General features: G+C 44.0%; 6 protein-coding genes and 3 long non-coding RNA genes across 26 annotated transcripts; 3 read left to right on the top strand and 6 right to left on the bottom strand.

Moving 5' to 3' along the window:
• The first annotated feature begins 3,616 nt into the window (after window positions 1-3,616).
• On the top strand, window positions 3,617-73,286 carry palld (palladin, cytoskeletal associated protein). Of its 7 annotated transcripts, none has more exons than XM_023953891.2 (23): window positions 3,617-3,862; window positions 3,959-4,219; window positions 5,994-6,974; window positions 29,108-29,257; window positions 41,308-41,483; window positions 42,684-42,750; window positions 43,339-43,456; window positions 43,540-43,602; window positions 45,834-45,975; window positions 46,078-46,101; window positions 48,851-48,970; window positions 49,477-49,915; window positions 64,220-64,900; window positions 66,854-66,998; window positions 67,162-67,263; window positions 67,485-67,706; window positions 69,168-69,317; window positions 69,432-69,520; window positions 70,512-70,644; window positions 71,775-71,982; window positions 72,046-72,211; window positions 72,280-72,413; window positions 72,490-73,286. In XM_023953891.2, the coding sequence occupies exons 3-23, from the start codon at window positions 5,995-5,997 to the stop codon at window positions 72,648-72,650; spliced, it is 4,470 nt and encodes a 1,489-aa protein (XP_023809659.1). In that variant the 5' UTR covers window positions 3,617-3,862; window positions 3,959-4,219; window position 5,994; the 3' UTR covers window positions 72,651-73,286. The 7 variants fall into 7 exon arrangements, with proteins under 7 accessions (XP_023809659.1, XP_023809664.1, XP_078801563.1 ...); XM_078945438.1 differs by lacking the exon at window positions 29,108-29,257 and having other exon boundaries at window positions 3,620-3,862; window positions 5,994-6,783; window positions 6,883-6,974; XM_078945436.1 differs by lacking the exon at window positions 3,617-3,862 and having other exon boundaries at window positions 4,035-4,219; window positions 5,994-6,783; window positions 6,883-6,974.
• On the bottom strand, window positions 9,374-15,782 carry LOC144991815 (uncharacterized). Its single transcript, XR_013655438.1, has 3 exons — window positions 15,647-15,782; window positions 12,445-12,617; window positions 9,374-12,367 (listed from the first exon to the last, which is right to left on the bottom strand). It is a non-coding gene; the product is annotated as an uncharacterized LOC144991815 (long non-coding RNA).
• cbr4 (carbonyl reductase 4) lies at window positions 71,269-76,269 on the bottom strand. 2 transcript variants are annotated; one of them, XM_011472872.4, is made up of 6 exons: window positions 76,137-76,269; window positions 75,844-76,023; window positions 74,909-75,029; window positions 74,701-74,837; window positions 73,822-73,956; window positions 71,269-73,754 (listed from the first exon to the last, which is right to left on the bottom strand). In XM_011472872.4, the coding sequence occupies exons 2-6, from the start codon at window positions 75,992-75,994 to the stop codon at window positions 73,576-73,578; spliced, it is 723 nt and encodes a 240-aa protein (XP_011471174.1). In that variant the 5' UTR covers window positions 75,995-76,023; window positions 76,137-76,269; the 3' UTR covers window positions 71,269-73,575. The 2 variants fall into 2 exon arrangements, with proteins under 2 accessions (XP_011471174.1, XP_004067613.1); XM_004067565.5 differs by lacking the exon at window positions 76,137-76,269 and having other exon boundaries at window positions 75,844-76,064.
• On the bottom strand, window positions 74,909-115,012 carry sh3rf1 (SH3 domain containing ring finger 1). Of its 5 annotated transcripts, none has more exons than XR_013655436.1 (13): window positions 114,726-115,009; window positions 113,522-114,008; window positions 95,885-96,160; window positions 95,374-95,469; window positions 92,962-93,267; window positions 90,211-90,321; window positions 87,704-87,831; window positions 86,942-87,112; window positions 85,258-85,532; window positions 84,876-85,183; window positions 84,477-84,802; window positions 83,138-83,382; window positions 74,909-75,029 (listed from the first exon to the last, which is right to left on the bottom strand). XR_013655436.1 is itself a non-coding variant. In XM_078945441.1 (13 exons), the coding sequence occupies exons 2-13, from the start codon at window positions 113,900-113,902 to the stop codon at window positions 82,830-82,832; spliced, it is 2,643 nt and encodes an 880-aa protein (XP_078801567.1). In that variant the 5' UTR covers window positions 113,903-114,008; window positions 114,726-115,009; the 3' UTR covers window positions 81,515-82,829. The 5 variants fall into 5 exon arrangements, 3 of the variants coding, with proteins under 3 accessions (XP_078801567.1, XP_078801568.1, XP_011471164.1); XM_078945441.1 differs by lacking the exon at window positions 74,909-75,029 and adding an exon at window positions 81,515-82,929 and having other exon boundaries at window positions 83,218-83,382; XM_078945442.1 differs by lacking the exon at window positions 74,909-75,029 and adding an exon at window positions 81,515-82,929 and having other exon boundaries at window positions 83,218-83,382; window positions 114,544-114,731.
• Window positions 115,013-123,777: 8,765 nt separating this feature from the next.
• nek1 (NIMA-related kinase 1) lies at window positions 123,778-146,036 on the bottom strand. Of its 4 annotated transcripts, XR_002873127.2 has the most exons (37): window positions 145,806-146,036; window positions 145,372-145,520; window positions 145,173-145,269; window positions 143,734-143,831; window positions 143,553-143,636; window positions 143,409-143,476; window positions 143,249-143,335; window positions 142,849-142,903; window positions 141,478-141,678; window positions 141,320-141,392; window positions 139,540-139,652; window positions 139,346-139,411; window positions 139,128-139,187; window positions 139,008-139,055; window positions 136,275-136,355; window positions 136,043-136,203; window positions 135,853-135,975; window positions 135,674-135,776; window positions 134,350-134,436; window positions 133,533-133,616; window positions 133,390-133,467; window positions 133,184-133,279; window positions 132,961-133,107; window positions 132,843-132,890; window positions 132,560-132,773; window positions 132,360-132,479; window positions 132,101-132,277; window positions 131,474-131,557; window positions 131,148-131,238; window positions 130,948-131,012; window positions 130,648-130,865; window positions 130,194-130,351; window positions 129,633-130,003; window positions 127,599-127,732; window positions 127,384-127,516; window positions 124,135-124,310; window positions 123,778-124,059 (listed from the first exon to the last, which is right to left on the bottom strand). XR_002873127.2 is itself a non-coding variant. In XM_023953888.2 (36 exons), exons 2-36 carry the CDS (start codon window positions 145,486-145,488, stop codon window positions 124,282-124,284), a joined length of 3,969 nt encoding a protein of 1,322 aa, XP_023809656.1. In that variant the 5' UTR covers window positions 145,489-145,520; window positions 145,806-146,036; the 3' UTR covers window positions 123,778-124,281. The 4 variants fall into 4 exon arrangements, 2 of the variants coding, with proteins under 2 accessions (XP_023809656.1, XP_023809657.1); XR_013655435.1 differs by lacking the exon at window positions 134,350-134,436 and having other exon boundaries at window positions 145,806-146,016; XM_023953888.2 differs by having other exon boundaries at window positions 123,778-124,310.
• Window positions 146,037-154,439: 8,403 nt separating this feature from the next.
• Window positions 154,440-162,732, bottom strand: LOC144991812 (uncharacterized). Its single transcript, XM_078945433.1, has 2 exons — window positions 158,476-162,732; window positions 154,440-155,832 (listed from the first exon to the last, which is right to left on the bottom strand). The coding sequence occupies exons 1-2, from the start codon at window positions 159,689-159,691 to the stop codon at window positions 155,273-155,275; spliced, it is 1,776 nt and encodes a 591-aa protein (XP_078801559.1). The 5' UTR covers window positions 159,692-162,732; the 3' UTR covers window positions 154,440-155,272.
• Window positions 156,578-202,278, top strand: LOC144991814 (uncharacterized). Its single transcript, XR_013655434.1, has 2 exons — window positions 156,578-156,760; window positions 201,323-202,278. It is a non-coding gene; the product is annotated as an uncharacterized LOC144991814 (long non-coding RNA).
• On the bottom strand, window positions 173,237-196,238 carry usp46 (ubiquitin specific peptidase 46). 3 transcript variants are annotated; one of them, XM_078945434.1, is made up of 10 exons: window positions 195,893-196,238; window positions 190,453-190,533; window positions 190,287-190,368; window positions 184,726-184,939; window positions 179,450-179,688; window positions 178,639-178,715; window positions 178,476-178,559; window positions 178,075-178,272; window positions 176,446-176,524; window positions 173,237-176,352 (listed from the first exon to the last, which is right to left on the bottom strand). In XM_078945434.1, exons 2-10 carry the CDS (start codon window positions 190,524-190,526, stop codon window positions 176,251-176,253), a joined length of 1,149 nt encoding a protein of 382 aa, XP_078801560.1. In that variant the 5' UTR covers window positions 190,527-190,533; window positions 195,893-196,238; the 3' UTR covers window positions 173,237-176,250. The 3 variants fall into 3 exon arrangements, with proteins under 3 accessions (XP_078801560.1, XP_078801561.1, XP_004067615.1); XM_078945435.1 differs by lacking the exon at window positions 190,287-190,368 and having other exon boundaries at window positions 184,726-184,903; XM_004067567.5 differs by lacking the exon at window positions 190,287-190,368 and having other exon boundaries at window positions 195,893-196,237.
• LOC144991813 (uncharacterized) lies at window positions 185,294-187,555 on the top strand. Of its 2 annotated transcripts, XR_013655433.1 has the most exons (3): window positions 185,294-186,480; window positions 186,560-186,689; window positions 186,865-187,555. It is a non-coding gene; the product is annotated as an uncharacterized LOC144991813 (long non-coding RNA). The 2 variants fall into 2 exon arrangements; XR_013655432.1 differs by lacking the exon at window positions 185,294-186,480 and having other exon boundaries at window positions 186,510-186,689.
• Window positions 202,279-243,793: the final 41,515 nt, after the last annotated feature.

Genomic DNA, 243,793 nt, shown 5'->3' with positions numbered 1-243,793 from the left:
CTCCTGAAAAAAATCTCATGTTTCTCATGATAGAGGACATAGAAAAATAACATTAAAACTGCATTTTTGAGTATTTCTTTATTCAACATATGGTGAATTAGGAGCAGACAAAAACTGCCATTTTAAAATTTTGTAGTTATTATAGAGACTACAGACAGCAAGTGACCAGCTCCCAGCTCTGCTCCATTCTGATGCAGACCAACAGATCCATGAACGTCTGTGTTTTCCTGCTCTGAGCTGGAATCTGGATCAGAACTGGACGGAGGGACAGATCTAATATTGATCACCAGTTTTGTTGCACCGCTAATGTTAGGTTGGGGTTGTGAGGAGCTGTACGTTAACAGGAGAGAGCATAAATAAAGGCATGATGGAGCTCGTTCACAACTACCGCTCTGCAGAAACTATGTCCTAAAAATCCTAATTAAAAGACCACTGGGAACGATCAGAAAATACATCAGATGATGATTGAAGTGGGACTTTAAATCAACACCAGGCTGTAAAATAGCATAAACCTTGTTTGTGTAAATGCTAAAATGATTTGGTATGTTAAATAATCCAAAATCTCTAATAATAAGTTGTTAATCTATGTCATCCTATATCATTGTTTTACTTTGGTGTTCAGTCATACACAACAACGGACTCAAATTGGATTCATTCGTACATTTTAAATAAGGAACAACAGTTTTTGTGGTGTTTTTGTTCCAAGGTGATTTGTCTTAGTAGAACGTATGAAGGTGCAATAAGATCCAGGATCTCCTTGAATCCCTCATCTTCAACAGTGATGAGTGGCTGAAAGTCTTTGATGATCATCTTCATCACGGCCTCATCAACTGCTTGTTGGGAGCTGCAAGCCAAAAGGAAATCTTTAGTTTAAAGCTTGTTAAAGAACTATCACAACTTTGCAGAGTCACACAAAGCCCTTTGTGTGTAACAAACTAATTTTGAAAATGTAACATTTTTTACCAAAGAAAATGGGGGCTTGGATTCACCAAATTTGAAAAGATATTATTGGGCATCTCAGCTCAGCTCAATAATATCTTGGATAACTCAAGACAAAACTTGCCTGTGGTTCGATATGGAACAAAGTGAAAATCTACAGCTAGAAACAGCCCCATTTTTAAGTCAAGATACTTGGGGACTGAACAAAATTAACAACCCAGGGGTTAAAAATACTTTGAAATCATGGTCGCAAGTCAGAAAATATCTCAAGCTCCCACTTTCAATATCCAGAGCAGTAAGAAACTCCCACAACAATGACTTTGCTCCTTGCAAACTAGATGACGGGTTTAAAAAATGGGAACAAATTCTCATATTGGCAATAAAGGGAGTTATAAAAATAAATTAATTTCACACACATATGAAAAACACAAGAACAAATGGATAATAGATATTAAAACAAAATTGGAGTTAAATGAATACCATCATTTCTGATGAAGACCGGAGTTCGACCACAGAATTACAAACAAGAGACCCCTTTTGTTACTTCAAAATTTGACAATACTTCAAGTTTGTGTTGGAGGGGTTGTGGATGGGTGGGGGATCATACACGTGTTCCGGGACTGTCCCAAGCTAGGAGGATATTGGCAAAACATCCAAAAGGAAATAAAAAATGCTGGAGCATAGACCTGCCCTTACATTCTTGGTAACCTTCCATTGTGAAAATTCAGAAAAAGATTCTTCTTTTGGTTGCTAAAAATGAAAACCATGTCTTGGCTCAAACCTGAACCCCCTACCAGAGCGCAATTGAAACACAGAGTTACAAATATTTATTTAATGGAATATATCACCGCCAAACTGAACTTAAAAACAGAAGACTTCCTGGAACATTGGTCACCAGTAAACTCTTACGCTATCTCAATGAATGTGATCTGGAATTACAAGATTAATGCACAGACCTGGTAAACAACTACAGCTGTGGAAAAATACAATTATAAAGCCCAAATGAACCCTTCTGTGATGTCGACGAACATTTGACTGTACTGTTTGTTCATGAAGTCTAATCTTTGTGAGTTATTCACGTGAGGATTTGCATATCCTTCATTGCCATGTGGAACTCTGTGAAGCCTCAGCATTGATGAAGCGTCTTCTTGATGTAAGACAGTTCTGTGGAGTTGATGCTTCACTTAGGCCTACATGAAAATAAAGTTCATTTACTCTGAAAACAATTCCAACTTCTTACAGAGAAGAATAGACTCACATTTCATTCAAAAACTAAAAGTAAACAAATGCCTAAAGAAGAAAAACATTTATCTCATTTGCAGTCAGAAGATCAAAACGATTCCAGACTGGGGCAAAATTATACTGGGGTTTTTGGTATCAATCCAATATAAAATTATTACAGGGCTTGTGTCGCAGATACCAACACTACTTTCTTGAATTGTTGCATTATAGACTAATTTCGGAAATGCACATTGTTTTGGTCAATTAAATGTATAATAAAACACAGGACAGAGACTTTTGGCAAAAAAAAAAAGTTAATTAACTAATTGCAACAATCTAAACTGAACATACACTAAATTTAGAACGTTTATAGTATTAGTATATAGTATAGTAAAAAATAAGAAAAGAGTCACTAATGCAAACATTTAAAAGAAGCAGAAATGTAACAAAAATGTAACGATAACTGCATCACAAACATATATTTAACAAAAATAAAGAAAAGTTATAAAATATCAAAGTCTTAGTGAAAAGAAGTAAACGAAAGCAACACTGTAAGAAATATAAAAATATAAACAACAAAAACTCCTGCCATTGGTGCAACTCTGTGTGACTAATGACTCTTCGATGAAACAGGAAAGGGTTGACCAGCAGTGAGAGGAGGAGGAGCTTTACACAGACAGACGATGCTAGTTTCCTAAACAAATTGGGGAGCTATTCACTGAAATTGGACTGATTTTTGCCCAATCTGGCAACATTGCAGACAGACGCTGCGCTTTCATGAACTCTGTTAGGAAATTCTAGCTCTTTGCTGAACATATTGAAGAAAAACTGAGATGAAAGTATTGATCTCATCACGCTAGTATCGATTCTTTACATCGATACTATCGATACTCAGATCGATACTCCAACCCCTAGAGTGCAGTGTGCACGAGTTGGCGGGTGTAGAATAATCCAATGATTTACAATAATTGTCTTTCTTGCCTTAATAAAGCATTATAGTATTGGCGGTACTTTTAAAGAGTGTTTTGTCTAAAAGTCCCGGTACTAGGTTGTGATTACGGCACTGAGCAGCTTTAAGCGCCGTTCAAAGCTGGTGAGGAGTTTATCGGTGATGCCGATGCCTGGAGTGGAGGCGGCGCCGGAGAGTCTTCAGGACGGCCACGTTTGAAGGAAGGAGTGGTGGTTCTTGTCTTTCCCAAAACACAGATATTCTACAGCATACCTCACCCTTCAGAAAAGGGTCTTAACTGAATGGTCACTTGTTAGGTGATGTGTGTTTGAGAGGGGAAATTCCTGGTGAGTTTATCAGAAGCACTCAACTGTAATCAGAAGATTGATGAAGGACCAGAATAGCTTAGTGAGAACATAACATGATAGTGGTCTGGAAATAGATGAAGTGAGCCTCCACGGTCCTCAACAATCTACCTCTTCAACCTGCTGTTTTGTCCTCCCTCTTACTGGTCTTTGGATGTCCGAATGTGCTGATCAGAGAACACAAAAGCTTGACGTTCTAGTTCAGTGTGAGCCACACTAAAGTTGACCAAAGGGAGCAGAAAGGAAGTTAGAGGTCCTGGGTTTGGGGGTCATCCCAGCTGGCTTTTCCTAATGAGGCAAAATGGGACCTCAGCAGAACGAACAGCCATCACCAGAGTTGATAAAAAGGACAGAAATCCTCACTTCACATGCTGACAACACAACAAAGGTGTGGTGTTGGGAAAATCACAATCCTGCTTGCTGTGTTTAATTAACAGAACATTAATTGTGAGTAAAAATGTGACCAGCACCTTCTGTTCCACAGGAACACCTCAACACTCTCTCCAAATGATTCTGCCACTAGTCTGGCAGTGCAACCCGAGCCAGGTGCCAAATATAGCCCCACACGGCGAGCGGTCAGGGACCGGCACAGATGGAACAGCAGGCCCTGCAGAGGCGCTACGCAGTTGGACTCTGAACCTTAGAGGTCCTGCTGACGCCTGATTAACAGAGTTTGTCTTCTTCTCACCAGAACAAAGACAAACCTGGAACCGGTGAGAACGTGTGGACGGACCGGCCCATGAAGGTAGGTTTCCTCCCCGTCTCTGCTTTATGTTCTGTGATGGAGATGATAACTCTTACAATGATCTCATTTTAGTGAGCCTACAGCTTTAGAGTTATCCCCAATCTCTTCCTCAATTCTCTTTCTATATATTTATTTGAGTTTGAGAGACACACTTCTGTTTTTGTTGATATTGTAATGATGTAAATATAGAGGATCTCAAAGTGGAACAGTGTGTCAGTTTTTTCCTCAGTTGCAACCCAACATTTGCTGCACATAGTCGTCACTTGCAGCAGAGGATTTCTGTTTTTTTCTGGGTTATTCTAGTAGATGTTTGAGTCCACTCCTGAATGTTTGAAGGTAGAACGCCTCTGCTGCTCCGGGCGGGTGAGGCGCTGCTGTGAAACATAGCCCTGGGAATTAAAAATAACAACAGCTGGTCTTCAGGACGCCATGAGGCGCCGAGTGTCACACTTCATCCTACTTACATCTGCAGCAACACTTTCAAATGTATTTCTGGGTTAAAATGCCACTCTGAAGAGTTCTAACTGTGCAGTTATAAATGTTTAAACTGTGATCCGTGTTTTTTTTTTACGTGAAAAGAGAAGATATCTGATGTTTAGATCAAATAAAAAAAACCTGAAGCATCGCTGAAAGAAAACGAAACTGTTGTAGTGTCTACAGCATCACTGAGCCACAACAGACTATTAGAAATACAGGCAGAATAATAGAATATTAAAAACATTTTTTACTAGTAGGATTGATTTAATAAGTAACCATGTGAAAACTCTTCATCATTCATTCATTCATCTTCTACCGTTTATTCCCTTCGGGGTCACGGGGCTGCTGGAGCCTATCCCAGCCACTTGTGGGCAAAGGCAGAGAACTCCCGGGACAGGTGGCCAGTCTGTCACAGGGTGTGAAAACTGAGAGTACTTATTCAGGGTTTTGCAACAGCTTTGATTAAATATATTGTTTTATGTGTTTTATTTCTAATGTCCATTTTGCTGTTTGATGACAGCAAATGGCCAAATTAGTTTGGGGAGATGATGATTTTATTTTTCCAAACATCAGCATTCTTTGCAAATCTGGTTTTATTGGTTCTTTATCACATCATTTTTTTGGAAGATTTGTTTTTCGTTTATCATGTTTCTTTTTGTCCGGTTAATTTTTCTTTGGCTTATTGCACCCAAAAAGATTATTTAGAATGTAGTAATTCTATCTCAGTAAAGTATACCTGCTATGTTACAGTGTCCTGTGTCAAGTGTGATCAGTTAACTTAGCAAGAAATTAGACAAATATAGGACAACATAGATGCCCTCTGAGATGTCTGTACTTTATTTGGATACACTCTGTAAATATCATAACTGCAATATAGTTTTAAAGATGGACTTTAATTTAGAGATGAAACATCTCCAGTATCAGCTGTGGGTTTTTAAACACAAAATGTCTTCACTGATGACAAAAACAGATTATCTGAGCGATGACTGACATTTTTTATCTTTGATTCTGATGTGGCCAGCAGTTTAGTGTTCAAGCAAACAGCATAAAATGTCTGCCATTGTCACTCTGACCTCCATGAGTTGTGCGACCCCACACACACACACACACACACCCACACACACACACACACACACACACTTGCATCCAGAGACCCCTGCTCTGACTCATCCTGCTGCCATGAACATTGTGAAGACTTTATTAATACTGAGTCTGTCAGAGATCTGGAGTGAGCTCACGTCAGCACTGATTGTAAGCACACTGAGCTGGTCTGGTAATAGTGTCATGTGTGTTTCAGGATGCAGGACGGGAGTCGGAACAAGTCACTCCCCACCTCCAAGCTGCTCAGAGAACCTTCAGCAGGCAGGGCTTTGGAAGGCAATGGAGGGATGTTTTCTGAGGCTTCTTCTGATGGAGAACTCTGCATGGACTCAGGGACAGAGCTGAATTGTGGAGATGGAGACTTTGCAGATCTTAATGCTTTCTTGAGTGCAGATGAGATTAATCGTAGCCTTGACCTGGCCCTGGAGGCCTTCAGTAATGTGTGTGAACCTGAAGATCCAGGTCCATCTTGTCTTCCAGAGCAGGAGCAGGCCCTCCAGTCAGCCTCTTCCCTTCCTCTTTCTCAGCAAATCCTTGAAAACGTCAGTCTAAGCCCAAACCTGCAGCACCAGACCAAAGCTATTTGCCCTGAAGATTATACACCAGTTCCCCTTTCCTCCAGCCAGAGCGCCTGCTTCAGTAAGCCTGAACTCTTGTCTGGTCAGGCTCAGTCCTCTGTTGAAAAACCTGTCTGCCACAAACCCACCAAGCCTGTGTACAAGCAGGACAAACCCAGGCTGGTCCATGGAGGTCTGGAGCTGAGCGACAGAGCTGCTTCAGCCTCAGAATTCTGCAGCCGAGCTGCCACTTTCATCGAGGAGCTGTCCTCCATCTTCAAAGGTTCTGCTCATTTGGAGCAGCAGGTTGAAGAGGAGTCGTCCTCCCCTGACAGCGGCTATCTGTCTCCAAGAAACCAACAGGGCTCAGCCTGCGTTCCCTCGCTGCCTCCCGGCCAGAGAGACGAGGCGCAGAGCAGCCAGAGCGAGGTGAGCCCCCATTCAGGAGGCCCTGCAGTAGATGCAGCCTCTGATGGAGACCAACACTCTGCAGCTTCTGCAACCTTTGGACCTTTGTCACCTCCTCAGTTCTTCCAAAAGTTGAAGAGTCAGGAAGTAGCAGAAGGAAGTCCCATCCATCTGGAATGCAGAGTTGGAGGAAACCCCCTACCGCTGGTCAGGTACGTTTCATCTGTTTAAATACACCCCAATGATTAGCTGTTGACGTTCTAAAAAGGACTGTTTTATAGAACCTAGGGGTGTAACAATTTCTTTGAACGACTATTTGATTGATATCAAAACTTGGGGTTGAAGATCCGATTCATTATCAGTATTGGTTCATTTTTGCATGATTTTATCCAATTCTCTGACATAAATGGATCCAGATCCTCTTCATCCAAAACTTCCAGCAGTGAGACTCAGACAGAAATTCCTGCTACTGAACAGTTTTCCAGATTCTTGGATTTCTTCCAGATCATCAAGTATAAATGAAATCTGTGTCCAAACCAACAAGTAAACTAGAATGAATGTCAAATCCATTCACATGTTAGTTTCCACTGTTGTTTTTCCACATCCAAAGAATCCAAAGAGAACATTCTTAGAATATTCTAGACACTGGATGGTCACATGACTTTATTCAAAGTCTGTCCACACATTGGACTGGAATGATGGATGATCAGTTTTAATGACATCACATGTGTGTTGCGTCTGTCTTTTTCATCATAGAAAAATCACCAACAGAGTCGCACGTGTCAGACTAAAACTCCACAGGAACGTTTAGCATCTTTAGCTGCTGATCTGCTCATCCTCTGAAAACTCTGAGTTTAGTGGAATATGGTGACGTTTGTTTTAGAATGAAGGAAGAAAGCTGTAAAGGCGGACCTTTTTTGGTTTGCATCTTTCTTTATTTGCTTGGAGGCGTTTTTGATAACTTAGTGGTGATGTTCATCATGAGTTTCTGCTCACTGATTTTAATACAAATGACATGACGCACGTCTCTGTACAGTGGCCCTGAAGTGCAAATCACATCGATGCAAAAACGAATTAAAGATCACAATAGGGATTAAAAAAGAATAACAAATATAAAACCAACTTGACATTTTAGAAATCAAAACACAATTCCAAATGATGGACAAACGTCATCATCCAATCCCGTCCCACGGTACCTACATTTGCTGGTTTCCTGTTGTGTTTGATTGTTTCAACATTTCTTTTTGATTTCTGGAAATTACTTTGGTTTTTGGCAACGTTTCCCTTTTAATTTTGTTTCAATTTTTGTACTTTGTTTTGATTTCTAAGATATAATATTTTATTATTATCTGTATTACTTTATCAGTTGTGATCTTGAACAATTTTTTGTGTTGGTGGAATTTGCACTTCAGAGCCACCATAGATGGTCAGTACATTTCTGTGGAATGTCATGACCCCCCCCCGTCTGAGCTGATGGGAAGCAGACAGTCCCATCACAGATGAAGTGAGGCTGGGGGGGTGAGTGTCCTGGCTTGGCAGCTGTGGATGAACCGTGTCCATCCCCGTGTCCTCTGGTACCAGGCGCAGTGGAAATGCTGTCTGATTGCTGCAGGGCTGAAGTGCTGTTGGCTCTGGGACGATAGCAGCCCATGGCCTTTTTACTTTCACCAGTTCATCAACAAACTAAAAATAACCGGCTCTCCTGTTTCTGGATGGGTCCGTCACTTTCCTCGCTGTTTCACTGAAGACATGGAGCTGACTGGACGATCTTGCTGCTGATGTCTCTGTTCTTTCATTACTTACCTCAGGAAATGAAAACTTGCAATCCGAAACTTCAGGATGTTCCTCATCAGCCTCTGTGTACTTTTCTTTAATCTGTGATGAATCATTGCATCTTTAAAGGCGTGTTTCTTGTTTGTTCTTTGTTGTTGTTGCTCCCTCTGCCCCAGCTTGTCTGCTAGCTTTTAAGAGCCTGCCATCATTCTGAATGACTGCTCCCTGTTTAGTCTGTTTCCATGACGCTTCAAGCTTTTTTCTGGCTTTGAGGCCTTTTGTTCAGGCAGCAGAGACAAGTCTGAAGCTCATGATGTTAATCCCCCCCAGCAGGCTGTGAGGGGCCTCTCTTCAGGTTGTATAAATAGTCTTCAGGCCCGCAGGAGCCATGCAGAAGCATGCGGGCAATCCAATGCCAAGGCGTTTTCAGTCGCAGCTCCACATCTTCCCTCACCTCCTCATGGAGCAGGAAGGTGGAAACAGGAGAACCTGTGCGAATGAGAGGACAGGTGTGGGGGAGAAATGCCCCATTCCACACCTTCAGGGGTTGTTTTCTAATCAGATCAGCAGATCCAGACACTAAAATGCTCCTGTCCAATGTTTTGGGTCGGAAACCACCGGGTGAACACTAGATGGCAGCATGTTGTTCGTGATGCAGACATGAAGGTGCACCTTCAAGAAGTCAAGTCAAATGGAGTCTCAGTTAAAGGAGATTAGTGTCCAAAGGAGGAAAAAACAACACATGAAAAGATCGCTTAAAAGCTTTTGAGTTGTTCAATCATTACTGCTGAAGGTTTATGGCTGTCCTTCATGAATCAAAACATCCAGTTTGCTATTATTCCCACTGAAGACTTTATATAACATTGTGTGGTACACAACAAACATGTAAACGATGAGCAAAAACAGGAACAAAAGAAAACTTTGAACGCAAAAATGCAGAGTAAAATAAAAAAAATAGACTTCAAGCCGAATAAAAGATTAAAAAAAATAAACTATTACTAAAACAATTTAAAAAGCAGAATCAAGAAAACCCTTGAAACTTAGATGTTTTCTCAGATTTTAGTTTGATGAAAGGGTTATTAAATCTCAAAAACTCTGTTTGGAACCATGTTTCTACAAGCATTTACAGAGGCTGATTTCTGGGGGTGGAACCAATCACATTTTTTGTGGCTTGAGCCTCCATTAAATAACCCAAAAAATCATGTGAAACAGCCAAGAAATACAGTTGTATTTGTCCCCCAACTGACTGGGAAACGTGTTCTTTATCGGATCTGGCCACAGATGGAGTTTGTGGGATGCCTGGTCCATTCTTTGAGGCCAAGGCAGGAATCAATCTCCACCTTACAGTTTTTGGAACTTCTGCATGGAGTGGATCCCATAACTCCTGTCTTCCAGGCAGAAAACTGACCTTTGGCTGGTCAAATGTGATCATGGTTGTTATTGAGGTCATTATCAGGGTTTGTGATGTCACCGTACACCAGTTTAAACAGCAAAGAAAAAATGAAAATGTTGGGACTACTGAGTAGTTCATTCATTGATCTTGAAAAAGTATAGTTTTCCAGGCAAGAATCAAGTATTTTTTTCTAGCCTCTAAAGAGCATTCACATGGTGGGCAGCTTTGATGCCTTTTCCAGATGAGGGGGTGCACCGCTTCACCTCCTCAGACTCTGATGCTTTGGAGCATGCCAGCTTTTTGCACTGGGATGAGGCATTCCTGGTGGTGTGGTGCTGGGCGTGTCCTTCTGCGGTCGACCACAGTTTGTCTGAGCCAGAGAGTCTCATGGTGCTGACTGGCTGGAATGCTTTGCTTCCTCACGCATGCTCGCTGTTTACTTACATTCTGTTTATAGTGATGCATTTCTCATTCTACACTGTACCTCCTGGTGGAAATGTGAGCATTTTCAGTGGGAGGTCAGTTGCTTCAGAGACCTGATTTTAGGTTCAGATTAACACATGGATTGAAGGAAAAGTAAATGTTCTTGGTTTGTTCCAGACCGTACTGAGTTTCTAAACCCCTGTCTGTGTGAGGTCTTACTCTGCATGGTGTTCGTGATCAGACAGAAAAGATCTCCAAATGTAGCATGCTATACTTATTCTGAGGTCCCAACTGCTGCTTCCAAACTTATTATACACAATAAGTACTCTAAGGTTTACTGGATGACATTTCATAAAATTATCCTAAACGTAATTTGGTTTCAGTGTCAGCAGGGTTTGGTAGAGCGACTGTTACTAGGCAACACAAAACAGCTGTTTCATGAAATCATCGGGGGGGGGGGGGGGGGGCAATAAATCTGTTTGTGACGCCATTAATCACATCATCAGCTTGTAAAGATCCATCCGTATTCTCACATCATTTTCACATCTCCATTGGCTGCAGCCGTCTGTCACGGAACCAACAAACAGGACGGGAATTCTGGACATTTTGTGAAGCTGAGAGGCTTTTCATCAGGGGGAAGGCTGCACTCGGCCAGTCCAGCCATCTTTGAGTAATTCAGAATGACTGGAGAAATCTCTGTGCGAACAGGACGAAGACCTTGATGGTTGATTGTATTCTTCAGGCCTTGAGGTGATACTGCACACAAAAAGGCTTCCAAAGGTTTTAGAGCAGCATCTGCTCCCCTTTAGATGACGCCTGGTAAAGGAACATTGATGTTTCAGCAGGACTTTGGCCCCAGAGACAGAACTTTTCAGGCATTTGGCAATTAGGAGTGTGTTAAAAACCATCACTAAGTCTTCTGTGTCCTCAGTGCAGAGTTTTTTACATAACAGTGGAACTGCTGCACATGTGTAGGTGCAGATTTATCTGAGATTAAAAGTGACAAACAAGTTCATGCAGTTCAATCTGATGTTGGATGGTTAAAAAGCTGAAACTGTAAGAGAAATAAATGATCTACATGTAGCTGGTTGCATTCCTTATAGATCCTGATAGACTAGAGCAGAAACATTTTAAGGCAGCACAGACGTTTGCCCAGAAACCTGAACTAACCTTCAAAATAAAAGCTGCAACTGAACAACTGCAAGAGCAAATTCTCCCACAGAAAATGTCACAATCCTTCCTCTGCCGGAGGTTAAAGACGCTCCTCTTCACACACTCATTAAACAGACTTTATATGAGGTCATGCCAGGTGACTCACTACTAACTCATGACATAGCAGCACTGCAATGCTACTTTTGAGACTGTTCCTGGTTGGTCATAATTTTAAATTAGATCTCTGCAGGGGGGATAAAAAAGAGAAGCTCTTTATTTCTGCCTTCATAAAAAGTTTTAAGCATGATCTCATTTCATATTTAAGATCTCATAAACCAAACAGCTGGGAGTGGCTGTGAAGCTGCACATGAACCCTGGCTTAAAGTGGATGTAGACTGAACGTTACAACAGCATTCCTTCAACCCTCAGAGAGGGATTGAACACGAGTGGGACGACATGGAAAGTTGTCGAGGTGATGTTAGGCGGTCGGTTTGACGCATGACGTGGTTGTTGTCCTGCTGCTAACTGAACAGGGCCTTTTCACATGTTCAAGGTGTGTTTACATTTGAGCTCATCCATTTACAGCCAGCCATCAACAGACAACACAACTGTGACACAATCTGTGATGGATTCACCTTCACCTGTGTGCATGTCACGTAGAAATCCGCTTTAACAAATTCAGATGGACTCATGTTGTGGTATTCTCCACCGCCATGCTAACACGCCATGTTGACGAATGAAGCTGTCAAACTCTCTGCTTTGGTCTGAAGGGTGAAGTCTCACCCAACAAAGTGAGACTTTTCCCTCCCCTCCTGTCCGTGGGATATTGTCCCGTAGAGTTGTGCAGCGCATTGCATTGTTTCTCTGACAGAAAAATGAGGAGAAAAGTGAATTAGTTTGCATAACATATAGCTGGGCGAATGGCGTGTGACGTCACCCACAGAAAATGCCTCGCTTCCCGCTGCATCCAAAGTCAATCCAGTCGCCGTTTTTCCGTGTGAAGAATATGTCTTTTGCCATGTTGGAACCACACGTCCACAGTAAACCGTGATTGGCCCATGTCAGTCTGAGTCTACATTTCTATGGCAACCACTGTGTGGGTTATGACTTTTCCCTAACAAAGAGAAGAACCACACAGGAGAGGAGAATTTCTGTTAGACTTCTGCAGAAGGAGAATCAGTCTGTCACAGCGCTAAGCTGTCACTGTGGAGTCCTGCCTTCCCAGTGTATCCAGTCTGGTTTTATTGGTGGCTGGGGTTGATAACATGAAAGTGGCTCATTCAATCAAGCAGTACAGGAACATAATATCTTGTCTAGTTGGCACCAAGCACATCAGTGTTTTCTTACTGAAAGATAGAACTGAGACACAATCATATTATGGTGATATTAGCGTCTAAGCAAATGATGACCACGTAACCCCAACATCCCTCCTTTTTTACCTTTCAAACACGTCATAAGTAAACACAGATAGATGGAAGTTACATACATGAAGCATGGTCATGTAATCATAAGAACAATATAATTTCACCACTTGCTTTTGACATTTTCAGTGAAAGATTCATACGAAGCCTTTGAAGTAGGAGTATTCACATGGGGAGGGGTCCTCTTTAGCTTGTTGGACAAGCTGGTAACGGATGAAAGACTGTGTGGTGGCTTTGTGATAATGGACATGACAAGGCAGAGCACTAACCCTAACCCTCCAATCAGGAGTCAGCTTGTTGGAAAGCCACATCCCTTCCACTGAAAGAGAATCTGTCAATCAGATTTGAACAAGGCCATCTACCTTTATTTAGGCATCTGATTGGCCATTTTATAACTTGGATATTATGTGCTACAGCAAAAATATCATGAAAAAAATAGGATTAGCAAGAAAAGCATAATAAAAGTTATGATATATTATGATATATTATTCAGACTAACATAATAACTGAGTAATAGCTGACTATTTCTCAGTAGAAGACATGGGAATTTGGGCTTCTTGGGTAGTGGGTACTTTCTGTTTGGGCCGCGAGGGGGGAGGGGTTGTTCAGCCCAGTTCATATTTTACAATGGTCAATGGCTGGAATCCAAATACAAAAGAGTGAAGCTGAAGAGCTTGAACACCAGGATTCAAGTAAATGTGGAAGAAAAGAAAGTATCAATTCATGTCAAGACGAGGAAAATCTGCCATCATCTGCCACATCCCAGCCTTGAGGTGAAACTATCAGAATTTCCCCAAACATTTCAAAGTAATACATTAATTCTGGACTAAAATAAATAAAAATAATCATTTTTAAGAAGGAAAATGGGTATACATGAGAGCCCGTAGAAATGGTTAACCTTTCGGCACATTCCTTTAGGGAGAGATTTGGCAGAGATTTTTATGCCGGATGTCCTTCCTGACACAACGCTGTATTTAATCCAGGCTGGGGACCGGCACAGGGAGACCATGACTTGGGCCCCCTTGTGGATGCATAATTAGGAAGTAGCATGAAGGTTTTATAGTAGAATAGAATAAAACTTTACCTGAGATGACTCCAAAAGTAAAGTACAAGGACTTGCATGAACAACAAGTCTGCCAATTCAGACATAGAAAAATAATTGTGCATTAAGAGGAATTGAAATTTTTAAAAACCTCCAAAAAACGTATGTAATCTTAAAACAAATGATCTGTTGTTTTTATATCAATATCACAAACAGCTCAGTTGTTTTCCAGCCTCATTCTGTCTTTTCAGTGCGGCTTCACATCTGATCTGAAGTGAAAAACACGACCTAACATATAGAAAAGGAGGACATGGAATATAAATGACTAAAATGTAAAATAATAATAATAAGCTTTACATTATTAATATGTCATGTATGGGGTGTCGTTTGTAAAGAAGCAGAGTAGAATACTAACAGCAAAATTGTTAGTTATTTTGTCTGTTTTAGAAGAAGAAAAAAAGGTTTCATTATTCAGATGCATATTTTCACCTTTCAATTAATCTATTAATAAATGTTACATTTACTAAATGTAACATTAAAAGCTTAATATGTAAGGGTTAATGGTGGACGAAGTATGCATTATCACTTTTTAACGCACGTCGTGGAAGCCTGAACCGTCCGACACGACGCGCCGCACCACATAAAAAATAGTCCGCGTCGTGCCGCACCACTGCTGAGTCAAGATCCGGCGACATAAAGCGATATACATATATATATATATATATATATATATATATATATATATATATATATGCTGATCTTTCCGATGGGTTGAATAAAGCATCAGTTCAGAGAGAAAGAAAGTTCACCTCTTACCGCTTGTTTTTGTCCAGATGATGAAGCTAAATCTAGTTTTAAAGAAGCTGGCGCAGTGATACAAAACATTTAAGCTAGGTGACCGGAGCTTCTTTGTTCACCGTGCGGTCATCCCGTGGTATGTCACTTTTTAATGCACACCCGGCAGCCAATCAGAATCGAGTATTCACCCGGACCATGGTATAAATTATTAGCATACGATGAGTAAACTAAAGGAACAGTCAACCCGACTTCTGTCAGGAATATCTGTCAGGAAACACAATCTCTGGTGTGGCAGAGCTTGTAGCCTGCACTTAAATTAAGCAGGAAATGTGCAAAATAATGATTCTGAGAATACAAACGATTAAAATTATTAGAAACAAACGTACAAATTGCATTTATAGAACAAGTTAGTAGATACATATTTATTTATTATCAGTAGACTTTACATCTCATGTCGGCAGGTGAGGCAGACGACAGGTGAAGCACCGTCTGTCACCTGCCTCTCCCCAGACCGTACCTCCCTGCTTGAAACGTGTTTCAACCAGGAACAAAAAGCTCCAGAACCGATCCCGAATCCACCCAAATTATGTCCATCCACCTAAAGCAATTTCAGACTGCATATTCAGAATAAAAAACACCTTATTGACCTCAAAACTGCCCAGTCAGGCAATGCTGCTTCTGCTCTGGACATGCTGTAAACTGGAATATACCATTGTTGGTAAAGGACAGGGTAGGATCAATTGATCAATCTTATGTCAGTTCAGTGATTTGGGGTGTTTTTTCATGACAGAGGATAAATAAGGTTGGACGTAAAATTCAGTTCAGACATTTTTACGAAGTGTTCAGCCCGGGGCCTTGAAAGAGTTGGGGGCGATCGCCTACCTTTGCCTAATGGTAAATCTGCCCCCGATCATGGATCATCTGAACAGCTGAACTTCCGTTTCCTGCTCTCAGGCTCTGGTCTCCGTCTGTGCGGCCTGTTCCAGCTCTGCAGCAGGACCGCGTGGTTCAGCACTGCGTGGAATTCTTCTCCTGGCCTGTCAGATGACTCACCCTCATGCTGAAAAAGGCAATCAGATTGGGATTACAGTAATCCGTCTTCTGATGAAACGTTTCAGGCTGATGTTTTCAGAATCGCTGTGCGGCTGCCAAAGACTTTGTTTGAAGTGGAGCTCGATTCGTTTATGTTCGTCTGACATTATCGGGAATTCAGTGTGTGCTGCTGTCTGAGAGTCAGTATTAAAATACCAGTAGGCTCTGTTGGTTCTTCAAACCATTCAAATCAGATGTGCAAAAAACTCTGCAAGGATGCATTTTACAAGCAGACAGGGGTCATGATTGGCTCTTAAAAGAAGCAGAAGTCTTCCTTCCCGTGAGCACGTGACAGAATAACAGCTGTGCCACTGTTAAAGGTTCTGGAGCTAAAGAAGAGCCCCTTTATGCCTCCTTCATCCCTCCAAACACATCTTTCCTTTGCTTATGTTTTAAAAAAGTGAAACACATTCCCATCATTGTGGGAGTGACAGTGGAAGATTGTGCTTTGAAGAACGAGAGGAAGATGTTTGACATTGATCAGAGCTCAGATTTGCGTGAAGAAGCACAGTGAGAGGAGGACAGGTTGCAAAGTTCACGTCCCGACTGCAGCAATGTCAGCCTGTATCCTCTTTTGGCGTTTATCTTCTAAAGTAGCATTTTGTTGGCTGGAGATTTATTGCAGTTTTGCGTCTGTTTCAGATTTCTGCTCACAGGGTCACTCTGTGTTCAGCCCTGAGTGAACTGTCTTATCAGTCCTCCACCCCCAAAGATGTCAGAATAAAAATGAATGCGTTTAAGAACCCAGAGTATTCCCTTACACAGTTGTCTAGCTTTTGGAAACACAGAAGTAAAGGTGGTGTAACTTTCAGTGAAACCGAGGCAGAAAAGGCAGGAGCTCTCTGGTATGGCAGCTGGATAAAGAACACCAGAGTTTAATGAAACTTTCGGGAAATAAAAGCCCTGCAGAGACGAGCAATCAAAAAACAGCAATCTATAAACGTGGCAGATGTTGGGCTTGAAGGAAAGATGGGATCAGGGCAGGAAAAATGAGCCGATTCTGGCTGTGATCAATGAAAGCCCAGCAGTGTTTACACAGAGACAAATGTAAAGCAGGTGTGTGTATTTATAGAGCACCAGTTTACACCAAAAGTAATTTCCAGGCATTATACAAAGAAAGCAAACAAGTTGTGCTTGTTCAATAAAAAAAAAGAATCATTTGAATTCTCCTGCATCCACAAAAAGCAACAGGGAAGATTAATGAGTGGCTTCAATGAAGAGAAGCTCCTGCAGAACCAGACTATGGGAAAATAGTTTTTCCCATTTGATTGAGACTGAAGAGCAGAGACGTAAACACCAACGAGTTGGTGATTACACAAAAACTACGCATATTTAGGTGCTTATTCAACATATGACTGCCCCCCCCCCCCCCCCCCCCCCCCCTCACACACACACACACCCTGGACCTGCTCCTTACAAAGGGGGTTATCATTTGCAATGTCAGTGTGATTGATGTTGCCCGGCCTGATCATTTCTGTGTATTCTTTGACCTGTCCGTTGCTCCCAGACCACCACCTGGTCCAGCAGTTGTCTGAAGGAGACACATAAATGACAACAATAGGGCAGAGATTGCAGAAATGATCAACTCTGAAAGCGTGCTAATGTTGATGAATTAGTGAACTTTTTTACTTCTAGCATTTTGAATGTTCTGGATGCCATTGCCCCTATGAAGATTAAAATCAGAAAAGGTAGACAGAAAGCTCCCTGGATGAACGATGATTTGGTCAGGTCACAGAAAAGGCAGTGTCGCAGAGCTGAGCGGTAGTGGCGCAAGTCAAAACTCCAGGTTCATCATGAAATGTATAAGGGGGGGTTGTACAGCCACAACCAAATCTTATGCAGACAAGGGAAAGGTACTTTTCTGAAATCATTGGAGGTTGCAGTGGCAACTCTCGTGTCTTTTTTGCAACAGTAAACAAATGAACAAACCCTCCAGCTCAGCTGTCAGTGGAGCTGGTTTGTACATCTAAATGTAATGAGTTTGCTGTATTTTTCAATGACAAGGTTCAGGGCATTAAAGAAGCCATAAACTCCACAACACAAATAACTACACAAATAACACAAATAACAGCCATCTAGTCACTCTAAGCTGACTAAATTTCAATCTTGATGTCACAGTATTGAACAATTAAAGGCCCATGTCAAAATTGCCATTTTTAGGAAAAGTCCTTGAAAAAGTTGTTTACCAACAGCTCACTGACTTTCTCTTAATAAACACTTCATTTGATGTTTTCCAGTCAGGTTTTAGACCCCATCATAGCACAGATCTTGCAAGATCTGAGAGCTGCCTTTGATACTGTTGATCATAGGATCCTTTTACACAGACTCCAAGACTGGGTTGGCATTGCTGGCTTTGCCGTATGTTGGTTGAAGTCCTATCTGGAAGACAGGAAATATTTTGTTGAAACTGGGAGTTGTGTCTCAGACTACACGGCCTTGACCTGTGGTGTGCCTCAGGGATCGATCCTGGGACCCCAGGGAAAACATCAGCCTCTACATGCTGCCATTAGGTCAGTTAATACGCAGTAATAACATATCTTATCACAACTATGCATACGATACTCAGATCTATGTGTCACTGACAGCAGGTGAATACGGGCCTGTGGATTCACTCAGTTGTTGCATCCAACAGATCAGTGCTTGGATGCAAAACAACTTTCTCCAGCTAAACTCAGACAAGACTGAAGTCATCGTCTTTGGTCCACAGAAACAAAGAGAAAGTGTCAGGAGTTATCTTCACTCTCTGTCTCTTAAACCCTCAAATCAAGTCAGAAATCTAGGGGTAATCATGGACTCTGACCTGAACTTTAACAGCCATATCAAGTCAGTAACATCAGCAGCATTTTACAATCTAAAATCCATTGCCAAAATAAAAAACATGGTGTCAAAGCCACACCTGGAGACACTTATTCATGCATTTGTCTCCAGTAGGTTAGACTACTGTAACGGCCTGCTCACTGGCCTCCCCAACGAACTGTAAAACAGCTTCGGTACATCCAGAATGCTGCTGCTCAAGTCCTGACTAGGAAGTACAGGAAGTACCATCACATCAGTCCTGTGCTCAGGTCTCTGCACTGGCTCCCTGTAGCTCAAAGAATAGACTTTAAAGCAGCTCTGCTTGTTTCCAACTCTCCGTGGCCTTGCACCAAAGTACATCTCTGACATGTTAGTATGAACCATCTGGGCCTCTGAGGACCTCAGGGACCGGCCTCCTGTGGGGGCCCAGAGTCAGGACTAAACAAGGGGAATCAGCGTTTCAGTCTTAAGCAGCTAAAAGCTGGAACAGTCTCCCTGAGGTTGTGAGACAGGCCTCTACTGTGCTGAGGTTCAAATCCAGACTCAAAACATTCCTGTTCAGCCGTGTATTTGACTGAAGGGTCCTTATTCACACAGGTGTTCATTTTCCTTTCTCTCTCCTTTCTTTTAAAGTCAATTCTATAATGATTGTGTATGTTTTTAACCCTTTTGCTATCCTATGACCCCCCCTTCCATTAACGTGTTCTCCCTACCACGACAAAGGTGGATAAAGGTGGAAAGATTTCATGTAATCCATGGACACCAGTGAAGATCACAAATCATTGAAGAAAAAAGGTTCAGAGCACTGTCTAGTGGGTCTAGATGACCCAACTCCCAACGCTAAAGTGCCTAGGATAGCACAAGGGTTAAACATTGCACTGTAATGCTTTGTGATTTTAATGCATTTTTCTGTTTTGTTTTGAACTACTTGCTGTGCGAATTGTGCTATACAAATAAATTTGCCTTGCCTTGCTTGGAAATGGGCACTAAAGACCTAAAACAACAGAACTAAAGGCTCAGCTGTGTGTTTCCTACACCTGTCTTAACAACCAATTGTCAAAAACAAGAACATTTTAAATCTGAGATGTCAGTGAGAACCACTGATACCAGGATCAGGGCTGGTCAGATTGTTAGAATCAGAACAAAACCATTTTTTAGAAGTATCTCTTTCAAATTTTGATTCTTCGATTGTCTCACAATAATAAAGTGGTGGAGAAGATGAGTCAGATGTTTCCACAGAACTGTTAAGGGAGGTTCAGCATTGCAATAACTGGATCTGTTTTGTTTTAGAAAATCATGAAACTTTGGGTCTAAAGTGAAGTGAGTCCTCATCTGAAATGACTCAGATGATTAAGAAATAGTTTTGTCATTCTGAGAATCATGAACTCCCTTCTTTTCTGAATTTGTTGTAAATACATAAAGAAAAAGACTGTGCAGAAATCAGGCTTCACTTGTCAGACCACTTCCTGTTAGTGTCGACTTTGTGCTGCTGCTTAAATGTTTGGAATAATTCATCTGATGTGGCTGCTATGTTTAAGTTTCAGGCTCTTCTGAATGCTGCTTTTGTTGGTTTCCAGGCAGGATTTATATGACAGTTGTAGGTTTATATTGTCCACACAATGTGACATCATTAGAGGGCATGGCCTCTGTTTTTGTGGGTGTCAGCTGGTCTCCTTGGAGAAAAACAGGAGTTGTCATAGCAGTGCATCCTGTGATCTGACCCATACAGGACCTTACCAAACATTCCTGGCTTTGGGATTTAACATTCATGTTTGGCTGTTTATTATGGGGACGGAAAATCATTTTACGTTTTGGAATGTTGTAAATTTTGCTACGTTTTGAGCGACTCTGAACAGATTATTGACAGTTGGCTCTGCACAGAGAGAAACCAAAGACTGCAAAGTTGTACAAAGTATGTTCATCCCATTTCACTGACACAAGAGGTTTTAGAATAAACAGAATAAAACATAACAATGGGGATTAGAGCAAAATCTCTTAATGATCAAATGATTTTTTTGACTGATTACAAGAGAAACTCTGGGCCTACTAAGTAGCGTAGTGGTTTGCACTCTCACCTCACAATGAGACAACGAGAAGGGCCTTTTTTTAAAATCCCAGCTGGGTCTATTCTGTGTGGAGTTTGTATGTACCGGTATGTATGCACAACTTGAAATCACACCAGTTTAAATGGCTCCTACGCATACAAATCTTTAAAAAGTACACACCAATCGCCTGATAAACACAGAAAAAATCTTGAGTTTGAGTTATAGGAACTGGACTCAAAAATGTCTTCATCTGAAATGTTTTGCTGCTCATCCAAGTGTCTTCATCAGTCTGAATTGTACAGGATTCAGCTCACATTTCTAGAGACACCTAGCCAAACATTTCAAAGGAAGACATTTTAAGTCCATTCGCTGTGACTCCACCTCAAGACTTTGCCACCAAGACGAATGAGAACCTTCACTGACACACAGATCAGAAAAAACACCACTTGCACTTGTAACTGATCTGTGTATAAATGTGGTTTTGTCTGTGCCATAAAATGCCATAAAAACAGTTAACACAGTCATACCAAATTCACCTGCATTTACGTACACAGTGGCTCAGTTTGCTGGGTGTAAGGCTGGTGTGCAAAAACTGGGGTTCACTTCCCAGGGGGCACAATGACCTTCATCCGGTGTGGGGCAAGACCCTCCATGCTACTGCATAACTATGTAGCCACAAGAGGGGCCAAGTCTGGGTCCCCCTGTGCCGGTCCCCAGTCCAGATAAAATACAGGGTTGTGTCAGGAAGGGCGTCTGACATTACCTGAAGGGATATGCCGAAAAGGGTGAAAAACTATTAACTAGAAAAGTTGCATTTCCTGCTGAAATACATTTGATTGCAGTAATTGCTGAAGATGGTTGCTTTTAATTGCTTAATTGCATAACTTTTAGCAGAAGAAGATGAAGTTTATTGAAAGAAAAAAGGTTGAATAAATTGCTGATACTTTTCATAAAGTTAGCATATTATTAAATTATGAAATAAATCAGTTAAAATTAAAAAACCTCAGTAGCTGCCCAATCAGCTAAGTGAGCTACCAGAATATAAATATTTAATTGTTCCATAACCAATTAGCAATAAAATGTAAATGATTGTTCAAATTAGCATCTAATGCTAGCATGATGGTAATATAAAGGTTTGATGCTGATCTAGTTAAAAATACTGATACAAACTGAATTTATCCTAAACACGATTAATGAAGTGAAAGTGTTTGGGATTTACAGCAAACAGTGAATAATAAAGCATGCATGTGTCATTTAAAGGAGCTAATGTCTTCTGGAAGCTTATAAAATGTGTGTGTATGCGTTTGTGTGCATGTGTGCGTGTGTGTGGGTGTGTGTGTGTGAAGGAGAGTGCCCCTCACCATGGTAACGGGTTCAAAGTCCAAGCAGAAGGGTCAGCAGCACTGCTATGTCATCTCCTCAGTGACACACAATGCAATCTCAGTTTGACACATTTTACCCGGGACAAATTGATGCTGTGTCTAAACTATAAGTCAGATCAAAATAATTCTTTCATCTTTGAAAATCTCGTAAAACAGAGGAATGCATTGATATAAATTTATTTGTCTCAAATGTAAAAGTGTTTATGTGAATTCAATCAGAAGTGTCATAAAACAGTTAATCTTCTGAGCTAAGAAACCCATGTATTTCTATGGGGCAGCTCTTCTCGCCACTCCTTCCAAACAAATGGTCATATCTTCATGCCTCTTTCACTTATTAAAAATGCTAATGGCGTATACTTCTAAAGTGCTTTTCTACCTTCTTTGAAGGCCCACAGTGCTTTACAGTCACAGGCCCATTCACCCAGTCACACACTGGTGAATGCCGAACACTGGCGCCAACCGTCCACCAGTGGGAAGGTGGGGTTCAGTGCAAGGCGGGAATCAAACCCGCAATATTATGATTGGAGGTCAACCGCCCAGGCCCTGCACCACACCCATGGTGATAAACCCTTGTAGGAATCATAAGGCTTTGGGCTACAATTTGTGAAAGTTGCATGTCTTTAGGTTCTAGTGTGTTCTCACAATCACACGTTGAAAACATGACTGGCTGTAAGAAGCAGCTGAAAGATTAAATATATGGGAAAATTAAGGGATCCTAGTGTCAGTCTAGGGGCAGTAGAAGCAAAAGCGTTTGCCCCAGAGGTTTGAGGGTCACTTTTTTTTCAATCTAGAGGAATTTTCCTGTGTTTTGCTGAAAAATTGTGTCACTGTGACAAACAGTGGTAGAGTTAAATAGCAGTTTGTTCTGCAATTTTCTACACACTCTAGTGCTCTTGCTCTGTTAAAATCGGATGGGGGTCAAAAATTGCCTAATTTCAAAGAGCTGTAGTTCAAAAACTACGCAAATATCCAAAAGAAAAGTAATACCTGTATGGCCCAATCCCTCCACTACATTTTGAAGTTTGAATGGTTTCTCTAGGAGGAGATACGTCTAAAAAACAGTGAAGTAAAAGCAGACTTCCCATTGACTTCCATTAAATTTGAAATTTAAACTACTTCAATCATTTTAATAACTATAAATATTTGCAAAATTATTCAAAGATAGCTGGAAACATACACAAAATACATGTTTGAACTTTTTGAAGAGCATAAAGCATGCAGACGTTTACCGAAAGTTTGAAGTTGCAGAAGAGCCTTCCCCATGTATTTCTATGGCAAAAGTTGCAGCAACTTTGGTGAATTGCAGAAGAACTTCAAGTTGCAGAAGAGAGCAATGATGTCCTTAACTTGCAAAAACATTTTGATACTTGAATGGCAGAAATTGGATGAAGTATGCAGAACGTACGCACGAACAAAAACAAATGAAAAAACCCTGAGTGTTTGTTTTAGTTACAAGGGAAAGACCTTGAAGTTTGCTATAAACTCAAACCTCGTAAAGATTTCATGGGTAAAAGTTTGATGAAGTTCTTCCAGTTTTCATGCATTTATTCAGAATGAGAAGAAAACAGCTTTGTTTTTGAAGAATTACAGAAACAAGAAATACCAAAAGTATGTCTCTTGGAGAAAGTAAATGTTCTGATCCCACTGAGTGAAGGACTGACAGGAGGACCTCAGGAGGGTGAAGGTTTTTCAGCACAAAGATGTGTGAAGCAGCATCGTCTCATTAATTAAACGATGCCTTCATGTCAAGCTTTGTTATGATGGTGCCAAAGACTGAGACCAGCCTCCAGAACCTCCACATGTCTGGTGCTGATGTGAACAGACTACTCTGACTGGGTTTGAAGATAATTTTGGATGTTTCAGAGGTTTGGTGGGTTGTGTTTCAGACTTTTACTGTTCCCCACTTGCATGTTAACAAAGCAGCTCTACTGTCATGTTGCAGCTTTATTGATGCTTTAACAAGTTGTTCCATGTTCTGTAGTTAATGGAAACATGCAGGCAAAGGAAAACTCTGGCTCCTATTAGCTCTGGATCAGTCATTGAAGGGACGTTTACAGCTTTTGATGTCGCTATTGCAACAAATGAGAGCAAGATCCCTCACAAACCAGAAGTATTCAACTAAAGGGACCACAGGTATATGGTGTGTACATCTGTGGACCATGTCTGTAGAGTCTGCTCCATACAGTCAGGACAGGATGATGGGCACAACAGCAGACCCTGTTATTGGCGAGAACTGCAAAACCCCTCACCTGCCGCGTCCTGGTGGAGGCATGCAGCATGTTTTCCAGCTGAAAAGTTTGAACCAGTAAAGGGCTTTTTTTCTTTTTCAAACACTTGAGATCACACAGTAATCACAGCCACGTGTCTGCTTCTTGCCAGGTACCACCAACACAGAGTTCTCCATTTAGACCTTCAGCAGCTTATTTTTACCCATTCCAAACCAGGCCTGCCTACTTCTGGCATCTGTTTGACTCTGGACTCTGTGCTTAAACCCTTTTTTCAAACAAGCCATTGTATTGAATGTGGCACTGTCATCTTTTATAAACCACCTTTTCTCCAGTAGTCACAGACCAGAGCCCTGCAGGTTTCCATGACGACAGGGTTGACTGGCTGAAGCCCAGTTTGCTGTGGTGCTTTTGATGGTCAGCAGACTGTGGCCAGAACCTGTGGAGCCACTTTTGTTGTTTTGTTTTGGAGAAAGAGTGCATGAATGAAACCTCAGAAAAGCAGCAAAAACATCTGAAAGGTCCCTCTGGAAAAGGGGCCTCGTCTTCCAGTGTTTGAACAATTTCCCCTCCATCCCTGTCATCTCATTTGGTTGTGCAGAAAAGAAACACAGCAGACAGTTTAACCAACCACTGGAATTTTATGAATGAACTGGACGCGGGCAGCAACAAAGTTTTGTCTCAAATGTGTTGTTGTGGCTGGTCTGTGTGGAACTTGGCAGCTCCGTACGCCCCCCACCCCCGAATTCCTACTGAATTCCCACCCTAATCCTGAAGTACTAAAAAACTATATGGTGCGTGACTATGGAGTGCCCTGGATTTTAAAAGCTGTCTGGACACCATGTTCACTACTTTTTATTTTATTTTTAAAAGGGAAATATGATGTCACAGATTTCACAAAGTAAAAAATCTAGTCTAATCTAATCAATATGGGCATTTTACATCAACTATTTGTGAATCCACTGTGTTGGGGTGATGAAAATGTTGGTTGTACATTAAAAGAATTTTTTTTTTTGGCAAAAACTGTTCAAACGCAGTGCATTGTGGGCCATATTCACCAATCTAGTGAACAGTGATGCACACTGGTTTTTCGCAGAGACTTCTAGGAAACTATTAGGGCACTGGATTTTGGAATTGTAGATTCGGACATCACTACAAATTAGCAGATGCACTATAGTGCACTATATAGTGAGTAGTGAAGGAATTCAGACGTAGCCCAACTGACATTTGGATTTGGTTTATTTCCAGCAATCAAAACAAAGGATTACTAAAAAATACAAAAAAAGAAACATGATTAATCACGACTTAATGGGAAAAAGTTCAAAGTAAAAGAAGAAAAACTTGGATTTATATTCTTCCTTTACACGTGTAAATTATGTTACTATAATCACCCTTAATCATAGGTAGACATATTTGTATTTGTACACACAGAACATACAGTGACTCCATCAAAAAAGTTGATTTAATTGATTAAAAGGGAGCGGGAGGAAGCTCTTTTATATAATCCCATCCAATGAGTTATATTGCTAGAGATGCAGCCCTAGCCTGTTTCCATTGTCCAAGATACGTAAAGAGCGACGCCATATCGGAGAGATCTGTCAACAATGAGACACGACTTATCAGATACATTAAAATAAACATAATGTCATGGTGCCTCGGTCAGACTCCTCCCCCTCCAGCTTGGCTCCACTCTGTTCCTGATTACCCTCCAGCTGCCGTCACTCCACTCATCATCCTCTGCTGTTTAAAAGGAGATCCAACGCCACTAATCAACGCCACATCGATACCCATTACGGATTCCTCCCCACGAGTGACGTCAGTGTGGACCCCTCTCTCTGCCGTTTTGGAAAGAATCGGTGAATTGCCGCGCTCGTACCTCCAGCCGTGCCACAGCCGTTTGCCCATCTGGATCACCTCTCGCCTGCTCAAAGTTCCAACCCTGGGAAAAACAATAAACAACTCTTACCTGCCACTCGCCTGTGCTCTTTCTGGGTTCCAGCGTCTGGGTCCGCCTCGCATTGAAATCATGACAGAACGATGTGGCCCAACTCCGGACCCAGCTGACCCAGAAGGACTCCGCTTCGCCGTCAGTCAGCAAGGTATCGCGCTGGGGCGTCAAGCCGACGCGCTTAATCAAATATCATCCGCCCAGCAGGAACTGTTTCGTCGTCTGGATGGTTTAACCCAATCCTTAATTGATTTATCCGGTCGAATTACTAGCCCTGCCGCTACAACCACTCCACCGACCCCTAACAACATCATCACTTCCGCTTCATCTCCTAGCCCGGAAAACTTCCGTCTCCAACCAGAACCATTCTTCGGAGACGTTGATGCATGCGGTGGTTTCCTACTTCAGTGTCGTCTATTATTCCAACAAGCTCCAAGGTACTACCAGTCCGACCACTCTGATTGTTAATTCTCTTCGTGACAAAGCTTTACAGTGGGCTCAGGCCTTCTTAACGGCTAATCCCATAGCTCACCTGATTTACGAGTAATTCATTCAGGAGTTTCAGTTAGTGTTCAATCAGCCTAAGAAACAGGAGGAGGCTACCCGCAAGCTGCTCAACCTAAAACAACGTAACTGATCAGTCAGTGACCACGTCATAGACTTCCGAATCCTGGCGGTGGAAGCGGGATGGGCCGATCCTGCATTACGAGGCGTGTTTTATCAATCCCTGAACGACAGCATCAAAGATCATCTATGCACGCAACCTGAGACTCATACCTTCGAGGAACTTGTCAACGCTGCTCTGCGCTCGGACACACGTCTGAAAGAGCGTCATCAGGAAAGGGCTTCTCACCCCCGCAAAAGCCCCCTGCGGCCGACCCAAGGTACTGCACAACACTCTTCACCTCAGCTCGCGCTCGAACATCCCAGCGGTCCTCCTGAGGAACCCATGCAGATGGGACACTCCAAGCTCCTCCCCGAGGAGCGTCAGAGACGCCGGGCCGAGGGTGCGTGCTTTTATTGTGGTAAACCTGGACATTTAGTCAATCAATGCTCCGCAAGTTTAAACTTTACAGCCCCCCGCTAGAAGACAGGCCGCGGGTGGGTGAACAGAACCTTGCTTCAAAGAACTTTCTCTACGTTCCTGTCAAGTTATGTCACACTTCTAAGATTATTGAATCCCTGGCTCTCATTGACTCTGGTGCCGAGCAGAGTCTCATCGATTTAAGTCTTGTTTCACGTCTCTCTCTACCCACAGAGAAACTTCAAATCCCCGTCAAAGCTGCTGGTTTAGGTGGTCAGCACCTGTCTGACATTACGCACTGCACCGAGCCTGTTCTCCTAGTCACTTCTGTCAACCATCGTGAGTTCACCCGGTTTTTTGTTACCCACTCTCCTCAGAACCTGGTTGTGCTTGGGTTTTCATGGTTACGGCGTCATAATCCTCAGTTTGACTGGGTAAATCTTAGGCTCACTGATTGGAGCCAGTTTTGTCTCGCCAACTGTCTGCGTTCAGCTGTTCCTTCTGTGGACGTCTCCCCAGTTATAGCTTGTGAGGATATTGATCTTTCTAACGTTCCTGATTGTTACCATGATTTACGTACAGTTTTTAGTAAGTCTAAAGCCAGTTCACTTCCCCCCCACCGGCCGTACGATTGTCCTATTAAGTTAATGGAAGGAGCTCGCCTTCCTAAGGGCCGGCTATTTAACCTCTCTGGGCCTGAAAAGGTCGCCATGGAGAAGTATATCCAGGAGGCTCTCTCCTCTGGGCACATTCGTCCCTCATCATCTCCCGCCGGTGCCGGGTTTTTCTTTGTCCAGAAAAAAGATAAATCTCTGAGACCATGTATTGATTACAGAGAACTCAATCAAATAACTATTAAAGATAAATACTCACTACCTCTCATTAGCTCCGTTTTCGACTCCATTCAGGAGGCCCGCATCTTTTCAAAACTGGACTTACGTAACGCTTACCACCTGGTTCGGATTAAGGAGGGGGACGAGTGGAAAACTGCGTTTAAGACACCCCTAGGACATTTTGAATATCTTGTCATGCCCTTTGGCCTTACGATTGCCCCAGCTGTTTTTCAGCGACTAGTGAATGATGTTCTCCGTGACTTTATCAACCGTTTCGTGTTCGTCTATTTAGACGACATCCTTATTTACTCCAAGGATCCCAGTCAGCACTCAGATCACGTTCGGGAGGTTCTACAAAGGCTTTCTGAAAATCAATTATTGGTTAAAGCCGAGAAATGCCAGTTTCACACAACCGTCATTCCATTTCTGGGTTATATTTTCAAGGCTAGTAGCATTCACCCTGATCCTGTTAAAATCGAAGCAGTTTCCCAGTGGCAGCCTCCCACCACACGCAGAAAGCTTCAACAATTTCTCGGGTTCGCTAATTTTTACCGCCGTTTCATTAGGAACTATAGCAGCATCGCCGCCCCTCTCACTCAGCTCACTTCCACCACCAGAACCTTCCAATGGAATCCCGCGGCCCAGAACTCTTTCGACACCCTCAAAAGACTCTTTGTTTCTGCTCCCATATTAATCCAGCCTGATCCTTCCAGACAGTTCGTTGTGGAGGAGAGGACCGGCAAACTAAAACCTTGTGCGTACTTCTCCAAGAAACTTTCCCCCGCAGAAAAAAACTACGACGTGGGAAATCGGGAAATACTCGCCATCAAACTCCCCTTGGAGGAGTGGCGGCACTGGCTGGAGGGAGCGGCTCAACCATTCATTGTCTGGACTGACCACAAAAGCCTTGCTTACCTCCGTTCCGCCAAGAGACTGAACTCTCGTCAGGCCCATTGGTGTCTGTTTTTTGACCGATTTAATTTCTCAATTTCCTACAGGCCAGGCAGCCGCAACATAAAAGCTGACGCCCTCTCGCAAGTACTGCTCTTCCGAGGATCCGGACACCTCCACCACCAACATCATCCCATCCACCTGCATAATTGGGGCGCTCACCTGGGACATCAAGACCAAAGTTATTCAGGCACAAGGTGAGGAGACCGACCATCCTGATCCTCCTGACGGCACCCTGTATGTTCCTCGCTCTCTTAGGTCAGAGGCTATTACCTGGGCCCATGCTTCTCGCATCGCCTGCCGTGGTGGGGTAGCCAGAACACTCCATCTCCTCCGTCGACGCTTCTTTTGGCCCTCCATGTCCAAAGACGTCAAGGAGTACGTGGCCGCTTGTTCCACCTGCGCCCGCTCTAAGTCCTCCATCAGGTCTACTCCATCCATTATCCACTCCTAGTCGTCCTTGGTCCCATATTGCAGTCGATTTCGTCACCGGTCTCCCCATCTCTCAGGGTAACTCTGTAATCCTCACAGTTATAGATAGATTTTCCAAGTTCGTGCATTTCATTCCCCTTCCTCAGTTACCCTCGGCCTCTGAAACCGCCGACGCTCTGGTCCACCACGTCTTTCGATACCATGGCCTACCATCTGACATTGTCTCGGACCGCGGACCCCAATTTGTGTCCCAAATTTGGAGGGCTTTCTGCACCGCCTTGGGTGCTACCATCAGTCTCACATCTGGATATCACCCCCAATCTAACGGGCAGGCCGAGCGCGCTAATCAGGAGCTGGAGACCTCCCTTCGCTGCCTCGCTGACCAAAATTCCACGGACTGGTCCAGGTACTTAGTCTGGGCGGAGTATGCTCATAACACTCACCCTTCCTTCGCCACAGGTTTGTCTCCGTTCGAGGCCACCCTCGGGTACCCACCACCACTGTTTCCCTCGCAAGAACTGGATGTGGCTGTGCCCTCGGTTCAGGACCATCTCAAGAGGTGCCAAACCATCTGGCATCAAACCAGGGCCTCTCTCCTCCGCACGAAGCAGAGTACCTGCCGTTCGGCCAATCGTCACAGGGTGGTGGGCCCGACTTACCAGCCAGGTCAGAGGGTTTGCTTGTCCTCACGGAACATACCTATCCATGCCACTTCTCGCAAGCTCGCACCCCGTTATATTGGTCCCTACACCATCGAGAAGGTCATCAATCCTTCCTGTGTTCGTCTACGGCTACCTGCGGCTCTCAAGATCCACCCTTCATTTCACGTGTCACAGATTAAGCCGGTTCAGGACAGCGAGCTTTGCCCGCCTTCCGCATCCCCGCCGCCCACCCGGCTCATTGATGGTGCGCCTGCCTTCACGGTCAGTCGCATTCTGGATGTCTGGTCGTGGCCATCAATTCCTGGTGGATTGGGAGGGTTACGGTCCGGAGGAACGCTCCTGGAATCTATCATTCCCTCATCGATGACTTTTATCGGGCCGACCCGGATCGGCGTCCGGGACCGCCTGGAGGCGGTCGTTGAGGGGGGGGTACTGTCATGGTGCCTCGGTCAGAATCCTCCCCCTCCAGCTTGGCTCCACTCTGTTCCTGATTACCCTCCAGCTGCCGTCACTCCACTCATCATCCTCTGCTGTTTAAAAGGAGATCCAACGCCACTAATCAACGGCACATCGTTACCCATTACGGATTCCTCCCCACGAGTGACGTCAGTGTGGACCCCTCTATCTGCCGTTTTGGAAAGAATCGGTGAATCGCCGTGTTTGTTCCCTCCAGTCGTGCCACAGCCGTTTGCCCATCTGGATCACCTCTCGCCTGCTCAAAGTTCCATCCCTGGGAAAAACAATAAACAACTCTTACCTGCCACTCACCTGTGCTCTTTCTGGGTTCCAGCGTCTGGGTCCGCCTCGCATTGAAATCATGACACATAAAATGCTTTGGTCCAAGCTTAAAAAGAAAAAACTCTGATCATGACAAAAATAAGACCCAGGTTGTGGTATTAATGTTTTTGGACAAGATGACAACAGATGGACAACATTCTAAACTTCTCTATGAATAAAAACGTTATTAAGTAGGAAATGCAATGCATACCTGATGAATGGTTGTGAGTTTATTCAAACCTACACACAGACTAAAGGCCTGTACGTACCAGGACGAATATTCGCCAGGAGTTATTCACCAGCGTTTTTCGCCACGTTTGTGGTGTTCACACCCAGGCGATTTTTCGCTGATGATGAGTCGAGCGAACATGCAATTTCATTCCCTGACATTAGATGGCGCTTAACGTAAAACAGAAATACTCCTGTACACAAGGTGGCGCTGCGCAACTTTACGCTTCTTAAAGTCGCTTTTCACTCAGAAGAAGAGAGCAAGTATTTACGCGCTTGTCAGAATCATACAAAGAAAACATGAATATGAGCAACTGGTGCTTGGTTCGGGGATATTTTAGAATGTCCGTCATTATTTCTTCGCGGCTGTGTAGACGCTACTTGGCGTCTATCTTCTTCGCTGGTATATGTGCTCGGAAAGGCAGTTTTGTGTTTGAGCGCCCCCAAGTTGTGTTTTACTGTAACTTCAGAAGCTCCAGACACGTGTGCAAAAGCGCCATTCTCATTGGTCGTATAATTTTCGACGCGAAGCGTCAAACCAAAAAGACGAACCCGAGGCGTTTTTTAAAAAGTGACGCTTTTTTTGCGTCGGTGTGCACACTCACATTGGTGCCCTTTGTTTAGTCACGAGGCGTTAAACGTCGGTGAATATCGCGGGCCAAATTCGTCCCGGTTTGTACGGGCCTTAAGATTGACAGAAATTCCTCTGTCCGTGTTTCAAAACGGGTCAGCTGTAGATTTGACATCGCTGCAGACTACCTGCGCCCGTTGCATATGGGTTGGGGGGGACCAGTGGGAGGGAACTGGGAACTGGCACCGGTCAGGGGGCCCAAAAGAGAGAGGGCACAATAAGCAGTGCAGTCCACGGCCCGGTGCAGCGAGGTACCGTTCTCCTTAACACTTGTGCTATCTTAGATGACCCCACCCTTACATTGACGTGTTTTCCCTACCATGAAAAAGGTGGATAAAGGTGGAAAGATTTCATGTAATCCATGGACACCAGTGAAGATCACAAATCGTTGAAGAAAAAAGGTTCAGAGCACTGTCTAGTGGGTCTAGATGACCCAACTCCCAATGGTAAAGTGCCTAGGATAGCACCAGGGGTTAAAGCACGGAGCGGCTGGGGCTTATCGAGCCGCAGCAACAGGTGCTGTGCCAAGATATTATTCCCCTGGCAGAGTTTGTTTTCTCAGTCTCTGGCATCGTTTATTTGTTTCGTGGCCAGGGGCGGCGCAAGGAGCTAGCTAGGGGTTGCTATAGCAACTGCAAGATTTGGCAAAGCAACCTCTTAGCAACTTAGCATAAAAGCCCAACTCTAATGCTTTATTTAAAAAAATGTACACATTTTTATTGCATGTCAGCCTTTTCCATTTAACATTTAATGTATTTCATGTTTGTCTCGTTTATTTTGTGTTAAAATGTGACATGAAACCGCACTGAAAAGACGGCCAGTGAGGAATGCAGTAGCACTGTCTCAGAGAGGGTGCTCGTGTTGTTCATCACTTGCTACTAATAAAGTTTATTTATTGAGAGCCAGTAAGTTATTTTTTTGCTTTGACTGACTGTAAAAATGGTGGATGTAATATACTAAAACAAGTGTTCCAACACTTAGGGGCTTCAAGAACAATATCATAAAATAATTTTAAATTGAATTTGAACTTTTATTTCAAATTTGATGTAGACATTAGGAGGGGGACAAGAGAAAATGGGAATTTAAGGGGGAACTCCAGACTGATTTGTTATTTTCAAAACTATTTTCAAGCATTTCTTTTCTTAGATTCTGTAGATTTGTTCTTAAGACGTGTAAGTTTAGTTGGAAACTATTTTTTACCATTTTGTTTGTGGATAATTTAAAATATGATGGGTGGTACACAGTGGTGGACTTAGCAGTTTGGGGGCCCCAGGCCAACATAACATGGGGCCCTCTGTATTAATTTTATAAAAAATAATCCTTACCTATTTTTATTTATTTAAAAAATTCACAAAAAGTATTTACCGGTACTGGTCTACTTTGAGACAACATCAGTGTCAATATACTTTTTTACTTTGAAAAACATTACATTTATTAAATGCCTTTAATTTTTTAATCTCTCATTTCCTAGAGGGAACAAATGAAGATTCGAAACGTGTTTCAACCAGGAACAAAAAGCTCCAGAACTGATCCCAAACCCACCCAAATTATGTCCATCCACCTAAAGCAATTTTGGGCTGCAAATTCAGAATAAAAAACGCCCTACTGACCTTGAAATTGGCCAGTCTGGCAATTTCAATGTTCACTATTGAGAGTAAACTCATTCAAAAACCTGAAATGTTTTCCATAAGTTCTCCTTTATTAGCTGACGGTAATAATTTTGTGAAAAGTCACGTTCTAGTTTTTCGAGCTCTGTTTATGTAATTATAGCACAGCAGTAAACATGTATCTCGACTTCTCCAATGTGTTGTCCAACTTTGTGTGCGCAACAAGTTAGTATAGCATCTCTTGCCAATATAACTTTAAAGTACAAATAGCCACAGCTCTTATTTACCAACAAACAATACGATCAAACAAGAGACTTTTGAATGGCGTAATAAATCTGTAGTGAAACGTTGTTTGCTATTTCCACACGAGCAAACAAACAGAAAGTGTAACTAGAATTTTAGACTAGCAGGTCTGACCTAAACCTGCTGAAAGTTTGTTGGCAGGAATAAAAAGTGAAACAAAAACTGGACCTGGCTTCACCAGTTCCATCAGGATCGGTCCACATGAACCTGGTAACCCTTTATTATAAGCTTATAAACTATTTATAAGACATTGACAAGCACAAGTAATGTTTTAGAAAGCTGCTTATAAGTGCATTAATTAGCATTTGTAAATGTCTTACAACTGACTTACAAGTTTAAATAAGCTGTTTATAAATACATTGAAATATTCCTTAATAAACTACTTATAAGACATTAACAAGCATGAGTAATGTGGTATTAAGCTGCTTATAAAGACATTTATTAGAATTTTATTAATACCATTTACAAGCTATTTATAAATTTGCTTGTATGGGATTAATAAATATATTAACTGTGTTCTTATTAACAGTTTATTAAGTGTTTTGCAGCCCCCCAAAGCATGACCAAATAGGGGGTTTACAAGCCCTTTATAAATTGCTTACAGAATTTACCATTGATGCTAATAAGAAAATGATATACTTCCAGCTACAACAAAATTAAGTCAATTCAGTGGCCATTTTTCCGCAATATGTCCGTTGCTATGTTGGAACCAGACGTCCTCAGTAAGCCGTGATCAGTCCAAGCCAGTTTGAATCATCGTTTCTTCTCAGTCCAGTTCTCTTATACAGTCAGTGGATGGGAGACACATAAAACATCTCCCACAGTATAAATGCCATAAGCAACAGAAAAAAGGTATTTGAAACCAGAATATACATTCATTTTTGTTAATGTGTCCAGCCCCCAAGCAGTGTGAGGTGAATTGTGTTTGGTCCAACTACTTCTCTTCTCAAACAAGCTTCAATCTGGCACCGTCTGGTTTGCTGCTTTTTTTGTTTTTCTATCATTTCTGAGCTTTTTTGTAAACATGATTGTTTCCTTGCATTCTTATTTCTGCTTAAATCCAGCACACTTCCCAGTAGATCTGAAAGGAAAAGTCTCAGTATCTAGTAAATATTTTGACATTTCATCAAACTCACCGATCAGATCAGTCTCTGAAGAAGTGAGACCACAATGAAGGATCAGAGCAGCATGATAGGTTCAGGACATCAAAAGCTGTTATTGCCATTCTTTGAGTGCAAACATGTTGATTGGCAGGTCAGTATCTGCAGTAGTTGTGTGAAAGATGTGAGTAAATCCTTTTAATGATGCAGTTTTTTTCCTTTTCTGAGCCTTTCTGGGTTTGTTACTAGTTTTAGACAGCATTCATGGGAAAGGAAAGCCTGAAAAGCTGGCGGTCTGGTGCATGCATGAATTAGGAGAAAAATGAAGTGGATGTGGCTTCCTCTACGGTTTGGGCAGCTCCAGCTGACCTCCATTGTAGTTTGTAATCAGGGCTCGGCAGCCTCGATGCCGCTCTTGTTGTCTGCTTGGCTGAACACTGTGGCTTAAAGCAAAAAAGCAAAGCAGCTCTCAGAAAGACGAGCCTGCTCTCCAATATTGACTCTGGCCCGTCTCCTGGGGGTGTTGTCGGCAGGCCGATCACTCCTACGTCTTGTCATTATTGTAAGTAACCCCCCCACACACACACACTCTATACTGGACTTCACTCATTTGGATTTGTGGTAAAGCTGAGCTTTGCTTCATAAAAGTTTCCATCAACAGCAGCAAATAACAACAGGGTCAAATGAGGAGAGCATGGCCCCCGGCTGGCGGGGTGGAGGCTGGGCCGGCAGGCACGGCTTTGGCCTCTTTTGGTGTCTTCACAGACTGAGTCTCCTCCTCAGCCATCCTGACAGAGTGACTGGCGGCTGGACAGTGACAGTTCAACCATGCCTAACTGACTGAAGCCCCAACTCATTGGATGGAGAGGGGGTGTCAATGACAGCAGTTCTGTCTCTATTTGTTCTGCTGTCTTTTTAGGTGACGTGCTGTAAGGAAATACACACCTCACAATTACTTATGGATAATGTTATTTAGTGTTTAGTGTTTTTCCCATTTTAATTAAACAGTTAAAAGTCCCCTTTCCTAATAATTAATGACAACAAACACCACTTTCATTAGTTTTTAATGTATTATCTCAATATTAAGACAATAACAAATATAGCCTCAAATAACAAACATTGACCATGTCGATAGCGGGTATATTTACCTCATGATGTTGTTCTGAGGATTCTACTCTTCCCCCAAGTGCAGTTCTGCCGGCTCACTTGTGGATGGGATACGATTATCCGTTCTCTGCTGTAGCTGTTCCCTGACATGCTCTATGGAGTTCAGGTCAGAGGTCATTGCTGGCCAGACCATTCGAAGCTCTCTGACTTCCTGACATATCTGGCACCATGTGGTGGAGGCACTATGATCCATGAACAGAAAGTTGGGCGTGTGCTGGATGATGAAGATTCTATGATGTCTCTGAGGTATAACCAGATAAGGTTTGCTATGACTGGTGATGTCTGCCCAGACTATTGAATCTGGTCCACCAAACCAAAACCTGGGGACCATGTTGACCTCAACCTGTTCCTCACCTCGCCATCTCCAGCAGAGCTGAGGATCATCATTTCTGTTCAAGATGACCAAACATTCATCATTGAACTGGACGGTAGACCATTGCTGCATTGTCCAGGTCACGTGGTCTTGTACTGCAAACCATAGCGGAGTCTTGGTGTTACCTGCAATGGTTGTCTGTCATTCCAGTCAAAGTAGTGGAGTCAGTTGTGAATGGTTTGTCTGGAAACCCCAGTACACCTTGCATCTGGTAAACGGGCCTGCATCTGTTTGGCGTTTGCTAAACCATGTCTGAGGTCAGAGGTCCTTAGGTTCTGGTCATGGTTGTGGTCTGTCACTGGCGGAGCTCCACTCCTGGGTCTGTTCCAAACTCTGTCAGTAGTTCTGTGTCCTGATGCAAGTCTGCTGATGACACTTTGAGACTCACCAAGTTCACCTGGACCATCTGACTGTCTACTACCAACATGAAATCGTGCTACGGTCAAGTGGTGCTGCTCGTTGGTTAAGCGACGTCGTATGTTCATGGCTGTTTGAATGATAAACTAAAATCAGCTTTTTACCCACAGAATGTTGACTTTGATGAAACGTTCTTTTAGAATTTTTTTGGTGTTAGTTCAGATGTTAAGACAGTGAACTGAACCATTATGAGACCATTATGTGGAAAACCCTAAATGAGGTGTGTCTATCACTACAATACTATTACCTCCCTATCTCGACAATCTGTGAAGTGAAACAGTGTTTACAACATCCAATGAGTTTTTCACGATGTCTCAGAACATGTTTTGAGCAGTGTGGCTGGTTTGGCTATTTTCACACATAATACTCCTAAATACTGTATGGATCGTCAGACATCTCACTGTACTGAAAAAGTACTTCCCCCTTTCCAAATGAGCTCATGGGGCTCTGTGACCCCCTGCCCTCAATCTGAAGTGTTAGCGGAAGAGAACCCGGTGTGCTGTTCAGGTCCTTCATCACAGTCAGCACATTCCACACAAACAGACTTAACATTAGCGCATGTCCGTAAATGAGATTTCCGAGTAAATGCACATAATTCTAGTCCAATAAAGTGAATTATTTAAGGATTTTATTGTTGTGCTTCAGACAGAGAAGCTAAGGAGTCTTCTGTTGCACCCTAGTGTGTGTGTGTGTGTGTGTGTGTGTGTGTGTGCTATACCCTGATGGAAAACCTGCACAAACCAATGCTACGAAATGCTTCTGGATCTGTCTGAAAACACTGTGACCTCATGTGCTTGTTTTCTACAGATGATGTCTGTAACAAAGCCTTTAAACTTCGCAATCTGTTTAAGAAAATAAAGCTGTTTGTTTCCAAAAACCCACATCAGTGCCACATTAGTAGCATCAAATTATTAATTTGCAGCTGACAAAATTCTTCATACTACAGAGAAACACAGCATGACACTTTTCAGACAGAAAAACTAAGAAAGATTTAAAAACTTTTCCTTTTCCTGATGGATAATTTCAACACAATACATTTGTTTTTACTTATACTTTTACTTTATGGAAGCAACAATTTAGATTTTTCTGTCTTTTTCAGTTGGAGGTTGACTTGTTCACCTAAACATACAGTATTTGATTTAAAACATGTGGTCTAGAGGTGACGTTAGGACATTTTAAAGGGGGTCAGAAGAGCCAGATTTTTTTAATTATTTACTTTTTTCTTTTCTTTTAACTTGTCCTGTCCAGCAGCTGAGCAACAGATGAGAGCTGAAAGCCTCTTGTGTTGGACATTTTTACTGTTACAAGAGGGATTATGAAACATTTAACACACTAGGTGTATATTTAAATAAACCCCTTTTGTAATTTAGGCTAAACTTTATTCATCTTACTCATATCTGTAACAGTCTTTTGTTGGACCAGATGGAAAAGAAAAGAAGGGAAAAAGAGAGAGGGATGCCAGAGAGGGGGGGGGGGTGTAGGCGGGTAATAAAAGAGGAGGGGGGGTAGAACCGTGAAGCAGCATAAGGCAACAAGTTGCTGGATGTTTACAATCATTACAGTCAGGTTTATAAGTAATGTAAATCCAAAAGGTCCTGTCCACACACACACACCCAAATGTCACAAACATACCTGTGGGCTCCAAAAATGCCCACATACAAAACATATCAACATGTACACAATACAACTGATGTTCACACACACATACTTATGCATTTGGACCGACCCATGTAAAATATGTCATTTAGTCACTCAAACTATTTGTGCAAAGGTGAGATAGCGCCTGTGCTTGAGTGGGTCTTTATGTTCTTCTAGAGTGGGTGATGGAATGTAAAAAGGAGGAGGGAGAGTACCCAGGCATCCCCACACCAAGACCCCTGCCGTAGCAGTACCGGCAGCGAGGACCCCCCCCCCATAACACCCGTACGGCAGCAGATAGAGAACAACTGCCCGCCGGGCAATCACATCCGCCACCCAGGCCAGGGCCAGCAGGACGGCCACGGATCGTACATATTTTTGAATTTTTAAAATGTATTTACATGAACCTGAATATAGAGCTTTAGTTGGTTCTGTCTAAAATATGTAACAAGACTTCCCGTTGTGATAGTAGGTAAATACAAAAATGATGAAGTTTACTTCAAACCCCTTTTGCTAACAAAGAGATCACACCAAGGTAGTGTTTGTTTTTAAAAACTTCAAGGCCTGTTCACACCGGGACGAATTTCGCCAGCGATATTCACCGACGTTTAACGCCTCGTGACTAAACAAAGGGCACCAATGTGAGTGTGCACACCGACGCGAAAATACGCCACGCGTCAAAGCGTCATTTTTTTAAAAACGCCTCGGGTTCGTTTTTTTTTTTTCGACGCGTTGCGTCGAAATCTATTCGACCAATGAGAATGGCGCTTTTGCTCACGTGTCTGGAGCTTCTGAAGTTACAGTAAAACACAACTTGGGGGCGCTCAAACACCAAACTGCCTTGCTGAGCACACATACCAGCGAAGAAGTTAGACGCCAAGTAGCGTCTACACTGCCGCGAAGAAATAATGACGGACATTCTAAAATATCCCCTTACCAAGTACCAGTTGGAGCTACTGGTGCTTGAAATATTCATGTTTTCTTTGTATTATTCTGACAAGCGCGTAAATACTTACTCTCTTCTTCTGAATGAAAAGCGACTTTAAGAAGCGTAAAGTTGCGCAGCGCCACCTTGTGTACAGGAGTATTTCTGTTTACATTAAGCGCCATCTAATGTCAGGGAATGAAATTGCATGTTCGTTCGGCTCATCGTCAGCGAAAATCGCCTGGGTGTGAACACAAAAAACGTGGCGAAAAACGCTGGCAAATAACGCCTGGCGAATATTCGTCCCGGTGTGTACGGGCCTTAACAGCTTTTTTTTACTTTCAAACATGTCTTGATGCAAATATTTGTCTACCAGTGTGGAAAACCTACTTAACCAGAGCCTGTGTGTTTTTTTACTTTCTTAAGCTTTTTACGGGGATCCAGTTTTGCCCTGAATCCCAGAATCCTTCAGGACCCCCCCCCCCCAGGAGCCTCTGTATCCTTCATCACAAAATCAAATGGTCTGTTATACAGTCCAGCTGAAAACATGCTTGCATGATTATCACATATTAAACAGGATTTGTTGCCAGAAAACCTTTATCCAATGGAGCCGATGCTTGTGAATTCCAGCGTGAAGCATTTGTCATCAAAGCCGTGATTTAGAATAGAGCCTATAGGTCTGACCAATAGGAGACCGGAGCTTCACATTAAGTCTGCAGCAGGCTCAGCAGACAGTTTCTCCCCACTCCTCTCCACCTGTTTGTAATCCAGGAAATTAATTTCCAAACTACATAAACATACTGGTATGCTACTTCTTACAGTCAGTCACCAGCTGTTCTTGATTCCAGACCAGACTGGCTCTTTTTTGTGTTACACATCATACTGTGTGCTTCATGTGTTGCTGCACGCTGTCTGAAGCATCGATAATGAGTCTTTGCTGCTTCGGGGAGCCTCCTTTCCTATCTGTGCCGTAAACCGGAGCCTCATCACTGTCATGTCAGTGCATGGTTGTCATCATTTTGCTCACGAGGCTGCAATATTGTAGAAAGACAGAGCATCTGTCAGGACTACTGATGAATTGTTGTGTAGGAATCCATCATTCTCCCTGTCTGGCCTGACCTGACTCATTCAACCCCCCCTACTCCTAGATGTCATTCCTTTTTTCCTGCCACACCCACTAAGTCGGGTGATGAAGGTCTGTCTGGAGCCTGAGCTGAATGACGGCTGACCTGCTGTCGGATTGAGTCTACACACATGGAGTAAGGTGTTGGGATGTCCTCGGATCCGTCAGAACAGCTGCTCTGGCCTTCTGCAGAATAACCCCCCCGCTTATGACAAGACAGAAGATAAGAGGTGGTTTGGGATTCCGGCTGTGAACATCTTAAATGGTTTTAAACATTTTTAAACCTTACTTTGGTACCTTTGAAGCCTCCTGCATGCTTGCAGGAGCCAGAGGAGGGGGTTAATCCTCCCTGTCTCAACTGCAGCTTGATGTGGCTGGAGGTCCTGTGGGGTCTGCTTTAACCATAATCCCTAAAGAGAGATGAGACACGGGAAGCCGGAGACTCATCCCCTTTGAGTCCCAGATCAGGGAACAAAATGTGCACAATCTGGGGTGGGGGCTGGGTGAATCTCTCTATTCAGAGGAACTGACTAGGGAGAGGAAAGGGGTGTTTCTGTTTCCCGTAACCTGGCGTCATGTCGGTGCCTGAGGCAGCCGCTGCCTGGCAGATTTGAAAACAGACATTTCCCGAGGGGGGATGTCAGTGAGAGCTTATTTATGTCAAACATGCTGGCACACATTGGAAAGACATGTCCTTCAATCAAGCACTGGTTGAAAGACACATTTCATTTCAATATACGGCTCAACTAAAGAGGCACATTTCCAGTTTCTCTGGTTGTACCTTCAGCTCACTCCACTTGTTTAAGTCCATCTTTTCTTTGAGGTGAAGATTTTGAAGTAATTTTGGGTTCCCCCTTCTTTCAGGTGGTTCTGTGAGGGGCGGGAGCTGCAAAACTCTCCTGACATACAGATCAGTACAGAGGGCGACCTGCAAACGCTAGTGATCGCCGAGGCCTTTGAGGACGACACCGGGCGCTACACCTGCGTGGCCTCCAACAGCCTGGGAGCAGAAAACACCTCTGCTGAGGTGTACATCGAAGGTCAGACAACAAATCCCAGGTCACCTTATGGCACCACTATGGCAGGGAGCCCTCAGCTTTGCAATTGTTCCACCTGAATCTGCAAGAACTTCTGTGCGCTTTATGGCTCACTTTCTATTGACATATTAGGACCCAAAACTCCTCCAGTCCTGAAACTAGTTCCATTGATTACAGTAAAAAAGTCCCCTCAGACAATCAAAGGAGAACCCACTTTCACACTGGCCTGTTTGGTCTGCACCACAGTTAGTGTAGTTGGATAGTTTTGTTGTTGTGGACCCTGGTGTACAGGAACCGCTCTCTGACTCATCTTTCGAGGTGGTCTCAGTCGTTTCCAATCGAACTAAGCTTGGTCCGCTCAGAGCGGCACAACTGGACCAAAATGGCCACTGTAGCCAGGCATTATGGGATGTAAACAGAGTAGGAAAGTAGTAACCATGACGATGAGACACAGCCACTCATTGAAATGTGGTCAGATGAATGCAGGCTGATTAAAACAACTTTTGACGTGACACACGTCTATATAGATGAAAGTCTCAGACACAACCTTTCCTCCATTTACAATCCTGTTTTGAAATCACTGCACAAACATACGCAGCATGACAATAGGTAGTGTTATTTAGAGGTGTAACCCAGGACAGGTGATGAACTGGTGTTGTACCTGGTGTTGATACAGGTGTTCAAAATTGGGCAGCGAAATATCAAGTTTGAATGAACTATCCCGACAAGGATTGCAGGGATTCCATGATTTCTGCCTCTAGTTGCTATGCCCCGCCCTTGCAATTCCTGGCCAATGAGTGAAGAGATCTTTAGTCACATGTTTTTTTTTTTATAACCTGTACAGGTTTGGCCTTTTACACTCGTTGATAACTCTGTGCTGTGCCTAAGGCATAGCAGCTGCTGTAACCACAGCATGTTTCCAGAGAGTTTGAAAAAGCAAACAACACAAACATTTTCACGTTTTTAATATACCCCTGATTTCACAGAACTTTTGTAGGGTAAAATCCCTTTAAGGCCCAGCAGAGTCACTAAAGATGGTCAACAAAGACTAAGACAGAGAAAACAAAACTTTTGTGTCGAAACTAAAGGTTGATCTTTCTCCAGAAACACAGCTACTAACATTTGCTCATTTTTTTCTTAGCTTTGCTGTTCATTTAAGCACATTTGTCTGTGCTGTTCAGTGATGTTTTTGTCCTCCTGCAGGTGCGTCCTCATCAGACTCGGAGGCAGAAGGAGCCGGGTCAAAGTCCAGATCAGGAGCCATGCCTCAGTACGTTTTCACAGCCTGCATCTTATGACTTCTATTGTTATCTACTGAACCTTGCACTTTCCAGCATGTTAACAGAAATCTGCAGCAGCTGATTAGATCTGCTTCTCCATAGCTAAAACTCTCATAAAGTTTTCCCAGAACAAGAGAAAGCCATCCACATTTTTGGAAAGAATTACATCTCAGGGATGAGCTTCTGCTTTCTAATTTTAAACTTGTTCTGCAAGGACACGGTCCTCTGAGGTTTGAATGTCTTCATATGAACTCCTCCTGCCCAAAGGGCTGCATTTTGAGGAGCATTCATGCTGCACTCCACCCAGCAGTTCCAGCAAGTTTCAAAACACTTCCCAGCTCTTTTGATTGAGTCTTTCATAATTCTGCCTCCATCTGGATTCCTTCCTGCCGTGTCCCCTTTCCTCTTTGTTTACACTCTCAAGCCAAGATCTCTGATATCATCTGGACTGCCAGGGAGGCGGATTTCTTCCAAGTATTGTGTTTTAGCTTAAAGCCTTTCTGAGTCAGTTAGACACGGTTTCTGTTTTGCAGTAGCATATTTGTTAATTTACTGACTGATGTTTTGTTTATTTTAAGAGTGCAGAAAAAGACTTCTTCAATGTCCCTAACAATACGCTCATCATCGCCCAAAGCTCCAGAGGTTCCTCCTCATCGCTCCTATCTGGTCCAGTCCATGTCTCAGCCTCCACAGCGGGTAAGAAGCTCCAGACAGAGGAGCTCATGGGTTTCATGAAGGTTTTTAAATCCTCTTCTTGATGAAACTCCTGTTTCTTCCAGACGCAGAGCCCGGTGTCGCTGCTGCAGGGGAGCGATGTATCTGGTTCTCCCGTTTTCACCAAGGTTAGTCGGACCTTTTCAAGAATGCGTTTGGGCCGTCGCTGCTTGAGGGGCCTGTGGGATGTGGACACAAAGGTTGTTGTTGCATGAATACACGGTTCTTCAAGCTTGAGTCCTTTGATTTTTCTAGACAGCAGCTCTAAGTTCTGGCCCCTGCTGCAGGTTTTGCCCCATTTCTACCTCAAGGCCATCAACCCATTGGGCCTCCTTTAACGTGCAGCTCTGCAGCTGTCATTGGTGGGGGTCAGATTCAACACGCAGTTCAGACTCCCCAGCCCTCATCAATTGCCTCTCCCCACCAAGGTCTTGTGTCTGAGGTAGAGCTTCAAACCGTGCTGCTAAAGCACACGGTCAGGTCTCACGCAGCCTGTCGGCCCTAAATCATTTTTCACTTCATTAAGAAGAACATTTGTTTTTCTTCACCCTTATGTCCACCTCCTTTAAGAAATTCTGCTGAGCTAATCATCTCAATGGGATGGAATGGCTTCTGGTAGAGTGAGTGCTTTAATGTCCCAGACCCATGATGTATGTTGGAAACCCAGCAGGAGGCTCTCACCGACCTGACGTTCCTCCGGTGTGAGCGTTCATCAGGTGCTGTGGAATTGACTGGAGGTTGGACTCTGCTTTACATTTTCTGGCTGGCGTCGTCCTCACATCCAGCACATTGATAGAATTCCTTCATGGAAAACTGGAAAAGGCCTAATGTTGGAACAGGTGCCATCTCTCATGAGGGAACTCAGATAAATATCCAGTAAATATCCAAAAACACATTCAATCATTTATTCTAATCTCTTGGTGCCTCGAAGGTTGTTGTGGATTTACTTGAGTGTTCCAGCTTTAGCTGCAGAATGTCTGAGTCTGAAGGGAACATTTTACAAGATTAAAATAAGAGGAATTATGGGTAAAATAATGTTCGCTGCACAACCTTCCAGCCATTCATGGTTAGATTACATGTTTCTCCCATCAACCCCAGCTCTCCTTCCTTTGTAAACATCACTTCTAAAAAAAAATCCAAGTTGTCTAGATTTGATTTTCTTCAATAGAAGAGTTTGTCTCTTTGGTAACTTCAGACCTAACATCCCTCATTTCTCCTGGAATTGATTCTCACGAGTAAAATGCATTTATTAGGATGCATCTAGATGTGTGAGTTCAAAAACTTTTAGTCCCTCTCTGATCATCTTTTTATCTTTTTTCAAAGTGTTCCCAGTGGTCTTTCATGAAACACCAGTCTGAGTGCAGAGCTGCAGGAGTTTATCAGAGATTCACCTCTGAGTTTGTGGGGGGGGCCGTTGGCGAAAAGTAAGCCTGCCCCCGTTCCCCTCCCTGTTGATGAGAGATCTCTATTTATGCCCGGGAATGCTTTAGAAAAGGAATCATTAATAAACTATTAGACATTAACAAGCATTAGTAATGTAGTATTAATGGTCTCCTTCGCTCGGGCTGTGTTGGTCCCTTTGACTGAGGGGGTCCGGGGTCCGGAGAGGCCCCCCTCTCAGTCCGGCCACTTGACCTGGGGAGGATCTGGTCCACTAATGATCACAAGGTACACTTTGGCAGTGAGTTTTCATTTCCACTCCCACTGTCACACTGTCACGCCGCTTCCTGTCTGCTATATCCATCGCTCCTAACCATCAGTGTAGTTGGTGATGGACAATTCAGATATTTTCCAGGTGCTCCATGCTCAGTTTTAAAAGCTCGTCTTAGTGTGAGGATTTCATTCTGAGATGTAACATTTTTCTCTTTTGCTGATCTAAATGTTGTGAAGCTCAAAACCCCTACCTTCTTAAACGAGCGTGTGGCACTCATATCCTCTGACTTCCTCCCTCTCTATTTTTTTCTTCTATTTCACCCCCCCCCCTACACACACACACTTTTCCTTCCCCCTCTCTCTACCCTCTGTAAAAAAAAAGAAAATATATGTTAATATATTCCCAACAATTTGAACAAGGAAATCCTAATTCTTGTTTAATATGTTCTCCATAATCTTAAAAAAGCCACAAGAACATATTAAAAAAACACCTAAAACATTATGGTTATCAGAGCGGGTCTTTGAGTGACTGGAGGAAGATGTCCTCAGTCAGAAATGAAAACAAAAACTGTAAGATCTGTTCTTCTTCAGAGAAAGACGTGCTGATTATGACGATGGGTTCTTCCAATAAGGAATGAAATCAGCAGCCAGAGAATCTGAATATTAAGCTGTCGTTTGTGTCCTTCCTCCCTAAACCGTGGTGCAGCACTTACAGGATGCTCAGGCCTCAGAGGGTCAAGTGGTGGTTCTGGAGTGCCGGGTCCGAGGAAGCCCTCCTCCACAGGTCCGGTGGTACAGAGAAGGAAACGAGATCCTGGACTCCCCTGACTTTCGGATATTACAGAAAAGTCAGTGCAGCTTTTTGCCGTTTGGAATGTTTCAGCTGTGGTTGTAATTATCTGCTAAGAGATATTTTTCTGTCCTCTCCTTCTCGGCCTGCGATGCATCAGAGCCTCGATCAGCTGCTGAGCCAGGTATGTTTCTGTTTCTACACCATTCACATCTCCGTTTACTGTCAGACAACTTAATTCAGAAAAAAAAAACAATCTCCAGCTGAGCTGCAGCTTCTTTCACAATCAGAGATCAGACTGGATCTGTTGAGTGGAGGGATTTTTTCTTCTAACGCTGAAACAAAGTGTTTCATGTTTTCCTACGCCCAAAGCATGCATATCTGAGGACAATAAAAGACACTGCAGCCCCTGACAAACAATAGTTCAAGAAAATGTTTCTGTGAGTCAAGCCGATACAGTGCTTTTATTTCTTTTTGCCTCACTTTTTTAATGTTACTCACAAAAGATCAGGATTTTCAAAAACAAACAACAACAAACAACAAACAAACAAACAACAAAGAAAGACTAAATCTGCTGCAGCAGGTAATCAGAAAAACCTGGAGCAAAAGATGCATGGAAACTTCAATCATGATGAAGAGTTGAGACAATGACTTGTGAAGGAAGGAATACCTGTAAGACAAGAAAGTCAGGAACAGAAGGCTGATGGTGGCAGGAATAATGAAAACAAGACAAATAAAGAACGAAATGATACTTTCTTACAAAGTTATGATGGCATAATCCAAGTTTTCACATGTGAAAGTAAAAAAGCAAAAACAAATCCAGTTCTCATTAGTTGGTGGACTGGTTGATCCACTCAGAAGCCAGCAGTTACTACATCTGATTAGGAGTCTCAGCACAGCTTTGGATAGAGATTAATATGAGACATCAGCCTTTGGGTGACGTCACACTGACTCGGTCCAGTTCTCATGTACAGTCAACGCTTTGAACTAGTTTCAGTCACACATTCAGAAAAAGACGCAAAGAAGATAATAATAAAGAAAACCAGGTAACACTTTATATTAAGATTCATTAACAAGCTCTGTTAACACATTAACAAGCATTATAAATGAATTTATAGGGTGTTAGTAAGACATTTATTAGTACAATAAGTCTTATAAGGTTTATTAAATTACTTAGTTAACACATTTACAAGCATTATTATTAGGATGTTTTCAAGATGCTAATGATGCATTTACTGATATTATAGGTGCTTAACAAATGTGTCAGTGTTAATAAGCTTAATAAGATTTATTAACAACCTTTGTTAACAAATTAAGAAGTATTATTATTGTTTGGGGTTCTAGTAAGATATTTATTAGCATTATAGATGCCTGACACAAGCCGAAGTGTTCATAAGTTTAATAAGTTTTATTAAATAACTTAACAAATTAATAGGCTTTATTAATGTGTCAGATGCTAGTAAGATACTTATTAGCATTATAGATGTCTTGCAAATACCTGAAAGTGTTAATAAGATTTATTAACATCTAAGGTCAGACCATTGTCTTCTAAATTCATATTACTAAACTGCTTATAAGCTTTACAAATGTATTAATTAACTCTGTTAATAGTTTATTAATTGTTTTGCAGCACCTCATCTAAAGTGTGGACGTTTTTTAGCACCAACAACCACAAAGCATAAAGATTGTAAAAAGAACTTTAAGTTAAATTACAAAGTAATTTAATAAACCTTATTAGACTTATTGTACTAATAAATGTCTTACTAACACCCTATAAATTCATTTATAATGCTTGTTAATGTGTTAACAGAGCTTGTTAATGAATCTTAATATAAAGTGTTACCGAAAACCAGGGGTACAAAATAACCTCTCTTAATGGAAATTAAGAAGGTAATTTGCCTATTCTATTCTATTCTATTCTATTCTATTCTATTCTATTCTATTCTATTCCAAACGGTTGCTGCTGACTAACCCTCGGTAGTCTCTGCACTCACTGGTGAGTTGTCCATCACATTGGCCGTTTACAATGACTTGGGGAATAAAACTGCCCCCCTCCCGCCATTAGTATAGTTTTCAATCAAAGTTTTTGGTTTAAAGGAGTTATGACGCATAATTGTGAAACCATTTGGAAAAAAACTTTATCACCTAGTTTTGAGCTTTGGTTTGCTTTGTTTGTGATTTTTGTTAAATTAAATTACATTTTTGTTAGATTAAAAATGGTTTGATCTCAGTTTTTGTGATTTTTTCTGAAAACTAACAACATGTATCACTTGGATTTGTGTTTTTTGTAAAGTTTCCGGTTAATGGTGGATTTTGTGTGATATTTCATAAAAAAATTTCTGTTAAAAAAAAAGCTGGGGTTATACTAAACACGATGCCACAAAAACAATTTTAACCCATAAGAACCCAGACCCATTTTTCTTAATAATACAATTATGTGTATTTGACCACAAACCCAGAGGACCTCCCAGTCTGATATGTTCTGCTACACTGATGTCACCATGAGGTCTTAGGGGTTAAGGATAAATTAGAGAACATTGAAGAGTAGTTAAAGGTTAATACTCTTCAATGTTAATAACCATGGAAAGTGTCCTTCTCTGTTTATTGTTCAGTATTTAATGTCTGAATATTTAATTATACAGAATCTATGTGATTTCAAAAAGTTCAATCAATAGGTTTGTATAAATGTTTGGTAGTCAATCACTGTTACAGTAAGGAAACCGTTTTATGAACTTTGCTTTAGTTCCTTGAAATCTGAGGAGGATTCCCACCTGTGTGAGTCATGCAGGCGTCCCTGAACATCTGCGTCTGCGTCTGCTGTCTGTCTGCGATGACTCATCAGTCTGCCTGACAAACCCTCATCTGTCGTGCAGAAATGGTCCTTTGGTCCAGCGGGTCACATTTCATGACAAAGTTGCCTCTCGTGATTTCAGAGGAGATCTGCACGTTGGTGATAGCTGAGGCTTTTCCGGAGGACGGTGGTCTGTTCTGCTGCACGGCATCCAATCCCTGCGGTTCTGTTGGCAGCTCGGCCCGGCTCACCGTCACTTCAGGTGCGTCCAGCACAGATCATCATTATCTGAAGCACCACAGCACGTGTACTGTCTGTATTTCTGTTCTGGAGCAAAAAGCAGACAGATGTGAATGTGCCTTCTGATTTCTGCCTCCAAACAACTGACATCTCAGGAAGTGATGGTAAAGGAGTCCCAGACTGATCATCACACAGATGTTTGGTTGTCTGGTCATTCCCTGGAGCTGCTGTGGTTTGGAGTTTGGAAAACTGTTCTCACATGTCTACACAGAGTGTTGTTCTGTGTGTGAGTGTTGAGTCAGAGAAAGGTCAGAGTTCAGAGGGGATTCTGATGGTGCTCACGCGGGCCGGGCCATGTTTTTACAGCACAGAACTCCCCACACAGGCTAAATAAACAGGACTGTACCAGTTTTGACTGAACCAGCTGTTGGTGCAGATCAGCTGAGTAACAGTTCAGTGATCAGTGGTGAATGTGTCATCCACAAGTCTAAGCCTTTTCCCCCCTCCTCCTCTTTGTTTCCTCTGCAGCAGAGGATTTGTCCACTAACAGCATGTCTGGTGACAGCTCGGGTTTTGAGGATACAGTTTCCTTCCCTCCACCTCCACTCCCCACTGAGATCCCCCACCTGGAGCCACCCAAGACGCTGCCTCCATCCGGCTCTGAGGCCTTCCACAGCGAGGAGCTGGAGATCTGGCCCAGCATGTCGGCTGCATCTCCGGTCCAGATCGCTCCAGACGCACAGGAGAAGCAGGAAGACAGTCAGCAGAATGGACATCACCCTTCCCCGCCTCCAATCAAAAAGACCACGCCCCCTCCTCCACCTCTGCCGCACACCAACCCAGATGATCCAGCAAAACCGCAAAGTCCTGCCCACATGACCCCAAGCTCCCCCCCAACTCCAGGAAAGCTGTCTCCATCTTCTGGAAGAGACGGCCCTCCACTGCCCACCAGGCCCAAGCCAAAGCTGTGAGTATGTGCTCAGACACTGAGACCTTCTGATGGGGTTGGACGTGTTAGGAAAGGAGAAGAACCCAGACATCAAGTGTGTTTGTGTCTAACACACACACACACACACACACACACACACACACACACACACACACATACACCCACACCCACACACACAGACACACACAGACACACCCACACACACACACACAGACACACACAGACACACACACACACACACACACACACACACATACACCCACACCCACACCCACACACACAGACACACACAGACACACCCACACCCACACCCACACACACAGACACACACGCACACACACACACACAGACAGACAGACACACTGACACACGCACACACCCACACACCCACACCCACACACACAGACACACACAGACACACCCACACACACACACACACACCCACACACACACACACACACACACCCACACACACAGACACACACAGACACCCACACACACAGACACACACCCACACACACACACACACTGACACACACGCACGCACGCACACACACACACACACACAGACAGACAGACACACTGACACACACGCACGCACGCACGCACACACACACACACGCACACACACAGTCACACGTACAAAGTATCTCCAGAGTCCTGCTGTGATTGGATCATCTGGGGATCTTTCTCTACTTGCTGCTCTTGCGGCTTCATTTCTTTCTTACGTCTTTGAAAGAACTTGGTGACGGGCTGGGATGACAAAAAGGGCATCAGGCATGAGAAAAGAGGCTGGCGTGCAGCAAAGCAGCCATTTTCAGAATGTGGTTGACAGTTTGATTCCCAGGAGTCTAAAATATCACAGACAATGAAGATTTAGGGAGGCGCATAGTCCTCAGAGGGTGAATATGAGATGACATTTCGTTTTTTTCCCTCTGGAATGACCATGTGGCTGCTGTCTAAATGTCTCTGGATTTGCTCATTTAACTTTAAGAAACTTCTTTGTTGCAGCTCAAATATTTTAGAGTAAACAAGCATGAAAACAAGGCTAACTCAAAAAGAAAAAGTAATTTTAAAAAAACTTCCAAAAGAGCTTCTGAAAGTCGGTAACATTATGTCTGTAAAACGAATAAAAACAGAAAAAAATCTGGTAACACTTTATATTAAGATTCCTTAACAAGCTTTGTTAACACATTAACAAGCATTATAAATGAATTTGGGGTGCTGCAAAACAATTCATAAACTGTTAACAAAGTTAATTAATACATTTGTTAAGCTTATAAGCAGTTTAGTAATATGGATTTAGAAGACAATGGTCTGCCTTAAGATGTTAATAAATCTTATTAACACTTTCAGGTATTTGCAAGAAATCTATAATGCCAATAAATACCTTACTAGCATCTTAATGTGTTTAGTTAGTTAATCAAACTTACAAGCTTATGAACACTTAGGCTTGTGTGAGACATCTATAATGCTAATAAATGTCTTACTAGAACCCCAAACATTAATAATACTTCGTAATTTGTTGACAAAGGTTGTTAATAAATCTTATTAAGCTTATTAACACTGACACATTTGTTAGGCATCTATCTATAATGCAAATAAATGTATCATTTGCATCTTGAAAACATCCTAATAATAATGCTTGTAAATGTGTTAACTAAATACTTTAATTAACCTTATTAGACTTATTGTACTAATACATGTCTTACTAACACCCTAAAAATTATATTATAATGCTTGTTAAGGCATTAACAAAGCTTGTTAAGGAATCTTAATATAAAGTTTTACCAAAAATCTGAAAAAATAAGGAGCTTCAAGATTCACAGAGCTGCACCACTTCTCCAAAACCAAAGGAACCCGAATGAGCTTCACTGTTTTGTTGTGGCGACTTCTGACAGGATGTGCTAAAAGCTGAACCACCAACCAAGCAGTTTTTAAATTAAAACTGTTAAAACTCAAGTTAAACTTGACTCAAGATAGAGATCAACATTTAAATGAGAAAACAGTCATCACTTGTGTGATTCCCCTCTCGCCAGCCTTTTGAGTTCTGAACTGTCATCTATTAAAGATGGTTGACTTCTGGCCCCAAACAGATGAAGTCAAACTTTTCACGCTACGAACGCCGCCATGTTGGAACCAGACAACGTCAGTCAGCAGTGATTTGTCCAAGTCAACATGTCGATGGCAGCCACTCACCAATCAGGAGTGAGCGTGTTGGAAGTCCACACCTTTACCTCTTGAAAACAGTCTGGAGAATCTGTCAGTCGAATGTTTCGACGAAGGGGCCAGCCATGGACTGTAAACGAGAACTATTGTTTATTCTGACCAATAGAATGACTGAATAAACAACTAGGAGAAAACCCTCATATTTACAGAGAGAACATGCAAACTCCACACGGAAAGATCCTAGCCCGGATTCAAACCAGAGTCGTCTCGCTGAGAGGCGAGAGCGCTATCCACTGGGCCACCGTACAGCCCCCCTTTTTTCAACATGTTCTTGATAGTTCGATATTTTTAACAATATTTTTTCATGAGTGTAAGTTATTCAAACTGACCAATCAGATGCCTCAATAAAAGCAAAACTTTCTAATGGTTTGGTTGACCCGTTTTCGAGTGCTCGGGTGGCTGAATATCAACAAACTCTGTCCTGATTAGCCTGAGTGGTTGCCATAGAAACAATGACTCAGACCAACCAATCACTGCTTACTGATGATTTCTGGTTCCAACATGGGGGCATCTGATCTAAAATGCGGACTTCATTTGGTTGGAGCCAAAGGTACATTGTCACACTTACTCGGTCTCAGATAGTCAGTGGGACCAGCGGGCACCACGTGATTTTATTGAGGCACCTGATCGTCAGTTAATAATTTGAATAGTTTGCAATAAAGAAGAAAGTCTAATGACAAAAGAATTAGGATTATTAAGAAAGTGAAAAGGTATCAGAGCAAGAATGGTTCTTCTGACACACAGTGACTGAGTGACAGCTGTTTATTTCTCTGTAGAAGTCTGAGTGAAAACCTGAGGATTTAAATCCTTATTTAAGTCCATGCATGAGGACAAAGAGGCTTAAGCTCATCACAAAGAGCAATGGAAACTGTTTTTAGTCTATTCTTGTGTTTTTACAAAAATAGAATTAGCTGGAAAAAAATCCCCAATAAAAAGAAAGGAAGACAATTCATCAAAACCTTTGTAATCTGGTTAAGAACACAATTACTGACCTTGTGAAACAAGCTCTAGTTCTTACATTTGTCACCTTAATTATAAATTGCTCTGCTTTCTTTTAATCTTCGATGTCGGTTTCTGATCTAAATTTTAAAGTTGAGGGTATTTAGGATATTTAAGGCTTTGCTTCCAGAGACACATAATTCATTTACAAAAGTCCTGTTAGAAAATCCCAGTTTTATTTTTAAAATGACTCACTGATTATGATAAAAGAGGCTCAGGTCTGGAATAAAGTAGCTGTAATTTGTTGGAAAAACAGACTGGAAGCTTGAATTTGTGTGCATTCTGGGAGCTGATGAGGTGGAGGAAGTTGTTGGGTGACTTGGCAGGAAGGGATGAATGGACTTCAGGAACCTACACTGTAAAAACAGACGCTGTGTTTTTGTGGGCTTAAGGACAAGATAGAGCAGGGGTTTGGTGTTCGATGCCTGGCGTTGATGCCAGACATCAGCACAAGAACCGAAGCAAATCTCAGGAGAGGGAGAGCCTCTTGATGCAAACTAAGGTTAGGTTTAAGACACAAAAACGGAGAGCAAGCTTGAAAGAAGCTTTTTGGAGGTGGACTATGTTCACCAAACCAAACGTCATATCATGAACTCTCTACTTGGTGCACATGAAATATGTAAGAAACCAAAGGTCTCTTGGCCTTGAAGTATGTTTGACTGTGAGTTGGTCTGGAAAACAAACCTGACTTCCAGAAACAACCTAAAACCACAGGACAGAAATGACAAAAGCCTGGAGAGAAAGCAACCTTCACACGTCTGCTGCATCCCAGGATCTGACCCTCTGGTTTAGCGGCAGCGTTCTGTTCAGGGTCTAACCATCTGTGAAGTAAACCTCAGGAGAACACCAGAGGCTCATGGGTGACCTGCCAGGAAATGGTAGATACTTGTATGGCGCTTTTCTACCTTCATCGTAGCTCAAAGTGCTTTAAAGTCACAGTTCCTTTCACCCAAGCAGACACACATTCACACACTGCTGTCTTGCCCAAGGACACTTCCACACATGGCTGGAATCGAGCTGCAATAATCTGATCAGAAGTCGACCGCCATACCGCTGCACCACAGCCGACAGTGCTGATACTGTCAGTTTTCTTCTCACCTTCTCACAGGAGTATTGTTACTTAGGTTCTCGCCAAACTGCTCTTCCTCTTTTGACAACCGGATTACTCTACGATAAAGTCTGCACATAATGCAACGGCGTCAGAGCGGCAGAGCCAAACACAAAGGAGAGGAAGCATTGAGATGGTGCAACCCGATGAAGGTGTGGCTGCAGAGACACTGACCCTGCTAATAATACACCCACACTTTCATATTATAGTTTGGTTTAGATCTGTCAGGGTGTGACTGCAAAGTACCAGAGGTAACAGTTTATCCAATCCTCTGCCTAATCCCTCCTTCATGAAGCAGCCGTTGTCTCCAAGCTTTGAGGAGCAGGCTCACATAACAAGCTCTTTGCTGAGCGTTTTCTCCCCTAACAGGTTTGGATGTTCCTTTGAGACATCAGGCTTTGGTCTAAACTCAGGCAGAGGCTGTGATCAAGACTGCTGCTGATCAGACGGACGTCGTGCAGCAAACGAGCTAAAAAGAGTCAGGAGCTGTGTGTGAACGTAAGCGGACGTGTTGGATCTGGAATCAGCCCTCGCTTAGAGATGCTGCTAGAAATGCCTGTTGGGGCATAGAGGAAAACACCGTTTGGTTCTGGAAGTCCTGTGGTCAAAAGAGTGGAAAAATGAGCGCTGTAAAGTTCCAAATCAAAGCCACCTCATGCTGTAATGATGAAGACCAAGAATGCCTTCATCCTCCACATGAACACAGGCTGCAGCTTCATGCCTTTCCATCCATGTCCTCTCGTATAACTGCCGTTCCTCATAGATGTCGTGTTTTCTGCAACCTTTCTGACCCCCGGAGGTGTTGTCTGCAGCCCAAAAACTGAAGGTGACCCGGGACACGAGCTTCACTTTTGCTCCAGACGTGAGGCACCAACGGGTATGCTTTGGGTCGAATCAAAAAGTCTGCATTTCCTTCATGTTTCTTTGCCGCCGTGACTCACAGCCTCCCCCTAAACAGTGTGTTTACGGGTCCAAGTCATGAACTCTAATGAAGTATTAACAATCACTTTCTTGCGGAGGTGTTGCTTGCGGTTTTATAGAAAGTGAGGAGCTTGCGTGTTAAAGAAACAGATGTGGAAACTGGCGACACACTGAGGGCTCAGTCATGATACGACTAATTAAGAAGGAAAGTCAAACACTGGCTGACTCGGTCCCTGATGGATGCCTGCACGGCCACATGCAAGGTTTTGATTACAAGCAAATGGAAAAAGGCAGAGGCAGGAAGTCAGCTCTCATTTGGGAGAGAAAGGAAGGTTTGTGTATCGAGTATAAAGTTAAATGAAATCACAGGGGAGCAAGAAAGGAGATCGTTTCTCATGGGCCTCAGTGACGGGGAGTCCTTAAAAGGAGATGGGAGACTCTGGATTGGCTGAGACTCCAGACCAACAAGGCCTGGATTGGTTGGCCGAGCTGGAGTGACCTATGAGGAATGAAGAAACTTTCCAAATAAGGAAGAGAGATGAGGGAGCTGACTTTCATAATAACACAAACTGGGAGCTGGAAGGATGACAGGAGGGAAAAGGAGTGATGAAAGGAAGGACGAAGGGGTGTGAGGAGAGAGAGTTTATGTTTGGAGCTGACAGCATGGAAACTCGCCCATCTCAGTGATCCCCCACAGACAAACACCCCAGAGGAGCGCTGTTCAAGGAGGAGGTCCATGGACCAGGGATTGTGGAAGTGAGACCCGCAATGAGTATGACAACCACACAGCTCTGATGGGGGGTAATAGCAGGCTGCTATAATGTTCACACACTGCAGTGACACACACCGACTCGCCTCAAAGAGTCAGCACCCTGAGGATGACTCTCCCAAAAACCATCTGACCTTTTCCCTCTCATTAGACCAGCCCCCCCGCTCCAGCTTAGCCTGACTCATGCACCCACACCAAGTCGCTAAAAATAGAGACACGCAACATAAAAATAGAATAGGATCAGTCCTAAAAAAGGTTTTCTTCATCTCCCAAAAATGAAGGACCAGCAGTCCCTGCAGGGGCACGACAGAAGAGAACAGACCCCTGCCAAAACATGAGAATATCATAAATAAGTGTTTTCATTTCCATAACTCGATTTATAAATTAAACTTTCATGGAATGCAGTTTCAGGGCCCAATTGAATTCAAGAATTCATTTGTGTTTACATAAATTGGAATTCCAGCTCGTAAAAACTGTGGAGAAAACTGTCCAAATTCTGCAGGACATGAATGTTTTCAGCTGAGTTTCCCCATCTAATCATCTACTGAACTCCAAGCAGAACCCGAGCTGCTGCAGGTCCAGAGGGAAATCTCCACAGTCATGATTTGGGCTGAAATGTCCAGAACTGGTGTGGGGAAACTCTGCTTTCTTCATCCAGAATCACTGCAACAGTCTAGAATGTTCTAGAGGACTTCAGGATTCCTTCTGCTGAGGATCTGGATGCAGATTTCCTCAGCAGGACCTGGTCTCTGTCCAGACTATGGAAGGGTTTGGATGGAGATTTCACTTTGGAAAGAATTGATTAGGATTTGATGTCAGCAGAATCTCTGTCTTTATCTTTTGGTAAAAACCCAGAACTAAACGGAGATTTCTGCACAGTTGTTTAATTTTCTAAAATCCTGTTTTTGTGGGTTTTATGAACTGGAACTCAAATTTATCTAAAAATAAACAAACACATATTCAAAATCAATTAAACAGTAGGCCCTAAATCTATATTCTATGAAAGTATAATTTTGTTTTGAATGGAAATGAACACATTTCCATCATATTCTAATTTTTTGTAAATGTTCTGACAAATCTTTATTATTTTAGAGAGATGATAACTTTATTGGTCGCATTTAACAGACATAAAGTTATGTCAACTATACTAAGTTTTTGCCTGTAATAATCAGAAAAATCTTTGAGCTTTTATTTTTGCTTGCTTTAAGGTATTTTTACAAGCAACAATCTGCTATATTGTATGTATAATTAAAATAATTGATCTAAAATCAAACAATTTTATTGAGTTATTGTATAATTCATCACAAGGTCATTTGACTGGAAAATTAAATAACTTTGGGAACTTTCCCCTTATTTTGCTATGCATAATACACAATGTGTATGACTATATAGAAAAAGCTTCAAGATTAAGCAAAAAAACAAAAAAAAATATCAGAAAGTAAAAAGTGAAGCCTCCTCTGCCTAGTCAACTCTCACTTTTTGCCTCTGAAGTCAAGAAAAGTCCTTTTTAGTTTGTTCTTTCCCGAGCTTTTGTTTTGAAGGCCGCTGATCTCTTGCAGACTGCAGGCTTTTACTGTGAAGGGGAGGAGCTCCCAGACAGACAGCCTGACTCATGCGGGCAGAGAGAGCTGCCTCCGTCTGCCTGCTCACTGCTATATATGCTCCTCCAGCTGTTAGGGCAGCAGGAATCTCTCTGCTCCGACCTTCTCCGCTCCGGAGGCACCAGCCGTCTGCACCTCCTCATCTCTGACTGAGTGAGTCCCTAACGGAGGCCTCTGGTTTTTTCTGAAGCTACACCTTTCAATCTGAGAGTTGAAGGAAACTCCAGACTTCTTTCTAACTCTGGATCAGCCTTCTGGCTCTTCTGAAACAATAGAGGTTCTGTAGGACTTGGGGTCCAAAACCGCTCCGGAACCACAAGAGAGGAAGTGAGGAGAACCATCCTTCTGGGCGACTTCATCCAGGAGGATTTGTTAGTTTGATTGTGTGTCTGTGTGTTGGTGTGTGGTTCAGTGTTGTGCAGAGCTCCTGTGGATGGATTATTGTCATACCATAAGTATTCTTTAATGAGAAAGCTCTGGTCTCACTGGATTCGGGCTCTTTTCTGCTTCCTCCTCCTCTCCTCCTCCTCCTCTTTTCCTTCCACTCCTGCTGTTAATCCCATTTGATGGCTGATGTCTTTCCCACTCCAATGTCTTCAGAATTCCTCCTTTGGAGAGAAAAAACAGAAACTTGCTTCATTCTCTCACTGGAAACATGAGCTGGGGGGTGGGAGTGGGGGTGGAATAAGAAAAACTGTTGTGCCGTACAGACAAAGAGGGAGGGGGGGTCTGGTTTTTATTTCATATGGTGTGTATGCAATTAGAGCTGAAAGACAAGAGAGAGAGAAAGTTGGACAGGTTGTGAGAGCAAAGTTTGGTGTGTGTGTGTGTGTGGTGATGGTGGGGGGGTGAGGGCTGCAGTCTGCCCCGCCTCCCCAGCGTTTGGTCGTTTCCCCTTTTGGGAGTTTATCTTCATGAACGTCTGTTTGGGATCAGGAACTTCCTGTTTGGATGGCGGACACGCGTTCCATGTTGTTTGCATGGTCAGTGTGAGACTGCAGCCCGGTTTCACTCTTCAGTGTGAATCATTGACAGGAGGTCCAAACACACGCTAGGTGGCTCTGCAAGCATGCAGGAACTCTGGACTTGATGGGCAGAGTCTGCCCCCCTGTGCTGTTGCTTCCTAAAGGAAACCCTTCATTACCGCCGATAAAAACTCAACAGCTTCCTGCACTTCCTGTCATCAGCTGGGTGGGCGGGAAGTGGATGATGGTTCTGAGCTTGAAGGACCTTCTGATGCTCTCTGGACGCCGTGGGGAGGGACACAAAGTAGACGTGACCCTGTAGTCTCCATGTCTGACAGCGGCGTGTTTCTCATTTGATCAGACCAGTCATGGTCCTGACAGGCTTCCAGGGGCAGGGCCTCCTCCGTCCTCCTCTCCTCACTTTGTGTCAACCTGTACCATAAAAGCGCCGTCCGCGGGTTCATCCTGAAAGAGGTGGCCTCACGGCCTTTGTCCTGAACATTAGTTCTGCCTTACAGCTGGAGCCGCAGACAGGGGGGCTTTTTCGCTGTCAAGCACAGAACTTTGTGGGCCAGTTGGCTCAGACCAAGCAGCAAAACACAGAGCTGTCGTCATGGTGACGGGGGAACCTACAAATTCATCCTTGCTCTGGCTGTGACCACGATGAAGGAGGGGCCGCTGAAGTCCTGCTTTCCCAAAGCCTGTTTGTGGCAGCAGAAGAAGTTTTAAGTAAAAAAAAAAACCTTGTGGTGGCAGACGAGGCTAGAAGTAGCAATGGGCAAAGGGGGGCAACGCTCCCCCAAACGCCACGACCGTCCCCAGACATGATGACCCACTAAATCCAAAAGTTGAAGTATGTTTTAGGAAAAATGATTTAGAGTGCTCTGTGCTCTCTGTCGCCTATTTAGAGTAGCTGCGTATTGGTAGATGTATAAGGAGGGCGTGGCTTCACTTTCTTGATGTACACGCCATGGTTAAGGTGTGTATGTGCATATATATATATATATATATATATATATATATATATATATATATATATATATATATGTATACATGTGTGTATATATATATATATATATATATATATATGTATACATGTGTGTATATATATATATGTATATATATTCGGTGCTGTCCTGTAGGCCAGCCCTTTCTACCAATGGCTAGAAAGGGCTGGCCTACAGCACAGCACCGAAGCGCTCATCCTGGCAGCCCAGGAACAAGCCCTGAGCACCAGAGCAATAGAGGCTCAGATCTACCACACCGGACAAGACCCAAGGTGTAGATCTACCACACCAGACAAGACCCAAGGTGTAGATCTACCACAACAGACAAGACCCAAGGTGTAGGCTGTGCAAAGAGGCGCCTGAAACAATCCAGCACATAACTGCAGGGTGTAAGATGCTGGCAGGGAAAGCATACATGGAGCGCCACAATCAAGTGGCTGGAATAATATACAGGAACATGTGTGCAGAATATGGACTGGAAACCCCAAGGTCAAAATGGGAAACACCTCCAAAGGTGGTAGAGAATGAGAGGGCAAAGATCCTGTGGGACTTCCAGATCCAGACTGAATGGATGGTAATGGAGAACCAACCAGACATTGTAGTGGTGGATAAAGAACAGAGAAAAGCCGTTGTGGTGGATGTGGCAGTGCCAAGCGATGGGAACATCAGGAAGAAGGAACATAAGAAACTGGAGAAATACCAGGGACTCAGAGAAGAACTGGAGAAAGCCTGGAAAGTGAAGGTGACAGTGGTGCCTGTGGTAATTGGAGCACTCCGGGCAGTAACCCCCAAGCTGGAGGAGTGGCTACAACAGATACCTGGAAAGACCTCAGACCTCTCAGTCCAGAAAAGCGCAGTGCTAGGAACAGCTAAGATACTGCAGGACCCTCAAGCTCCCAGGCCTCTGCTAGAGGACCCCAGCTTGGAGGAGAAACCACCCGCGGAGGGTGACAGGGATGTATTGTATTGTGTGTATTTATATATATATATATATATATATATATATATATATATATATATATATATATATATATATATATATTCTGACAAAAAATGATTGGAGAGACAGATATAATACAGTGTCCTGCTTGTGCCTGTCCCAAGCCTGGTAATTGCAGAAGCTAATGTCAGGGAGAGCTTCAAACAGAAAACTAACAGGACGAATTAAATGAAGCAAAGGAGAATATGGATCTGTGGATAGATGAACTGATGTGACGATGAGGGACATCCCCCCCCCCCCCCCCCCCCCCACACACACACACACACACACACACACCCCTATGGTGGGTTGGCTCAACCTGGGCCTGGTGGCAGAAAGGGCTCTGATCATTTGCATGTTGTTGTGGAACCATAAACGTCTTCATGCAGCAGAAAACACACGCTGACCTTTTCCCGCTCCGGCATCGTTGAACCTTCAGGAATTCAAAGGCGGCTTTGCTGAAACAATGCTGAAGTTGTTCCTTCAACTCGAATGCGAACCCTTGTGCTATCCTAGGCACTTTAACGTTAACACGTCAATGTAAGGGGGGGGGGGGGGTGGTCATAGGATAGCACAAGGGTAACAGCATGAGCCTCCACTGAGCAAAATCTTGTCTGCATTGGTGATTTTTAGCTAGAATTTGCTCTGGGGGGTCAGAAGCATAAAACAGCCTTTGAGGTTTTGCCTGCTGACGCAGTAAAGCGGCTGTGGAGGGAAGAGGCTGTGAGGAAATGCTCGGCCGTTTCAGCCTGATGCTCCCACAGCACTGCCAAAAAAGGAAAGAAACTGCTGCTGAGTTTTCCACGCTGCCAAACTATTCCTGTAAAAGCGCTGGTTTGGCGGCGCCCTGATCCGGAGGCCTCGAGGAAATGTAAAGGGAGATGTCAACAAAGCTGCAGACCTGCACGTCTCTGCAGCGGGGGAGTCCTGGAGGGAGAGCTCCAGGTGACGGACAGGTTGGATGTTTTGAGGTGTGAGCATGAGGGAGTCGGAGTTGTCAGTCCTGCAGCAGAGAGGATTTCTTACACCTCTGTGCTTAGTTTATGCAGGTGAACCTAAAGGGAAGGGGGGGGGGGGGGTACAGAAACAGAATAACTCCATTCAACATCTGGAAAAGGTCATGGGAACTTGGTGGAGACAACAAGCACATCTGGGATTTCTGAACAGGACCCATGTCAGCAATTGTTCACTGCAAAAACGCACTTAAGGGATACACTTCATAGAAAACATTTTGATCTGTAAAAAGCAAGTCATCTGATAGGACAAGATAAAATGAGCATTTAAAGGTATAGAGCTAGTGTAAGTTAACTGTTTCTACATTGCTAAAGTCATTTGACTTCATTATCCCTTGTGCTATCTTAGATGACCCCCCCTTCCATTGACGTGTTCTTCCTACCATGACAAAGGTGGATAAAGGTGGAAAGATTTCATGGAATCCATGGACACCAGTGAAGATCACAAATCATTGAAGAAAAAAGGTTCAGTGCACTGTCTAGTGGGTCTAGATGACCCAACTCCCAACGTTAAAGTGCTGAGGATAGCACAAGGGTCACAATGACACAAAACAGGGAATCTGTTGCTTTTTTCTGTCTTTGGGAAAGACTTCTGCGTGTTAGATGCAAACAGGTCTGCAGAATGACTAGATATAGAGCTACTAGTTTTGTTGAGTTAAGACGGAGCAGGTAGAAAACCATCTGCTGCACTTTGGAGCTTGATGAAGAGTGTTGAAAAAGGGCTAATTGTGAAGGAGTTCAGCCTCTGTGCATGGCAGACGTTAGCTGCTCTCAGGGCTGGATCTGCAGCATCCCATCAGAAGTAGAAAACCACGTTGGAGCTGCCGTGGTATCAGCTTCTGCTCCCCAACAGCCCTCCTTCCTGCTGTGTGTTGACGCTCAGTAAAGGTGTGAGTGTTGCTCCGAAGCAGGAGCCCACTGCTGGCGTGTTGGGGAGCTGTCAGCAGGTCTCATTTACATGGGGCAGACAAGGTGCCTGTCTGAACAGCAGCAGTTTCTGTCACTGGCTCTGTCACGCCCCCTCCACGTGTTCACGCTGCTGTCTTCCTCCTGCCCGCTCGCTCGCTCTACCTGACGGTGCCAAAGGCACCAGGACAATCTGAGACCTGATAGTTATTTTACAAAAACACAGAGAGGCGCAGCTCAGGGAGGACAGAGCCGCAGATTGCCGACCCCTGCTCCAACACTTCAATAAGCGCTATTGGACATCCTACATTTTAGCTTAACTTTAGTCAAAGAAAGTCAGTTCCCTGAAAATGAGGGAAGATGTTATGCAGATGTTTTGGTGAATTAACAGTTGTGTCCAAATGACCTCACTACTTTGTGCATCAAGAGGGAATTTGTCATTTTGCTGGTGTGTCCAAATCTATAATTCAAGAAATTTTCCAGGAGTCTGTGAATTAGCAAATATAGAGCACAATGCATTATATCCAAGTTTTCATCATCAGAACACAGAGGATTCAGACGTAGTCTTTGTTAAATGCTCATATTTATTAGGTTTTTACTTTGTTTAAATTGGCTTTTTTTTTAAAAGAAGAAAAGTAGTGAACTTGTCTGTTTTGTGTTTAAATCCAGGGCAATAGATAGTCCTGAACCAGCCTATATAATATTTTAGGTGTTAGGGAGAGAATTCAGACACAGACAATAGCTTTTTACATTTTAAATAATGTCTTAGCTATGAGAACAAAAAGTGCAAGTTTAAAGTCTCACTCTGATCATTTATTGTCAAAGTGTTTCCAGTAGTCTTTAAATAAGCAACCTGTCGCAATTTCAGGCAGGCACACTCGGCAGTGTTTTACAGGTTATTCCCCTGGGCCCTTCAGTCAATTAACTCACCTGCTCAGCGTCCTATTTCAGCCCAGGTGCGCAGTTGTTCATTCTCTCTTACCTTCAGCGCTCATTCTTCACCCCTCCCTCCTCCCCGGCTTCCACCTGTGGGCTCCGTTAAGGGGTTTTTTGTCACCCGAAGGTTTTATGCAAATTATCTCATGGAATTGAACGGAGCCTTATGCCAAACGGAAAAGTTGTGAATGCCAACTTAAAGAATGTGGAAAAATTAAGTATGTGAAATAAATATTTCTTACTGCAAGAGTTGTCTGACTGAAATTAGGATTATAACGTTTTAAGCCGAAAAGCAAAAACCTGTGTTGTTTTCTGGGACATAGTTTCTGCAGATTGTGGCAGAGTGAGCCTGCCCTCATTCCCCATCATTCCTTTGACTCTCTCTCCTGCCAGCTTACAGCCCCATCCTAACATTAGTGGTGTAATTAAAATGGTGAGCTATCCATCCGTACAGTTTAGATGCAGATCCCAGACGTTCATGGATCTTTTTGTCTGTAAGTGGTGGCATCAGAATGGAGCAGAATGTGACCCACTGATTGTAGTTTGTACGTAACAAATATGAGCTTTTTCAAACGACATTTTGCTCCTGATTCACAATAGTTTGAATAAAGAAATACTCAGTGATGCGATTTTTAGATTCATTTGCTTTCCTCCGTCAGACAGAGAACATGTTCAAAACACTGAAAACACCTTTTTCATTGGAGTGGGTCTTCAGAGGAAGTTTCTAAAAATGAGTTAAATGGTTGATTCAATATTTAGAAGAAGGTAATTTGACTAGAAATCAGACAAATGAACCTATTACCTTCAGTTTTGACTCCAAACCATTTGGTTTTTTTAAGTTTCAGTGAAGCTGAAGTGACTTGGGCTCTGATGGGGTTTTTCTTCTCAGGAACGCCGACCAGCTGAAGCAGCTCCAGGAACAGGTTTTGCTGGAGCAGCAGGAAGCAGCTAACTGGGGACGAGAGCAGCAGAACCAGGAAGTCCTCCCACCTCCTCCCCAGCCACCACTTCAGGAGATACCTCCACCGGCTTCATCCTCTCCTCCTCTTCCCCCTCCTCCATCCTTCCAGGAGCTGGAGAGCAGCACAGCCATGCAGGCCAGCACCTTCAACTACACCCGGCCAAAACAGTTTATCGCCGCTCAGGGCCCTGGGGGAGGCGGCTTCCTCAACAGCTTCTCCGGCTCCTCTGGGTCCAGCCTGTCCTCCCCTTTGTCTCCTCCTGCCTCCCACAAGCCCTTCAACCGAGTCAGCCTGCCCCCGTTCACCAAAGCTGGCAGCGTTGAGTCTCCAAGCTCTCCTTCCTTTCCACCTCCACCTCCACCCTTCTTCACTTCCAGCAACCTGTCCTCCCCCTCAGGCCTCACCCAGGACTTCCCTCCTCCTCCTCCTCCTCCTCCTCCTCCACCTGCCTCCATGTCTCCAGCCCACTCAGACGTGTCCTCTCCGTTCTCCTCCATCCCTCCATCTCCTGCCTCTAGCTTTTTGTCCTCCGTGCTGTCCTCTGTCCCCACTACACCCAGCAGTCCTCCAGTCAACGCCCTGGGTCTTCCTAAAGGCAACGGCACTGTGTAAGAGTCCTCACTTCCACTCCCCCGTCTCTATGCGGGTCCGCTGAAGGTCCTGCGTAAGGCGCTTCAGCATCATGTCAGAACAGATCAGGGGGTATTCCAGGACGCATGTTTAAACTAGCCTGACTTTAAGCCTGAACTCTGGCTAAAGTCCGCCTGAACTAGCTTACTCTGGGTATGTCGGTTCCAAAAGACCGGATATGAGTTGGCATAATTACGCTGCACTTGGTAACCCTGGGTTAATGCACGTGCACAGCAGGTACATGTAGACATTCTCAATGGATCACCATGGAAACGCTTGGAGAAAAAATGAGAGCGCTACACTTCAGTGAGACGGAGTCTGAGATTTAAATGACGGCGTATGAAGATTATAAGACCATCACAAAAGTAATACGGCTGCATCATCAAAAGAAAGAGTTTCTGCTTGGAGAAAAATGACGGCCAACTAAACGGATCAGTTTCTGATCTTATTTCCAATTACATATGCAAATTTGTATATATAACTTATCCAACTTAAATGAATTGATTCAATTGGTAACAAGTAATTGAGTTAAATTTATTCAACCTAATATCTAACGTCCATCCAACTCAATAATTGTTTTCACAATTAAAATTTACATATTAATCTAACTAAATGTCATATTACTTCAATTCTATTTAATGTTTTTCCATATTAATTTATTTTACTTCTTGAACTCTCAAATGTCGAAGTTAGAGGCTACAGATTTTCTCATTTTTACAAAATTAAAATAAATGATACAGTGTAGATTTTCAACATATAGCTAACATTTAATTCTCATCTCCCTGACTATAACTGGAGGTTTAATATCTATCTATTTTAGCACTAACGCTGCTAAATAAACTCATCATCCTCTTCCTCCCTCTCACTCATGGTGCAGAAAGAGTTAAACATAACAGGACAAATAATTTGACAAAACACAGTAAAATAGCTAAACAACTAAACACATTTGGTCAAAAATCCACACTTAAACCCAAATCCGTCCAGACAGGCAAAGGGAATGATATCCCACAATCCCTTGGGGTGCCGATCTAACAGCAGCACCAAAGTTACACCTACTTAATTGAATTAATTTGAATGAAAGTGAAATCACTGTCTGATAACTACGTGTTATTTGTAAGCTGACTTAACTAAGAAAAAATGATTTATCTTAACTGAAGCAAATAATTAAGTTAGATCAAAGTAAAAAGTTTATTTTTCCAACATCCATATGTGGTCTTATCACCCTCTCATGGTGGAAAAAGTATTATCTGAGCTTCTTCATCCACTAAATCATCTTTAAATGGACACGCCATGCTGCTTCACCTCTCTGTAAACAAACTAACCTTCAACTAAACCTGCTCCAGACCAGGTTATATTCAGAGCATGAGTTGCCATGGTAACTTGACATACCCTGAAACATACCTCCATTTCTGGAACCGAAAGCTGAGGTTATCAACTTCCTTAGCCTCAAACTTATCGTGGGAGCTAGCATAACCTGCTTTCTGGAATACCCCCCTGGAGATGCTCTTTACATTAACACATTGAGAGCTGAATGTTTACATTAAAGCTGCATGTAAACATTTGAACATCCTCTTAGAGGAAAGCGTCTGCTGAAGATAAAGGCCTAAATCACACAGACGGTCACATCAGTTTCCCGCTGCTTTGACTTTTGTCTTGTTAGTTAATATACACCAGTTGAGGTGGGGGGGCTTTTTTATAGCCGTCCTTGCAGGATAGGCCCCCCTTCCCCCACCATCATGGGCTCTCTGCCAGTGATGTTTTCATCAGTGGCCCCTCATTCCTGCTCTCCCCCCAACATTCCTGCTGAGGCCGGACTGAGATAAGACACCTTAGAGGAATGTGAGCTCTGGACTCCTCCAGATAAGAAAGCTGAGGAGAGGACAAAACCTCCTCACATATTAGTAAACAAGCTTTTTTTCTTGTAATTTCAGAAAAGTGATTCCCAAAAAGCCGTCAATCAGCAAGACGCAGCGCATGGCGTCAGACTCGGACATCCAGGGGTCTAAAGACGCCGTCATCCAGGACTTGGAGAGGAAACTGCGCTTTAAGGAGGAACGCACAAGCAACGGCCAACAGGTGTGTTTTCTACCAAGGGGGGGTCAGAAGGGTGATCCGCCTCTCAGTGTGGATTAACACCAACTAACACACCTCTCCAATAAAACATAGAAAAGTGCTGTGACGTTATCTGTGGACAAACTGAGACACTAACCCGCGGTGACCCATTAATCCCTGCTTCCAGAGGTTAACCTATGAGGAGAAGATGGCCCGCAGGCTGCTGGGGGCCGACAGTGCTGCCACAGTCTTAAACACTCAGGACCCGGCGGAGGAGCCGGTCACACAGGTACGCCGGCTCTTCATCACACAACCTCCCTGAGTGACAGAGTGTGTTATGCAAGCCTCTGTGGTGGTTTAATCAGCCCCCTCCCCCACAGTGATGCGCAGCTACAACTGCAGAGACTGCTGGGAAATGTGTGAGGGGGGAGACTGAACTACAGCTTCATGGGTTCACCCCCCCTGTAGTTTTTCACCATGGTCTTCCTGTTCTCTCCTCCTCCCTTTCAGGAATACAAAGTGTCCAGCTTCGAACAGCGCCTTATCAGTGAGATTGAATTCCGCTTGGAGCGCTCCCCGGTGGAGGAGTCAGACGAGGACGTGCAGTACGATGAAGACGCCGCCGGGCAGGGGGTGGCGCCGTCCTTTGAACAGAAGCTCAAACACTACAAAGTGTTTGAGGGCATGCCGGTCACGTTCTCCTGCAGGGTGAAGGGAGAACCCAAAGCAAAGGTGGGAGTTTCACAGAAGAGTCGAGCTTTTCCATGAATGCTCAGACCTTCACAGCTTATTTAGAACCAATGCACTGTACATCCACTTATGGTAAATGGCGTATACTTATATAGCGCTTTCTACCTTCTTACGAAGGCCCAAAGCGCTTTACAGTCACAGTCCCATTCACCCATGCACACACACATTCACACACTGATGGCGGCTCCACTGCCAAACACTGGCGCCAACCTCCCACCAGAGGCAAGGTGGGATTCAGTGTCTTGCCCAAGGACACTTCGACACATGGGCGTGCAAGGCGGGAATCGAACCTGCAATCTTACGATCATGGGTCGACCGCCCTACCGCTGCACCACAGCTGCCCACTTATGACGGAGTACTTTAAGAAAGAAGAACATTGAATGAAGTAAACACCCCAAAACTGAACACACTAATAAAAAAAACAGCACTTAAACACACACCAAACACAAAAATGTTAAAAATAAAATAATTCATAAAATAATAAAGAGGAGATGCTGTAAAAACTGCTGACAGTCATTTAGAAAAACGACATTTCACCATAAAACCTTTTTTTCCCTGTTTGTGATTAAAGAAAGGGCTGCATGTGGTGCAGTGGTTAGCGCCCACAGTGAGACGGCTCTGCTTTGAGTTCTGGCTGGGTTCTTTTGGGGGGGGCAGTGCCGTCTGTTGTGTTTATTTATTCATCTTTGCAGAATCTCCTCATCAGAATTTTGTTATTCATATTTCACCACAAAAGATCTGCAGCATCTCTCTGCAAACGACCAGAGAGCCGACCCAAAGCAGCTCTGCTCTGCCCACCTCCACATATTCCTAAAAACGTTCCCATTCTCCTGGATAAAGGCTTTGTGTGCTGAGTTTTCAAGCGGATTTTCTGGTGTTTACCCTGGATTTGTGTTTCTGCTCTAAAAAGCTGCTTTGGGTTTCGTGTTTCAGAACAGAACTCTGATCCCAAAACAGGGAAATAGGTTAAGATTATTACAATTATTCCAATATGACCAAATAGAAAAGTCTGAGAAACAAATCAAATCAAAGTCAATTAATCCAAAGGAAAAATCAAACATTTATGCAAATTGATTTCAAAAAGATAAAGTCAATAAAATTGTACACCTTAGTTCTGAATGAGCAAAATGTTTGATCAAAGTTTACCAAAGAGGAGGATAAAGCAGCTGAAACTTTTTATCTTTCCATATAATAAAGCGGTCAGATCACATCTTTCCCTCCAACACTATCAACTTAAAAAACATTTCAGAAAATTCCTTTAGCGTGGAATCTGTCAAGCCCCCAACCAGAATGAACACACGGGAGTGAACAGGGATTCGAACCCTAACTCTGCCCAGGAACTCCTCTTTGAGCAGGAAAACACTGTTGACAGAAATGAGGACGGACACTTCCTGTCCAGGAACAACCCTGAACGTTTACTGGAAATCCTCCTTTCCTCCAAAGATCTACTGGTTTAAAGACGGCAAGCAGATCTCCAAGCGCAGTGAGCACTACAGAATCAACAGACACCCGGACGGGACCTGCTCTCTGCACACCGCCGCCGCCTCGCTGGATGATGACGGCAACTACACCATCCTGGCCGCAAACCCACAAGTAAGGAGGCGCGTTTGTGAGGCTGCAGGAGGCCAGGGATCAAACCTGTACACGTTCATGTGCAGAAACATACTTTTGCCGTCTATAACTGTGCTGCCTCCCTCCCTCCCTCAGGGCCGAGTGAGCTGCACCGGCAGGATGATGGTGCAGGCGGTGAACCAGCGAGGGCGCAGCCAGAGATCCACACCTGGACAAATGCGCAGGTGAGGCTCTGCTCTGTCACCTGCACCCGCCCACGTCTCCACGATGCCTGCATGCACCCACACCTGCTGCTCCTCGCTGTTTTGACGTGCACAGCCGGCTTTCACGCACCAACGGCGGCGCAGGAAGTTCTACATCCACTTGAGGAGCTCTCCCTGATCAGATAAAAACCCCCACGCCTCTCATTTCCATCCTGGCTGATGGGGGGCATTTGTCATAACAGCAGAGTCCTGACCTGACCTCAGTAGGAGCTGTGGTCACTGCCAGAAGGAGAGCAGATTAACCCTTGTTCTATCCTAGGCACTTTAACATTGGGAGTTGGGTCATCTAGACCCACTAGACAGTGCTCTGAACCTTTTTTCTTCAATGATTTGTGATCTTCACTGGTGTCCATGGATTACATGAAATCTTTCCATCTTTATCCACCTTTGTCATGGTAGGGAGAACACGTCAATGTAAGGGGGGGGGGTCATCTAAAAGCAGGCACCACCTAACGTCATTAAAGCATCTAATTGGTCAGTTTATAACTTGAACAACTTGAACTACAGAAAAAATATTATGAAAAAAAAGAGGAGTATCAAGTAGATGCTAAATAACGTATCAGAGCTAGAACGATTATTCTGACCAATAGAATGACAGTAACAGCTGTTCATGTCTCTATCGACGTCTGTGGGATTTTGGCTTCTTGAAGCCAGCAGGTACTTCCTGTTTGAAACGCACGGGGGGGGGGGTATTCAGTCCAGTTTTTATACAGTCCGTGGTTTCAATGGCGTGAGGTGATGCTAAGCAGAAAAACATCATCACATCTTGTACTAAATAGGAATGAAATATTTCGCCTCCTTCTGCTCTTCTCATCTTTTAGGAATTATTTTGTACCTGAAAAGGAAAACATCTTAGGTGGTTGAAAGTTTGTGATGGATATCTTCTAAGAACGCTGTCCAGACTTTAAAGGTACAACTCCAATGACAACCGTGTTGTTGACCCCCCACCCAGGTCCAGATCCCGGTCCAGAGACAGCGGAGACGAAAACGACAACATCCAAGAGCGCCACTTCCGCCCCCACTTCCTGCAGGCCCCCGGGGACCTGATCGTCCAGGAGGGCCGCCTGTGCCGGATGGACTGCAAGGTAACCACAGGGGGCGGGGCTTAGCTGCTGCACGTCCAACAGCTGAGCAGCAGACTGGATCAGCGGATCGATCAGCTGTCTGACCAGACCGCCATTAGACACCGCCCCCAACCATCTAGAAACCTTTTCTGTCTTAATCATGGGGGGGGGGGGGGGGGTCTGCACTGCTTTTGTGTCATAAAAGGTTGAATTCTAGTTTTGGCTGAAAAAGACCCCCCTCCCCCCAGTGTTAGTCAGCAGACTGCGGGGACACAGATTCCACTTCCTGTTGATGAAGTCAGGTTCCTGGAATGCCCCCCCCCCCAATGCCCCCCACCAGAGAGCCTCCTGCAGGACCTCAGGTCCAGGAAGGACCGTTTACTTGGAAGCTTTCTGAACATGTCTGCGGCGTCTCTTCCTTTGGAATTCTGGGAATGCTGTTGTGTGGTTGTGGGTTTCAGGTGGGAGGGGGCAGGTGTTGGCTCTATATTCCGTGTTGGTGGGTGCATGCAGATGAAAAAACGGTGTTCTATCCATGCTGCAGTGAAGCTGACACAAGCTTCAGCTTCATTTAACACCAACTCTGAGGAAAACGGTGGTTGTTTCTTAAGATAGAGGATGTAAATACAGAAAATGAAGATTAAATTTACATTCAGAAGTTTCTCTTTATTCAAATAGTTGGGAATCAGGAGCAGAGGAAAAACTGTTTTAAGAAAGAGTGTATTTGTTAAGTATAAATTCTGCTGGCGGGTCTCAAGCTCTCTGCTCTGCTCCATTCTGATCCTCCACCCACAGATCCATGAACGTCTGATTTCCTGGTCTGAGCTGGAATCTGGATCAGAACTAGAATGGATGGATAGATCTGATGTTGGCCACCATTTTTGTTGCACCGCTAATGTTAGCTTATGGTTGTGAGGGGCTGTAAACTAGTGGGAGGGAATGTAAACAGAGAGCTCTCAGTTACTAGGAGGTGAAGGGTCAGTCAACGGCAACAGTCCCGCCCACAACTGGGAGGTGAGTTTCTAATGAACTCCTGCCGCTCTGCAGAAATATGTTCAAGAAAACGACTTGAACTAGAAACAGGATGATCAGAAACACTTTCACAATAAATCAGAGGATGATCAAAGAGCCTCTCTCTCCTCCACCTGAAGGTTAGCGGCCTGCCGACCCCTGACCTCGTCTGGCAGCTGAATGGACACAGCATCCGCCCTGACTCCTCCCACAAGATGCTGGTGAGGGAGAACGGCGTGCACTCGCTGGTCATCGAGCCCGTGACGAGTCGCGACGCCGGCATCTACACCTGCATTGCCAGCAACCGGGCCGGCCAGAACTCCTTCAACCTGGAGCTCATCGTTGCAGGTGAGTGTTTGTGGCAGCAGCGCAGTCTGCAGCCGCGTGGACTCAAACCCTCCGTCCCCACAGCCAGAGAGATGCACAAGGCGCCGTCGTTTGTGGAGAAGCTGCAGAACACCAGCGTGGCGGAGGGCCACCCTGTGCGGCTGGAGTGCCGGGTCACGGGGGTTCCGTACCCCCAGATCTTTTGGAAGCGGGAGAACGAGTCCTTCACTCACAACACGGACAGAATAAGGTTTGACGGCTTTCCTGTCAAAAGCAAAGTGAACGATGTGAGGGTCAACGGCCTCTGCTCTCTCCCAGCATGCACCAGGACAACTGCGGCTACCTGTGTATGATCATCCAGCCCGCCTCGAAGGAGGACGCTGGCTGGTACACGGTTTCAGCCAAGAACGACGCCGGCATCGTCTCCAGCACAGCACGCCTCGACGTCCACAGTAAGTGTGCAGGAACAGAGTGGGTGGGCGGGGCTTCTCCCTCTGACACTGAACCCTCTTTGCCCCCCCCCCTCAGCTCAGTGGCAGCAGCCCAACCTCCCCAAACCCAAGAAGGTGCGGCCTTCCACCAGCCGCTACGCTGCCCTGACGGAGCGAGGTCTGGACGTGAAGGCCGCCTTCTTCCCCGACTCCAGCCCCCTCCCGCCGGGGGCCCTGGTGGAGAGCGAGGATCTGTAGAACCCACGGTCTGAGACTCTGAAAGGGGGCGGGGCACCCAGACGCAAAGGGAGAGGGCGCCATTACAAACATCACAGATGAGGATGAGAGAAGACTCCAGGACCCCTCCATGCTGATACAGTGCCCGACATCCCCCCTCTGCATGCTGAAGAGTTTCCTCCCCCCACCCTACCGACTGCACCTCCACCAAACCAAGCCCCCCCACCAACAGGACAGTTCCAGCTCAGGTTAGGAGGCTTTTCTGAGGGACAGATGTTAGTAAAGAGGAGGAGACGACGAGGGATGAAGCAGGTTGACCTGGGGGAGAGGTGGTGATGAAGAGCAACGTTTCTGCTTCCTTGACTGGTTTGAATCCAGAACATCTGAGATCTTAAATGCCCGTGGAGGTTTCCCTTTAGAACGTTTTCAGTCTTTTCATTTTATTTTTGTATGAAAACCAAAGCTCCTCTGCGGTTCAGTTATCCTCACAACCTTCTGCTCATAGATAGAAACGGTTTGGATTCTGACGTTTTATAAATCTATTCTTAGCCTTGGACACCAGCTTTCTCCGCATGTTCCTTTTGGACACTTGTAGAGTCACACACGACTCTTTTCTCAGTATTTGGAGGTAATAAACACTCAAAAAAGGTTTCTTTACATTCACCGTCTTTGTCTCCTTTTTCACATTTGCCTGCCGGCCCGGTTCTGCTCCTGTGTGTGGATTGTTCTGGTTTTTCAAGTGGGGATCATTAATAAAAGTCCAGCTCATCTCATGGTGGGGGTTTCCCGGAGAAACAACAGCATAACAGTCAGAGGTGGAGGCCTTACAGTCCCAGAAAAAGACGAACGGTGTAAACCCCACGATTTCATTCTGGACCTTTGGGGTAGTGGACCGGGCCAGACCCCATCGTCTCTGAATGGAAGATCATAAAGATCGGAGCTTCCTCTACATGGTAAGGTGCAGCCCCCCATCCACCACCAGCACCTGTCCCGTGACGTACGGAGACTCCAACAGGAACAGGGCCGCCTGCGCCACGTCCTCCGGCTCGCCAAACCTCCCCAGCGGGATTGAGCGCGCGCTCTGCTCCTCACTCAGCCCGGCGGTCATGTCGGTGTGGATGAAACCTGAGGAAAAGCGCGATGGTTGGAGGAAGAGCGCTCAGAGGATCATGAAGGCGGAGCCACGCGGTACCTGGCGCCAGCAGGTTCACCCTGACGTTACGTGACGCCACTTCCTTGGCCAGAGAGCGAGTGAAGCCCGCTAAGCCCGCCTTGGTGGCGCTGTAGGCGCACTGGCCGGCGTTCCCTTTGAGGCCCACCACAGAGCCTGCAGACAGGAAGCACAACAGTCTGCAGATCTTTATTCACCGTTCATCCCAGTGAAGCAGAACAAACCCGAGTCCTACAAACGTTTACCATCCACATTTTAATGACAAGAGTTCAACTAAAAACAGGTCAAAATGCTGGAACTCCCTGAAAGTTTGAAAAACCCTTTAAAGTCCCATCATCTTTTCATCTGTCGTCATATGCTCCCAGTCCCAAAAGCCTGCATGGTGTCTACAACATAGTTTCTGCAGAGCGGCAGGAGCTCGTCAGAAATTCACCTCTGACTCTGGCTGTCGGAGTGGAGCAAGCCCATCCCCATTTCCCTCTAGCTTACAGCCCCTCCCAACGCCAGCCTTAGATTAGTGATGCTGCAAACATGGTGAGTAATATTGGAGCTTTTGTCATCTCCAACTTTTGGATCAGTTCATCTACAGTTTTCAGAGGAAAAACATGCCAAAAATACAAATCTGTAGTTTTTTGCTGTTATTTTACAAGATTTAAGCATCTAGAACAAAGAAAAACGACCATTTCTATAGTGTTGTTATGATTGACAGGGGCCATTAATAAATTTCATTTATTGAATATATTTTGAGAGTTTTATGTTCAAATGAACAAGGAAAGGTCGAGGTGGAATACTCCGATCTCAACGTGTAAAGGCTTAAAGCTACAGGACACGGGAAATCCTGCCATCTTCTGCCCCCTAGTGGTCAAAAAGAGCGAGACATTGCAGAAATGCCGTCCGCACCTATGTTAACGATGGCGGCGTCCCGCATGTGCAGCATGTCCCGCATCGCCGCCCTGCAGGTCAGCATGCAGCCCAGCAGGTTGGTGTGAAGCAGAGCCAGCATGTCCTCAGAACTGGTCCTCAGCAGCACAGCGTCTCTGAGGACACAGTCACAAACACCTCAGCTTCACCGCCGCAGGCCGGACACGGACGCTGCAGCACAGCTCACCTGTTGATGCCTGCGGCGTTCACAAGGTAGGTCACACGTCCGCAGCTCCTCCTGATGCTTTCAAAGGTTCTCTGCACCTCCTGCTCCTGGGAGACGTCGCAGCTGAACGCCACGTGGTCAGCTGAGGAGAAGACACAGCTGGCTGTGGTTCCAGGGACAAACCCATTCTGAGACATCTGCAGACTTCCACCACATGCAAGCTCTGCTATGGTGTCTGGAGCATTCTAATGTTCCTGCTGAACTTCTACAGACACATTCCTGCAGGGGAGGAAGACACTCACAGGCTGGTCCTGGATCTGACAGAACTACAGAGGAAAACAGGAAGGAGGACTTAGGGACATCCAGATGTTTGTTGTTATTTATGCCAAACTCAGACATGACCATCGTCCTATAGGGTTCTCCATTTTCTCCTGAATGACTCTGGGGGGGGAGTGACCCTCAGTCCGTCTTCTCTGCAGACGGAACCTTCTAGTCCGTTCACAGAAGTCTTCTTAAAGCAGTCTGCACATGCAGCAGAGGGCTGTACCCTGGTGTAGTGGCTAGCACTCTCACGCAAGAAGGCCCTGGTTTGAAACCCAGCCATGTTCTCTCCGTGCATGTGTGGGTCTTTCTCCAGGCTTCCTCCCCCAGTCCAAAAACATGTTTCATAGGTTAACTGGTGACTCTCTGGCCCCTAGACATTTGTGAGTGTGTGACTGTGTCAACCAACAGCAGCTGGTTGGCCCCAGCGGCCCTATGACCCCAAGAGGGGTTCATGGGGTTCTGAAGAGTGACGGATGGATGAGCAGCAGTTTAGTATTTAACCTCTCGTACTCAGCTAGAGCGGTTCCACCACTAGAGGATTTATCCGGAGCGCCTTTTCTACTCCATGACGTCATCAGACAGGTGAGCATCAGGAGAACCGACAGTGTTCGGTGACGGAGGCCGTGCTTTACCTCCGGGCAGAGCAGCCACAGCGGCCCGGGACGCGTCTTCGTTCCTTGAGACAACAGCCAACCTGCAGCCCCTCTCTGCCAGCAGGTGGGACACCGCCGCCCCGATCCCCCTGGAGCCCCCACACACCACGGCGAGCCGGGACGGGGACATGACCCCCCCCCAGACAGGAGACAAACAGGCTGCAGCGACGCGAGGGCGAAGTGGAAGAGAAGCCTCGGTTACGTCATTTCCGCTCAAAACAGGCAGTTTTTAGTAGTAAAATTTATCTGATACAAAGTAACAGATTTCTTACTTTACTTTTGTCCCATTTGAACGACTTCTTTTCGGCTGAAAACGTCTTTATTGTATTTAAAAACAGCGTTACTGTTAGGACGTTCGCGGCAGACAGACGCCATGTTTGCTGTGGCTGCACTGCTCCACTGCGGCCGCTAGAGGGCGCAGTGCATCTACACCTTAAACACCTGACCCGTTATCACACTGACGATCAGTGAACGAAGAATTTATTTTATTTGGAAATAAATATAGATTCTCCATAAAATATTACCTTTTATTTTATAAAGGTCTTAATCTGTTATACCCGTTATATAAATCTTATGAAGTTTTTTTAAAAACCTTTGTTTCATTTTTTAGTTTGAACTAAAGTACTATTACCATAAGATGTAGCCATTACTGCCAGTACTATTAAATCAATTGTATTGATTGACCCTTTATTCAATTCAAATGGATAAAATGAATTTTTTAAAAATCATTTTAATCCAAAATGTCTTATTTTGTCTGAAAACTTATTTGAACTGATGTGAAAGTCTTTGTTCACTGACCTCAACCCTCTGACGTTTATTCATACTGATGTGAGCCGAGCAGAGAACGGAGCAGCAACACATTGATTTTTAATTGCATACAGTCATTTCCTCTTTGCTCCACACATCATCGTCCCCCAAGAAGACATACACCATATAACCAAAAGTATTCACTCAAATTCATTCAAATGATCGGTCAGGTGTTTCAATGACTTGGCCTGGGCACAGGTGTATCAAATCAAACTCTCAGCCACGTAGACCACGTAAACTGATGGAGAGGTCAGAGGATGCTGAAGCTCATAGTGCTACAATGGCTACAGAGCTCCAAACTGCCTGTGACTTTTAGATTACAAGTCCAGCACTCAGAGAGCTTCATGGAATGGGTTTCCATGGTTGAGCAGCTGCCTCCAAGCCACACATCAGTGCAATGCAAAGTGTTGATGCAGTGGTGTAGAGCACGCCGCCACTGGAACTGCCCAGTCAGTTCCAGTTGTCATTTTGGACAATTCCATGCTTCCAACCTTGTGGACAGCCTTTCCAGAAGAGTTGGAGCTGTAAGAGCTGCAAAAGGTGGACCCACATCACATTGAACTCTGGGTTAGGAATGGATGGAACTTCTGTTCATATGTGAGGAAGTTGAGGGATTGAATACTTTATTTCCATAATACCAGTAACCCTTTTGCTATCCTAGGCACTTTACCATTGGGAGTTGGGTCATCTAGACCCACTAGACCAGGGGTCCCCAAATCAAAGCCTGGAGGGCCCGCGTCCTACATGTTTTCCAACCAACCTGCCTTTGAAGCTCTTTATTGGCTAAACACACCTGATCCAAGTAATCAGCAGCAAATGAGGAGGGGTTTCTGGAAAACCAGCAGGACACCGGCCCTCTAGGCCTGGACTTGGGGATCCCTGCACTAGACAGTGCTCTAAACCTTTTTTCTTCAATGATTTGTGATCTTCACTGGTGTCCATGGATTACATGAAATCTTTCCACCTTTATCCACCTTTGTCATGGTAGGGAGAACACCTCAATGGAAGGGGGGGGGGGTGCATCTAAGATAGCACAAGGGTTAAAAAAAATAAACTTTCATAAAAATAGATTCTGGCCCAGTCTTTACAAATACCTTCTTAGTTTAGAAAGAAGCCATTTGTCTATTTTACATAAGTTGGGGTCTCCCTCCTGGGTGGGGGTGACTGGCCCTTGCTCTCTCCTGGACCAACCCTGGGCTGGGTGGGTGGCTGCCTGGAGTGTGTCTCCCTTGGGGGGCCCTGGCTCATGTCTGGGGTTGGTGTGGGGGGATGCTCATAACTCCTGGGTGGCAGTGGGCTGCTCATCTGAGGGTGCTTTCCTGGCATGGGGCCCCACGCCAGGCCCCCAGGCGCGGTGGGGGCTGGAGCTTGCACTCTGTCCCCCCATGCCTCCATGCTCTCTGGCTTTGGGGGCCCCTGTGGCGGTCCCGCCTGGGTGGCGGATGTGATCGCCTGGGGAGCGGTTGTTCTCTATCTGCTACTGTGTGGGTGTTGGGGGGTCCTGCCTGCCGCTGCTGCTGTGGTGGGGGTCTTGGTGTGGGGATGGCTGGACACTCTCCCTCCTTCTTTCTACATTCCATCAGCCACTTTAGAAGAACATAAACACTCACTTAAGGAAAAGGTGTTAGCTCATCTTTGCACAAATAGTTTGCATGACTGAATGAAATGTTTCACTTGTTGGTCTGAAGGCATAAGTATGCGTGTGAGCTGTAGTTGTATCGTCTCCACGTTGACATGTTTGTATGTGAACATTTCTGCAGCCAACAGGTATGTTTGTAACATTTGATTGTGTGGACAGGCCCCGCCCATTTTAGACTAACATTTACACCTCACAGTAATGATTATAAACTTCTTGTAGCTTAATAATTTAGCCCCCCCCCCCCTTTAACCCATCTTAGATGACCCCACCCTTCCATTGACGTGTTCTCCCTACCATGACAAAGGTGGATAAAGGTGGAAAGATTTCATGTAATCCATGGGCACCAGTGAAGATCACAAATCATTGAAGAAAAAAGGTTCAGAGCACTGTCTAGTGCAGGGGTGTCAAACATACGGCCCCAGGTGGTTTACTCCGGCGCACACATGAAGAGTAAAAATCATAAGGATGATTAAAAAAGAAAACAAGTTTCTAGTCCATTCCTGTGGGGAGTTTTTTTAAAGAAATAACCGAAATGTGCAATTCCGCCACTAGGGGGAGTAAAGGAAAAGCAAAACAGGTGAAACAGCATATCTCTGCACGTGCCAAAAGTGAAACATAACAGCTCTGCGTCTGGTTAAGATTCACTTTGGTTCCCTATGAGCCTCACCGCTGTTATCTTGCTATAAGGATGATCAGTAGCGACACCCTAATGACGAAAATGTTGTCAAAAAGTGAAGTGGAGCGAAGAGATTTCCAGGAAAAATGGACAGTTTTTTTTTCTTTCATGAAGCTGAATGCAAAACCCAAATGCTTTGTATGTCACCAACATCGCAGTGTTCAAAGAATATAACATTCAGCACCACTGAGAGACTCACCATAAAGAAAAGTTTCTGGATTGCTTCAGTGTCACATGTAAAAGATTCAGTCTGTATTCATTTGAATAGACCAACTTTTCTTTAATTGAAATTAATTTTATTTGGGATCCATTAGCCCTAAGTGATTAGGCTACTATGTTGATTGAGGCATTTTTTCCAACTGAGTAAAAAAAACTAAAACAAAGCTGTTATTTTGCTTTTATGTTATGGTCCGGCCCACTTGAGATCAGACGGGCTGAATGTGGCCCCCGAACCAAAATGAGTTTGACACCCCTGGTCTCGTGGGTCTAGATGACCCAACTCCCAACGTTAACATGGATAGCACAAGGGATAATCATTCTCCCATTTCCTTAACCCCCCTCCCCCCTTTCTTCTGTGCCCTCACCTCTCCTAATATTCCTCTCCTTATTTTCCATCCAGTCCAAAGAAAAGATACAAATATAATGAATGTAAAAAATAATGTTTAGTCTAAATTACAAAAGAGGTTTATACAAATACACACCTGGTGTGTTAGAAGATTCATAATCCATGTTGAAACAGTGAAATATGTCCAAAACAGGAGGCCTGCAGCCCTCATTTTTCTGCTCCGTTGTTGGACATGACGAGTTAAAATAAATAAATAATGGTAAAAAAATTTGAGTTCCAGTTCATAAAACCCACAAAAACAGGATTTTAGAAAATTAAACAACTGTGCAGAAATCTCCATTTAGTTCTGGGTTTTTACCAAAAGATAAAGACAGAGATTCTGCTGACATCAAATCCTAATCAATTCTTTCCAAAGTGAAATCTCCATCCAAACCCTTCCATAGTCTGGACAGAGACCAGGTCCTGCTGGAAGATGAAATCTGCATCCAGATCCTCAGCAGAAGGAATCCTGAAGTCCTCTAGAACATTCTAGACTGTTGCAGTGATTCTGGATGAAGAAAGCAGAGTTTCCCCACACCAGTTCTGGACATTTCAGCCCAAATCATGACTGTGGAGATTTCCCTCTGGACCTGCAGCAGCTCGGGTTCTGCTCCAAACCCTTGGACCTTGATTCCCAAAGGGAAGACAGACTTTCCTTTCATCAGAAACCAGGACCTTGGACCACTGACCAACAGTGCAGTCCTTCTTCTTCTTGGTCCAGTTGAGACGTTTCCTCCGTTGGTCCAGGCTCAGAAGGTTCTTGACCCGATGAACCCGACAGTTGGATCCCGTCTCCTGAAGGTGGAGGTTCTTGAAGCTGTTCCTCCACCTCAGTCCAGGCTTTCTGGAGGTCTGCAGCTCCTTGAATCTTGTCCTTTTGCTGATCCGCTGAAGTCTCTTTGCTGGAGCGTCTTCTCCTGCTCCACTTTGTCCTTCCATTAGACGTTCCGTTGATCTGCTTGGACACGGCGCTCTGTGAACAGCCAGCCTCCTTAGCCAGGAACTGTAGTGGCTTCCCCAGACTATGGAGGGGTCAATGATGGTCTTCCCCAGATCCAACCCAACTCAACCAATTGAAGGACATGTGGGAACCTGTGCAGCTGCTTGGAGTGTGGGAGATGATTAGTTGCTGAAAGTCAGCTGAAAACATTCATGTCCTGCAGAATTTGGACAGATTTCTAATTTTCTGAAATCTGATTTTTGAGGGTTTTAGGAGCTGGAACCTACATTTATAGGAAAACAAGCAATTAAGCAGAGGGCTCTAATTTCTATGAAGGTTTAATTTTTTGAGTGGAATTATGAAAATTATGACACTTTTTAATGATATTTTAGTTTTTGTAGGGCAGCAGGCCTTAAGGCTTTTTTCTTTTTTTTTTTACCTGACTTCTCAGTTTGCAGCTTAAATTCTTGACCTGAGGCTCGGCCCACAAGCTCCTCACAGCCTTTGGACTGTTGGCTGCTTTTCACACCCTCAGCTCTTCCCATTTCAACATTTACCAAACATGTAACCTCTGACTGTCAGACCAGTTTTCCTGCAACCAAGTTGTGAGTAAACTCCCCCCCACAACCACAGAAAGAAGACTGATCTCCATGCAGGAAATGCACACATCCCACTCTCCTGTGCAGGAAAAACGTATTTCCATGGTAACCCATCCTCGGCAGGGAGCAACGCAGTGACCGCTGTGGGAGCCTGTCACTTCCTGTATGCGTCTCCCAGCCAAACAACCCGCAGGCTCGTGGCTGGGAGAAGCTCCGCCTCCCTGGCCGCACGCACTCCAGCTCTGACAATTGATTTCCTCTGTGCTGATAATGTGGGACACATGCCTGCCTCCAGGTCCCTTGTTTTTACCTCCATCATACTCACTGTGGGACAGTTTGGTTCCAGCCCAGGAATGACAGCAAAAAAAGGAAGAGAAGGAGGAGAGACGTTTGCAAATCATTTATTAGAATTTTTTATACAAAATGTGCGATTTCCCTCAAACACTTTGTCATATTTATCTCCACATGTGCCAAACAATTTTCAGTTTCACTAATCTCAGACAGAAAACCGACTAACAGACTTAAAAAAAAAGGTGTTAAGCTGGGGCAAGCAAACCTCAGCTGCCATCAGTTTGAAGAAATCTAAGGTTCCAATCATGGATTCTGGTTCAGAGAAGGTGCAGCATCAAAGGTTACAGACATGCGGTGATGGTGCACATGTCCATTTCTGCTGGGTTTCTGGGCTAAAGGCTCTGCAGTGACACAAAGACACCCCCCTTAGCAAAAGGCTCCAGGTCGGTGTGATTGCTAAGACAATAATGCAACGTCAGGTAAATCATTTCAGGACATCAAAAAGGCCCCAACAGTGATCCGTACCATTCTCATCTCCACATCTCCAATTAGTAAAAACATATTCCGTCAGCCAGTTAGACAGTGGTCCCTCTCAACAAACAACAAAACAAAAACATGTGCTTGAAACTCCGGCCTAAAGAATGAAAAAAAAACAGGTTTGAGTGTAGTCCTGAAACGTTTGTTGACCCTCTGAGGGACGCCCCGAGGGACGCCCCGAGGGACACAGGCATTGATGCTGTGAGCTCCTCAGTGAACACACGTCAGTCTGTTCTGGTGATCCAACATTACACTTCCAGCATCACCAGCTGTGACTGTTTGTTTCCATGTTTGGCCAAAGCGTTTCCAGAAGAAGGAAATTCAAGTACAGCATAGATCAAAACAAAAAGGCTCAAAGATGGATTTCAACGTGAAAAATCGTATTTTCCATAGAAGCACACTGTGTGTGTGTGTGTGTGTGTGTGTGTGTGTGTGTGTGTGTGTGTGTGTGTGTGTGTGTGTGGACACCAGCAAACACGCTGCTGCAGGAACAACATTCTGTGCTTTCTTCTGTTAGCCGGCTGTTTTATTGCCACAGGTCACATTAATAACGAGTTAGTGTGTACAAATCTGAGCCCCCCACCCCCTCACTGAATGAAGGCTGGGTTAGTTACACGCCACAAACCCCACGAGCAGCAGGTGAAATGTCTAAATCATAAATATACACTGAAACCATGAAGTATGGCTCTGAGTGTGGCAGAGCTCTGTCTGGCTATCGCCAAAAGGTTAAAGGAGCAGCTATTCTGGTCAGTAAATACAAACAATGTACAAATTAAGCTCAATCTGACTGCAAAGTGTCTCCAAGCAGCCAGACAGTCCAGCAGCCTCTAACATGCCAAAGCCCCAAACCCCTGCAGCTTCAGTGGCCTCTCCTAGCAGGCGCAGCTCAGACTGAAGCTGGAGGTTCCAAACACTGCTGCAGGTAAAGACCGCAGAGCAGCGTCTTTCTCACCACACGGAGTGATGCTGGAACTGGAGGAGAAGAGAGTAGCTAATGTGCTCATTAAGACAAAAAGCCCTTAATCTACGGTACAACAGAACACCAAATAAGTTAAAATGCTTGATAGAAACAGTTGATATGGGTTGCTTGAGGACTACACATACTTGTGTCTGTCTGTACAGTAAAGTGTGGAACAGTACAAGGCACACATTTACCAAATGTATAAATAACCAACAATACCATTTGATGGGTAGTGTGCTGTCTGTGAACACCTTTCTGGACCTAAGGTGTCAGTCGGCACGGCGGTCCTGTGGACTCACATCACGTCCACGAAGCTGCCGGGGAACAGCCCGGTCCTGCCGTTCCTCTGCAGCGTGCCTTTGAACCAGCCGTCCTCCCTCTTCCTGTGGACGAACACGATGTCGCCTTCCTTGAGTTCCAGCTCAGCCTCGCTCTGAGGAGGGTATGAAACCACCACCCTGTACCTGGGGAGGGGAGACACGTCGGTGACACCCCTTACTTACAGCTTCAGTGGATACAGATGGCCTGCAGGCGAAAAGGGTCAAATCTGTATGAGGCACACAGGTGATCTGCAAGAGATCTAGACGTGGACCGCTCAGCGAGCCCCTAGAGAAAAAAAGTTCATGATATTTGTGCACTTCTGTGCAGCCTGACTGTTAGAAGTGAGAGAACAGATAGTGTAGTTTGTGTGTACACACTGGCGAATGACCTGAAACGCCCTGGTGTGCAGCGCTAGCAGGCAGTCTCATGAAGGACTGTAGTGCTGATGACAAAGTTCATGAAATGTACAGTACTCCTACAAATACTTCATGATACATTTACCACACGCACAACAATGGTACATTCCATTTCATGACTTCCTAAAGGACCAACTCCAATGAAAATGGTATTTTTAACTTGTGCTTGTAGCATTTTTCTGATGATTGAGGACATCAAAAAATGAAGCTTCAAATGTCATTTCTGAGTATTTCTTTATTCGAATGAATCAGGAGCAGACTGTCTGCTGTTGGAAAAAGCTCTCACTTATATATATACAATATATATAATATGCTGGGCGAGTCTCAGTCTCCCCGCTCCGTTCTGATCATCCACCTACAGACCAACAGATCCATGAAAGTCTCTGTTTTCCTGGTCTGAGCTGGAATCTGGATCAGAACTGGACGGATTGACAGATCTGATATTTGGACCCCATTTTTATTGAACCCGTAATGTTAGGTTGGGGGTGTGAGGGGCTGTAAGCTAGCGGGAGAGAGTGTAAACAAAGGGATGATGGGAAATGAGTGCAGACTTACTCCATTCCAACAGCCCACACCCACTGAACTCCTGCTACTCTGCAGAAACTATGTCCTAAAAAACAACCCAGGTTTTCTAGATTGGGGCTAAAAACAGCATCATTATAATTGAACGACCACCGGGTACACTTTTAGAATAGATCAGAAGATGCCCCTCCCTACAGCCCCCTGTGGGCCCAGACAATCCAAAGCCCTGCCCCCCCGTACTATACCATACCATGCCTAAGGCTCCACACAGACAGCCCAGAGCTCCTTTCACCACGTACCTCTCACATATGATGGAGCGTGCGTCGTGCTGCTGGGACAGGGAGGAGCAAGGCTGGCGAGGGGGCGGAGCAATGGGGGGGTCCAGAGGACTGCTCTTCCGCTGTGAGGCCTCCAGGAATGAATGAGAGGAGGAGGATGGAGCAGCAGGTTCAGGCTCAAAGCAGCTGACGGAGCTTGAGGGCGGGGAGGTGTCGGGGCCCACGGCGCCGTGCAGCAGCTCTCCTGCAGCGACCTGCTCCGACTCCAGGGTGGGGGAGGAGGGGGGAGAAGGGCGGGACCTCTTCTTGTTGGAGGACAACAGCTTCAGAAGACTCTTCTTTTCTCTCTGCCAAATGAAGACACGTCAGTGTTGGAAAAGCTACAAGGTGTCAGAGAAACGTGGACGCCGCAGCAACAACCTTCACATCCTTGTCTGCCCGGCAGGCCAGAGCTGCGGCGGCGAAGGAGGCGCTGACGGCAGCTCCGCTTCCAGGGCACACAGGCACGGGTCTCGGTGTTTCTCCCTCCAGACACGTGGCACTCACGTTGGGTGGGGTCAGAGAGGCGGCCGCGCAGCCCATGGCCGCCGCCGCTGCCCGGGCGCAGCCTTGAGCTGGATTGGAGGAGGACTGCTGACAAACTACCAGGTGTGGGAGGAAGGTGACAGGTGCTGCGGCCTGCACAGGCGTCACTGCCGCCGCAGGCCTGTCCTGACAGTGACAGGCAGCTGCAGCATGGAACACACAGCATTAGACACGCGAGCTCCCTCTCAGCCCGGGAGGCAACGTTTTCGTCACGTACCTGTCCGGACAGCACTGCGGGCCTGATTCACAGTCATCTGTGGGCTGACGTGCAGGGGAGCTTTTGGCTGCTGGCCTGTGGCGGTCTGAGCTGCTGTTACCACAGCTGCAGGATGGGTGCTGGCAGGTACCGCGCTGGAACACACAGGGGGGGTTGGGTTCAAGTCCGTCCCTGGAGCTGTGGCGCCGAGGGGAGTGGAGGAGGGGCTGAGGATGGCGACTCCTCTGCCAGCCTGGTTGCACAGACTCATGGGCCCTTTGGTGCTCCCAGACGCCCTGAGAGAAGGAAAATGAGCAGGGAGTTCAGAGGAGAACACATGAGGGGGTGTCAATGCTAAACATCTGCACCACAAAGTCTCAGTCCAACCAGAAACATAATAAACCTAGGAGGCTGATGCCGTTCACATGCATGGCAGTCCCAGTACGCAGCCTTTTCTGGGGTTTTAATGTCTGTTGAATCAAAGTGAGTCCAACAAGACATGAACCCTTTGACACCATCTGAAGTCAGTACAGAAGTTTCAGCCTGGTTGGGATGTTTGTGGATGTCATTGGGAGAACACATTGAATGCATAAAATGCTGTTCTTCTCTCAAACAGCAGCAGCAGTGATGGACTGAGAGGAAGAGCCTGAGGGACTCCTCCTTCACCTCCAAGCATCAGTGCTGCAGCTGCAGGAGGGAAGCAGCAGCTCGTCTCCGTTAGACCGCAGCAACGGTTCACACCAATCGCACTGACGTTTGGGTTTAGATGATCATGTTTATTAGTTTTCGCAGTCACAGGAGTAAAAATACAGGAAAAAACTTTACAGCATGAATTAAAGTCTCTTCACACCAGAGGTGAAGGGGTTTCTTCAGTCATAAATAAAATGAAATCCTTCTATGAGCAATAATCAACTTCATTATCATCTAATTGAATGCAAAAATCTGATTTTATGTTTGATAATTGGGAATAAATTCAGGCACTAAGACTCAGTTTCTAGACTTTGGTTTGAATGTTTTCACCTCTCAGGGTGAAGCTGCTGCATTTTAGATCACCAACCGTTTTGAGGGCGATTTCATGGGTACTAAGTGATATGAAGGGCGCCACAGGACCTGCTTGCTAAAAACGTCCTACCCCCCCCCCCCCCCCCCCCCAGCCCTATTTTTATTTGCTCATTTTACACAAGAAATGCATGAATTTTCTAGACTCGTATTACAGGAGGGGGGGGTCAAACTCAGTTGCCTAAATCCAAAAGACACTTTGGGTTTTGGGCCGAACAAGATAAACATTTATTGAACACACTAAAGCTAAACTTTTAAACCTTTAAAACTTTTACTTAACTTTAACTTTTTAAACATAAATATGAATAAAAACAGGGGGTTCTGTACATTTTTGATCAGATGTGATTCATATCTCCTTTCAAATTCCTAAAAATAATGAGAACTTTCTTCCAAAATCCTTTTTGCATAAACGTGACGATGAGTTTTCATGACTAGCTCATATCAACGTAGACATTTATTAACTTTGGTTGTTTTTGAGGGATTATGGATTTCTTTTTTTAGTCTTTTCCCTGGACTTTGCACTTTGCAGACAGTCCCATTAAATATAGCCGGATCATAATCCAAATCAAATCCATTTCTGATCTGGCCTGATGTCTGATCACGTGATGGGATCAGGACAAACGCCGTCACCGGCTCCACGACTGACCTGCTGACGGGGCTCATGTAGTTCCCAGGAAAAACGCCGATCTTGCCCGTGTGCATGGAGGTGCCCTTGAACCAGCCGTCCTGACAGCGCTCCAGCACCAGAAACATCTCTCCTTTCCTCAGCTCCAGCTCATCCTCCTTACGGGGAGTGTATGGGAACATGGCCACATAGCTACATCAACCCAAGATAACACACTTGTAAGCAAAGGAGACTAAGATTTCAACAGAAGAACTGCTTCTTTTGGGGGGGGGGGGTGTTCTGGATCTATTGTGCTGCTGCTCCTCTGTCAGTGTGGCCGCTGAGGCCCTCCTGCTGAGAGGAATCTGTGCTGCAGGACCAAACCATCTGCAGGTCAGCCATCATGTAAGAACAGGCCTGTAACTGCAGATGGCTTTAGCAGGAACGCTGCAGAAGGAAGCATGAAGCTCTCAGTCTGATGCGTGCAGCGGCAGACCCAGATGATGGGGAGCATTTAATGCTTTTCAGGTGTCATCAGGAAGTAATGAAGCTAAAGGTGGGGGTCAAATGTCAGGGGTGATGGAAAGGATCCCCCAGAGAGACCGTGGAGGCCATCAGCAGTTTTGACCCCTTCCCCCTATCCACAAGCTCACAGTCTGCAGGTCTGACGGCTGGGGGTGTGTGTGTGTGTGTGTGTGTGTGTGCTGCACAACGCAGCTCACACAGCGGGACCCCCGCCCAGCACAAACTGTACGTGACATTTGACTGCACATTAAAGAAAACAGGAGTGTTGCTCTGACTTACACTGTGGGCCTTTGTCTCCCGCTTTGGTCACTTGTACTGGGGGAGGGTCTCTGCCCAGCGGCCAGTGAATACGCTGCCCCGCTAACGGAGGACTGCGGGGGAGGAGGTGGGGGTGGTGGGAGGATGTCCTGGGACAAACAAAGAGGCAAGCATTTAACAGCCATTTCCCTCCAACCAGTCAGCTGCCTCCTCCTGCCGGGACGGGGGCAGCAAAGTCAACGTCAGCCGTCTTCTTCCCCTTCGGTTTGTCAACAGCCATAAGAGGAGGCTTTGGCACAGTGCAGTCTGCTCCCAGACCCCCCCCTTCCAGGGAAAACAAGGATCCTGCTCTGCTTGGTTGTTTGTTGCTAGGATACACCATATTAGACGTTCAACCCATCGCAGCATTTAATTGGGACCATATGAAATGAAAAGCATGTCTGCAAACACATTTCAGAGCAGCCCTCGTCTCAACTTGCACTGACCCTAATTACACAGCACTGCCACAGCTGTCCCTCTAAACACTTTGTTCAAAGTGAAGTTATTTGAAAACACATTTGAAGCAGCATTTCTGAAGACACAGTTCAACAAAATGAGCCTGGTGGGGCCTGAGCCCTGATCAGACGCCTCCTTCACCCTTCCTCAGCCCCGGCAGCAGCCAGCTGCAGAGAAATGGCTTCCATGACCCCCCAGGGGAGGAGAGTGGCACTCAGACAGCCCTCCAGTGTGTTCCCGGCTGGGAGAGTGTCCGTGCCCGTTCCCTGCTGACACTTGAGTGAGTTAATTGGGTTGCCTGCAGGCTGCAGAAATCATCTGTACAAAAGCATCATGCAGCGCTCCTATGTGAAGCAGAGAGTGCAGCCTTTTGTGTGCGCATTCCTGCTCCAGAGCGGCTGAAGGCGGACAGAAAGTGTGCCTGCTGTGTGAAATGGAGGGGTTCCTTCTCATTCTGATTTTCCTGCCATCCACGTTTAACACCTTCCAGCCAAGAGCTATGCAGCGTTAGCGGCGTCACGAGGAGTCACGGCGGCCACTGTGTTAACTACTGAGCTGCACTCCAGAACGCAGCCCTGAGGAGGAGGATGAAGATGGGAGAAAATGTTCTCGCACTGTTTTTTCTAGTGTTCTTTTTAATTCCAAATCCTTAATACAAAAAAATGACAGGAGAGAAAGACACAAAGCTTAGATTTTTTTGTCTTTCACCGACATCCTCAGTCTCCCAAAGCCCCCCTCTCTAGATAACCCTGGAGAGAGAATGGTAAATCTTCAGAATAACTGTTCATGTTAAGCCACTGCAGTTCTGTTGTTCATACTACGTCTTTTTAGAGCTGGAAAATATGGCCACACAGGAAAATCTCAGATTTTTCATTCCAAATGCGATTTTCTTCTTTCTGCTTTTAATTTCTTTACCAGAAATTACAATGGAATACATTTAATAATCATCCTAACATCCTTTGGGAATTGTCTCTAACACAAAGTTCAACTAAATAAAAGCTGCAACATGTCTGCAGATCAATGCAGCAGATGTTTTGGGAGCTACCGCTAGCTTTAGTAACTCATAAAGAGAAATACTAGAACGACTCAGCAGAGAATTTCTGGGAGCAACAGCCTGGAAACGGATTTTGCTGTTTGTTTAAAGATGCTGAGAAAACTGACCGACTTAACTCCGAACAACAAAACCACAAGAGAACAGCGAACAAAAAATCTTGATTTTCTCAAAAATAAATGGTCTCAAACAACAAATTTGAATTCATCTGCTTGGAAGACCTTTTAAACTCAAATAAGACATTCACATCTTTGATCACACTGCAGTCACATGCTTCCAGATTCCAGTTGGTTCATCCGTGCTCCTGTTCCTGACCGTGTACCTCGTCTCTGCTCCTGCTTCTACACCTGGCTGTGGATCCTGCCTCTGGCTCGACTCGCGCCCCCGACTGTCCCCCCTCCCAACTCCATCTGGATGAAGCTCGTCTGCTGGACTTTATATATGTAGTTGTAGAGTTAGATAAGTTCATTCTTCTCTAAGAGTTCTGGTAAATCGCCTGTCCGTCCTGGGGGAGGACCCCTCCTCCATGTGGACACCCCTGAGGTTTCTCTGTTTTTTCTGGAATCCTTTTTTTTTTTAGGAGTTTTTCCTTATAGAAGGGGGGTCTAAGGGCAGGGATGTCCAGTTTGGTTTAGTCAGTTTGTTAGTTCAATTTAGTATTTTCCTACTGAATTCTATGTATTTATGATCCTTTTGATTTTATGTTTAACTTTTTCAATTACCCATCGAGACGACTGTTGTTGTGAATTTGGGCTATACAAATAAAGCTGAATTGAATTGAACATGCTCTACAGTGCGAGTGAGAAGACCTTCTGATTCAGTCATGAAAACCGCTGGGATTCAGGCGACACCTCTGAACGGCAGTGGCTGCAAAAGCCTTTTCTTTGGTATGGAACACAAAGGGAAACAAAAGCTCATTGTCATTCGGTTGCTCAAGAGTTGTGTTTGTACAATCTGTTTACCCCAACAACCTCCTACCTACCAAAGGAATGGACGTGTAGCTCGTCTCCGATGGAAATGTGAAGACCGTTGCAGTGGTAACAGGACTGCTAGGGGGCGGGGTCACAATTAGCCCAGTTGTGCAAATATGTACCTGTAAAATAAAAGGGAAAAAGGAGTGATGTTTTAGAAGGGACTGAATATAATGTAGGGGACATGTTGATGTTGGAGGACAACAGTAAGGTCTGGGAAGAAATGTGGAAATGTGGGTGTCATCATTCTAAAGCCTTCATCACAACTGCCCTTATGGGTAGATACCGGCTGTCTGGGTGAAAAACGGTCATACCGGGCACTCAGGTAACCTGCACAAAGCATAAAAACCGTAGACCACTCTGTGACCTCGTAGTGAAAATGTTCATGCATATGTTTTTCTGTGAGCGACAGGCCATAGCGAACACTGACAACAAGTCGGTGAGACGCTGGTACATCAAATGGAACCTGGTAGTGATGTTCAGGTGATGAGTACACACTTTTTGCTTCTTGCCTGACCGTCAGAAATTAAGAAGGTAGAACGTGCAGCCGTCTTATGGGTGTCTTCTCACCTGCACACCTCATGCATGCAGTATTTGTGCACGGTCATTAGGAGCCAGTACTCTCACCGTGTCACACTGTCACTACCTACATTTTGTGCAGTAACCCTGTGTGGGGAGAAGAAATAGCTACAGTCCTTACATTTTATTTACTTCAGACAAACATCTAAAGTAAACAATTATACAATTTGCTTTCAAAAAGCACTTTTTAACCATAAATTTATGACTTTATTCTCATTGTTGCACTTCTCATAATTGCGGAATTTAATTCTCGTAAATGTTTGACGTTCTTCTCATGACTTCATGAGTTTATTGTCATAAATTTGTGTTTCTTTCCTTTCATGGTGACTGATTGTTTGTCGTAGTACAGAGAAACAGTCTTAATAAATGAAAAAATAAAACCGTACACCGCCTTGAACAACCCTTTTAAACAGAGAAATGGGGCAAAAACAGAAAAGGGGCAAAGAGCTTCCTTCACTGTTGCTAAGTGATTTACTGTAAATTATAAATCAATGCCTGGTTAGTCTTTTTGTCAGCGAGGACGGATCACTTTTCAAGAGCCAACAAGTTTCCTCTTTTCTATAAAGCATCTACATAATGAGGGAGTATGAAATGACTCATAGAAAAGGTTCAGAAGCGCCTCTTTCTTCTATGATGAGAATGATAAACAACAACCAGGTTGTGTTTACCTGATCTGTGATAACCAGGCCTCGACAAAGGCACACAAACAAACTATAAATACACTATAATGCAGGTAGAGTCCCTTTGTCTTCAAACTTTTAGTTCACATAGTTTATATTTATGAAAAAAATGAATTTCACAAGCTTATCTTTCAATCAACTTTGCTACACCACAGAGAAGGTGGATATAGAGACAGATGAGCAGCATTTTATGCATAATTGTTAAGATGAAAGATGCACCTCATCCTCAAACGTAATGTTTTATGCAGAAAAATCTTCATATTCAGTGAGTGAGCTGTAAAAGGGTAAAAAGTGAAATAGTTGATGTCTTTAAAAATAACCCTTTGTAAGTTTTAAAATTAAACTTAACAGAGTTTAATAAAGATCTAAAATCAGTTTAAGAGAGCACTCGACAGAACTTTTCTGATCTGACATCCCACTGTCATGGTTTAATAGATGAGGTTTGTCTCATCACACTGACGTGTCCTTTGGTTGTGGTCAGCTGCTCTTGGTTCGGTCACAGAGGAGCAGAGACATGGAGACCCAGCACTCGTCTCATACATCTGCATGTCTGTTCCTCTAAATGTCAGATCCTAACCTCAAGCTGCTGAAAATCCCAAAGCAGCTGGGAGTTCTGAGGGCAAAGCTGGAGTCATTTCATCTGTGAACGAGTCGAGTCACGCATGCATGTTTGTGCCTGAATGCAGCACGTCTGTGTCTACGATGGGAAAAGAGAAGCTGACCGGACTGGTGACAGATGGAGAGGAAGTTCCTACAAACAGACGTCTGAAGCAAACAAAGGGCTGCAGCTGGACTCTTCCAGCACAGCCTCACTTAACGGAGCGGTTATTCTATTTTGTGAATCAGCACATTAGAGCCCACATTGGATTTGAACATCTGAGTTTTAGTCACATTTCCTGTTTCAGAGATACAAAAACAACCTTTAAAACAGGAAAAATATCATTGAAATCAGTGCTGCCAGGGCCCCAGCATGAACTGGGACCTGTCTGTGGGACAGCTGGGACAGAAAAAAATACACAACCTAAATTTGTCTATTTTATTTATAATCTGATTTTAAAGGAAGTTTTATTTTGAAAAACCTCTGGATTTTTTCCACCACATCCGACTCATCCTTTGCTCGATCACGTGTTGAAAATCCATCCGTTACTTTCCTACAGCGACTGCTCTAAAGTTTTTTAATGCGTTGCACGTCAAAAGTTGGACGAGGCTGAAGATGTTCTCTGGTTTATGAGCTTTCACTTTGACAGATTTCAACGGTTCCTACATGAAATCTGGTGAACAAATAAAGTTTAAAGCAGCTGCAGATATTTTACAGAGGATTAAGATAAAACTTTACTTTCAAAAATTGAGAAAAAGACTGGAGGCTAAAAATAACGATTAGAGGCCCACATCAGCCTCCTACAGGCTGGTCTGTGAAAACACTGTCTGAGATTGGAACAGTCTGTGGCCTGAAAACGGTTGGAGATCATTCAAAGAACAGCATCTTCTTTCTGACAGGCTTACTTGTGAAGGTGCACTGCAGGAAAGCCCTCCGCTGATTTCTCCAATTCGAGCAGCCGCCGTTGGGTTGCTGGAGCTGATGAGGACTGGCCCGCTAATTTCCATAGAGTGGCGTTGAGGGGGAGGAGCAAGCACAGGCTTATGGGACATAGTGAGAGAGGTAAAGGAATGTCGTTTCTTGGTGTTCTTCTTCTCCCCTGCTCGCTGGGCACCATTGCTCTGGGGTCCTGAGGAGGCCCCTTCCCCACAGTCTCCACTGGAGTCAGACGGTTTGTCCGACTCTATGAGCTGACGTGCTGCTGAGTTGAACTGAGAGAAGAACAAAAGTTATGCATTCTTGTTTGTACAGAACAGCCAATACAATCTTTTTAAGCAGTATTTTGTTGTTTACTCCTGATTAACAATGATCTGAATAAAGAAACACTAAGCTATTTTTAGATATGTCCTCCATCATCAGAGAAATACTACAAAAACAAACCAAACACTCAGGCCAACAGCCCCGCCCACAACTCAGAGGTGGAATTTTTGATGAACTTCTGCCGCTCTGCAGAAACTATGTTCTAGAAAACGACACAGGTTTTTATTGATTTGATTTTGGCTAAAAATAGCATAATTATGATTAATATACTACTGGGAACTGTTTGACAATCTTTTAAAAGATGATTGGAGTGGGGTTTTAACAGGTCAACTGCTGCAGGTTTGACCCTAAAGTGGCTTTAGGTTTAGATCTGAGTTGCTCAGATTATCACCAGTCTTGGTGTGGCAGCAGCAGGTCTGAGTGTAAGCTAGCATGGTCTGCCCATCTCTGAGCGCTGATGTTCCAGACTCTCCTGAAAAGATCTTCAGCATGGAGACAATGTGATCCACAAACAGCAACAGATGTTACTTTTCTCTGTGGAGGGTTGTTGTTTTGTGAGATGTAACACAGTTTGCCTATGAAAGGTCTGAGGGTTGATGTCTCTTTTGGTTGCAAGAGGCCAGAATGCTGTGAAAGTGGGGCTGGGTATAATAACACATGATCCACTCGCTGTCATTCAATTCGATTTTGAATTTACACGATTTACACATTTGTATAGAAATACATTAGTGATCTATAAATGTTTTGAAGATATCCATATTAATCTGATACAATTCACATGCTGTAAATTTTATCAGTGAAATAATAAACCAGTGAAACTGTTAAGACCATACAGTGTTATATAATTTATCAAACAGAGAAACTCCAACAAAAATGAGCAGATCATTAACATTGTAAAGGCTGTAAACTAACTCATATGAAAGATAAATGTTCTGCCTCTCCTGGAGGGCATTTCAGTTTGTCTAGGTGGAGCTAGCTATAGCATTAAAAAACGCTGCTTTAGACCACAAATGGTTACTTTTAAGAAAATGTTTCCTTAAAAGATTTTGGAAATCTCATGAGTGATTGAGTGAGTGAGTAAATAAAGTTATTCATTTAGTCAGCAATGAATGTTAGTGTTGAAGTAGCGTTAGCATCAGCCGCCCTATGGGAAATTCCATTATACATTAGCATCAAGCTAGCAGACTTTACTGCTGTCTCTGGAAAAGGAAAGGCATGAAAGATCGATCTTTACTTTTATGGCTCGATTATTGATTTTATTAAACTTGAATCGATCTCAGATGGAGTAATCGATTTTAATCAACCCAGTCCTATGTGAAAGCATGCATAAGTTGAACAATCAAGTCTTGTAGCTGCTTTGTAAATTAGTAGGTGATGAGGACAAAGACAGGCCTTCATTTTCTCCTAAATGAAGTAAAAGCTGTATGAAAGGGACTGAAGTAAACCCAAAACAGCTCAACAGTGAGAGTGGACATGCATACAGAGCCATCCATGAAAAGGCCTTTTCATTTTCAGGGTGATCTGACTGACGCTTATGAGCCAAACTGCCAAGTTTGAGGCACTTTCAGGCCCCATAATGCCATCATGTGTGAATAACCGCAAGGTCAAAATCTAATTTTCAGTTAACCATGGGGTGCCGTTACATGTCTACCCAAACACTTTTTTTTAACTGAGACATTTAATTTCCATTCAGCACAGACAATGATTCACATCAGTCCAAAAACATGTTGTTTTTTACTATAAACATGGAAATGTCAGTGCGAAGTTTGACAAAATAGTTTAAGCAGTTTTTAAAACACAAACGTGTAGAAATCTAGCATAAAAAATCCCAACAAAAACCATTTATCTTCACAAATGTGTCCCATCACTGAAGTCAAGGTGCCATTGAGACTTTCTAGTTCTTAAATGTCCGTTTGGGTTTTGTTTATGGGGTATTGAACCTGGAGAAGCTTATTTTCAAGTTTGGGTGCAACATGAATGCACAACAGGAGACCAGCAGCTACAGCATCTTAGGAAAATGTACACAAAAAAACACAATAAAAGATCCATGTCCTTACCTCCACATATGAGATGGGAAAAATTCCAATTTTATCTCCCAGCATTCCCTCTGCCCAGTTTTCATCTACTCTACGGATCACTGTCAGGATGTCATCCTAAATGTCCCAAACAGAGAAGGAACACGTGAGTGAAATACCAGAAAGGAACAATAAAGCAGTGCAAGGCTTAATGAAACCAAACAGCCTGCTGTAAGGCACAAACGGCACTCCTGAGATCTACAAAGTAGCTTTGTTTTTGCTTATGTGGCACATGAACTGATTACAGTACAGCAAAACATCAAAGTATGACCCAACAGCTGGACAGACACAACAGCTTAATCACTGTAGTTAAGCTGTGCCTCAGTGTACTTAACATTCATTCACTCCAGCCTAATTACAGGTGTTGATCCACAGGTCTGGCTGCTGTGGGCGCTGGTGTGTTTGACAGTTTAGGGACATAAGAGAATGAGGGTTTGGGAGACGGGCGCCACTGCAATGAAAAGATCATGTGGCAGTGAAGTTAGCAGCTCACCTTAGAGAATGGCAGACAGTCTTTGTCAGCCTCTTTGTCTTTAAGCTCAAAGTCGTACAGAGCTTTGCACTGGGGCGGGGGCTGCGGCAGAGGCTTGATGACCTGGACAAAGTTGGTGGGGAAAAATCCATGGGCTCCACCCATCTCTCCGTGGTACCAGTTTTCATCGACTTGTCGTCGCAGGATGATGATGTCACCCTTGCTGAATTTGAGGTCTCCTGGTTCCTTCCCATCATAGTTATATAGGGCTTTGGCACAAGGGAGCTGCGGTACACCCTGACCACAAAAGAGACAGCTTTGTCTTAGCTCCTTAACACTTTGCTTAAAAAAGGTCACCAGTTTTAAAATCACGGATACAGTGTGAGCTTCCAGACACCCAACGTTCTGCCCGTTCAACCGGCAGAGAAAGGTTTGTGTGTCGGCCTGAAAGCTTCATTCAGGGACAGAGGGGCAAGCAAGTGAGGGGAAGTAGCAGGAGAGAGCAGCATCAATGTCCTCTTTTCAGAGTGGGTGTCCATGAAAAAGGCTTTAGTCAAAAACGGCCCCCCCACCCTGCTGATCCCACTGCTGGTAGACGCAGTGATCAGAATCACAAACACACGCCCACTGATCTGCTCTCCAAATGCAACAGCAGAATCCGAACAGGGCAAAGAACGGGGAAACTTAGATCCTGAGTCAGAAAGCGGGCCGGACATTAAGGGGTTAAAAATCTGCAGTCCTGTTAAAGACCAATGAAGCGTTTAAAAGCTCAGAGGAGGAGAAAAGTACTGAACGAGCCGTGATGTTGAGCCGGGCTGACATTAACCTGCTGCAGAGAATCACTCCGTCTGAATCTCACAGCTCTCTGGCTCTGCCGGATACCAAAGACCCCCCCCCCCCCCACCCCCACCCGATGAAACTGGGCCTCTTCTCAGAAAACAGGGATTTTGAGCCCACCAAAGCCCAGCAGGGAGTTCTGTGGTCAAAATGAAAGAGGACGATGTTGTTTTTTGTGTGAGCAGACAGAGCAGGTTCAAACTACACAAACAATGATGACGTTTAAATATGAAATGCGTGTCGAGTTCAAACTGTGACAGTTTTTAGTCCTTGGTATAAAAACAAACTTTATTTAAACACAAAAACAATCTGAAAGCTGTTGTGACCTTTAGACATCTTCTTATTGTGGATTAAGATAAAAAGTTTGTATCGATTGCATTGATTTAGCGAAAACATTATGGTCCCTGCAGTCAGTGACTGCTGCTGCGGGCCATAAAAATGATTCTCAGTTTCACTGAATATACATTGTAAAATGGGAGACTTTTTGAAGTAAACCTTTAACTTTATCTTTATACCACTATTACCAGGTAAATTCACTAGAAACAAAATTATTTTTTATTTGACAAAACATCAAAAACCAAAACGTCAGGTTTAACACACTCTTTTCACAGACAAAACGAACGTTAAATGGATTTAAATACAGTGGGGCCAAAAAGTATTCAGTCAGCCACCAATTGTTTAGGTTCTCCCACTTAAAAAGACGAGAGAGGCCTGTCATTTTCATCATAGGTAAACCTCAACTATGAGAGACAAAATGAGAAAAAACAGAAAATCCCATTGAGGGCAACAGCTGGTGTGTGCAATTACCCTTATATTGCTCATGATGCAATTTGACCAGAGCATTGAAGGGATTTTTGTGCTCTATTCCAAAGCACTGGATTATACAGGAATTACTCGTATGCCGCTACGCACATCAGCAGTTGTAGTTTCAAAGATTAGGCCAGATGGGGAGAATTGCACCAACAGCCAGATCTTAGTCATACTGCAAGAAATAGATTACAATAAAGTAATGCATATTCAGGCCACGTACACAGACAAAAACTTGACCAAAAACCTGATTGAAAATCTGTCATGTGAGATTGAGTGACAAACTTGTTTGCTTTCCACAACAACTGACCTTTACTAACTTTTCCTCCATTAGCAGTTGAAAACTTGTGGGTAATCAGACCAGACAGAAGCCTTTACCCCCTCAGTGAACATGCCAGACACAAGTCCCCTCCCACATGGGCACATCCAGAGTCTCAGCATGGGGTAGAGAATGAGCCAGGGGTAGGCTACTGCTGCCAAAAGCAGCCTGCGCTGGGGTTTTGCTCTGTCTGGCTTATATAGAGGGGACTGTCAGTCTTTCTGTGAGGCTCAAAACCTGGAGCTGTCAAACAGACAGGCAGCCATGGACATTCGCTGCACATCACATGGTCGCTGAAGATCTCGCCACCAGCATGGTGTTGAGGCATGAGCACACATACTAGTGGGGGTAAAAACCCTCATGTCATCTTGATTCCATTACAAATGCATTACTTTAATTGAATTCTAATGGTACTATAAATGGCACCAAGGGAGGTGTAGCGCTGTCTGGAAAAGATGCTCATTTGTTAGCACGTCAAAGAGGACCAGGACAAAAAAAAGGAGGAAAGAATTTCACAAATAATACAGTGCAATATATTGTTTCCAGCACTGTGTGTAGGCCATATGTTTGAAGTGTTATTCAATACGCTTCAAACATAATTTTGCTGCATAATTTGCATTTAGAGTTGATGGATGACTGAGCTCAGAAAAACAGGCTCATTTCAGACCATGAAACAGGTGGACTATGCATGGAGAGAATAAACATGGAATCAACGCAACAAGGTAACATAAAAATAAGAAGTCAATAAGATCAGATGATTTCTGAGTTGCAGAACAGTGCAACAGTGTTCTGTTTTATAACCATTGCGTGTCTATGAGAACTGGGGCAAGTGAGTGTGACATCACTGAGTGGAAAGGGCATCAACCAAATTGTGTTGATTTGGTCTGCATTTGTTTACGATACTGACACCGCTATAATGGAACCAGACAATGTCATTAAGCTGTGATTGGTCTAAAGTCAGTCTGAATTATGGTTTCTATAGCAACAACTCTCAAGTCAGCTTGCAAGAAGTCCACACCGCTACCACTTCTTTCTATTTCGGCTTTTCCCATCAGGGGTTGCCCCAGCGAAACAACCTCTCTTTCGAGGAAGAGTTGCATGGTTAAATTGGCAATGTTTTACGCTGGATGCCTTTCCTGATGCAACTCTCTCAATTTATCCGGGCTTGGGACCGGCACAGAAGCAGAGAAGGGAATCCACACCGCTACCACTTAAAGAGCCTAAAGCAAAATCTTGAGCTTTTAAGCGTATTACAATGATAATTCCTCACAAAACCCAACCCCAAAGTGGTATTTTGAAGTGGTATTCCTCTAAAAACCTGCTCTCTGAGCACCAGGCCCTACCAACCCATGAAACGGAGTGGGTTCTCACATTCTGACGTAGACCAATGAGAACAGCCCCTTCCAGGAAAAGTCTGCATAGCCAGCACCGCCTCCACGCTCACACACGTTTTCTCCTCAGGGTTAGCTGTATTTGGCCAAAATGCATTCATTTTCTATGCACAATGCCTTCGCCCACAAGTGGCAGAGATAGGCTCCAGCAGCCCCGTGACCCCGAAAGGGAATAAACGGAAGAAGATGAAAATGAATGAATGTTAAAAAATGGGTAGCAGAACTGACCAATAGAATGACTGAGTAACAGCTGTTTATTTCTCTATAGAAATCTATGGGACTTTGGTTTCTTCCTGTTTGGAATGCTGGGGGGATAGTCCCTCAATTCTGTTCTCATATACCAGGGGTGGACAATTATTTTGGCTGGCGGGCCACATAGGGTTCTAAAATTGGATAGAAGGGCCGGACCAGGAGACGATGCGTGGAGTGAGAAAAAAACAACATGGAATGTAGATGAAAACTTTTGGATTGAAAATGATATTTTAAAACAGAATGTTTTAGAGTTTTTTAGGTAAAAAACTTTTGTTCTCATTTAAGAGCCAGTTGCACCAAAGGCTTGATGTACCTCATGTAAAACTTAGAGAAATGCTGCGTTCATGTGGTGTTTGAATGATCGGAAGAATGAAAAAACAACAAATCTTCCAACACCACAAGGATGCTAGAGCGGGTCCCCAAACGGTTTCTTGTGAGGCCACAAGAACTCTTTTTCTTTGATCTTTCTTTTATTGTAAAGCCCTATAATAAAGTTTTATAAATTTATAATCCTTTTAATAAAATAAATAACACTATTTATGAAATAAAAAATGACCAAATAACTGGGATTTTCAAAGACAAAAGGTCAGGAAAAAATATACTGATACATTAAAAAGAAAAACATTAAATAGTGGATCCTCTGCCGTCATTTTCCTGCTGAGACTTTGAGGTCTGCAGCTCCTCACGCCTCACAGTTTGCACTAAAACTCAGCAGCTGTGTCCTGCATGTCTGTTTCTCATCCAGTACTAATGAAAAAAGCTTCCATGTCTTCTGCTGCAGCTATACATATATCTGTGTTACTTTTTCACCAGTACAGTTTCCTCGTTTATTGCAGGAGTTATGTTCTAAAAATAACCCGTGATCGGTGAAATCCACAGAGTCTGATTCCAGACGTTTATGGCAGTAAAACTCCTTACTGCCTAAATACACTTTTCTCACACAGACATGAACATTTTCACTCTTTTCTCTGGTTTAAATTCTCAAACCTTCATAGAAATGTGGTCCAGGATCTTAGAATGAAAACAAAGATCTGATTGATCACAGATTTCTGATCTGAAGAGCTCTGTGTTTCTGTACAGGAGACACAGAGGAGATTGATTGACAAGGTCTCCAGCCAATCAGGACACAGAACAGAGTACGCTGTTTAAAGAAAGCAGCATGATCACTCTGAAAGAACGAGCTAATCCGGGAAAGATGAACTGCTACATAGAAAGGAAAGACTGTCTTCTGTTCTGTTTGACAGAGACTTTAGAGGTTTTCCGATCGGGACACAGACTGCAGAAGGGGGAAGAAAATGTTACGTTTTGATCGTGTGGCCTGATTAAAAAAAATAAAAAACATGGGTCTCTGACATCGTTCAGTGGGCCGGACCAAACATGGAGGTGGGCTGGATGCAGCCCGCGGGGCGCACTTTGCCAGCCCTGTCATATACAGTCAGTGGTTAACACTTCAAACTTTGGTTTATTATGGGTGCTGTCGTTTTTTTCTGAGCCTTTTGAAGGAATCTGGAATCTCATCAAAAACAGCCATTTAGAATCCAAGCCTGTGATAAGGTTCAGGGACAGGACCAAGGCTAAGAACAACAATACCACCTGATAATTCTGTAAAGCTGAGTCAATTCCATCAGAATAAAGTCGGAAAAAAAGGTAATCATAAAACTCCACCAACTAACAGTATATTATCCAAACTAATCACTAACAAATACTAAAGTAAAAAGTCTGTCAGTCGAAGTGAATTATTTTGTGAACTTTAGAAAAGTTTGTTTCAAGCTGATGTTAAATAAATAAAAAAAGTCTTAATGCAGTCCACCAAAATGCTTTTTCAACACTGACATTTATTGAGGTTACTAGTGTTTTGTTTAAACAATTATGTATTTGTTTCTGAAAAAGTGCTTGTTTACTATTTAAATTGAATATTGACATCCAAGAACTAAAAACCGAGATGTTCCCACCAAACGTTCCTGAGCTGTGAAACATTTTGTTAGGCAGCAACGAGGCAATAAAACAGTCAGGTTAACCAAAGCCTTACTGTGCTTGTTCGTTTCCCTCACCACAGACCAAATGAGGTCCTACATATAAGTCTGTCGCCATTCAAACTGTCTGGAGGCCAGATGGAAGCACCAACTATAAGACCAACAGGAAGCTTTCAAAAGCCCTTGGAATCACCCGTGCTCTTCTTCCAGTTCCTCTTCAAAATCTTCATATTCTTTTAAGTCAGAAATGTCCATTTGAAAACAGATTTCTACAAAGTAATGTTAATGTAACAAAAATATGAAATGAAATATAATTGTTTGCATAATTATTCATCCTATTTTAAATTTAATGGTTTAATTCAATAGAAGTCTATTCAATTAGTGCCAATAGTCTCACAATCAGTTAAATGCAGATCACCTGAGAGGTGTGGGTGTGTCCCAAGTGACTGAGTTATAAAACACCAGTCTATGAAGGGTCCAGAGTGTGGTGGAGCGGTATTCCCGGCTACCAGGGTTGTGGAAAGGTACAAGTCAGGGGATGGATACAAAAACATTTCCAAGGCCTTGAAAATCCCCTGGAGTTCAGTGAAATCAATCATCAAGAAGTGGAATCAATATGGCAAATGTGTGAATCGCCTAGATCATGCCGCCCTCATAAACTGAGTGACTGTGCAAGTAGGAGACTTGTGAGAGATGCTACCAAGACCCCTACGACAACTTTGAAGGAGTTACAAGTTTCAGCTGCTGAGACCGGAGAGACTGTGCATTTAGTAGCTGCTGCCCAGGATCTTCACCGCTCAAAGCTTTAAGGGAGAAGGGCAATGAGAAAGCCACTGTTGAAGAAAATACTAGAGTTCACCAAAAGGTATGTGTGCAACTCCATGATCAAGTTGAAGAAGATTCTTTGGTCTGATGAGACCGAAATTGAGCTTTTTTAAATCCCATAGAGGATCTGTGGCTGGACTTGAAAAGTGCTGTTCATGCCCGGTATCCATGCGACCTGACAGAACATGAGCAGCTTTGCAAAGACGAATGGAGCTAAATTCCAGTGTGCAGATGATTGAGACTTCTCTACACAGACTGAGTGCTGTGATTGCAGCCAAAGCTGAATCTATTAGATACTGACTTTCATTTTGTATTTTTGTTTCATTGACATGACTTTCACATCGACATTCAAGGTTTTTTCTCTTTGATTTCAATAGATTACGGTCAATAGATTAGTCAAAAATACGTATGGTTACAGGCATATATCAAGTCATGAAACAGTGTGTGAAAGCATACCGACTATCACTGAAGACGTCAGGGGTAAAAACCCCTCCGCAATGAAATACAATCACGCACTGATGAACAGTTTTACATGTTTTACTTTAGCTTTTTTTTTTTTTTTTTTTTTTAGAATTAATTTTTGATATGTTGTTAATGTAGATCATTGGACACAACAAGTCACTGTTATGAGCCGGTCTGTAACAGCTACCTGATCAGTCCCTGCATGCGCGAAAATGTGTCCATTTCCACTAAAGCATTTAAAGTATGTTTTTGATAATATTAATAATACAAACTCTTAAAATGTTTATAATATTTTATTCAAAGCTGGAAAAAAAAAAGAAAACGTTTACGATCAGGATTCTTACAGTGCTTGTGCATAATTGGACTACACGGCTGGGTCTACTGATATTTACTGAGCATGTGCCCATGTTTTCTTCTTCTGTTTGGGTTAACAGCTGTTTACTCCCAAGTGAAGTGTACGAGGATGCCGCCACTTACTGAAACTTTATTAACTCGGTTAACAAAGACACATTATTAATGGTTCATTTGTTGTTGCCAAGCGACAACAAAACACTACTGGAGAATAGGCCTGCACAATATACCGCAAATTTATCGTTATCGCAATATCCAGCTCTGCAATATGCATATCGCAAAAGATGGCGAATATCGCAATAAATCGCAAACCCAAAATGTGTTAAAACAATCTTCTAGCAGCTTGAAGCATTTAACGAATCAGATAAATCCCTTTATGCTTTGACCAATCAGATGGACGCCTTCCCATTGTTGACCAATCAGATGGAGTCCTGTTATCTTAGATGTTTGTCCCCCATGTCGACGAAGGTCATTTGGAGTATAATTTTTAAACTGTTGCAATGAAATGGGAATGATGTTTTTGTTTATTTTTCTATTTGTTTATTTACCGCAAATTTATCGTTATCGCAATATTGGTCACTAATATCGCATATCTCAAGTTTTCCTCATATCGTGCAGCCCTACTGGAGAAGCAACTGGAGATGTCATTACTATAGATGTTTTTCTTTTTTAAATCTACGGTAACAGGTCAAATCCTCCATTGTGGGATCATCAAGTCCTAGTCTATTCTATTTAGGTTTAATAAATTAACCTCAGTACACATTCAAACTTTGTTAAATAGCTGCGGTTGAATTCACGTGATTGTTTACAAGGTTTCTCAGGACTGCACAGAGCGGCATTTTAGCATTCAAAAAACCGCCTCCGCCAGCTCACACACCATTCAAAAGCAGCTCCTGTGCTCAGAGACGCAGTTCTCCTGAGAGACGCAGTTCTCCTGAGAGACGCAGTTCTCCTGAGAGACACAGTTCTCCTGAGAGACACAGTTCTCCTGAGAGACACAGTTCTCCTGAGAGACACAGTTCTCCTGAGAGACACAGTTCTCCTGAGTCCAGCAGCTGGTTCACGCAGCGCAGCCGGGCAGACTGCGGTCCGAAGCCTCCTCCAGAGAGCAAACCGTAACAACAAAGCACCCTGCCCTGCCCGCAAACAGGAAGCTACGAGTCTACGAAGCATGTCTCTGAGCAGAGAAGCCAGCCAGTCCTGTTCGCGCTCCAAAGCGTTCTCTGGAGCGCCACACCATCTACGCATGACGTAAACCAGCCCAGTAGTGACCCACGATCGGAATAAACTGTTTATATGCACCAAAATCGGATCAATAATCGGCATAAGCCACCTATCAGAAGGAAATTTCGATCCGAATGAGTCTGATTGGGGCAGAGTATTCCGAACGGTGTGTTTACATGACACATTTTTATTCGGATCAGGCGTTTATTCCATTTTCTCCATGTAAACGCAGCTAATGTTTAGGCAGAGATGCTAATGTTTCATGACTCGATATAGGAGCCTGCAACCCATTGACGTACAGTAATTATCGGGAAATTTTGTGTTCAAGACAAAAAAAAGTCGTTTTCACCCCAGACATATTAAATGCAAAGCCAAATGTATTCATATATTTTTGACTATGAGCACAGTGACTCATAACACCTGATAAGAAATCTGACAGCTGACTACACCCGTTTGAAGTATTCCAGTCGATACTGTTCAAAACGCTTCATCATTTAGTCTAAAGTGGAATGTAAACATTACTGCTTGTTCAGCCTCTTATTTTCTTCCCTTTGTTTTACAAAGGCACCGGGGCACTGACAGACCGATGCCTCTTTCACTGTGAACTATTTATGTTTTATTAGTTAAATAAAAATATATAAAATAAGTGGTTAATGCATGAACATCACTTTTATATAGATAGATTAACATATACATTATCATTAAATGACAAACTCTGATCATATTTTGTTAAAAACTGTTAAAACACTGATCTAAAAGGTAATAATAGATGAAATCATTCTGAAGCTGAGTCTGCATAAAAACACTATTTTAAATCAGCTTTGATAATCAAGTCTTATTTACTGAGTCATCTCAATAATCTGGGTTAGGTCTGTGAAAGGTGGAGCATGTAGTAAAGTATTGTGTCCAAGATGGAGAGGGATTAGTCCACAAATGTCACACTATCAACGTATTGAGTGTTAGTCACTACAAGCTGAATACTAAGCATTTCCTCTCATTACTGTGCCAGAGAAAGTATCTGCACCCCTTTGTCCCATTTAGTTATTTAGGGTAAGCCCCCCGCTTCACTGGGCTTCAGCTGATCTCATGAGGAACAGGACAATTATTAACTACTTGGAATGATTGACCCCAAATTTAACCTAATCTAGTGAAAGACACATTTTCTCTGCTAAATGTAAAAGATTTGTAACATTCTGGCTTTGGTTCAATTGGGACCTTGTGCTTAAGACTCATGGGCAGCTAAGGGACATTTGCTTGTCCTGGCTGGAATTTAGACGGCTCTACGGTGAACAAACAACTTCAGGCTATAAACACAGACCTCGCAAAGACCCAAGGGACAAACACTGCATCTGTGCTGTGACTCTTACTGTATTTGTGTTGCTGCCTTCTTCCCCGCTCAGATGCAACATGGACCTGTTAGCACTATGCGAGGATTCGGGTAAAAGCAAAACTCAGTAGTTCCTTGTTTTTCTCCAAAAGGTGAAGACTTTTGGCCTGATGTTTACTTCAGAGTGACATGATCTTCAAACCTTTAAAAGTTAAAAAAGTCAGGATGGCTCACAGAAGCACATCCATTATTTATTGTGCTCTGCACCTTCCACTGATCAAAACAACCAACACTGCAGTAGATTTCCCCCCTCCCCTGGACATTATAAATATCCCAGTGCTGACCCACACAAAACAGAAAGGGAAGCTGAGGTAAAAATGCAGCTGTGTTTTTGTAGGGCTGAACTCTGCCATGAGGATCTTAAACTCGGCCAGAGCAGTTCTAACAAACATGGCTCTGGTTCAGTACAGAGGCCAAAGTCACAGAGAAGCAGGTGTGGAACACAAAGTACAAAGTGGTGTGTGATCAGACCACTGGAAGAGGTACTAGAGAGTAATTCTCCAGTCAGCGATAGAGGCAGGATGTGAATGCAGAAAGCACATTATGGCTAAAAGCCAAAGCGAGCCCGCTCTTTGTCAATACTCTCTCTTTGTAGTTCCTTTGAATAATTAATCACTAGCTGTCAGCAACTGACCCCACACACGAGAACAACGTACTGCAGGAAACTCCTTTACCAATTCAGACCAGAAATAATCTGCAACACTTTCAAAAAGTTGAATTTTCAGGTCAAATCACAGAAAAAAAATCAGCATGTTACAGTGATACTCTTTGATAAAACTTGCATGTTTAGGTGAAAGCAATGGTTGTCAGATATTCAGAAAAGGTCACATCAAGATCAGTTCTAAGTATTTTACGCCTAAAGCGAGTCATGTAGAAGATGGACATCCCTGCACAGATCACACAGTTTGTGGATCAAAAGAAACTACTTTTTTTTGCTAAATGTATGGCAGAGAATTGAACTGGAGCGGTGGTGAAACGCCTTAGGGAAGAGACCTGAACCCTTAAGCTACCAACCCACCAATCACAAGCAAGGTTAGAAGTCAAACTGCTCTGCGAGGTCCAAGCAGGAAATTCTCTCAAACATTTCATAAAACAGAAGTTACAAACATTTTAAATAACAAAAATAACTGCAATGCTTAAGTGCAAATGAGTGTTGCTGATCAACAAACATGATGTCTGCTGGACCACACACATAAAACCGCTGTTAGAGAAAGGCTTCTGTCGCGCCCACAGGTGTGATGGGACATGGATGCCTCCTTTACCACGCTGAGGGAGGCGGTCTCCATTCAAGTGACATGAATGACGGGACCATGGAGGGTGGGGGCAGGTCATTAACAAATGTGGAATTTTAGTTAGAGACCACCCAAAGAGACGTGGTAAAACCACCACAAAAACAACACAATGAGACAGTAGCAGTGTTGGTTACACACTTTAATGGGATCTCCAGTTCACCACTCCACAATGTTTTTAAAAGACAGAGTCCTGTAACCGGACTGCTGCAGCCCAGTCTGTCAGGGGGGGTCCCCTGCAGCTCCCCTCTGCCCACAACACTATAGTCCTGATTCATACTCAGCGTTTAGCCAGCATTTATCTGTGCTTAAAATGACAGATTTAAGTACCTGACAATACAAAAGAGGCAACTGTACACAAGGGAGTGAGGCAAGACTGGACAGGCCCAATGTCTGGAAACTGACCGACAACTGTTTCCACAAAGATAAAACACCTCTGCATGCCTGGGAACAGACACCCAACAAAAGTCTGCCCTTTTTGCATCTGAACTGGAAATCTCAAGAGTCCAAAAAGACAAACACAGGACCGAACCCTCTCCAGAAAGCAGCACTGATAGGACCAGGTGTCGGGGGTTCTTAAGTGAACTTACATTTTCTTTTTCCAAAAACATGGGGACGGTCAGACACGCACATGACAACAGTTCAAGGTTTGAGTAAGGATGTACTCAAACCAGTACCATTTGGTACCGTACCACGTCACCAATTTTTACCGGACCGATACGTTTCAGAACTCAATGGTAGTGTTAATGGTGCTGGCGTAGGGGTGTAGCAACTAAAAACCACAGAGACGCTAAAATGATGAGACAAAATGCTGCCTGGTTCACAGGTTCAGCAGCCTGCAGCTGCTCTTGAATAAGTGTTAAAGTAGCAAATCTGAAACACACAGTGTGGACCTCTGTCAGATCTTACGGTGGTATGCTTCTTTTTCCTCCCTCTTCTCTTTAGACCACAAAAGTCACATGGAAAAGGTTTAAATGGCACAATTTGTAAGACCAAGATTTTAAAATTGAAAACAATTTTTAGTGCTTTGTAATGCCTTATTTCCAAATTCAAAGCTTTCAAGACTTATTAAGACCCCCGCAGGAACCCTGTGAAATTAAACCTAAAAGGTATGCAGTACAAATGCAATGATTCACTTTCCCTACGATTTGGTTTAATGTTGTAACATATGGTTTGGTTTTAAACCAGAGAATTGTGGCATCTCTGCTGAAAGCAGGTCTTTTTTTGGCTACAAAGGCAGAGCTTTTAAGTTGAAGTTCTTAGTTGAAGTTGAAGGTGAGAGCTTTTCAAAGTTCTCACCTTTTAAAAGCCCCTTAAAGATACTATTAGCAATATTTACAGTGGTTGTGCTGAGAGCCACTAAAAAGTTACTCCTGGTCTGGAATGGATGTGCACCATAGGCTTAGAGTTGTGACGGTGTGGGATTTTTGATCACCGCGTTGATGAACCAGCAGGGGGCGGAGTGTCGCGGTTAAACGTTTTTAGGAGTTTTTCCTCACCACGAAGGGGGGTCTAAGGGCAGGAATGTCCAGTTTAGTTTAGTCAGATTAGTTACTTCAATTTAGGATTTTCCTATTGAATTCTATGTATTCATGATCCTTTTGATTTTATGTTTCACTTTTTCAATTACCGAAACAAAGCCTATTGAGACGACTGTTGTTGTGAATTTGGGCTAAACAAATAAAATTGAATTGAATCATCCCAATTTCTGATTAAGAGAAAAAAATAGAAAAATCCAATAAGACAACAAGAAGGGAAACAGCACACGAGCCGCAGGTTTACCCAGAGTTTAGTTTCCTGTGAAGGAATGTCAGCAGTCAGCTGTAAGAGGAGGACAGGGAGCTCTGCTGACTTGGTGTCCAATAAACTAATCTCATTAGATCTTTAAGCAATTCCAACCTGGATTTAGATGGCCAGAAAGGAGGAGGTGGTTGGAGGATAAATGGGGGAAATAAAATACAGCTTTTGCTGCTGGCTCTAAAGTTTCTGCATGACTGTCCATAAGGTCAACGCTACTCTGCAAACATTCATGGGAAATCCAGGAGGCTTTTCTGCTGGGAGAGCAGAGGATAGTCCTGAAAACAGTGAGTCCGCCTGTGCCAGCATGAGGGGGTAATGACGGGGTTCTGCCGTGCACCAGAGGTCAGACACAGGAAAGACTTCAACAAAAACATTATGTCATCAAAGAGGCCAGCATTACTCACCGACCTCAGAAGAGGGACATCCACAGGAATTTCCACAAAATATGCCCACATGAGCAGCACAAATTCCAGGTTTTGTTTTACAAGGAACAAAAAGACGTAAATCCACTTTTATTGTTTTTCTAAAACTAAGATGGAAAACAAAAAACATCGTCAGGGACGTTTCAACGTTAAGTCAGTGTATAGATGCAACCAGAGGTCCTGCTGTGCATTGGGCGTGACGCGACAGTCTAGCAGCAGCAAAGAATTCACATCAACCAATCAGGGACTCGGCTTTGACCCAAGACGTGATGATGTAATCAATGCATGGAGTCCAAAACCAACGTGGATGAGATTCTGTTCGTTTTCGTCTAGAACTTTACTTGTTCATCAACACAATAATAAAAAGTTCCTCTAATTTCATGTCAGTGGTTTCCTCCTCAGGCTAAGACAGCAGCTCATCAAACTGGGTCACAGACAGAACCGCTGAAAGCTCCTGCAGGAGATGCTGGAGCTCACCGTACGGAGAGACTCTGAGTGATGTCATGAACGCATGGAGACGTGGTTACCCATGCTTTGTGGAGAATAAACTAACCTGATGTCTCAACATCATCTGTGTCTTCCATACATTGACTGTAAATCAAATATCCAGTCAAAGCTTCCTGTAGTGATGGCACTAAAAACCTCAGACGGTAGCTCCTCCCACATGCGTCTGGAGAGTCAAGTTTTTGAACACTTTTTTTTTTTTTGAAGACATTTTTTGGACAAGCATCAAAACAGAGGACGCAGGCCCAAATTCACTGTGTTAATGGCGTTCCATGTGAACGCAGCATAAGGCAAGGACCTGACCGTATTGGGGTGTATTAGGAGGTACTACCAAGTACTACCAAGTACGACCAGTGATGCATTCTGCTTCCTCGCTTCAGTTGACATGACGTTAATGAGAAACACTGATAGAGGAAACAGGCCTCACTTGATAAAGCACCTTTACATAACAAAGAAAAAGTGGTTCTTCTGTCAATCAGTCATCAGTAAAGAGACATTGTCCTTAATTGATTCCCAAAAGGTTAGAAGAGAATGGTGTCCCATCACGCACACACCAACAGACACACACCAGCAGACTAACAGCAACCTAAACTCTGAATCCCCCGTCAACATGTAAAATAGAAAAAGATCATCAAAGAACATCTATTTTTGTTCTGAGCCGTTTCCAGCTCAACTCTCCAGAGAACCAGGATGAAAACTGAAGACATCCACAGAAACCTCTTTTCCCTTCTCAGTCGGCTGTGACCCCTGCCCACTGTGACTACTGAACCCCGACCTTTGACTTCCCCACAGCTCAAATGGCTTTACTCACTCTCAAACACAATACCACCAATAATCTGCTTTCAATCTGCGGGAACAAAATACCGCGTCAGATCCGGAGGTGAATCACAGACGATGGTACAGTCCAGTCCAACCTTCCAGTCTCCTGAAAGGAAAACCAGGATGCTGCAACTCTGAGACCACAGGGGAGGAGTCAACACCACCGTCTGAATCAACACTTCCTACAGTTTGCACGCACAGACACCCACAGTCAGGAGGATCAGAGGCTTCTCGGAACAAAACCCTGTTGTGCATCAGTCAGACAGCCCCCATGGCTCTGCCCTCTCAGCCATTATCTGGATGAACAAGAATCAGAGGTGGAGCATCAGAGCAGCAGCTTCTAGCTTTCAGGGACAGATGAGGAACAAAACAGAACTGGGACTGAGGGTGTCACCCAGGAGCAGCAAAGCGTCCAGTTCACATGGAGCTCTGATCTGAGATCAGGCGCGGCGGTGTCCTGTGGGAGCTTTGATCTTTGCCTTTTGTGTTCAAAAAATGTCCCGCCTTTCCTGTCCTGTCTGTCATCAGCAGAGTACCTTGAGACAGCGGAGTGGACCTGATAGAACCGAGTTGGTGTCCTGGCTGCAGAGCCAGTTATTAAAATAACTGGGAAAACAAAAACTAACAAGTTAAGGACTTATGTAACGCCCTGAATGCATGCATGAATGAGCAGTTCCCCTCCACACACTGAAGAATCAGCATGACAGGTGAAACTGAAGACGTTTCTAGGGACATTTTTCCAACCCACTGACAAACATCCCTTCAGGAAAGGGGAAATTCCAAGCAGCTTTCAAATAAGCAAGCATCATGGGAAGTGATACTTTTGCAAACGAGGTGGGTCTCCAGCAACCATTTACAGCCAGGCCTCTGATCTTCATACCTGCAGATACATTATCAGCGCTTTGACATTCCAGAGGTTCTACATAAGTCCCTGACATCTTTTCATCTACCCAATCCTCCCATCATGCAGGGCAAAACCGCTCAGAGGGGCCCGCCGCGCTTCTGCTCCCTCCCTGCTCTCACTCTTTGGAAGCATCTAGGTTATGACATACAAAAATGTATTGTCATCGCAAGTACGCCTGTGCAATACAATAATACTTTATCCACCTTTGTCATGGTAGAGAGAACACGTCAATGTAAGGGGGGGGGTTATTTAATATAGCACAAGGGTTAACATGCAGTCCGACCCCAAAGGAGATAAAAAAGTAACTGGGCAGTTTTTTCAAAACAGCCCCACTTTCTGCCTCCTCTGCTAAGCATCTGTGCCAAACTGTAGAAGCTTTTCATCGTCATAGACAGTGAGGAAGAACCCTTGGAACGGTGGAAGCTCCAATAATTTATATTCCCATACAAGGAAGTACACTCTAGTACCAAAAGTATTGGCTCGTCCATCCAAATGATCAGAATCAGGTGTCCCAATCTCTTGGTCTGACCACAGGTGCATAAAATGAAGCCCTCAGTCATGCAGACTGTTTTACAAACATTTGTAAAAGAATGTTCTGCTCTCAGGAGCTCAGTGAATTCCAGCGTGGAACTGTCATAGGACGCCATCTGTACCACAAATCTAGTGGTGAAATGTCCTCTCTCCTAAATATTCCACAGTCAACCATCAGCTCTATCAGAACAACATGGAAGAGTTTGGAAACAACAGCAACTCAGACTTGAAGTGGTAGACCACGTAACCTGACAGAGAGGTCAGAGGATGCTGAAACTCATAGTGCTGCAAATACTACAGAGCTCCAAACTTCCTGTGACTTTCAGATTAAAAGTCCAGCATGCAGAGAGCTTCATGGAATGGGTTTTTATGGCCGAGCAGCTGCATCCAAGGCACACATCAGTGCAATGCAAAGCGCCGGATGCAGTGGTGTAGAGCCCGCCACGCTGCCCTGGTGCTATCCTATGGGGTCCAGATGACCCCCCCCTTCCATTGACGTGTTCTCCCTACCATGACACAGGTGGATAAAGGTGGAAAGATTTCATGTAATCCATGGACACTTCAATTGGTAGTTGACGATGTTTGCACCCCCCCCCCCCCAATTATCATCGGGATAGACCATGATATTGGGGGGGGCTTTTTCCCATAGCATTATTTTATCTGCTCTTGATTCACAACAATTGTGTGTGTGTGTGTGTGGGGGGGGGGGGGGGGGGGACGTAGAAATGCAATTTTAATCTCAATTTTCTTCATAAATGTCCTCTCAGAATATATAACAAGAACATGTTAAACACACCAACACACAATTTCATATGAAGTGTGTCTTTAAACAAAAAAGTTGACGTAAAATGGAAACGATATATTAGTTGTTTTTTGATTTGCCTTCAGTTCATGTATCATAAGTAATATTGACATCACAATACTGAAAACAAACATCGCACTTTGCAAGAGTTCCTCATGTTGTGCAGCCCTTAGTGTACATGCAACATCAGGTGTAAACATGTACGTTTAAGTGTTTGCTTTATTTCCCTTAACTATGTTGTAACATATTACACCGCCTCAAAACGACTTTTTCTTTGTTTGTCATAACTACAAAACAAAAATCCCAGAAAATAGGGTATGTTTCTGTCAACTCATCATGTTTTCTAAGTCAAAATGTGAGTTTTTCCCTTTTCTCTGAATGACTTTACAAGGTTGCCTAGCATTAGCAGATAAAAGCGGCCTGCAGTCCCACTGACTGACAGGCAAACCATGAAAAACCCTACAGGCTTTATTATCTGACAATAGCTGCAATTAAAAGCTAATCAGGACTGCGTCTGCTGTTGACACAGACAAGAATTACTTGGCAGCTAAATCACAGACTGCTGTAAATCTCTGCTTATGGTAGAGCAGGGCTCCTCGTCAGCTGGCTGGCTTTAGCCCCCTCCCCTGAAAATGCACAAAGATCATAGAGCAGACATGTTGTTTTTAATTCAAAATGCAAATTTTCTCTCGACTTGTTTCAGATTGAATCTAACAATGGGGAACAGCTCAGAAATCAGCTCATGTGTGGCATGCTCACCCTAACAGCTGTGCTCTTAGCCTGAGCGCGCTGGGTTGGCGCTCCCGGGCCGTTCTGGTCCTTGGTCCCGGCTCCCTGTGCTCTGGCCGTGGCTCCAGGTGTACCGTTTGTGCAGACAGCAGGTCCGGCGCCGGCCTTCCGCGGCCTCTGCTTGATGCCGTCTAACAGGCGCACGAGCAGGATGTTGCTCGGTAGATCGTCCACCGCACACTCCACCAGCGTCCGACACTCCGGACAGCGGAGCTCCCCGCGGGAACTCAGGATGCCTTGGAGACATCTTCGGCAGAAGGTGTGCTGACAGGGCAGAACCTTGGCGGAGGCGTCAAGCCGCTCCAGACAAACGGGGCACTCCAGCAAATCCAGCAACACAGACTCGTCCATCCTCTGGCGTCACTTCAGACGGTCATGACGGGGGCTTTTGCTCTGACGCAGCTCAAGCAGCATCACGTCACTCCCATGCCTGGACTATTGCCATGGCTGCTCCATCCTGCATACAAAGGTCAAAGAGCATCAGGAGGACATGTGGAGAAAGTCTGGGACTGTTCTGGATGATCACAAAAAACATTTACACATCACCTAAAGGTATATCAAGGGAATGTCTAGCGTTACTTTAAAAAGACAAACTTTTTAAAGTCTGTAGATAGTGAGAAAACGTGGAAGAATTTCCTCCCATTTGGGCCGAAAACTGCCCTCAACAGCTAATGGCTTTTCTGGTGGAAGCGCCGCCGTCATGATGATGTCACAGGAATGAAAATCAAGTTTGTTCTCAATGCGACACTGACAGACAGACAGACAGCACTCACGGGATTACGCAACACTTTACGATATAATTAAAACTTCTACTTTGCCCGAAGGTCTGACAACCACACTCGCAACCGACTCAAAGTTTAAACATCGACGGTTAAAAACACGCGTTACTTGAACGTTACAAGCCTTTAAATGAATAATTACGTTGTTTTTAAAACAAAAGCGATGGAACGACTCGAACAGGGAACATTTCATCCCAGTTCAGACTAACTCACTAAATGCAGCTCCGCTCTTCTGGTTCTGCCGTCGCTTCAATGTTTTCTCCTGCCTTAAGTTCCAGCTAACGAGTTAGCGTCCTGCCCGAACTTACAACCACTTCTTAACTGAAGCTGAACCCGACAAGAACCGCCATTCGGCCGAGAGAGTTCCCGTTTAGCAACTCGAGGCCAAAACCTACCAGAGAGGAGACGTGGGTGAATTCTACGATGAAAAGGAGCGTGGAAGCAGCGGGAGCGCCATGCTAGTCCTCCCGTTCTGCTCGAGCGCTGCTGCTGCTGCTGGACCGAGAGGAGGGGAGGGGGTGAGGGGGAGGGACGAGCGCTTCAAGGGCTGCTGGGAAATCCGGAAACGAGCGCTGCTGCTGCTGCTGCTGCTGCTGCTGCTGCTGCTGCTGCTGCTGCTGCTGCTGCTGCTGCTGCTGCTGCTGCTGCTGCTGCTGCTGCTGCTGCTGCTGCTGCTGCTGCTGCTGCTGCTGCTGCTGCTGCTGCATGACCCAGAGGAGGGGATTTATATCTAACATTGAATTGAAAAAAAAGTTCTTCTTCACAAACAAAGTCAAAGAAATCTCATGAAACTAATACACAGATCTGATCCAGCAAAGCATTACTGATCTAATTTTAAAGCTGACTTAAAAACCAGTTTTACTTTCTGCTCTCATTTCTGTTCTGTGAATTCACAAACAAATTATGGAAAAACAGCCAAAAATTAATCACTGACTCTATTTTTACTGATTTTTAACTTTATTCTAAAAACACAACATATTGTTTTCATAGTTTTGAACACAAACACCGTGATGCTTTCTTTTTTATATACATGTTACTATTCATGACTAAATTTCATATTCACCAAAGTAAATTTGCTAATAAAAAACCTGATCCATTAATGTGAGGTTTCACCTCTGAGAATTTACAATTATTTATACCATGGAGCCGGGTGAATACTCGATTCTTATTGGCTGCTGGGTGTGCATTAAAAAGTGATATACCACAGGATAACCGCACGGTGAAATAAGAAGTTCCGGTCACCTAGCTTAAAGTTTTGTATCACTGCTTCTTTAAAACTAGCTTTAGCTTCATCATCTGGACAAAAACAAGCGGTAAGAGGTGAACTTTGTCTCTGAACTGATGCTTTATTCAACCCATCGGAAAGATCAGCTTTTACGTATGGCTTTATATCGCCGAATCTTGACTGCAGCAGTGGTGCACCACATAACAATTAGTCCGCTTTTTGTGAAAGAAAGCGATCCAAATCAGAAAAAAACAAGAATGAAGGACTAAAAACTGTTTTTTATTTATTGTTTTTGTAAGTGACCATGGTATAAGGGGGTTAATGGCCTTCGTAGTGTGCATTATCACTTTTTAACGCACTTCACGTAAGCAACCATCCGACGCAAAGGCTTCCACGGCGTGCGTTAAAAAGTGATAATGCACACTTCGTCGGTCATTAACCCCAAAGCATAAAATTCTTTGAAATAACAATCAGTATATTAATGAGTCTAGATTTGTATCAAAAAATTGTGATCCAATGTTAATGGCATTCCATTTTAAAGGGTTAATGATGATATTTTTTTGGATTTGAGCCAATTATAAAAAGACCAAAACTCTTTTACATGCAAACATTCAAAGAAAATATGTTCCACAGTTTCTACATGATTTCAACAAAAGACACAAACCTCACTATCCCAGTTAACCCTTGTGCTAACCTATGGGGTCAAGATGACAATTGACGTGTGGATAAAGGTGAAAAGATTTCATGTAATCCATGGACACCAGTGAAGATCACAAATCATTGAAGAAAAAAGGTTCAGAGCACTGTCTAGTGGGTCTAGATGACCCAACTCCCAATATTAAAGTGCCTAGGATAGCACAAGGGTTCAAGCGAGTATGTAAAAACTGATTCGAAGGGTAAATATCATTCAATATTTAAAGGTCACTTCCTTTGCTTTGTGAGGAACAGGATATGATAGATATAATGTTCATATCCTTTTAGCTTCTGTGGTACTGTTTGTTTGTTGGCTGAGCTACAGTTTTAGTGGGAATTGGAATGGATTTAATTATCTTATTATATTATTTTGATGGGCAGACCAAATTATATTTTGTGCAAAATAATAATTACCATGTTTGTCGAAATTAGAAATAACCCAAATTCCTTCTTCCAACCAATTGCTTAAAAACAAAGACTTTCTTTTATAGAAAATATATCTCTTATCACATGAAGGGGAAGTGTGCAGGGAGAAATTATGTTTGAATATTAAGAAAAAAAAATGTTTGTGATAATCAGATCATTTCACAGGCAGTTTATCAACATCATATTCACAACATAAAATAAAATCAACCCCTCCTTTTTTTTAAATACCAGCCCTGGGAACAGTAAACCAGATAGTTTTTTTATTTGAAATAAATACATTTAACCATCTTAGTTTAAGAACTCCATTCATAACTGAAAATTCTACAGCATTTAAACCTCCTTCCTCGATCTTTGTTATTGCGTCAGCTCTTCTAATATATTGATTTATTTTTCCAGATGAAATTATAATCAATGGTGTTAATCTGTTTGCTCATTTTATCAGAAATCTCCAGTGTGAGGGCCGGGTAAATGAGTCTGGACAAGCTTTCTGTCTTTGATAAGAGAACTCTTCCAAACACAGTTAAATCCCTCTGTAGCCAGGAGTTAAGAACTGTTTTACATTTATCTACATTTTTACCCGCATTTTCTCTCACTCGCGTTTCTCAGGCTTTGGAAATGACAATACCCAAATATTGAACTTGTGTTTTCACGGAAATGTTACAGATAGATTGAGCAGGATGGTCATGGAGAGCATAATTCACATTTATTAATGTTTAATTTCAAACCGGATGCTTTATAGAATGTATCGATCAAATCCAAAACTTTTGGAAGTTGGTTTTCATTTTTTAGAAATAAATTTGTATCATCAGCAAATTGGCTTATTATTAATTGTCTTTCTAAAATATTTATGCCTTCTATATTATAATTTTTAATCATGATTGCTAGCAGTTAAGCAACCAGAATGAACAGTAAGGGAGAGCTGTTGCAGCCCTGTCTGATACCTCTATTCACATTAAATCTGGGGCATGTTCCAAAGCTACGCTACTATTAATATCTTTATACAATTTACTTATCAAGTTAAATCATTTTTGGGCCAAATCCTAAGAGTTTAAAAGTATTTAGAATTAATGGGTGCTCAACGGAATCAAAGGTATAAACATCTTAAAAAAGGATAAATCCACTAATCAATAATTTGGCATTTTAGACTTAGGAAGCTTATTGTTTGATTCCCTTTATTGACACAGTGATAAAAGGCTAACATATAAAACTATAATAGCAGCAATGATGTATTGAATTGAATTCAACTGTATCAGTTCACCTCCTTAGCAAAAGGTTGTCTATTTAATTGTACCACACGTATACGTAGCCAGATTACAGTAAGAGAGTACACTTACTAAGATGTACTATCTATTTATTTTAACCTAAAATGTTTCAATTTGATCAGAATGCGTATTCTGTTTGTATTCATTATATTATACACTAAACATGCATGATATATAGTAGACTTGCTATCCAGTCAAGTGTAATTAACAAAATAAACTTTAAGTCTACTATTTTTTTAAAAGGGCCATCATGGCAGCTTAAGAGTAAATTAAATAACCACAAATTACCAAAAACTAAACCATCAAACAAGAAGGTAAATGAATAAATAGATACATAAATAAATAAAAACATTTATTAGTAAGAATATTTTCATTGCACATTGTTGTTTAACTGTGTTGTTAAAATGAAACAAAGCCTGTGCATGATAAATTCTTTCCCTTAGCTTCTAACATCTTCATCATGTGATCCAGCTTCCGGAAAAATAATACATATACTGAAATAATGATATTTAGAAAATACAATCCTTGTTATAATCATGATAGCACCATCCAGCTCAAGACTGCTAAACACATTCCACTAACTGTTGTTTGATCCTGTTAAACGTCTGTACTAAATCACCTTTTGATAAGATACATTTCAGAGCTGAGTAATGACATTTAAAAACAATGTGGTCCTTGCTTCCAGGACGGCTGCGGGCCGTGAGGAGTAAAGCTATTCCAGAATAAAAACAGACCGCTGGCGTGCAGACCAATATAAATGTCTTGGGATAAGAGAGATGAACAAGTAAGTTGTGCATCTGATGTCAGACATTTGCCTTTTATTTGAACGAGTTGTATGTCTGCGCTTTGTTTTTAACCCTCCCCGATGCTGTTCAGTCCGACCCCACATGATGACACTCAAAGACTTTTACTGTTTGTTCAAACTCCCCCAACCATTCTCTTTGTTGACGTCCCTCCTCTTTGGCCCTCAGCAACTGGGATTTGTTTTGTGGTAAAATGTCCTGAGCTGCTTTAGACACATTTTATGAAGTTTGGTTATAATAATCACCCGTTTCAGTTCTGTTCACTTTATTCCAAAAAGGTGAGTAAGTTTGTATTATTCCAGACATAACTTTGTCCATGTTTAAGTACTGTTTATTAACTGCAGAAACTAATTTGATAAATAAAAAATGCTGGCTCATCTTAAAATGGCACATCACAACAATAAAAAATTTTGTTTGATGTCTGTTAAATAATTTGGATTTTTAAGCGTCGACAGACGGTTCAGTTGGACTTTGTAACGTATAAAAGAATATAGAGAAATAAAAGTTTAAGGGTTTAGAATTCATATTTAATTTGTTTCAACAACATCTAATTTACTCCCCCAATGCCAATGAATATTAAAAAAAAAAGAAATGACAAAAGAAACAAACATCCAGCTGAGGTCTGTTGTGTTCTCTGTGGCTGGGGGGGGGGGGTCCTCCACAGTGAAAACCCAACACAGCCCCACTTGACTCTGAGCATTAGGGGTTGGACTGGGGGGCTGAACCACCAAATGGCTCCCCCACCAAAGGAGGGGTCACATGTCCAGGTGTTAGACCACCGGGGAACTCTTGTTCTCCATAACTTTCTTAGTGGAGATTAGCCTCCAGAAAAATGGAATGCATTGAGGTAATGAGGGATTTTTTCGAGCCACCCCTGAAGGCATCGTTGAGTGTTGTAAAAAGGGCGTGAGCAGGAATTCTTTAATGACATGTACAGCTGTCAGAAAGCAACATATCCATGCAGATCCCATGGAAAATGACTTATTTTCATGATATCCTCCTCAAACATGCCTTTCATCTGAAATCAATGCAGCCTGACCTTAACTCTTGACCTCTGCTGAGTTTGTTCTTCCCATCTTTCACCTGAGCAGTATAACCATCCATAACTCCTCTTCAGCTGGACTCAGCCATGTGAGCAGAAAAGAGAAGAACAGCTACCAGCTTTTTTTGTTGCCATCTTTGTGGCTAGGAGCCGGGCGGTGGACAGGGACATCTGGTGGCCACATTTTCTGTGACATCAAACTCATTCTTCCAGAGTAAATCACTGCCAGAGCTGAAGATGTTGATGTTACAGCATTTCTTGTTCCCCACAACACAAACAGAGCATGTTTTCCAGACTCAGAATGAAAACCGAGGAGCTGCGTAAGGAGAAGCAGACTGACGGCCTCACAGGAAGACTTCTCCAACGGGAGCTTTAGCAGATAATGTGGGACATTTGGATGAAACCTTTGACTCTCCTGACAGCAGAGTCACAGTTTAATACCACATGAGTCAAAGTGAGAGGCCGTCAGACGATAAATGTGATTTATTTCGATCTCCTTCAGAAGGCGGTACACGGGGGAAAAGGGAGGGAAAATGGAGCAATAAAGAAGATTTATTTGAAGGTGGCTCTCCTCTGTCACACATGAGCCTGGGGGGGGGGGGCTGTCAGGAGTTCCAGGGTCATATTTTCTCACCGTGAGGAGGCGGAAAACCAGCCCTCCCTCCTGCCCTCCTCCCTGCCTCTCATGCAGCATCACACACTGGGAGGTGTTTGGGGAGCAGAGCTCAGCAGAGATGTGATGTTATTCAGAGGAGCAGCAGTAATGATTAGTTTCATCTGAACAGGAAAATATTCCTGCACAGACCTGCTGATGATGGAGGAGACATCTGTGTTACTGTGTTTGAGGAAAGGGAAAACAAGGGACATGTGACCCCATTTCCAGGACAGAATGGACTTTATAGGAAAGATCGCCCTCTTTAAAACCTCCCATAAGTATTGCAGACTGCAGGAGCAGCAGGAGCTGCAGGAGCAGCAGAAGCAGCAGGAGCAGCAGGAGCTGCAGGAGCCGCAGGAGCCGCAGGAGCCGCAGAAGCCGCAGGAGCAGCAGGAGCAGCAGGAGCAGCAGGAGCCGCAGGAGCCGCAGGAGCCTCAGGAGCCGCAGGAGCCTCAGGAGCCGCAGGAGCAGCAGGAGCAGCAGGAGCAGCAGGAGCCGCAGGAGCCGCAGGAGCCGCAGGAGCCTCAGGAGCCGCAGGAGCCTCAGGAGCCTCAGGAGCCGCAGGAGCAGCAGGAGCAGCATCCAGGTCACACAGGGACTTCTCCTTCTGAGAGCACTGTACTGGGCTCCTTTTCTCCATGATCCTGGCTTTGATCAGACTCACAGACATTTTCAATTTACTCCATTTTGATAGACACATTAAGGCAGTCACAAAATCAGCCTACTGTTATCAGCAAAGTTGATTCTATTGAAGCATAGTACAATTATACGTACTAATGTGAGGCAGTCTACTTAAGGTTTACTATTTATACACAATCAACATATTAAACACTTAGTGTTGCAGTTTAGTCTGCAGAAGTGTTAAGTTGGTACAGCTTCTACACTACACGTACAGGGCTATCGCAATGAGTTATATAGACTAGAGTTGCTACGCTAGCTTGTTGGGCACGCAAAGTTGGAAACCATATTGGATAGGTCGAGATGCCGGTTTACTGTTAACAGAGCTAGAAAAACAAGAATGTGACTTTCCACAAGTAAATTATTACTGTCAGCTTTAAAGGAGAACTTATAAAAAACATTTTAAGAAGACCTTAGTGAGTTTACTCTCAATATTGAACGTTTAGGCCGATCTAGTCAATTCAAAGTCAACAAACCATGATTCCCTCAGTGTTTTCACCTGCCCTCCCAGGGGGGGTATTCCAGGAAGCATGTTTAAACTACCCTGACTTTAATCCTGAACTCTGGCTGAAATCCGCCTGAACTTGCTTACTCTGGGTATGTCGGTTCCAAAAGACCGGATATGAGTTGGCGTACGCTCCACTTGGTAACCCTGGGTTAATGCACGTGCACAGCAGGTACATAAAGACATTCTCAATAGATCGCCGATTTCCGGAGTCACCATGGAAACGCGTGGAGAACAAAAGAGAGCGCTTAACTTCAGTGAGACGGAGTCTGAGATTTTAATGACGGCGTATGAAGATTATACGTCCATCAAAAAAGTAACATGGCTGCATCGTCAAAAGAAAGAGTTTCTGCTTGGAGAAAAAGAACAAAGTAAACGCACGAGTTTCTGATCTTATTTCCATTTTCATTTTCACTCAATCTGACTAAATGTCATATTCCTGCAATTAAATTTAATTTTACATATTAAGTTATTGTACTTCTTGAACTCTCATGTCTAAGTTTGAATCTACAGATTTTCACATTTTTATAACAATGAAATGAATGCTACAGTAAGGATTTGCAATATGAATCACACATTCAGTTATTATTCTGATTCCAACTTTTGTTCTTATGATTACAGTTCACCGCAGGGTTCTAAATAAACTCATCATCCTCTCCCTCCCTCTTATTCATTGTGCAGAAAGAATTAAACATAGAACATAATACCAGACAAAACACAATAAAACAACTAAACACATTTGGTCAAAAACCCAGACTTAAACCCAAATACGTCCAGACAGACAAATGGAATGGTATCCCACAATCCCTTGCGGTGCCGATCTAACAGCAGCACCAAAGTTACACCTACTTCTTCCTCTTTCGGCTTCTCCCATCAGGGGTCGCCACAGCGAACAAGTCGCATGGTAAACTTGGCAATGTTTTACGCTGGATGCCCTTCCTGACGCAACCTTCTCAAACCGGGCTTGGAACCGGCACAGAGGTAGAGAAGGGAACAGGGAGCAGCCCAGAATCGAACCCTGGTTTCATGGACGGAAGGCGCCGCAAACCAGCACGAGCTAAACCGGCACCCCAAAGTTACACCTACTTAATTGAATTAATTTGAATGAAAGTAAAATAACTGATAACTACGTGTTATTTTTAAGCTGACTTAACAAAAAAAATGATTTATCTTGAACTGAAGCAAATAATTAAGTTAGATCAATGTAAAAAGTTTATCTTTCCAACATCCATATGTGGTCTTATCACCCTCTCACGGTGGAAAAAGTATTATCTGAGCTTCTTCATCCACTAAATCATCTTCAAATGGACACGCCATGCTGCTTCACCTCTCTGTAAACAAATTAACCTTCAACTAAACCTACTCCAGACCAGGTTATGTTCAGAGCATGAGTTGCTATGGCAACTTGACATACCCTGAAACATACCTCCATTTCTGGAACCGAAAGCTGAGGTTATCCGCTACCTTAGCCTCAAACTTACCGTGGTAACTCATAACCTACCTTCTGGAACACCCCCCAGGTGCATACCCCCCACAGCGGGGTGTCGCGACCAGCTATGGCTCGACAAGCCCTGTGTGCTTTACAGCAAACGCCACCCGGATCTTACTGTACCGGGACCGTGGACTGAATTGCTCAATGCAAACTGTCAACAGTTCGCTTACTGCGCCGCGGCGGCTTGTTTACAAGCGATCCAGTTTTGAAACATGGACCAATGAGTCAAACAGTTTGTCTAAATCTTAGTCTGTGTGTAGGTTGGAATAAAACCACAACCTGGTTCACTCTCCATCCATACTGCTGCAAAAACCGCTTTCTGCTGCTACTTCCGTGTCACTGTGACCCACATTCATTCCAGAGGGGAAAATAAAAGCAAGAATGACCGATCTATTATTGTCTAGATGAAAATCAGAAAAATATCATTAGATTTAGGATGTCCAAGCTTGCTGCTTCGCCATACTGCCCATCTGATGTGGAGCATCAGATGGGCAGTATGAACAAAACCACAAACCTGCAAGTTGCCAGGCTGAATGTCTGCCATCACTTTAAAAAATATTCTCAGAAATTACATTCAAAGCTTATTTATAACTTTGAAGTGAAGATTCTGGTGTCAACTCCATCAATACACAAGTTTACCCAAAACCAAAACAAAAATACCTTCAATTTTTCTTTATTTCTTTATTCCATACAAATGTTTACAATCCTGAATTTAAAATAAATAAGAAATCTTGGCAGCATCTATTCAAAGAAATATTGATTGAATCAGCTGGGCTCACACTCTGCTACAGAAACAGTAAAAATGTGAAAAATGCAGTCAGTCAATCTCAGCCCTGGTCTGGTGAAAACTCTGGTAACAAAAGGAGGTTCCTTGGTTTTTGAGTAGATCCTGGTTCTTGTATGGGGAGGTTTCTCTGTGAATGACTGAGCGTGTCATAAAACCAAACCCTAAGCACAGAAAAACGGGACATGAACACGGCCCTCACCAGACCGTCCCAGACGCTACAAATAAACTAGGGTTACCAGGGAAACGGTGCTCGTCCTGAAGTCAAACACAGTCTGTGGAAGTGCAGTGAACATCATGCAAGTGTGAGGCTGCCACATGTCATGCATAGATCCCTCTGGACAGACTGGTAGGAAGACATGAGGCGTCCACAGCGGCGAGCAGCTTCACTCTCCAAAACATTCTTCATCGTTGTCTGAAAGACAGAACATCCAGAACGTTCTCTCCCCTGATGGAAACCTTCTGCTAAACTCGGGTAACTTTAAAAACAGATCAAATACAGAAAGTTTTAGAGAGTGCATTTCTGAATCATTTTTACACAAAACCTAAACACATATTTACTGCAGTCAAAGGACGAGAGCGTTTTGGTAAATCCCTATTTTGTTGGAGAAAAACAAAATATTCATCATCCCTTTGTTTACACTCTCTCCTGCTAGCTTACAGCCCCTCACACCCCCAAGCTGACAAAAGTGGTGCAACAAATATAGCGAGCAGAATTGGAGCTATCCATCCGTCCAGTTCTGATCCAGATTCCAGCTCAGACCAGGAAAACAGAGACCTTCATGGATCTGTTGGTCTGACAGTGGATGATCAGAATGGAGCAGAGCGGAGAGTTTGAGGACCACCCAGAGTATTTTCTACGTCACACTACAAACCTTTTTCATCTGCTCCTGAGTATTTGAATAAAGAAAGAATATGCTTAATTTTCCCTAAGCATGTCCTCCAAAATGGCTACAAGAGCAGCACTTTCATCTGAGTGGGTCTTTATCCCTTGTGCTATCTTATGGGGTCCAGTTGACCCCCCCCTTCCATTGACGTGTTCTCCCTACCATGACAAAGGTGGATAAAGGTGGAAAGATTTCATGTAATCCATGGACACCAGTGAAGATCACAAATCATTGAAGAAAAAAGGTTCAGAGCTCTGTCTAGTGCAGGGGTCGCCAACCCTGTGCTCGTGGGCGCACCCCTTGTGGAGCCCGCAGGGAGTGCACCCTTTCTTTTTTTTTTTTTTTTAAATTGAAGCAATAATTAACAATAATCAAACAATTATGGCGTGTACGTCAATGTCAACAATATCAATTCTGAGATAAATGTAGACAAAAAAACATATGAAAACAAATGTAACTTAAAAAAATAATCAATGAAAATAAGGGTCTATTACAAAAGTTGAAATAGATCAAATAAATTACATAATGTTTGGGCATTCTTATGATTCATGTAATGTAAAGATTTAGAGAATAGGTTGAGACGGTTTAGTAATCCATTAATGTGAGGTTTCACCTTTAAGAATTTACAAGTTTGAATAAAATTCTTTGATATTACAATCAGTGCATTAATCAGAAAGTCCAGATTTTTGTGAATTAATTGTAATCGAATTTTAATTGTATTCCAATTTAAAGGGTTAATGATGATGTTTTTGGATTTGAGCCAATTATGAAAAGAAGACCAAAACTCTTTTACATGAAAAACTTCAAAGAAAAGATGTTCCACAGTTTCTAGGTCATTTCCACAAAAGACACAAAGACCACTGTCCCAGTTAAAGCGAGAATGTAAAAAATGATTGGCAAGGTAAATATCATTTAACGGGAATGCTCCAAAAATAGCACTGCTCATATAGGAAATAAGTCTATTGTGGCGATCTGGGAGCTAGCCCCGCCTTCAGCTTTTAAAACTCATGGGAAGTGGGGAATCTTGGTTGTGTTAAATCGCTCACCATAAGTGAGGGAGCTGTGAGCAGAAGTGAGCTTAAGGCTGTTTGGCTGGTGGTGGGTGTGTTAAAAAAAACGGACAGATATGATTGTCCACTAACTTATGTGACTGGCGTTCTCAACAAACCGGGGTTGGGCTTAGCATGGGGCACGGGTGGCAGGTCTGGACATGTACAGTGGGGCCACTACTAAGTAAGAGGATAGTGAATTAAGACTTGGGCGCAACGGTACCGGCCTGGATATTAGAGGGTGTTGATTCAGTGCTTGCTATTAGTAATTGTGTAACTTTAGTTCTGCTATCATGAAATACATGGCAGAGTATGGAACGGCCTGAAACTTGCAAATCGGCGCTCCCACCTTTGAGAAAGAGGTGAGTGTGTGTGAGGAGGAGAAGAGGAGGGGTAGTGGGTGCAGGTTGTGAGGTAAAACAGCGCATGGTGACCATTGCGCAACACCTGGATCATGACGTGGCTTAAATGACTCAGCTCATTCTAATAATGTCCTTCTTCTCTAACTATTGCGGACATTTTTAATACGGTTGTTTAGTTGGTGATAGTAACGTATAAATAAAGACAGCAGGTAATGTAGGCTGGGAAACAGCTGCACTTTTCTAGACCATAAATAAACTATAGATCATTTGTTTATGAAAGTATTAAGGATGTTGATGTTGCACAAAATTAGGAAAATGCCAAATATTTTTGGAGTAATCCCAGTGATGAGTTCTGTGATTTAGTTTTTAATGTTTTATGAGACCTAAACATGATTTTCACAATAACAAGTTTTTAAATAATCAAATCCCTCTGATACGTTTCACAAAAACACACACAGGACCAGAGACACACACAGAACATCACACACCAAGCAGAAATGAACTTAGTGCTAAAAATGATGTCAGGAGTTCAGCTCTAAGAAAATGACAAAAGAGCAAAGAAAACAGAATAATTTGATTTATTATTTCTAATTATTAATATTTCCTGGCTTTGTTTGTTCATATTTGCATAATTTTGATAGAATATATTTATTATTCTGGATTAATATTCTTGTCTGTTTTTATTCACATTTATGTTTAAAAAGTTAAAATTAAGTTAAAGTGTTAAAGGTTTAAAAGTGTGTTCAATAAATGTTTATCTTGTTTGGCCCGCAACCTAAAGAGTCTTTTGGATTTAGGCCCCCTCTGCAACAGAGTTTGACCCCCCCTCTAGTACGAGTCTAGGAAATTCATGCATGTTTTTGTGTAAAATGAGCAAATAAAAATAGGGCACACACAAGGACGTCCTCAAATTGTATTTGTGTGTGTGGGGGGGGGGGGGCACCTCATACCACTAAGTGCCCATGAAATAGCCCTCAGTCTCAAAAAGGTTGGTGACCCCTGGTCTAGTGGGTCTAGATGACCCGACTCCCCATATTAAAGTGCCTAGGATAGACCAAGGGTTACATGTGAAGAAACAAGACATCAGAGGAAACAGACCCAAAGATCGTCAGCTAACCGATGAAAGATCCAAACAAAAAGTGGGATTTTGGACTGATCTGCAGCGTTTTGGGAAGCAAACACACACTCACCTTCCTGGTAAGCACCGTCTGCCATCACTAGGTGGAGGATGTTGGGGTACAGATGCTGGTGCTTTGTTCCAAGTATGCTCAAAACCAAACTGGAGCCCAGCTCTATATTTTCATCTTCATCCTCATGAATAGCCTTGGAGAAAGAAAAAAGGCGTCTGTTGAGTCGCTTGGCATCAAATCAACATATTACAGGAAGGTCATGAATAATTCCCAACCTTGATCTTATTGTAGGCTTCAATGAACTTCTCAAAACCCATCTGCTGCTCCAGGTCGAAGCGCAGCTCTTCCAGCCGACTGAAGATGCTGTCGTGATGCTCAGACGCCCCCCCCTGGTCCTCCTCACTGCCATCTATAGTGGAGCAGAAAATCCCATCCGTAAACCACTGGCTCAGAGTTAAGAGGGTAGGACTCTGGGTAATCAGATTACATGAGCGACCTTTAGTTTTCCCAAACAAACATGTTTACATGATCATTTTACAGGTCGAGAACGACTCTGAGACCACACAGTTCCCAAACTGTAAACTCTGCCATGATGGGCCTGTTCAAACTGTGGGGCAATGCTGTGCACAGCGCGTCCCACCCCATCAGGAACACGAGCCGAGGTATCCGCCGCATACGCAGAGGCGGGAAAACCTGCTCATGTCCTTCTGAGGAGTCTCCACCCTCACTGAAATCCAGGCCTTCAACTCCCCGAAATGTCTTGCTTCTGTTACGACTGCACTAAGAAAGCATCGGGAACAAACTACGGTGGCCCTGAAGTGCCAATCACATAAATCACTCAACACCAAAACAGGTTAAAGATCACAAGGACAATTAAAAATGTAAAACAAATGATTATAAAAAAATAACATCACATTTTGGAAATCAACACAAATTTACAGAAACATAAAAACGATTTCTAAAAACAAAAGTCATTTCTAGAAATCATAATGAAATGTTAAAAAATGAAACAAAGTAAGCAACCCAAAAAGGATGATGGCATTTGTGAAGACGAGGGAACGCAGAAGAAGGTTTTACCTGAACTGGCAAACAGCTGATTAAACAATCAGCAAACGTGTGCAGTGGGCGTGGCCAGAAGCTTAAAGAAATCTCCTCTGATGGAAGATATCGCCATGACAAAGAACTTCCCGCCAAAAAGGTGAACAAACATCATCATCCAATCAGTGACGTCCCCTGATACCCACCTGATCCAGTTTCTCATACGTTACATTTTTAACATTTCATCTTCATTTCTAGAAATTACTTTTGCTTTCCAAAATGTTTCATTTTACATTTTGTTTCATTTTTGTTAAATTGTGATTTTTTATTTATTTATTTATTTGGAACCCTTTTTTTTGGAATATTGTTTTGATTTCTAAAATATTTTCTTATCACTTCTTTTTTGTTCTTTCAACTTGTTGTTGTGATCTTTCATTTGTTTTAGCATTGAGTGATTTAATGATGTGATTTGCCCTTCAGGGCCACCGTACAAAACCCTACAATGAACCACTTGTGAGTCTAAAAGGGAAGGCTGCAGTGGTGACGACCTTTTTTTAGAGCTGGAAGTCAAATAGAATGAATTACAGATATGTATGTTCACAATGTCTGATCTTCTTCTTCTTTAGCAGTCCGTCGATGTCGACGATGACGTGGGGAGGAGCTTGTGCCTATGGCGTATGTGGGAGGACATCCCAATGTCTGATATACATCCTCATAACTTCCACTTCCTGCTGGAAGCTCCGCCCCCTGATTCTAGATTCATAGAGTTCATGTCCTGAAGCCAACGAGGGTTCAGGACACACAGTTGAGTTTGAAGACGGTCTGGGGAAGTCTGAAGCTCCTTCCTTCCAAAGATGGCATCTTTTCTCATTCGCACTGGCTGGCAATAACTTTTGAAGCCCCCTTCATGTTGGGGGTGAGCATGGGGGGGGGGGGGCAGGGCAGCCCTTTGAGGACAAACATTCATTTTTAAACAAGCGTTAAAAAACATTTGTGAACGCGTTATTGACACGTTAACAGCTCTAGTCGTGACATGCAGAGGACTGAGTGTGTGGTTTGCAGAACCAATCAGAGGAGGTCACGGGCGGGACACGCTGGAGACAGAGGCACGGCTGTCCCTGAGCCAAAACAGCCACATAGAAAACGCCAAAAAGTACAAACAAATCAGTCCACCCCTGCACTGTACCACACATCTCAGTCCATCCATAGATGTTTGTCCTCAGAGAAGTGGGATGAAGCAGCTTCATGAGTCTTAAAGTGAAGCCTCCTACCTGAATGCCACTCTTCATTCAGCTGCTTGTTATTTCTGCAGCGCTCTTCTCCCATTCCGTTAGACAGCAACTCTCCTGCCTCCTCATCACCAGGACTGCCATTAGAGCATTCCTCATCCTCCTCGTCCGCCTCTTCCTCATCATCATCATCCCCTTCTTCATCATCATCGTCATCCTCCTCCTCATCATCTACAGCCATCTGATTGTTGGGATGCATCTCTGGAGGCTGCCTGCTAAAAAGCTCCTGCTCGGCGTCTCCTGCTGGGTTTCCGTTCAGGTCTCCAGCAGCCATGACCGCCTCTTCCGCCTCTTCCTGCAGCAGCCTCTCCATGGAGGCCCGGATGTCCTGCAGGTCCTCGTCTTCATACGCGCTACAGAGCAGAGCCCACCTCATCACTCAGCTTTCAACAACACAAGCTTCAAACACAGACTGAGCTTTTCAATGCTAGTGTTTTTAAAGTCATTCTTTCTAAATGTCATTCATGTTTGAAGTGAGCCCTTGCTTTGTAAATGTAAATAACTGAACAACATCAGGTGTTTCATCGTCTGGAGATGCCTCACTCTTCAGCTTCTGACTGCTCCTCCTCTTTAGCCGCATCCTCCAAGTCTTCAAGCTCCAGGTTGTTTTCCGGGACAGCATCCGCCGTGCTGGTCGCAGCCCCCTCCCGCTGAGGGCTGAAGAGTCGGCCGAGGTCTGGCAGAGAACACGTCCGCAGCATCTGAGCACGTCAAGAAGACACGCCTCAGTCATGTTTCAGTCAGAGTGACTGGTTTCTAAACAATATTTCTTAGAAAAAAACCCGTTTCTCACTTAGACCCTTTTTCACTCTAAATGAGAACATGTGGGATTTTAAAAAGTTTAACTCAGCCAAAGTTTGACAGAAGTCAGTGTTAACATGACTGAAGCTCCTGAAGTTATCCATTATGAAGACAATAATGCACGAGTGCCCCCCCAGCAGGGACTTGCTGAGGGTGTCCCTGTGCTGTTTAACACGTTCAAAGCGCCCCTCATCACCTTGGGGTTGTTGGCATCGAACATGCCAGTGGACAGACCAATGAGGAGGGCGTTCTGCTGCTTGGAGCGCAGGGGGGACACGGATCGGGAGCGAGAGGCCAGCGAGGAGGAGGACTCGTCCATGGAGGACTGAGGAGAGAGGACTGCTAAGGCGGCAGTGCGTCGGTGGACCGGGGAGCAGAACTTCACGAACAGAGGCTCCTCCTGCTGCAGTGAAGCTACGGTGAGCAGAGGAGGGGAGGATTTCATGAAGATTACAACGACAGAGAGAGAAGATGGCACGGCTCTGCTTCATCTCACCAGACGGTTCGGGGGTTTTCTCTGTCTCCATCATGTCGGTGGGCCTTGAAACAGCATCAAGCGGCCTAAAGGGGAATCCGAGTTCAGTTAAAACTCTTTGGTTTTCTGCTGAGATCATCAACTTTGTTGCTGTTGTAAAAGTCACAAGTTCATATCAAAGCAGCAAGTGGCTTCAAATGGAAAGAAGCCCCAATGTTCACCTGTGCTGCCATGCTTGCTGCACATCAACAGGAGAAGAGGACGCCGGTTTAGGACCCTCCTCCAGAACCACACACTCCAGGTCGACTGGACCTGGAGGAATGGGGAGTGCGTTAGACTGCTTCCATGTTATTGTCCCACTCTGCTCCTGATTCACAACTATTTGAATAAAGAAATATTTAGAAATACAATTTGGAGCTTTATTTTATTTTAGGTGTCCTACATCCTGAGAAAAGTCCTGCAGGAGCATGTTAAAAACACCAGGAACAGGATTCTCCTGGGTGGGTCATTCAAATGATTTTACTGATGATCTTAGAACCGTTCTGACCCTGAGACTCATGGAGGTTGGGGGTTTCTTCAGCCACGCTCTGGTCCTCAGAAGACGTTAATTCTTCAGCCGGGTCAGGCTTATCTGAGGATCATCAGACAAAACAAACATCTGTCAAGTATGTCAGAAAAGTGTAGCTCAATAATCCTTCCTTTCAAAGATCGAAGCGAGTCGACCTTTACGTTTTTGAAATACTGTTTCCTTGATATATTGCGGCTCATCTTTCGGGATCTTGCCCTTTTGCAGATTCAGCACATCTTGGCACACTGTGGGATTAATAAAGTATCATCCAATTCAAATTTTTATATTACATTTGTTTTCTGATTGGCTGTTGTTCTTGTTAATCAGTTTCTTCCACGCCATGTCTCCTGTACAGAGACGCAGCAGTTTGCCAGGAATACACAAACCTTCCATCGTGATCAGATCTTTGTTTTCATTCTATAATCCTGGACTTTGAGAGTGTTCATGTCTGTCTGAGAGAAGTGTATAACATGTGCAGTGAGGAGTTTTACTGCCTTTAACGTCTGTAGTCCTACTTTGTATATTTCCTCTTTTGCGGGACATTAATGGAACGCACCCCCGCGATAAACGAGAGAACAGTGCAGTAAAAAACAAAACTCAACCAACCACAGCCAGACGGCCCATCCTCATTCATGGTGGAAGACGCCATCTGCTGGCTGAGGGGTTGAGGCTCCGCCTCCTGAAGCACTGTCAGCACCTGCCCCACTGGACTGGCCCCCCACTCCTCCCTGGGAACATCTTCCAGCAGCCCCCCCATCTGTATGACATCCCCCACAGTGTGATCTGTCTCAGCACACAGGAAGCACAGATGAGAGTCTCTGCAGCTGCAGACTTTAGAGGAGCCGTGACGAGAGAAGAGCCTGACCAATGAGTGTAAAGCACGTCTCCTCCAAGGTCTGCTGAGCTGCAGGAACGACCAGAGGAAGACCGGCGTCCCACCTCCTCCGGTCCCCACCAGGAGCAGGTCTGTCTTCTGGAGAGGAGGCTGAACCGGGAATGTTGGAGAGGGAATCATGTTCTTTTGTGAAGAAGAAAGAAGCTGTTTGTCATGGAGCCTGAACTTACCTTGTACTGCAGGACACGTCTCCTTTGACGTTTGTTCAGATAAAGGAAGTACAGGGAGCTCGGCCGCCTCCCACTTCCTGCGGTCTCCGTTTGAGGAGGGCGGGTTCTGCTGGACGGCTGGGCCTGGTTCTGAAGGGGCTGGAGCAGACCCCCCCCCCGGGCTCTGGGGCTTCAGGTTTTGGTTGAGTCTTTGCAGAATCAGCGTTTTCTGGCTCTGTTGAATGAAAAAGCTGTCATCTTCACTTCAGGCAGGCGGCTTGTGGGGAAAAGCATAGAAACGAACCTGGATTGCTGCAGCCGGGTCACTGATGGTTTCCTTTGGGGAGGTGATCTGTAAAAGCACACGTTGACCTGCTACAGCTGTCAAACCAAACAGTTCAAGTCAGATGGGAAACACCGACCGCTCCAATGTTCTTCAGGGCGGCTGTCATAGAGATAGCTGGGCTGGATGGGTTGGATGCAGGCGGGGCTGGAGCCTCGGAGTCAGAGGTGGATGAGACGGCTGCACCTCCTCCTGCCAGGCCCTCCTTCAACCCTTTGGATGCAAGCTTTCACAACCCAATTTGTGCTTTAAGAGGGACATCCAGGCTTTGCATGTCTATTGACAGAAGAATGGAGGCTTACATGGTCCTCCCAGGCTCTCTTTTCTCTCTCGTGTGCTTCTTGCCTCTTCTTCTCCAGCTGCTCTTTCAGTACGGCGGCTCGGGCGTTCGCCTGGGCCTGACGCGCACACAAGTACGACGAGATGGAAAAGGAGTCCAACAGACCATGTGTGACCAGGGTTATATAACAAGCCAGAAGATTACAATCTGATGTTCTTGCAGACTCACTTTTAAAGCTTCTATCTTCTTTCTCCTAAGCTCCGCCTCCTCGTTGGCCTCTTGGCTATCTGAGCCATCGCTGTCATACTGAAAAGGGCATCAGTGGTCAAACTTCAGAGCCCCCGCCAACCCGTTCTAATGAGGGAATTTACCTTCTCTCCTCGGAGTCGAGCTTTGATCTGCTGACGCTCGTTGAAGTTCTGCAAGCGGATCTGCCGAAGTCTGGTCAGGTATTCCTGAGAACAGAAGCGCAAATACGACAAACTCAGAGAGAAAAAGAAAGAAGATGAAAGGACAAATGCATGCAAAGCTCAGTTAGCACGCTAAAACCATTCAGAGGGATTAAACAAAAACACAAATGAAAGAAACAAAGGTCAAATTATATTCGAATAGTTAAAGCCCCACTCAGTGAAGTTGTGTTTTTAACATGCAAAACTGCATTTCTGAGTGTTTATTTAAATCGCTGTGAATCAGGATCAGAAAAAAATGTTGTTTCATGGGTGTAGAAAATATGCTTGGAGGGCCACGAGCTCCCTGCTCTGCTCCATTCTGATGCAGACCAACAGATCCATGAACGTCTGTGTTTTCCTGGTCTGAGCTGGAATCTGGATCAGAACTGGACGGAGGGACAGATCTGATATTGCTGCCATTTCTGTTGCACCACCAATGTTAGCTTGGAGGTGTGAGGGGCTGTAAGCTAGCAGGAGAGCATGTCAACAGAAAGTTCTCACTTTTGGGTGACAGGAAGAGGGGTGGGATTGCTCTGCGTCTACAGTCCCACCCACAAAAAGACAATCTGAGTGGGGCTTTAAGGGGAAAAAAATAACTGGAATGATGGTTACTGGGAACATTTCACAAGTGGAGAGCGTGACACCGGTGGATCTACCTGTGGGCATAGCAGACAGATGAGGTTTGCAAAGCCAGACATGCGGTGAGTGAGACTGAGTCTGGGCATCTCTGCACTCCTACCTCCTCCTCCTTGTTGACTTTAGGTCGCCTGCATCCAACTCCACTGGACCGGCTTCCATTGATCGCAGCCAGGTTTTGATGCGCTCCCTGTTTATCGTTTAATTTAACCAGATTTTAGAAACTTGAATCCAGCTGCCACCAAAGTCACAAGCTGGGGCCACATATGAGTGAAGCTCCCCAAAGCTAATGTGAGTACATGCTGAATCAAAAGCCTTTTCTTGTTTGGGCTGATTACATTTTAGCATGTCTCATTAATTATAATGCAGCAGATTTATAAAGAATGGCAGTTAGCGTTAACGTTAGCTAAAACTACGTGATTTGGATAGAAGATTTTATAGTGTATTATAATGTTCATTCCTCATAAAGAACATCCCCAAACTGGTATTTTATAGCAGTTCGGTTGGTAAGGTGAAAGACTACCACGCAGGAAACCAGGGTTTGATTCCTGGAGATGAACGAATCAAATGATCAAATGGCCGAATTAATGGCAAGCAATTAACATCACCCAGTGAAGGCCCTTGGGCATGACCCTTAACGCTACTACCTCCGGACCGCGGGATAAAGTACAACTTGATGAACTATTCAGTCATTTTATTTTATTACCCAATCTCAAATCAGGTAAAATCATTTGTCCTGGACTCCAGGCTGAGCTAAGAGTACACCCACACAAAAAACACACAAACACACATAATGTATGTGTGTTTTTGTGGCAGACCAAAATTGACCCAAAAACAAGCCTGGAGCTCAGGACAAATGTTTTTTTCTACCTGTTCAGTATTTCATGTGTTCCCTGTCTAGATATATGCATATGGTTATGTAAACATTTACCATTTCTATCCTCGGTCTGGATAAACTGCATTAGTTCCAGATAATGACCGTACAGGTGTAGCTGCCTGTGTTTGCCTCTGCATGTTCAAAAATATGGCTGAACTGATGCTTCACATGTTAAACCAAGCAAATCATCAAAAATTCTAGATGCATAACCTGTTTTTGCTGATTTTACATAACTGAAAGAGTGGGTTAAGACTTGCAGAGGTAAAAGGAGAAACAGCAGACAGTTGGGCAGAGCTTCATGATAAGATGCCTTATGGCTCAGAAAAGACTTGGTTTTCCCATTAGAGCTGAACCCAAACAGACGAGACGGCTTTTCTCAGCTCCTTGATTCAGTATTCATTTTACAATATTAGCTTTTTCATGAGTGTAGATTTACAATCTGTAACACAACTGTTGGTCTTTGCTTTAGTCCTGCAGGAGCGCTAGCCGCTCCAGCGCTTTGAACAGAAGGGCGTTTTGGAGTGAGTGCAGAGAAAGCAGAGCCTCTCACCAGCTGGCCCTCAGCACGGACTTTGTTGAGCATGGCCTCCCGCTTCCTCTGCAAGAACTCTTCAACCTGAAAGGCTCGCTCAGCCGCCATCTGACCCCGCTGCCTGAAACATTACCCCACATTACAGCAGCTCGTCTTCTCCAGTTTCCTTCAGATCCGTCGTGGACTGATCCACTCACCGGCTAATGTGCACGTGTTTGGAGACGCACTGCAGCCTCTGAAGCTCCCTCTTGATTGCACTGTGGTTGAAGCGCCTGGAAGAGGTGCTGGGCAGAACCGGACCTGCTGCAGCCGGTTCACCTCTGAAACACAGCAGAGACCCGACACTAAGAGTTCTGTGATGTTTCCCATTAAAGGACGCGGTCATACCGGAGGGGACTGCGCGGTCCCGCAGAGAGCCAGCTGGCATCTTTATGCTGGGGTTTGGCCGTTTGGTCCAAGGCAGGGTGGCTTTGTTCGGGGGGGCTCTTGCTGGAGGCGGGAGCAGGAGAGGCAGCCCCAGCAGCCCGCTTCACAGCTCTCACAAAACACTGAATACAAAAGCTTGTCAGCAGTGACCAGCTTTAGTCTGAAAAGAAACACATCTGAAGGGTGGAACTACCTTTCTCTCTGGGCTGCTGCCTCCACTTGAAGTCAGGATGTGCTTCCAGCCTTGTTCTCTGGCTTGATTTATTCTGGTGATCTGAGGGAAATCACAGGCAGGATTTCATCAGTTTTCTCTAGAGCTTATAGTTAAATCCGGCACGTCCAAAGTCCAGCCCACGGGTCAAATAATAATAATGGATTGGATTTTATCTGCGCTTCCAATGTGTCCATTATTCATTCATACCTGGTGAGGGTAACTACTGATGTAGCCTCAGCTGCCCTGGGGCCATTTTTATTGAACCACTAACGTTAGCCACAGAGGCGTGGCTGCCAGTTGGCGCCTACGGCCCCTCCGACATTCGTACACATTCACACTGCACTGGAGCTGCACTGGAGGATGAAGTGTCCCCCAAGGACACAACGACAGTTAAATGGGGGGAGCAGGAATTGAACCGCCAACCCTTTGGTTATTGGTAGGGTTGTGCCGATGGACGATATTATCGTCCATCGTGATGGGTGACTGACATCCCGATGGAGAGACCACCATCGTGATGCCATGCCCCCGCCACGTTGCGCGTCGACACCATAAGCCGCGGTTACATGTACAAAATATCTTGATGGGATCAATGGTTGGATTAGAATCCAACCGTGTACATGGGCCCAGAAAAATGTTTTCAGAATATAAAAACGTTCACTAAGGTCACACTTTCCATCGGAATAAACCATTCGCACATGCGCAGTAGGGTTTGAAAAACGGAAGGATATAAACTCCGCCGAGCGGCTTTTTTTTTCAAACTTTATTGTATGTAACAGTTCAATACAAAACATTGTTAAACAGCGCCGAGCGGCTATATACATTGACATGTCAGCTCGGTAAAATACGAGATGATCTTCTAAACGTGCTTTTAATAATGTTACGGTTATTATGAAACACCTGTTCGCTCATCATTTGAATTTTAATCCGTGTGGTCAGTTCTTTTTCTGAACGAAGCCAGGATTAGCAGTATGCTAACACGGGCTAACAACATTAGCTTTGGGTGGTTCTGCTTGCTGGCTGCACGTAAACATGTAAGAATAACATCAGCCTTTATTTAGTCGGGACACGACTGGAAACACAAATCCGCGTGATTGTTTAAATGTTTTTTAAGGACTGAGCGACATTTCTGCTTTGAAGCTCAAACCACTGTGTGTGCTGACGATCCGAGCTGTGCACAGACACACACTTTTAGACCCGGTTCTGAGTTCGGTTGCTTGTACCCCTAGAGCTGCGGGACGGATCGCAGTCTTAAATCTCCCACACATACCGCTCATGTACCCCCCCCCCCCCCCCCTTCCCATCAAACACAAAGCTGTAAGTCCGCACTCCCCCGGAAGTGCGGGAGCGGACTACTTCTCTTCTATTTTGTTTGTTACTTTTTTTGTTAAAGTCACCTCCCTCAGTTTATACTGGATCATCGCGGATTAGTCATCAGTAGGGAAATAAAATGAAAAAAGCAAAAAACGAATAGCAGTTATATAAGAACGAAAAATGTAAAAAATACCCCCCCCCCCCCCCCCCACGATGTCATCGTCCATCCCGATGGTTGACAGCAAACATCGTCAACGGCCAATTTAAGGGACATCGCCCAACCCTAGTTATTGGACAACCTGCTCTACTGCCTGAGCCGGCGGCATGCGTGGTCCAAGGACACGTGGAAATTGGAGTGTTTATTTGCTTGAAATATGAAACAACTGTGTTTACCTCCAATCCCAAAAGACTGTGGCCATTTTGAACCGAGACTGAACAGAGCAGAATATGAACTGGAAAGTGGCTTTTAATTTTTGGATTTCCACAAGGACCCGTGAGTCCAATGAAAGCACCACAAAAGAAGAGCTACGAGGTAAAACATCGACTGCCAAGCACTGCAAACCTTTCACTAACGATGAATTTATGACTGTCAGATGAACGTGCTGCAGAACATTTGTCCTAAGAAGAAGCGAGAGTTATAGGAGTTTGCCTGCCTTGTAACTCTGTGGTCCGGAGAATTAAAGACAGTTCATGTGAAATGGAAGGAGAGTTTTTCATTAGACACCTCTCAGTTACTGATCTTTGAGAGGAGTAGACAATGACACAAACGTGAACAAAGAGCTGCTTGACCTCCAGAACCTAAAGGGCCCAACGAGAGGAAACATTTGTTTCTCTGATCTTTGCACTACTGATCAAGAGAACCGTTTGTTATTTTCCTTGATGTAAATCCAGGTTTATTCATTCATCTTCTCCCTCTCAGGCTGCAGTTATACTTTTATTCAATAGTTTACTTGCATTAATCCTGCAGCCTGGTTGGTTGGCTGTCATAGATTTTACCTCATCACACCTGTCCCTCTCTGCTGAAGGTTTGGACGCCCCTGGTTTAAGTCTACCAACGGTGTTTGGTTGTGACAGGTCTAATAGGATTAATATCTGCCCTTTTCTGCCCCCGTGGAGCTGTAGGCCCTTTTATACATGATACACAAGTACATTGGGGGATTTGGATAAAAAGGCAAGAATACACTTTCTGAATGAAACCTAACACGTAAAAAAAACAACCCAAAAAACAAGAAGGATTTGGGTTTAAAACTTCATGTACTGAAGTATATTTTATCCAGTTAAACTAAGCTGTTCATGGGTAATTGTTCAAGTGAGGGGAAATAGGAACCAAATAAATAAATAAGTGCATTCAACTGCATTTGAAATACAGACAAAGAGGCAGATGGCTCCTGAAATGCTCACCTTTTCTTTTTCACATCTCTTCATTTGCTCTGCTTTCAGCATGAACATCTGAAAGACACGTTTTTCAGAAAGGCTGGAACAACTAGGAAAAGCTTTCCTGAAAGAAAACAGTGCAATAACCTGCTCTCTCTGTCTCCTGTCCTTCTCCATCAGCTCCATCCTTTTCTTCTTCATGTTTTCCTGCAATGAGACAAAAGAAATCCTCTTCACTGATCTGACAGAAAGGGGAAGTCTGGTGTCAGGGATGAACCCAGAAAAAGAGCAAATGAAGGGGAACCTTGATAATACTAGTCATAGGGACAAAGAAAGACAGGAGTGGAAGTCTCTGATAAAAGTACCTCCTGCTTTTTCCTCTCCTCCTCCACCTGACTCCCTCTTCTCAGGTGGGCTGCTGGCAGAGGTGCCTAAGCAACACATTCAATTAAAAAAAAAAACCACGAGTGACACATTTAAAACATTTATCTTACAGGAAGAAACTAAACTAGAAAAATGCAATTTAGCTGAAAACATAAGAAGTGAAGAAAATACAAACTGGTTTGTGTTTTAGAGCTGCCCTCCTGTCTGAGGGCTTTCTGGCTCCATCGGTAACTTTCCTCACGGTTAAAGGCACTCCGTATTTGCAGGCTGGTTTGGTGATCTTTAGGGCTACAGTATAAAAAAAGAAACGTAGTACAGAGGGGGAAAAGTATTTGTCCGTCACCAATTCTGCAGTCTAAAAAGATGAGTTTGGTCAGAAATCTTCTTAATAGAAACAATTCGGCTATGAGAGTCAGAATGTAAAAAAGAATCCAGAAAAATCACATTGTTTGATTTCTAAAGAATTTATTTGTATAAATAAAGATCTGGTCTATAATAAAAGTTCACCTAAATACTTCATGTAACCCTAGTTGTCATTGACAGAGTTCAAAGATCTTCTGTAATTTTTCACCAATTTTACACTGTGGCTGCTATTTTGGTCCATTCTTCCCCGCAGATCTCCTCTACAGCTATGATGTTTTGCGACTGTTGCTGGGCAACACAGAGTTTCAACTCCCTCCACTGATTCTCTATTGGATTGAGGTCCAGAGACTGGCTAAAACACTCCAAAATCTTAAAAAGCTTTTTACATAACCTTTCCTGTGTTGCCTGGGCGATGTGTTTGGGATCGTCGTCATGCTGCAAGATCCACCTCAATGTTCTCACTGATGGAAGGAGGTTTCTGTCCAAACCTTCCCCATTCATGGTTCCATCCATCCTTTCCTTAATACAGATCAGTCGTCCTGTCCCCATTGCAAAAAAACGGTCCCATATCATGCTGTTTCCACCCCCATGCGCCACAGTGAATATAATGTTTTTTGGATGCAACTCAGCATTCATCCCCCTCCAAAAACAGTCAGCAGCGTTTCTACCAAAGAGTTCAATTTCAGTCTCATCTGATCATATGACCTTGTCAAAATCTTCCTCTGGATCATCCAGATGGTCTCTGCAGAACTTTAGACAGTTTGTCTGTGTAGTTCTGGACTGTTTCCTCATCGTTCTCTAGATCATTTGTGCCACCATGTCAGATCATCCATGAAACTCCAGATGGGGGGAGAATGTCAGTGATCTTGTATTTCTTCCATTTTCTAATAATTGCTATTACTCTTGTCCTACTATTGTAGATTGGTTCATTCCAGTCTGGTCCAGATCTACAATCTAGTCCCTGGTGTCCTTTGACAGCTCTCTGGTCTTGGTCATGGTGGAAAGTTGCAGTCGGACTGTTTAAGAGTGTGGACAGGTGTCTTTTAAACAGATAACCAGTTCAAACAGGTGACATTATTTCAGGTAATCAGTGGAGGACAGTAGAACTTCTTACAGAAGTCACATTTCTGGGAAGAACAGACTTTTTGCCTGTTTGTTAGAAGTAAATATTTCTATTTTTGCATCTCTATACAAATAAATAAAAAAAAAAAAAAAAAAAAAATCAAACAGAGGGATTTCCAGGATTCTTTTTCCATTCCGTCTCTCACATTTGAAATATTTCTAATGAACATTACAGACCAAACTGATCTTTCATGTGCGACTCCTGAAAACTGACTACGAAGCCCATTGAAACGACTGTTGTTGTAATCTTGGGCTACATAAATTAAATTAAATTGAATTGAATTGATTTGTCCCACCAGATACGGACATTTAGGCAATAAGAGAAGCGATTGTGTGTCAACTCATGAGGTGGCACAAGCCTCATGATCCACCAATGACATCACGGTAGATTATTGTCAAACATCGACTCTCAGTGAACTTCTAAAGCTCTAAAACGAAATTGTTCTGATTGGAGCAAATGGTTGGTTTACCTGTTGGCACCTGTGCCACAACCATTTTAGGCTGTTTGTGAATAAAAGTATGGCGAAATTCCTGAGCAATTATCTGCAATAAACAGACAGCAAATGTTTTTACAGATATTTAATCAGACTCATGCGCATAAAAAGCATTGAGAAACCAGAAAACATACCTGTGGGGGGAGAAACTTCTCTATCCTACAAGACAGGAAGGGCTTTTCTAGGATGCTGCTGACTGACGGCCTCTCTCGGGGGTTTCGCCTGAACAGCTGAGCCAGGAGGGAGCGCAGCTCTGGGGAGTAGTGGACTGACACAGGGGGGTACGAGCCCCGGATGATCTTGAGAACCAAGTTCTTCATGTTTCCAGCCTCAAACTAAACAGAAAACAAGCAAACAAACACACACACAGACTGTGAAGGCTTCCCCCGCCAGGGCGCCACAATGAGAGGAAGACTTCAGACCTGCGATATTAGTGATTCATATTGCCATGACGGTTTGAAATGTGATCCAAGAACAAATAGCAACAAGAAGCAGAGGAGGTGGGCATTTTACATAAAAGGCTCTGTTTGGCTCGTTAAATACCTCCAAGCTGCCGTAATATTCTTTCAGCATGCGCGTAAACATTTAAGGTAACCACTCATGGCAGTTTCCACCGTCTTTTGCATCTCATCCATTGCCATGTCAAAGAATGTGCGGTATATTGTGCAGCCTAATCTCAGCCTCCAGTGGAAACTTGAACTTTTGTCATGTTGAACCTGTAAAAGTTTGTTCAAATGTTTCCATACTGGATTTTTTTCCTTTTAAACTCATAGTGATATTGAGTATTGATACATGAATAAAAAACAACAGCATTTCCGTTTCACTGCAACCGTTTCAGTTAGATAAAAGTCAACATAGCTTACTTTTTCTCCAAATCCTCATCATCTATAAAGGAGATGGGCATCCAGCATAAAGGAGCTCCATCTGATTGGTCAAATGAATTAGGGACTCCATTTGATTTGTTAAATAATTCAAGCTGCTATGTTTTGGTATGTGGGTGAGCATTTCAGGCAGGCATGTCCAAAGTCCAGCCCATAGGCTGCCTTTAGATTACCAATGGCCCACAGGGTCCTATCATAAAATCAATAATAGCCCCAGTATTTCCCCAAAACTGTGTATGATTTTTTGATTGTGGTTGGCTAACATAAATTTGGCAAATTCACACATTAACGGTCATTCTGGTAAAGCGTATTTAGGTGCGTTTGTGTTTTTTATGAAAAAATGAAAAGTATACCAATGCAGTAAAATTACTAGTTTATTTGCATTTAATGTAATTAAAATAGTTCACAGCACGTCAGGCTGAATGGCCCTCATCAAATCTGACTCTCTCTGTAAAAAGTATGGACCCCCTGACTTAAAGTAAGCATTTATCGCATTTTATGCCGTTTTTGTAAATACCCGGATCACACAAGCGGATATCGCGATGACAACACATTGTCAATTAATTGTGCAGGTCTATTCAGCACACGGGCAAAAAGACCATCATGCACCGCTTTAGTACTCACTGCATGCTTCAGGGTGCACATCTCATACAGGACACAGCCGAGAGCCCAGATATCACTGAGGAAGGATGAGAGAACATAAACATGGGGCAGAGAATGTGAGCAAGGGCATCGTCATCAATGAGAAAAACGGACATTTCATCTGGAAAAACAAATAGAAGGAGACTTGCTAAGTTTACTACACCCATTGTAAATGAAAAGAAATAAATTACATGTAAACCTAAAACAGACACAGAAAATCAATATCTCTTTCATGCTGATGCACATGATCAGATTTCATCAATAAAGAGGACACCCTGTTCTGACATTAACCTGATGCCAAACATCCTCTGTGCCACATGATGTCATGATGGACAGCTGGGACAAACAGAAACCTCCTGCTGTTAAAAGGAGACAGTCATACCTTTTGTTGTTGTATGGTTTGTTTTCACAAATCTCTGGCGATAAGTAATATGGCGTTCCAATGCAAGTCCTGGCCAGCTCTACAGTGCTATGACAGAGAGAAGCGCCGTCTTTAAGTCTAGTATGTTTCTAGTAGGTGCAGAACCGTTCAGAACATGTACCTGTTCAGGACCCTCGCAATCCCAAAGTCTCCAAGCTGCACCGTCCCATCTTTGGTCAGAAATATGTTCTGCACACGCATGAAAAAACGGGAACAGTGTAGAGCTTTGGCTAAAACAATGAGGTCTGGATGAGGGAAGCAGTACCTGTGACTTGATGTCCCTGTGCAGAATCTTGCGACCATGCACGTGTTTGAGCGCCAAACAAATCTGCACAAACCAGTCCAAGATCTTTGAGGGGAGAGAAGCAGGTCAGCACCAGCATTGCTCCTGGCAGAGATGACCACGGCTTGATTTGATCAAAATAAAGAATCAAATCATGCTTTACTTGGTCTTCAGAGAAAAGCACTCCTTTCTGAGAGTTGATCTTCTTGAACAGGTCTCCGCCCTCACAGTAGTCCATTACAATGTACAAACAACCGCCCTCTGGAAAACACAAAACAACAACACTGTGCCGGTTATCTAAAGTTTTCACAGCTTTCCCAGACGTCTTTTATTTATAAATATGCAGTTTTCAGCCAAATTCGGTTTTCTAGAACATAGTTTCTGCAGAGCAGCAGGAGTTCATTAGAAATTCACCAGGACCCCTGGTGCGGATTAAACCTGCCCCCATTTCCCATTATCCATCTGTTTACACATTCTCCCGATGGCTTACAGCCCCTCACACCCCTGACATGACATTAGTGGTGGAACAAAACTGGCAGCAATATCGTAGCTATGCAGCCGTACAGTTTAGCCCAGATTCCAGCTCAGACAAGGAAAACGTTAAAGAGCCACTCCAGTGAAAATCCTGTTTTTGGTGTTTTTAGCATGTTCTTGTAGATTTTTGTCACAATAGAGGACATTACAGAATTTAGAATTAGAATTGCTTGTCTTTTCAAATCGTTATGAATCAGGAGCAAATAAAAAAATAAATTTGAAAAAGCTTTTATTTTTATTGTGATGTAGAAACTGAATGGCCACCAGCTTCCTGCTCTGCTTCATTCTGATCATCCACCTGCAGACCAACAGATCCATGAACGTCTCTGTTTTCCTGGTCTGAGCTGGAATCTGGATCAGAACCGGACAGATGGACAGATCTGATTTCGCTGCCATTTTTGTTGCACCGCTAACATTAGGTTGGGGGCGTGAGGGGCTGTAAGGTAGCAGGAGAGAGTGTAAACAAAGGGTTGTTGGGAAATCAGCGGAGGCTTACTTCCACGCCAACAGTCCCGCCCACAACTCAGAGGTGAATTTTGAATGAATTCTTACCTCGCTGCACAACTTTTGTCTGGAAGACGACAAAGATTTTTGGACTTTGGCTCAAAACTGTAGAATCATAATTGAAAGACCACTGGGAACACTTTGAAAATTTATCAAAATATGAATGGAGTGGGAATTTATTCATGTATTCATCTTCTGCCGTTTTATCCCTTTCGGGGTCACGGGGCTGCTGGAGCCTATCCCGGCCACTTGTGGGCGAAGGCAGGGGACACCCTGGACAGGTCGGCAGTCTGTCACAGGTGGGACTTCAACGGATCTAATTTTGAGCAAGCATCAGAATAGGGCGGAGCAGGGGGCTTGTGGCTCGCCACCTGTAGCAGCTACATCACAGCCCCAAGCTTATTCCACATGCATCTGCTCCTGATTCACAACGACTTGAATAAAGAAACACTCAGAAATGCAATTTTAAGCTTCATTTTCTTTATACATGTCCTCCATCACTAGAAAGGGCACGAGAACTCTTAGACTCTTTAGATGATCAGGTGATCTCTGAACTGTCCATACCTTCAAATGACTCCTTATACTGGACAATGTTGGGGTGACTCATGTTGGCGAGAACAGACACCTCTTTCCGAGACTCCCGCCTCTCTTTGGTTGACATCTGCCAAAAGCAACATGGATGTCATTAGAGTCAGCCTACAGCACATGCTAAGGCTAATAGAAATCAACTCTTCTTCTTCTTCTTCTTTTTAAAGGAGGTTACCCCAGAGATGCCAATCTCCTTAATGACATACTGGCGTCCATCCTCTTTCGAGTTGACTAGGATGGCCTTCCCAAAGGAGCCCTCCCCGATCTGCTTCACGTTTTCGTACTTGTCCATGTCACTGAAATGACCTGCTCCACATGCTGGCTCTGAAATGGCATCAGAAACGACTCTATGCCTTAAAAGCTTCCGATTTTAGAGCAAAATTTCGCTCATTATACTGAATTTCTTCCTAAGTGTGCAGAGAAGCAGGTGATGATGATGCGGACAGACAGAGACGCAGCTGCCAGATCATGGCTAACCTCACCAGAGGCTCCACGAAGATGAAAAGGGTTCGTTAAATAAAAGCCCCATAACAACTCAGAACATTTACTAAAACATCTAAACAAGCAAGAGTTTAGTCAAAGTCACAAACCGTCTGAAAATGAGCTTACCATCAGTCTTTTTCCGCTGCTATTTTGCCGAACGTCTGGTTTGTGCTAAAGCCACATATGCCCTGACAGCAATCCCCTTCCTGCATTCTGATTGGTCAGCTTCAAGAAGCCGTTCAGGGATTGGTTCATTTTAACTCTCATCATCTTCCTTGACAATTTCCCGCCTCCTCTCTGGATTTCCTCCCTCCCTCCTCTCTGGATCTGTTGCTGTGGACGTTTGTCTTAACAACTGGGTATGGCAGCCCAAAATAGACAAAAATAAGAACACCGGAAAAGCGCCGAACGAGCCAGTTATGAGACCGTTTCTGAAAAGACCCACGTTATTTACTTCTTGTGCACTTAAGTGTATACTTATCCCTTTAATTAGATCAAATTTAATCTTAGTTATATGTATAATTGATAAAAAGCAACCAGAACACATGTTTACGGACACCTTCAGTAGAAAATGTTGTCCATGCAAACAGAAATAATTCCGTTGTGCTTTCCTCTGTCTTCTTCTTTGCAAAGAAAGAGTTTTAAACAAATACATCAGAAAAGAGCTAAATCTTTTGAACCTATAGCCTATAAATACAAAGGTAAAAATAATCTTTGTTGGCACTTTGAATCATGATAATGGGCGATTCCAGAATTGGAATCACCCATATTTTGATGATAAGTAAATCTTCACCTTTCCAATTCAGTGCTACATATTCATTAATAATAGCTAATAAATTGTCAAAGGCTTGATTTTCTCAGCTTACAGGTCAATTGTACATTTTTATTACATTATATGCAGTGGGTCAAAAATGTGTTCAGTCAGCCACCAATTGTTTAAGTTCTCCCACTTAAAAACATTACAGAGGCCTGTAATTTTCATCATAGGTAAACCTCAACTATGAGAAACACAATGAGAAAAAAACAGCAAAAAAAAATTCTCCAATTTTTAAAGAATTCATTCGTAAATTATGGAGGAAAATAAGTATTTGGTCAATAAAAAAGTTCAACTCAATACTATTTATTTACCCTTTGTTGACAATGACAGCAGTCAGACGTTTTCTGTAAGTCTTCACAAGGTTTTCAAAAACTGTTGCTGGTATTTTGGCCCATTCCTCCATGCAGATCTCCTCTAGAGCAGTGATGTTTTGGGGCTGTCACTGGGCCACACGAGCTTTCAACCCCCTCCAAAGATTTTCTATGAGGTTGAGATCTGGAGACTGGCTAGGCCACTCTAGGACCTTGAAATGTTTCTCATGAAGCCACTCCTTTGTTACCCGGGCAACGTGTGTTTAGGATCGTTGTCGTGCTGAAAGATCCAACCATGTTTCATCTTCAGTGTCCTTGCTGATGGAAGGAGGTTTTCACTCAAAATCTGAGGATACATGGCCCCATTCATTCTTTCCTTTACATCAGTTGTCCTGGTCCGTTTGCTGAAAAACAGCCCCAAACCATGATGGTTCCACCACCATGCTTTACAGTAGGTATGGTCTTCTTTGGATGCAACTCAGCTTTCTTTCTCCTGCAAACAGTAGAGTTCTTACTAAAAGTTCTATTTTGTTTTCATCTGACCATAGGACATTCTCCCAATCCTCTTCTGGATCATCCAAATGCTCTCTAGCAGACTTTAGACGGGCCTGCACATGTACTGGCTTTAGTAGGTGGACACGTCTGGCCCTGCAGGGTTTGAGTCCCTGGCGGTGTCGTGTGTCACTGATGGTATGTAGGTATGTATTTGGTCCCAGTTCTCTGGAGGCCTTTCACCAGGTCCCCCATGGGGTCATGGGACCTTGGGGTGAAATCTAATAATTGCTCCCACAGGTGATTTCTTTACACCAAGCTGCTTATCTATTGCAGATTCAGTCTTCTAGCCTGGTGCAAGTCAACAATTTGGTTTCTGGTGTCCTTAGACAGCTCTTTGGTCTCCGTAGTAGAGTTTGGAGTATGACTGTTTGAGGTCGTGGACAGGAGTCTTTATATAGAAACCAGTTCAAACAGGAGCCATTAATACAGGTAACCAGTGGAGGACAGAGGATCCTCTACAGAAGAAGTTACAGGTCTGGGAGAGACAGAAATCTTGATTGTTTGTGAGTGACCAAATACTATTTTCCACCTAACATATTCTGTAAAAATCAGATGTGATTTTCTGTTTTTTTTCTTTTCTGATTTTGTCTTTCAGTTGAGGTTTACCTTTGATGAAAAATACAGCCTCTCTTATCTTTTTAAGTGGGAGAAATTAAACAAAAATTGTGTCTGACTTAAAACTTTTTGCCCCACTGTGTGTTTAAAGCATGCCTTCTTTTTCCTCCTTGATTTAAAATTTCTGTAAGTTTAAGACTTTATGATTTTATTCTTAACCCTTGTGCTATCTTAGATGACCCCCCCTCCCCCCTTCCATTGACGTGTTCTCCCTACCATGACAAATGTGGATAAACGTGGAAAGATTTCATGTAATCCATGGACACCACTCTGGTGGGTGAGATTGTCTCACTGAGCTGTAAAATGCAGATGCAGTTTTTTTAGTTGGCTGGTTCCATTGTATCATTTCCTGAGTTGGTGTTTGCTTTAACAGGGGTCTCTTTACTTGTGTGGACAAAAAGCAGCTTCTCCATTGGAGGTATTTCCAAAAGTCCACTTTATGTATGTGGTATTTAGACAATCTGTTCAAAAGAAATAAATCTGTCACCCTCCAAGACATTTTCAATGTATACCAACCCTGATTTAATCCATCTATGCTGAAATACCGCCTTCTTGTTGACTTTCAGCAGTTTGTTATTCCAAAGGGAGGTAATATGAGTGAAAAAGGGTTCTTGTCCCACAATTTGGTGTAAAGACATCCCGGTCTCTCTTGCAAACCTCAATAGTGGCTTGTCAGATGGGATTTCTGATTCTGATTTCTGTTTCTGATCATTTGGATGGATGAGTCAATTCATTTGGTAAGATAGTGTATGAAGTGACCACGCTGCTGTGTGTAAATCCAACTTATAGCAAATAATACTTAAAAAGAGAGATGAAATTGGAAGCTCTGATCTTTAAAAAGGACAGGGGTCAGTGAGCCTTAGCAGATCAGCAGTCATTATCAACCCTGAAAGGCATTTGTACTGTATGGGGATTTTGAGTTTATGACAGTGGGCAGTAGCGGTTTTAGGCACGGGCCATACGGGCGATCGCCCGGGGCGGAAAAATGACGGAGGGGCGGCGCCAGCGGCTCAGCTCTTGTAAAATACTTTATGCATCACTATTGGTTTACTTATATCACAGAGTTTGTAACAGCCTGAAACCTGGCGGCGCCCCCGCCCCGCAGCTGCGCTCCCTCCTGTCTTTGAGAAGTAGACGCAAATGTGTGTGAGAAGGAGAAGGGAGGGGGCGCGGGGTGAAGAAGGAGAAGGGAGGGGGCGCGGGGTGAAGGGTGCAGGCTGAGGTGAGCACGGAGCACAAAACGCATGCGCAAACCTGGCTGGATCTTCTTCCAGGGGGGCAACGGTCGCGGGCCGCGGCTCAGTGCTTGATGTAAAAATAAAAATAAAAATTGCGCCGCCATGTAGCGAATTGGCGCCCCTGGGTGCAGCTGCACGCGCTCCTGCAGGAAATGTTTGACGAACGGGAGGGGGGGGGGCTGCGGGTATAAAAAAAGTATAAAAAAATCATGCTTTTTTGGTTATTTCAAATAAAAAATGGGAAACAAAAAAAAATTCCTCACTTAGATTACAGTTGGTTTAGTCGACAGACTTGATACCTATGTCAGGACATTTATGCTAAATGCAAAAACATCTGAAATATGGAGAAAAAAGGTCAAAGCTGGTGCCCAATTTAGAAAGAAAAGAGAAGAAGAGGAGAAAAGAGACAAAGAAAAGGTTATTATCGCATAGCTAGATGCACGTTTTCTAAATTCGAATGCTACCTGCCCTACAACAACAACAACGTTGCAGAGGAAAAATCTCTTGTTTGGTCTATCATGACCAAAACTGAAGTAGGCCCAAATATTGCAAATAACGTAATTTTTAAGATATTTATTCTTAAATGTTTGCTCTGCCTTAACTTGTAACATTAGTTATGATTCGTGTGTCTGTCTGCTCTGCTGTAACACAAAGTTTTTGTTGTGTTTTATTGTTGTATTTTAGTTCATAATGTTAAATAAGCTGTGATGGTAGCATGCTGCTGCTGCTGCTGCTGCTGATGCTGCTGCTGCTGCTGCTGCTGCTGATGCTGCTGCTGCTGCTGCTGCTGCTGCTGCTGCTGCTGCTGCTGCTGCTGCTGCTGCTGATGCTGCTGCTGCTGCTGCTGCTGATGCTGCTGCTGCTGCTGCTGCTGATGCTGCTGCTGCTGCTGCTGTTAGCTTTTCAAAACTCCAGTTGATCAAGTCATACCTGAGATCACCAATGTCTCAGGAGCAACTCACTAACCTGCTGTTGTTAGTATCAATCATTCAGGGGGGGAGCAGATTTCATATGATGACGTTATTGACAAGCTTGCATCAGGAAGGCCACAGAGGTTAGGTTTTAGTTAGTGTTTTCTGTTCTTAGTGCTGCAGTTACATTTATTCTAGTGTATTATTAGTGTGATTTGTAGTTTATAATATTTATTTCAGATTGTTTGTGTTTATTAAATATTTCCTAACTGTATTTTCAGTTACAATAAATGGACAAAGTGACTCTATGGGGGGGGGCGCTAGAGGAGGGCCTCGCCCGGGGAGTAATTCAGGGTAGAACCGCCACTGACAGTGGGGACTAAACATTGCTTGTCTATGATTTCCCCTCATGGACAGCCAAAACCCATGTCACCTTTTTTTCCTTTTCAACCTCGGTACAATACCTGGGGGTGCATCTTTGGCACTGATGCTCGTGTGAGGTCAGAGAACTGGATTAGGGAAAAACGTGCCTGACTACTGATGTGTCTCAGAGAAGGAATGCAGACATAAAGAGACCACATCACTTCCAGATCCTCCACAGAGTTATACTTCCTTCCTCTGTCTGACATGTATCAAATCAAAAAGTCCACAAATGAATTTGAATTTGGATTTTCCTTTTCCCAGGGCAGACACAAATCTGGGCTGCATTCTCATCCCTCATTTTTCCTTAACAGCTGGCCTGAAACTATCTGAATGGTTGTTAGTCTGTTCAGAGCAGTTTTCTGAAGCAGTGTAATTTCCTAACTTTTGAGGCGAAAGGGAGACTTCTGTATGAGGATAAAAAGGAAAACGTTCACCTGTATTTCAACAGTGACGTGTTCCTAATGAGCCTGGATTTCTGCCTTTCTTGGCTTCACATGCACCATTACAAAAGCAGAATCAGAGCGAGGCAGCCAGGCACACAGTTTCCACAAAAGGCTTTCAGTGAAGCCTCAAAGGTTGCTTTGACCTTTGTTGCACAGAGGAGATCAACTGGTTGTCAGAAGCTTGGCCTATGGTCACTTACAATCACTACATTACAATCAAACATGAGTCCCTCCCCCACCCCCTCACATTAAAAAACATCTGGATCCATTGATTACTGGGATATCAATCACGTCTTTGCATCATCAAGCGGCAGCGGTGGAGCAGAGGCAGACAGCTGTGAGCTTAGAGGAAGACTCCTGCTCTTCGGCTGTCACCCTCATTTGTTTTTAGCCAGCATTCCAACATGAGAAGTTCTTTAGACATAAATAAAAACATTTTTGTGGTAAATCATAAATACACACACGTAAATGTAGGAAGGTATTCTAGTCACAGTCACCCAATGTCAAACTCATGTGAGATTATGTTGAAATAATTCAGTGTTGATCACCTACACAGGCCATTTGAAGGATCATTTGGTGTCATAATGATCTGGACCAAAGGGGCTGATGACAACTATGAACACTTTAGCCCAGGGCTGTCAGAATCCAGGCCTCAAGGGCCAGTGTCAGACATGTTTTTCCAACCAACCTGCCACCGGAGATTCTTATTGGCTAAAGCAGCAGATGAGACAGGATGTGTGGAAAACCAGCAGGAGGCCGGCCTCGAGGCCAGGAGTTTGACACCCCTGCTAGCCTTTGCTAAGCTTCACGCTGTCTTGCTTTTTTTAAGTGCAGTGAGACAATCTTGGATACAAATGACTGATCTTAATATACTGAATATTAAACATGCAGTCGGTCATATAAAGACACAATAAAGTTTAAATAATGAAGTCCTACTGGAATCTAAACTAAATTGGATTACAAAAATCTGGAATGTTTGAAATGACTTGGATTTAATAACTGCAGAATGATGTTTGTTTTTGTGTTGTTTTCGGACAGAACTGGCCACCCCTGGTCCTCCAGAGCCACAGCCCTACCTTTGTTCCAGCTCTCCCTGGTCTGCTTGATGCTGACTTCCTAAAAAAGGAGTTTGGAGTCAATCAGGATGTGGAATCACTTGAGTTGGCCAATCAGCAGTAAAATGGTCAAGGAGAGTTGCAAACAGGCAGGGTTGTGGCTCTGGAGGACCAGGCTTGGCCAGCAAAAAATGTAATTTCAACTAAACCTTCGCCAGCAGATGGCAGCTCAGCCCTGCTGTTTATTTTAGGCCGGGCCTTTCTAACCATTGCTAGGACTTCTTGATATCAGCTACTTCAGTGTATGTGTGTGTACATATATATATATGTGTGTGTGTATATATATATATGTATGTATATATATATATATACACACACACACATATAAAGTATAAGGTAGGTATATATATATATATATATATATATATATATATATATATATATATATATATATATATATATATATATATATATATATATATATATATATATATATGTATATATATACACACACACACACACACACATATATATATATATATATATATATATATATATATATATATATATATATATATATATATATATATATATATATATATATATATATATACATATATGCTCCATGCGTGGTGCTCCTTACCATGCATGGAGGGGATGTGAGTAACCACCCGCGGAAGGGGCGTTTATATATATATATAATATTTATATTTACACTGTATATATATATTTTTTATTTTAAACACAAACACAAAATGGAAATAAACACAAGAGTTAAAAATAGACAGATATAACAAAACAATGTGCTTTAAAAAAAGATGTTATGCACATTTCCATGTACAGTTTCTTTCTTCAAAATATTCTAGTTACCTTCTATAGCGCATATGCAAAAGAGAAATGTGTTTTTTTTTTTCTCCATTGCTGGCCTACAGTTCCGTTAGTGACTTCTTATAGTTTTTTTTTTAAACATGTAAACTTTTGGTTTGTTTTAAACCTTCATCCAATCTTTTCCATTAATCCACACCACAAACTGATGAGCACATTTTCTTTTTTGTAGTAGGAATGCTCTGCTTTTTGAAGACCGCTAAACAGCTGGCTGATGGAAATGATCCACCGTCAGTTCCGTGCATTGCTTGATGAAGTTGAAAGCGAATATTCTGATCTCCTGCTACACAACACAGTCCAATGGCTGTCCAGGGGTGACGTTTTGCGTCACTTTGTCATCTGTTTAGAACACGTGAAAACATTCCTGAAAAGCAAAGACCTGAACTACCCGCAACTGGGAGATACTGAGTGGCTGGAAAAGCTGCACTTTTTGCCGGATATGACTGTGACAAACACCTAAACGAGCTGAATGAAAGTCTGCAGGCGCCGCAAATGCTTGAAGCTGTTTTGTCATTCGAGTGCAGCTGACTGTCTTTGCCAGAGATGTACAGGGAAGAACTAAGAGAAGAGGATGCTGCTGCTTTTTACCCGTGCACTGACTTGCTTGGCGTTTGCACAGAAATCAAACTCAACTGTATTAATTTGATTTTATATACTTAGGGCATCCGGCGTAAAACATTGCCAAATTTACCATGCGACTTGTTCGCTGTGGCGACCCCTGATGGGAGAAGCCGAAAGTGGAAGAAGAAGATACTTTACCTTTACTGTACCTTGTTTTCTTTTTTATAAACGCAGGCTGCGTTTTATTGCACTGTTTAGTTCCAAGAGAGGGGCACGTCATGCATGTTCCATTTTATTGTTTTTTGTTCGAATCCTCAAAATAAAATTGACATCAAAAATCGTATTTCTTTATTACATTTCTTTAATTTTATCAAAGCAATGAAACATAATTCATTGATATTGTAATGAAGTTAAACTTGCACAACAGAGTAGTCACGTGACGCGTCGTTCTCCGCAGAATGCACTGCAGGGCAAATAAACATTTAATCGTTAATAATGCTCATTATGTATTTGTAGCAACTTAGTCATTTTGATAATAGGCTAATATAGCTAATATAGAAACATATTGCATGTGTTGCCTTCATTATAAGGCTTAAATAGGGCTTTTAATATTTTGTGGCTCCAGACATATTTGTTTTTTCCGTCAAATTTGGCTCTTTCAACATTTTGGGTTGCCGACCCCTGGGTTAGGCTAATGCGTGTGTAACCGGATCACTTCTGCGTTGTGTTTAGGAAGTCAAAAGATCTCGGGACACATCAGCACCCTTGGAGACCACCTCCGTTTATTGCGTATCTGGCAATTTTCCAAAAAGAAAATAGAAATTACGGTGTTAGCATCCCGTATTAGCTCCTCTCCCGCTGGACAGTAAAACAAAAAGGGCCCGCTAACACATACCTGGCAATTTTCCAAAAAGAAAATAGAAATTACGGTGTTAGCATCCCGTATTAGCTCCTCTCCCGCTGGACAGTAAAACAAAAAGGGCCCGCTAACACATACCTGGCAATTTTCCAAAAAGAAAATAGAAATTACGGTGTTAGCATCCCGTATTAGCTCCTACATGAGGGTGAGAGGTAGAGGGAGCACAGAACATGAACAGGAAATTCTTATTCTGAAATAAACAGTTAACATCTACAAAGGTTTTTATGTTTTTCATAACAGATTCCAAATAATAACAGTATATGGCACAATAATTAACATAAAATGAGGATTCATATGGCTAACATTACAGGACACCCACCTCTCCCGCTGGACAGTAAAACAAAAAGGAAAGAGGGAAAGAAAGCGCCAACCTTATAAAGAGAAAACCACGAAGAAGAACACATTAAGGAGGGGCTACAAAACCCAACACAGAATACAAGGGGGGAAAGAAACTTAGAGACAGTCAATATTTTGTGTAATTAAAATGAACAGATCACGTCCTGTTACACTCACCCCCTTAGAATTACACAAAATACAAATAAATTTACAAAAGCATACGTGACTTTGGTCTGAGGAATCAATAAACTGAGCCAAACAAATCAGCAACATGCTACCTAATGAAAGGTTAGAGACCTGAGATGTGCTAGAGTCATAGCACTCCCAAAAATAAAAACTCCAGACATTATAAGGTGCCTTTTACACCTTAACGTTTAGCTACACAAAATACAGATTTCCAGGTTCCCTTACTAAAAAAAAAAAAAAAAGCATCCAAGAAAACCAAATAAAAATACAAGGAATTCTGTCAAACACGAGTTTTTCATGCATTCAGAAAACCTATGCATGTAAAAAAACTGTATGTTTCATACGTCCAAAAGTATTTCTATCTGAGCCATAGAGTCAATAAGCCGGCAAACTGGTTTAATAACCCTCCCAAATCTAGTTGTCGGTTGCTCTACGATATGCGGCTCTGAAGGACATGAAATAGGGTGGACTGAATCATCACAAGATTGCACTCCAGGTGATGTGACATTGTCAGGCACAGATGTGGGGAATTGTCTGACCCACTCTGATGTACGGTCATCAGCAGACTCACTAGGCCAGGTCAGAGACTCAGCCAAAGAAGATTCAACTGTTCCAGCCTCCGCATCCACAACCGATAATGCTGCGCCCTCTTGAGCAGTGTTTGCAGTTTCACTGACAGAGCAGGATGCATTGTTATCTATATCAACCATCAATGGTAAGAAGTTGATGTCAAGAAGGAGATTCCGGTGCACCACTCGCTCATTTCCATGGGCATCCCTGATCCTGTAAATGTGAATTGCGGGTTTAGACGCTACAACTGTGTAGATGATGGGTTCCCATCTATCCGATAGTTTCCGTCTGCCTCTGGCATTTTTATTTGCAACCAGCACCCGATCACCTGGAGAAAGAGGCAGACCCTTCACTCTCTTGTTATATTGGTCAGACTGATGTTTTTGCTCCTTTGCAATATTGCGCTGTGCATGAAGCATCGCCGAACGCAGGTCGTCAACAAGTGTTTTGACATAAACATTGTAGTCACAAATGTTGTCGTCCTTTAGAACACTTTTAAACATGTGGTCGACTGGTAGCCTTGGGACTCTACCAAACATTAGATAGAAAGGAGCAAAACCTGTGGTCTCATGGCTGGTGCAGTTATAAACAAATGTCAGAGTCTGAATCATCTGTGGCCATTTTTGCTTTGATCTTGGAGGAAGAGACCTCAACATGCTCCCCAGAGTGCGATTGAATCTCTCTGTCGTCCCATTACCCATAGGGTGATAAGGTGAAGTGCGAGACTTAGAAACACCGCTCAACTGAAGGAGTTCTGTCATAAGTTCACTCTCAAAATTGTCCCCCTGATCTGAGTGAATACGTTCTGGAAAACCATAAATGCAAAAGAAGCAGTGCCACAACTTCTTGGCAACACACTTAGCAGTTTGATTTTGACATGGAAAAGCATGTGCAAGCTTTGTGAAATGATCGGTAATAACGAGAACATCCAGTGATTTATTGTTGTGGTCTTCTGCTGACCAGAAGTCAATGCACACAAGTTCTAGTGGAGCACTGGTCTTAATGCTCTCTAAAGGGGCTCTTACTGAAGGTTCTGGAGTCTTACTGAGGACACACCTGTGGCAGTTCCTGACATGCCCTCGCACATCCTTCTCCATGTCATGCCAGAAAAACCGCTGACGGGCAAGTGATAATGTTCGTGGCTGTCCTTGGTGACCTGCATCGTCATGAACACCGCGCAACACTGCAGCTATTAAAGAACCAGGGACGACAAACTGGAACCTCTTCTTTTTTGTTATTGCATCTTTTGTCACTCTGTAGAGAATACCATTTAGAAAGGCAAGTTTTTCCCATTGCTTGAGTAGTTTCAATGTTTGTCGGCTCTCATTACAACGTTCTCGCCTTGATGGGCGCTGCTTACGTTCAACATAGAAAGACACCCTTGAAACAACAGGATCCTGTTCTTGTCTAGAACGTAAGTCGGCAAGGTCAAAGACAGTAGAGATGTTCAGGTCTGTTTTTTCAAGTGTTGTCAAATGGTTAGCCAGATATGTAGCACGCTGCCTGGAAGCAGAATCCCAATCAATCAGAGAAGTCAAAACAGATGAAACGTCCTCTTGTGACATGGACATGTTGGCATTGTTGGCAACAGACAAACTGTCTAACAGCTGTGTTTGACAGGTTAAATGAAATGAGTCTTGCACTACATCACCATTCATTTCACAGACCTGTTCCAAAAGCTCAGAATATGGCTCTGCCAAAATGCGCTGTGCTAATGGGGTCACAAAGGGAGTTCTGCTCAAAGCATCTGCCACTACATTCTGTTTCCCAGGAATGTATTTGATGTCAAAAGAGTATGGGGCAAGTTTAGAGACCCAGCGCTGCTCACAAGCATCAAGTTTGGGCTTAGTGAGGATGTAAGTTAGTGGATTGTTATCAGTCCAAACTGTAAAGCTATGACCTTTTAGCCAGTGGGAAAACTTATCACACACTGCCCACTTCAATGCCAAAAACTCAAGTCTGTGTGCAGGATATTTGGTCTGACTGCGACTGAGGGACTTGCTGGCAAAGGCTACAGGCCTAGCTTTCAATTCACCAGGTGGAACTTGGGATAAAACAGCACCCAACCCATCCATAGATGCGTCAGTTGAGAGAATGAAGGGGGAGTCAAAATCCGGGTGGGACAACATCACACAGTTCAGTAGCGCAGTTTTAAGCCCCTCAAATGCTCTCTCACAAGCAGGTGTCCAATCTTGAGGGGTGAGTGTACGATAGGTTCCAGCTTTGCCACGCCCCTTTGCTTTTCTCTTTTGTCCTGCTGTCAAAGCATAAAGAGGTTTCGCAATACGTGAGCAACCAGGAATAAAGTGTTGGTAAAACAGTACCATCCCAAGAAATGATCTGATTTTCTGCTGAGATGGGGTGCAGCCATCAGGGTTCATGAGATCGTTCTTCACAAAGGCAGAAATAACCTTGACCTTTTCCTGGTCAACCGAGACTCCATCAGCATCTATTACATGTCCCAAAAATCTCACAGAGCTCCGAAGAAAGTGACATTTCTTCTGTGACAGTTTAAGATTATTAGCTCTCAGACGATTGAAAACAATCTGCAATCTCATCAAGGCTTCATCTTCTGTAGGTGCAAAAATCAGGAGATCATCCAAGTAACAGAGGAGCTTGGAGAAGTTCAGGTCACCAAAGATACTGAGCATCATCCTCATAAAAGAAGCAGGACTGTTGCATAGACCTTGTGGTAGGCGGTTGTATTCATAAAGACCAAGAGGGGTTGTAAAAGCAGTGTAGTGTCTGTCAGACTCATGAAGTGGAATGTTGTAAAATCCTGATGTCAGATCCATGGTGCTAAAAAGGATGTTACCACCAAGTGCAGCCAGGCAGTCAGCCTGATGAGGCAAGGGATGAGCATCCTTGACGGTCTTGGCATTCAGCCAACGAAAGTCAGTACATATCCTTAAATCACCTGACTTTTTCCAGACAATTACTAGAGGTGAAGCATACTCGCTGACTGACTTACTGATAATGCCCTTGATTTCCATGTCAGAAAGCACTTCACGCAGCTGCTGATAATGGGCTGGTGGTACGCGTCGATATGGGAGGCGGAATGGACGATCATCAGTGAGATGAATGCGGTGGACAAAATCCTTAGCCTCACCGCAGTCGAGTTTGTCTCTGGAAAATACATCTTGGTATGTCAACAGGAGATGTGCAAGTTTCCTCTTACATTCATCTGACACTTCACAGCTCTGGACATCGATGTCCCCCAAACCTCTTTCAGCAAGGAGCTTCACGGGGTCAAATGTTGGATCTGGTGTTACAGTGGGCACTCCAGAAAAGTCAGACACACTTTTGCACAAACCCTGATAGAAAGTCATATCTTCAACAGCTACGCAGGAAAATACATCAGCAATCTTGGTGTTTCGACGTAGTGTTATGGGTTTGAGTGTGGGATTGAGAACCTTCATTGGGATCCAGTGGTCACCCCACATGGGTGTCACAACTCGACCAACAAGGATGCTTTTTGGGGCTGAACGAGTTGAAGATGGTTCTACAATCACAGTGCACCCTGGTGACACTGGAGTAGAAGATGGCAGTTTCCCCCACACCACATATTCCTTCTGTGGCAGTAAAGTGACAGCTTGTCTCAACTTCACAGATCCAATCTTGTCTGGTTGCTCGGAGCCAGACCATCGTGAGGTGCAACTGAGAAGCTGGAGAAACTCATCGCATCCTGGGTCTGAAGTCCTTGATGATATCAGCTCCCAATATTTTGGGTCACACTTCATTTTCTGTATAACTGGACGGAGTACATTGGTACCAATGATCAGTTCATCCCTCTGTCCTGGCACCACAAAAGTTGGCACTTCAAATCGAAAACCATAGACTTCAAGATCCAAATTGTAGATGCATTTTGGGCGTTTTAGCAGGCCACCACAACCAACCATAACCACATTTTCGGGGACAGATTTGAGAGTAAGTACAACACCAAAAGACTGTAGTTTGCTTTCTGCCTCTTCATTTATTGTGCATGACATGCTCCCTGAATCAAGCATTCCTCTCAAAACGGCTCTGTTTCCAACAGACACGGGGGTGTAGAACAACTCACAGGCCTGATCTACTCGTTGTGATCCAACAAAAATCACAGTCTTCTTGTCTGACAATGACTCACAACAGTTCACATATACTGCGTAGGGGTCTACTGTATTTCTGAGGGTATTTCCCGTGTGACCCATGCTGCCCCTCTCTTCACATGGGCTTGCTAGTTTAAATCAGTGCTAGAAGAGGGGACTACTGTTGGTGGTTTCTGAGCCACCAATGTACAGTCACGTTTCACATGTCCTGAACCAAAGCAGTTGAGGCATAGTCTAAATAGTCTGCAATGAGCATGGGTAGTGTGGTCTTTTGAACTACAGACCTTGCATGGGAAATGTTCAAATTTCTGCTGACCATGTGGACGGCCATTTTGCTGTTGTCTCCGACGATCAGTTGTAAGAGAAGAAGTACACAGTGACAGAACTTTATCAAACATGTTCACCATTTGTTGGGTGGCATGTTCAATTATGGGCTGTGAAGAAATGAATGTATTAGCAGCAGAATCAGCAGTCACCGTTGAGTGTTGAGGGGTTAGAACATCACCAACAGACTGATGTTGGCCATTGACATTGGTTGATTGTGAAACCTGCGAAGGATGACAGTGTTGATCTTTTGTAGGAAAAGCGACTGCATTAGAATCAAGCTGAGACTGACAGGTAAAACTCAGGGCATTCTGACTGGGAATGATTTGACTCAAACCATGTTTTGACTGAGGGACTGAGCTTTTGATTTTGCCTAAATAGCTGTCCAATTTCTTCTGTACTTCAGCTGCTGTCCATTCGTGAGGGTCTTTTAACTGAAAAGACAGTGCAAGGCGGGCGTCAGGACAGTGGTTAATAAACATCATGACAACCTCAGCACTTGGGTTTTCCACAAGTCTGCCTCGCCTGCGAAGGCACTCAATGGCAACATCCATAGCTTTGTTAAGGCGGATCCAATAATCCATTGCGTCTTCACCAAGAAATGGCAATGTATTATAGAAGTCCTTCATTGGAAGATCAGAGAATGTTAGCTCACTGAAGTTGCGCTTCAAAATGTCAAAAACAACATCCATCAATTCAGCATCACTCAGTGTGGGATGGCAGCGCAGAGACACTTTCACTACATCCCTGGCCTTGCCCATCAGTCTGGACATCACTAAGTCAAATGCTTGTTGAGATCCACAATTCAGTCTGGACAAGTAACATCTCATCATATCTTCCCACTCATCAATAGAAAAGGTATCTGTTTGGTCACCCCTAAAATACGGTGGTGCTTTAGCTTCCGGCTGGATCACCACTCTTAACTGTTCATTGTGTTCTGAGGGTTGTCTCTCGGCGGGTTGTGATTGGACAGGTTTGTTGTGCTGCATCACACTGAGATTTGCTGTGATATTGTCCCCAATCTGTTTTGCCAAGTCGCTAATTACAGTGCTGAGCGTTTCAACTGTAATAACTTGGGTGGGACTAGGGGGGGCATTTGCAACAGGTGTGGAAGTTGCAGCAGGGATTAGAGGAGGAGAAATTTCTGACTGTTCTGTGACACAATGAAAGTTGCTGGGCCTCATAAATCTTCCCCTCCCAAATGAAAGCAAGGGCTGACCCCTCCCCAAACCAGAACAAATCTGATGACTGGTAAACTTTTGTTCAGACATATTTTCCGGTTTCAGGGTCCCACAAATATCAATCACCTCAACAGAAAGTATGCTGTGTTGGTGCAGCCACAGTACTTAAAAACAGAAAAAGAATGGGGGGAAAAAACTGTTTCTTATTAACTCATGAAAAAAAAATCAGAAATGTTGATTGCCATGTAACAACATACTTGACAATAAGCAAGCCGACGCATGTAAAAAAACAAAAAAAAAAAAAAAAAAAAAAACACCTGTCAGTCAGAGCACAGGTAAAATTGCGCCCTTATTCAACGGGCTGTTGAAAAACCTGTAAGTCAATGTGCAGGGAACAGTTCAACCGTTACAAACTGCCGCTGTTAGCCGCCTGCGAGGTGGTCTGGATCATGCAGAGACGGTGATGGCGACAGAGATTGCTGATCCGCGATAGGACGGGTCTAACGGCACCAAGTGTAACCGGATCACTTCTGCGTTGTGTTTAGGAAGTCAAAAGATCTCGGGACACATCAGCACCCTTGGAGACCACCTCCGTTTATTGCGTATCTGGCAATTTTCCAAAAAGAAAATAGAAATTACGGTGTTAGCATCCCGTATTAGCTCCTCTCCCGCTGGACAGTAAAACAAAAAGGGCCCGCTAACACATACCTGGCAATTTTCCAAAAAGAAAATAGAAATTACGGTGTTAGCATCCCGTATTAGCTCCTACATGAGGGTGAGAGGTAGAGGGAGCACAGAACATGAACAGGAAATTCTTATTCTGAAATAAACAGTTAACATCTACAAAGGTTTTTATGTTTTTCATAACAGATTCCAAATAATAACAGTATATGGCACAATAATTAACATAAAATGAGGATTCATATGGCTAACATTACAGGACACCCACCTCTCCCGCTGGACAGTAAAACAAAAAGGAAAGAGGGAAAGAAAGCGCCAACCTTATAAAGAGAAAACCACGAAGAAGAACACATTAAGGAGGGGCTACAAAACCCAACACAGAATACAAGGGGGGAAAGAAACTTAGAGACAGTCAATATTTTGTGTAATTAAAATGAACAGATCACGTCCTGTTACACGTGCTAACAACCTTTAGCCTTGGATGTACTTAAAAAATCTGTGCGGTCAAAGCTGCAATGTGCGTCATTTCCAAAAGGGTGCGCCCTTTCTGCTGAACCATTTTGAGGTGAGTGCGGTGCAGACTTTTCTATGGTGTCAAATTAGAGTCTAAAGTATTGCGCATCAAAACAGTAAAACCGCGCATCAAAACCCCAAATCTGCAAATCAAAATGGATAAATTGAGAACCAAAACCCACAATTTGCAACCAAAAGCCATTCCCCAAAGCACAATCCTATTTCTCAGCTGCCGATTTGTTTTCTCGCCATTATGAAATCCTGTTTTTGAGTTGCAGTTTTATTTTGAAATTATCTTTTTGAGTTGCGCTTTTATTTTTTGAGTTGCGCTTTTAGTTTTTGCAGTTTTGATTCTAAAACCTGTCGACACGTGAAAACAGTGTCATGTCAGTCAAGGGGAGGGGAGGCGGGACATCCCTGATATCCAGAAGCTCATTGGCTACCGAATAACACAGAGTCTTACGTCTCCATACCAGTTTAGAATGTGCCGGTAAGTTTTTCATGTTTTTCATATCTTTTACTATATTAAACGATCAAACTTGTACTTTGTTTAACCAAAAGACGCCAGCTAGCGGGGTTTCCAGCTCTTTTAATGACTTTTATGGATTAAACAAAGTCGATTTTTTACCACAGTGTCAGGATCGGTCATGTAAACCTGGGAATAATTGCCCGTGAATTGTCACTAGGGTTAATCAAATATGTTCTAACCTTTAAGGTTTCTCAATATTTTTCAGGGTTTACAGAGGGAATTGAACAGAGCAACATATTGCTGTGCCATATTTACAAAATGTATGCGTCTGCACTATGCAGACTGGCAGAATTCTGGTATGAGTGAATCAGAGCAGAGTAAATTGTAGCAGACCAGCAAAAACGTGCTTTATTCCCCTTAAATTTATTCCAGTATTAATCATCAATAAAATTATTAGTATATTTTTAATTAGGTGCTGGTTTTAAAATTGACTATTGCTCTATGTCTGTTGTTCTCTATAAAGGGCCGTTGTCATGCATGCCATAACAAAAAAGGCAGGAATACTGAGGCAGCTACGACATGGATGTCTACAACTTCTTTAAGGTAATGAAAACACTTTTAATCTTAATTTTTTCTCTTCTTTTTTTTGGTTAATCAACTTTGCTGTTTTTGTTTCTTTCCAGATGCAGGCTCCAAAGACGTCCCTGGTGTGATGCAAAGGCTGTCCAGCAGGCTCACAGACATCTCCTGTTAACTGAAAGAGAAGCATTTAAAATAGTTGTCCATTTTGACCATGATTGCATTGACAACATGCCCAGGCACACTGTCTGCTTCCCATTTCTCAGTGCCTGTACGAAAACAGGGACTTTTCCACCTCGAATCTTTTGAGGAGTTTTAAAAACAGTTATTTTAATTTCTCTGAATTGTGGTTCAGAATTTCACAGAATCTAATGCACTTGACTCTGTGTTTCAAAGATATTTGCAAAACCATCAGTCTTTTGTACAAAACACATTTAATGGTCAATCATTACACAATGAAGCTTTACAAAATACCAGTGGTGATTATTAGCCATTTCTTTTCTTAAGGGGGGCAGTGTTTTGTAAGGCAGATGAGATCTGTTCACATTGTTATTTTTTGGTTACATCTTGCTGAGATGACATGCATAGATCAGTACAGACATGTAAATGTCTTGGCCATGGTTTTCCGATGTCCCACAAGGGTTGAACAGGTCTGAGAGGAGAAAAGACAAGCCACGGAGGGAACAACAACTCCAACAGTTTCCTGCTCTGCCTGGTTTAAGTTAGTCTGTCATCCAATGTCCACAGCATCCTGCACACAAAGAAAGATGTATTTAAGACAGTTAAAATGAGTGTGTTTGTGTGTATATAAAGTTAAAAATGAGTGTGTGTGTGTATATATATATCTATATCTATATACATATAAATATATATATATATATATCTATATCTATATCTATATATATATATATATATATATATATATATATATATATATATATATATATATATATATATATATATATATATATATATATATATATATATATATATATATATATACAACACAAACTTTATTGATCCCACCCGTGGGAAATTTGCTCTGGTACCTCAGATAAAAATTGTGTTTCTGAATTATAATTTTACTTTTATTTATTTTTTTAAATAGGGATTAACTTGATCCCAAACTAGGAAAGGTTTCACTTTCTTGCAGCAATAGGTTGCTTTGTTGTTCAATCCATCTGTAATCCCTAAGGAAATATTGAGAAACCTTATAAATTATACATGAATGAATGTACTTCTTAAAAAACTATTTGATTAACCCTAGTGACAATCCACAGGCAATTATTCCCAGGTTGACATGACCGATCCTGACACTGTGGTAAAAAATGGACTTTGTTTAATCCATACAAGTCATTAAAAGAGCTGGAAACCCCGCTAGCATTGAGCTAGCTAGCATGCTAACACGGGAGAATAATGATGATAGTTTGTCATGCAACATCTTACTTTCTAACATCTTTTTTCACTAGCAGCTACTGGTGGAGCTCCTCATCTGACTGTGCTGGCGTCTTTTGGTTAAATAAAGTACACGTTTGATCGTTTAATATAGTAAAAGATATGAAAAACATGAGAAACTTACTTGTCGACAGGTTTTAGAATCAAGAAATAAAAGCGCAACTCAAAAATAAAAGCGCAACTCAAAAAGATTATTTCAAAATAAAACTGCAACTCAAAAACAGGATTTCAGAATGGCGAGAAAACAAATCGGCAGCTGAAATAGGATTGTGCTTTGGGGAATGGCTTTTGGTTGCAAATTGTGGGTTTTGGTTCTCAATTTATGCATTTTGATTTGCAGATTTGGGGTTTTGATGCGCGGTTTTACTGTTTTTATGCGCAATACTTTAGACGCTAATTTGACACCATACTTTTCATGTCTGATTCCGTTTTTGGTCATAAGTGCCTGAAAATCTTGATTTGTAAATTCAGTGCCATTATCAGAACAAATGCACCTTATTTCACCGTGGTGCTGCATCACAAAAATGGTACCCGTGTATTCATCAGTAAAAGACTCTGCATATCTGAACCCATCTAAACTTGTTTGCATAGGACTAGTTAGATCTGTATGTACTAGTTGTAGTGGTTTTTTCAGCCTTTCTATCTGGTTCCCTGTTTCGTATCTAAGTGGTTTTACCTTCTGTGCACACTCTGCCTGGGCTCACTTGTACATCCCCTTTTACTTCCATTCCTTTCACCACACTTTGCAACTTTCTTATATTTTCAAAATTGCAATGACCCATGATTTCATTCCAACCTTAAAAACCATGAACAGCTTTAATATTTGGTAAATAGTTGTTCATTTTCATGAATGTCAAACCTGTATCATTTCTTGGTTATCAGGTGGCTTTCTCCTTTCTTGAATGTGATGGTTGTCCCCTCATTTGCTGCTCTTGCCAATAAGAAGATGTCTGAGATGCCCCGTGCTGCTGTCCAGTGCAGTCTACTAGGTGTATCAACCAATGAGTTCTATCGCTAGAGGAGACATCAGGTGATTCCTCATGGAAGGAGAACGCTGCCATCTTGGTGAGGTCAAGTCACTGCTGCAGTGCATGCATGTGAACACATTTTTTGCAAAATGCCATTCATTGTGCGGGTTTCAACTGCCAAACTCAGAGAAATGAGTCCACGAAGGAGGAAGGCATAACATTTCACAGGTACATACTATATATATATATATATTTTTTTTTTTAATGCTGCAGGGGCTTCATTAATCGTACACATGTTGACATGCATGATGCTGCAGGGCTATTATCAACATGCTGCATGATGTACATATAATTTGCTGTCGACATACATGTAAACTTTATTTTGTTAAACCTATATACAGTACTACTAGGACTAGGCTATTATATTAACATAGATTTATACATTTCTGACTCAGTGACTAAACTTTTCTTGCAGGTTTCCAATGGATTCAGACTTAAGGAAAAAGTGGGCCTTAGCAATAAAAAGAGCTAACCCAGATGGATCACTGTGGTACCAACTAGTAATACAGTCTGACTATGTTCAAAAGATTTTGTGGAAACAGATTTTGATGAGAGGCCAGACTGTTAGCTTGAAACCCGACACCATAACATCTGTGTTACACAAACTGATCACTCACATGAATCAGTAAATCTATTGTTTTTCTTTGTTTTTGTTTTTTTAAAGGGGAAAATCTGTTGTTGACTTTTGGACTTATTGTTGACTTATTGATTTATTATTATCATTTATTATTATTGACCTATTATTGATTTATTGTTATTATTATTATTATTATTGACTTATTTATATATTGTTATTAATTATTATTTTCTCCATATCAAGTCAAACAAAGCAACACTGGTTTGCTAATATGAAATCAATACAAAGAAAACGCAATAATTGGTTTGACAGATGGGTAAACAAAGGGCTCAAGTGAACTGTTCAGGATGTGCTCTTTACTGCACCACGCTGCACCACGTGGTGCAGCGGTAGGGCGGTCGACCCATGATCATAAGATTGCAGGTTCGATTCCCGCCTTGCACGCCCATGAGTCGAAGTGTCCTTGGGCAAGACACTGAACCCCACCTTGCCTCTGGTGGTAGGCAGGCGCCTGTGTTTGGCAGCGGAGTGGCTACCAGTGTGTGAATGTGTGTGTGACTGGGTGAATGAGTCTGTGACTGTAAAGCACTTTGTCCTTGTAGGAAGAAAGCCACTATATAAGTATACGCCATTTACCATTTCCTCTACAGTAGCTGAGATAGGCTCCAGCATCTCTGTGATCCCAATGGGAATACAGCATGATTTAAAATATGGATGGGTGGCAAGCAGTGGTCAGGTTGGAGCAAAGTATGTGGTGAATATTACCAACATTTTCAGTATTCAGTCATCCATCAGTGGTTTGTTTGTGTGGGATTCTTGTTAATCTCATGAAGACCAGAATGTCACATCTGACAGTCCCACAGGTCATGTTAGATTTTATTGAACAATCCTTCCTGCCCATTGTGAAGGGCACAATTCCTAGAAAGAACTCACTTTGACATTCCAACATTGAATTAGAAAAATAGTTTTTTTTAAATGTTGGCTTTTTTCAAACTCAAAAATTCAATGTCCATGAAAGATCTGTTTGGTTTTCTTTTCTGCTATCTGTGGGTGGAGATGCATGAAAAGATGAGGCTTTGCCTAAAGAAAAGCAGGTCATAACCTACAGTATATGTTGGAATCTCTGTGTTTGTACAGAACAGACTATGGCAGAAAGAGAGAAAACTAGATCACAAAACAGCAAAACGTGTTTGGAGGTGAAGCAAGTGTGGGAAGCAAGAGGAAGACTTCTGCTATTCAGTGCAGGCCCACATACGTGTTTTGGCAGTGAAAGCACCAACACACACACATGCATGACTTCTGGGAATAAAATAAAGATCATCCGGATGTGCTGATAAGTCCAACAACAATGTCTGGCCCTGTTTCGGTGAAACTCCCCATGGGAGGCGAAGTGTCTCCATGAAGAGTCTGAGACATTTTCAGAGAACTCATTGAGAGGGCAGCACCATGTCCCCCGCCACCTGTGGGGCTTCGCTGGAGCGTTTCCTCTCAATCACTCAGCAAAATTACAGGAAAAACCAACAGCCTCAGTCACCCACAGCCTGTTGCATGACTGAATGGACCAGACAGACAGCGGTTTGATACCCATAAAAGCAGAGCAGGAATCTGGGAGGTCAATGGTGGGAGTCTTTGTGATCAACACTGAAGCCTCAAGACAACAAATACTGTGTGTAATCCTGATGTGAAGTGTGTCCGTGCTGAAGTGACATAAGCTCAGCACAGAACAACTCAGCAGTGCCGAATTGTGTCAGAATGGTGCCACATCTGGGGGAAAGCAGGCACACCGGAAGACTGTGCGCATTCTGAAGAACTACTGACAGAAACGTCCTGTCGGTCCTACAAAGTTGGCAACTTCAAACCAAACGGCCTGAAGAGATCCATGAGGAGAGTGAAGAAACTCCACAGGGAAGGGGCCCAGAAAAAGGTTTGAACATGGACGATGCAAAAATGCAAGCAAACAGACAAAAAGCTTCTCTTCACTCATCATTGTCACTCCAACTTCCTCATTAGTTTATTGGAAGATTGTTTTGCTCAAATGCTGGAGACAGTTTATCTGACCATGGAAGAACTTTTACAGGGTGTTTCAAATTATTATGCAAATGACATTTTTGAATGTTTTTGCTAAATACTGTCAGTAATAATAATAATGTCAGTCAGCATAATTTCCAAGTAACTAACCATTAGATTACATATTAAATGCTATTGAACAAACCTCTCAAACAAATCTCTGCAAAATGATCACTTTTAACTTGTTTTTTTATCACGTCTGTTAAAATTAACTATACCATAAATAAACTATACTACTGTCGACACAGTATGCACGAAGCACATACTGCATCTACAAAACTGCAACACATGGAAGGTAAGCCTCGTGGAAGAGGGGTGAGGATGGGAGGAGGAAGAGGACAAAACTGGGAAAGAAGAGGAAGAAGAGGCCAACCACATTGATAGATGGCTGATGAAATGAGGGCAACACTAAGAGAATGTACCCGGTAAATGATGGCCTCACAATGTCAGGTCTATTATTCAGACATTTGGTTGAGAGATCAAGTGAACAAACTGCAATTTAGGGTTTTTAAGCATAGACTACTCTGTTCTGTACTGTCAATAGTCATACAAGAGGTTTTCCATGAAGACTTACAATTTACTAGAACCATAGCTAAGTTTTTGTGGCATAGTGTGCTGTAGTTCAACAGTAAAGAAAGTAGTATTAGATTACAGTACTGTAAATCTCACAGCTGAAGTTCATATTCAGTGCCCTGGATTTTCAAAGCAATTCGGACACCATGCTGACAACTTTTTTAAAAAACAGGGAATATGACATCAATTTATCAAAATGAATGGCTGTGTCTGAATTCCCTCTCTACACACTACACAGTGCATTATATAGTGAGTTCGCCATTTTTAGTGCTGTCTGAATCTACGTCCAAATTCCTACCCTAACTACTAAAACCCTATATAGTGCGGCACTATATAGTTCTCTGAATTTTAAAAGCAATTCGGACACCATGCTCACTACTTTTCTCTTTCGGGTGCAGTGTTGCCAGATAGAGTCACAGTTTTCCAGCCCAAAAGTCATCTGAAAACCGCCAGACCCCGCAAAAAACCGCCCAACGGGGGAGGCAAAAAATAAGATCAAGTCAAAGGAATTACACATTCACAAATCACAGATGTAGATATTACTCGACTGGCTTTTTCACAGCTACCTGTCCAGTCTAAAAGCACAATCACATCTATCTATCTATCTATCTATCTATCTATCTATCTATCTATCTATCTATCTATCTATCTATCTATCTATCTATCTATCTATCTATCTATCTATCTATCTATCTATCTATCTATCTATCTATCTATCTATCTATCTATCTATCTATCTATCTATCTATCTATCTATCTATCTATCTATCTATCTATCTATCTATCTATCTATCTATCTATCTATCTATCTATCCATCCATCTATCCATCTATGATTGGGAGAAACAACAATATACAGCTTTTGTAGATTTTTTCCCCTACTGGACTGATTAAGTACCCGATGCGGTGATTTTTCAAAATAAAACATTTCTCAAAATCAAAGATAGTTCAGACTATTAATAAAAGGAGTACAGTATTGAATATTTCTTCAGCGGACCGGCCTTCTTCCATTCATTTTCTTAACCCGCTATAACCTATGTATAACCTCTTCCATCCTTGTGCTGCGCTTGTGTCAAAGCGCCCCGACTACTACCGTGTCAACCTGCTGCTATGATGACCGTATTTAGCGCTCTCTGTGTAGGACACACTGAGGAGCGCGGGGAAAAACAACTCTGAGCTACAGAAGATGTGAACAGGTGAACAGGTAGAGAGGAAAAGCAGGTAGAGGGGCGGGGGTGGGGCTTTGGCTTTAAACTGTCAAAGAGATGCAAACACGGGCGTCAGATTCAGACGCAGCTTTCACTGCAGGAGTTGAAGCAGAGACTTTCTCTGGGATGATTTTATGAACTCAAACATGGAAACATGATTATCAAGTAGAACTCTTCAAAATAATAAACCTGATCTCTCCACATTCTCAGGGTCTACCATGCATTGATAAACACAGACATGCAGCGATCAGACATAACGTTAGCTCGTAGCTCCGCCCACACGCGACCGCGGTGTCAGCTTTAAGAACACAACTTCTAAGAGGAGGGGAGGGGCGGCAAACCCCCAACAACAGGTTGTCAAACTTATTTTGGTTCGGGGGCCACATTCAACCCGTCTGATCTCAAGTGGGCCGGACCAGTAGCTTAAAGGCAAAACAACAGCTTTATTCTTGTTTTTTTACCCAATTGGAAAAGATGCCTCAACCAACATGGTAGCCTAATCATTTCTTATTACACATTCATTCACAGAGGCCAATGGATCTTAAATAAAATTAATTTCACTTTAAAAAATATTGCTTTGTTTAATTTTATACAGACTGAATATTTTAAATCTGACACTGAAGCGATCCTGATAATATATTCAAGAGGGGCTACAGAAAAAAATGAAACATATTCCTAAAATGTAAATGTCCAAATGATGACAAAATTACACTAAATTAAACTTGCAAACATTTGTGAACATAAGAGTTTGGAGTTAACCTCCATTCTGTCCTGAAACTTCACCCGTCCAGAGATATTAGGATTCAAACCCTGTGCAGAAAACACATTTACTGTCATTCAAGTGTGAAAAACACATGAAATGTCCATTATTATTATCATTCATTATTATAAGAATCTTTTCCTGGTTTCCGCCTGAATTTTGTGGCAACACCTGCCTTCTTCCTGACCTTTGATGGAGTGCGATCAGTGACCAAAATTACTTCATGTGACCAGTTCACTTCAACATTGTCCAGCACAGTAACTAGAGAGCTGACTATGTCATCAGTTATTGTTGTGTCCATCAACTCTAGAAACTCCACTGTGACGTCTGTTCAACACCTCTAAAAAATCTGCACAGCTGTACATATCTGTGATGATGGTGCTTTCATCAATAGTGACTGAAAATACAATAAATGACTGGATTCCTTCATATGGCTGCCCAGGTTTCCTCAGAGATGCTGGATCTGGAGTCGTAATTCTTGACAGACTCATGTTTAACCCTTATGCTATCTTAGATGACCCCACCCTTATATTTTCAATTTCAATTTTATTTTTATCGCCCAAAATCACAACAACAGTCGTGTCGATGGGTTTCATATTGACGTGTTCTCCCTACCATGACAAAGGTGGATAAAGGTGGAAAGATTTCATGTAATCCATGGACACCAGTGAAGATCACAAATCATTGAAGAAAAAAGGTTCAGAGCACTGTCTAGTGGGTCTAGATGACCCAACTCCCAACGTTAAAGTGCCTAGGATAGCACAAGGGTTACGGTCGACTGCTTTTTGGGGCACAAGACTTCTGCAGCCTTCAGCATTTTTCAATATGTTCACCATCAGAAAATGATTTGGATGTTTGCTCCAACTTGTTTGCAATAAAGTAGCTAGGTGTCACTGCTCCATCACTGACGTCAGGGCTGCAGTAACTTTTTTTCTTAACTGCAAATGCTGAAACTTTTCTTTGTGGAGAGTCTCATAGTGGTGCTGAATGTTAAATTCTTGGAGAACCTGTTAAAGACGTACCAAGCATGCAGGTTTGCATTCAGCTCCGTGAACAAATAAAACACTTTCCGTTTTCCTCACTTCAGCCTTTTTTTTCTTTTTGACCACATTTTGGTCATTAGGGCGTCACTACTGATCATCCTTCAGTGATGAAGCTCAAAGGGAACTAAACTACTGCCTACCCAGACGCAGGGCTGTTAGGTTTCGTTTTTGGCACATGCAGTTATGTTGTTACACTTGTTAAGCTTTTCCTTTGCTCCCCCTAGTGGCGGAATTGTGTATTTCGGTTATTTCTTTAAAAAATCATAACTCGCCACAGGAATGGACTAGAAACTTGCTTTCTTTATAAACATGCTTATGATTTTTACTCTTCATGTGTGGGCCGGAGTAAACCACCTGGCGGGCCGGATACGGCCCGCGGGCCGTATGTTTGACACCCCTGGGTTAGATGACAGAACCCATTAAGCGTCTCTACCTGGTGCGTTCACGGAGCTTCAGAACATAAGACTTCAACAGCCACCCAACCTAACGTAGTCCGCTGTTATATATTCATGGGGGGGGGGGGGGGGGGGGGGGGGGGGACCTGCCGAACAGACCCTAAAACCGCCCAAATTATGCATACCTGCCCAAAGCCATTTTCACCCGCAAATTTAGAACCAAAACCGCCCAATCTGGCAACACTGTTCGGGTGTTGTTCATATGGCGCTTGACAAGAAAACAAAGTGGCGCACCACCTGGTCTGGAGGGGAACTGCTTGTATTTAACGCGAAGAATGACACCTATTTATCAAAGTAAAAACATAATAAATATGAACATTTTATGAAGACTATTTATGAATCTGCTGTGTTCTGATCATGAAAAACGTGGCTGATTTATAAATATTAAAATTACAAACACATTGGTGTAGATTTAATGTATTTGTTCAGAAATAAACCGTCAATTTATTAGTCCATGGCCGTGTTTATTTTTGTGCCGCTGAACGATGAAGTTTCTGGCTCCTACTGGTTTTGTTGCTGCTGTTGCTGCCTGTATCGTCTTCAAAACCTTTGACATTTTTTATGATCAAAAATGTTATTTTTGGTGACTTCACCAATACATGTTTCTAAAAATTATTTCACTGTACTATGGATTTATGATACACTTTGTGAAGAAAGGCTTTTCCTTTGACAATCAGCAGAAATATCTTCATGAAGAATCTCTCCCATCATAAAAAAAGAAATGAAATCAGTCCATTAAGTTAGCAGATCACTAATTTATTGAGTAGAAGAGACTGTGTAAATAGGTTAAATGTGGTTTAGCATGTTAAAGTGTCCACTCATCACTAGTAAAGTGCAGTAAACTGGCAAATGCAGTCATCTCCTGTCCGTCAGAGACCGGGTCGGGTCCAGCCTGGTTCCAGGGCGCCTCGATGATGAGGCGAGTGCATAAGTGCGAGTGGAAGATCTGCGTGTCTGAAGGTTCTTTTCTTCTCGTAAGGCTCCCCAAAACAGCCCGTAACGCGGTGGTCGTTGTTGGAAAAAGCACAGTTCTTCTTCATCAGTAATGAAACTGGAATTTTTTTGTAGCATCTTCACTTTAGAAAAATACACTGGGATTTGCAGCAGAGGCTTCTGCATCGTATGAGCACTGCTGGAACTCGACTAAGACAGCAATGTTGTGCTAAAGACAGTTGCAGGGTCATTTTGGCACCAAAGCCTCAGCCTCAAACACAGAGGTTTGTTTCAAACAGCTCTGCTTGTATGTCGCACGCTCTCACACAGGACTGCATCACACTTATCAACAGACATTTCCTCTGATGTGCAGCAAAACAGACATATTGGAAGCTGGATTTTCTAGTTCTAGAGTGATGCTGTTAGACCTCAGTGTTTGTCAAACGTGGTTACAGTCAAATCAACAGGAAACCGCTGCACAGTTTTCAATGGACACTTAAAAGTAACAACATGAAGACTTTGGAGAGTAAAAAGAGGACGATATGTTATAGACTGAGACTTTCTGCACGCAGACAACAGAGGAATTTCAAACCTCAAGAACCGACATATAAATCCACAAATGTCTTTAGAGAAAGAAAAGGTTCTCTGCCTTTTGCACCACTGGTGTCGATCCAAAGAGCAGGCAGCTGTGTGGGCTCATCATGATCTGCTCTAAAGCATCACACATTAGCATTAACTAAACTCCTTTGACCTTAAAATGAAAGGATAAGACTGAGAAGAAAAACAAAAACACAAAGTTTTTTTGAAATGTTCTTTCATTTCTTTGCAGACAGCATGAACCTGAGATATTTCATGTTTTGGCTTCATGTTGTTGATACCAACCTATAGTGAAGATGTGTCCAAATGAAAGGCTAGTGTTTCCAGCTCACTATGTCATCACAATTCAATACATCTCCCTTGAAGGAGCAAATGGATTTGCTCCACCCATCATCTCCACCCACTCTGTTCTGATGACATGGAGGTTGCTGGGGCCTTCCCATGTGTCTTTGGGTGACAGCGGGCTCACACCGACTGACAGACTCCCCTTATGCTACGGTCATGAAGATAGCTGCCACTGCACAATGGGGAGACATCGGCAGAATCTTCAAGATGAGCTACCCCCCCCTTTTGATTTTTTTAATTGTTGGGGGGGGCATGAATGTAGACAGTGGCAGTCAGGCAGGGATGGCGTCAATACGTAATCGGCGGGCACAGGGCGATGGCGGCTGGCAGCAGCTCCGATTGGACGATGCATTACTGTCTCCGGCCAGCGGCCGTCCAGATCACGCCGCCCGGTAGCCCAGTAGTATAAAGAAAGCAGCCAGATTGATGTCCGGTCATCGTTGGGCCCATGTCAACATCCCCCGTCAAGTGCCCGCACTGCTACCGTACGATTTCTCACAATGGGACGGCGGCCGTGGGACGGCAGGACGGGCTGGAGGGTGACAGTCTGAAATTGGACGAACATCGGATAATTTGGGGGACCTTGGAGACCCTTTTATCAGTCAGTCATCGCACTGCTGCCTTTCTGACACCCGCCTGTCACCGGACGGTCACTGACCGATGTCCAAAAATCCTTTAATTTGAACTTTTTCTTAAAATCTCTGTTGCAGATGCCGCCTGCCGATTACAAATGCTGCTGCGCGGCATTCTGCCGATTATGCGGAAAAACTGAAAAAGATGTTTACAGACTGCAGGAGGGAACCAGAGCGCCTGAAGCTAACACACGTGCTCAGGAAGATGGTGCCCCTCATTTCCTTCAGGCTACAATAATTGAAAACTTCAGAACACAAGCTTTTACCAGCATTAGAGAATACTATCACAACCATGCAGGGACGGGCGGGTCAAAGTGCAGGAAGCTCTGCAGAAGGTCTCCCACTGTAGGACCAAACAGCAACATGACCCACCTCTAACTAAATCACTGACTCCCCTTTTCTACCGAACATCTTCCAGGCCTGAAATGTAAAATCAACAGGGAAACGTATGCCAGAAAACATCAAATATTCCAGGCTCCTACTGTCTGCCATGAAGTTCAAGTAAATCTCTTTTTGCACTTTACATTTCTGCATCACTCCTTTGACTTCTTCATCTTAAAGTTCTTCCTTCAGGAGGTTCTTTCACACACACCTTCATTTTCCCAGCAGCCACCATTAAAAACAAAACAAATAAATATCTTCAGGTCAATAAATAGAAGTTTTCATATGAAAGAGATAACAAAAACAAAAATTAAGTCAATTGATGATTTTTCTGTGGTGATTTCTACTGTAGTGTTATTAAGGCTGAGTTTCTCACCTCAGCAGTGCAACAATTCAGATTACTTCTGACCAAACTCAAGTTTTGAAGTCCTACAGTTTGGACCTGTTAGTTTGCTGTGAAGATCATCAGACATAGCTTCAAACCCTTTAAAAAAGTCCAACTGCTGTCTTCATCACACTGTGTTTGTCTCCAACCTCAGAGGCAAAAGGACAGGACCAAAGGAACCGCCATGGTGGAAAGGTTTCTACACAAACTGCTAAATAGCCGTTTCTGACCCTGCAGCTCTGGGGGTCCTTCAAAAAAATCCTGTCTGCAGGGTCGCTTGAACATTTTTGCTTTTGTGGTAAAGTGCGGTCCAGATGCAGGTCACCAAGAGGACAAGAGTCCGATCACAGAGACACAGCAGGTAAAACGGAGTGGGGGAGGAGGATTGGCACACATGTGGCAGAGATGAGGGGGCGGGACGAGAACAGAGAAGGGGCTTCTTTTCCTGTTGCTTCTACTGCCGTGTCCCTGATCCATCACTCCCTGGACTGGTAGAAGAGAATGTACCCGGACTCAGAGTTCTTGGAAATGTCTGAGGTAAGGCCGTAAAACTCCTCGATGGCCTGGGCGTCGATTTTCTGCAGCCGGGGAAGAGAGAGGGGTTTAGTCAAGACACCGACAGAACAACACACGAGTCCAAAAAGGCTGAGCAGACTGGCTCAGTGACCCACCTCTACAATGTCATCGTCAAACAGCAGCCAGAAGCCGTGGCTCTTCACTATGGTGATGTAATGACCTCTGTTGGGGCCACTGCACAAACAGAAACACACAGTGACCCCACCTCTCACATGCAGTCATGTGCAGTCAGTGAACAGACTTGGACGGAGCTGCATGCCATTTCTCCAGAGAATAAAGAGAAATGATCCACAAACAGCCTTGGTGCTGACTGGTCATCACACTTGTACGTCTGAGCAGCATATCTTGCTTAAGAGAAGAACATAGAAATTCTGGGAAATGTAGAGCCAATCAGTGGAGGCATCTGCTCCTCTTGCAGTTGGGATGGAAATTTCCGGGTTTCTGGATCTTCTAATAGATATTCAAAGCAGTAACAGTTATTTTGAAAGAAATCTGTTGTTTTGGACCCTCCTGTTCTCCTTGAGGCCCTCTTTATCTGTGTTAGGCCTTAGTCCCATCTGTCCTTAAAGGTGGATTCAAGCTGCCTGTGGGCAAAAATGGGCAAACCTGAACGAGTCATGCAGGTGGAACGCACAAATGATCAGAGTTGTACACCACTCTGTGAGCCCATAGAGACAGAATGTTCTTGCACACATTTTTCTACGTCCATGTTGCGGGCGGCAGGTTGTAGCGAACACTACAAATACCAGAAGGGTAAGTATGGGTGAAGTAGGTGAAAATCCTGCACACAGCGCCAGGAGTCCGTTAGTGCTGTTCAGGTGGTAAGTATCTCCTCCTTGCGGTGTTAAAAATGAACAAATTAGACAATAGAGTAGTTTGTGTGGATGGTAAATGGTGTATACTTATACAGCGCTTTTCTACCTACAAGGCCCACAGCGCTTTACAGTCACAGACCCATCCACCCATTCACACACTGGCGGCGGCTCCGCTGCAGAACAGTGGCACCAACCTTCCACCAGAGGCAAGGTGGGGTTCAGTGTCTTGCCCAGGGAGACATCGACTCATGGGCGTGCAAGGCTGGAATCGAACCTGCAATCCTACGATCATGGGTCGACCGCCCTACAGCTGCACCACGGCCGCCCCCGTTAGTTTGTGTGGACATCCTATGCACGGCTCACTAACGACTAGAGACACCACACGCCGTACAGGACACACCAAACGTCATAAGTGTGTGTAACTTACATTATCCCTAAAAATATTGTTGGTTCCATTTTCATGACGTCCCCTAAGGTGGCCGTCCGGACCTCAAGGGAACTGCGAAACAGCTGTGCTCCGCTTTAGATGCAGCCGCTCCTCTCTAGGACCCTCTCTATCAACCCCCATATGGGAGAAGTTACATGTGACTATGGCGTGCAGGACACACCCTCTTTGTCTTCTACTGTTTACGCGATCGGTGAATCAGCGGCTTTTTATATGGGCTTTGCATTGAAATGCATTGCATAATGGTGCAAAGCTGCTTTTCCCCCCTTTGGAATTCGCTGGAATGACACTAAATGGTTCAAAAGTTACAGTAGTACAAAGAATGTCAAGATTGGAAGAAGAGCTTTGGTGTTAAAGGGTCAAACTCCACAAACAGGAAAATGTGCACCAAAGGCTCAGATTTCAGATCTTAAAACATTCATACATCCCACTGAAAGGCTCAGACCCTCACGAATGAACGTTACCTTCCACAGTGAACCACCACTGCCACAAGATCGTACATGCGATCCAAGTTGACAGCATCTCCAGATGTGTTGAAGAGGCGGAGCTCTAGAGGAAACACCACCCGATAGGAGAGCTTGGTGTAGCGGTGGAGCTGCTCCATGTACTTGAACCTCTTGAGGTGCAGCGCCAGGATCATGGGAAGCTTCTTCACGCGCATCCTGTGCAGAAGGACAGAGGGGCTGAAATGAACACTATCAAATAGAACTCCTGAGATTACGTTCCAACATTTCTTTCCTCAGCAACAAAACATCCAAGAGTCAACAAATATCTACAACTTCTGCTTTGTTCTTGCAAGAATGAGTGTAATTGATTTTTTGGTGCTTTTGTCGTGTCAGTGTGGTGTGGCAGTCGTTTTACTCACCGCTTCTGTGCTTCTTGCTTGCTGCAGCAGGTTTCACAGTAGTATTTGTATTCACTACACAAAGTCTCTGTGTTACTGAAGTCCCTGCAGGAAGAGGCAGGCTCAGCCATTCAGCCAGAGTCACAACAGAGGGAACATTTCTGCTGTGACGGGACAGAACTACCTGAGGCAGTGGGTTATAGACGTGTTCTGCTCCACATCCACGGAAAGGTCCAGAAAGTCTTCATCTTTACTGCTTACCTGTGACCCACAGAGCAGGACACCTGTGAGAGACTGGGACTATGCAGCGCCTTGACTCAGTCTGCCCACACATGCATGATATGCTGCCGGTCACAGAAAAACGGTGACGTCTGGGGCAGTTGCTTAAAATCTCTCTCCAATCATCTTTTGATCTATTTTCAAAGCGTCCTAATGGTCTTTTAACAGCGATTTTAACGTTTTTAGCCAAAACCTACGTCGTTTTCTATTACATAGTTTCTGCAGAGCTGCAGGAGTTCATTAGAAATTCACCTCTGAGTTGTGTGCGCGAGAAAACCCGGACTAATTTCCCATCATCCTTTTGTCTCTATCCTGCTAGCTTACATCCCCTCACACCTCCTAGCTAACATTAGTGGTGGAACAAAACAACAGAGCCATCCGTCCGTCCAGTTCTGATCCAGATTCCAGCTCAGACCAGGAAGACAAAGACGTTCATGGATCTGTTGGTCTGACAGTGGATGATCAGAATGAAGCAGAGCAGGAAGCTGGCGGGACTCCGATTGTAGTTTCTACGTCACCGCTACAAGCTTTTGTCCAACTGCAGTTTTTGTCTGCTCCTGATTCACAACAATTTAATTAAAGAAATACTTAGACCTACATTTTAACATTAAGAGACTGCTAAGAGAACATGTAAAAACACCAAAAAGACTATTTTCATCTGAGTGGGTCTGTAAGGAAGGCCTGCCTGCCAATCTCAACTGAGGAGAGTTCTCTACCGTTTCACAGTTGAGGCAGCGCGTCTCATTGGTCAGTGTGCCCTGGAAGATGTCGTGAACCCACGTGGGCTCGATCTTGTTCTCCATCTCTGGCTCTGACGTGACGGGGGTGCCGTTGTTCTTCAGACGGCCGTTCTGCTTCTCCTGCTTCTTCTCCTCCTGCAGGATGTCAGCCACCGTGTTCAGCAGGTAATTGAGAAACTCGTGGGCATCCTGCTGCATGTAATTGTCAAAAAGATCTGGACGGAGACAAAAGACAGGAAGACGTGTCATGAGCTGTCCATTTAGAAACATCTGAGAGAAAAAGGACATTCTGATGATGTAGAGACCTTAAAGCAGTCTGTGCAGCACTGTCCACATGGAGCAGAAATGTTTATAACCGCTAGCTCAACCCTACAGGATAATAACCAAAAGCTGATTCTAGTTTCATAATAAAAGATTCTCATCCAGTCCCCCTTATCTCTGCATAAAATGGACCAGCTCTGCTGCCCAAGTTCACGTCTATAGCAACATGTGTTCAACGCAGGTGCATTTTACGCGTAAAGCCTGAAAACGGGCGCAGAAACTTGCATGGCTACACCCAAACGCAAGAGTTATGAACACAGAAGCCCGAAATGCGCATTTACGCACATTAGCACAGTGGTTGCATTGCCAAGGTGTAAACGATGTGAACGTAGCTTTACAGATGCATTAAAGTACTCCATTTAGATTACTTTCAAGAAAACAGCAACTATGAACCTCCTGGATTTGGACTGGTTTCCTGAAGCGCAGGTGAAATGAACACCTGGTGTCTCCATTTCTACCTGCTCACTCTGGCATGAGAAAACAACGGGGGGATGGGAGGAGGGTTAAATGATTAAATGCATTAAATAAAATTAAACACATAACATAATATATACTAAAACTAATAGAAAAAATAAGCATATGAGCTAGACTAAAAGCAAAACTAAAAAGGTGGGTCTTTAGCATCTTTGTAAAAACCTTTACTGCAGGGGCCTTAAAGTCAATTTACCTTGGGGCCACAGAGGGCCGGGTCTAGCTGAGGCTGGGCCGCAACTTCAGCGCTGTCTGAGAGCCAATGCCAGTTTGAATCAGAAATTTAAAAAATTCCAATCTTCTCCGATTTCTTATTCTATTTTATGAACACAAATAAGATGAACAAGGACCCTGGTGGAAACAAGTTGTGTGACTTTCTCAGGTACATCCCTTCTTTGGTAGTAAATTTGTATGGAACATGTGCGATATTATTAACTATACTATACTATACTATTATAAACTGCTTTCTGTACAAAATGTACTTCTAAAACTCTCGATCAAATAAACTCAAACACCTAAATGAAAAAAAACAATCAATAAATAAATCAGTAATACATTTCTGTTTATTCAGTTTTCTATATCTTGTTTTCAAACTTAAATGTCCTAAATTGTGTGAGGACAGCTGTGGCAGTTTCCCCTGACTGAAACTCCACAAAGGAACTCAAACATACAGACACATCGTATACTCAGGGACTAAGCTAATGCTGGTTGGGTGGGTGAACACATTCAACCATTTAAAACATCTTAGAAAGTTCCTGATAGCAACACACACTGATATACACACTGTTAACTCCTTTTATTCCTTTATTATTTTGGGTGTATTATGTTTATGTATTTTTGTATGTCTTGCTGACTTGTGTCTTACCTTTTTCAGTTTCACTTCCTGGGTCAAAGGACCCGATCTCTGGGTTTGGTAGGCTTTTGTAGGGCCTGACCAAAAATCAGCAATTAACCTCAACTGAAACCACCTGGCCCAGGGGAGGGGCCATGTCTTATAAAAGTGTGAATTTTGGTTCATGAGAGAGAGGAGTTTGGGTTTCAGAGCATGTATGGACATTGCTGCTGGTTACCTACTGTAAAATAAAAATAACAGCCATTTTCAGCATTCACAAAAACCTTGTGGAGTGGCTTTTATTGGTCTTGCCTTGGACCTGTCGGTCTCACTCCGGACAGGAGCGTGACAACAGCCATATAGGAATTAATAGCCAACTATGGAAAGAGTTTGACTGGAAAATCAAAAAGGTTTTTTTTCACACACCCCTGTTGATTTCTAATTTTGCCAAAGGCTCATCCACGGCCTTATGTTGGAGGCAATGTGGAAAAATTGGGGATCATACACATATTTTCTTTGATTGCCAAGTTATCTGCGAATTTTGGAAAGATATTAAGAGGGAGGTTGAAAGTATTGTAAAACATGACATTCCTTTAAGTACTCTGTTGTATTTGCTTGGTGTATTTCCAAAAGACTTTGATGCTGATCAAATATATATAATGCAAATTTTACTTCTGGTCGCAAAAAAAAACACAAAGGGAAATTGGAAAAATGTAACATCATTTAAATTTTATTTGGGGTTGTGACTGTTCCTTGTACCTTTGACTGTGGTTGTATGAATATATGTTTAACTGAACTGCTTGTCGCATCTAGCGTTAATGCATTTTTTTTTAAATTTCTTTGTTTTACCTGCTTTACACTATATTGAATGTGGACTTATGGTCAAACTTGTTTCAGGGAATTGTTATGTTTGTTTCATGTTGTGATGAGAAAACAAAAATAAAGAGTTAAAAAAAGTGTAAATGTCCTTATTAACAGTTCAGTTAGCACTGTGAAATTATAACTACTAAACACAAAAGAAAACTTACATTTTACAGTTCTTCAACCTCAATCAATGGGTTCTTCTGAGCACTTGCCTACTTCTTCCTGCTGGACACTTGGCTGCTTCCTCTGCTCCAGCTGAGAGGAAGCAGCTGAGAGCCTCAGTATGGCTTGAAGATGCCTGTCAGAAAGTTCTGGACCTGTACTTGGACTTCTTGAAGTTCAAGGTAGAGAAGAACTTTTCACACAAGTATGTGCTCCTTATTTTAAATCTATGATGAACGTTTTTTTAGGTTTGCTTAAAACAAATCAGTAAGAGAAACAAAATTCAGTAACAATCTGTTGATTTTCTTTCTTATGACTTTTCGCACATTCAAACCCTGGTCACAGGTTATTTAGGAGTAGCCAGTCAGCCACTCCTATATTCATAGTTGAATTCAAACTCTGGTTAGTTAAAGAACGGGCGCCATTCATTGGAGATCAGAACAAGCGTTACAGATACCTGAGATCAAAGAAAGACTCAAAAACTGGTGGAAATTCATGTTGGCAACACATCATACGTGCAGCCAAGATGCACAATAAGTGTGTTTGACATCACCCAGGTGGCCGCAACGCTGCGCTGATCACCTGGTGTCCAAAGTATGTTTTTGTTTTTGCTCCAACGTCACGTCACAAAAATATCACGAGAAAGGGGTGCGAGCAAAAAGGCGGCAACCTAAGCTAACGCAGCTGCAAATTTGGTACTGCGCTGACTGTGAGCCGCCCTGATGACTGCAAATAAATGCATTGTGGGAAACGGTGTCCAGACAGTTCTTGTAGTTTAAAGTGATCCATTGAAATCCATTAAAAAACCTATTGTTAAGAAATAGGCTACATACGTTACAAAACATTAAAATAAAAAGGAAAGTAAGGAACTCCTCCTGGTCCGGGGAGGGGGGGGGGGGGGGGGGCTGTCAGGTTTCCCTAAATGTTCTCCTGCTTTCAAGCCTGGTCAATGTCACGCCCCCAAGAGTCATATACTATACTGTTATTGGTTGGTTTGTCAGCTCCGCACACAACACTGAAATACTGTCATTCATAAAAAACTGGCGGGACGCACTAACATTACACTTTCATATTAAGGTGGGGGCCTCCAAATATCGTCTTGGGGGCCGCAAATAGCCCGCGGGCCGCGAGTTTGAGACCCCTGCTTTGTCGGACAGCCCCTGAGGCTCTCCGGCAGGCTGTTCCACAGGCGAGGACCATAATGGCAGAACGAAGGCTCACCATAAGTTTAGGTCTTTAAAATTCCTAAGTTTGGGTAAAATCATCTCTCTCTCGTCTTCAGGACCAATGATTAAAAGTTTTGTCCTGGTTGAGCTGTAGGAAGTTTTCTGCCTTTCACGACTAGAGTGTTAATAGGTTCAAGGTCATCAGGAGATACAGCATTGTAAAGTTGTGTATCATCAGCATAGCTGTGAAAGTCAATGCCGTGTCTCCTGATGACATCACCAATAGGAAACATATAAAAGTTAAACAGTGTAGAACCAAATTCGACCCGTTGGGGAACCCCACAACTTAATTCATGGATTCCTGAAGACCATGTATCCATACTTACATAAAAGTGTTGGTCTGTAAGGTAAGAATAAAACCACTTATGAACATTTCCAGAGAGGCCCACTAGACTCCTACGTCTGTCCAATCAACTGTATCTAAGATCCAGCAGCACCAGAACAGAAAGTTTCTGTGAGTCTAATTTGTTTCTAATATCATAAAGTAAGGGATAATGTGCATCATCAGAAAATAAACGTATGCGGTGGAAGCCAGAGAACGGTTGCTTCTGCAAAGTATGTTGATGCTGATACTGCAGACTTCAAAGGTCATTAACCTGCTTACGGTACACTATGGTCACTCACAAAAGAAATGAAGATTTAGTTTTTAGTATTTTCTTCTTGTTGTTTTGTCAGTTTAGATCGCTTTTTTCCACAAAAAGCGGACTATTTATGACGTTGTGTGGCACATTGTCATGGTAACATGACAACGGGCGGAGCCTGTACCGACCTCAACAGCTGCGGCAAAGGAAAGTATCTGTGCTGATGGTCATGATGTGTTAAATAAAGCATCAGTTCAGAGAGAAAGTTCACCTCTTACCGCTTGTTTTTGTCCAAATGATGAAGATAAAGGTTGTTTTAAACAAGTGATACAAAACATTTAAGCTAGGTGACCGGAACTACTTTTTTAGGTGTACACTATCACTGTGGATTATCACTGTTTAGTGCACACCCAGCAGCCAATGAGTATTCACCCAGACCGCGGTATAACGATCTTTAAAAGAGACGTCTCTGTTCTGTGGTTTGTCCTAAAACCAGACTGTTATTTTTCTAAAATGTTTTGCTGCATTTAAAATCTCATGTAGTTGATTAGCAACACTTTTCTCTATAAGTTTACTTAAAATTGTGAGTTGAATTCAGATCTGCAGTAATCAGAGTATTTGGATCTAAAAGACTCTTCACCACTGAAGAAGAGTGTTCAGACTTCTAATGGGAATGTCAACCTGCTTCCCAGTTTTCCCTGGAGTTTCTCACGTCCAGCCAAACTGAGACCTTGAAAGTTCCACCAAAGCAGAAGAGGAATTTCGTGGAGAAGAGCGTGGACGTTGCCCTCTCACCGTTCTCCTTCCGCAGTCGGGAGATGAACTTCTTGGGTGGAATGACGCCCACCTTCTTCTTCTGTGTGGCAATGGAGTGGAAGAGGTCGGCCAGACACGTGAGCAGGTTCTCCTTCTTCTTCTGCTGAGCTTTGTAGGCCAGCACGTTCTCCCGGAAAGGCCGGCAGAAGTAGAGCGCCTGCAGCACGGAGTTACAGTAACACGTGTTTCCAAACTGAGGAGGACAAGGGCACACCAGTTACTTTATAAAAATACCTACTTTTCTGAGCCCCAGCAAACAGAACGCAGAAGAATGAATCTGTAGGCATCACACCGAAGATGATAAAGAAAAACGACATTTCTGCTTTTTTAATATGAGGTCACGATTCCAGGTCAGATGGAGAGTCTTTAACACCACAGCTTTGGCTATGAGGTGCCGTGTAGGACATTATTCAGAATTAGCATTCACATACACATGTGAAATCTCTCACACACACTAGTGAAATGCTTGTATACATACAACTGAAAATGTATTCATTCACATACACATGTGAAATCTCTCACATACACATGTCAAATCTCTCACATACACATGTGAAATGCTCTCACACACACTACTGAAATGCTCTCACACACACTACTGAAATGCTCTCACACACACTACTGAAATCCTCTCACACACACTACTGAAATCCTCTCACACACACTACTGAAATCCTCTCACACACACTACTGAAATCCTCTCACACACACTACTGAAATTTTCGACAGAAACGGAAGGCATTTCAGTAGAAACGGATGTTGGCTGATTATCGCGAGATAATCATTCGTCTGAATCATTCGAAAATGGCAGCCGGTTGCGCAAGGAAAACCACCGAAACGTGTAAGTATATTAAAAAATATCCAGTATCTGTTGTAAAATATATTTGTAAATACTTAAGATGATGTGTTTAATATGTTATATTCCTCAATCAACAACCTAGATTGTTTTGAAGCTCATCAATTTCAGTAATGCTAAAGCTAACGCGAATTAGCGCCGAAGGCTAAAAACAAACGCTAGATATTACATCAAAAAGCAGTGACTTCTAACCGTAGTCACAAGTTATTAACACATGTTTTAAATGTGTTCATATATGTAGGGACAGACGAGGATGAGGAAAATCCGATCCATTTGCAGATGGAGAAAGATAGCCTGTTTGTTTTCAAGCTAGCTCGTGCCAGATGGGTAGAGACATATGATCAGATTTGACTTCATTTTAATAAACGGTTAATCGTTGTCGTACTGGGTTAAAGGTTTATGTTAAAGACCCAGAAGAGAGAGGAGGAAAGGGCTAGAAGGGAGGAACAGCGACAGGAGAGTCTGTTAAGTTTACTTGAGTTGAAATTATTGTTCTAAAGTGTAATGCAGCCATTGTTTTTCCAATTTGTTTAATAAATGTATGAACAAAAATGAATAATTTACATGTATTATTTAAATCTGAGCTATTTTTAACAATCTTAAAAGGATTTTCATATAAATATCAGATGTACATATTTAGAATTTCGTTTTATATGTTAATATTTATTTTTATACATGTTAACAATAATCCTGGTCTTCTAGAGTCATGTGTGGAAAGGAAAGCAAAGATTTGTCCTTGCAGACGGACGTGACTCTGCTCGTCCTGCATGTTCCTGGTGTTGTCCGGCTGTGGCTCAACATCTGTGGCTAAGCAGTCGCCTTTGCTGATGCACAGAATGTGCAGAATTGAACTGTAGGCAATGATTTTCATTGCAAAGGTTGGTTTTACTTCCAGTGCCCTCAGAAATATTGCTCTACTCCTCATCTTTATCATGCCAAATGCTCTCTTCACAACAGAGCGTGTTCTGGAGTGGTTCTGGTTGTAACTGCCTCAATGGCATTCCTCATGGGTTCCCTGTAGGGTGTCAGCAGCATGATGGGATGTGCAATGCAGGGATACCCACCATCACCCAAAAGGATCCTTCAGGTGGGTTTGTTTGATTTACATAAATTGGGCTTTTACGTAGAACCCGTGAATCATGGATTGATCCTGGATTCTCAACAAAAATATCTATAAATTTGGCATTAAAGTCACATACAGCATGCATTTTAATGGAATAAAAAAGCTTCCTGTTAAAATAACAAGCTGCATTATCTTTTAGGGCCTTTATTCTTATGTGGCAGCCATCAATGCTCCTTGTGACCCTTTGGAAGGAGAAAGACCAAGCGAGCTGCTAAAATCCAGAGGCGACTTATGGTAGTTCATTCCCACTGGGAAGCTGGGTGACCCTGCTCATCAGCTGGAAGATGCGGTCTGCCGTCCTGTGGACAACATCGCTCACGGTGGACCGTGTCATGTCAAAGACTCTGGCTACCACACTGTAAGATGTGCCACACGGCAGCCAGAAAAGAAACACCAGGACGTCAGTCTCCTGTGACCCCCCAGAGTGTGAGGAACCCGAAGCTGATGCTTCAGGACCATCGACCCAGATGCTCGATGGTCCTGCGGGTCAACCGAAAATCCAGTCTTGTGTCGGACTGACCGTCAGCGTAAAGGGCCAGGACAGACACCTTTGTGTTGGTAAAGCAGTAGAGACGTGGAAGACCCTGGAAAATGCAACATTAATTATTTCATTGAGGAAATTAAATCACATTTTTTTAATGTTTCTATTTATTTTGATGTCTTACATTTTAGATTATGAAGTATTTATTAATTCTGGAAAATCTCGTGGTTTTTATTTGGCTGGGTTTTTGGATTTTCATTTAAACTTTTAAAAATGAAAGTTTTTGTTTTGTTTTTGTTTAAAACAAGTGATATGGTTTGACTCTGAATAAAAAATTCTAAACTTTGAACTCACAAGTGTTTCATGTAATTGGACTACACAACTCACTTGAAAAAGAATGTTAAACTCTTACCCAGCAGACTGTGTAACCTTGAGCATGATTAGTAACAAAGTTTAAGTTAAAGTTTAGGTTTAACTAAAAAAAAAGCTTTAAGTTTAACTCACAAGTTATTCTGTCTGGTCAGGGCATCCAGAGGAAATCTTCTGAGATGTCTGCTTGTCCTTGCCGTCCTGTGATGCTGCATATCTGCTCGTTTTCAGTTTGATCTCACGAAAAACGGTTGAATTATTGCCAGGAACACGGACAGATTCATTTTCAAAGCCATTTTCAGTAAGGTGTAAGAAAACTACAGAAAAAAATGCCTCCTTGCAAGAGCCCGTTAATCGTTCAGCGGCACAAAAACAAAATAAATATTGGCATGAAAAAATAACTTGGGGGTTTATTTATGAACAAATACATTAAATCAACACCAAAGTGTTTGTAATTTAATTATTTATAAATCAGTCACGTTTTCCATGATCAGAACACAGCAGATTCATAAATAGTCTTTGTAAAATGTTCATATTTATTATGTTTTTACTCTGACAAATAAGTGTCATTCTCCGCGTTAAATAGGAGTAGTTCGCCTCCAGACCAGGTGGTGGCGGTAATGCGCCACTTTGTTTCCGTGTCAAGCGCGTTATGAACAACACCCAAAAGAAAAAAGTACTGAGCACGGGTGTCTGAATTGCTTTTAAATTCAATTGCATTTAAATATAGTTCTATATAGTTCTGCACTATATAGGGTTTTAGTAGTTAGGGATCAGGGCAGGAATTCGGACACAGGTTCATTTCCACTGAAATGCCTTCAGTCGAGCAACTTCGTTTCTAACAATAAAGTAAAAAAAAAAACCTTGTTTCTACTGAAATGCCTTCCGTTTCTATTGAAATTTTCACATGTGTATGTGAGAGGATTTTGGATAGTGTGTGTGAGAGCATTTTCATTAGTGTATGTGAGAGCATTTTCAGTAGTGTGTGTGAGAGCATTTCACTAGTGTGTGTGAGAGATTTCACATGTGTATGTGAATGCTAATTCTGAATAATGTCCTACACGGCACCTCATATTTGGCTCCAGTGTTGACATTCTTTTGACTATTACAACTCCTCTACTCTTAGTCTTAACACACTTAACCGAACTCAAGTAGATTCTGTCACGGAGAAAGCAGCTTTGTGCCGTTATGCAATCATTTGTTAGGTAAATGTTGCATTTTGGTAGAAAGTCGATATGAAAAGCCACTTTTGTTCACGTCCAAATCAGCCGATTCCCGTTGATGTGTAAACACTCAAATATTTGCGGTATGTCAAAGAGCATGAGTTATTCAGATGTTGCCGGCAACATCACTGGTGTTAAAGGGTTGAAAAGGTCGGAGGTCAAGTAACTCCTTATCTTTTGCACCTCCTTTTGTGCAGCAATTTTGTGAGTTTAGGAGTGAAGAAGACAAATGAAGAGAAAAACAGTTTAAGTGAATGCATGACTTCTAATTTTTGAAAAATATCACTTAAGGTCTCATTCCGATCATCTTTTGATCTGTTTTCAAAGCGTTCCCAGTTGTCTTTTAACTATAATTGTTAATACAGTTATCATTTGTTCACACATGGAGTTATCACTCTAGTATGATTGAGTCTCAGTTCTGTCTTTAGTGAGAAAACACCGATGTGAAAAGTGCTGATTGTACAAGACATGATGTTTCCGTTCTCCCTGATTGAATGACCCACTCTCATGTGATCATGTGATCATGTGATCTGTGACAGACGAGCTTCTCCTTCTGCAGGAGTCTAACAAAAATGTTTGTTTTCTGTGTGGTTCTTCTCTTTGGTAAAGAAACAGTCAAAACCCTGACTATGATTATGCCATTTTTAACCAAAATTTAAAAAAACCTGTGTTGTTTCCTAAGGCCGCTCCAATCCTAAGATTGGGGCGGCCGTGGTGCAGCGGTAGGGTGGTCGACCCATGATCATAAGATTGCAGGTTCGATTCCCGCCTTGCACGCCCATGAGTCGAAGTGTCCTTGGGCAAGACACTGAACCCCACCTTGCCTCTGGTGGTAGGCGGGCGCCTGTGTTTGGCAGCGGAGCCGCCACCAGTGTGTGAATGTGTGTGTGACTGTAAAGCCCTTTTCCTTGTAGGAAGAAAGGCGCTATATAAGTATTCGCCATTTAGTTTCTGCAGAGCGCCAGTTCATATGAAATTCACGTCTGAGCTGTGGGCGGAGTAAGCCTTCCCCACTTCCCATAATTATTTTGTTTACATGCTCTGCTGATATTTGACAACCCCTCACATCCCCAACCTAACATTACCGGTGTAGCAAAAATGGCAGCAATATCAGATCTGTCCATCCGTCCAGTTCTGATCCAGATTCCAGCTCAGACCAGGAAAACAAAGACGTTCATGTCTGACAGCGGACGATCAGAATGGACTGGAGCAGAGAGCTTGAGACCGGCGCAGACGTCCCAAATAAACTCTTTTTCTAACGGCTGGTCCTGATTCACAATGAGTTGAATAAAGAAATATTCCTAAATGCAATTTTAATCTTAATTTTCTTTATACGTGTCATCAAAAAAATGCCACTAAAACATGTTGAAACACCATTTTCATCAGAGTGGATCCTTAAATGTGCAGGAAAGGAGGAAAAAGGCTTCAGAAACTACTATCCGGTTATTTCCAGAGAAGACAAACATGCTCTGACTAAACAGCACCTGCCTGGAAGAGAACATGATGACTCAGCGCTGTCCTGCAGCATTTTGGTTTGAAAGGTGACACCCGTGTTGTCCCACACTGATGACTGTTGTGAGGGCAGCAGTGTTCAGTGGTACTTGAAAAGCGCAGATAGATCCAATCCATTATTATTATTATTATTATTACTCACATTGACCAATCCAAAGTAGTGCTCATTGATTGGGAATTGCTCCGGGCCGATGTCTTTCTCCAGAGCGGAGGCATTGGTGCCCTGAGGGAAGAGAGCAGGAGACTCATCAGGAAGGTGTCACTCACAGCTCTGTTTATGCAGCTTTAGACTCAGAGCAGCATGTGAACCCAAATGAATATGCAAATGAGGAACAGTCACACAGTACAGCTGCAGCAGTCACACAAAGCCCTTTGCAAAACTATGCAGATACAAAAGAGGACACTTTTGGGACTAAACTTCAGAGCGCTCGATAACTTTACAAATCCCATCAGAGCAGCGCACAGATACATGGTGAATGGATGTAGAAATGTGAAAGGTCCGGAGTTTTTATCTCCTGATAGCTGCCTGGGATGAAACATTAATGTCTTCACTTGTCAGGGCTCAAACCTTTCCCAGATGAAGTGCAGCTTTGTTGAGCTGTTTCTTCTTGCTCAAAGTGCTTTTAATGTGTCCATTATTCACTCACTTCTCATTCATACTTGGTGATGGTAACTAGGGGTGTAACGATACGCTAAAATCTCAATTGGGTTCGGTTCAGAGTTTCATGGGGCTCGGTTCGGTTCAGTCCTGCTGTTTAACAAATCTGCCTGATATGAACTGCTATTTTATAAACTATTATTTTATTGTTATTTATTGTGTGTTTTGCTGCCAGACACCTTAATTTCTCCCTTGGGAGATTAATAAAGATTTATCTATCTATCTATTTTCAGTACAAAAAACTAGGGCAGAAAAAAAATTACTTACAAAATGCATTTATTGGTTTTACATAACAATAAATAAAATTGACCTGTGTAGATAATCTGCTATATAAATTAAGAAAAACTATTAGCTGCCAGGAACCAAAAACTTTTTTTTTGACCCGATTGTTCCAGTCGTTGATGCCGTTTTAAGTTTGTTAACACATTAGATTTGTTACTGTGGCATACACTATCTTTGTGTAACAATGTCAACACACAGCATTCCACTTATCCAATTGTCTTTTTCCTTCATGGATGCTGACAACAAAGCCAAAGTTCCCCCCCACACAGGAGAGTGTAAGGAGATGGGGGGGTCCTCATCTCTGGCCTGGCGTCTGCATTAGTCATATGTTGACACGCTTACTGTCCGTCAACTAAAAGCGTCTGGGAGGAAACTCACGGCTAACATTACTTCTGCCTCGGTGCAAAGTTAATACAGTGGTGACCTGGGGGTTAGCCCCGCCTATAGCCACTAAGACTCATGGGAAATGTGAAATCTTGTGTGTTGACTGCTTCACCATCACTGAGACAGCTGTGAGGAGAAGTCAGGTTCATGTTGTTAAGCTGTTTGTGTGTTCTTTATAAACGGGTTTAATGCCGGAAAGGAGATGGAGCATCTATTTCTCTGTCTACTCTCTCTCTGAGACAGTTTGAGGGCGTGTAAAGTATGGGGGGGGGGGGGCAGTCTTAGCAGTTAATTAATCAGCAGCTCGGCTCTCGTTTCCCCACTACGAGTGATAAAGCAGCTGGGTCGTTACAATGCTTATGCGGGAAAAAAGAAAAAAAACGAACCGAAACGGTACAGAAGTGAACCGAATCGAAACTGCTGTACCAAAGCGGTTCGGTTCAACTACGTGTATCTTTACACCCCTAGTAACTTCTAATGCAGTGTTTTTCAACCAGTGTGCCGCAGCACACTAGTGTGCAGCGGGAGATGGTCAAGTGTGCCGTGGGAAATTGCCCTCATTCACTGATCTAAAAACATTTTCCATCTCCAGGATTTCAGCTCTGAGTTCATCCAAACAGGTCCTGATAAAACACTGAGGAGTTAGGAATATGAAAGATCTTAAAATTACTTTTTCTTAGTGTTTATTTAATTTTATTAAAGACATTTTGATAAGTATCACGGTACCGCGATTTACCTGCAGCTATAAGTGTGTAAGGAAAAGTCCCGTCCCTTTAACTGTCTCCACCAATCATTCTTGGGGGGCTTAATCACATGTCATCAGTCTGACCAATCAGAAGTCCTTAAAGTCTTCACTTCCTTGTCCCGATTTAGTTCGTAAAGTCGCTCAGTTCTAACAGAAATACCAGCTAAAGCTCGTCTTTAGCGGTGTAGCTTTCCACCGAATCCGGTATCAGACCGTGGAACAAGTGAACAAAACAATGAAGCTCCGAAAAGCGATCTTCGGCCGTTTTATGCACTACATCTCCCATGATGCATTGGGTTGTGAGAGTGACAGCGCACAAGGAGATCTGTTGTTAAACGTCTTGAAACCAACGAACACACATCAAACTGTTTTTAAATCTTCTAACTTAACTTTTATTGCATCTTTTAGAAAAAAAACAGCTGCAGTTTCCAGCTTTTTCTGTAACAATTATCTCAAAAATGCATGTGAGATTGTGGAGGGACTGTAGATCAATACAGACTTTGAGTTTCTCCTTTTTTTTTTTTTTTTTTTGGATGCTGGTGTGCCGCGGGATTTTTTTTAAGGTTAAAGTGTGCCGTGGCTCAGAAAAGGTTGAAAAACACTGCTCTAATGTAACCTCAGCTGTCCTGGGGCAGACTGGAGGCGTGGCTGCCAGTTTGTGCCTACGGCCCCTCTGACCATCACCGGGACATTCATACACATTCACACACCAGTGGAGCCACACTTGAGGACACAACGACAGCTGGCTGGGGGGAGCAGGGATCGAACCGCCGACCCTTTGATCGTTGGACGACCTGCTCTACCACCTGAGCCACTGCTCCTTCTAAGATTTCAGTCTGTCAAAGCACAATGTGAAGAGCTCTTTGTGGAATTCCACTTTGAAATGCTGCAGGGCATTTGAAGGTCTGTAAACTGTAAGTGGGCATCCAGTTATGGCAAAACCAAACTATAGATCTAAAACCATTAAAGGGTCTTTCTTATGCTAAGTCTATTTTTGAGCTTTTAAGTGTGTTAATATGTTCATTCCTCACGAAGAGAAACCCCAAAGTGGTATATTTGATCTAGTTCTGAGGTTTCCTCTAAAACCCTGCTTTCTCAGCACCAGCCCCTTCCAATCCATGAAAACCAGTAGATTCTCACATTGTGATGTTACAAAATGAGGAAGAGTCTGTGCTGCCAGCTCCGCCCCCGGGCTAACAGACACGCCCACTTTCTACACAGAGCTAGCGGTGGTCAGCCAAAAAGCTTTTAGTTTTTATGCACAATATGCACATCCATCTTTGCAAAAGTGTGAATGTTGTTTGTTTTCGTGGGTGAAACGCCGACACACTGCTGAGCCCGACTCTAGGATGATGTCATGAAATGGGCGGCGCCCCCAAAAAGAACCAAAAGGTGATGCTTCGGAGATTAGGTCGTTTTACTTCCACTTAGGACAAACACTCGGGAAAATAACTCTTTTATTTTTAAATGTCCAAAGGTAATATATCATTATATACAAGGAAATTGTTCACTATGACATAGGCCTTTAAAGTCATTTTGGAATTTGGGCTTGTTGTCTCCTGCTCTGAATTACCACCCACTTAACATTTTGGAAGGGTAGCAGACTGCAAACCCGTAAATATGAAAGGTGGATGCAGGAGACAACAAAACCAAAAGCATTTCCATCTGACCTACCACCTGCAGAGATGCACATGTGACCTAATGTGATTTAGGAATGTAAAGCACAGGGATATTAAGATTCAGGCAGTTTTGGACAGCTAAGGGGTCCTGAGATGTTTGCTTTGTTTGTGAGCGCTAGGGGGAGTTCAGATAGAGTGACGGGAAGAGAACATGTGATTGGAAAGTCGTGAGGTCTGAGCAAAGAATGTAAATGAACGACGGATTAAAGAAAGTTCTAATAACTCATGTACGCCTGAATGATCCTCATTCAAGAGAGTACACCCCACAGTCATGCTGAAGCATCCATGCAAACAAAACCAGTGAAACAACAAGTCTGTTTTTTGTGCTCCGTGTCTGTGATGTGAAGAAGAGCGCATGGTAAATGAACAATGCACCCCCCCACCCCATCACAACAGAGCTCTGTGCATTACAGACACAAAGGTGCTGGCTGGGGTTTCAGACGCATTTCAGATGAACTCAGTGAGTTAGCATGTGTTAAACAGGGGGAGGACATATTTATGCACAAATCTACTGACATGGATTCCATTGACACATAAAGAGACAATAAGATGACGGTTTCAGGATCTGTGGGATTTCATACTTCCAGTTTGAAACATTTCTTGCATGAAGAATGGCACTGGTTATCAAAAAAGTCAATTCCCAATCATAACTTGTGCATTAGTCACAACTGTCTTTGGGAGAGGACATGGGCTTTCTGCAAGCAAAAAATGAACAATTAAGGAGGCCCACGGGATATCGAGGTCGTAGATCATTCTGTGATCCCATAGAGTGAAAATGTTCATGCACATTTTTTTCAAAAAGGTGTGCTGTGGGCAACAGGTCATAATGAACACTATGACCAATTCATTTGTCCCAAACACATTTCAGATGAACTCGGTGAGTTAGCATGTGCTAAACAGGGGGAGGAAATATAATGGTATGTTCCACTTTCATGATGCCCCTTGAGGTGACCAGATAAACTTAAAGAGAACTGTGAGGCACACCTGTGCTCCCCTTAAGATGCAGCCACACCTGTCTACAACCCTCCGCGACAACGCAGAAGTCTGCAACCCTGGGTGGATGTGACTGAGGCTTTGCACGATGCAAATGAACTCGTAAAACAAATGGATCACTTTCCTTTTAAAACAGTTTCTTGGTATTTAAGGCCTCTGTTCACACATCCCTACCAGCTTTCACTTTTTCTGCCAGACGTTTATAATACGTTTATAATAATTGTTACTACTTGTGCAATGAATGTCTTCAATGCTTCTTCCACCTTTGCCTTGTTTGAATCACCAGTTATGAGGACTTTCCTCATTAGGCAAACTAACGAACATTTAGATGTTCAGTTGAAAAATCTGCAATAACGGAATCTATTTGGGTCAATACTGTGAATTTGAATGGAACTCTGGGGTTTGGTGGTGAAATCCAGCCAAGAACTTCAGACATCAACCAGACTCTTATGGCTAGTTTCAGAGCCTGAAGGCCGGGGGTTTTTGGAGAACAGGATTTACAAAGTCATGCAGCGATACACGTCAACGCATGCCTGCTTGGCTGCATGGCTGCATGGCTACATGGTTGCAGACTAGTTTGGACATCAGCGTCCTGTCTAACTAAAGCAAATACTACTGGCAGTAACGCAGCTCTGTTATTCCCCACTCTGCCCTGTCCCTGAACGCAACACGAGCACAGATTAGTGAGGAGTAGGATGTCCGGGCTCCCTGTAGCAGCAGCATCGCATTATTATGCAATCACCAACGAGCTGTCAGTTGCACCTCACCTGTCAATCAATCTCTGTGACAAATCAACCCAGCGCCGTTCTGACATCCCAGCTGAAGGCAGAGAGGAACTCACCATATTACAGATGGAGGCGATGTTTCTGACAGTCATTTAGTTCACAGTGTCCTCCTCACCGCCATCTTCTTAAAATAAACACTCGGCGCGAGGATGAAGTTGGTTCACGGCCGCGGTTAGAGGCCAGACTGCAACCCCCGAGAAGCGCCGAGCAGCCGGGCCAGCGCTGTGCCGACGGTCCCGCCTGCTTCAGACTCGATGCGGCTTCCCTCTCGGAAACATGTCTAACAGCCCGCCGCTGGAAACCGACCGAGAACCGGGGAAAACAGACACACAAAGTTCCAGACGGCGGGTTGCTAGCCGCGACCAGGAAACAAACCTGATGGGTCAAAGTCCCGCCCAGTAGGGTAAAACCAACTCTGATTGGTCAACAAATGGGTTTGGTTGATTGACAGGAAGAAACAGCCACACACAGAGACGGAACACTGGGTTCGCCTTAAAAAAAGACCAATAAAAACCCAAATACAAAATGTAAGGCATTGTGGGAAATGCAGTTATAACTTTACGAAAATTATCGCTTTTTCTTTTTTATTTTTAAAACGTCATTTCTGCGAGAAGTGTTTAAATATATGAGGGCTACGTTTTGATACAAAAAATGTTCAGACATTTTTATGTTAATGAATAATTTAAATTATTGTGGAAATATTTTATTTTATTTTTTGTAATAAAAAATGCATTGAACAAGAACTGCCTCCATCACTGATTTACAAGCTTTAATGTGCCTTAAAGGTACCAATGTACCAAAACACTCAAGCTTAAATCAAACACACATGAGCTTGAATCACACACATGTTACACTAAGTATAAAGTTGCAGGATAAAGTAGAACATGGCTGTGTCCGAATTCCCACCCTAATCCCTAACAACTAAAACACAATGTAGTGCCCTGGATCTTAAAAGCAATTCGGATTTTAAACGGAGGATATGACGTCATTACACGTTTTAGGGCCACCAAATACATAAAAAAGTAAAATTACAAGACTTTAAGTAGTAGATTTACAAGAAAAAACTCATAAATTTACGAGATTAAAGTGAACGCCACGCAGCAGCAAAGCAGACCGACTAAACGTAGTTGATCAGGTGAGCTGAATGTTTATTGATAACGTTCCAAATGTTTGGAAGCTCATTTGTTTGATTTATGATTTATTAACGTTTTATTTATTGATGGGTGGTTTGCAGGATCTCTGCAGCCGTTGATGAAGACATCGGTGTCCCTGCAGATGTCCACTTCAATCCTTTCTTCCTCTATGAAAGACAAGATTTCTACGTCTGTGTGATGCTTCCGTCTGAGGAGCAGCACTTTTTTTTGTCATTTTCAACGTTCTAGTGCTAATACAACAGACTATTTTCATTCCTCTTTATTGTTTTATGTTGAAACGGGACGTTTCATCTGGAGGAGGGGGCGTATGTAACACTGTTTACCTCTGCATTGGTGTTTGGATGACAGGTTCATGACGTAATGTGACAAATGAACTTCAGGTTATGTGAATGAAAAGGAGAATAAAGGCTGCAGCGGTCCTCTACACCCAAACTTGTTTCTGAACCCTTATTTTACATAAACTCCGCTTTACCGACACTGAACCCCAGAAAGACAGCTCCACTGACAATAATCTGATTTTGAGTCATCAAAAGGTTCAGAATCTCTTTTTTTTAAAACATTTCCAGAAATAAAGCTTCACAAAAGGCTCCACATATTTCATCTTCAAACTAGGCTCCGATAAACGGAAAACTTTGGTGTTTTTTCCTCGTCAATCTATGACGTTTTTCTTGTAATTTACGAGATTTAAAGGGAGAGTTAACGAGAGTTAAAATCTAATTAATACGAGTTAATGACCATTTATTAATCTACTGTCTTCTGTAGATAAAAATGTTGATAGTCTTTTAAAAAATACATTTAAATCCTTTTTTTGTTGGCAAAAATTGTTCTGACGCAATACATTATTCATGCATCTACAGTCAGTTTTCTTGGGTTTGTGATCAAGAAGGGCCAACTCAAACCAGATCCTGCCAAGATCAAAGCGGTTGCAGATTGGCCTACACCTACTAGTAGGAAGCAGCTGCAAAGGTTTTTGGGGTTTGCTAACTTCTATAGGAGGTTTATCAGGAACTACAGCTCCGTGGCCTCTCCCCTGACCAAGCTGACCTCTGTCAGGGAACACTTATCCTGGTCCTCAGTTGCTGATGCAGCTTTTGTGAAGCTAAACAATCTGTTTTGCTCTGCCCCTGTGTTGTCCCAGCCTGACCCCACAGCTCAGTTCATGGTGAAAGTGGATGACACTCAGAGTCTGGAGTTGGGGCAGTGCTCTCACAGCGTTCACCCTCTGATCAGAAGATGCATCCCTGCGCCTTCTTCTCCCGGCAGCTGTCTCCTGCTAAGAGGAATTACGACGTGGGAAATTGTGAGTTGTTGGCAGTCGTGCTGGCCTTGAAGGAATGGCGCCATTGGCTGGAGGGAACATCTCAACCTTTCTTGGTATGGACTGATCATAAGAACTTGTCTTACCTTCGTTCTGCCCGCAGACTGAATCCCCGTCAAGCTCTGTGGTCCCTTTTCCTGGGACGGTTTCAATTCACTCTCACATACCGCCCAGGATCTCGCAACCAGAAGCCTGATGCCCTGTCCAGACAATTTGAGCTGCCAGCCTCCAGCAACACTCCTAAGGATACCTCCTACCATGTTCCTGTGTGGTTGGTGCAACCTTCTGGGAGGTGGAGCATGAGGTTTCGAGGGCTCTGGAAAACCTTCCCTCTCCTCCTGAATGTCCCTCAGGTCTCCTGTTTGTTGCCCCACCTGCCCGTTCCTCCGTGCTGCAGTGGGGTCACAACTCCAAGGTGGCTTTCCATCCTGGGATACACCGGACCTTGACCTTGCTTAAACAGTGCTTCTGGTGGCCCTCCATGTCTGCTGACACACGGGACTGCTCTGTCTGTGCTCGTGGCCAGGTTTCCCATAGCGCACTAGCTGGAATTCTGCGACCACTCTCAATTCCTCATTGACCCTGGTCCCACATAGCTGTGGATTTCGTCACTGGGCTCCCAACTTCTAAGGGCAACACAACGGTCTTGACCATAGTCGACCGTTTTTCCAAGTCCGTCCATTTTGTGACGCTTTCCAAGCTCCCATCTGCCTTCGAGACAGCCAACCTCCTGGTCCTGTGTTCTGGCTACATGGGCTGCCCCAGGACATTGTGTCAGACAGAGGCCCCCAGTTCACTTCCAGGGTGTGGAACGCCTTCAGTCGGGCCATTGGAGCAGCAACTAGCCTGTCGTCAGGATACCACCCCCAGACCAACGGCCAGACTGAGCGGGCTTACCAGGACCTGGAGGCAGCTTTGCACTGTGTTGCAGCTAGTCACCCTGCATCCTGGTCAACTCATCTTCCCTGGGTTGAGTACTCGCATAATTCCTTGGTCTGCCCTGCCACAGGTCTGTCTCCGTTCATGACATCCTACGGTTATCAGCCTCCCCTCTTACCCTCTCAGGAGAGAGCGGTGGCCGTGCCCTCCATCCCGGATAATCTCCGGAGGGCTCGTCGTGTTTGGCACGAGGTCCGGGCAGCCCTCCCCCTCCACGCACTGCCTCACGGAACCGTGCTCTGGCAGACCGCCACAGGGTCCCAGCCCTGGACTATAGCCCTGTACAGAAGGTTTGGCTTTCCACACGTGACATTCCCCTGAAATGTGAGTCCAGGAAGTTCTCTCCGAGGTTCATCGGCCCTTTTGAGATCGACCGGGTCATCAAGCCTTCTGTGGTCCGTCTGAAGTTGCCTGCCTCCCTGCGCATCCACCTGTCCTTCCATGTGTCTCTCCTGAAGCCTGTCTCCTGCGGTGTTCTCAGCCCTCTGGCCGAGCCCCCTCCTCCCGCCCTGGTGGTGGAGAATCATCCGGCGTTTCCTGTTTGCTGCCTTCTGGATGTCCGGCAACGGGGTCGCGGCCTGCAGTATCTCGTTGACTGGGAGGGTTATGGCCCGGAGGAGTGCTCCTGGGTTCCCTGCTCCTTTATCCTGGCCCCTGCTCTCCTTGAAGACTTTTATGCCCGTCATCCTGACAGGCCTGGTCGGCCGCCAGGTGGCGTCTCTTGAGGGGGGGGCACTGTTATGATCAGTGTGGAGCAGGGGGGCGTGGCTGACCTTTTCCCAGGTGCCTCTCTACACTGCATACCTGATTCTCATCTCATCACCATGTCTTTAAAAGCCTGCACCTTTCTCTTTCTCCCTGCCGGATTATTACTATTCAGTAGCTCTTAGCACCTGTCCTGTTTATCCGTCTAGCTCCCTGAATTCAGCATTCTGTCTGAGTTCGTTTTTGTTCCTGAGGAATAAATTGTCAACCTGCCCTCGGCTTCAGTCTCTGCTTTGGGATCCTTCCACTCATCCTAACAGAAAGTAAAGGGGCTGAATCATTTTGCATGCCCAATATTTCAGATTTTTATTTGTTAAACAAGTTTGAAATATCCAATTTAATTCTACTTGTTGATTCTTCACAAAGAGTTACAATTTTATACCTTTATGTTTGCAGCCTGAAATGTGGCAAAAGGTTAAAAAGTTCAAGGAGGACAAATACTTTTGCAAGGCACTGTATGTCCAACACAAGAGGCCTTCAGCTCTCATCTGTTTGCTTAGCTGTTGCACAGAACAATTTAAAAAGAAAAACAACAAATGGCGGTTAAAGGGTTAAGAGGGGTTAGATAGAGGGGTTGGGGGAGCAGTCGATAATACAGAGTAATAACATAAGTGTCATATGTATGTAAGGACTGTAAAGGGTTGAAAGAAGGGATGAATAAATAAAATGAACAGAGATATTAAACAGGCTAGGGAAATGATCTAGGTGAAAGCACACAAAGAGCACCTGGGTTTTTTTTGGCCACAATGTCCATTTATTTCTAACAATAAAAATATGGATGGCCGCTGAGTTACAGTTAAAACTGGCCAACCCTGGTGGAGATTGTCAGAGTTCTTGTGACGTCATTTCCGGGTGAGCGTAATTCAGTGCTGGTCGTGTTTGACTGTTGCTCTCTTGTTTGGCATATGCCAAACAAGAATTAAATTTAATTCTTGAAATTTGCATAAATTTAATTAAATTTAAGCAAATTTAATAGTTGCTTAAATTAAGCAACTGTTGCTTAATTTAAGCGTTATTTGGTTTAATATTCACATTCACATCTTGCACCTTTTAGTTGCAAATACACTACTGTTAACCGCTTACTGTCCACTTTATTCTCAGTTTGCTAAATAAACTACTTCTCCTAAGCTAAACACCGCTAGCCCTAGCTTTGCACTTTTTTTAGCATGGCCACCACTCCTTCCGCCTTTCCCCCTTTCTCCTGCTCCATGTGCCATATGTTTAGTGAGGATCCTGCCTCCTTTAGTGAAGATAGCGGTAGGTGTGTTAAGTGTAGTCTTGTGTTAGACTTGGAGGCCAGGCTAGAGCAGTTAGAGCAGGGGTCGGGAACCTATGGCTCGCGAGCCATATATGGCTCTTTTGATGGTCACATGTGGCTCGCAGACAAATCTTTAATTATAGTTTTTTTTTTTCATTAGACCAGTCCTTCTCGGGCGCGATGCAATGCCAGAGGCGCGCAGTAGTAGCGGTGCTTGGAGAAAAAACTATCAGTTTACTGTTATCTATTATTTCACAGAGTTTGTACCACCCGGAAACCTTTGAATTGCCTCCCTGAGGAAGAGCGCGCAGTTTTGGGGACGGGATGTGTGAGGAAGAAAGCAGAGGGGGTGGGGGGGGGGGGGACCGGCAGCAGGTGAATCGCGCAGAGATGGTAAAAACGTAAACCTGCTGCCCGTCACTCCTGCAGCGTGGGTGGGTGTGTTTGGTTCCATGTCTGTCTCACATCTACAGAACATTCAGACTATGATCACGTTTAAAGTCTCAACGCCTGCATGAAGCAGAAACTCACCACGGATCAACCAGACTAGACCATCAGCAAAACCACCACGAGAAATACTCATCATTTATTAGCAACAGTATAACAATGTTATTAAAAAGAATCCACAGACTTATTGGACTTTAAAAATGTTGAAATTACATCAAATGCACACATTCACTTGTATTTTAGTTTTAAACAAATTGTCGCGGACTGAGTTTAACTTGGCTGTTGGGCCGCCTTAAAAGTTCTGGAGTTCATGGAACGCATCGTTCAAGCAGAGATCTGATTGGCCCTCAGTTCTGTCGCTCAGCCTGTTGTTAGGGAGTTTGGACCAATGGGGTTCAGCTATGGGCCGAATAAGGAAAATGGGAGGGCTGGAGCAGGACGGGGGAATATAAAGTTGGGAGAAGCGCTCTCGTCTCGGCGGGAGAGATTCAGGAGTTGCTGAATTGATTGTACGGCGTTTGTTGCGGTCTACAGTAACCAGAATAAAGAACCCTAAAAGAGGTTAAGTCTCCGTGCCTTAGTGTGGGAAAGGGACACTACATTATTGTATGGCTCTTTCGAAATTACATTTAAAAATATGTGGCGTTTATGGCTCTCCTGGCCAAAAAGGTTCCCGACCCCTGAGTTAGAGGCACGGCTCCACACAGTGGAAGCTACGCCGGCTAGCCAGGTTGTTACTCGTAGTGCGGGCCGCGTTGCCAGGGCTAACCCAGTTAGCACCCCAGAGCCTTTACAGCAGCCGGGAAACACACAGGGGTTTGTACCGGTTGGGAGGAAACATAGTGCTAAACGCAAAATCTTAGAGCACCCGAGACTCCACGTTAGTAATAGGTTCTCCCCCCTCAGCGACACACCCGCTGAATCCTCAACTCTGGTTATTGGCTCTTCTGAAGTTAGAAACGTGGAGCTCCCAGCGGCTACAGTCAGGTGTTATCCAGGGGCCAGAGTTGGTGACATCGAGGGGAACTTCAGGATGTTAGCTCAGAGTAAGTCCAGGTTCCGTCGAGTCGTGATTCACGCAGGCGGTAATGATGCCCGACGGAGACAATCAGAGGTGGTTAAGTTAAACGTAGCTTCAGTGTGTAAACTGGCTAAGACGATGTCCGACACTGTCATTTTCTCTGGTCCCCTGCCGAACATAGTCAATGATGAAATGTACAGCCGTTTTTCATCATTTAACCGCTGGCTTTCTAGATGGTGCCCAGAAAACGGCGTTGGTTTTGTGGATAATTGGAGCACGTTTCTCGGGGAAACCCAGTCTCATGCGGTTAGATGGCATCCATCCTACTCTGATCCTACTTGATCCATTTCCTCTAAGTCCCTCTTGGTCAATCAGCTAATTAATGATAACAACCTTAGTCTACTAGCCTTAACAGAAAGTTGGTTCTAACAGGATGACTATGTTAGCCTGAATGAAGCACCAACCCCCCCCCCCAGTTATGCTAACCATCAGAGATCCATGGAAAGGAGGTGGTTTGGCAGTAATATCACAGTCTAGCTTACTTCTAAGCCCTAAAGTAAAATAATGTTTATAACTCCTTTGAAAGCATCATATTGTCTAAAAATCACCCAAAGAGGAAGACTAGAAAACCTGTTTTATTTTTAATTATTTATCCCCCCCCGGCCCGTATTCAAAATTTTTAACTGAGTTTTCCAACTTCCTATCGACTATTTTTGATTCTGATCAAATTATAATATTAGGGGATTTTATTATTCATGTTGTTGACCCCAGTGACTGTCAAGGAAAATGCTTTTACAGCTTAGTGGATGAGTTGGTTTCACCCAAAGTGTAAATGAACCCACTCACTGTCATAAGCACAACCTGGACCCTGTTTTAACCCATGGTATAGAGATCAGCCAGCTGAGTGTCCTTCCTCAGTGAATAAGAAACAACTTAGAAGAACTTTAACTGACCGTTCTGTGTCAGAGTTTAAACTCACAGTTCAACCAGTACTTAGTGACAGTCTGAGAAAATACTCTGAGTCCAGCTCCCATAGCATCAGTCCTAGTATAAATGACCACTTTGTTAATGATGCCTAACAAGCCCTCAGGAGTACACTTGATGTTGTTGCCCCCTGAAACCTAAGTTCGTCAGAGAAAACCGAGTAGCACCGTGGTTTAACGCTGAAACTCGTTCTCTTAAACAAGAAACCGCTCCGGTTCAGAGCAGTCTCTGGATATCTGGAAACATAGCCTATTAAATTATAAAAAAGCTCTGCGTAGAGCTAGAAACCAGTACTATTCAACCTTAATATCAGAGAATGGAAATAATCCAAGATTTCTTTTTAGCACTATTGCTAAATTAACTCGCAGTCAGAGCTCATTAGAACCAAATGTTCCTGTTTCTCTCAGCTCTGATGATTTTCTTACATTTTTCGATAGTAAAATCTCAAATATTAGACATAAGTTATTCCTACTATCAGCCCATTCCTACTATCAAGCGGTTAAAGTGGAGGCATCCATAGAAACCTCTGTAACATTAGACTGCTTCACTGCTGTGGATCAAGCAGAAATAGCATCAATTATTACGTCCTTCGAAATCTCAACTTGTCTGTTAGACCCACTTCCCACAAGATGTTTTAAAGAAACCTTCCCCCTAATTAATGATTCCATATTAACGATAATAAATAACTCTCTGGAAACAGGTTATGTACCACAGTCTTTTAAATATGCAGTTGTTAAACCTCTTCTGAAAAAGCCCAGTTTAGATCCTAGCAATCTGGCCAACTATAGACCAATATCAAACCTCCCCTTTATTTCTAAAATCCTATGTAACGGGAGGCACCTGAGGGTGTCGCTAAACCCATTGTACAGAGGGTATAAAAAGGAAGTTGACGTGTGGTTGCTATGGTGCTAGCTTCCTGTGAGAAAGCCGGTTAGCTCAGGGAGCAGCGTGAGTTGGCTCGAGCAGAGAGTGCAGTAAGACTGCTTTTATCCTTACCCGTGGATGATGTTTTTAAGCAGTGCTTGATGTTTAATTTTTATTTTATGACAGGATCAAGGCAGAGGTAGATCCTGTTTTATCGGGGGTTTTAAAGACTGGGCGTGAGGTTTTGCAAGGCACCAGGTATTTTACACTTTTATCACAGCAGAGGTGTATTTTAAACAAATGGTAAATTATTTTTCATCAAATGTTTTTAATATGGTGCTTATTCTGTTTTTAGTGTTGGAATACTGTGCCCTGCTGTCCTGTTTTAGTTTTTTTGGTTTTGTGTTTTGTTTGTCCGCTCCTCACGGGCTCATGCGGCATGATTGACTAATCAAGTGCAAGAGCGGACTACTTCTTTCTATTTTGTTTGTCATTTTGTTAAAGTCACTTCCTTTCATTTATACTGGACATTATTTTTAAGTGCCGTATCTGACTGAGTGGGCTGTGCATCACAGTTTTCTTGCATGTTTGAATTTTTAATTTTTTGGTTTTGCATTGATTGTGATTCTTCTTTTTCGCACGTTTGCTGTGGTGTCATTGGTATAAAGGTATATAATGATCCTGTGTTAATAAAACTTTGACTTGCTTTACGGCACTTATCAGTTTTTACTCGGTGCAACACCTAGAAAAAGTCGTAGTTTACCGCCACCTACAGGACAATAGCCACTTTGAAGACTTTCAGTCGGGGTTTAGACCTCACCACAGCACAGAAACTGCACTAGTTACAGTCTCTAATGACTTATTATTGGCCCTAAAAAAGGGACTACTTTCTATTCTGGTCCTGTTAGACCTCAGTGCAGCCTTTGCCACTATCGACCACTGTGTTTTACTTCAAAGATTAGAACATGACATTGGGATCAGAGGATCTGCCCTCCAGTGGTTTGAATCCTATTTATCCGATAGGTACCAGTTCGTTAATATAAATGGACAGTCCTCCCAGTGCACTCCAGTTAACTATGGAGTCCCACAGGGCTCAGTTTTAGGACCCATACTGTTTGTGACATGTTTTCCTTGGGAAATGTAATCAGGAAACACAGCATTAGTTTTCATTGTTATGCTGACGATACACAGTTGTATTTATCCATTAAACCTGACAAGAATGACAATATACAGAAACTGAATGCCTGCATGGCTGCCCGGTGGCACAGTGGTTAGCGGTCTGCCTCACAGCAAGAAGGCCCCTGGTTCAAGTCCCGGCTGGGGGACCCGAAAACAGAACAACAATGGCGGACCTTTCCGTGTGGAGTTTGCATGTTCTCCCCGTGCATGCGTGGGTTCTCTCCGGGGACTCCGGCTTCCTCCCACCGTCCAAAAACATCATAGGTTAATTCATCACTCCAAATTGTCCATAGGTGTGAGTGTGAGTTTGCATGGGTCTGTGATATGTGTGACCCTGCGACAGACTGGCGAACTGTCCAGGGAGTCCCCTACCTTCGGCCATAAGTGGCCGGGATAGGCTCTGATAGCCCAGTGAACGAAAGGAATGAACGGCAGAAGATGAATGAATGCCTGCATCAGAAACATCAAGACCTGGATGACAATTAATTACCTCCTCCTGAACCCAGAAAATACTGAGGTCATTATATTAGGTCCTAAAAACCTCAGAGATGATCAGATAGTCTCCCTGGATGGCGTAGGTATAGCCCCCAATTCCACAGTTAGAAACCTTGGGGTTTCATTTGACCAGGATTTATCATTTAAGGCTCACATATTTCAGGCATGTAGAACTGCCTTTTTTCACCTGCGGAATATTGCTAAGATCAGAAATATACTTTCTAAGAGTGATGCTGAAAAACTCATCCATGCATTTGTTACGTCTAGACTGGATTACTGTAACTCTTTGTTAGCAGCGTGTCCTAAGAGTTCCTTAAGAAGTCTCCAGCTTGTTCAGAACGCAGCAGCTAGATTGTTAGCAGGAACTAGCAGAAGAGATCACATCACTCCTGTGTTAGTTTCACTCCATTGGCTCCAAGTTGATTCTAGAATCAAGTTCAAGATCCTCCTGTTAACCTATAAGGCCTTACATGGTATGGCCCCATCCAATATCAAAGACCTCATAGTCCCTTACTATCCAAACAGAACTCATCGCTCCCAAAATGCAGGACTGCTTGTGGTTCTTGTAAAAGTACGGTTGGAGGTAGAGCGTTTAGCCACCAAGCTCCTGTTTTATGGAATAAACTCCCATCTCATGGAAGAGAGGCCGACACAGTTTCTACATTCAAAGTTAGACTGAAAACATTCCTCTTTGGACAAGATTATTATCAGACTAGCTAGCATTCAGAGATTATTTAACTTAATGTTAATGTGTTTAAATTAAACTTAATAACAAAAAAAAATTAGTTGTTAGTAGGCTGCTAGAAGTTGAATCTGGGGTAGCTATGGTGCACTGGGGTTCTGTTCTCTTTTCTCATCTACTTCTACTCTCCTTCTCTTCTCTATTCTTGATTATTATTCATCTGTCAGGACTAGTAAGCTTTCTGGTTATCACTTCCTGTTTATTTTGTATTCCTGTCCTTCCCCTCTTTCATTTCCAGTTCCTGCTGTGTGATCTGCTTCCTCTTTAATGTGCTTCACCTGTGTCTCATTGTCTTCCCTATATAAGCTGGCACTGGCTTCTTCACAAGCCAGTGTCAGATTTTCTTTCTTTCACTGTGGGCAATCCAGCCATTATTTCCAGAGTTCCCAGTGCTTTTGCTCCTGTTCGTATTTCTCTTTTGGATGGCCTCCTGGATTTATATTAAAGACTCTGATTCTGCCACTCCCTGACTCCACCATTGTGTCCGCCTGAGCTGCACCTGATATCATCATTTAGTTCTCCATGCCTCTGTTTGGTGCAGTGCGATTCATGTACTGTCCCTCTATTCCCAATCCCCTCCTGGGGAGTGGGAGTGCTTTCAGATTGCAGTTGGCTCATCCGTGCTTCTGTACCTAAACGTGTACCTCGTCTCTGGCTCGCCTCTACTACTGGTTCTACACCTGGCTGTGGATCCTGCCTCTGGCTCGTCCGTGCTCCTGTACCTGGCCGTGTACCTCGTCTCTGCTCCTGCTTCTACACCTGGCTGTGGATCCTGTCTCCGGCTCGACTCGCGCCCCCGGCCACCCCCCCCCCCCCAACTCCACCTGGATGAAGCTCGTCTGCTGGACTTTAGATATGTAGTTTTAGAGTTAGATAAGATAATTCTTCTCTATGAGTTCTGGTAATCTCCTGTCCGTCCTGGGGGAAGATCCCTCCTTCATGTGGGCACCCCTGAGGCTTCTTCGTTTTTTCCGGAATCCGTTTTTATTATGAGCTTTTCCTTACCGCGAAGGAGCGTCTACGAGCAGGGATACCAGTTTAGTTTAGTCAGTTTGTTAGTTCAATTTAGTATTTTCCAATTGAATTCTATGTATTGTTGTAGCAGATGTAGCCCTTTGCAGGACATGGCCTGGCGGTCTGCTTTCCTGGGCATGTCTTCTCTGCACTTTCCACCTCGGATCTTTTATAACTCCCTTCTAATTAAGAGCAGGTGTTGCTGATCGGTGGGCCATGTATCAAGGGGGCGTGAGTGAGAACGAAAGGGGAGGGGTGGTGTCGGCTCTGACTGCCAGGTGAAACGGTGCACGCGGAGAGCTGCCTGTTGCCCAACACCAGGATCACTAGCCTTTAGACCAGTGTTTTTCAACCTTTTTTGAGCCACCGCACACTTTAACCTTGACAAAAATCCCGCGGCACACCAGCATCCCAAAAAGAAAAAAAGCAGAAACTCATAGTCTGTATTGATCTACAACCCCCCCCCCCCCCCCCCCCCGGCAATCTCACGTGCATTTCTTGGATTATTGTGGCAGAAAAAGCAGGAAGTTGCAGCTGTTTTTTCTAAATGATAACATAAAAGCTGAGTTAGAAAATTTACAAACAGTGTGTTCGTTGTGGTTTCAAGACGTTTAACAAGGATGACTCATTGTACGCTGGGGCGCTATCACTTTAACCCAATGCATCATGGGAGATGTAGTGTGATAACTGCCGCAAAAGGGCAGAAAGACCAGCGTCTCTGAGCTTCATTGTTTTTTTCTCTAATTCCACGGTCTGATACCAGATTTTGTGGAAAGCTACACCGCTAAAGACGAGCTTTGGCTGGTATTTTTGTTAGAACTGAGCGACTTTTTGAGCTAAATGGGAACAAGGTGTCATGTCTTGTCGTTCTTATCATTTGTCCTGAGTTGTGCACTTCTGGTCTGTCTGTCATTTGTGTTGTCTCGTGTTACACTTCCTGTTTTATTTTGAAACACTAACACTCCTCTCATTTCAGGCCATGTTCCTTCCTGCTCTTGTCTGTTCCCCACAGGTGTGACTGTGTAATTTCCTCTGATTGGTTCCATCTGTGTTCCCTCCCTCATGTCTTAAATAGTCTGTCTCCCTTTGTCCTGTGCCAGGTTGTTTGGTTATTTCCAGAGCTTTTGTTTAAGCCTGTACAAGAAATTAAAACCACTAAATCTCTGCATCTGGGTCCAGCCCTGTGATCATTCCTGACAGTACAACCTGGCCAGTATGGACTCAGCAGAGAGCAGCAGTCTCACAGCCATTCTGCAACGCCTGGAAGCCCGCCTTTCCCAGCAGGAGGACTTCCAGAAGACTCTGGCATCCCATATGGTCCAGGTTTCCACCCAAGTACAGGACCTCCATCTAGGGCAGCTCAGGACCTCCGCTCCACCTGATCTTTCTACACCAGCCCCAGCTCCCTCTTCTGCCATACCTGCTAGGAGTTTGGAAAATAAGATTGCCCCACCAGAACGTTACTCTGGAGAGCTGGGAATGTGTAAGAACTTTCTAACAGACTGCTCCATTCACTTTGAACATTCACCCCATGCCTTTGTGTCTGACAGAGCCAGGATTGCTTTCATGGTCTCTCATCTTTCGGGGAGGGCTCGTGCATGGGCCATGGCAGAGTGGGCTCGCAACTCTCCTATCTGTTCATCCCTCGTTGCCTTCCAACATGCCCTACAGATCACCTTTGATCCAGTATCAACCAGCCGGGAGAAAGCGCGAGAACTCACCAACATAAGACAAGGTAGAGAATCTGTTTGTGATTACGCCATCCGTTTCCGCACGTCAGCGGCAGAGAGCGGGTGGAACTCCACGGCGCTGTATGACATCTTCCTGAAGGGGCTGGCGCCGCGCATCCAGGAGCAGCTCGTGCCACTGGATTTACCTCAAGATCTGGATTCCCTCATCGCTCTCGCCATCCGTACGGATAACCGGATTCATGAATTGTCTTGCCTGCGGAGCAGCAGACCCTCAGGAGAAGGGTCTACTCACAGGACTGATTCAGCTGGACGAGGTTTCCGCCGTTTTTCTCCCGATCTGCATCGCTTTTCCTCAGCGGACAGCGGTGAATAACCCATGCAGGTGGGCCGGGCGCGGATCTCTGCCGAGGAACGGCAGCGCCGCCAGCGGGAAGGTCGGTGTTACTACTGCGGGGAGCTTAACCATCTCGTCTCCTCCTGCCCTATGAAGACACCGGCAACGGTGAGTCAAGTCACCACTGCTGTTAAATTCACCCGGAGCCTGACGCCCATAGAGGTAACTCACCACGGCAACACCACAGGACTCACAGGTCTCATAGACTCAGGCGCTGATGAAAGTTTATTGGATTGGGAGCTGGCTGACAGATTGGGACTAAAATCTCACCTCCTTGAAAGACCCATCCAGGCCAGTGGTCTTGATGGAAGAGGATTGTTTAATATTACACACATTTCTGAACCTCTCAAGCTATCCATAGGTGAACATCAGGAAATCATGAACTTTTATTTATTCAAATGCCCCTCTAAGACTCTGGTCCTGGGTTATCCATGGCTGTGTAAACATAGCCCCCAGGTTGACTGGTCAACTGGGAAAATTCTGGGATGGGGGCCTGAATGTGATAAACACCGTCATCCCATCACCACTAGAAAACGACACACAATGGTCAGTAAACCCATCTCTGTCCATTCTGCTTCAGGTTCAGAGACCCCGGACCTGAGTAAAGTGCCTTCCTGTTACCATCATCTGGAAGAGGTCTTCAGTAAGTCAAAGGCTCTGAGTCTTCCACCGCATCGCCCTTATGATTGCGCCATTGATCTTGTTCCAGGTTCCACCATTCCTAAGGGGCATCTTTACTCTATCTCTGCTTCAGAACGACAGGCACTGAATGATTACATAGATGGATCACTTGCAGCGGGCCTCATCCGTCCTTCCTCCTCTGCAGCGGGTGCTGGTTTTTTCTTTGTGGGTAAAAAAGATGGGACCCTCAGGCCCTGCGTCGACTACAGTGCTCTGAACAACATAACAATAAAAAACAGATACCCCTTGCCTCTTATGACCTCTGTCTTTGACCAGCTCCACCAGGCCAAGGTATTTACAAAACTTGACCTTCGTAACGCTTATCACTTGGTTAGAATCCGGGAGGGGGACGAATGGAAGACGGGATTCAACACTCCTAAAAGCCATTATGAATACTTAGTTATGCCGTTTGGTCTCACCAACGCTCCTGCTGTATTTCAGGCCATGATTAATGATGTTCTTCGAGACTTCCTGGATCACTTTGTGTATGTCTATCTAGATGACATCCTCATTTATTCCCCTGACTTGAACTCTCACAGATCTCATGTTACCGCAGTTCTTCAGCGTCTTCTGGAAAACAACCTGTACGTGAAAGCAGAGAAAAGCGAGTTTCGTGTCTCAACCGTCTCCTTTTTGGGGTTTGTGGTTTCAGCAGGGAAGGTTGAGATGGACTCTGCCAAAGTCAGTGCTGTGACGGACTGGCCGACACCCATGAGCCGCAAGAAACTTCAGCAGTTTCTGGGGTTTGCAAACTTCTATAGGCGCTTCATCCGGGGCTTCAGCACCATTGCTGCCCCTCTCCATGCTCTCACGTCTCCCCATGTTAGTTTCCGGTGGACATCAGAGGCAGAGGCTGCCTTCCAGGCTCTGAAAAGACGCTTCTCATCTGCTCCACTGCTCACAATGCTCGACCCTCGCCGTCAGTTTGTAGTGGAGGTGGATGCTTCCAATGAGGGAATTGGGGCAGTCCTCTCCCAACGGTCCGAGCAAGACGGGAAGATGCACCCCTGTGCGTACCTGTCTAGGCGACTGTCCAAGGCAGAACGCAACTACGACGTCGGCAACAGGGAGCTGCTGGCAGTTAAGGTGGCGCTGGAGGAGTGGCGGCACTGGTTGGAAGGAGCAGAACACCCCTTCATTGTATGGACGGACCATAAAAATCTGGAGTATATCCGAAATGCAAAGAGACTTAATTCTCGCCATCGGTTCTCTTTCACTCTATCTTACAGGCCGGGGTCCAAGAACACCAAGCCGGATGCCCTGTCTCGTCTGTACGACCCCGAGCCTGATGCCAAGGAACCTGAGCCCATCCTTCCACTGACCTGTGTGGTTGGAGCGGTGACTTGGCAGATAGAAACAGAGGTTAAGCAGGCTAACAGTGGGGTGCAGTTGCCCAGTGGATGCCCGAAAGATCGCCTGTTTGTTCCTCAGACCTTACGCTCGAGGGTGATTCACTGGGCCCACACCTCGCTGCTTTCCTGCCATCCGGGAGTCCGGCGGACTATGCACGCCATCTCCCGGAGGTTCTGGTGGCCACGAATGGAGCTGGAGGTCTGGGAGTACATCTCTGCATGTTCAGTCTGTGCCAGGAACAAGACATCCACCAGAAACCGCATGGGACTTCTTCAACCGCTTCCCATTCCCTCCAGGCCTTGGGCTGAAATATCATGGACTTTGTCACGGGCCTCCCGGTCTCACGAGGTCACACCACTGTTTTAACTGTCGTGGACAGATTTTCAAAGATGGTCAGGTTCATTGCCCTGCCAAGACTGCCATCAGCCAAGGCTACAGCAGAAATTATAATGAACCAAATAGTAAGATGCCATGGCTTCCCTAAAGACATCGTTTCAGACCGAGGGCCTCAGTTCGTGTCCCGGTTTTGGAAAGAGTTCTGCCGGCTCATTGGTGCCACGGTCAGCCTGACCTCGGGGTATCATCCTGAATCAAATGGCCAGACTGAACGCCTCAACCAGCAACTGGAAACCGGCCTCCGGTGTTTGGTCTCCCAGAACCCCTCAACATGGAGCAGGCACCTGGTCTGGGTGGAGTACGCCCACAACACCTTGCCTACCTCGGCCACGGGGCTCTCACCATTCAAGTGTGTATTCGGTTATGAACCTCCCCTGTTTGCAGATCTGGAGCCAGAGGTATCTGTTCCATCTGCCCACGCCCTGGTTCGCCGCTGTCGTCACATCTGGGCGGCTGCCCGACAGGTCCTGGTCCGCCAACAGGACAGGGTCAAGAAGGCTGCGGATCGCAGGAGGCGCCCCGCTCCCATCTATCGACCCGGACAGAAGGTCTGGCTCTCGGCCAGGGACCTCAACCTGCACGTTCCTTGCAGAAAACTGGCTCCACGGTTTGTGGGTCCCTTTCCGATTTCCAAGGTCATCAATCCGGCTGCGGTTCGCCTTCGTCTGCCTCGATCCCTCCGGGTGCATCCCACCTTCCATGTTAGCAAGATAAAGCCGGTGGTGGACAGTCCCCTGGTCCCCCCCTCAGTGCCCCCTCCTCCTCCCAGGATGGTGGGGGGTGGTCCGGTTTATACAATGCGGAGGATCCTGTCTGTCCGGAACAGGGGTCGAGGTCGGCAGTTTCTGGTGGACTGGGAGGGTTATGGTCCGGAGGAGCGGCAGTGGGTTCCTGAACGGTTCATTGTGGACAGATCTCTCCTGACTGACTTCTTTAAGTCACGTGGTTCTGGACCGTCTGGTGTCGGTCCTTGAGGGGGGGGGGTATTGTCATGTCTTGTCGTTCTTATCATTTGTCCTGAGTTGTGCACTTCTGGTCTGTCTGTCATCTGTGTTGTCTCGTGTTACACTTCCTGTTTTATTTTGAAACACTAACACTCCTCTCATTTCAGGCCATGTTCCTTCCTGCTCTTGTCTGTTCCCCACAGGTGTGACTGTGTAATTTCCTCTGATTGGTTCCATCTGTGTTCCCTCCCTCATGTCTTAAATAGTCTGTCTCCCTTTGTCCTGTGCCAGGTTGTTTGGTTATTTCCAGAGCTATTGTTTAAGCCTGTACAAGAAACTAAAACCACTAAATCTCTGCATCTGGGTCCAGCCCTGTGATCATTCCTGACACAAGGAAGTTAAGACTTTAACCTCTTCTGATTGGTCAGACTGATGACACGTGGTTAAGCCTTTAACTATGATTGGCGGAGACAGTAAAAAGGGGCTGGACTTTTTCGCAAACAGCTTTAGTTACAGCTAACTCACGGAACCGTCATTCTTATCAAAATGTCTTTAATAGAATCAAATAAACACAAAGAAAAAATACTTTTATGATCTTTTATATTCCTAGCTACTCAGTGTTTTATCAGGGCCTGTTTGGATGAACAAAGAGCTGATTTCCTGGAGATGGGAAATGTTTTTAGATCAGTTAATGTGGGCAATTTCCCACGGCACACTTGACCATCTCCCGCGGCACACTGGTTGAAAAACACTGCTTTAGATGACTCAGCACATGCTAATAATGTCATTCTTTAAGAACTATTGTAGACATTTTGATTACGTGTCTTTATTTTCCATAAATGTATTCTTTGTCTGCCTGTCGTTTAGTTGGTGTCAGACAGACAGAAAGACAGCAGGTAATGCAGGAAAGCACAATCCATCATTAAAAAAAAATCAGCACAATGTTTTTTACCTATTTCTTCAGACTTAAAACTTTAAATATATTGGTCCTGTTAATGTTTCAGATCAATTTAGATTTAATATTATTTATTATCTGAATTATTTTTCTCAGCATCAAATGGTTCAGTTGGTCAAAATGTTTTTAGTTTAAATAAGAAATGACAGATTTTTTATTTCAGGTACTTTAAGCTTTTTTTTCCTGTTTTAGACTGTAACAGGGTTTCTGTTTGGTAAAATAAAGTTAATATTTGTTGAAAGTGGATTCATATTGCTTTTTTCTTTTGTTAATGTTAAAAGATACAATTTTAGGTATACTTACACAATTTTTATAGATACTTACCTAATATATTATCACCGCGTGAGTGTGCTTGTGAGGGGTGGGAGGTTATGGGGGGGGGGATTAAGGGGGGTGCGAAACATTTTCTTTTTCCTTGGGGGGGCCTGGCAAAAAATAATTGAGAAGCACTGAACTAAGGTACGTTTTGTCTGGGACGAGGGAGCAGATAAATTATTTACTGAACTGAAAAGACGCTACTCTACAGTTCTTATCTTGATGCAGCCTGACACCGCTAAACAATTCATTGTGGAGGTGTATACGTCTGAGATGGGAGTGGGGGCTGTTTTGTCTCAGAGAGCGTCTGATAATAAAGTCCATCCCTGCGTGTATTTTTCCTGCAAGCTCACTCCTGCAGAGAGGAACTACTACATTGGGAACAGGGAACTACTTGCCTTCAAATTGGCCCTTGAAGAGTGGTGGCAATGGCTGGAGGGGGCTGAGAAACCATTTATTGTGTGGACTGACCACAAGAACCTGGAGTATTTTCGGACTGTCAAACGCCTAAGCCTCGCCAGGCGCGGTGGGCTTTGTTTTTTGACAGATTCAACTTTTCCCTCCCTTATCGTCCTGGCAGCAAGAACACCAAGCCGGATGCCTTGTCCCATTTACAGCAGGGAGAGGACGGTGGGGACTTCACGACATCCAGCCCCATTGTCCTTTCACATCTGGTTCTGGGGGCAACTCATCGTTCTTTAGAACGCAGGGTCAAGGCTTCGGTTCCCGACACTACAAGTATACCATTAGGTCGTCCTGCAGACTGTCTGTTTGTTGCCTCACATCTACATCAGTCAGTCCTGAAATGGGGACATTTGTCTCACTTAGCTTGCCATCCTGGAGTGACTAGAACTGCCTTCCTGGTGGCCCAAAGATACTGCTTGCCTCGTGATAGAGTGTCTGCCCTGTGACTGGAAGGTTGTGAGTTCAAACCCAGGCCAAGTCATACCATAGACCCTAAAAATGGGACCCATAGTTCCTGTGTCTGCAGCTTACCGCTCCCCCAGGGGATGGGTCAAATGCAGAGTACAAATTTCACACACCTTGTGTGTGACAGATAATGAGACTTTAACTTTTTATTTTTAACATGTGCTCCATTTGCATGGCCTCCCACAGAATATAGTCTCGTGGGCCACCGTTTGTAGATTCCTTCTGGAAGGAGTTCTGTTGGGAGTTAAGATCAGTTAAAGCTCCGGTTTTCACCCTCAGACCAATGGCCAGGTGGAGAGGTTCAACCAGGATCTAGAGACCATCCTAAGGGCTATGTGCTCCAAAAACCCCAGCACCGGGTCATCTCAACTACCCTGGGCAGAATATTCACATAACTCACTCATCAACTCCACTGGTTTTTCACCCTTTCAGGCAGCCTATTATCCACATCTTTTCCCACACCAAGACCAGGTAGCCACTGTTTCGGGTCCTGCAGCATTTATAGAGTGCTGCCGATGAGACTGAGAGTATTTTCGTCACCAGTTGCTAAGAAACCAGGAGGGGTTCACCGCAGTCGGCAAACGCTGGAGAACTGTCGCTCCAGTGTACAAGGTGGGAGATAGATTATGGCTCTCCTCCACAGACATCCCACTGAAGGGGGGGTTCATGAAAGCGTATGCCCACCTTCATCAGACCGTGCCCTATTGTTGAGATCATCAACCTTGTGGCCGTCAAGCTTGGCCTTCCCCGCACCCTAAGAGTACACCCGGTTTTTCATGTAAGCAAACTAAAGCCTGCTAAAGACTCTTCCCTTCAGCCTACTCCGGTGCCCCCTCCTGCACCTCTTATTGTGGATGGTGGTCCTGCTTACACTGTCCGGGAGCTTGTCGCCTCCAGGAGAGTAGGTCGGGGGATTCAGTATCTCATGGACCGGGAGGGTTACGGCTCTGCTGATCGTCAGTGCCTGAGCGCCACATTCTCGACTGGGATCTGATCGCCCATTTTCACAATGACCACCCTGATCAGCCTCGTCGGGGTCCGTCTGGGAGCCGGACTTTGCGAGGGGGGTCATGTGATGATTAATGTTGGGCAGCAACACCCCCCTTCCCCTTCTGTGCACTCACCAGGCTTCTCAGCTGTTTGAAATCTCATATTAGGGTGTTTTGGTATTTAGGTTCCTGTCTTTGTGTTTTCATTGTCGCAGTGTCCTGTTTAGTCCTGCCGTTGATGCATAGTTTTGTCCTATGTGTGGAGGATTTTGTGTTATTAAAACCTTTTGGCATTGAAGTCCCCTGGATTCGAGTCGCTCTGCTCCTGGGTTCCTTCTAGGTATGAGCCGCCGTGGCACATGATTGAAAAAAGTTTTATTTCTGTCACGGTGTGGGGTGGCTTGAGAGCCGGTTGGACCCAGTAGCAGAGGCGGAGGCAGACGGTTCAGGGACAAGGGGGTTTAATGCAAAACAAAAAGCGCTGCAGAGCAGGATTACAGAACAAACAAAAACTTACTGTGGCGTGGCGAGGGACATGGAAACATGAGCGTGGAAAACATGGAACATGAACACCATGACAAAGGCTAATGGACCAGCACAGGAGGAAGGCAGAGACAAGACTTATATACAGACAGGGCAGACAAGACAAAGGTGAACACGATCAGGGCAGATGGGGACCAAAGGAAGTAAAGCTCAAGAAACAAGACAAGACAGGAAACCTTTCATAAAACAGGAAACAGAACCAAACAAGACAGAACAAGAACTAAAGCAAAAAACAAACTCAAACCATGACAATTTCTGTTGTAAAAAAACAGCTGAAGTGTTCCCAATAAATAGTTAGAAGAGATAAAAGTTTTTCTATAATTAGATACTGGTACTAACATAAATAATATAATGTTAAAGCAAAAAAAGATTGAAACAACCTAAATGTTGCCCCTGGAAGATTTTACTCCTCACACGTCTGATCAACTTCACATATACATGTTATGTTTGACACAAATACATTTTTTATTCTATACTTCCTCCATATCTGCATTTCTTTTGCTGTGGGAGATCCTTTCAGAGCTAGGACCAGGATCATTGACCACCGACGTGCCCTTTCAGGGGCGGAGCTGCTGCGTCTGTCTCTGTGACCCTGCTTCATCCTCCTTTGTCGTCTCTCTGCATCTTTCACTCAGAAAGAGAAAACAAGGGTTCATGCGCTTGTTGGTTTAGTAAAATCTTCCAGTTGGAGATATTTAATTGAAGTCACATTTCAATTTAGAAAATTCCCAAATATTCTTTGTATCGAATCTCCATTACCGTATCTAATGCTTATTTGTCCTCACATTTAAAACTTTTTGATCATTGTTTGGTTGAAACCATTTTTGAATTCTCTTTTTGTAAATACTTAAACACATAAGGTGAACATAAAAGTCTTACATTTTTTCCAAAATGTACGAAGCGGCCCTAAAGTGTTATTGTGTGACTTCGGTAAAGAGGACCTTGAAGAAAACAGCATGAGAACGATACGGAGAGAGGTGAGGACGTGAAAGAAGCCCCCCCCCCCCCCATATTACAAAGGTGCAGATATGTGCATAATGCAGAACACCTTTGTTTTGGAAACCCTGGAAATGCAAAGAGACACGATTATGAAGCACAGTTTATCCCTTGTGCTATCTTAGCTGACCCTACCCTTGCATTGACGTGTTCTCCCTACCATGACAAAGGTGGATAAAGGTGGAAAGATTTAATGTAATCCATGGACACCAATGAAGATCACAAATCATTGAAGAAAAAACGTTCAGCGTGTCATGACGTCGTAGACGTAGTTGACCCAGTAGACCCAGTAGCTGAAACCCGGAAGTAACTCACGACAAAGAAGTACTTGGAATAGTTTTATTTTCCAAGAGGTAAATAAAGTTTCTAGGAGAACGTAGTGAGTAGTTCCTCCGTGGAATGATCCTGATGTTCTTGGAGCTGATGGCGGCGAGGACTGGAGAAGGCGCTGAGGACAGCGGAGCCTGAGAGGGGCGGCGCGAGGACGCGTTGGAGCGTGGAGCCAGAGGGAGCGAGGCGTGAGCGCTGAGGACAGCGGAACCAGCCTGGAGCGAGACGTGGACGGCGGAACCAACTTGAGGCGAGGCATGGACGCCGAGGACAGCGGAACCAGCTTGAGGCGAGGAGTGGGCGCCGAGGTCGGCGGAACCAGCTTGAGGCGAGGAGTGGGCGCCGAGGACGGCGGAACCAGCTTGAGGGGAGGCATGGACGCCGAGGTCGGCGGAACCAGCTTGAGGCGAGGAGTGGGCGCCGAGGTCGGCGGAACCAGCTTGAGGCGAGGAGTGGGCGCCGAGGACGGCGGAACCAGCTTGAGGGGAGGCATGGACGCCGAGGTCGGCGGAACCAGCTTGAGGCGAGGAGTGGGCGCCGAGGTCGGCGGAACCAGCTTGAGGCGAGGAGTGTGCGCCGAGGACGGCGGAACCAGCTTGAGGCAAGGCGTGGAACTCTGGAGAATGAGGGACCAGCATGACCAGTGGATAGAACCTGAAGGTCAGTACAAGGCGTGGTAAAAGTACAAGAACTAGATATTTTAGCAAAGACTAAAAGGCCAGACTTAAGCACCGGAGTGAGTATAACGAACTGGCGCTGGATACTGGTGAGGAGCTTCCTTATGAAGGCCGGCAGGAAGATGAGGAGATGAAGATCAGCTGGTTCCAATCAGCAGAGCAGAAGCGCTGGGAGGGGGGAGGTGAACTGACAGGCACCGTGACACAGCGGACTGTCTAGTGGGTCTAGATGACCCAACTCCCAATGTTAAAGTGCCTAGGACAGCACAAGGGTTAGTAGAAAGAAAACGGTGGATGTAAAATGGATTAAGAGACCTTAACCAAAGACCCAAGACCAAGGTAAGAAAGTGCAGCGGGTTTTTTTGTGCTGTAAGCTTTTCTCATGTGAAAATCACCGCATTTGCTACCATTTTAATCCACGTTACAGCTGCCGTTTCTTTAGTATTAAAGCCTCTAAATCAGGGGTCTCAAACTCCATTTACCTGGGGGTCACTGAAGCAGGGTCTAGCTCAGGCTGGGCCGCATCTTCAACGCACACACACACACACATCGTGAGAGCCAATAGATTTCTATGGAACATATATACTATTAACTATACTCTATTATTAACTGTTTTCTGTACAAAATGTACTTATAAAACTGTCATTCAAATAAAATATGTAAATAAAAATATCAAAAGGTAAATAAATCAGTAATACATTTCTGTTTTTTAGTCTTCTATATCTCTATATCTGCTGTTTTTGGATTTAAACGTCCTTAACACTGTTAAATTATAATGATTAAACACGTTACAAGAACAAGAAGACTCCAGTTTTACAGTTCTGTAAATCCATCAATGGTTCTTCTGAACACCTCTTCTCTTGTCTTCTTCTTACTGATGGACACTTGGCAGCACTTCCTCCCAAACAGCTGAGACCGTCAGTGTGATTGAAGATGATTGTCAGTGAATCTGGACTGAACTTGGACTTATTGAAATTTAGGGTGGAGAAGTCAGAGTGTACGTGCTCTCAATTTTGAGTCTGTGTTGAATGTTTACTTTTTAAACCACAAATCAGTAAAGAAGAAACAAAATTCAGAAACCATTTTTGTATTTTATTTCTTATGACTTTTTGCACATTTAAACCCTGGTCACATGTTATTGTAGAGCAGCCGATCAGCCACTCCTATATTTTCATAGTTTAATTCAAACTGTGGTTAATAAAAGAACGGGTGCCGTTCACTGGAGATCAGAACATTCAATGCCGATACCTGAGATCAAAGAAAGGCAAAAAAACTGATGGAAATTCATGTTGGCAACACCAAATAAGTGCAGCCAAGATGCAAGATGTTTGAGATCACCCAGGTGGACGCAACGCTGTACAGATCACCTGGTGTGTGACATATGTTTTTGCTCCAACATCACCTGTCAATCATCCCATAAATATCACGAGAAGGGGCAGGAGCAAGGCGTCAACCTGAGTGAACGCAGCTGGAAATTTAGTATTGCGCTGACTGAAAGCTGCCCAGATGACTACAAAACAATGCATTATGGGAAACGTGTCCTGACGGTTTTTGTAGTTGAGTCATCAATTAAAATAATTTAAAATACCTTTTGATAAAAAAAGGCCACATACATTAAAAAACATTAAAATAATTACCCCACCCCACCCCCACCCCCTCCCGGCCTGCAGCTGTCTGGTCTCCCCAATGATCCCGGCATGGCGCTGGTTCCTCTCCAACACGTCTATCATTGCATTTTCCATACATATTTTTAGTGTGTCCAAGACTACATGTTGTCGCTGGCACGTATTTACTGTTAAAGTCCTTCTAGCTGTCACGCATGTAGGTGTGGGACTTTTATTCTCCTCAGCTGGGAGAGATGTGCTGCGGGCACAGCAGCGCACGAGAACCGTTTGGTTGGAGTTAACACGTCGCCGTGCGTAACCATAACCATAACCTCAACCTTCCTCCAGGTCCGAGCGACCCAGAAACAAGTTCAGCACTGACTGCATGTATGTAGAAAATTACATGCGAATAAATACGTTCTAAAAAGGAAAGTAAGGAAGTTCTAAATGTGGTCCGGGGAGGGGGCTGTCAGGTTTCCCTAAATGTTCTCCTGCTTTCAAGCTTGGTCAATGTCACGCCCCCAAGAGTCATATACCCTACTGTGATTGGGGAAGCACTTACATTAAACTTTCATAAAAAGGCAGGGGCCTCCAAATATCATCCTGGGGGCCCCAAATAGCCCCCGGGCAGCGAGTTTGAGACCCCTGCTCTAAATAAAGGTCCCGCCCCGCTGCCTCGTTGGACTTGACCAGCAGATTTTGACCAATCAGATCAACCAGAAAGGTTTCTGTCCCCAAGTGACAAACACACCACTGAACACCGCCCCGCAAGTGACAAACACGCCCCCTTAACACTGAGCGCAAATCCAGTTGAGCGCGCAAAGGAGAATTGACCGCGCGGGATCACGGCTCAGTTAGGATTGCAGGCCTGCAGTTTTAAAATGCGCGGTCGCTCAGTTAGAATTGCGCCGGCGCGGTTGTAAGGTTCACTCACTCAGTTCCTGAATACGCCTCTCAGTTGTCTTTACGCCCATTCACTTTATGGCAGAGATGAAACGCCCAAACAGGGAATGTCACCCATGACCCGGTAAAAATTAATAATGCGTTTAAAGACTTTTATCAAAAATTATACACTCCACAGATCAATCCATCAGAACAAAGCATCAACTCATTTCTCAACAATATAAACCTGCCCAAGTTAAACGAAGATCAAATCACAAATTTAGACTCTCCGCTCTCGTTGTCTGAGCTTCATGAAGCTCTGTCACTTATGCCTAATGGTAAAGCACCAGGGCCTGACGGCTTTCCTGCAGAGTTTTATAAGGAATTCTGGGAACAACTGGCACCAACGTTTTATAAAACGGTAAAATTTATCAATGAAAGCCAATCTCTACCACCTAACATGAACTCGGCCAACATTATCCTTCTTCTAAAACCAGACAAAGACCCCACAAGTCCTTCAAGCTATCGCCCCATTTCTTTAATTAATGCAGATGTAAAAATTATCTGCAAAGCACTAGCACAGAGAATATAGAAAAAGTCACTCCTCACATAATTGACTTTGATCAAACTGGATTCATCAAAGGCAGACACTCGGATGACAATGTCCGCAGACTCGTTAACATAATAGACTTTGCCACCATCAAAAACCAGGAAATGACTATACTATCACTGGATGCTGAAAAAGCCTTTGATAGAGTAAATTGAAAGTTCTTCATTGCTGCCCTCCATAAGTTTGGGTTTGGAGAATCATTCATCAATTGGATCAAAATATTATATCACAACCCCAATGCATCAGTTAGAACTAATAAACAGACTTATGCGTTATGTGGAAAGATCAACCTGTCAGATCTTCCATTTATCAGCCAAATAGTTAAAAGACAGGATTGTTTCAAAAGTACTAATATAAATGCCACTTTAACAGCCTGGTGGGAATTTCTCAAAATATCAAAATCATCAATTCAACCGTGCAAAATGACACCCATCTGGAACAACCCAGACATCCTCATAAACAAAAAGATTATCCACTTCCCAGCTTGGCAAGCAGGGGGCATAAAACAACTACAGCACATAATTATTGATAGAAGATTCATAACTCCCCAGGAACTTCAAGACAAACATGGAATAAATAACTTCTTGGAATATCAGCAACTTAAATCAATCATTACTAAAAAGTTTAAATACAGAGACAACGATTTAAAGCTACCAGATGTAGTTACCACTCTGATCAATTTCACAATGAATAAAACTCTCTCCAAAATATACAAACTTTTATGTAATTTAGATAATAATATTTCACTTCCGACAACAAAATGGGATGCGGATTTGAGCATCAGCACAGATGAAAGCTTTTGGTCAGAACTTTGTCTAAACACCTTTAAACTGACAAAAAGTCCAAATCTGCAGCTAATCCATTTCAAAACTCTTCACAGAATTTACTACACTGGACAGAGGATGTTCAAGATGGGTCTCAGTAACTCAGACATTTGTCAGCACTGTGACAGTAATCTACCCGACAATTACATGCATGCACTATGGTTCTGCACGCCTGTCCAGGCTCTCTGGCAGCAGGTATGTGCCGATCTATCAGTCTGGCTTAAGGTTTCAATCACAGCTTCACCGTCACTTTGTGTGCTTGGTGACATGAGTGCCATCGATGTAGAAGGAGAACTAGGCTCTATCATTTTCATAACTCTTTGCATTGCTAAAAAAACTATTTTAATAAATTGGAAAAGCAAGAAAAATATAAATATAAGTCAACACAGAAATCTGCTGCTTGATCATATCAGCTTGGAAAAAATGTCAGCCCAAGGTTCAAGTAACTTTGAAAGAATTCAGTCTCTCTGGTCTCCCATGGCTAACTCCGTGACTTAGGGGGTGGGGGGGCCTGGTCGTCGCTGCTCCTTGCCCTTCTGCAGTGGGCTGGGGTGGGGGTCGGGGCCTCCGGTGCCTGGCGGGGGGTGGTGGGGGCTCCGTTGTTCGGGGGGTCGGGTCCGGCGCCTGGGTGGGGCGGGCTGGGGCGCTGCGTGGTCCTCTGGGCTTGGGTGTGGGGGTGCGTGGTGGGGGGGTGGGGTGGTGGTCTGGCTTGGCTTGGGGGGGTGGTCCCTTTGCCTGTGCTGGGGGGGGTTGGCGGGGGGCGCTGCTCGGGGGGGGGCCCAGCGGCACTGGATGGGCTTCCCACCTACACCTGGGGCTGGGATCGGCCCTTCCCTGGCTCTGGGGCGGGACGGGACAACCCTCTTGGGGCCCCCGGTCGCTCTGGGTGTCATCCGCTTTGGCTGCGGGGTCTGGGGGTGGGGTGGGGTGGGGGGTCTTGTCGGCCCTGCCTTGTGGGGGGGCATTCTGGGGGAGGGGGGGGGGCACTATTGGTAGGGGGCAGGGGGGGTTGATGGGTCAGTGTCTCCGCTGAGGCCATCGGCGGTTTCCCCGGCCGGTCGGCTGCCTCGGTCCTGTCGAGGCCTGACCAGAGCTCTTCTAGGGCCGGCGTTTGGGGATGGGGGCCTGGGCTTGCTCCGGGGGGGGGGGGGCAACGCTTTCTGGCTCCTCTCTCTCTGTGTGGGGGGGGTGGTGCTGGGCCTGGGGTGTCGGCGCCTCCGGGGGTGGGGCCCCTGGGCTGGGTGGGCCTGGCCCCCTTGCTGGGGGGGGGGGGGAGACAGCTGTTTGACCACCGGGGGACAGTCTACCAGCTGTCCCCAACTTACCCCCTTCCTCATATAACCTCATAATAGGGTGAGGGGGTCGGGGGCTTAGCCTGCGATGAGCCTTGGGGGGGGGGTTTACTCGGCAGTGGCCCCCCTCCTATGGTTGTCGTATAGAGTGGGCCCCCCCTCTTTCGGTTTTATTTGCACCTTAGACATGTAGGGCCCTTGGTAGGGGGGGTGCTTGGACATCACTGCCAGCAAGCAGCGGATGTCCTCCTAGCACCCTACCCGCCAATTTTAACCACACCTTAGACATTTAGGGTCCCTTGGTGGGGAGGGTGAGGGGACGTCACTGTGAGTAATCAGGAGATGTCCCCTCAGTGCCCTACCCGCCAATTTTAACTGCACCCCCCTTAGCACACACACCCCTCCCCCCTCAATATATACATTCCAACATAAACACACATACATGCACACACACACCCTCTCAAACACACATACACGCACACACATTTTGCAAGGAAGGTGGGACCTAGGACCATCTGTCCCCTGCCTCTTCCCTGGTGGGGGGTACGTGCCCCTTTGCGACGGCGGCCGTGTCCCCGGGGTGCCGGCTTCCTGGGCCCGGCGGTGCTCTCTCCGCGCGGTGGGGGGGTTCACATTACATCTGAGCCGGGAGTGTTCGTGTCCCTGGGGGGTGGGTTCTGGTCCTTGCTCCTGAGCGCTGGGCCCCGCCAAATTTCCAACTGTGGCCGAGCCTGGTCGGGCCATATTTACAACACCCCATGTGGGCCCTCTTTTTTCCCCGGGGTTCACCCCTCTTGGGTGGGGGGGGGCGGGCCCCTGCCTCGCTCCTCCCTGGACCAACCGTGGGCCGGGCGGATGGCTGCCTGGAGTGCGGAGCGGGTCTCCCTTGGGGGGTCCTGGCTCGTACCTGGGGTTGGGGCGGGGGGATGCCCGGAACTCCTGGGTGGTGGTGGGGTGCTCGTCTGGGGCTGTGGGCGTCCTTCTCCGGTGGGGCCCTGCGTTGGGTTCTCCCGGCGCGGCGGGGGGGCTGCTCTCCTGGTTGGGCTGGGGCGGCGCTCTCTCTCCCTCCGTGCCTCCCTGCTCTCTGGCTCTGGGGGCCTTGCGGCGGTCCTGCTGGCCCTGGCCTGGGTGGCGGGCTTGGTCGCCCGGGCGGCGGTTGTTCCCTGCCGGTTCCCGTGTGGCGTTGGGGGGATTCCGGCTGCCGCTGCTGCTGCGGTGGGGGTCTTGGGGTGGGGATGGCTGGGCACTCTCCCTCCTTCTTTCCACGTTCCACCATCCATTTTAGAAGAACATAAACACTCACCTGAGCACAGGTGTTAGCTCACCTTTGCACTAACAGTTTGCATGACTGAATGACTGAAATATTTCACACTAGTTGGTTTTAAGGCATAAGTATGCGTGTGAACACTATCTGTTTTGTATACATATCGACAGGTGGACATTTTTGCAGCTAGCAGGTGTGTTTATAACATTTGAGTGTGTGTGTGGACAGGCTCCGCCCTAATTGTACTACATTTGAACCTTACCATAATGATTAACAACCAGTAAACTTGTTGCTTTATGCTGCTTCATGGTCTTATCCCCCTTCCCCTCCTATTATCACCCCCTACCCCCCCTCTCTCTATCGTCCCTCTCTCTTCTTCCCCTCTTTCCTTTTCCGTCCGGTCCAACACCAAAGATTTTCAGACATGATTGAAATTAATAAAGTTTGGCCTCAATTACAAAAGGGGTTTATCCAGACATACCTTTGGTTTGTCTGAAGATTAATAACCCCTCTTGTTAAAGTAAAATCTGTCCAACACAAGAGGCCCTCAGCTCTCATCTGTCTGCCCATGTGTTGGACAGGACAAGTTAAAAAAAGAAGAAAAAAAAAAAAAAGAACTAATAAACAGACTTCCAACAGGTTTTTTCTTGGAAGAGGAACTAGACAGGGTTGCCCACTCTCCCCCTCTCTTTTTGCAATATTTATCGAGCCTCTAGCTGCAGCAATAAGACAGAATGAGAGGATTAAAGGAATTAAAACCAAACACAGCCATCATAAAATTAGTCTCTATGCAGATGACATATTACTGTTTTTAAGTAATATACATTCTGTAAATGAAACGGCAACAATCATTAATGAATTCTCTTCTATATCAGACTATTCCATTAATTGGAATAAATCTGTTTTATTACCACTGAACAGTAATGCGGAGCAAGGACTCACAATACCAGTTAAATCAGGCAATATAAAATATCTAGGTATTTATTTTTCCCCCAAAATATCAGAACTGGTGCAGCTAAACTACACCCCATTACTGAAAAACATACAGGACGATCTAACACGCTGGACCAACCTGCCTTTGTCCCTTATGGGCAAGGTAGCCACGGTAAAAATGAAAATCTTACCCAAAGTTAATTATCTCTTCTCAATGATTCCCACACAACCGCCATTAAAATGGTTCAAAACATTAGACTCATCCATATCAAGCTTTCTATGGAACAATAAACCTGCAAGAATTAGTCTAAAAACTTTAAAATCTGCAAAAAGCTGTGGAGGATTAGAATTACCTAACTTCCACAATTACTTTCTTGCAAATAGATTACAATACATCTTAAAATGGTTAAAAAATAATCCAGAAACCAACTCATGGTTAGACTTGGAACAGGCGTTATGTGGAAAGATCAACCTGTCAGATCTTCCATTAATTAACCAAATAGTTAAAAAACAGGATTGTTTCAAAAGTATTAATATAAATGCCACTTTAACAGCCTGGTGGGAATTTCTCAAAATATCAAAATCATCAATTCATCCATGCAAAATGACACCCATCTGGAACAACCCAGACATCCTCATAAACAAAAAAATTATCCACTTCCCAGCTTGGCAAGCAGGGGGCATAAAACAACTAGAGCACATAATTATTGATAGAAGATTCATAACTCCCCAGGAACTTCAAGACAAATATGGAATATATAACTTCTTGGAATATCAGCAACTTAAATCAATTATTACTAAAAAGTTTAAATACAGAGACAACGATTTAAAGCTACCAGATGTAGTTACCACTCTGATCAATTTCTCAATGAATAAAACTCTCTTCAAAATATACAAACTTTTATGTAATTTAGATAACAATATTTCACTTCCGACAACAAAATGGGATGCGGATTTGAGCATCGGCACAGATGAAAGCTTTTGGTCAGAACTTTGTCTAAACACCTTTAAAATGACAAAAAGTCCAAATCTGCAGCTAATCCATTTCAAAACTCTTCACAGAATTGACTACACTGGACAGAGGATGTTCAAGATGGGTCTCAGTAACTCAGACATTTGTCAGCACTGTGACAGTAATCTACCCGACAGTTACATGCATGCACTATGGTTCTGCACGCCTGTCCAGGCTCTCTGGCAGCAGGTATGTGCCGATCTATCAGTCTGGCTTAAGGTTTCAATCACAGCTTCACCGTCACTTTGTGTGCTTGGTGACATGAGTGCCATCGATGTAGAAGGAGGATTAGGCTCTATCATTTTCATAACTCTTTGCATTGCTAAAAAAACTATTTTAATAAATTGGAAAAGCAAAAAAAATATAAATATAAGTCAACACAGAAATCTGCTGCTTGATCATATCAGCTTGGAAAAAATGTCAGCCCAAAGTTCAAGTAACTTTGAAAGAATTCGGTCTCTCTGGTCTCCCATAGCTAACTCCATGACTTAGGGGGTGGGTGGGGCCTGGTCGTCGCTGCTCCTTGCCCTTCTGCCGTTGGCCGGGGTGGGGGTCGGGGCCTCCGGTGCCTGGCGGGGGGTGGTGGGGGCTCCGTTGGTCGGGTCCGGCGCCTGGGTGGGGCGGGCTGGGGCGCTGCGTGGTCCTCTGGGCTTGGGTGTGGGGGTGCGTGGTGGGGGGGTGGGGGTGGCGGTCTGGCTTGGCTTGGGGGGGTTGTCTCTTTGCCTGTGCTGGGGGGGGTTGGCGGGGGGCGCTGCTCGGGGGGGGGGGGGGGGGGGGCAGCGGCGCTGGATGGGCTTCCCATCTACACCTGGGGCTGGGATCGGCCCTTCCCTGGCTCTGGGGCGGGACGGGACAACCCTCTTGGGGCCCCCGGTCGCTCTGGGTGTCATCCGCTTCGGCTGCGGGGTCTGGGGTGGGGTGGGGTGGGGGGTCTTGTCGGCCCTGTCCTGTGGGGGGGCATTCTGGGGGAGGGGGGGGGGCCGCTATTGGTACAGGGCAGGGGGGGTTGACGGGTCGGGGTCTCCGCTGAGGCCATCGGCGGTTTCCCCGGCCGGTTGGCTGCCTCGGTCCCGTCGAGGCCTGACCAGAGCTCTTCTAGGCTGGCGTTTGGGGGTGGGGGCCTGGGCTATGGAGTGGGCCCCCCCTCTTTCGGTTTTATTTGCACCTTAGACATGTAGGGCCCTTGGTAGGGGGGGTGCTTGGACATCACTGCCAGCAAGCAGCGGATGTCCTCCTAGCACCCTACCCGCCAATTTTAACCGCACCTTAGACATTTAGGGCCCCTTGGTGGGGAGGGTGAGGGGACGTCACTGTGAGTAATCAGGAGATGTCCCCTTAGTGCCCTACCCGCCAATTTTAACTGCACCCCCCTTAGTACACACACCCCTCCCCCCTTAATATATACATCCCAACATAAACACACACACATGCACACACACACCTTCTCAAACACACATACACGCACACACATGTTGCAAGGAAGGTGGGACCTGGGTCCATCTGTCCCCTGCCTCTTCCCTGGTGGGGGGTACGGGCCCCTTTGCAACGGCGGCCGTGTCCCCGGGGTGCCGGCTTCCTGGGCCCGGCGGTGCTCTCTCCGCGCGGTGGGGGGGTTCACATTACATCTGAGCCGGGGGTGTCTGGTCCCTGGGGGGTGGGTTCTGGTCCTTGCTCCTGGGTGCTGGGCCCCGCCAAATTTCCAACTGTGGCCGAGCCTGGTCGGGCCATATTTACAACACCCCTTGTGGGCCCTCCTTTTTTCCCCCGGGGTTCCCCCCTCCTGGGCGGGGGCGGCGGGCCCCCTGCCTCGCTCCTCCCTGGACCAACCGTGGGCCGGGCGGGTGGCTGCCTGGAGTGCGGGGCGGGTCCCCCTTGGGGGGTCCTGGCTCGTACCTGGGGTTGGGGCGGGGGGATGCCCGAAACTCCTGGGTGGTGGTGGGGTGCTCGTTTGGGGCTGTGGGCGTCCTTCTCCGGTGGGGCCCTGCGTTGGGTTCTCCCGGCGCGGCGGGGGGGCTGCTCTCCTGGTTGGGTTGGGGCGGCGCTCTCTTTCCCTCCGTGCCTCCCTGGCCTCTGGCTCTGGGGGCCTTGCGGCGGCCCTGCTGGCCCTGGCCTGGGTGACGGGTTTGGTCGGCCGGGCGGCGGTTGTTCCCTGCCGGTTCCCGTGTGGCGTTGGGGGGATTCTGGCTGCCGCTGCTGCGGTGGGGGTCTTGGGGTGGGGATGGCTGGGCACTCTCCCTCCTTCTTTTCACGTTCCACCATCCATTTTAGAAGAACATAAACACTCACCTTAGCACTGGTGTTAGCTCACCTTTGCACTAACAGTTTGCATGACTGAATGACTGAAATATTTCACACTAGTTGGTTTTAAGGCATAAGTATGCGTGTGAACACTATCTGTTTTGTGTACATGTCGACAGGTGGACATTTTTGCAGCTAGCAGGTGTGTTTATAACATTTGAGTGTGTGTGTGGACAGGCCCCGCCCTTTTTGTACTACATTTGAACCTTACCATAATGATTAACAACCAGTAAACTTGTTGCTTTATGCTGCTTCATGGTCTTACCCCCCTTCCCCTCCTATTATCACCCCCTACCCCCCCTCTCTCTAACGTCCCTCTCTCTTCTTCCTCTCTTTCCTTTTCCGTCCGGTCCAACACCAAAGATTTTCAGACATGATTGAAATCAATAAAGTTTGGCCTCAATTACAAAAGGGGTTTATTCAGACATACCTTTGGTCTGTCTGAAGATTAATAACCCCTCTTGTTAAAGTAAAATATGTCCAACACAAGAGGCCCTCAGCTCTCATCTGTCTGCCCAGCATTTGGACAGGACAAGTTAAAAAAGAAAAAAAAAAAAAAAAAAAAAAGAGATGAAACGCCATATGCATGGATCTATTTGTCTGCAGGTGGATAATGAGAAAGGGGTGGAGCAGGGAGCGTGTGAGTTGTTGTTTTAGGATAAATATCTCATTCTCAGGCATGAATTAATTTGTACAAGCAAAATAATTATTCCCTTCATAAGTCATTCATAAACACTGATGTGAGCAATATTTGGAAGTTACAGCAAACACCTTCACCTTTTGCCTGTGTGCCTCATTACATTGCATGGAAGACACGGGTGATGTTTAGAGATCAAATTTATTTATTTTAAAAAGCACAAAAGCATTGGTAATCACATTTTCATGTCTGGATTAATTCACACACGCACTCTATCCTGCTGCAAAAGACGCTTTCTGCCGCTACTTCCGTGTCTCTGTGACCCACAGAAAATCCTGAAAAATCCAGAAGAACCTCTCCGTTCAAGAAAGGAAAAATAAAAACAAGAATGATCAATTTATTATTGTCTCGATGAAAATCAGAAAAATATCAAAAGATTTAGGATGCCCAAGCTTGCTGCTTCACCATACGGGACATAGCTCCTAGCTCCGTCGCAGAGCTCTTTTGCTTGTCATGCTGGCATTCAGGCAGCTGATATTGTAGTTTAGGAATTCGAATTCGAATAGGAATAATAAGATTCTGGACTTGTCTTTTATTAATGCATTCGTTAGCGGTCAATTTACATCTGAAGGCTAGTAGGCTACATGCTACGTATCCCTCCATGCATCACACATATCCCATAATGCACCTCGATCAATCACTGTGTCCCTGTAACTGTGGTGTTGTCATGGTGCCTCTGTCAGACTCCTCCCCCTCCCCTCTCTGCTTGACTCCTGCTTCCACTCACCTCATCTTCAGCCGGTCTTGATAAGGAGATCCAGGATCAGGATTTGACGCCAGTTCGTTGCTCCTCTATGGTGCATAGCATGGTTGCCACGTTCATAGCCACAGTCCATGTTTTGCTCCTCTCTAAGCCTTGCTCTCCGTTGCAGCAGTCATCCTCCCCTCGGATCCAAGCCACAGAAAACCTCCTGTCTCACCACGAGCCTCTGCCTCCTTACGGTCATTTATACCAGTGACGCCACGAGCCGCCGAACCGAACCATCCCCACCATCGGATTCCCCAGGGACGCCACAGCTCCGCCAGGATCCGTCTACTAACCAAGAATCAATATTAAAACCTCTTTCTCTCATCCACAAACTCACCCTGTGTTTCTTCCGGGTTCCAGCGTCTGGGTCTGCCCGTTACGTTAGCCTTGACAGAACGAACTGGCCAAACTCCCGACCCAGCTGAACCAGGAAGGCCTGAGACTCACCGTTACCCAGCAGGGTATTTTGCTCTCTCCCAAATGACCGCTGCTCAAGGGGAACTGTTTCTTCGCCTGGATGGTATGACGCAGAAACTTTATGAATTAACTGGACAATTTTCTCACGCCGCAGCTGCCGCTTCCCGTGCATCCACCAACAGCTCAGATACTTCCGCATTCGGGTCCTCCGGCGCTTCGGAAAACTTCCGACTCCAGCCGGAACCATTCATGGGTGACGTAGAACCCTGCGGAGGGTTCCTTCTACAGTGCCCCCAGGTACTATCGAACTGATCATAGTAAAATCACGTTGATAATAAACTCTCTCAGAAATAAGGCACTTCATTGGGCTCAAGCTTTTGTTTGGGCTAATCCCATTACTCATCTTTCATACGATCGCTTCATCAATGAATTCAGGCTTATTTTTGATCAACCCCGTAAGCAGGAGGAGGCCACCCAGCGGCTGCTCAATTTAAAACAACACAACCGCTCGGTCAGTGACCACGTGATTGATTTCCGCATCCTAGCCGTCGAGGCAGGATGGCCCGATCTCGCCCTTAAAGGCATTTTTTATCAATCGTTAAATGAAACAATCAAAGACCATCTCTGTTCACAACCTGAACCACGTACATTCGAGGAATTGGTTACTGCAGCTCTGCGTTTGGACCTACGTTTACACGAACGCCAACGTGAAAGGCCCCCAACCATGCACAATATTAACCACTGTCCACTCACGATTCCCTCGCCCGATTCCCCTCTTCTTACTGAAAACTTTATAATACAAAAGCCTCCTGAAGAACCCATGCAAATAGGACATTCTAAACTCACAGAAGAGGAACGCCGCAAACGTTAAAAGGAGGGGTCCTGTTTTTATTGTGGCAACCAAGGTCATCATGTCCACACCTGTCCTCTCCGTTTAAACTGCAGGACCCCCCCGCTAAAAATGAGTTCGCGGGGAGACCAATCCAGTAAGAACTCTGAGAGTAATTTCTTACTCCTTCCTGTCAAAATCTGTTTTCAGACCCATGTTTTCGAGCTAAGTGCTTTAGTAGACTCTGGGGCGGAGCAGAGTCTCATTGATCAACATCTGGTTAAACAATTGTCCATTCCCACAGAACCTCTGGATGTGCCCATTGAAGCCTCTGGCCTGGGAGGGCAACACCTCTCACGTATAACCCAGCGCACCAAGCCATTACTACTCGTCACCTCAGGTAACCACAGAGAAACCATCCAACTCCTTATCACGCAATCCACTCATACTCCCATAGTTTTGGGCTACTCCTGGTTAAAACAGCACAACCCACAGTTTAACTGGGCGTTTAGAACGATAAACAATTGGAGTCCATCCTGCCTAGCCAATTGTCTTCTTTCAGCCGTTCCTGCCTCATCCGTCTCCACTCACAATGACCATAGCGAAATTGACCTTTCCAAAGTTCCTTCATGTTACCATGATCTACGGAATGTTTTTTGTAAAGTTAAGGCTAGCGCTCTTCCGCCCCACTGTCCATATGACTGCGCTATTAATCTGCTTCCTGGAGCCACCTTGCCCAGGGGGCATTTATTCAACCTGTCTGGCCCCGAAAAACTGCCAATGGAAAATTATGTCCAGGAAGCCCTGTCTCTGGGTCACATCAGACCATCCTCTTGTCCTGTAGGGGCCGGTTTCTTTTTTGTGGAGAAGAAGGACAAAACTCTTCGTCCCTGCATAGACTATCGAGAATTAAATCAAATTACTATAAAAGACAAATACTCTCTCCCACTCATCTCGTCGGTTTTCGACTCCATTCAAGACGCTCGGATTTTCACCAAATTAGATCTTAGGAACGCCTATCATCTTGTGAGGATAAAAGACGGGGACGAATGGAAAACGGCATTCAATACACCACTAGGTCACTATGAGTTCTGGTCATGCCGTTCGGCTTAACTAACGCACCCGCTGTGTTTCAAAGGATGGTCAATGACATCCTCAGGGACTTCCTGAACCGTTTCGTGTTTATTTATCTGGATGACATCCTGATTTATTCACGCAATCAAACCCAACACGAGCATCAAGTCCGTCTGGTTCTCAAGAGACTTCTGGAAAATCAGCTGTATGTCAAACAGGAGAAATGTGAATTCCACATCGAGACAGTTCAATTTCTCGGTTACATCATCGAGGCTGGACGCATTCGTCCAGATCCCGCTAAGATTGAGGCCGTTAAGAACTGGGAGCCTCCCGAGATTCGCAAAAAGTTACAGCAGTTCCTTGGATTTGCGAATTTTTACAGACGCTTCATCCGGAACTTCAGCAGTATCGCCGCCCCTCTCACGCAGTTAACCTCCACCAATCCCCCTTTTCAATGGAGACCCGAGGCTGAACTAGCCTTCTCTAAGCTCAAAGAACAGTTTATTTCTGCTCCCATTCTGATCCAACCAGATCCTACACGCCAATTCATAGTAGAAGTGGACGCCTCTGATTCTGGGGTAGGAGCTGTATTATCCCAGAAAGAAAAGGGCTCTGAAAAACTCAAGCCATGTGCCTTTTATTCACGCAAACTTTCTCCAGCAGAGCAGAATTATGATGTGGGCAACCGAGAGCTGCTGGCTATCAAACAGGCCCTGGAAGAGTGGCGTCACTGGTTAGAGGGACCAGAACAACCTTTCATCGTCTGGACAGATCACAAGAACTTGGAATACCTCAGAACAGCCAAAAGACTAAACTCCAGACAAGCTCGTTGGTGCCTCTTTTTTGACCGTTTCCGTTTCACGATCACTTACAGGCCAGGTTCCCGCAACATTAAGCCCGACGCACTCTCCCGGAAGTACAGCCCCGCTGAACAGGACACCACCACCACCATTCTACCTCCCACCTGTGTCATCGGCAACCTGACCTGGGATGTGGAGTCTAAGGTGTTACAAGCCCAAGGTGAGGTACCTAATCCTCCTCCCGTTCCCAGGGGCACGTTGTTCGTTCCACCTTCGCTCCGTTCAGACGTCATTTCCTGGGGACATTTCTTCCCGAGTGGCATGTCATGGAGGGGTCCATCGCACACTCCACCTCATCCGGAGGAGGTTCTTCTGGCCGTCCATGAGTAAGGATGTACGGGAATACATCTCTGCCTGTACCTCATGTGCCCATTCTAAATCGTCGTCTTCTGCTCCGGCCGGCCTCTTTCATCCTCTGCCCACGCCCAAGCGCCCCTGGTCACATCTAGCTATAGACTTTGTTACTGGTTTACCCCCATCACAAGGTAACACCGTTATTTTCACAGTCATTGACCGGTTCTCTAAAATGGGCCATTTCATACCATTGCCTCAACTGCCCACTGCCACAGAGACTGCCGACGTCATAGTCAATCATGTTTTCCGCCACCATGGAATCCCCACAGACATTGTCTCTGACCGTGGTCCTCAGTTTGTTTCCCAAGTCTGGAAGGCCTTCTGTTCGGCCTTTGGGGCCACGGTCAGTCTCTCATCTGGCTATCACCCCCAATCCAACGGCCAAGCAGAGAGAGCGAACCAGGAACTGGAGGCAGCCTTGCGTTGTCTGGCGGCACAGAACCAACAGGACTGGTCCCAGTATGTGGTTTGGATTGAGTGTGCCCAAAATACCCTCCACCGCTACTGGGATCTCCCCGTTCGAGGCCGCCCTAGGGTACTCACCACCTCTGTTTCTGTCACAGGAACTCGATCTGGCAGTGCCCTCAGTCCAACACCATCTCCAGCGCTGTCAACGCGTCTGGCACTAGACTAGGGCAGCTCTCCTCCGCACCAAGGAGAGCAACTGCCACATCGCCAATCGTCGCAGGGTGGTGGGACCCGACTACCAGCCTGGGCAGAGGGTCTGGCTCTCGACACGCAATATCCCCATTCAAGCCTCGTCTCGTAAACTGACTCCTCGGTTCATCGGACCCTATGTCATCGACAAGATTGTCAATCCCACCTGTGTCCGTCTACGGCTACCCAAGGCCCTCAAGGTACATCCTTCATTTCATGTCTCTCAGATCAAGCCTGTTATGGACAGTCCTCTGTGCCCGCCGTCCGCTTCCCCACCGCCCGCCCAGGTCATCGACGGCGCTCCTGCCTATACTGTCAGCCGGGTTTTGGATGTCCGGCGTAGGGGTCGCAGATTCCAGTTCCTGGTCGACTGGGAGGGTTACGGTCCGGAGGAGCGCTCTTGGATCTCCCGCTCCCTCATCTTGCATCCCTCGCTCATTAGGGACTTCTACCGGGCTGGACCGCCTGGAGACGGTCGTCGAGGGGGGGGGGGGTACTGTCATGGTGCCTCTGTCAGACTCCTCCCCCTCCCCTCTCTGCTTGACTCCTGATTAGACTCAGCTGCTTCCACTCACCTCATCTTCAGCCGGTCTTCATAAGGAGATCCAGGATCAGGATTCGACGCCAGTTCGTTGCTCCTCTATGGTGCATAGCATGGTCGCCACGTTCATAGCCACAGTCCGTGTTTTGCTCCTCTCTAAGCCTTGCTCTCAGTTGCAGCAGTCATCCTCCCCTCTGATCCAAGCCACAGAAAACCTCCTGTCTCACCACGAGCCTCTGCCTCCTTACGGTCTTTTATACGAGTGACGCCACGGGCCGCCGAACCGAACCATCCCCGCCATCGGATTCCCCAGGGACGCCACAGCTCCGCCAGGATCTGTCTACTAACCAAGAATCGATATTAAAACCTCTTTCTCTCATCCACAAACTCACCCTGTGTTTCTTCCGGGTTCCAGCGTCTGGGTCTGCCCGTTACGTTAGCCATGACAGGTGTATTGAAATACAACAGGACACAACAGGATAAAAGATACGTCAGGTAACACTGGTTGCTGTGTGATAACATGTTTTACCTGAAAGGTGTTGGAATTTTTTCCAATCTACAAAGTCGCACCTACGTGTTGTCCTGCAGCTGTATTATGGATTGAGCGCGCATGAAACATTTCAGTCCCTACACACTCCTGTGACGCACTTGCTGCCAGCCATTTTTAAAGCCTCTTTCTGTCTGTTGTTATTACTTAGAAAAATTCACTCCGCTCACCTTGACTTTGTCACATCAAGTAAAAATGAGGCACTCTGCCTGAGAGTGGTCTCCCATCAGCCCTGTCACCGGATTAGGTGGGTGCAACAAGTGCAATTTTCACACCTTTTTACCCCCTCCGGAGTGTGGTGTGTGGAGCATCATGAGGACACAGTTCTGGATCTGCATTCTGGGCTTAAGGATGGAGGGTCAAGCAACACAGTACGATCCTTTTTTCTGAGCTTCTGACGCAGGCTTTTCCTCCATGGGGCCGCTTTTCACATAGAGAACAGTATGTTCTCTTCAAGAACACTAACACATAAACTTCATTATAGCCTGCGGCTGTTTGGCTCGCCTCTTGCAGTCTTCTCAGTTTGCTGCATCCTGATGACCCGGCCCACCGCTGTGCGGCGTGTTGTGATTTTGAAAGCATGGTGGAGGGGGACATTGGCGGCATGGACAGGAATCAGTGTACTTTGTGTGGTGAGGCTAAGAAGAACCAGAAGGTGAAATGTTATGAGCTGCAGTCAGCATGTCAGAAGCAGATGCCTTCGCTGTGCAGCAACATATTTTTCTCTCACTTTGTCACTGTTGTGTTTGCACACTGTGACCCTGAGCTTTAACATCGTGCATCTCAGCCTGAGTCCCACAGTCACGTGTAAACGCTTCATGTTGTTGAGCGACATTGATGAGCTGGCAGGATACAGCCAAGCATGGGTGTCTGGGTGGGCGTAAAAATGAAAGAAAACGGGTCATTTTATTCAGGGAATGTGTTGTCAGACAGTGAAGGAAGGAGAATCTGTCTGCTCTTTCTGCATCATGCACACAGGCTGAGAGCGAGGTGAAAACCCCTTAAAAACAAACATGTTAATGTTGTCAAAACTGCAGGAAAGTGTTTAAGCACTGCACAATTGTAATTATAAATTCTTAAAGTCCCACTGTGATCATCTTCTGTCTTTTAATTATGATTATGTTGTTTCTAGAACATAGCTTCTGCAGAGCGACAGTAGCTCATTATTCACCTCCAGGTTGTGAGCTAGACTGCTGGCACAGAGCAACCCCACCCCCGGCCCCAGCCTGACCAGGAGGATAGCCCTCCGCCCCGCCAGGGGTCTAGACCAGAGAACTAATACAACTAGTTCTACTACTACTAGAGAACTTTTGAAATGAAACGTCAAATACCATTTTCTTTATCATTTTAATTAAGTGACAGGATAAGCGGTGCTGAAGAAGAAAAAGACAAAGCAGTTTGGAGGATTGATTTTTCATTTTATTTTTCAGTCAACGAACGCACCTTTATTATGAAAATGTAAAAGCATTTCAGGTATTAACTTTTACTTTGAATTATGAGACACATCAATCAATCACGGTCAACAGTTTTCAGACAGTTATTTTACTTTTATTCAAATTAATTAAATTAAGTAGGTGTAACTTTGGTGCTGCTGTTAGATCGGCACCGCAAGGGATTGTGGGATACCATTCCCTTTGCCTGTCTGGACGGATTTGGGTTTAAGTGTGGATTTTTGACAAAATGTGTTTAGTTGTATAGCTATTTTACTGTGTTTCACCGTGTTTTGCCGAGTTATTTTGTCCTACTAAGCTTACGTCTCTGCACCATGAGTGAGAGTAAAGGAGAGGATGATGAGTTTATATAGCATCCCTACCATTGTTATTGATAATGACAGTGATGGAAAATTCCTAAATGAATTTGTGCGCTTTGTGCATGCTGTGTAGTTCTTTTTATTGTTATACATATGAGCATATCTGCCGGCTCAAAGACATATGAGAGATCAAGAATTATAATAAATTAAGATGGAAAAAACATTAATTGAATTGGAGTAATATGATATTCAGTTAGATAAATATGTAAATTTGAGTTGTATAAGCAATTATTGAGTTTTATAGACGTAAAAAAATAGGTTGAATAAATTTAACTCAATTACTTGTTACCAATAGAAGTAATTCATTTAAGGTGGCAAAATTGGATAAGTCATATATTACAATACTTTTACTTTCAGACTCAGATGCGGTTCATAGAGATATATATGCGTCACAAGGAAAATGGAAATAAGATCAGAAACTTGTGGGTTTACTTTGTCTGTTCTTCTACTACAAGCAGAAACTCTTTCTTTTGATGATGCAGCCGTGTTACTTTTTTGATGGACGTATAATCTTCATACACCGTCATTAAAATCTCAGACTCCGTCTCACTGAAGTAAAGCGCTCTTTTTTTTTCACCACGCGTTTACATGGTGACGCTGGAAATCGACGATCCATTGAGAATGTCTTTATGTACTTGCCGTGCACGTGCATTAACCCACGGTTACCAAGTCGAGCCTAATTACGCCAACTCATGTCCGGTCTTTTGGAACCGTCATACCCAGAGTAAGCAAGTTCAGGCGGACTTCAGCCAGAGTTCAGGCTTAAAGTCAGGGTAGTTTAAATATGCTTCCTGGAATACCCCCATGGTTGACGCAGAGCTGCTTGGTCCAGTTATGTCCCATGTAAACACCACAACCTGCCTTTTAGATCCCATTCCCACTTCACTCTTTAAGCCATGTAATGCAGAACTCTGCAGCACGAGTTCTGACAAGGACCAGGGGGCGTGTACACATTACACCCATTTTAAAATCACTGCATTGGCTACCTGTGTGTTTCAGGATTAATTTTAAGATTCTTTTAATGGTTTATAAATGTTTATGGTCTTTGGCCTTCTTATCTAAGGGATCTACTTTTAAAGTATGAACCCTCTCGGACCCTCAGGTCCTCCGGTGCTGGACTTTTAGTTGTCCCTAAGGTGAGGACCAAATTTGTCAATTTTACGCTTTTTAATACATTTTCAATTCAATAACATTTTATTTTATTCATATAACCCAATAAATGAATTAAACAATAGTCACCTCAATGGGCTTTATACCGGTTATTTTTTATTCATTCATCCATTCATCTTCTTAGCAGTTTTGTCCCCAACTGGGTCAAGGGGCTGCCGGAGCCTATTTATTTATTTATTTGGAACCCCATTAGCTTCCACAAAGTGGTCGCTAGTCTTCCTGGGGTTAATACGCAAAAAATATATACATTTTACCAATTTCACAAAAAACGAAAAATTATTCCAGAAAATTCACTGACTAATTCATCATATTTACCTTAAAAGCTTTACATGTTAAAATAAGTTAAAAACAATTTCATTTTTTGTACCAGCATATCAGATACATATACCAACATTTCAACGACACGTACATTTCATAACAACAAATCATACAAATTGTTAGTTATAGTAAGTAGTCCATGTATCTTAGTTTTAAAATCTTTTGTAAATGATATTTGTTACTAATAAGCCTTGTCCTTCCAGACACTTGATTCCATGCAACAGATGATCTAACCAGCGCTGTTCTTCTCATACAGTTACATCTTGAAAAAGAACAATCAAATCAACAGAGCTGACCCGACGAGTTTGATATTGATGACAATACCCACTGTATAAAACTTTATTTACCAAATATTGTGGGCATTTTTTTAAACTGACATTGTGCATTAAGCATAGAAGACTGAGTTGTACTTTGTCTTTTACCCTCAACCAACCTAAAGTGAGGTGCATATTATTCACATTGGTCCAATAAGAGCAACCAAGAGTCACCCAGGCAGCTCGATTTTGGGCAAGTTGTGATTTTTTGGATGCCCCTGTGCAGCACTAGACCAAATGACTGGGCAATACTCCAGGTGTGACAAGACCAGAGACTGTACAACTGTCCTCATGACTGAAGGTGAACAATATTGTGCATACCTCCGAGCCAAGGGGAATTTCTCTGCCCATATTGGATACTATATGATTAACCCTTGTGCTATCCTAGGCACTTTAACATTGGGAGTTGGGTCATCTAGACCCACTAGACAGTGCTCTGAACCTTTTTTCTTCAATGATTTGTGATCTTCACCGGTGTCCATGGATTACATGAAATATTTCCACCTTTATCCACCTTAGTTATGGTAGGGAGAACACGTCAATGGAAGGGGGGGGGAGTCATCTAAGATAGCACAAGGGTTACAGAAGAATTAGCTTTTCTAACTCTACAACTACCTGTTTAAATAGTCCAACAATAGTCCAGCAGCCAAGTAGAGGAGCATGGTGGAGCCAAATGGAATCTGGAGGGGAGTGGGAAAAAGGGACAGTACATGAATCCCACTACACCAAACAGAGTCATGGAGAACTAAATGATAAAAAATGATCAAGAATAGAGGAGAACAAAAGTAGATGAGAGTAGAGGATAGAACCCCAATGCACCATAGTTTCCCCAGCTTCAAACTTCTAGCAGCCTACTGACAACTTTATTGTTATTGTTAAGTTTAATTTAAACACATAAACAGTAAGTTAAATATTCTCTAATTATTACTAGCTAGTCTGACAATAAGCCTGTCCAAAGAAGAATGTTTTAAGCCTAACTTTGAATGTAGAAACTGAGTCGGCCTCTCTTCCATGAGCTGGGAGTTTATTCCATTAGACAGGGGCTTGATGGCTAAACGCTCTACCTCCAACCATACTTTTACTAATTCTAGGAACCACAAGCAGTCCTGCATTTTGTGAGCAAAGTGTTCTGTTTGGGTGGTTAGGCACTATGAGTTCTTTGATATAGGATGGGGTCATACCATGTAAGGCAGGGGTGCTCATTACGTCGATCGCGATTGACCGGTCGATCTTCAAGGACATGAGGGTAGATCGCAGGACAGCAACAACAAATAATCAAAAAAAATTAAAATGTTCTTCTAAAAAATCCACCAGCCAATCAAAACCCTCACCGAGAAGTACAGGACTTGATTGACATGCAGAACGGCCAATCAGGCATCCTCTGAAACATACGTCACTGCACACGCGTGTTTAAGTTCACTGAGCGCAAATTCTGTCTGTCTTCAGAAAGTTACTCTCTGCCCCGCGATACGTCAAGTCCCCGGCAGAAAACCATTACGGGCAACCAGAGTGTTAATTGAACCCGCCCCACGCATCATCTCCTGCTATTGCCTCTGCAGTTCTCGCCCGATAAATTCGAGCTCATTAAGGAGGCTGTTTTTTTCCGTGGCACACACTTCGGTCTAATGGCACCAAAGGATTGTGGGATGTGGCCAAAGTAGGGCTGAGCATTGGTGTTTCTTTTTGTGGCACTATGACTGGGGGGTCTAACAGCAGAAGTGACTTGCAAGCTGTTTGGCTGCTTTTGGGTGTGTCAAAATAAATGGGCTTGTTGCTGGATATATATATATATATATATATATATGAATGGATGCTTCAAAACCCACAATCAAGGCTAATTGCCAAAGAAACTAGTCGCCCAATGCTCTAACATCCACAAACGGCAACTCCTATCACAACTTGAGATTGAAGCGATTCAATACAATACCAAGGGAGAGCCAGAACAGCAGGTCAGAGAGGAAGCTATACCACACTCCCATTCTGAGCTTGGGTACACAGCCCCAACAACTACAGATATGCTGAGCGAGACAGGAACTGACTTGAAAGACAAGATCATGTCTAGAATGACCACTACGCAAACCCCGACACCAGCTACAACGGTTAGGTGATGTACCGCCTGAAAGTCTTCTGGAAACTGTGAATGAAGCATTGAGGGCAATTCCTACCACAACAATCACAGAAACCAATGAACTGGTTTACACTTCAGCAGCAGTGATCCTTGAGATGCTTGGCTATAAGAGCAACCATGGAAGAAAACAATACCCACCATGGAAGCAACAGTTAGAGGCCAAAATCAAGGCTACTCGGAAGGATGTGAGAAGGCTGACAGAGGCTCAAAGAGGTACAATGAGAAACCAAGTACCTAAGAGATACAGCCAGATGCCCATACCTGAAGCACTGGAAACTGCCAAACAAAGACTCTTAGCCTCGAGAAGCCTCCTAAAGAGGTACACAAGAGACAATGAAACCAGACGAATAAACAGGCTGTTCGCAATTCAACCTGCGAAAGTGTACGCTCAGTGGCAGGGTCAAAACAGTCGAGCAGACCCACCAAGGCTGGAAACTGAACAGTACTGGAAAGTATATGGGAGAAAGAGACAGCACATAACAGCAATGCCCAGTGGCTGGTCTCTCTGAGAAAAGAACATAGCAACCTCCCTGAACAGAATCCAGTATCCATCACAGTGGCAGACATCCAAGAAAGAGTCTCAGGTATGAAGAACTGGACAACACCGGGCCCTGACATGATACATGCCTACTGGCTAAAGAAACTCACCACACTCCAAGAGCCCACAAATGAACCAGCTGCTAAGAGATGGGACTCACCCCAAATGGCTAACGGAAGGGCGAATGATCCTAATCCAGAAGGATCCCTCAAAGGGTGCAGTCCCATCCAACTACCGGCCAATAACCTGTCTGTCCACAACATGGAAGCTCATGCTCATCATTGCAACCAAGATAAATAGGCACATGGATCAATTCCAGCAGAACTCGGAGTGCAGTCAGAGGAGACTGTATCATTCCCTTCAGAAAAAGCGTTTTTGTTCAGATTGCTTTTTCTGTTAGAGCTGCTACTGAGTGGAACTTCACACCTGTTAGTATCAGAAATCAAAACACATATCATTTATTCAAGACACAATTAAAATTACAATATGGTCCTTGCACTCTGTGAGTGCTGCGGGCCATAAAAATGGCTCATTGACAATCAGAGCTGTCAACACTGAGTACATTTCCTCTCACTGGTCCTCGCTACTGTCATGTCTTTTATGTGCATGTATGCTCTTACATTTTTCTGATTTTGGATTGTTTTATCACTAATTTGATTTTAGGTTAACTGCTTATTTTATTGAATGCATTGTTTAATATATATATGTAATGTTATGTAAATATGTGATTTTACTTTGATCTTTTAGGGTGATTTTTAACATCTTACCAGGGACTGCAGATGAAAAATAGCCCTTTGGCTAACTCTGGGATATAGACAGAAATGTTTATTAATATGCGCTGTCCCCCCTATTCAAATAAAAA

The sequence above is a fragment of the Oryzias latipes genome, chromosome 4 (genome assembly GCF_053564925.1).
Source record: "Oryzias latipes strain Hd-rR chromosome 4, Olatipes_Hd-rR_3.1".
Lineage (NCBI taxonomy): Eukaryota > Metazoa > Chordata > Actinopteri > Beloniformes > Adrianichthyidae > Oryzias > Oryzias latipes.
This window is presented reverse-complemented; position numbering and strand designations above follow the sequence as displayed.

What these genes read in the sequence shown, in the direction of transcription:
- palld (XM_023953891.2), top strand. Translation starts at nt 5,995, where the DNA reads ATGCAGGACGGGAGTCGGAACAAGTCACTCCCCACCTCCAAGCTGCTC. An exon ending in CCTAAAGGCAACGGCACTGT is followed by an intron (nt 64,901 to 66,853) that starts GTAAGAGTCCTC and finishes TTGTAATTTCAG; the next exon opens with AAAAGTGATTCCCAAAAAGC. An exon ending in TCCTGGCCGCAAACCCACAA is followed by an intron (nt 69,318 to 69,431) that starts GTAAGGAGGCGC and finishes TCCCTCCCTCAG; the next exon opens with GGCCGAGTGAGCTGCACCGG.
- cbr4 (XM_011472872.4), bottom strand. Translation starts at nt 75,994, where the DNA reads ATGTCCCCGTCCCGGCTCGCCGTGGTGTGTGGGGGCTCCAGGGGGATC. An exon ending in TGTGGCTGCTCTGCCCGGAG is followed by an intron (nt 75,030 to 75,843) that starts GTAAAGCACGGC and finishes TCTTCTCCTCAG; the next exon opens with CTGACCACGTGGCGTTCAGC. An exon ending in CGCCGCCATCGTTAACATAG is followed by an intron (nt 73,957 to 74,700) that starts GTGCGGACGGCA and finishes TCCTGTCTGCAG; the next exon opens with GCTCTGTGGTGGGCCTCAAA.
- sh3rf1 (XM_078945441.1), bottom strand. Translation starts at nt 113,902, where the DNA reads ATGGACGAGTCTGTGTTGCTGGATTTGCTGGAGTGCCCCGTTTGTCTG. An exon ending in TACATGAGCCCCGTCAGCAG is followed by an intron (nt 85,533 to 86,941) that starts GTCAGTCGTGGA and finishes TCCTTCTCTCAG; the next exon opens with GGCGTCTGGGAGCACCAAAG. An exon ending in CGCTCCATCATATGTGAGAG is followed by an intron (nt 83,383 to 84,476) that starts GTACGTGGTGAA and finishes TCCCCTCCCCAG; the next exon opens with GTACAGGGTGGTGGTTTCAT.
- nek1 (XM_023953888.2), bottom strand. Translation starts at nt 145,488, where the DNA reads ATGGACAAGTACGAAAACGTGAAGCAGATCGGGGAGGGCTCCTTTGGG. An exon ending in AGAGATGTGAAAAAGAAAAG is followed by an intron (nt 136,356 to 139,007) that starts GTGAGCATTTCA and finishes GATTTCCCTCAG; the next exon opens with ATCACCAGAATAAATCAAGC. An exon ending in AGACGGTGCTTACCAGGAAG is followed by an intron (nt 124,311 to 127,383) that starts GTGAGTGTGTGT and finishes TCTGTCTTTCAG; the next exon opens with ACAACGATGAAGAATGTTTT.
- LOC144991812 (XM_078945433.1), bottom strand. Translation starts at nt 159,691, where the DNA reads ATGGGTCACACGGGAAATACCCTCAGAAATACAGTAGACCCCTACGCA. An exon ending in GGAAATCAAGGGCATTATCA is followed by an intron (nt 155,833 to 158,475) that starts GTAAGTCAGTCA and finishes CTCTTTCTCCAG; the next exon opens with GTGATCGGGTGCTGGTTGCA.
- usp46 (XM_078945434.1), bottom strand. Translation starts at nt 190,526, where the DNA reads ATGCCTCCGCTCTGGAGAAAGACATCGGCCCGGAGCAATTCCCAATCA. An exon ending in GTCATCATGTTCTCTTCCAG is followed by an intron (nt 184,940 to 190,286) that starts GCAGGTGCTGTT and finishes TGTCCTCCTCAG; the next exon opens with TTTGGAAACACGTGTTACTG. An exon ending in TTGACGATGACATTGTAGAG is followed by an intron (nt 176,353 to 176,445) that starts GTGGGTCACTGA and finishes CCCCGGCTGCAG; the next exon opens with AAAATCGACGCCCAGGCCAT.